This window comes from Hetaerina americana, unplaced genomic scaffold (assembly GCF_022747635.1).
Source record: "Hetaerina americana unplaced genomic scaffold, ioHetAmer1.1.p SCAF_6, whole genome shotgun sequence".
Lineage (NCBI taxonomy): Eukaryota > Metazoa > Arthropoda > Insecta > Odonata > Calopterygidae > Hetaerina > Hetaerina americana.
The window spans coordinates 72,758,549-73,046,906 of record NW_027287205.1 but is presented as its reverse complement, the minus strand read 5'-3'; the positions used below and the strand labels follow the sequence as shown (position 1 = coordinate 73,046,906).

The 288,358-nt window shown below is 38.0% G+C and overlaps 1 protein-coding gene across 2 annotated transcripts; it reads left to right on the top strand.

Moving 5' to 3' along the window:
- Positions 1–60,777: 60,777 nt before the first annotated feature.
- nAChRalpha2 (nicotinic acetylcholine receptor alpha2) lies at positions 60,778–281,177 on the top strand. Of its 2 annotated transcripts, none has more exons than XM_071594283.1 (7): positions 60,778–61,229; positions 217,776–217,820; positions 263,012–263,121; positions 266,373–266,553; positions 268,866–269,022; positions 271,399–272,261; positions 277,145–281,177. In XM_071594283.1, the coding sequence occupies exons 1-7, from the start codon at positions 60,795–60,797 to the stop codon at positions 277,334–277,336; spliced, it is 1,983 nt and encodes a 660-aa protein (XP_071450384.1). In that variant the 5' UTR covers positions 60,778–60,794; the 3' UTR covers positions 277,337–281,177. The 2 variants fall into 2 exon arrangements, with proteins under 2 accessions (XP_071450384.1, XP_071450385.1); XM_071594284.1 differs by having other exon boundaries at positions 271,399–272,301; positions 277,145–277,188.
- The last annotated feature ends 7,181 nt before the right edge of the window (positions 281,178–288,358 follow it).

Here is a 288,358-nt window from a genome sequence, read left to right as displayed (position 1 = left end):
AATTTTTCTGTTAATTAGCAATAACAATACAATTCCAAATAAGCATAAATATTGCGATAGTTTATTTCAAATAAACTGACACGTAGTTTCCGATAAAGTTGGAATAACATGAAATTTATCACGAAGAGGAAGCATTTCCACTAGAAAAATCTACGGGACCTTACGGCGGATCTGTACTTTTTGGAAGAATGCTTTTAAATGAAACAACGATACGAAATAATAATAAAACCTTCTATACCCAATAAATGAATCTAACCATTCATTCGCAAACTGTGTTCTCTCATCGAATCCTAGAGCTAGCTTTCCAAACAAAAACCTCCCTGTCCGTTTAACAAAAAAATACGTTTGATGAAACGGCTCTTTTTGAATTGTCCCCGTGGTCCATTCACAAATGCATAGCTTTTTGCGAGAACAAAAGAAGAATTATTACGTCCGCACTGCAGAATAGGGGGAAATACGAAATTCCCCTCTCCCATTCGCCTGCTCCGCCTCTTGAGACCCCATCAAAATTCCCGTCATATTCCTCTTAGGCTATTTTTTCCGGTTTTATCTCGGAAACATTTCCTTGTCGGCAACTAAGGCCTTTCGCTCTCCCCATCTCGGACCCTCCTATTTCATTCAAAACATCTGACTTTCCACCCAGCAGTGCCTTCATTTTATTCATCCTGGTTTCTAATATCGCTTGGCACATGAGGGCCTTAGATAAGAAATTGCACCACCCCTCTCTTGCCCTGCTCCGTTTACATCAGCTTCGCATTCGAATGCCTTTCACCCTTGACCTTAAGCTGATATGGCTACTTGCTCTTCGGTTCTCTGGGGAGAGGTTTTTTACTTATCTTCCTCAAATAAGTCTTTTTTCTGTGGAATTTTTACCCAAAAAAAATAAATCCACTGAATAAATAATGCAAAACTTAGTAAGAGTTACTAGTTATCTGAACGTTGAATCCATTGTATTTCTTATAAAAACGGTTGGAAAAATTCTCCACATTACCATTAATCTTCAAAGCATACTCTAAATGGTCTGTTTTCTTACCCCATATCTTTGGATTAATTAAAATACTCTGCCCCTCTGAATCCTTCGGACGCTTAGTGCAAATTTACTAATCTTTGGTGCTAATTTTTGGCTTAATAACAAACTTCAACAACATTGCCGTTTCCTTGTTCTATTGACCATTGGGTGCGATTGGTACGGTGATTAGCGTTTCATTTGCGTCGTATTCCATGTTTCCAGAATAAAACTATTGTGATGGAGTCCTTTTTTCATTGTATTCCAACCAATACTTAATTACGGCAAGGAAAAGTAATTAATGCATTTCTTAGGATCTACTGTGAAACTGGTGCGCGCCCATTAGCAACATTTGTTGAACTATAAACTTAAGTCTCAGTCAGCTGTCTCTCAAGCACTCTTCTATTTTACAGTAAACGTAGCATAAACTTGTCCAACTCAAGTGGTTTCTATTAAACTTCACCATGACTTCCTCTTACCGCTTTGGCAATGGATATAATTAAGGTAAAACTAAAACATGAATAACTTTTAATTTTATTTCTATTACTAGCGGCCGAATAATTCAGTGGTTAGAGAGTCCGACAAAGTACCAAAGGACCTTCCAGTTTCAAATCAGGTGATTCCCCTGAACATTCCCTTCTTCGCTCAATGCGTGAGGTTTTCAGGGTGTAATATCTTTCCGCGAAATTATATGCACCCGAGAAAAGTTAACATCCCTCTGTCCTAATGCTTGAATTTAACGCGCACATTTACTTGTTAGTGGCTAGTTCTACCCTGGTCCATAAAATCAACTTTCCGGTTGTGCAGTGTATTTTTTCTTAAGTTGCAATATAATACACTTTTAGATAGCAGAAGCAAGGCAAGGATTATTAATCAAAGAGGTCAGAAGGGAGCAGTAATAGCGAGGTATTATTATCTATTTCATAAAGTACCTTTCCTAACGCAAATATTCAGTATCATTAGATTTTTATCATTCTATAGCTTTCGTCAATCAAAAAACTAATTACCGTTCCAGGATAATTACCGATAAAATCCATTTGCCCAGAAGATTGGAAATCGCAATCGGTATAAATTGCCACTTACCCATATTTTTCCCAGCGCTTTACAATTTGCAATTAAAGTCCATAATGCAAATCACCAGACAAATTATTATAAACGATGACGACTGCTATGTGTAAGAAGTGAAGCAATAAAAATCATTTTATCAGCCACTATAAATATCGACTTTGATGGAAACCGCGGCCATTAATATCATTGATTGCCTGCTAACGCCCCGTGGCTTGTTATGCGCATTGATAACAAAACAAAGCGCTTCCTATCTATAATTTGTATGAGTAAAAAAAAAACACATCCGGATAAAGTTGCACGTAACGCGGACCATAGGAAAACTTTCAGCACGGATAAAATCGAAGTTCCCAGTAAAATCTCTCTCTCTCTCTCTCACTCTCTCTATCAGGCTTCTTTCCGCTAGTGAAAGCTTTGCACTCGAAACGTTATGGATGCGGATGCACTTATAATTAAATCCCCCGCGGTTCCAGCAAGAACCGAATGAACCATCGATCGGAATTAAAATGTGGCTCGCATTAATGCAATTAAGAGCATGGCGGTTGAAGGTACGAAATTGGCGAGGCGGGAGTTAATCTAATGCCCTAGAACAATATATTCGGGAAGGGGCAGGAGAGGTACAGAATCTCATTCGACCCGTCCCTACGTTCATTACAGCCGCAAACTTCCCCTCTTTTCCCTCTCTCTTCAACGCCCTATCCTGTCTTATCCTCCTTTTATGCCAAACCACGGAACATCGGAACCCGCTAAGTCAATTTCCGATAGAGAGGTATCCTGGAGCCAAATGAATTATCCTCACTGTATAATTCTGCTCCACCACCAACCTTGCCATTGACAATGAGGTGGATCCCCTGGCTTCCAACACATTGAGACGAGACCAAATTCGCTCGTGCCTTGCGGCGATTAGGAATCCATCAACTCCCGACTTCCTCCAGAGCCTCCTCCTCTTCTTCCCAATCGGTCCACCCTCCTTTCCCACCAGCCATTTCTCTGAAGGGCTCCCGGTATATAAGGACTCCGAGCTTAGACCTCGTTGCCTCGTGTAACGGCGAAGATTGTAACTTCTCATACTGCCTCACCCGTGAGGATACTGCTGATGGAATCTTGAGTAAAATGAAGTCTCACCCCCGAAAATAAATATAAGCGACGAAACCGTCCAACAAACTTCAATCATTCCAAATGGATAGATAAATCATATTTTACGCAAGCAAAAAAGTAAACTTTGACCATTATCGGCTCTGTTTAGACAACAAGATGAAATACTGTTTACTAGCTACCAATTTTTTACAACATACCAGTGAAATTGCATCGGTGTATTACTGAATCTAAATTATTTCAATATTTGAACGTTCTCCCTTTAGGGCATTATATTAGGTACGTTCGACAAAATCTCTTTAAAATTAAAATCCCTCTAATTTTCCAAAGATAGTTCGTCTCCAATTTTACAACTAGTTTGATAAAATAATAACGATAACTTTCCTTTGTTGATATCAAGTCAACATAGGGAAAATAAAATAAAAATAACAATTGTAAAAGTGGATTCATAAAATGACCACGTTGTGGAGCAAACAAACCTAAGGCTGATTTACTACCAAGCTCGGACCTAACTCAGCCTGGAAAATAACTGAAAATTAAAATTTTTAAAAGTTATATTTACAACCGAATCAAGTAGTGCACGCGAAGCGAACAAAAATTGAAAAATTGAGAGATATTTTAGAACACTGGTAAATTTATATTCTTCCGATTGATGCTAAATTGAAGAAAATAATGGGACACTATTATCTAGAGGTATCTATATCATAGAGGTAATTTTGTAGCAAAATTGAGTTTGTCAATACATATATTACAGTTAAGAGGTGTGGCGATGTAAGTAAAAAAAGTACTTTCATTAAAATATCGTAAAAAAGTGAAATTGCCAAATGGGATCATTCTTAGTGATTACTGAGCCTCACAATATTCTTTAAAATCTTAATTGAAATACTTTCCCTAAATATTTGAAAACTTTCGTTATTTCTCTCCATACGATGATTATTAGAGCATTAGTATCTTTTTTACGTGAATGTTGTCAGGAGAACATGGCACAACTATATCATCCATTCTGCTTTTAAAATGTTATTTATCAAGGGAAAAAATCTAAAGATTCGTGTCACCAAGTATTCTCTGTGGTCGAAGGATATGGCGATGAAAGTTCACTGGCTCTGCTCTGGAGCCCCTTTTTTACTCAAGTTCGTAATTTTCTGATGTGGTAAAGTTCAATGAAACTTTCGCTATTTTTTGAGTAATATGTCAAGTTCTCAACGTAGTATGCCGTTAGGAATCCTAATAGCTTCGTAAAATATGCATTCTATGCTTGTAAAACTGAAATAGTTCTTGCAAAAACAACTACAGATGACAAAACAAACAGTGGAAATATCTAAGTTGAACCACAACGATGTGTGCAGTATCAAAATATCACTGAGTTCTCGAGATCCTTCTCGAGAAATATTTTTTGTCCTGGTTATCCAGAAATACATGCCGGATGAGTAATTGTTTATACTAGTGCGTTCATCTGGCTAAAGCGTGAGGGTCCTCAGATCATAAATCATTGTGCAATGGCCCTCCAATCGTTTTGCGGTAATGAAATGGAAGGGTTTATTGTTTAAAAAATCAAATCGGAAATATTGAAGAGTAATTTATTCTACTAGGAATGCAATCATGCACCACCATTAACGATGTCGTTCGGATGTTTAATTACTACTTCTTCCGCTATAATTTCGTGGAACAAGAAATTGCAATAAATAATTGCAACGTCCTCAGAATTTAGATCAAAAGATCTTGGATCGATCAGTCGATCCTGATCACCTTACATGTATGCTCTAACCTTGTGCAGGATACATATTTTGATGCCAACATAGTTCAACTATAATGGCCCTCATACGTTTAATTATAGAAAATAAATTTTCAAAATATTTTATAATATATTACATCACGCCGAAATCTAGAAATAAAGAGGCAAACATTATTACAGACAAACCAGGAAAGTCAGGTAAGAGACTGCTTAAAATTTACTTATACTCGATATTATTTAAATAAATTCACTACATAGGAATAGACCTCGTTTCATGCCATGAAAATTTTCGACAAAAAATAGACAAAAAAATATGTAGGCCATATAATGACTTCTAGAAAATTACCTTCTTGCTCTATTTTATATGAAATTATATGAAAAACGCGAGAAATTTATTTTTCTATACCTACCCAAATGCGCAAACGGAATGAGCGTAAGGGTAGCAAATATTAGGCTGGAATATTTAAACAGTCTACCCACCAGAACCCTTAACAGATTGATGAATCCCTATGAATAACAGGAACCTCAAAAAATGGTCAGCTTTATTGACTTCCACAAATTTAAATGTACAGAGGGAAAACTATGTGGGCATATTTAGTCGTTTTATATGCTTTCATGCGTCACACCACGATCGCGCGATTACATAGAGGCTGTTAAATGCGTCAAGAGAACAATGAGTTACGTTTGTTAGTTTACACATGATCCATCAATGTAAACAATAAACTTAATTATTAAAAGAGAAGTAACTGCCTTTGGTTAAGTTGCAATCATTAATTTAATTCAATTCCAACCCTCATCACCACTCTTATTCATGAATATTCATGCGGCGCGTATTTTTTTCAAACTTTCCAGAATTATTTTCCGACATATTGGATACCATAAGGATAAGGACATATTGGATGGACATAACGAATACCATAAGAAATGAAACGCTAGGAAAAGAGTAAAGAGGATCTTTAATGATGACTGATCACAAAAATGCCGGACATGGAGGCGTATCTTTAAGAATAATTTCAGCAATGTCGCCGCTGAGAAGCGCAGCCGTGGCCTCGTCAATGGTGCCATAGGTAGTCAGAAAGCAGTTAGCGAACTAAAACACTTGCTATTTATTCCGACCACCCAACTTTTTGCATTTTCCAACCACGGCCACTTGCTAACGTAGAATTTTTTTTTTGTTCGAATCCCTAACCCTCTCCCGGATACCGTTCGGCACTTGATTTTTTTACAGTGCTTCCGCAGGGTTTTTTCAGCGCCCGCAAAAAGAGAGCCTGTGGAGTTTAGCCAACGGGGCAGAGGAGGAGGAATGGGACGGCAGGAGGGAGTGGGTATTTGCAAACTGTTACTGTGTGCTCACTATGTGGGCCAGGCCGCAATTTATGGCCAAAGCGCTATTCCGCTGACGTTTATGCTGATGAGAATGACTGGCCCCGTTTAAGCGGGAGGGAGGGTGAGGGCTGGCAGACGTAGGGGTAGAAAAGACCGACGGACGGAGGTGCTTCCGGCAGTGCTGGCGCGGCGGAACTGGGAACTAACTGCGCAGATAGTTCCCCACCCCTCTCCCGTTCACGCCCTTTTAATTTAATCCTTTTTTTTAATTCCATTTCTTTCCCTCTTTTACCAATCCCCCCCAACCATAGACCGTCGCCCTCCAGCGGGCTATTTCTATCTGCTCTGCTGAATCTACGCGGTCTATTACAGCCACTGAGTGCCTTTTAAACCCACGGCAGTAGGTAAATAGATTGGGAAGTGATTAAGACCGTGGCAAAAATGCGGTGAATGGTGCTACTCGCTTAGTGTTTACTTCGATGAACCTAAGGTTATAGTTAAGCCTCCCCAATGAGTTATATCGACTTTCCATCAGTAAATGCGAATGATTTGGTTGAAATATTTTGCTTTCCCGTAGTGAATGTTTAATGAGAAATAAATGATAACGGTGAAAAAGCATTGATTCAATCCAACCAATTCAAAGGGTGGCCTTAGCACAAAGTATTGGCTATCGATTAAAACTTGGCCGGTAGTTATATCTGTGAGACCTATAAACCAGGGATACTGTATGTCGACGAATTTACTTTTAATCATCGAAATATGGTCAAATAATGGAGAAACCAAATGACAATAAATGATTCCAGTTATCTGCTATAGGAGCCCACCTCATGTATGACTCTCACAATACATTTCTAAAATTTTCCGATCTTCATACTATAGCGTACTCCTATTTTGAATTAAATCAAAATCATTTGTTTTTTATTTACATATTAAAAATAGAACGGACTGATACAAATAAAAACCGGGTAGAGATAAACAACAATCTATTGAATACAATATATTCTAAAGCGATCAATATACCGGATACTGCCTCACAGACGTCTGGATAACAGGATTAAGATGACTAGGTATTAAAATAGGGCATAAAGACGTTCATAAATTATAGGAATGTATTAACTTTGAGTGCTTCGCTCAGTTTGTACTATGGCCATAAATTTTGGATGTGACAACGAATGTTTGAAGCCATATATCCGACAGTATAGCTCAACGGCAAAATTAATCTCTATATATCCGACGGCATGAGAAAGGAACTTCACTGCAGGTTTAAGGATATTAGACGGCTTTAGTCATGCTGCGTTATAAGCTCAAATGTATGCGAGTGGCACCCACACTCTTTGGAAACCCTGTAGACACATTACCTCTCGCACCAAATCAGGTTGTCAACATAAGGAATGGGTCTACGCTAGAATTGGGTCTACAAAATGGACTCCAGACGGCTTGAATTTTGCTGTCTCAACCAGTGGAGATATCCATAAGCATTGGAAGTAGATTGATCTTCTTTACTTGGGTATTCATAAATTATAAAATTTCTGTTATCATAGCAAAATAATTTCTGCCTCATAATGCTATTTTCTCGGCGCCTTCAGTGTAACAGAAAAGACAAGACGATGAGAATCGGAAAAGAAATAAGATTTCGAGTTCCGAGTTACCTCATGGCTCCCAGCGCAATTTTTTCTATAATTTAGAAAATGTTCAATGTTTAGGAAGTTCACCCAGCAAATACTATGTTCATGCTCACTGTTAAGAATATATCTTCTCAGAAATCATGGAAAGGGGAGAAAATTAAATAAACTTCAAAACATTATCGAAGAAAATAAAGTTAGTTCTCAGATTTTTGAAAGGCACCATTCTTAATTATCAAAATAGAAGCTAGAGGGCCCGAATCGCTAGCTCATCACTCCCGAAAAAATACGTATTTTAATAATTTAATTTGCTCTATCCTTGAACTGATTAGTTTCTCAGATCGATTCCAAAATATCAAGGCGTGTACTATGTGAGGTATAATGAAATAAGAAAGTAACCCTTTCGTTTTCTCATATTTCATTTTCGACTTTCCCGCTATGCATGTTGAACTTGTTTATTCAAAGTTAAGTCTGCTATAAGATGACGCGTATTTCCGCAGTCTCCAGCGATGATGTCCATAATCCTCACCGCATGGATCCCCAAACCTCATTTCATCAAACTTCTCCGAATATACCGCCTAGTGCATGTGAGACCATGTACATTTCCGACACCTTTTGTAGAAAAAAATGATCCGACGCCTCGGAGAAACGTTTCACCATGCGCAAAAACTTGGTCATGTCAGTCATCAATTTGTTTGAAGGTGGATAACCAGCACTAATGTTTCACCGAAGGATATGAGAGTGAGACATGGAAACAGGCGATAAAACACAACTCTCCTTTTGAATTCAAGTGCACGTCTTAGAACTGAAGAAGATTTCAAAGGGCGAATGTCTTTCGAATAAAAATACCATCAGAGCCCAGGAAGTTAGGGGCATTTAAAGACTGCACATTGTACGTTTATTGGTTTCCATATTAAATGGTGCCCAATATATATTCGGATATGAACGTTTAAGGTAAGTGTGGAAGAAAAGACGATCTTAGGCCTGGGAAATATTCTGAACGTTTTATCTACCGAATTAAACGGAGGTGATTGAGGGATGTGAATTGCTCCTCCCATCTCATAAGTTGCACCGTTATCTCTTGCAAATATGGAAGATTACGACTGTAGGACGCTGTCGTGAAATCTGTTATAAACCTCATCACCCGCACCCATATCGCGGCGGAATATCCTCCTTTAACTGTCCATTGGGAATCGTTTCCAGAGCTGTTGATGCCGTAAGCTTAATAGCATGCTGAAAACATTTTTAAAAAATTCGAGTACTCGCGAAAGCCATTTAAGCCTCTTTTTGCAAGTCAGTGCAGGATTTTTCATATTATTTATTTTTGATTGCTTTTCTTTTATCTATTCCTTTAGCTATTATAAACTACGATGGTAATGTTTTTGCCCTAATATTTTATATTACGGAGAACCGAAGACGCAGAATTTTATTATCTTCAACTTAGTAGTTTCTAGCGTTTTTGCCGTCTCGATCAATGAATTACGTACGTGTTTTAAACGGATTATAATTTAAAAATACATATTGCTAAAACTATTTCATTTCAATCTCTGAAGCTTCTGTCGGTAAGATGAAATCCAGCTGGCATAAATGTACGTCATTGAAATCAAAACTGACTTTGGACTTAAAAATGTATCGTCGTCTTAACAAAAGAAACACCAACGTGTCTACATGTCTAAACCAGTTAGGGCAGTTTTCTGATAAAAATTACGCGATAGCTGCATCTTTGTGTGTGTGCAAAGATGAGAATAAATAAGGTACTGTGGGCAGAATAAATTGAAACCTTTTAATTTAACTGAATTGATTAAGTATTGGCGAAAAATGTCCGATTGAATATTTAACTGACTGTGAAATGTATTGCACCGATTAATGGATTTTCTAACTTATAGCTCAAACTCTTGAAATAGGACATATTTAAAAGGCCAGTCAAAAAGTCTACGGCATAAAGTTTTTATTTATTGGCTAAATAAGTCGTTTAAAATATTTTCTGATCCGCTTGACTCTTTCGTCATCAGTTGCGTAGTTGCCAGGTCTCAGTTTTATAATCTCATAGGTTCGTTGGATAATATTTGAGGTGATGCCCCATCGCCACCCTAAATGGTGTTTTTAACGTGGCAACATTACTCGATGGCCACAACACTGGGGTCAGAGGTCTTTCCCGGCGCCCCAATGAAGAATAGTCGCTGCGCGGACTACCTTTCGTCTGGCTCTTATCCTTCAACATATGTTGCATTGGTGATCCTACCAGGAGAAAGTATCATCGCTCCCGCTAATCTAGCTCTAGGGATCATCAGAAAGCACAATCCCTTCCACCACGTCGAGGTTGTAAGCCACAGGGAGAGTAAGCTAATTCAAAAAATAATGATATAAAAATAATATAAACTATTATAAAAAATGGGAAAATCTCAACCGCGGAATACACAGAGAGCCGAACGAAATAACAGGTACGGTAGATAGGAAAAACTTCAGGAAGCCATGGGTTACAGAAGATATGCTTGAATATGTATGGATATGATGAAGAATGGACAAAGAGTTTATTTCACCGCATCGAATGTTGCTCAACGAACTGAAGCACCTCAGGCGACACCATTGACGAGTTTCTTTGCGACTTGCCGAAGCAATCCGTTTGACCAAACGTTGCTTTACTCAGAGACGCCAAGTTATTACACTTGGAACGCTTCATCGAAGGAATTTCAAAGTCTGAAGCAAGGCGACGCAGTTCCTGGTCATCCGGATGTGCGCTCTGCTGATACTTTTGACCTTATTAAGACAGTTCATCCGAAGAATTATGAATTCTTCTATTTGCGGTTGATGCAGGTGAATGTTAGAGGGCCAATATCATTCGAATCACCACGAACTGTTAATGGTATAGTGTGCCCAATATTTCGTGCTGACGACCTGAAAACGATAATCATTGGGACACAACAATGGCTGAAGCAACTTTTTCCGCATCTACAAGTCAGATATTCATATTATTTGCTATCATCCTTTCGACATGCTTCCCATCCAATCCACGTGACCTGTGGAACAAATACAAGGATGATATGTCAGAAGAAATTTTGCATAAAATTCGTATAAGTTCAAGAAATTTCGATATTGAGGTAAATTAGGAGATGCATTCATAACCAGGCATTGCTGTTGATTAAAGACAAGTGTTACCTAATGTGCGGCAGTTTATTAGTGAAGTTGGGAATACCAGCGCCATATAATGGAATGAATGACGTGGTGAATCGAGAGTTGGAACGTGAACGTGAATATGATCGACAAGAATTAGACCAATCAGTTGAAACGAATGTACCCCTGCTGAATCCCCAACAGAAGGAAGAATATGATACATTAATGAAGGCAATTGATGATGGAAATGGTGGCTTATTTTTCTTGGATACCCCTGGTGGAACTGGGGAGACATTCCTCATATCATTGCTTTTGGCCACTGATCGTGCGAGATCGGCCATTGCGGTAGCAGTCGCTTCTTCTGGCATAGCGGCCACATTGTTGGAAGGATGTCGCACGGCTCATTCAGTGTTTAAATTGCCGTTAAACCTACGAAATTCTGAGAAAGTAACATGTAACATTTGGAAACATTCCGCAATGGCCAAAATTTTAGTAGCATTTAATAATAATCATATGGGACGAATTCACGACGGCGCGCGAAAGCGCCTTGGAAGCACTTGACCGCGCATTGAAAAATCTGCGAAATGACTCGAGATGCTTTGGTTGCGCAATGATTTTACTGCCTGACGATTTCCGACTAACACTGCCAGTCATTCCAAGATCGACTGCTGCTGATAAAATAAACGCTTGCCTCAAATCATTAAATCTGTAGCGCTATGTGAATAAACATCAACTGAGAGCAAAAATGAGAATTGCATTGCTGAACGATATATCTGCTGAAGATTTCTCCAAGCGATAGTTGACTCTCGGTAATGGCCATGTTCATGTCGACGAATTGAGCGGATTGATTTTATTTCCTCGGAATTTTTGCAATTTCGTTTCATCGAAAGATGAGCTCATCAACAAAGTGTTCCCGGACATCATTGATGACCGCCAAAATCACAAATGGTTGATTGAGCGAGCAATTTAGGCGGCCAAGAACAAAGATGTGGATGACTTAAACTTTGTGATTCAGAATCATATCGTTGGAACAGTGCATTCATTAAAATCTATTGACTGTGTCACAGACGAAGACGAAGTCCCAACTATCCATTTGAATTTTTAAACTCCTTGGATATGCATGGCTTCCCACTGCACAATTTACAGGTGAAGGTTGGCTCGGTAGTCATGATGCTTCGAAACCTTAACCAACCAAAACTATACAATGAAACGCGTTTGGTGATTAAAAAAACTGATGATTAATGTGATTCACGCGACTATACTCAAAGGGAAATTCAAAGATGAGGAAGATCTCATTCCGAGGATTCTCACGATTCCAACCGATATCCCCTTTGAGTTTAAACGAATTCAATTCCCAATTCATGTTGCATTCGTGATGACGATTAACAAATCATAAAGCCAATCGTTGAGCGTTTATGGTCTGAATCTAGAAAATCCATGTATTTCTCATATTCAATTATATGTGGCACGTTCATGTGCTGGTGAACCTTCCGCTTTATTTCATTCTTGAACCTGATGACAAAACAAAAAATAATGTGTACCAGGAGGCGCTTGACTCGAGAGAATAAACCAGAATGTATATATAGATTGAATAAAGAAAATGTCTTTCTGACAAGCCATTGTAGTACTTATTTTTGTAGTATTTTTTCCTTATATTATTATAACAAGTCAAGTATGATTAAAATCGGTACAGCCGTTCTTGATTTATAAATAGTGTAACTAAACTATTTATTGATTGTTAGGTGGCACGAAGTTCGCCAGGTTTCGTAGACATAACACGGAAGCTCCGAATAGTACAATACACAGTAACACACAATATAGAAACACAAAAAAAGAAGAACACTCACAAGTATTTTGATATTTCGACGGAAACAATCCGTCTTCATCTGAAGATATAGTAATGACTTATTAAGATATAGAAGTAATGACTTATTAAGTCATTACTTCTATATCTTCAGATGAAGACGGATTGTTTCCGTCGTAATATCAAGAAAATACGTGTGAGTGTTCTTCTTTTTTTGTGTTTCTATATTGTGTGTTACTGTGTATTGTACTATATATATATATATATATATATATATATATATATATGACGATAAATTATTAGTCCTATGGATTTTGTGCTGATTAAGCAAAAAAGCAAATAGTATGCATATAGCAGTCGTGCTGAGTCCACCCGACACAGCTTTTAAGTTGTCGATTTCACCTAATAAAAATTTTCCTTTTAATTATTATTAAGGGCAAAATGTAATGCCTATTTAAATATTTCCTCAATTTAAAATCTCCTTCATCAAAAATTCATTACTCGAACTGCAGATATCAAGCACAGAGCATTCGGTTCCAACGACTTCACTCCTGCTTCTCTTCCCTCCCTTCGATGGTGTGCTCCGCCATGCGTCGCATCCGCTCCTACGAGACGCTGCTGCTGCTGAGATAATTACCAAGCCGCCCACCCCACAATACTTCCCGCTTTAAACCCCCGCCTCTCTCCCTCGACACCGGCTACAACACTTCCAACTGCAACCTCTCCCTCCTGCTCTCCACCTTGTTTCTCCCGACTCTGGCACCGAGAAGATTCGCTCTTCACCTGTCACGAGCGTGCTCACGCGACGTATATGCCACGAAATCTCTCAAGGAGCACCAGTCGCAATTATCTACGCATTCGTTGAAGACGAATCTTGAATAAGTAGAAGAAAAAAAATAACGAGAGATCCTTCCATATCTACTTCCTACATTTAATTGGTTTTCTCTGTCATGTCACATTTTCTCCTACAGTCTTTCCTCTGTGATTTATCAATTTCTGTCTTCCCACATGTCTTCCCCATATTGGATGAGTCCCTTGATGCTGCTTATTTTTTAGGCACCAAACAGGATGGACGTCACTTCGAAATCTCCCGTTTAAAAATGACAAGGAATACTTCTTCAGCGTGAGAAATGTAGTTAAATTAATTTTTACACGTAATAGAGAAACAATAAAGCATTTTAAGCTCATAGCGCCCAGAGAAATATTGTATCTTTCTGGGGATGCAGTTTTGAACTTACAAATAGATGCTATCATATTATTTTAATTAAATACAATCCAAATAGGTCCATTTTTAAACATCAATAATCCACATTTGCCATTTTCTTGAGTTGATAATTAAATGTGATAGTTATTTCTAAAAGGACTATAAGCAATACTTTTGGAGAACCATTTCAAGTAATTTCGGATATAAACGGAAAAAGGGCCGGAGCATGTAATCGGGCGGGTATGGATTGCAACATATATTTGCGGACATGCATTAGGAAAAGGAAAATTATCTCAGAATCAAAGGTGAAGAATCCCTTCAATAGATGTTATTGAAGGAAGTCACACTAGAGCCCTAAACAGAAAGAAGAGAACAGAAAAGTGTGAAAAAGTTAATGAAATCAAGAATAAGGGAAGCATCAAAAGAATACATAAATAAGCCCTTAGTTGACAAGACACACCTGTGATGATTGAAAACAAAATTCGATAAGGTTGGGAATGCAAATATACTGCGCTAATACGAGGATGATACAGAAAGAAATATTCAAAATGGAACTCTGTCAAGAGCTGAGACCATTAGAAAATAGGCTATTGAAATATGTGGTGTGAACGAGGAATCCAAGGACGCAAATAAATTGCTGACATTTCTTATTTGACGCGATCAAACTCATTAAATGTTAACAAGTAACTGTGAAATAAAAAATGACAAGGCTCAGTAAGCCAAAAAACAGGAAATGTTTTTTTTATATCCGAGAGAGCCACGGAAAAGTAATATTGCCAGAGGACTTAAAGAGGAATTTTATTACTAAGCAAAAGGGGAACCAATAAATCGAGGGCCACTTCATCACGGAAATCGTTTCTTATAGACCCAATATATTAGCATGAAAATCAGGTGGATGTGTATAGAGAAAAATTGAAAAACTTCCCTTCGGAAAACCAATTTGAAAATCGTAGGAGCAGACGAATGTTGATACAGCAATGTTTTGAAGAGTAATTACTGTATAGCACAATTGGTCATTATTTTGTTTAAGGTGGATGGAGGCGTAATGAGTAGAGGTACTTTTTTCATTGTCAACGTTTTAACTCTCAAGTGAATTCGATAATCTCGTTGGTCATCTAGATGGTAATAGAGTAAGGACTTAGGGGAAATAGAGAATCAATAAAAATATAACCATCTTCATAGTATTTGGAAAGCAATAGTGAATTTATCGGATTTCTGGTTGCCTTAACAGAAGAAAAATTAGGAATATGGAATCCTAGACTTGACTGAAAGTCATATGAGATAAATAGTAGGAAGCTCTAAGGATATCATGAGAAAAATTGCCAAAACTATGTTAGAGGATCATATTTACCGAGAAAATTAAATCTAAAAATGAGAAAGCATTCCTAGATGAATGGATTAAAATACTTGCTTAGATCATGTACCTCAGGAAATGAAAGTTGTGAATACCTGGCGTTGACTTCAACACTTATGCTAATTTCCACACTGGTGAATGAAGAGCGATGGAAACCGGAACATTGTTCACCTAAAGAGAAAGAATTAAAAAAAATAACTATAAAGAAATGATATGGCGATGTAATAATCTTATTTGTGGAATTAAAGAACATTACGGTTTAAGAGAGCTGTTGATACCCATATTTGAATTTAAGGATCTGAATGATCGATTGCATGATGAATACGTGGCAATGGATGGACTGAAGTCGCAGCTATCAAATAAGTCGAGCAGACTTGGGTCATGAATTAAAATGAGTAGATAACTTAGAGGATAATTAAGAGAAAAAAGATAATGATGACAAAAAAACAACGTAAAAAATGAATCCGAACTACTTTTGTGATTTTAAATTTAATTACATTTAAAATTGAAATATTTTTAATGAGCCCCATTTTCGTTACCAAGCCCGGCCGACTGTAATAATAATGAATGCCACCTACGTCATTTCGGGTAGTCGACCCGTCAAAAATAACCGGAAAGATTCATCAAGGATTTTATTTCCGATAAACGACCCGATTCACAGCCTTGAGCGAGGGTCGATAGCGAGTGATAAAAAAATATGAAAAGGGAAAACGCGGAAGGCTCCAGAAACGAGCACAAATTTTATATAAATTCCAATAAAAATATCCTTTTATCAAGTGGATTCCGAGATAAGAAATAAAATGTTTGGTTTCCGTGCTCTTTATGCGATAAATTCTCCACAATCTTGCCACAATAAAGTGAAAAATAGTCAATATAAAATCAAAATATTGGAGGATCAAAATTATCCTGGTGCAAGGATACTGATTCCTGAGACCCTGAAGTACCCTACCTGGTAAAAAATATACAATAATTTATTTCTTGAATCAATGTTCAATTTCTGTGCATATGCTAAATTGTCTTCATATTTTTTAAGTCACTTTGTTAAAATATCGGTGCTAAGCGCTTCTATAAATACAATTTCCGGTCCTTTATGAGCATTTTAACGTGTTGCGCAAGACTAATTAAGTAGCCCATGTCATAGAAAGCCCACGAACTAATCTTTCACGAGCATGTTAAACTAAGCCCCCAAATTTTGGCATGTGAGCATACGGCGATTGGGAAACCGAAGGCACGAGAAAATGTCAAATACGGGCAATTTTTGGAGTGGGATGATGAAAGAGAGAATTGTCGGGTCATTTTTCTCCATGGTCGGTAAAATTTACCAGGGCATGCTTGAAAAATCCTCCATCCCTCAGATTCAACGCCTGCAGCTGAACGAGAATGTATATGTACCGTCTTACTTAAGTTAGGCAGGGCGCAAGTTTCAGGAATGGGCTTAAGAAGAATTGCTTAGGTTCCGCTAATCAAATGGTCGGACCATTCTTCATGATAAACCACTTTCTTTTTTTCCATGATCCTATTTAAAAGAAAACATTTACATGACACCTCTGCAAAATACAGGTGCATTATGGATATTATATACCACCTGTAGTATGGATATTATATACCACGTTAAATGGGATACTGAGCAGCAAGCGAGATGCACCTGAATTCCATTTGCATATCCGAGAGTAAAAATTGAAAATCAGGTGAAAGCATACTGAAAAATACTGCCTACCAATAGGAAAAAACCAAAATCTCTATTTTACAGACCGTGGTCTGTCGCGAACGTCATGTTTTTCTCACCTCTTTCACAGGTTAAATTGGTCAATTGGAATGTAAAAAATTCATTACCGTATTTCTCCAAAAGACACAACTCCAAATTTCAACATCTTGTCGGATATATTTTTTTCCGCCATATCTACGACTTGACCAGCATTAACAGTAAATTAAATTATTTCAATTTATTCTCCCGAAATCCATTAGTTGATAAACTCTTTGGTGGTGTTTAAGAATGAAATGTAATTTCATATTTCCCGACTGACACTTTCCTTTGGCTTATATCGAAAAATTAGCCTGAACATCAGTGCATCAGAACATAGAGTAGGAACAAAAAATGAGAGTAAATTCTATTTGGACCACAGAAATAAATTTAAGATATGAATTGCGTTGGGTAATGATTTTCATTGAATATCCACAACCCATCTCTACACAAAATATACGATCTATTATATACCAGATAGATACGTAATGTGGCCCCAGGGTAATGTCCGCGTTAGCTAACCCAAAGGTCGAGGGTATGATTCCCGCCTGGGTGGGGTTTCTTACATCAAGGACTTAGTCATTTAAATTTGTGTCAATTGCTATATAATAATTGTTGATATTGCGATGTAAAGGTCAAGTGCTCTCTCCGGAATAATTCCAAATAAATAAATAATGGATCAAAGAGTATTAAAGGAATGAATGAGATGACAGAATGGCTGGGAAATGGAATTAGTGGGATATATTACCGAAAATGGAAAAAGAGGGCTTCACGCATTGCTTCCTTTCCCTCCGTTCTATTTTTTGTCCTTACTATAAAAAGAAGGATATTCAAATTTTTTATTCGACCGAAGAATGAAAAAGTGGAGGCCATTAATGTCGTTGAATAGGAGTAATACTGGTAAAACAAAATTATCCCCCCCTTCAAATGGTGTGGATGCCATGAAACAATTTACTCATAAACTTGATTTTATTACTCAAGTAATATTTTTGATTTCGGAATCTCTTTAACATCCCGAGATTACAGAAATAATTATATTAAAAATACTGAATGGGCAATATTTAGTTTTTAGAATAATTCCAAGAACACATATGGGCACAAATTCTGAAAGACTGCTCTTTTCAATTATCAGGCTCAGTGTGAATGAAATATTTTTACGCTCGCTCCCAAAATATTCACAAAGATTACGTGATTCGATGAAGGACGAAACAACAAACAAGAGTGGAAGGGATAAAAAATTAAAATTGGTTCTTCCTTTCATACTTTTTGCTTGCAATCTCTATACATCATCTCATCCATCTATGCCAGAGCGACAGTCAAAAGAACATCGCAGTGCGTGTGCAGAATGAAATGATAATTGCTGGATCCTTCCTCTTTTCCTTTTCCCGTTGGTCGCATGACTCATCCGTCTTCTTAACCTGTCGGTAGTAGCGCCTTCTCCCTCTCGCCTCGTGTCTGCTTTCGGAACTATCAGTTTTATGTCTCACCTCTTTTATTTTATTCACCATCCATCTTCCCTTCCACCTCACGCGTCTTGTTTGAGATGTCTCTTGTAATTCTGCTAGCCTCATTTCTTTGCCTTAACCAGAGTGAATAAATTGATGGACATTTCAGCCAGGTAGATACAGGGTCGCCCATACATACACAAAATCGGCCTACAGTAATATCAAAATATCGTGTTCAACACAACGTATTAAAGTCACTACCTACACAAGCATTACGCATGCATATATGTATGATTGCTCGCATTTGGGAAAGCTATGATCGCGAATTATGTACATATAATTTGACATTTTAATTTATACCACAATTCCCCTGTATAACCTCCGATGTTAAATAATAATATTGTTAGCCATACATTACATATAGATCAGTTTACGTGTTGATAATGATTATATAAGGGCGCGTGATGAGAATTTCACACCATCAGAGAAGAAATTGAAAGTATTACATAAATCATGGAACATTAAAGAGAAAGCTACGCAATTCTAATAAATTGCGAAGGACAATAGCACATTATAAGTTAAACATGAATAGAGCTAAAACTATAATCTATATGACTAGACACGATATCTCAATGGTGATTTTCCTACTATCTTAATCACCTGTTTCTGAGCATTTTATCATATTTTAAGGCCATATTTAAATTAACTGCATGTTGAAAAAATCTGGTAAAGTCGAAACGCCTATAAGATATAAATAAAATCATGATTGCCGAAATTTCGGCCTAAATACGACAGCCCTTTCGGAGAAAGAGTACAATGACCTGGAGGCATTTTTATTCCAAATAATTTGGAAGGGAGTTCATTTAAATTACCTTCAGATATAGAAAAATGAAACAAGGTGACTGGTTGCTATAGATCTATCTTTCCTAGGAGCTTTTGTTGAACTGAATAGATGTGTGAAAGTACCTCAAAGGATTAATTCCACCAGTTTTATATCTTGAGGATCGTCTCAATGCAGAGAATTTAATAGACACTGTCTCAAGTCAAAGAATACAACAAAGTCCTTAGATAGAAAATTTAGCAATTTTGATACACGAGGAGTAATGTCAGAAATTCATTACAATGTAGCGTTCACGTTGCTAATATTTCCTCCCTCTGCTTCATTTACCCATGGTTTTTCTCTCTATCAGTCTTCTACTGTCCGTTGGACCTCAGGTTCTCATGCATCCTTTTTTAAAATTAACAGAATTCTTTCCTCCTTATCTTTGTGAAGAACTTTTCTGTCAGTAGTTTATACATTTCATTTCGAAGACTTCTTGTGATCAGCCCGCTGTCCTTCCATTACTAACGCCAACTCACACGCCCAGATAGTTCATCCATGTAACTTCTGTCTGTTTACTCATCATATGTATATTCCTTTCGCGCTTCTTCGTGTGATCTTCTTTTCCTTTTCGTTATACTTTATACCCGTTTCGCAATTCTTAATGATCACGTGTTATGACAGCATTACAAAAATTAATTTATTATTAAAGAATTTGAGAGATATGTTTAACCACTGGGCTATTTTTTGAATATTCATTCAAAAATCATATATCCTTTTTTTAATGTACAGCACTATTCTTTATCCTCGATTCAAAGAAAAACCTGCTTCTCCGGACGAAAAATAGTGCCTACAGTATCGCTAAATCCTGCATTCAATAAATGCTTTCTTGTTCCGATAGCTGAAGATTATTCTGCGTCATTGTGTTCCCCGAAATGATTTTACTATTTTCTATATGCATCACTATTCTCAATACAGCTAATTATATCCTCAGTTCAAAGTAATACGTTCCGAAAATTAAATATCCCATATTAATATAAATGACACCCTCAATATTCATACCACTTAGCAATGTCACACTAACGTTACTGCCTAAAAAAGGTTAAAAGCATTTAGGCTCCCAAAAAATACCAACTGAGAATATGGGGCCAAAGTTTTATGACTGCTGCAACCTCAATTTGATATTAAAATATCTTACCCTCAAGATTGAATCAAGTCGAATGACTATGCATAAACTACGCCATCGTTTTATTTTGAAAATTTTTCACATTGTGCACCCCTCGAATCTCAGATATTTCGACTGAAATTACCGCTTGGTTCGAGTGGAGTTTGGTTTCCATCCAAACTAGTGTCTATGCAAATAGCCCAATTTCACGCCATTAACAAGGGCGCATTGTTGTTTCGGTAGAGGAATGATAAAATCTGGGTCAAACAAGGGATGGGATTTGTGTGGCCCCTCTGGAAGAATCTGAGTTTGAATAGTGGAATTAGAAGCTCGGCCAAAAACCTCTCTTCTTACTCTCAAACGTCCAAACTAGGTTAAGAATAGCACAATGTGACTCAAGCATTCGCTTTTGCATTACGAATGAGTGTCTGAGAGAAATTCCTGCAAAGCTTCGAAATCAAGTTTGAAAATTTACATACCTACCGGCCAAAAATTCTTCAGTATAACAAAATTCTCTAAACGCTTGAAATAAGCAACGAAAAAAATGTTCAATATAAGCATTAGGTTATAGCGAGGATAAAATGGAATGCTCAACTAACTTCATTAGATCTAAGACATTAATTCATCAGATACTTAAGAAATATTAGCGATATCGAGTATATTTTTAATTTGGCTAAAGAATTCCAAATCCTGATTTGGCAGAAAATTTTCTTTCACAATCCTTTCATTCTTTCCATTTTGTTTGTTTCAACACTACATTTCCCTGCGTTCTTATTAAATATTTGACTACTTAACTAAACCTTTCCATCTGGCATATTGCTAAATTTCAATTTAATAAATACATAAAAAGAGAAATGCTGGATGGTAATATATTGTTTAACCACTAATACACAGAATTGATCAGTTATCATAGGGGATATATATGAAACACTTCTATGACATGAAAATGCAGAGTTGTAATACTTCAGGGAGCGCTAAGCCATATTTCTGTTTTTTTTATGGCAAGTGTTAGTGGCATTTCCGAGTCCGTATTCGCCACCGGGAAGGTGTGCAAATAATTCACTGAGTTACTAAATCTGTGCCTAACAATAAAATATTCAAACTGATATCATTTAGGATCCCAAGGCTTTTTTCTATGCATATAATAATCTATTATGGGTTTGAAACAAATTATTATTCATAAGGATAAAGCCCGGTCACCGACAAAATTCTATTGCATTCTCCCAGTGGTAATTCCTTGTTCCTTAAATGTTTCTCCCATCTCACTACCATTCTTCCTCATTACCTTCGCCTATCGTTGTCCCATATATCCCATAGTGATCAAATATTTCCCTCCAGGAACACCCGAAATTATGTCCTCTAAATGATTGTATACTCTAGTCCCACCATATGATTGCTTGTCTTTAAATGAAACTATATTAGGCCAGCCAGACTAGACAGAGAATATGACGCAGATGACGATAACTAAGGTTTAGGCATACTTGATGGCGAGATAGAAATGACATTATCGAAATGGAAATTAAATAAAAGTGTGGGGACCAATATTCCTGTGAAATTACCTACGAGTAAGTGTTGATAAATACGTTGGAAGATTGGTTAAAAGGACTAATTTGTCATATCAGCGTTAATTCCTATCCCGAAAAAGGGAGAAAGCGGCCGTATCTCAGGTCTCGAGAACAATAATTTATATTTAGCACGCAGCTTAAGTGTTTCTCAGAGTCATCAATAAGAGAATGGAGATCACGGCAAATTATTACATGGCGGACGATCAGTTAGGGTTCAGGAAGGGGAGATCCACTCAAGATGCCACTGGAGAAATGAGTTTACTAATGAAGACAAATATAGAATAAAATCAAAATACATTTATCTTTTTCTTAGATTGCAAAAATCATTTCAAAAAGTAAATTTTGTAGAAACAATGAATAAATTGTAGGGATAGGAGATTTATCCGCAATCTGTACATATGATAGACTGCTCGGGTGCGAGTGGGGGATGGAGAGTCCGGATGGGCCTTGTTAAGAAGAGGAGTAAGATAGGGTTGCTCATTATCCCCAGGACTTTTCAACGTGCATGTGGAGGAAGTGGCAAAGGAGACACGAGAAATGTTGACGTTAGCAATGAAGGCCGGTGGATAATTCATAAAATTAGATATTTTTGGGAAAATTCAAGCTTTAGTTTTCCAGTAATCCTAAATTTAATGATCAGTACTTAGTGTAGTAGCAGTATTTAGGGGAGGCGACCTATAGCTAAGGTCATTTGTCCATTAGGGATGGACAGGAAAGAATGGAGAGAAATCCGGCGTTGGCATTAGCCTTAAGAAAAGGGGTACGCAGCATAACGTCCCTTCCGACGGACGGCAAACTCACTCAAGGTGCCCAACACAAAGCACCTCCAGTAGCGATCGAGATACCACTGAAAATATTCGACGCCACCAGGATTCGAACCCTGGCCCTCTGGGTGGGAAGCCAGTAAGATAGCCACCACAAAACCCCGATCTCCAATGCTAGGTGCTAAGCGTTAAGTATTTTACTGAGTGTTAAGTCAGTGCGATATCTATGGAATGAGAATCATTGTAAACAAAACAAAGATACTGTAAGTTTAGGCAAACTGGAAAGGTAAGTTATGCATTAGGATAAAGAGTTTTTAAGCATAGCTAGCGGAATATTTTAACTTCTCGGAAGTGTTTTGGCCAAAATAGTCATTAGGACATAAGTAGAATAATTGCGTTAGGCAAAGAAGCTTTCAGAAAGGGGATGGAAGTCATGACGTTGGGTAAGCATATTAAGAAAAGTCTCGTTTAAACTTTGATGTGAGGCTTGGTTTTGTATGGCACCATAATATGATCGTTCGTTAAAGGGAGATGATAGATTTAAATTGGATGCTTTTGAAATGTGGGTGTGGAGAACAATGGAAAAGGTGAAGTGAACAGAAACGATATCAAACAGGGAAGTGGCCGGAGAGGGGAGCACTGGGAGAAATCTAAAGAAAGGAGGAAAGAAAGGAAAAGAACGTTAAGATTGACCATGTGATGTTGAAGACTATGATAGAGGGAACAACGACAAAGGAAAGTAGGAGTCTGATACACATGTTATGAAGGGAGTAAGGGAATATGCTGAATTGGAAAGGGTTTATTATAGTGTCACATTTAATGCTGTGCTTAGGAATGGCAAATGGAATATCAATCGGAATCATTGTATACTTGTAATCTGTTTCTAATCAATAAAATACCCTAAACGGTTAAATACCAATGATTTTTGACACGGTATAATACCAATCATATTACGTATGCTTCTATATTTTACATGCTTACCTTACTTCGTCTTCCGTATGTAACATATTTTGAAAATAAAATATTATGGTAGACGTCCCTATCTTACTCTTTGCTTAACAACCCCCATCGTGAGTCTATCCCTCCACCCCACTCCTATCTTCTCTAAAGTTTTCATTGATTGTACTATTGTCATCCCCTGTGTACTCGGTCGAAACTCTTTTCAAAATGCACGACGCATACATTACGTCCTGATTAGAATCATGATCTCATTATTCCTATGGTATGAAGCGTTCTCACCCCTTTCTAAACTAAAATTGATTTTCTGCTTGGTAATGATTTGCTCTCTCCTCCATTCGTTTGTAGGTAATCCTAAGAACGACCTTTGCTGTGTGTTAAATTTACAACCCTACATGTACTATCCTCCCATACCGATGTTTTCCCAATCTTTTAAAGACGATGTCATTACTAATCTAACAAAGCCAAATTCCTCCCTCATTAATGCTACGAATGAGTCCATTTAACTGCCTTCCCTGTTCTCAATTATCTAGTAGGTCTGTAGATCTATTCCAAAATTCCCTCTTCGATTTTCTTCCTTTAGTATAATTATTAATAGTTAAAATTGAATATTCCTGAAGGATATTTTGCTGAAAATTGTCCGTGTAATATTTCAAAACGCTACAATCTATATGTAATTAGAGAAAAGCTCGACGGTAAACTGATGTTGTCATATCTAAAACAAAATCATTTTTCAAAAGATTTATCAATTTTACTTCCAAGATAACCCGTATTGATTAATGCAATTAACCAAGACACTCCGATATTGGGTTACATTATTTCCCTATTTCATTCATTTTAATCTTACACTTTAAGTAAACTTATGGGTTTACTTGTTAATTTCAGAACTTTCTTGACGAAAATGTGCTCAGAATAATAAACAAATAGAAAGTCATTTTCCAGAACCAATGAATTTCAAATTGATAAGTTAAGAGTTTTTCCATAAGGCCCAATCCGTGTTGGAAATAAAACTACACATTTGAAGATGGAAGGTATATGCGGGCAGTATCGCGCGATTTTAAAAATAAATTTTGATTTTTCAGACTTACAAAAATTACCATTGGGAATAAAAAAGCTATGAAAGAAAGCGAATTATATAATCATAAAATGCTGCATTTATTACATTCAGATCAAGAATAATAAAGGCTTACTAATAAAAAGTTTCACTTCACTATCTATAGTATTCTATAAAATTCAACAGAAGTAGCAAATATATCTAATCGCCAAAAGTGAAACTTTCACGGCTCAAATCATAGACGCAATAGTGAGGTAAGCAGTAACACCGTCTAATAGAAAAGAGAAAGAGCAGAGAAGAACAAAAGTCAGCAACAAAAAGAATATTGTAGCAGTGACCCAATTCTGCCTACTTTTTGATATAGATTTAACGAACCGTTCATTTTCGAAGTCATTGAAGGAACATTTCTCATCGCAAACGTTCTAACGCTAGATTAAACCCACCCCACACTGCGTTTGATCTTGCACTAATATGCAAGATATAATTTCTACCTTAGTAAGTATCGCCGTTATACACAATATTAAATATAACTAAGAGAAACTAAGACACATAAGACTTATGTGGGAGGATTCTACTTCACACGCTCTCTTAAAAACATAACGGATCATAACTGCCTCAAAGTAGGAAACATCAAGATAAAATGAACACAAGTTTTTAAACACAAGAACAATAAATTTTATTTCACGTAAAATTTCGACGGCTTCACATTTAGATATTTTTGTGTACGAAAATTCAATACCAACTTAATAAGCATATATTTTAAAGTTGAAATCTTCCCAAAACTCCACCCCAATTTCCTATTTCTCCAACTGCCTCGTCGCCAAGACAACTTACATTATCGCATTCGCAAATGGAAAATAATTCCACCACCATGAATCTGACAAACCGGAGATCCAAATGTGTGCCTAATTTTCTGGCAGGAGAGAGAATGAAAAGGGATTCAAAATGAAGGACTCGACCGAATTCCAGAGGATGAAGCGAAAGCTCTCTCGGGCGAAAATACCTTTACGTCCTTTCAGAGACGGAGTGAAAAAGAAGATCCTAATAACAAACGGAAGGACGGAGGAAATCGGTCGAACGGCGTCTGGCTCAACTGAATCCAGTGCCTCACCAACCCGCTCCGATAATCCAGCTGAGTCCCAGAGGCGTACAGAGCAGGAAAATAAGGTTATAAGCACGATAAACGAAGGCCAAGATGAATAAGGGAGAAAGAAAGAGCCTCTGGAACTCCATTCGATACCCAAAAACACCATACCGCACGAGCTTAGGCTCGTACTCTGAGTCTCCATGTGTGTGCGTATACAGTGCGCTTTTTCTCAAACAAAGGGATCGATACCTCATTTCTCTCCATTTCTCCTCTACTCCTCTCCGTCCTACTCTTCTTTTACCTCCACATAGGCATGCGAACGTGTGAGGAATTAACTTCGGTATTTGATGACTGTATATGCATTGATGTTGCAGTGCGGTTTCTCGCCACTAAACAATGCAAAAATATCGCATTGCGACATAATACCAATCGTATCCGGACCGATTGGTTTTTCATATTCTATAATAGCCCTTATTTTCGAAGTTAATATCAAAACAAGGAAAATACCCAGATAATTTGCAAAAATCAAATTTGCTATTTTCTTTACCGATATCTTCCAAATGTACGTAGTTGGCAAAGAGAGACATACAGGAAGAGTCATGAAATAACTCGCATCTGCCAAATGATAACGCGACTAATTTGGCATTAATGTGAATTCTGCACGTTATGTTAATACGAGCACATATAAGAAGGCAAGAGTATAGGATGAATCTTAATTTATAATCATGAAACCTAATACCATTATCTAGTTGAACTTTACGTTCCCTTACATCTTGTTCGATAAAACGAGGGTCCTCATGTCAATAAGTCCATTTAAATTACCTCATCTCCGAATAGATACTGCGGGTTTGAGATTATAATGCGATATGAGCTCCACAGTTGAGGCATCACGGAGTAACCTCATTTATTTGTACTATGACCACATTGGTTTGCCTAGTCTACCGAGCTCGGTACATTAATTAATATTAACTATTAATATGAAAGGAATTTCCATCACGCATATGAATTCGTAGATTTATAGCGCTATACGTGTATTAGGCGTTTAAACTACAAATTCTGTCGACTCGATCAGACCGATTATCAGTTCCAAAATGGTTTTGTACTAAATACTGTTTTGGGACGCTTGAAAGCTGCATTATGCCTCCATCACTATCATGGCTAATCTATTAATACAGAATGAGATTTCAATGCCTTATATTGTCGCCGAAATAGAAACGTCTAGTCCGCGCACTTTTAAGAAATTCAGTTTTAATGGCAAAGTTGCGAACATTTTCGAGGCCGCAACCACTCAACATCCGCTCTACGAGGTCTCTCTTCCTTTCTGTCACCCTTCCTGTTACCCCGGGAGTTGCCCGTCTTCCTTTCCCACTCTCCATCCTTCCTCATCCGCTTCCACCTCCGTCTATCACGGGCAGTTTTCTCGCCCATCACCTCCTCCCACTTTCCCCCACATCTCCCGACCATTCTCCCTCACCACTCCCCAGCTTCCTTTCGTTATCACACTTTCCGGGAAGCAACAAAAAAATTTGAGCATCGGGGAGAGAAGCCAATTACTCACCAATCGGTGGATCGAATTCCCCTCGGGCGGAAAGGGGACTGGTTCCCACACCACCCCCTCGCAACCTCCCTCAGGCATAAAGGGAGGGCGGGAAAAGAGCTCATCGGAGAGAGCGGAGAACGCGAGGAGGCTGGGGAGGATTTCCCCTCACATTTTTCGTTCCAAGTTTCGATTCCCACTCAACTCCCCCACTCCAAACCCCTCCCCCTTTATATCTCCTCCCAGCTATTTCTCGCGCCCTTATCTCTCTCCGGGAAAGGGGAGGGTGAGTAAAGGTGGGTTAAAGCTTAAAATATTTCACCCGGACCGTTCCACACCCGCTATACACCGAGGACTAAACCGTAAGGGGACTTAAGGGGTTGAGAAAAAGGGGACAACAAAAAACTTCCTCTCCCCATACCAGTTCCCACAACTTAACTCTTTCTAAACTTTTGCTCGCCTCCTCCTCCTTCCTTTCCCTTCTAAACTGGCAAAAATCTCCAGGAGCAGTACATACTCTGCATACTTATATAGCAGATTAACATATGACCACGCCCAACCGAAAGATCCGTAACTATTTTTGATGAAAAAAATAGCAAATTAAAAAAAACTAATTGCCATTACTATACGTAAGTACCGGGAACTGCTATAGTAGGCATTGCGTAAGTAGTAGCACTCAATGTAGATCCTACAATAATATCTGTAGCATTTTCTTTTTCCCCAGTAACGTGTATTTTCACTAATTTCCCAACTTACGGTAAGGTATGCCACTTTTGCGTATCTCCGCTTGAAGCGGTGAACTAGTTCCTCAGTGTAAACAGTCCTTTGCTTTTAACCACTTTTCGCACCCCTGTTTTCCTTCGGAAGTTCAAAGTTGTCCTACTCCCTCCAAAGGTTTCCGAGTCTTTCACAAAGCCTTTCGCTCCATACTCCTATTCTTCCCACTCCTTCTAAAGTTGCTATCTGTTTTTTTCTCAATGAGACCAAGAAGCCACGAGCCTCTGCATCCAAATGGCTGCTACATTGAAGAATGTTAAACCACATTTTATGGGCATACTCCCTCTTCTCGGAAGCTTGCCTCGTGGGATGCCACTGTACAGAGAACATCCGAGATGAATACTAAACCAGTCAAAAGCCTTCCCTACTGTGGTGAAAGGGAATCCCTGGGAAAAGAAATCCTGGTTGATTAATGAGTGAATGACTCACGCACATCTACCAAAATACTTCTGGCCATTTCTTACTCACATCAATGTGAATACTGTCTGAAGGTAATGTGACCCTAAATTTTCATCTAGAAGATATTATGACCAGGTGCCAAATAAATATAATAAAACCTATTAGTCTTTCATGGAATTGATGACAATCAGTATAAAATAATAAATCAAGGATTTTCTATACTGATTGACTTTAAACGATTTCAGTGACCGGGAAGTAGGAATACACTCTATATTCCACTTTTGGTAGTCCAATTTCATTCGTTCAATAATAGGCCATAAGATAACCAATTAGCGCCAGAGGCATTAATTCTCCAATTTTAGATACACTGTAAATGACTAATCCTGATATTTTGCTCAAACTCGTAGCTCTTAGTATCAGAAAATGAGTTAGGTATTTTTTCCACCTCAAGTTATTAAAGGATTCCTGAAAGTTATCGCCCTCAACACGCGCAAAAGCTGCTTGTGACCATCAGATCTCATAGAATAAGCTAAATTTCTTAGCTACGAGCATTGAGGCCAACATTGGCAATAAACTTTGTTTATTTCTCCTTATAAACATGAAAAACTGCTCAGAAAAATATTATACATGTATACTAATATATTATAAACAATTGCGTATAAAATACGCAGCGCATTAAGCGCAGAATATGGAAGGATAAATATTTGAATCAAAAACCGTATTTAGAAACGGGAATCGAACCACAGGCCATCCGTTTCATTGACTATTTTCATTATGAGGCCTCGGAAACGCTTTCTTGGGAGCGTGGCGGACATCCTTCGAGCGACACGTAACTCGAAAGATATTAGTAGGTGGTAAATTAATAGAATGTAGACACGAATTGGACAAAGTGATATTCCAATATATCGACGCAAATTTGGAATGTATGATATTCAATAGTCTCAGTCCTCGATTTCAACAAACTCCAAATGACTTGGACATCGAAGTGAACGCCGAATGGAAAGTACACATCTACGATATCTCATATATACCGTTAAAAAGTCGTAAAAGTTCTCATGCTAAGGTATCACCCATACATATCATAAAAAACGTACACACAGGCCAGGACTGTAATTTAGTGATTTGCACTAGAAGACTGTCAATCGACAGTTTTTTTATGCTGAATTTAAACGGCACATTTCTTCAGAGATACAAAATAAAGAATATTTGCTGAAGAAAATGTTTCTGGTGGTTGACTATGCAAGAAGCCGGTGACTACATCATGGAAGGGAAGGGAATTATAAGAAGACTAGTTATTCGTTTCTTCATTCCTGCTCGTCCTACTACACCTTCTCACTCAATAATCAAAGCTTGAGATGCCCATGGGATAAAGATTGGAGAGTTCTTTACATCTCCCTTCCCACGCCTCTTCCCCTATTCTAAGCAAGATTTGCTTAGAATAGGGAATTTGCCAAGTTACTTGCTATCTACAGCCACACGGAGTTAAGTGCGTGTTTTCAGGCTTGGTTACAAACGACAAAAATATTAGAATTATAGAATATAATTAAATAGATCTTGACATAGAGTGGAATCTCAAACCCCTGAATGCTGTCAATTATGATTTTTTGTCTGAGACGGTTTATATGAATTTCTTTTTGTCTCATATATTCTTTCTACCGGATCGCGTTGAAAATTTTCATTTCATGGAATAAAAGGCGGAAAGATTTAACTTCAAAAATCATAACTATTTTCTGCTTTTATGTTACAATTATAAATGAGCATCAATAATACGTTAATAGCTTTAGAATCGGAGGGTAATGATGTGAAGTCACATGTGCCTTCAATATTCTAGCTCATTGACTTAAAAATGTATTTTACGCATTTTAAGTGAAGAAGGAATAATTCATATGATAAAGCCCACTCAAAATAGACAAATATATCAATCCCGTTCATGAAACACTGTACTTGCAGTAATTTTAAGCTTGCTTCTTGGCATTTGATAAGAATTAATGATATCTTCAGGTCCCATTTCTACTGATATTCCATGAATAAGGTAGGGACAATTTATGATAAATATCAAACGACTAATGCAATACTTAAAGAAATTATATTGAAATTCCATGCAAATTTATGTAATATGCTATACAATTTATTGTTTCTCCCTTCATATACTACCTTGATCAAAAAGTTCCCGGAATAACCACCGTGTGGCGCTCCCATCGTTCCGATTTGAGTTCTGTTTTTTTTGTTAAATTGGTACATCTGTTGTTGATATTCCCTTAAATCTTAGTGTCATAACTTGACATTTGCAAAAGTTACGTAGCCAAGAGTACATCTATCTCTGTGTGTGTTGGCGATTTTTTACAATTGCAGAAATGGATTTAAATTTGCAACAACGAACTTGTATTAAATTTTGCGTAAAAAACGGATTTAGTGGCGCACGGACGTTGGAAATGTTGGAAAAGTGTTTCGGCAACGATTCTCTAAAAAAAACGGTCGTTTACCAGTGGCACGAGCGGTTCAGAAGTGGTCGTGAGTCAATCGAAGATGATGAACGCAGTGGCAGACCATCGACATCGAAAGTCGGTGAAAAAATTGATGAAGTAAAAGAAATGTTGGTCAATAACCGCAAATTAACCATCAGAGAAATAGCGGAGGACTTGAACATTGCCTATGGATCCGCCCAAGACATTGTGGTTAATGATTTGGGTTTCCGTCGTGTAGCAGCAAAGTTGGTGCCAAAATACCTCAATTTCATGCAAAAAAGAGACCGTGTTGACGTCGCAAAAGACATGATTTGCGAGGCTGAATCCGATCCCACATTCATCAAAAGGATCATTACTGGAGACGAGACGTGGGTTTATGAGTACGACACGCAATCCAGACATCAGGGAAGTGAATGGCGTTCACCAAATGAGCCGAGACCAAAAAAACCACGTCGTTTTCAGTCAAAAAAGAAGGCAATGCTGACGGTTTTCATGGATTACAACGGTGTAGTGCATCATGAATTTTTGCCAGAAGGCCAGACAGTAAACAAAGAGTATTATTTGGGCGTTATGAGACGTTTGCGTGAAGCAATTCGCCGAAAGAGACCAGAAATGTGGGCAGAAAACTCGTGGATTTTGCACCATGATAACGCACCGTCGCACAGTGCTATCATTATTCGTAATTTTTTGACGAAAAATGCAACAAATACCATCCAACAGCCACCGAATTCACCTGATTTGGCTCCCTGTGACTTCTTTCTGTTCAATCGAGTTAAAAAACCATTACGGGGAACGCGTTTTAGCAGCCGAGAGGAAGTAATGGAAAAATCGCAGGAAGCACTGATGGACATACCGAAAACCGAATATAAAAAATGTTTCGAGGATTTGATCAAGCGCTGGCATAAGTGTGTTGCAGTCGATGGGGATTACTTTGAAGGGGACAATATAGATTTAGATGAATGAACTTGTATTTTTAATTTTCTGAATAAATTCCGGGAAATTTTTGATCAAGGTAGTATTTCACTCATCTTTATGCTGTCCTAATTGCCCTTTATTTTTCACCATGTTTTAATTTAGTTCTGATATTCACCATCCTAGCGTAACATTAGAATTTCAAAGAGTATCATCACTCATTATCTTCTTAATTTACAGATGTCTGCATTTTTAGAGTACTATTTAATATATATATATATATATATATATATATATATATATATATATATATTTCCGCTCCTACCAAAGGTAGTGCCTTTTAAAGGTTTGAGTCAAATCTACGGGTAAATGGGTAAGGCATTTATTTAGAGATATTTCTCAGTACTTAAATACTTCCTGAACAAACTTTGCATAATTACCATATTCATCCACAAAATTGCTTAAATACGCAATGGGCTTCCGCTACTTCATAGTGCTCGTCCGTTATTTTTATAATACCTTCCCACAAATTGAAAATCTTACTCGTTTACTTTCGTTATGGATCGTGTTACTGAATCCCATTTCTTACTCCCGACCAAGCAATTAGTCTAACAATCGTAAGAACCCTTGAATGATATAGGCTTGTTTGACGGAAAATCAAAAAATTCCAATCCTGTATACGTGCATGTCTCTTAGTTCCCAATCCTCGCCTCATACCCCTTCTTTCCAAGAGTAACCGATCTACAAATTTTGAGTGGGTCGCCTATATCAACAATTATGATAGTTTCTTCTAGGATAATGCTAATAATTTTTAATGAAAGATAAGTGAAGAATATTTATAACTGGAGATCAACTTTATAATTGCTAGGTTGAAAAAAACAATGATACTCACTATACCTGGCCGTCTTCAAGGAAAAAATACATACATAGATACAATAGATCTGATAGCATTTTAAGGATTAAAATGGATTTCCTTATGAGTTTTTCAATTCATTGAATCAGGGGTGGAAATTTTTTCGGAGCAGAGTTTGAAACGATATGAAAAGAGAACAAGGAAATAGTAGTAGTACTTAGAAAATGTGAAAACAATCAAATGAAAAAAACTTGGAGAAACATGTTGTAAGATAAGAAGTAAGAGGAAAAGCTTTTAGAAAATGTTGACGGTACGTAGCATAAAGAAAAGAATTAAGAAAATAGCCAAGGGGGAAATTCGGCACTCTTTAGGTCAGGTAGGAAAGCAAAAAAACATTTGATAGAAAATATTATAAAGATAATGAGAACGAAATAAGAGATTAAATTTTGAAAATATGCAAACATGTTCAAAACTAAATAAACAATGAACTGAATGAAGCGATGGAAATTGAGAGAAATAGCTGAAGCTGAAATAATTGGGAGGCAGAGGAAATCAAGGAAATGGAAGGCAGAGGACGTTGGCAACGGTAGAAAATATGAGCAAGAGACGTCATTGCGGTATTTTGAATCATCGGGTAAAAATACACACGATATATACATCGGATAGGAATGAAAATAAATAAGAGTATCATTTATGGAGAATTAAATAGCATTAGATTGTGTAACATGAAGAAATCAGATCACACGTTATCATACTTTATAATACTCGTAAATCTGAAGGAAAACAGAAGACTGAGGATAAAAAAGAGGTAGGAGCGATTTACGTATAAATGAGCAAATTTCTAAAATCGGTAATTAGAGAAAGACTTGCATAGGATTGGAAGACTCCAATTAACCATTCTTCTATTACTGGGTCAAAGAAACCAATGCTAATAAGGCAGTATGCGAGTAAAAATTTGGAGAAAACAACAAAAGTTAATTCGGGTTAACTGATGACATAATATTAGTGATAATGAAAAAATTCGGATTTTTTATTACGCCTGTGCTCCAAACTGAAATGACATTGGGAATATAGAATTTATTAATGGCAATTTGAAAATAGCGTAGCATTTAGCTCGTCTCATGGTTGTCCAACGTCGACCAGATTTTTCGATTAAAACTCAGAAGAAATGTGAGGGGGGGGAAGGGCTCTAAGGAGGAATCAAAGTATGCAGGTTCAAGTTAGTAAAATATGCCAATTATCAAGCTTTAGTAAACCAAAGAGCCTAAATATTTCAACCCAATACCTGCAGTTTTACAGAGTCAGTTTCATAGATATTGAACGAGTCATAATCGAAAGAACAATATTAAGGAGGTTCTAATTAGATAGGAAGGCTAAAATAACGTTACAAGCAAAGAGAACAAAATGAACCAGGAGTTCATTTATCTAGAAAGTGTATTAGGAAATGTATCTAGGAAATATATTAGGTGGCCAAATGAGCCAAGACCTAAAGAAAATATGTGCTTTTGATAAAGAAACTTACACATGCACGATGAGGAAGGAGTTAAGGAGGTTCCAAAGCAAATATCAAAGTGCAAATTTCAATATGATTCGTCTAATTTTACGGTTCCGAAAAATGATCTTTTCGTCATGTAAATATGGCTAAATTGTAAGTTTTAAAACATCATGTTGGAGAAGAATAAAAAAAATTTAATGGACTCAGATAAAAGAGTACAGTGGCTAGGTGGCTTAGAAAAGTAACTACTAAAGTAAAAGCACTAATCCCCTACCCCTTATAATTGTGTGAAATTCAAACTCCATAGGGCTAGGTAAAATACGAATTCTACCGACATCTTTCTAACCGTTCTGCTGGTTTATTACTGTAAAGGATACCTACTATACGCAATTAAACTTTATTCAACTAATCCTTAGCTCTAACTTTCAATCAGATTTCAATGATGGTCTACCCCCATGTAGCTTGCTAGAGTAATCTAATGATTCTACAGTTCTCAAATAGCACTTCTTTAATTTTATTCACGAAGAGGATTAAAATTTACTTAATCAAGCCGCAATCATTTTTTATCATACCCAACATGTAGTCCAAAAATCTCCACTTCACCATGTATTCCGAAATATATCCCCTCCTTTTTCCCTTAAACTCATAATTAATTAACCCCCAGAGTCGATTTCATATGCATCAACTTCCTTGGTCATTGCCTTCACATCCGAACTTTGAATCTCATCAACATCATGTTGATGCGGGAGATTACACTTAAATATTAATTACTATTGGTTAAAGTAAAAAAAGGAAAGTGTGAGGGCGTTAAATACAGCTTAAGGAATCTTTTATTCGTTGAAAAGGCAACTTGGAAAAGAAAGAAAGAATGCTTGAGCTATGCTAGTTAAGGCATTGTAGCAATGACAGACTTTGCGATGGAGAATTTACCGAAAGTAGAGGACTGGTTAACCTACCTCGGAATAAATACGAAAGCAAAAGATTAGTGAATACATTTTATGAATTCTAGTGCTGTATGATTCAGAGACCTACATTCAGAGACAGAGAGTATTTGTGGAAAGAAAATGAGATTTGATTGGATGTTTTCTAGATGCAAGGACAAAAAATGATTGAAACAGTATTTCGAATACAGTTGCAGATAAGTAAATAAATGTTTTTTTAACAACCATGCAGGAAACAAACTAAATACGTGAAAATGGGAATAATCTTGAGTAGTAGTGGTATTTAAAAACAAAGAAATTAATATGAGTGAAAAAGAAGGAGGGCGACAACAGGACTTAGGGCTGACTTTGTTTGGGTGGAAATTGTTGAAAAGTTGAGCCAGAAACAATTGAATACAAAAAGCATAATAAGTCAACCGATTCAGGCAATTCATTTTTTCATTGTGTGTATTCGAAGTTCACAGTCATGTTTAACAGTTTTCAAGGAATATGCAAATCCTGCTCTTATGTCCACATACAACCCAAACTATTAAAAAATTAACTTATATTATTATTAAGAGAAACTTGCAGTTGGGTATGAAGTTAACATTGATACCCGATAAAAATGAAATAAAATAGTAAATTTCACACAAAAAGTTATTCTTTAATTTTCCTACTAAGGTTTATCAACTTAAAACGATACAAAATGAACCTAATTTGCTATGTAATAACATCGTCTGATAGTCACATTTTCTTTTACGCTGGAATGAAATACTTATTTTACTCAAAAAATATTTATTTCTTATTTTAATGACTAAACTTCACCGATTAGTCAATATTTATCGTCAAATAACCGTCCTCAGTGCTTAAAAATATCGCTAAAGAGACTCATTGCAGTCGTTAAAACTCAAGAAATATCGGTGCAGAAACATTTTATGGGGTGTGAAACGAAGAGCAATACTGGAGTCGTGCATGGTTTGAAGTGTAAGGCTGATAAAAGGAAAGTCATCGAGGAATATGGCATTTTTCCTTTGCGAGTGAAGTAGACATTTCACTGAATTATGACATGGGAATGCTCATTAGTATGAGAATTGGTTTTAGTAATGCTTTTCCGGAAATGGAAATCCATTATCGAATTTTTTCTCGTCATGAGGATAAGATCTTCTTGCGATTTTGCTGTCCACAAATTTTTCCTCCGATTGCAGGAGATTGCAAGATATATTTTTCCGATATTTTATGTTTTTAAATTTGTAATTTTGAGATGAAAATAAAAATGGATGTCTATACTCAACTTGGTAAATACCAACGTTAACAGAGATCTTTAAATTTTAAATTGAACTTTAAAGATATGTTTACTTATCATTTAATCATACAAATATAGCAAATATAAATTCACCTATCGCTAGTCTGAAATTAATATCCTTTCTAAATTAAACACTTTTTTCTAAGCCATATATTTCAACAAGTATCAACTCCATCCAAGAATTAAGTTTCATTGCACTTATTTACCTCATAAAATTCACGCAGCAGCGCTGGGAGTGGCAAACGCTGAATGAACTATGTATGTAAATGTCTGACGTAACGGAAATGGGCAAATAAAAAGTATTGGAACCTGCGGGAGATATATTTTCTGCATTATAGAATCAGAAACGGAAAATATTGCTAAAAAAGTCATTAAGCTCACTAACCAACATAACATCCAACTGCAACATTGCTTATTCAGTTTAAATTAGGGCAATACTCTTTTTTATACGTGGTGATTCTATTTTTTATAAAATTATCTTGTTGCTCAAAAATATATACATCCTTGATGAACGCTTAATGGGCTCTAATCTGTGAATATTAATATATCTATATTGATTATATATATATATAATATTAATCATATTTATTAATATATGTATATTAATGAAGTTATTTCACATTGTATATGTTTGACCTTTGGAAATGGCTCCAATTTTTCATATTATTTTGGCGACGAAACTAAATAAATATTTTCCACCTTAAGGCTTTTAGAAAATCACCACTGGGACGAAAACCAGAACTCGTTTATAAGAGCGGGAAAGGGAATTTCCCAAACACAATCCCTAGGTAGCAATAAAGGCAGGAAGCAAGCCATTAACACTTCCGACAATGCGACCCCACATCTCAGCGAACGTTACACCCACCGCTCAGCCGCCAAAGCCCGCTGCCAACCCTTATTTCGTGCATTTTTCAACCTAGCGGTTCCTCGGGAATAAAACAAAAACGGATGAGTCCAACATCGTGCCTAGGGAACACGGAAACACCCCCCTCCCCACCTCTGTCCCCGGCCTAGATAGAAGTTTCTTTTATTCCTCCCAGCCATTCTTTGGAAATTCATCCCGGAGACCCGTAGACGGCCTCGCACTCCCACGTGGAATCACCGAAATGAATGAGAACGCAGTTGCGATGAGTACTGTCCCTCTCTGCTCTTGTTTACTCCCTTGGCGGCAGAGAAATGAGTTAGGGGGAGGATGGGGGTGGTGTAGGGAGTGCGGGTGTGTTGGAGGTTGGGGATGACGGGAGAAAGAGAAAGGTAGGGAGAGTAAACTCCAGCGTTACCGCGGTCACGGAAGGGAAGGAACGAAGGGGAAGGAATAAAAGCACGCATAAAAAGAGAGGAGGACATATAAATAAAATGGAATGAAAAATAAAGCGGGCGAGAGGAAGAGGAGGCTGGGAGAAAATATTTTTTTAATGTATACGAAAGAGCTTGGAAAATAAGTGGAAAAAACAGATGGGATACAACAGTAAGAATACTTGCATATGGGACTAGACAGTTGAATATTTATTCCTGAAATATTTCGTTTGGATGTAATAAAGTTTACTTCCACTGTAGAGTCAGAACTGAGTACGATTTGGGGCAAACGTTATTATTTTTAAAGTAATTACTTGCACGATAATAAATGGAAAATTATGAATGCTTATATAAACTCAAGGTAAAACTGTGGAAAAATTATACCCGGCCCGACATATTGGCAGAAAACCATAAAAAATTGTTATTTATTGATCATGGATGTAATATAAGGATAATAAAGAAGTAAGTAATGCATTTATGCTCATGCTCTATGCTCATTTATGCAAAATATGCTCATATGGTGAAGTAATTATACTTTTGGCAAAATATTCAACAGGAAAGTTTTGTCATTAGGTTATAGTTCATTTAGTTTTCATCCCTCTCGATGGTATTACTATATCTCTAAAAAAACGTTCATTACCGTGCTAGAAAAGTGACTATCCAGTGGGTACGGCAATTATAATGAAGAAAAAATAAGTAAAGCACGAAGTCTTACATATATTATTAAAATGTCATCAACGATATGGAAGCGAGAACTAATAACAGCTATCTCTGAGGTAAAGAATTCTATTTCAACAAAAACATGCATCAAAGTGGTAATCAAAATATTTAATTTTCAGTGTGTAACATTCTACAAGAAATTAGCCACGTTCGTTAAGTGAATGCGGGAGCAACCAGTTCTAAATTTATAATAAGTATTACCATGGAAATAAAAGCAGTAATGTATTCAAGAAATATGAACGCTAATAAAGAGATGCTGGAATTAATGAACATTAATGTAAGGAAGAAGGGACCACATTCAAAAGTAATATGTAGTGGGAATTGATGGCGAGGAGGCGTATCATTGAGGAGGTTCTGGGGAGATAATGAGGTAGAAAATTGGAAAAAAAATGAAATCTCCAATTGCTGAAAATGGGCATCTGGGGAGGGGAATGGAAAGGGAGTTCACTACGGCAACTAAATCAGTCGATATATTTTGGGCATATAGGTACATCCGGGATAATTTCTGTTTTTGTCATTCGAAAAAAATTATCTATAAATAAAAAAAACAAAACGAGGCAATAAACTTCATCTCATAACTTGAATATTAAAATTTTCCCTAGAGAATAATTCAAAGCTACTTTAATTTTTAAATCTCAGCTGCTGAATACATTTCTTACAACGATGGAAAAAATAATAATAACAAATAATTTCCCTCAACCCTCCAGCATATTTGTTTGAGAATTGGATTTTTGAAGGAGAAAAACTATCTGCATTGGAGTGAATAAATATTTTAGTATCTCAGACCAATAAATAACAAATTAAATGTTTTTTAATTAGTTACTATGCATTGGTGATGTTTCAAATTGTTAATCCTAAATTTTTTGTATAATTGTACAGTTTTTTATTTTCTTTCATATACACGTAGTTGATATTTCAGGCAAGTGCATACGAGTATTAATTTTTAACGGTATCTTCCATAAACTGGAAAAGATAAACTCGGCAAGGCCAATAATTCAAATGATAAACGCACTCATCGACCAACTTGAGAATCGTAGCCTTGAATGCTTAATGCCTTTACCTTTGTAAAGATTATTCCGGAGCTGAGTTTACTGTGCGGAATGACCAAAGCCGACCAGCTCGTAGGCCTCATCTGGGCCAGAAAGTCCTTTAATCCTTCCTGCGGAAGGCGGGTTGTAATTCCAGGGATCATGTTTGATATATAAAGTTAAGAAGATTAAATGCTTTATTGCTATAAAAAACGGAAAAAAATGACATTTCACCCTATTAAAATTCGTTGAGTTCATGAAGGGTAAATACTTTAAAAGTGAATATTGCTCTAAAATTACAATCCGTTTAACACGTACTTAAGATAAAGAAAACTTTTTGCGGCCTGTAGGAGAGAGGAGTTGAGATGAATTGTTTATTTGGTGCATTTTGAAAAATTACCACGGCTTCATACTACACCTGCCCCAAGGCTCCACTGCGCTCAAGGTAACATAAATCTAATGAGTAGATTCCACATCATTTCAGTTTATGAGGAAAGATTGAATTCATTTCATCAGGATCAAAATCGAATCTCCCCGATTTAACTTCATTGTTTCCAGGAAATCCATCTTCCTTTCATACAAATTCCTGAAGAGAATTGTTCATGGAAGTTTTCCATTAAACAATACCTGCCTTTCTATTTGACATTATTGATTAAACATGATGAAATGCCGAAATACCTAGCGGAAAGTTGAAATGAAGAAATAAATGAGGCATCCAATAATATAAATGGAGCATTTAGTGAATACATTAATGCAGGCTTTGGATGACATTGTTTTCAAAACGGAGTTAAATCAACTGCTTTTAAAAATGTTTGACGATTTTCTCACCGTGGTGCCGAATGTAAGTTGAACAATAGGACACGTCGTGAAGAGAGTAACTGAACGACGAGGATTGTGATCCTGGGAACATAGAGATGCGACCTCGGCCAATTACAATAGGACGGCATATTAAATTATGATACCGAGGTAAAAGCAAGGAATAAGTAAGTATCCATGGAAACGAGCACTCGGTGATATCTCTTAAAAGCTAACCTTTAATGCATTAACGTAATAGAGTATACACGGTTGCTTACATTGTTACCTTTGAGAGATAATGTAAAATGAAGAGCCATTATCCCACTTGAGTACGCCCACGGATATGCCGTGGCTTCTCGGATTCAGGTCTTAATTCAACGAACGACCAGGATGAACGGGTCATTTGCGGTCCGATTCGCAAGAACCACACTCTCGGATTCCCTGAGGTCGCATTGCACCTCAGTGTCTCACAAGTGACTACTCTCCCTGAAACAAACAGTCCCACCGCGAATACTCACACCTACATCTGGAACTACCTCTACAGCTTGATCTACCTCTCCCTGTGGCCACTAAATCATTTTTTTAGCTCATTTAACCATAAAATTTTGCATATTAAATTAAACGCACCAATATTTTCATTAGTTTTTTATTTGTGCTAATGGAACACCATGAAGGTTGTTTTTCATTTCGATGTTCGCATAAATGGATACAGGGTGCTCGGAAAATTTCATTTACGTGAACGTTACTCAGGAATTTATGGTGCACAAGTTTTCGTATTTTCGTTGGACATTAAGTTTTTATTTTGTCGCAGTAGAGTATTTATCCAATCCCCCTCTGAAGCATTAACATATCAAAACATCCACCTGTATCGAAATACCCTATGAGCTGCCTTATGGGGGAGTAGTATAAGGTGTTCGGATAATAGCCATTAAATATAAAGGGAGACGCCGGTAAACTGAAAATAAGTACTTACATGTTAAGGTAAGGCACCATCCCTAGTGTTAAGAGGAATCATTTTGCAAGAGAAAAACGAATCCTACAACTAAACCTGTTCAAATATCAGTCGTTCTCAAATTTGCAATCATTATCCGACTTGCCGATTTAATGGGACAAGCATGAAGAAAAGATAAAATTATAATACCCACCTTTCTATTTCATTAATTATTCATACTATTCATATTTTACAGATAAATAAGAATCAAATCCTCATTTTCCACGACTAACACGATTTATCTTTTTGTATAAAAATGTTGTAGCTTCGATGTGGTGTCGTAAAAAATTACTTTTAACTTATTGAGTGAAAATTTCATGATGTATTTTGCTAAAACGTAATACTCCATATATTCTTTACTCATAAATGTTTATAAATATATAGAATATCAAAATTTAGCAAATATATACGAGCAAGTATAAATTTCCATTCAAAGTGGAATTGTTTTATGAAATAGAACCGGCAATTTTTAAAAGCTGTTGAAAATGAGGATTAAAATTTTATTTTCCTGTATAATATGTTAAATAATTTCAAATTAATAATGAAGGAAGAATTTATCTTCCTAATCCTAGCCCAATTTACTAATCTGATTACTTCAAAACTGGAAGTTTTCTTCACTCCTGAACATGAAGAATTGAGTTAAGAAAATTAATGAAATTCTGCCATGATTTTGTTTGGTATATCCTTCATGACTTAAGAGAATTTCATTCCATTCATGTAATATGTAACAATCATAAATTCATATGATTCACGTAATAATCGTATGAACTTCACATAAAATTAAAATATATTTATTGCTGAATAAACTACATCCAATTATTAATACGTGGGACTATAAAGTGAGAAATTAGAACTTATGAATCCCATTCCATCAGAAAAAAATTTTTTTCCATTAAAATAAAAAATTTCTAATTATTTTGGAATGAATAAAATTTGAACGGTGGTGAAACGAACATATTTGCGATTGGAAGAGTTCATTGAGAATTCAAACAGAATCATCAATTTTTTTATTAGAAACCGAACGAAGGCGATGTTTTCTTTTGTGAGGGCGAAAACGTTGAAATTTGGGAAGAATAAAAGTTATTTGAAGGAAGGAAAGTATGAATTGGTAATTAAACCTCCCCGAGAGAAGTTTAAAAGAAACTCTCAGATCACGGCCCTAATTCAAAACTAATGAGGAGCACTATTCACTTGAAGGGCTCACTACAAAGCCCTGAAAGCAGAATTCAGCCAGTGAACTTGACCTCGAATGATTTTGAAGACTGAACTGAACCTCCCTCTGTTTATAAGAAGCCTCTGGCTAATGTATTTCCCTTTTTAAAATGCTTGAAAATGCAAAAGGGCCCCCAACACTAATACACAGGCCACCTATAAGCCAGAAAAATAAACATGATCTATAATCTGTCTAATAAATTATATGAGAAATAAATAACTAAACGCAAAATCAAACCATTCGAGGATTTGTAAACGAATGAACAAGTTGCAATAATTATACCATATAAAGGTAATTTGCCCTGGTCATTAGCGTCATCTCATGCACATGTCTCTTACATGTACATAGTTATCACTTACTCTTAAAAAATTATTTTACTACAGATGCAAATGTAACAGCAGGCAGATCATTCTTTGATAAGACGTCTGTTAAGACAAGAAAATATGCTATATTTATTTATGCACATTATATTCAGGTCATGGCTTTGGATTCATTTCGATCAAGTTTTAGGCTATGACAGAGCACCAGGTTCAGGGACAAATACGGTCCAAGTTAATGGCAAAAGGATCATCATCTGGGGATTACTAGAAAACTCCATAATTATGACACGCAAATGTGACTGGCTGAATCAACTACTTTCCCGCTGTTACGCTTATCCCTTCCCTTATTGCACGCCAATCCCACAGCGCTTAAGCTACGCTCGTAAAATTCATGAGGGACAACGACGGGCGACAACTGCTTTACTCCCCAGACTATCATTGCACATTCCGATTGATGGTCCGCTACCATAACTTGTTCAGGGAAGATAACAAAGGTATTTCAAATAACACATCCATTCCTCTGTTCTAGTTTCATATTCTTTACCGATTTTACCTATTATTGTACGACGACATACGGCGTCATATATGTATGAAATAGACCATTAAATAGGTGTAATTACTCCGTCGCATCTAGGCAATATACTATATATATTAAGCCTAATATCTCTGCAAAAGCTAAGAATTAAGACAAAAATTCCAGCCCCTGACTACAATTGCAGTAGATTTTAATTGTGTTTAAAAGAAGAGACCGGGAATGAAAAATATTTCCCAAACTAAAAATACGGTCTTATGAATGAAATGCTACATATTGGAAGATATTTCATTCCAAATATTAATTAAACAGCGCTAAAACATGAACAGGCAATATATTTAGACCGAATTGTTTCGGTGGACGTGTTTTCATGGAAGTCCACATATTAGCTCTGCCGTAGTCGTCGTTGACAATAATACGTATTTAGCAATGATAGCATAAAGTTTGAATCTGTCATCAATCAACTATATACAATAACACAACTACGGTTTATAACAGCTAAACATAATTCATGATGTGAGTGTACCATCAATTGGTACATATTAGGTAAATTGATTAGTCAAACTACGGCCCAGTGTTGGTATGATCTCGATGTTTTCTATCTGCACGCGGAGAATAAACTACGACATCCATTTGAATGAACTTTTAAACAAAATGGCAGACAGGCATTACAATTACAGCCCAAAACACAATATTGAGTGAAATTCCAGTTGATATTGATAATAACTAGAGAGTAGAGTAGTACACACGTAACCACTGAATTTTTAAGGGAGAAGTTAAAAACAAAAAGCAAAAAACATACCATATGATTCACACTCTGCATAATGCCACTGAAAACAATTCCCTGTTTAAATCCTGAACTATCTTTATGCAAGCAGTCGTTTACTTTAATATCAACAGTGAAACAATCAGATCCATTGTCTTTTCATCCTTTTACCCCACATTTTTACTATTATTCTGGATTAATATCAACCCTTACTGTCCCCCCAACTGATTTTTGCAAACCTCATATTTTAAAAATATTCTCAAAAACTGGGTTTAGAATAACTTTTTCCACTCATAAAAATGTAGCCTAGAACAATATTAATTACAACGGCCTCGAAAACTATCTACGAGGGTCATCCGGAAAGTAGTACCCGTTCGTGAAATAAAGACACAAAAGTAAATATTAACAAACATAAAAAATTTTATTTGAAAGAGGATACTTTAAACTACTTCTCAACATAATCTCCAAGCAAATTAAGGCATTTGTCATAACGTGTGACAAGTTTCTGTATTCCTGCTGCATAGTCCTTCGCCGCCAGCTCATTGAGATACGCGAGGGACCCATCTTGCACAAATTTTTGCATAATGCAGATGGTGTTTAACAATTTCATGAACAATTGTTCGAGAAACATTGGGAAAATGCTCACAGATGTCATCAATTGTGACGCGCCGATCGTTCCTCACGAATTCGTCAACTGAGCTCACCAGTTGGTCTGTAATGACAGACGGTCTCCCCGAACGCTCATCGTCGTGTGTGTTCCCCCTCCCCATGTTGAAGTTGCGACACCACCGCCGAACAGACGACTCGTCCATTACATTGTCTCCATACACCTCCTTTAATTGGCGATGAATATCACATGGGCGAACGTTTCTTGCATTGAGGAATTTAATCACTGCCCTCACTTCACAACTGGCGGCGTTCTCAATTTTTTTAAACATTGTAAACAATCACAGAAACAACACAGGCAATGCTAGCGTCACGCAACTTGGCTCAGAGAAGGCAGACAAGCCACTGAAGCTATCTGACCTCGTCCAGCGGCTACTCGCGTCGTCAGCACTTCATGCGGCACGAACGGGTACTACTTTCCGGATGACCCTCGTACATGGCTATTGTGATGTTTTGTCTTTCGACGTTCAAACACAGTTGATTGACATCATAAGCCGGTTTTCAAAAACCCACGTCAGCTATGAGGTGAGGTTAGTCATATGCAAATTATATCAAAACATTTAAAATAAACTTTGCAATTCAAAAACGAGCATAGCTAACCCAAAGGTTGAGTGAAGTATGCTATGATGAATCCATAGTACCGTGACGAGGCTTAGTGATAATTATACGAAGTTAATCCTTCAAGATATTCAAATTTTGGGAGGTTGCATTTTAGCCAAGGCTTAACAAGGGAAATCCAGAGTCTCAGAGACGCCGTGGCAATTTCACAAAAACTTTCTGCTTCATGAGGAGCATGAAAAAAAAGGAACTTGAGAAAATCTTAAACCCTCATCTATGCAAAAAAAATGTGGACGTTCCTCGGAGATGTTCCAAAAATATTTATAGTAAAATAGAAGAGAGGAAAAAGTACGACATTAATGTAATGGCGAAGTTATTTCCGCCCAAGGATCTAGTTCTTGAAAAAAGAGATGGCGGCATCTTTGGTAAGTCTTGGGACGAACCCTACCTTTGCTGCGAAAGCGTCAACCCAGGTAGAAATAAAGGAAAATTAATTTCAGCAATATTCATCCAAAAAAATTTAAATTCTATACCTATAGAAGCATTTATATGGAAGGAAGATGCCGGCACGAAGTATACTCCAAAGTTAAGGGTAAAACTGCAATGAAATTTATTTTACCTACAATTATTTTGAGTTAACTATAATACTTTTTTCAAATTTTTAATAATGAAATTACTTTATATGTTTAATCAATTAGATTTTACATTACAATTACAAATATTAAGGGGTACAATTTTTTTAATTAAATAATGTCATTAATATTGGGCTTGTTTTCCTGGAATTTTGCCCACGAAAATAATTTAAGTTTATCCTGACAGAATTCACAATTTTTTTAGATTTCTTGAGAATAAATTTTAAAAGAAATTCAAATAAAAAAACCTGCAAATAAACGAATTATTTATGAAACTAAAAAAATATTGACGTTCTTTAAATTCTCTGGTCATGGTGATAAGAAATATTTTTGCATAAATTTACATCATAAACCATTCCTACTGTTAGTCATATGAGGATATTACAAAACGTTTATGCAAAGCAAATGAAAAACGATTGATTATCTACTTATAGAATATATGAAAAAATGTCATATTTATAATAACTGTTTAACAAAATTTAATTAAAATGTTATTCTTAAAGTTTTGTTTAAAATTAATTCATGAATACTTGTTCAGCGGATACATTTTGATTAGAGTGAAAAATATTCTAAATTAACTTAAAAGGCATCGTAGTTATTTAGTAACTATTTTCTTACCTTAGAACATGGAATACAAGTTTAATCCAAGGCGTCCTGTCTTGGGAAGTGGCCACAGAGTGGGAATACTTCTTCCACCGTTGAATTTTCCTTGAATACCAGACAACACTCAAAAGCTTCAAATGGTCAAAAGTACAACACAAGAATCTCGTAACAACTTTTATCAAGATTAAAAACACACCCACTCCACAGCAAGAAAACTATTGGACGCACTGATACAATTCACAAACTGCACAAGAAGAGCATAATTAACACTTCATATCATTTCGACACTAGCATTATGTTCTCCTATGACCTCCTCTGTATATAATCACGTTGATTATGTCAATGCAGAAATAGGCAACTGTGAGGAAGAACCAGAGAGAAGGTATCGAACAGTTTGTTAGGATATGAAAGTCTTCGAAATTAGGGCTGTATTCTTTAGCTGGAAAGGTATATATGGCATCTCCACTGTGTAAGTTCCATGATGATATTGACTGAAAAACACATCCCATTAACCAAAAAATAAGAAAAACCAATGAATCAGTGTACTCATATGGATCACACATTTCTAATTCCTTTAGATAGCTAACTTGACTAATGTGGACCTTTGCCAACGCTAAGATTGAAACAATAGCTAAGCCAAAACTGGCCTGGCCAGCATTCAGCATCTCAGTTTTCGTGTTCTTGCAGAATAGGGAATAATGTTTTCAAAACGTTTTGATACCATTTTGCTTTCCTGGTGAATTAATTTAGAAATAAAAAGAGAATAGACAGCAATCCCTCTTATTCAAACTTCATTTCATTATACGACAGTAGTTGACCGTAAAGTTTTTTTGCGGCGAATCTTTAGATCCATAGTAGGGTAACTGGAAATGTAAAAACTCTCTTAAGAGTTTTTTTTTGAAATGGTAGACCTTCAATTTTACTTTAAAAACGGAAATTGTAATTTTTTTGTTGGTGTATTTTACCTTTTGCATTGTGAAAAAGTAACACTTATTAATTGTATAAAAGTATATTTACCATATGCATTTTATCCAACGCTAAACTCAACTTTCAATGTAATATAAATTCATTATAAATACGTACGTTGAACCTTAGGTTAGAATGGCGTGCTGAAAAACCCAACCCTATGAATACATTTTGCTCTTATTTCCCAAATAGGTATTTAACACATTTTTGACAACGTTATGAAATACCCAAAATTGTGTTATTTTCAATTTTTTTTGCTGATACAATCCTTCATCGGCTCCTTGACTATGCAAGACTTTTTTAACATTAACGATCAAAATTCAGAATATTTATAATCTTTCCATTAGCTTAAAAGTTACTATGAAGTACTTTTCATTCATCCCTTGGTATTGAGGAAGTAATTAAATAATTGATAGCTTTAATTCGATATATTTCAGTATAATTAAGTAGTATACATGTACAATTATATATATTGATTGAATATATTTGAGTTCTTTTGAGGAAATTTCGACGATCGACTGAAGAAACTCCGTAGAAGACCTAGAATCATCATTTGATGATTACAAGGTCGTTGCAATGTATGAAGTGAATGGTGGTGGATTAACCAGAAGGACGTATCCGATACACAAGCTGCCAGAATTAAACAGGGGTACAATGAAACTCAATGATAACTAGTCTTGCTGTAAAGAAAAGCATATTCTCTGCCCGATCCAACTGCTCTTCCTAATCCTTAACTGTCTTTTCCCCTCCGTTTGAGGGTCAATAAAATGGCAACAATATAATTTACAATTATTTCTGCTTAACCGCCGTATTACCATCGATGTCACATCAAACTATGAGAAAGAATAGTCAATCCTTAGGGAAGAGGTAAATATCTCAGCTTTCTCGGTGACCCATGGATTTTATTATGGAGAATATTGCTCCTTGATTATCTTCAATATTGACTAGCGTTATATCCGTCAAATTACACCTTATTAAAATATTTTTCTCAAATTAAAATTACATTAAAGTTAAGGTACATTTTCCCACCCGTGATACATTTGACCATATTGTGATCGCGAGTTGTCACGGCTTCATCTCCAAAATTATCTGGGCCGTCTTGTTATATCCCTGAGAATCTCGTTTATACACTCAATTCGTCCACTCTATGGGTGAGAGTACCATTAAATACACCTTCAATGAGCGTAGAAGTTTTGTCATGTCCTATTTCGAAAGAAGTGATCCAAAGTCTGAGATGGCAAGATCTCAACTGCGAATGCGTTTGCCGCAGCTGCCCAGGAACCCTCAGGTGGCAAGGGAGGCGATCGGACGAGAAATGCCAACAGACTGGCGAACCGGCCGATTTCGTGAAGTTTATTTTACGAAAGCCTGGAACTGAAACTTTTTCTAAATTGGTCAAACTTTCGATGGCTTTCCGACGCCACGCCCACTGCCCAAGTTCGGTTATTCCCACACTTTAAGTTGTCACGCACCGTAAAAAAATAAGAAAATCTCGAGGAATCATTAAAATATTCTAGAAATAAGAAACTCTCATACGGATTTCTGAGTATTTGGTAAATATATTTTTCCTGGTTTAAGAAAGTATGGATTGAGTTTACCCTTGTTCAGCACCCCATGAAGAATAGCTAATGCACATGCACGTACTACAAAGTGTAGTACTCCTTCCGTAATATGGGATAGTGAAAAAATTAGAACCTGTGTCAACTGTTTTAATAATTGTAAACTAATTCCACCACTTGGTTACTTTTCTCACATCTTTCGTTTCCTGAAAGGCCTATACCAAATCATCCATTCAAGCCTAATGGCCCAAACGCTCAGCTGTCCGCCGCATCCAGTAATATCCAATACCATCGGCAGAAAAGATTCTGTATACGTGTACCAAAGATATATGTTCTCGTGGTAAAATAGCAACAAAAATGTTCTCCAATTTTTATTTTCATAAATTGTAAAAACTAAAACTTAAAAATGATTATCATTCCCCAATTCACTGCCGCACATAGTTATGATCTTTTAACAAAGCGTGTATTAAAAATCAAATATAATTTATTCTCCGCCTCTATTGAGAGAAATAAACTCTTTAATGGTGGTTTTATTGGCTACATTCGAAGTAACCTGTTGATTGCACATGCCTGATATGATGCATATGACAGGATTTTTCAACGCCTACTTTTTTGCCTATTTAAAAAACTTTAAACCCTATGCGTACAATTAATCAAACACAAATCAGCATACACCAATTAAATACAAATATATGTCGCGGACACTTTTAACTATGAAAAGATGCACCATGATACTCAGCCGGTTAATAAAAACCCAAGTATTTTAAAAATCAAAACATTACAACTTTAAGTCCTGATGTATATAATTTTCCATCCATAGTTACCAGCAGTTAATAAGTTCAGTAAAAGAAAGGCATATTTTTTAAGCTTAAAAAGATTCTTTTGGCTCTGCATGGTTTATTTTTCAAAAGTACATGCAACGCTACCTCCTTTAAAGCTAGAGTCCTTTGTGACCGGAGTTGCTATCACGTTTCTTGAATGAAGTTGAATCATCATTCCAACCCGAGTAAACATGGGCATATTAGTACGTCCTGGACCAATATTATGATAGCATAATACTATCAGTAGCTTTTGCAGGCATCCGTTTGTTTCACCACGCGAAGTTAATTTCCACCCTAAAGCTTCGAGTTGCACAGGTTATTAGTAATTTTGGCATTCAGACTAAGTGAAAGTGAACTGCGCCATGTATTATATGAGTCATAGGTGCTCTTCAGCTCATCTATGAACCCTTGATTCATTCTTCGAAAAATCTCGTTAGTTATTATTAATTGTCCTTTTTAATCAAGTACTCACTAATCTCTTGAAACATATGGTTGTCCAAAAAAATAATTTAATATTGAGAACATCTGCTCAAATCCAGAAAAATCATTTTCAGAGAACATACTTGAACACTTTCACATGATTATTGGGTAGCTTGAGTTGTGATACACAGGGAGCAGGAATATTACATGTAAGGCAAAACTTAAGGTAAGCACCCTTAAGAAATACGATAGTTTAACGCTGGCGAGGTGTAATGCATTTAATCTCACATTACAGCGGGGGATCGGGTTGGTGCGGAGGCTTGCCTTCTGGCTTCACTGGGTTGGAATCCTGGAGGCGGCAGATATTTTTCAGTGGTATCCTGATTCCTACTTGAGGTTCTTGGTGGAGAGCACTTTAAGTGAGTACACCGTCCGTCGGATGAGACGTTAAGCTACCGACCCCTTGGCATTTATCGTTAAGAGCAGGCTAATGCCGAGGCCGGGTTTCTCTCCGCCCTACCTCCTTTCCCACCCATCCCCAATGGGGCAAATGACCTCAGCTATCGGTCGCCTCTCCTAAACCAAAAACTACGAGTACATTGCTGCGGTAGGCAAGTTAACATGAGAAGTTTAGATCATTATGAACAGATGATAACGGGACCTTTTCCCCCAAAACATATCGTGGTCACAAAGGCATCGCGTCCAAAAAATAGAACAAAATAATGTTGAATGCCCTTGCACTAATATTATGGGCTAATAATCGGCAACACGTCCTGATGGTGGCTTGCAGGGGGACTCCCAGATATGCATCATCACCAGGCCCCCTATACTTACTCCCTAATTAGCAGTCGTGGGCACTAGATAAAAAATTCTTTGGCAAATTTTAAGTCAATATTTTTTAAAAAGGTTCATTTTTGAAAGTTTTGTCGTCCTTCCAATCTGACATCCCGGATTGTTTGTTTTTTGTGGTGTGTAATGCGCCCTGCTACCATCCCAAAGATCATGGTTTCAAGTGCCAATGTTGGACACGGATTTTTATTAGCTCAAATAATCTGCAACTTCATTAATGACCAGCGACGGTTTGCTTACTTTTTCGGAGCAAATGGTTAAGGCACGGCGACTTTAAGTGTCTGAAGAAAGATTTGTAGAAAAAACTCCCTAGATTTAAACCACGTATGCCGTCAAATGAAAGGAATTAAATCGACAAAATTATTTGAATTAAAACTTTGCTTTACAGTATATATGTAAATAATTATACATTAGCAGTATTTAAAGACAATGATAAAGGAAAAGAACTGTGAAGAACAAGTACATGAAATGGTCTTATTCATTAAACCAAAAGACACGATGCTAACCTTTAACTAAAACATATGTGAATATTAAAATGTGAATATTAAAAAATTAATAATCTTTGACATTAAAAAGGTGAACATTAACCAATCGACCCAAAGTTTCATAATTTTGGTTCAATATTTTTCATTGTTTCCCTCCCCGGACTACAACCTTGACGTGGTGGAAGGGCTTGTGCGTTCCGATGACCCCTAGAGCTGTGCTGGCGGGAGTAATAAAAATTGCTCCTGGCAGGGACACCCATGCCATATAGGTCGAAGGTTAGGAGCCAGACGAAAGGTAGTCCACGCAGCGTCTGTTCCTCAGTGAGGCGGCTGCAATGGCGTCTGACCCCAGTGGGGCGGCCGGCAAGTGATGGTGTCACGTTAAAAACACTATTGAGGAAGGCAACGGGAAACCACCTCAATTATCATTCCCAAGAAAAATATGATGGACTATACGGAGATTTTCAGTCCTGGCAACTACGGGGCTCGGCCCAATCGGCCGTGTGTCGTGCCCGGGAGCGGGGGAGGCAAGGCTTCCGCGGTCGTCATCCCACGAAACCCTTGCAAGGGAAACCCAGCAGCAGCAGGACAGAAGCCGCAGGAGAAGAAGACTAAATTAGTTAGAATAGGAACGTGGAATGTTACGACAATGATGAGGACAGGGAAATTGGAGAATGTTAAGCGAGAGATGGAAAGGAGAAATATAGATATTTTAGGTCTATGCGAGGTGAGATGGAAAGATAGCGGGGATTACTGGAGTGATAAGTATAGAATAATATACAGCGGTGGGGACGAGAGCCAACGAGGGGTTGCCATAGTATTAAATGAAGAGGTAGGAAGAAGCGTAGTCAACATATACAATACATAACGCAGGTAACGGATAGAATACTACTAGTGGAGATAAAAGCAGAACCGACGAACTTAGTTATTATTCAGGTATACATACCACCGAGCAACCATAAGGAAGAAGAGGTCGATAGGATATACGATCAGTTAGAGGACATGATCGCGTGTGTTCCTGCAGGGAAACATTTGATAGTGATGGGGGATTGGAATGCGACGGTAGGCGAAGGAAGAGATGGTGATGAGTTGGGGGACTACGGTTTAGACACGAGGAATGACCGCGGGGAGAAAGCAGTTGAGTTCTGAAGGAGACAGGGGTTAGTCATCACCAACACTTTGGTTTAGACACCACAAAAGACGTAGGTATACATGGAAAATGCCAGGTGACTCAGGAAGATATCAGCTAGATTATATCCTGGTTAGAAACAGGTTTAGGAACAGTATGATAAATTCCCACAGCTTCCCGGGAGCGGATGCGGACTCAGACCACAATTTAGTTGTTATGAAATGTAGCGTACGTTTCAAAAAGATAAGGCAGGGGCGGCGAGTTAGAAAATGGAATGTAGAAGCATTAAATGGGTTGAAAGGGAAGGAATAAAAACAGGCGGTAGAGAAAATCATGGAGGATGGTAAAGGGCTTAGTACTATCGAAGAAAAATGGGAAAGTATCAAGAAAGGGTTGTCTAAAGCCGACAAAGACACCATTGGAACCGTTAACGCTAAAAGGACTAGGAAATCATGGATCACGGATGAGATGATTACAAAGATGGATGAGCGGCGAAAATGGAAGAATATAAATACAGAATTAGGCAAAATGAAATACAAAGAATTGAACAATAAATTGAGGCGGGCAACAAATAAAGCAAAAGACGCATGGTGGAAGACGCAGTGCGAGGATATGGAAAGTCTGCAGAGGATGGGTGAAATCGGTGCGCTGTACAGCAAAGTTAATCGTTATCGGGAAGTAAGAAAGGAAGAGCTATAGTATGCTAACAGTTAGAGATAAGGCGGGTAAGGTAATAGTTGACGCAGAAAAGATCCAAGAGAGACGAAAGGAGTATATAGAAGAACTGTATGGTAAAGAACTCAGACCAACAAAGTTAGACATTGAAAAAGAAAATGACGTAGAGGAGGACAGCTTAGGTCCAGGCATACTAGACAATGAGATAGAAAGGGCATTAAGGGAGATGAAACTAAATAAGGCCGTGGGGGTAGATAATATTCCCGTGGAACTTTTAAAATGCTTAGGAAAATGTGGGAGGAAGAGGCTATATGGGCTGATCCGTAGCATTTATGAGGTGGGAATCTGGCCGGAAGACTTTGTGAGATCAGTTTTAGTTCCTATTCCGAAAAGGGTAAAGGCCACGTCATTTGAGGACTATAGGACAATTAGTTTGATATCCCACGCAGCTAAAGTTGTTCTCAGGATCATAAACAAAAGGATAGAGAGTACGGCAAATGATTACCTAGGGAATGATCAGTTTGGGTTTAGGAAGGGGAGAGGTACGCGTGATGCCATTGCAGTAATGAGATTATTAATCGAGAGGAATATAGAACACAACCAGGGGGTATTTGCCTGTTTCGTAGATTTCGAAAAAGCGTTTGATAGAGTGAATCGGGAAAAACTAATGAGTATACTACCTTGATCAAAAAGTTCCCGGAATAACCACCGTGTGGCGCTCCCATCGTTCCGATTTGAGTTCTGTTTTTTTTGTTAAATTGGTACATATGTTGTTGATATTCCCTTTAAATCTTAGTGTCATAACTTGACATTTGCAAAAGTTACGTAGCCAAGAGTACATCTATCTCTGTGTGTGTTGGCGATTTTTTACAATTGCAGGAATGGATTTAAATTTGCAACAACGAACATGTATTAAATTTTGCGTAAAAAACGGATTTAGTGGCGCACGGACGTTGGAAATGTTGGAAAAGTGTTTCGGCAACGATTCTCTAAAAAAACGGTCGTTTACCAGTGGCACGAGCGGTTCAGAAGTGGTCGTGAGTCAATCGAAGATGATGAACGCAGTGGCAGACCATCGACATCGAAAGTCGGTGAAAAAATTGATAAAGTAAAAGAAATGTTGGTCAATAACCGCAAATTAACCATCAGAGAAATAGCGGAGGACTTGAACATTGCCTATGGATCCGCCCAAGACATTGTGGTTAATGATTTGGGTTTCCGTCGTGTAGCAGCAAAGTTGGTTCCAAAAGACCTCAATTTCATGCAAAAAAGAGACCGTGTTGACGTCGCAAAAGACATGATTTGCGAGGCTGAATCCGATCCCACATTCATCAAAAGGATCATTACTGGAGACGAGACGTGGGTTTATGAGTACGACACGCAATCCAGACATCAGGCAAGTGAATGGCGTTCACCAAATGCGCCGAGACCAAAAAAACCACGTCGTTTTCAGTCAAAAAAGAAGGCAATGCTGACGGTTTTCATGGATTACAACGGTGTAGTGCATCATGAATTTTTGCCAGAAGGCCAGACAGTAAACAAAGAGTATTATTTGGGCGTTATGAGACGTTTGCGTGAAGCAATTCGCCGAAAGAGACCAGAAATGTGGGCAGAAAACTCGTGGATTTTGCACCATGATAACGCACCGTCGCACAGTGCTATCATTATTCGTAATTTTTTGACGAAAAATGCAACAAATACCATCCAACAGCCACCGAATTCACCTGATTTGGCTCCCTGTGACTTCTTTCTGTTCAATCGAGTTAAAAAACCATTACGGGGAACGCGTTTTAGCAGCCGAGAGGAAGTAATGGAAAAATCGCAGGAAGCACTGATGGACATACCGAAAACCGAATATAAAAAATGTTTCGAGGATTGGATCAAGCGCTGGCATAAGTGTGTTGCAGTCGATGGGGATTACTTTGAAGGGGACAATATAGATTTAGATGAATAAACTTGTATTTTTAATTTTCTGAATAAATTCCGGGAAATTTTTGATCAAGGTAGTATTGCAGAAAATAGGAATAGATTGGAAGGAAAGGAGGCTAATCCGCAACCTGTACATGTCTCAGACTGCTCAGGTGCGAGTGGGGAACGGGGAGTCCGGTTGGGCAGTGTTAGGAAGAGGTGTAAGGCAGGGTTGCCCATTATCACCGTTGCTGTTCAACCTGTATGCAGAGGAAATGATCAAAGAGGCATGGGAAGAACTCGAGGTAGGAATGAAAGTGGGCGGGGAATTGTTAAAATAAGTTAGGTTTGCTGATGGCCAAGCTTTAGTTTGTCAGTCAGCCAAGGGGCTGCAGGCATTGCTGAGTGAATTGGAAATTCAGTGCGACAGGTATGGGATGAGAATCAATATTAATAAAAGAAAGGTTATGCGATTTTTTAGAAAGAAAAAGGCCAAGCTTAACATTAAAATAGGAGGGCAAAAACTAGAGCAGGTAGAACAATTTACGTATCTCGGTAGTGTTTTGGACCAACACGGTCAAAGTAGTAGGGACGTAAGGAGAAGAATTGCGCTAGGCAAAGAGGCTTTCACAAGGAGGAAGGAGTTGATGGCAGGGACTTTGAGTAAGGATGTTAAGGAAAGACTCGTAAAAACTTTGATATGGAGCGTAGCTATGTACGGTGCGGAAACGTGGTCATTGAAGCAGGAGGATAGACGTAGATTGGAGGCTTTTGAAATGTGGGTGTGGAGAAGAATGGAGAAGGTGAAATGGACAGAGAAGAAAACAAACGAGGAAGTACTTGGTATGGTGGGCGAAGAGAGGGGTTTGTTGGGAGCAATCCTATGGAGGCAGGAAAAGTGGGTGAGGGGGGTGTTGACCGGCAGTGGGATGTTGAAGACTGTGATAGATGGTAGAATGTTGGGCAAAAGAGGAAAGGGAAGGAACAGGATAGGGATGTTGGACGGGATGAAGGGAGGAAGAAAGTACTCAGAGATGAAGAGGGACCTGATATAGAGTAGGATGATGGATTTTGTGTTTTGTTAGGAGTAATAAAATATTTGTTTGGTAGTTGTGTCCATCCAAAAACCTACCTTAACAGGTAGATTACCTTAAAAAAAATTTCATTTAGTGCATCTAGTCGTATTGAAGGTGACAGATATTATAACCAAATTAAATAAGGTGTCCCATGGCAGTAATGAATCAAGCATACATGAATTATATTCACGCCGTTTCCTTTCAGGGAAATCATTATTAAAGAATAATCAAAAATAATTCAGGAGGAATAAGTCGATGAAAGAAGGAAATAAATTTGAATCAACAATCAGCAAGGACGGTAAAAACAGATTAACCTGTCCAGATATCCTCTAGGGTAATAGACAGAAGTAAATTTATCTTTTAAAATAAGTAATTTTCTAAGCGATGGTAGTTTTTCATACGATAGAAAGAGTTCTGGCATTTGTAACTTGAATCACTCGGCTTACAAAATCTCAATGTTTTTTTAAAATATATATGAAATTTAAACTCGTAAACTCAAGAAACTATTCCTTCGCGTGAAACATTGCATTGCCTTCCGAGTCATCAACATCTCTAAAATAAGTTTGGGAGGGACACTGGGACGATGGGGAAGAGTGAGGACATGTAGGAATGGGAAAGATTTTAAGTGGATTGCATGCAGTCGAGGGTTCGGAAATGAAAAAGGAGCAGTGAGAAAGGCTGTAAAAGGGAGAGAAGGAGGTTAAGAAAGAATGAGTGAGATAAGAAAGGGGAGGAAGAGGAAAGGAAACGGAAATAGTAGAATAAATAGGAAGTGATGTACGGTCGGAGAGAAGGGGGAATGTGCTTGAGGAAAGAAGACAGGCGAGTGGCATGAGGAAAAGGGACTGAAGGGAAGAGGGGCAAAGGGCAAGAAAGGATATATTTGATAACGATCCGTACGAGGGCGCCGAGAAAAGGGAGAGAAGAAAAAATTGAGAAACGGTCGAGAGCAGCAAGCGGGACGAAATACTTGGATGGACATATTCACCGGGCAAGCCGAGGAGGGATCCTAGACCGAAGGGCAATTGAGCATAAACCTACATTTCGAGTCGTAGATCAATCACTAGGAAAATGATACCATTGATTTCTCCTGACAAATTGAGAATTAATTAATCAAATTAATTATGAGGTTACCTTGCCATCTAGTGAGAATTTTTGACCATTTCCAAGCCCGCAAAGTTGCTTCACTTTTTTCGCACCATTATTTGTGACGTCAAAACTAGTACCCAATACGAAAAACATTTATTTTTAACATAATAAATACTGAGCGTGTAGGCTCATTGCACACTCCAAAAAGTCCATAGCAATCGAAAAGCCTTTTTTTTCGCATTTAGATCAAAACTCAGTATCGTACAATTTTATGATCGACGCAACGATTTGGAGTGTAAAAATAATTAGTCTGGACCGGGATTCGAACCCAAATCCCTCCAAGTCCGGCCGAGTGCTTTAGACAGTTAACCAACCGTTTTTTAAGTTGTAAAAAGCAACATAGTTATGGATTTTTCCTTCCAACTATTATTGTCCTTCATATTTTTCTTCTATATTTGAAAATTGCTATCATTTAATCGAAAATACTCTGCTCGGGAGCATAAGCACCATTAAAATGAATTAGGCTATTCGAATTCCTCCGACGCATTCCTAAAGCATATCCTTTGGCGTTACATGTTACTATAATCAATATCTTTTTAATAAATGATTGTTTTCCTTACAATTACATTGAATATTAATCAGGAAAATATTTTAGTATAACCGAATCATTTTATCCACATCAACTAAAAAAAACTAAAATGCCCCAACTTTTACGACAGTTTTCCAGTTCTCGCGTTATCACCCATGAATTTCGAGCAAGGAATACCAAGACATCACTACCCTAAATATCCCTAGGAACATTATAATTGCGAATCGTTACTATACAACACATTGTAAACCTCGAGCTTCCAAAACAATGCATTTCCAACTCACGATATTTCTTGCGCGGACGAATCGCTTTATAACACTTAGGATTGAGTGTTTTTGAGGGGAAGAGCTCTGGTTGGCGAAACGAGTGCAAAGAGAGGGGAAAGAGGAAGGGTAAAGAAGGAATCCCGACCAAAAAAGGGGCTTCCAGAGGAAGAAAAGAATAGTGGGGCGATGGGAGAGGGAGAGTGGAGGGATGGAAGAAGAGGGGAGAGAAATAAATAGGAAGTCGGGAAAGGGTTGTGAGAGAGGAGAGAAGAGGATTGGGATTTCGACGGTTTTCGTGGAGGCGGGTTCGGGGCGCGGCAGAGGGAGGGCGGAAGGTTCGCGCGGGGCGGGGTGGAGCTCGGGAGGAGGGGTGGCGTGGATGGGCAAAGAGAATTGCGAGTAAAGAGGAGGGGTGGAAGGTTGGGAGGGAAAAAACTGGGGAGGGGTAGAGGATGAGAGCTGGGAGAGGGGAGGGTGGAGAGGATAGAGGTCGGGGGGTATTTTGGAGGGGTAGCAGACAGCATCGGAGCTCCTGCGCAGAATTCGAGGCGCGCTGCAAGCCCGGTTGCCTGGTTACGAGAGCGGGAAGAGAGAAGGAGAGGAGAGATGTGTGTGGCGAGGGAGAAAGTAGGAGAGGGAGATAAAGAGAGTGAGTAGAGTACTGTGGGGACACGATGAAGATGAAGAGGAAAGCGAAAAATGTTGGGAGGATGAATACATCCAAGAAAGACGAAGGAGAAGGCCTGTGAAGTCGCCTGAAATGGGAAGGAACCCGAAAGAGGCCCCTCAGAATGAATCCAGCATGAGCACGAACGTGGGTGCTTAGAGGAAACAAAGATTGAACCCACGCGAAAAGTTTCATCCTTACTCCCCCTTTCCATTTCTCCGTTTCCTCCAATAAAGTCCGGGAAACCCATTTCCCCATTCCCTCAGTGTAGCGGCCCAGCTTCTTTAGCGTCTTCCAGGTATGCGTGCCCTTCCAAAAACCCTCACGACGCAACCTCTGCGGTATTTCTCCTCCACTCTGCGGAGTATGAACCCTAGGCTTTTTTTTACATCGGCGTCCGACTATCTGAATCCGTCTCCGTCCGACGCAAGCGTTCCCCTCCACTTTTCGTCCTGCCACCTCATGTAGCACCTCACGTCCGGATCACGGGCTCCAAGGTGCGCCTGGGAAAATGGTTGACGAAAGTTCCCACCCACCGCCACCCTCACATCGACGAGCACCATTACAGTGATTAGTTTAACTCTGGACATCCCCCTTGGTCCTCCCGAAAGCCCTCCCCCATCAATCTTACATCCGAGTATTAAGCGTTCTCCCGTGTGCTACCCCGTATATAGGCCTTCCCGCTTTAACCATCTCTCTCGTTTCCCATTCCGGATAAATCCCCCTTTACCGTCCCTGCCGCCGGGGCAGAGAGAACCCCGCCCCTGTTAGAGGCAACAGCTGACGGAGGGGGGAGGAACGGGGAGGGGGGAGAGTTCGGGGAGTCATGGAGAGGGAGGGTGCGAGGTGGATGAGGGAGGGGGTAAAAGGGGAAGAGAGGGGAAAGAGTGAGAGAGAGTGGCGCGGAGAGGGAAGAAACCGACGGTGGCGGCGTCAGCGGCAGGCTCCTGCACCTCACGTGGGTGAGGTAAAGCGTCCCTTCTCTCGGAGCCCTCGTCCTCTAGGAGTTGTATAGAAGGCAAACCCGAGTTTGCACACCCCTCAACACAAAACCGGTTTGCTCCTGTCGCGTCCACCATCTTCCCTCGCTCTCCTATTCTGCCCCACGCTTCACAGCCCCCCCCCCCCAAATCCACACCCCCTTCCTGTCCCCATCCCGCTAGATGCAAAATAAAACACCGCCCGCCGCTGCGAAACGCTTGGGAACGCGTGCAAGGAGAAGGGAGGGGGGTTCTGTGCAGGTTGGCGCGAGAATGCACGCATAGGCGTATGACAGGACGTGTCTCTTGATTTCTTCTCCGTAACCCACCCGCTTTCCTGCTGCCCCCGCTCCCCGTTTCAACACCCCCCTGACCCACGCCCCCCCCCCCTCGCCGGAGTAGCCGTGTGCGTGTGGGATATGTCGGGGAAAGGTGGGTCTAGGTGGGTGGGGCCGGATTTCCGGACGCGGCAGGAGGAGGAGGAGGTGTCCGCGGAGGAGTGCTGGAGGCGCCCAGGACGCGGGTGGTGGAGGAGGGAGGACTCGACGGGAGGTTGCCGGAGGAAGTGACGGCGGTGGGGAGCGGAGAGCGAGGGAGAGGGAGGCGGTGAGGCGGGAATGGCGGGCTGCCGTCGGCGGGCCTCTCGGCCTCCGGCTGGTGCATCTTCACCATCCCCCCGCCGCGCCTCCCGGACCACCGCTCACGTGGCAGCTGTGACCCCGATGTGCTGCAAGGGCGTCGAAGCCGCCGAGCCCTCGACCTTCCGTCCTAAGGGGACACCCCATAGGCAGAGACCCCTGCACATGGCGAGGAAGCGCGGTTCGAACGCGACGTGCGCCGCGGACTCCTCAGCCAGGAGGCACATACTCTTCTTCGGTCTTCTCTTAGTACTGGCGGCGAGGCTGCCGGCTCCCGCGTCAGCGAACCCGGACGCAAAGAGGCTCTACGATGACCTCCTGTCGAATTACAACCGTCTGATTCGTCCCGTCAGCAACAACACGGACACCGTGCTCGTCAAGCTGGGCCTCAGGCTGTCGCAGCTTATTGACTTGGTGAGTTCATATTTCTCCCGCCCCTAAAATAGATCGTTTCTCAACCCATGTTTATTTTTACGAGGAGATGAAAATCCGTCATCGCCATATGTCGATTACTTCATCGTTTCCCAGGTGAGAAGATTTTATTCCTTAAAGCTCAAACCTTTCTCCCTTTTCTATTTCAACGTATGCTAGACCTAAAATGTCATGGCGGTCGCTAAAGGAAGTGGGAACCTAAGAGTATCTTTATAGCCCAATAAAATCCATTTCCTGTGTATCAATGGGTACTAACTGCAAAGTGTGAAGAACACAATGTCTGGGTGAATTTATTGATTCTATGTATCACTTTATTGGGAATATTAACCATTAACAATTAATTGTGAATCACTATAGTTCAAACTTCGTTTCCCTTCATTATATGACCGTTGTGATTACTGGTTGTATTACCAAACCATTTCGTTCCATTTTGTTGGAATTTAATATCCGAAGGAAGTTGGAATGACGTTGTGCAGTCTGATTTTCTGATTGACACAATGGGAAAGTAATTTTTAAAACAATGTGTCCGTGTCGGATGATTCCCCCATGCAGTTGCAACAACGGTAACTCTGATCATATTTATTTTCTAATAAATTCATCGAAACAAATTTTATTAATAAATCACTGAGAGAGTAGAAAAAGGGGCATTTTGGGGAGCAACGAAATCAAACGTTATACATGCGCATAAACAAAAGCAATAATTTTGGATCCCTCTTTATGGTGTTTTACTTCCAGGGTTATTTCGCCTTCCCAGTAATTAGATTCCATTCCTCATCCAATCGCTAACCATACCACTGCAACACTCCTTAGTCCCGCTCACCCTCCCTCCCCGTGTCCCTCATCAACAATTCACCCGGTTACATTGCCTCGATTTGAAGAACCGGAATCCCAACCCGTAATTGCAGACGAATGCACTCTCCGTCAAGCTAACATGTTCGCCATCTCCATAAATCAATCCTCGGAGAATGCCACGAGTTTGATACATACCCAAGTTAATCCAGTGATTTGCATAGACCGAGCACAATTAACAGTCTGTAAACTTGCCAATTCCATATTCTCTTTCTTTGTGTCTGTTGTCACGTTTAATTAAAAAACAGCTATCACTAATAGCCATTTCATTTATGCTTTCTTCACTAATCATAATTTTTCATTTATTCGTGCAATTACAAGCTTGTCTCATACATGTAATCCCTTCTAGTAATTTTTATTTCCCTTATATACTTAAATTTCAACACTTTACGGCATTGTAATTTTAGAAAGGAAATGTATGGTAATGTAAAGGTTATTCCGATGATCTTCAGAAAAATGATAGGTACAATTGAAATAAACTTCACTTTTTTTAATTTACATTCAACTCATATTGCTATAGGTTAATATTCAATACGTTTTGTCATCGCCTATTGCGTTTTTAACCGATATTCTGGGTTTTCTTACTTTTCGCATTAAATGGAAGTAGTTTACTCTGCGTAAATACTATTGTTTCCATCTGCTCTTCTATGTATACATAGATAGTAATATTCATATTGATACTGAAACTCCATATTAATGCGCATTGGTTATAAGTACAGGTATATGCTAAATACCGTAGCATTGCATTAAAAATGAAAGGTTAGATTAATTTCCATGTAGATTTCAGGAAATAAATGATATGCTATGAAGAGTACTGAGATAACAATATAAAAATCAATAAAAGAGCGTCATTTTAAATCTGAACAATGTGGAAATTTGCATGATCAAAACATTCTTATTGAAAGCATAGATAAATTAACAATAAAAACCTATCAATACTACTATTGATAAGGGTTTGCGTATAATTCACTTCTTATTAAAATGAAATTCATTTCAAAATTAAATTTAAAAATAAATTTACATTTGCATATAAATAAGAGCCTCACCAAAACTCTTAATGCGTCATTTCTCAATCACGCATTAGAATGTCATTCACGAGAAATGATCATAAAATTTGGTATAAATGCTGAATGAGAGCACAAAATCCAACACAATTGATAGCTTACTGCTAAGCCTTACATATTTTCATTATTTATAAACAAAAAATTTGAATCAGATATGCAGAAGCTTGAATACCAAATTTGCAGGTCAATCATTCATTATCCACCCCAAATTGTTTGTGCTGTATTTAAAGTGATCATAACGTTTGAAATCGCATGCAAAAATTGATTTACCAATATAGAGTCATTTCTGAAAATTGACCGTTGCAACCGCATAAATGTCCTCAATTTTAGTCTTCAGCATTTCTAACTCAAAAGCATGAAGAACATACACATGAGTACAACTGTTTAGGGATAGTAAATATAATATGCTTCCAATACATTGGATGAAATTTATGAAAAAAATAATGATTAAATTTACTTTTTATTGATATTCATATATTTTATTTTTATTTTTTTGCTTTTTTAGGAATCTTTGCAATTATCTTTCATATTTTTAGGTATATCTTTTGATTTTATGCCACTCTAATGTGAGCCAAAAATTTATCAGTTGTACATTCTTTTAATAAAAATGTTCGAAATTATGTCGCTTTACCTAAGCTATACCTTTAAATGGCTTTCTTTCATTATTTTTAATATACAGGAGTAATTCCAAACGGTTTCTTCATTTGGACAAAAATAATTCATCCTTCCTAAGAAATGAGAAATTTCAATGATGTGTTCCAATAAGCTTTGCTTGGTAATATATTGCAACACTATTGGTATAAAACGATTCCAAATATTGCTTGATTACGGTTTTTGGGCAAATCACATTCAAAAAGGTATAGAATTGAAGAGGTTGAATAATGAACGCCTCAAAGAGCAAAACGAAACTGACTAACATCACACTATTTTAACCTTTCATTTAAGACGTTTTGCATTTTCCATGAAAAATGATATGCATGTAATTAAACATTGTTTGTATTTTTATTTTTATTCATTTATTTTACCATCTACACATTACAATTTTCATGCAGAGAATAAGATTTTTTCTGTCGCAATGAATACTACATAGTTATTGAAGGCTCATGAATAATTTTATGGAAACCTCATTTCCCGCTTCACGATGTATTTCAGCATTTTAATGGCAGTTGACTGGACTATTGACGAATCTGCAAAATCATCATGGCAGATCGTCTCCGATCTACTCAAATTACAGGAAATCAAATCACAATATCATATTCCCAATTTCCCAGTGTACGGGATCAATTTTCATCTGTGGAATCATGAATTGTTTTAACATTCGTCCCTAGTGCCGGCCGGTTCAGCCCATATTACACCAGCCACAATTCCACATTATTTTTTCTGCCTCTTATATTGGCTGCAGTCCAGCCGTCAGCTTGACTCACTGCGGTCTTTTTTTTAAGGGGTTCAGGGAATTCGCCCTATCGTACTTCATTTTTTTTACAAGTGGCGCCTTGTCATGTTTCTCTGCATCTCCTCCTGGGAGAAAGGTATTCGAGCAAGTGGCATAGCTGCTGTTCCGTTTTCTTGATATTATAATTGCCGCCGTTTTGCACTTATTTCAACCTCATCCTCCCTTGTGTTCGAAGACAGACCCAAGACAAAAGAATAAAGAAGCTTTGTCTTGAAAATCTCCTTGTGCTAGAGTAATCGCGCCACACTTAACGCCATTCTTAGGGACGTCTGAAAGCCGAGAGGTTTGAACAGAGCGTCTTTCTTGCTGGTGCTTGTTAATTTTATTCCTGGGAAAACGTATTCAATTACATTTATGCTCATTTCATCATGAGCGACCCATAACTTCACTTGCCAGTCCTTTTTCTTGCGGTAATGTGATGTGGACATTTATTTAACGGCAAAAAAGGTAACTGTCCAAATATGATGTTCTTAAATTTAAGTCTCAACGGTTTTTAACCAATAATCAGACAAATATTTTGGTATAATAAGTAAAAACATTGAGCTATTTTCATGTTTGTAAATATAATCTTGAATTATTGTGCTTAAGAGTTTTTTATAAAATGTATTAGTTAAACGTATATTTGTGAAAGTAATTATCAAATAGCACAATTCAATTCAGCAAAATTTACTATCATGATATCAATAAAACAGATAGTAATACCACATGACTAAATAAGCACAAATAGCCATATTCAATTTTAATAAACATGGCGTTTTGTCCATCGAAAACAAATAATTTCGAGATTTCAACACTAAATTATTTTATAAACAATGAAACAGTATCGATATGTCCGGTTTATCCATGACAACGTCGATATTCCAGATCTAAAAGTTCAGAAACACATTTTAGCACTTCAATACATTTTATTTTTATATTCAAAATACATATCCCAAAAATAGTATAGGCCTACGAAATAAAGGGAAACGATGAATTATGATTGAAAAATACACTGAAAAATATGGCAATAAAGATATACTTATGTGCATATTTCTTATCAAGCACTTACATCCCTTTTTAATACTTTCACCGAAAGTGCTTTGTCAATAGTTGTCCATATCAGTATATATATATATATATATATATATATATATATATATATATATATATATATATATATATATATATATACACACACATATTTATATATAATGATGAATATATATATATATATAATTATATATATATATATATATATATATATATATACTGAGTCTTACTTGAAAAGGGCGAAAGCGTAAACAATATACAATTTGAGTATTCTTTAAAAAGTTACTATTTTATTTGTGTTCTATTGTGCCATCCCTATATATATATGTATGTTTCTACATATATATAGGGACATATTTCTACATACATATATATATATATATATGTATGTATTTCGCGGTAGTCCAGGGGGTAGAGCGTTGGACCACTGACTGGTGGGCCTGGGTTGATTCCCGGGCGAGCCATTCTAGGCACCTGCAGCTTCACCCAAGCCATGGGATTTTTCGGGTACCTGGGGATCTTCCTGGGGAAACCATAACCAGCACAAGGAAAGGAACTGGCCCCCCTACCCTAATGTGTGAATCTCACACACCGTCGGGCTTAGTACTGGGTACTTAGTACTGAACTCTACCATCGCCTACCAAACCAACCTTTGGGTTAATTACTGTGTATAGGGTTATATATATATGTATATGTGTTTGTGTGTACATATATATATATATATACACACACACACATATGCATACCTATTTATAAACTATAAGTGATTTATTTCAGTATTTAAATCTTAAGATTAGCCTACTGCGAACCTATCCTTTTAAAATATAGTAGTGCTAAATTCCTCACCCCTGAGAGCTTTTCTATCTTAAATTCTTATTAATTCGCACAATGTACTTGTCTCTGGCTGTTCCTGGTGGAATCTTCCCAATAATAACTTATACCTATCACGCTTATATAAGCTAAAATATTATGCTTTTATATATAATAATATATATAATTAATCAATTGTGCATCATTATTCGTCTCGTACGTCTAATGTTTCCCTGCCGTAGAGTTTTGGGCATTGCCATTCCTCTTCTTTTTTACACATACTTCCTCCTCCCTCACTTAGTCTGTCCATTTAATCTTTAGCATTCTCCTCTTGCACCATTTTTCAAAGATTTATACTCTTTGCATGCCTTCATCTCCATCGTTCTACGCTTATGATTTAAGTTGAGTACCATGAATTTTGTACCATATACCATGAACGTTTTGACATAGTTTGCAACTTTCGATTCTTTGAACAAGGTTGCCTTTTTCTTCATGAAAGCCTGCGTACGTTGAGCTATTTTTCTCTTTTTTTTGGTCGAAATCAATGAAATCTTCTGTTCACCAATCGGCCCAGACCCACTCAATCTCACTCTTTCCCAAGATGTCTTTACGCTGTCTGTCCATTAAAATCTCAGTATTTTCCAACTTACGCACTCTCCTAATGGCTTTGCATGGAACGCATCCATATACTGCAATTGTTCTCCTAGACTGATTTGATTGGGAGGCTATTTTACCACCAGAATATTTCATCAGGAATAATGTCATAAGGACATATTTTAATGAAAGATTGCCTATTCTAGAGAGCTTAATGCAGTGGCTTTACTTTGCCTTCCATATCGCAGTACTGAGGCCGATTCCGTGACTTTCGCTGTCAATCCTGTATCAATTGCCACAGCAGCACCATACTCAGCCGATACCTCATGATTACACTGTTGCATTTCGCTATTCATGGAGAGTATTTTATCGTTTAGGAGAACCTTCAGATTCATATATAAACACGCTACCCGTGGGCTACCCCTTTCTGTCTTACAATGGTAATAATTATTATGATTAATATTTGGTAATCTACCGTTTAAGGTAGGTTTAGCATGGGCACAAAGTAAAACGCCTGCATTCCTTAGCCTCCCCCATCAAAACACAATTTGACACCTCAGGCAACAATAAATTGCCCATCAATTCCGCACAAATTCCCGTCACTCCGTCCAAACTGCTAATCTTTTTCTTAAGTCCATCTCGTTGGCCAAGCATACTCCCCTATATCACAGTTTTTGGTATTGCAACGCAAATCTCAATGCTTTGCATCCATATTTCTGCCTTTCCTCCTTGATTTCTCACTAGCACGCTCTGTCCTCCTCCATTATACCTTGTACTTCTTCGTTTTGATTTACTATCCGTCCATTTCAACCCTTCCATCCAAACCGACATCTGATAATCCTCCAATCAAAGCCTGTTATCCTGCTTCAACGACCATGTTTCTAAGTTAAAGAAACAGGGACCTTAACTAGCAACTCAGGGAACAAATCGATTTTTACACGGTAATTTTAATTAGTATTAAAATTTACTTTATTTTTACAGTATTGAATATGATAGATGTATCGAGGGCGGGGGTTACTTCCATCCCTCAATGACTATCAAGCAACTAAACTCGGATCTCTTTCTTCTGAAGAGCGCACCCCTTAGGGTAATAACTAAGGCTTTCTTTATTCATCATTATGTAATTGAATAATCCAGTAAAAGAAGGTACTGAAGCAGATTTATCTTAGTTTCACTGTTGATATGTCCATTGTCTCTCAGGCTTCATTGGTCGGGTGAAACTATATTTAGGAAAATTTCTGCACAACTGGTTCACGTTCGTGGTGGAAAATCTAATAACTGCACTCAAAATAAACTCTAAATAAGTTTAACAATAATAATGACAGAGTTCTGGATCTTCACCCTTTGTCAATTAGCGACATTCTTCTAGTATACCTTCTAACCACGTGAGGATCGGATCTTATATCCCCATTATGTGTTCGTAGCGATTTTGCTATTCACTTGATTTATTTTGATACCCAGGTTGAATACTTTCAACCAAGGTTGCATATCTTTGCCCTCAGAATCATTAATTCTTCGCCCTTAATAGGCAGGCGATGATACAAGAAAAATGTAATAAAATCCGTGACTCATCCTGGCATAAAGCAGTAAATAATAAAGAAGGGAACAGTACAATCTGAGCAATACCAGCTTACGAAAATAATTGTACAGGGTTGTAAAGACCGCAATCCCTCGCGTTCCACCGCTTTCATTGTTTCGCTGTTGAATTTGGTTTCCCAAGCATTCTGCGTCTTCTGGTTGAAGCTGTCAACTTTGACATGAAGGCACTAACTGGAACGCTGGTAAAACTGTCATCAAAATTGAAGCAAGGAACGCGTTACAACCCTAGAGAATGCAGCCTCCACATTCAACATGACGCGGGAACCTTGGCAACAATTTCTACAGGATTGCTTATTTTGTATGCACTAGTATCGTGATAAGGAATCCAGACATATGACAGTTGAAAGAAATTTCAAATTTCTAAAGATACGAATACCTTGCGTTTAGCGTAGGATTCTCCATTTATAACATGATTACGATATTTACCTGCCCATCGGTTTTAGAAATTAAATTATAAACAATCCCATTTACGATTCCCTTGTTAATTTTAGTCATATCAGTACGAAACTTATAAAATACATATAAAAATAACTATAAAGTCACTATAAAAAACACAGGATAGTATATTTCGCATTCATTTATAACAAAGAAGCCTCCATGTAAAATATTCAAGTGTATTTGCCAGTTTGCCAGTATTTTATGACTCGATCACCATCCTTTTCTGCAGCCATTGTAGAAACAAATTTTGCTTCTGGACTTCAATTTTGGCGTGTTTGATGAATTTTTATCTCATTGCTATCATTTGTGGATTTTTTCACATTAATAATTTTATCAGCTGTTATAAACCGTGAAATATTTGTCAACATTCCAATTTTGTTGAAATTTTCACCAATTAAATTTCGCCGAGTGAAAAGGTTAAATTTTTAATTTCTGTTGGTTTGGTTCCATGTGTGGCTGGAATTCCAGCTAGAGTAAGTGATGCCTTCAAAAGAAACTAAGAATAGATGATTATTTTTAGAAATGCCGCAGCATTATTGAATTAATTTTTTTACGTTTGGACTGCGCGGATGTGTTTTCTGTGATAAATGGCACTTGGTTAGTTAGATATTTGTTTTGGCGATGTTAATGATAAAAAAATAGTCAAATATAGAAATATGACATTTTAATCTCATTTTCAAAATATATACAAAAAAATATTAATTTTATATCCAATGTTTCCTAAAGATTACATGTACCTCTTCATCATTACATATACATCTTCCATCATTCTTTTTGGACGTTATCAGATTCCTTAGGTGATAATTAATATTCCTAAATTTGATCCAATAGATAGTTATTACCACTAAGAACAAGACTTCTATTTTATGTAAAATAGCAGCACAATTAATGTTGATATTTATTTCCACTTTAATAAATTTTATAACTGTAAACAATTATCAATTTTGATTTTGTATTTTGAATTAAATTTGATTTAAAAACCAAGATTAAAATATAGCCTACACGCGGGCATCCATGCCTACAAATTATGTATCAGGTCGATTGCCTGAGTAAAACACAATCATATTTTGAAAATTCATCACCTTATCGGTCTTCATACAACGCTAATACCCTTGCTCATGCCCGCCAAGATTAATCCTGCATCCTATTAAATCTTGTTGATGAAACCAATTGGAAGGGAAGAGGCGAATGTTTCAGATAGTTTCTCTCGTAAAGTTTAGAGATTCTGAAATATAATTAGTCAGCTCAGTCTTTGGTGCAATGGGAATATGTGTTAGAGGAAAACGCAACCAGTAAAATTACTGTGGGTGTAAAGATAATGATGAACATGGTCAGCAGGGAGTTTAGCTATTTTCAATCCCCTGCCGCTGCTCATGTGTTTTTGCATGATTTACCTTTGATACATAATAAAACCTGTTATTTCAACAATCCGATTTGCTATTGCGACTTCAATGGTACCTACGACACTAAATTCTAAAAAAGTCATTAACACGATTCATATTATCTTTAATGTCGATTTTCCATATGTTATAAGGAAAATACAAACATTCAGCTACGAGCTTCAGCAATATGACGACTTAAATCCTCTCGGCTGAAGAAATTGAGTCTCATAACTCTCCATTGCTATCTGTTCATTATTCACTCTTGTCCACTAACTATTTACTGAAGTATGGGGAAATAAAACAGCGGCATATAGCGAAACAAATTAAAAACTAATGTTAAGAAAGATCATTTTCCCCTTGAAAAGATAACATTGCAAATTAGGGTAGAGCCTGAACGTTGAATGGTTAAAAATCACACGCCTAAGTTAAACATTAAGATAAGGCAAGACTATATTTCTTTTTTCCTTGTGCTACATTTACAAATCTCCCTATGGTAAACTATCTCCAACAAGGACACAGATTATCGAGTAAACACCGCAGAACAATAAAAATAATGTTTCCGTCAGCAAAGTGCCATGGTTCAAACCGAAGTATTAAATCTCAGAACCTCTTATTGATAATCCTTTCCAAATCGTGATTATGGCAATTTATCCTAATGGATAGCTTTCCTCAGTATGTCACTGCATTTATGTATTTTGTTTATCTCCTAATGGTCATGGGCAACGATGAACTAATCAATGAGAATATCTATTGTTGATATGGTTGCTGACATTCTACTAAAGATTTTAAGGATGGCACACGTAAGGGAATTATATGAGAAATCAAAAACTTTTTCTTCTTTGAATCGTCAGTTCGAAACGGATACTACCTTGATCAAAAATTTCCCGGAATTTATTCAGAAAATTAAAAATACAAGTTTATTCATCTAAATCTATATTGTCCCCTTCAAAGTAATCCCCATCGACTGCAACACACTTATGCCAGCGCTTGATCCAATCCTCGAAACATTTTTTATATTCGGTTTTCGGTATGTCCATCAGTGCTTCCTGCGATTTTTCCATTACTTCCTCTCGGCTGCTAAAACGCGTTCCCCGTAATGGTTTTTTAACTCGATTGAACAGAAAGAAGTCACAGGGAGCCAAATCAGGTGAATTCGGTGGCTGTTGGATGGTATTTGTTGCATTTTTCGTCAAAAAATTACGAATAATGATAGCACTGTGCGACGGTGCGTTATCATGGTGCAAAATCCACGAGTTTTCTGCCCACATTTCTGGTCTCTTTCGGCGAATTGCTTCACGCAAAAACGTCTCATAACGCCCAAATAATACTCTTTGTTTACTGTCTGGCCTTCTGGCAAAAATTCATGATGCACTACACCGTTGTAATCCATGAAAACCGTCAGCATTGCCTTCTTTTTTGACTGAAAACGACGTGGTTTTTTTGGTCTCGGCTCATTTGGTGAACGCCATTCACTTTCCTGATGTCTGGATTGCGTGTCGTACTCATAAACCCACGTCTCGTCTCCAGTAATGATCCTTTTGATGAATGTGGGATCGGATTCAGCCTCGCAAATCATGTCTTTTGCGACGTCAACACGGTCTCTTTTTTGCATGAAATTGAGGTCTTTTGGCATGCTACACGACGGAAACCCAAATCATTAACCACAATGTCTTGGGCGGATCCATAGGCAATGTTCAAGTCCTCCGCTATTTCTCTGATGGTTAATTTGCGGTTATTGACCAACATTTCTTTTACTTCATCAATTTTTTCACCGACTTTCGATGTCGATGGTCTGCCACTGCGTTCATCATCTTCGATTGACTCACGACCACTTCTGAACCGCTCGTGCCACTGGTAAACGACCGTTTTTTTTAGAGAATCGTTGCCGAAACACTTTTCCAACATTTCCAACGTCCGTGCACCACTAAATCCGTTTTTTACGCAAAATTTAATACAAGTTCGTTGTTGCAAATTTAAATCCATTTCTGCAATTGTAAAAAATCGCCAACACACACAGAGATAGATGTACTCTTGGCTACGTAACTTTGGCAAATGTCAAGTTATGACACTAAGATTTAAAGGGAATATCAACAACAGATGTACCAATTTAACAAAAAAAACAGAACTCAAATCGGAACGATGGGAGCGCCACACGGTGGTTATTCCGGGAACTTTTTGATCAAGGTAGTATTACAAAGCAACATCCAAAGGATTAACTGTTAAGCTATGATTTTTGAGTTGGAAACATCCAACCATTTTATTCCTATCATAACTATAGCATCAGAGAAATGGTTTGGTATAACGATACCAAACTCTTTCTCTGATGTTAAAGCTATGATTTTCAAATGAATATTTCTCTAGGATATTCTTCAATGTTAATTATTCAGCTTAATCAGCAAAGTTTATCTCATATATCATTTAAGAACATAATGCCATCAATCGTTTTCCTAAATTGCACCAAATTGTAAAGCACTCCATAATTTTTCCATAATAAATAAACTAAACATTAGGTAATTACAATATGCTTCTCACATTATTCAAATCAGGTACCTCTGTAAAACTTGAATTCAATGGAATATTCACGCACGCATCTTTCAAGATGAATTACGGAAATAAAAAATAATAATTGTCATTTTACAAATTGAAATGACGATGCGATAATCTTATTTTCGTAACCTTTACCTAAAACTCTTGGTATGTACATTCGTAAATCACTTGGTACCAATTTTATCCTGCGCCAATTTAATTCAAAAACGTAAGCGTTGCATATTTGAAGAGGTTATTCCCAGCCTTCGACACAAAGGCCGCTTTAACTAGTAGATGGTGCTCGCCTCGTAATAGCAACCTCTCATATGTGCTTCATTCTAGCATTAAGGATAAAGAGGGATCTCTTGGTAGTAAAATATTTCTTTTGGCCATAAATTTGTACATGCAATTGAGAGGTCATCTTCATTGTACGTCATTAAATGATGAAAATGTAATTTGCGAGGAGAAAATAAAATAATATGATAGGAAAACTCCAGGTTTAGCTGCTGGTAGGAAGCTATGCTATTATTTCCAAAGCAATTCAAATGAGACCCAAGAGAATCAGTTTTAGGGCTTTTTGATTCTCTGTATTTTCTCTTTAAATGGGATTAACAACTATTATTTAAAAATTAAATACTGATCTGATATTTGACCATGATAAATTTAGAACTATTTCCTAAAATATAAATGAAATAACGTTATCAACAATTAAAAGTTGCTTACTTCCGCCAAAAATGCTGGTACAATCTTGTTTGTATACATGATTTGCGTTTGAAAAATTTTCTAATCGTTATAACAATATTCTAAACTGGCATCGGTACTTTCATTTCCCAAGCATTATAATTTGGCGCCATATGAGATTACTCAGGCGACCAATAAATCTCCAAGAACCACACAAAAATATCGACCTCTTCTATAAACCCTTTCCCTCCGTCCATTATCACGTTCCCAGGTATGAATAGAAGAATTACCTCATTCATCCTCAAGGTGACGCCCCGAAGAGTTATCAATGGAGGAATTCCAGCCATTTTAAGCTAAGTAAGTCCTCGAAAACTCTCGGGGAGTCGAGCACTCACGCCATCCACCTGCAGCAACCCTACACTCTATCCTCCCCTACCTTCCGTCCCCAATCTCGGGACCCCTCCAGACCCCACGGCCTGACCAACCACCCTATTCATCCCTCCCCACACTACCTGTCGTCCCGTGTATGAACTCCACGTCTCCCTCCTATCTCTCCCCACCTCTTGCCAACGGCAAAGATCACGTGCAACCATCTCGACTCCGCCCCAGATCCCTCCTAGTCACCATCACCCCACACACGCCCTATACGCCCCATCATCCACTGCGCCACCGTCCCGTCTCCGGGCCCGAACTTCCCCCCTTCCATGGCACTAACCCCTTCCCCGTACCAACCACACCGCAACCCACGCTCGGCGAGAAGACAGAAGAGGCAGGCGCCTATGGAAAGTTGATTCGATCTACCGCTTTTTATTTTGTCATCGACGAGTCACCGCTCTGGGATATTCCTTAGCTTTACTCCCATTGCCCCATCTCCTACAGCAAGGAATAGAACTCGAAGGGGAGCGAAGAAACCTGGGAGGTGCGCGTTCTGTTTATTCCGAAGACAATAAAAACTTTCCTGACTTCCCTTGAGCCTCATTGTTTCTGAAATGTGGAACAGTAACAGAAGAGATAAGGCAATTGTTTCGACCTATTTGAGGTGAGGCGCAAAGCAGGATGGGTAAGGTGCAAGGTAAAATATCGATGACTCATGGCATTGTCTATATATTCACGTTATAATAAACGTAATAAAAATTACACATATTCAGGCATAGCATGGGGGAAATTTTTCATGATGAAAGAAGACACTTTGCTTTTCCACATAAAATAGTTTTATGAAGACTTAAATTTCGTTACATCGTAACCTAAATATGTTACACTGTAACGAAACCTAGAACATAATTAAAATATCCTACATAAAAAACGAAAGTATCTTCTTTCATCATATAATATAACTGAGGTACTAAAGGAGTATCCAATGCAGGGGCGAAAGGAATACACAAGGTTACTAAACCCATATTCACCATTGGTGATGAAATTGAATGAATGCAGCATTAATCTTTATAACAGCGAATATCGTCATTCTGCCTGTATGCAACTTGACAAGCATTCAGAACTGATATATTCGTAAGCACTCAAGTTTTCCCCATGATCTTGATGGATGAAGGTTTAAGTGTTAATTGGACCACCAGAGATTTTTCTCCTGCATGCAGCCAGACGCCTCCTCTCCACATCTCATTGGTCACCCAGACTTTGAATAGGAAGATATTCATTTATTACTGGTATTTATGCCGAGATAAAAAGAGATTCCCAAGTTTTACCCAGAAACTTTCTACAATATTTAACCTTAGGAGGATCAATTTGGTACGATTTTCAATTTTTGGGCTTCCAATCCCGAAAACCTGAATTCAAATCCTGGCGGCGACCGGATTTTTCAGTGGTATCCCAATCTCTATGCTATGTGGAGAGCACTTCAAGTGGAAAACGCCTTCCCTCATATGGAACGCTTAATTACGAATCCCTCGGCGCCTATCGATAAGAGCGGCTCAATGTCGACGCCGGGTTTTTCTCTACCCTTTCCCCATTCCCTGAACATCCTACCTCTTCCACCAAATTATTCACCTATCCCTAATGGCTCACATATCGGTTGCCTCAAAGCTCAATTATCTAGACAAAGGACCTCTAAATTCTGGGGTAAGAATAAACTATTACGTTTAGTTTTGTTTAAGGAAGTTTATTTAGCTCTAGCCCATTGTAGTATCGATTCTAGCTTTGGCCCGTTACTTCGCGTCGATCCTAGACGCCCGATCTACTTTAAGCACAAATAGTGAAACGTTAAAAATGTTTACACTCTGAAATTGTTGCATTGTGAAGCACATATAGCAGATGACTCCGTAAAAAGTCACTGTCGGAGCATCTCCCGCTGTTTTTTGAAATGTTTCAAAATTTTTGCTATATTTTGCTTCCATTTATATTTTCGCCAATGTCTAGATCGTTTCGTTCTCTTTCCCTCTCACACGCCGCTCTCTTGACGTCCACTTTCCCCCAATTTCCGTCTTCCGTATCCCCTCTAATGAACCCGACCCAAAACCACCACAGGTAGTCGTCCTAGATTTCGCCACTCCTCATCTGTCGCTCCCCCGCTGAGCCTACCTCAGTGCAGTTTCCTCAATTCGCCGAACGTGCCGATAAATTTGCTTGCACAATATCTCGGAAACTTAAATCCTGCCCGACAGCGCCGGGGAGACGATACGCGCTACAGCCAAACTCGCTGCAATTTTGCGGGAAAGGCGCCCGATAGCTGAGATTACTGGCGTCATTATGGTTAGGTCGATAATTGGAGAGTTGAAGCCGGGCGAGAAGGAATACGGAGGAGGCAGGAAAGACGATGAAACTAGGTCTCAAGGTCTGCTTACTTGCTAACGAAAAGCTAAATGGCCCGTCTAGTTTTCCAATCGAAGGAATTCGAATGCCAACCACAAATGCCGAAATAACACGACAGAAGAATATACTTAATAAATCCATCCGTCGATCAAAAGAAGACTTGATAGTTGGTGAGGGAGTTCGTAAATGTTTATTTTGACCTTCGGGTGGTTTTAATTACCCTTTGAATCCTCTCAGGTAATGAATAAAACTGAAACAACATTATTTTTCCCAGCAACTAACCCTTAAACTATTTTAACCCTCATATGCTTACTAATCGCTAAAAATACATAAGATGGAGAATTAATTGACTGAATGAAGAATTTCATTTTTGGTATAGTACATTTTTTTTAATAATAAACCATTTCTTTCATGTCTAGATGTTTCCTATCAATTAACCTTGAAACTTTTCTCTGATCCTTAGTAAGTCACACCTGATAATTTGATTCCTGATACGCATTATTAAAGGGTGACGAGGTAGGTTAACCAAAATATCTATGCCCCTTATTGTTGAGAACTTGCAATATTAAACAATCGGAGAAAATTTTTGAACCAAAAGAGCTGAGATAAAACGCGACACGATAATGTGGAATGCTCATCAGCTGCGTGACTTTTTCATGTCATTATCGTTAACTGTCTATAATTATATTTTACGTGGAATCTAAAATTGGAAGCCGAGTTAAGACCTTGATCTATTTTGTTCACTAGTGCTAATTTAAAACCCTTTTTAACATTTCGGAGTGTATCCTGAGAAAAGTCTTTCCTTAGAAGAGGAGTCTACTACAAGAAAAAATGTAAAAAAAAGACCCACTTATGACTTCAAAAGGAAATATCCGACGTCCTGTGATTTCACCATCGTAGCCTCTTTGGGCTTATTTTTTCATAATTATTTTCACAAGCGGGTATGCGGTTGACACCTTTTCTGTTAGATCGCAACGACGGCTATAACTTACTTCGGACATCTCTTATAGTCTACTGCAGGGGTGTTTCTTAAATATTTCGAGAACATGCTGAGATGTCCGCGCGAACACCGGCGTAACCCCAACTTATTTAAACCTTCTTTTAGGTAATCCCTTTTTTTAAGTCCACGCTGGGTAAAAGTTTATTTTTCAACGGAGGAGTACGTGATAAAAAAATAATTTCCAAAAGTAAATAAAAAACTAAATTCTCTCGCCCTGTGAATACGAAGCTATAGCAGATAACTATTATTATTTTATTTTGATCATTTATAGAAGTTTCCACGAGTGCACCTTCCCCACTTCTCCTGTGTTTGTCCTTTATTTGTGGTCCTATCCCTTTTCCTCACATCTGTTTCTATATTAATGAGTATATATATATATATATGGGTTTGGAGAAGAATGGAGATGGTGAAATGGACAGAGAAGAAAACAAATGAGGGAGTACTTGGTATGGTGGGTTAACGGCTAGCCAAACTTGTCAATGTCTGATTTCCTAATTTTTATGTTATTTTCCCAATAAAGTTATATCAAAAGGTCTACATGAAAAAAAATTTGGAAAATTGAACATTAATATTAATATATTGAAAGTGTTGAATTTCATTTTAATGACGCAAGTATGTTCTACTATGGTCCTGTTAAAATTGAAGAGGGCGAAAGAGAGGCAAAGGTCATATATTCAATTATCTCACAATACACTCACAACCAAACAGATTATAATGAAAATATTTCTAAATGTAAAAGCAATTATTTTTACACTCTAAAATAGTTACATTGTAATGCACATTAGTGGACAACTTCTAAAGATTATCTTATTATTATCTTATGATTATGACGTCCAAATGGAATGCCTTGTTTTAAGATGCATTCAGCCGTAATTTGGATCTCTTTGCCTTTTTCTTCTTATTTACGAACTAAGAGACAACATTCCAGCACTTTTTGTTCATGTTTGCACGCATTACGCAAAAATTAATTATTTCTTATGGATTTATATGAAATTTGCTTAGATAAACCTATTTAGATAGCTAAAGACTCGAAATGCGGTAATTTAATATTTAAATCGACGTCAGGAGATATAATTTGATGAATTTTATGCATGATATATTATCAACCGTCTATGATATCCCAGACGAGAATTTATTAAAAATGTACAGCAATTTAAAACGGTTATGGATTAATATACTTAGACTCAATCCTCTTCTTCAAAAATATGCCCTGGAGAGCTTTTACCTATTAACTAACGCCAACGTGGAATCAACTTTTGAATAATCTCATCTAGCAAAACAATGTAACACTCTCCGACGCAGTTAAATAGTGGCTGTAAGGTGGTTCTGACATGTAGCAACGGGTTAAAATATTTATAACCCTTCCTGTTAATACACATCTTACTGGCATAATATATTTTGTTATTTATCCTATCGTCTGACCGGAGTCAATACTTCTCGGTGGTTGGAAGCTTGAAGGAAACTACTGACGTTGTAATACAATGACGAAAGAAAGAAAGGAAGGATCCGGTGCAAAAAGCTAGACTCACTACATAAAGGGAAAGGTGGCACGAACATTTCCTCCTTTTTCAGAACAAACGCAAAGGGATGGATGGAGTGGGTGTGTTGGTGCCTCTGTAGTCGTTCCACACACCCTTGCACGTGAGAAGGCTCTTTTTTTCGCGTGTGTTTGTGGGTGCGAAGGGGAAAGAGATATGACGGGACCGGCAAGTCCTGTCAAAAGGCATTGCGTTGATAGAGCTGACGTGGGCACTGTTTTGAGGGGGTAAACACGGGATGGCTCCTTCTGTGTTCCTACGTCATCAGTACCAAACGAGGAATTAATATTCGTTCTTGCTGAAGTCTATTTTAAAGCGGCAAAATCTTTTGTTGGTCTCCTTTTTAACCCCTTTAGACCCCTCTAATAAGGGATACAACAACATTTTACCGTTAAGAGGATTCAAACTTTCAAAATAAACTCCAAAATAAATCACAGTTGTGAGAAATAATCGAATTTAGAACCTGCAAAATACGTGAAAGTTGTTAATTATTGGTATTTAACACAGTCTTCCGAGACAAACTTTTCTTTCGAACTGTCTGGGAGGGTATGCACTCAAAGGGTTATGATTTCCTAATTTAAAAATTACAAATAAATCAATCCTCTGAGCTTTTCTTGTCATGAGATGAATTTAAAAAATAAAAACATGAGAATACTGCCCATTCCTGATAAATAAACCTAACTAATCTTTGAAAGGTAAGAGTTGAAGAAATAAATTGATTTGATGGTATGGTCACTGCAGTATGGTAACTAGCTATTTACCCAAGGACATAGATTTGTACACCTCTTAAATAACAAGACGATTCCATGCAAATACGCGTACATTGAAACAAGTGTCAACTTCACTGCACCACTGATGTGACTTTGTTTAAAATAATTTCAATGTACATAGGTATTTCCTATTCCATCATCGAAAGTCATTAGTGTGTAATAAAATGAAAATAAAATATTTTATAATGAATTGAGAAAAAAATGAATATCACCAAAATGTACTGCTGTACGACCTGTCTCGTCACCTTGCCACATATTCTGGTAAATTATTTCAGTTAATATTTTGAAAACTCTCTAATGTTTATTTAACAAATCATTTTATCTGATAATTTTACAAATGCGACGAAACCGGAAACAGTGACGACTACAATTAAGTTCAGTGAAAAGTTTTTCCTAATTCCTCAGCATGATATTCTACACGGTTGACCCCGGAACTACTGAACTGAAGATATTTTATCATTTTGCCTTTCCTAGTTTCACAAACAGTAAAGACTGCCGCCTTTATTTCAGGCAGCCTATCCTAACGGTGTCTGGGTGCCTTCTCTAATTTCTGGTCTTCATCGCAAGGAGATATTGCATGGTTATAGGATTGGAAAAGCTTTTATTCCTCTCAGTAACTAGCACTGACCATTTCCTTTATTTGATTATCCTTACTTACCCGGCGATACTTAATTCATCTACAGCTCTCAATTTAACTTTTACATTCGTGGCAATTATTTGCTTCATGACTTGGTCTTTTGTATAAGGCTTTCTTTATGCTGCTTAACACGTTTTTACGGCTAAGCACTAAGTATTAAAGAATTGTTGGGTTAAACTAGAGTTTTTCATAGATTCCAGTCTCAGTCAGCAACAATACATAGGGTAAATATAAGAGAACCGTAAAAGTAGAAGCTAAATGCCTTACCTTGTTTCTTTCTTTTCGGTACATAACTTCACATTTCTCCTCTACTGATGTTTGTGAAGGAAGCCAGCTAGCTGTATAAAAGTTAAGGGTGTCCACAGGGGGAACCAAGGCGGTGAAACGCAGCTTTTCTGACGAGTAAGATGAGACGGGCGCCAAAATCTTCAGTCCTTTCTCAAACAAAGAGAGAGAGGCAAAATAAGGAACGGGTGAAAGGAAAACATTCGTCACTCAATGGCGACAGGAAGGGGAGCACATCCAGAAATGTGGGGAAGAGGAGAATCAAAACAAGTGTTGTTTGGAAATCTGTGTCGTTTGAGAGGTTTGGGAGAATAGCATGAGAACCCTGTCCTTCAGCTTTTCTGCCGCTATGAACTCCCAGGGGTTTGTTTGCTAAATCGATAAAGTTAATTAACCGCAAACCATTCCTTGAGTTTTCTTTTTTATTTCTTTACAAAGAGGAATATTATTCTATAAATAATATTGATATTTTCAAAAATGAATCATTATGCTTTGAAATCTACTCACTGTCTCTCCATACTATATTTTACAACGTTTTAACATGTAATAAGAAAATTAGAAACCAACTACCTCATTTTTGATTCAGGAATATGGTTATTTTCTACAAGTAATAATTGAAATGATTTTTTTTTAATATATTACAAATACTCAGTATTGAGATGGGTGGAAAAAAGCAACCGACAGGAAGAAAAACGACGAAGTTTTAGGTATGGCGGAAAAAGATTGAAAGTTGCTTATTGCGCTCCGCAGGAAGGAAGATGAAAGAAAGAAATTTTAAGGAGTGGGATGTTGAAGGCTATGACAGAAGTAAGAATGCCAGGTACGCCGGGAAGAGAATGGTTTTGTACGCCAAGAAGCCAGGTAGAAAATGTTAAGGCTGGAGAAAGATATAATATAGGGGAAACAAGGGAAAGTCTAGTATATATATAATAGACTTCCACTTATCTAATATAACTCTTAATTGATGTTGGAGATCAACAATAACCTAAGATTGACAGTTTAATTACCGACCATGGTCAGCAAAATATTAAATGGCTATATTAAGAAATACATAAACTATTATGCAATTTAACTACTTGAATAAACATACTTAAACAATAAAACAATAAAATAATAAATAAAACAATTTAAAACAATAAAATAGCAAATAAAAACTTGTAAAATACATGCTCATAAGATTTAGTGAGACCCTCCATGATCAGTGATTATCGGGACACACAAAAGTAAACCACGGGTCTTCGAAATAATTCCACCAACCATGGAGAGAAATTCAAGAAGAAGAAGGAAATAAATGCTGATCCTGAAAAAACCTGATCATAAAACTAAAGGCATTGCGCTCGTAAGAACAGATGGTGATAATTAAATGTCAATTTTGACCATATTAATACTGATATTATACCTCCCACCTAGAAATTGTGTAAAAAGGATAATTTCTTTGAATCCGTTTGTGAGCAATTTTTAAACCAATAATATTTGGTATCTCCATAAAATAGATTTCAAATTCTATTGATTAAAGGTAAAAATTCCTGTGATTGAAATTGAATCATAAGGATTTATTTACCCGATTCCAGTTTACCAAATAGAATTACACATTTTTCTGGTTAACTGCAATAAAAAGTTTCTCAGATGAAGAGTTTTCTTCAGTTAATGCTTCTTCACAGATTTGAATCTTATAAATAATGAAGACGGAATGAGAAGTTCGTGGTTTCATTAATATTCAGATTGGTTCGCAAATGTTCCTACGTTTTTAATTCTTAAATGCCCAAAATCAAGTCGATAGTTTTTTTTGGTAATTTTTACTTAAAGTTCTTATTGCAATACAACATTTTTATCAGCTTCGAATATTCAACAGGAAAAAAACGTTTCGAAATGTAAAAAAATACGATATCATTTGTAATGATTCATTCGCAAACTATGTCTTACCCTTCATCTGATCTAAATATTGGTTACAAGAACTATTCGCATAAAAGACAGCCAATATGCTGGAATCGGTAAGATCATCAACTAGAACAGAACAAGTAGACCTCGCAAGTTCACTAGCCAAGTCCTGTTACATTTAGAAGGTTTACATTTAATGCCTATCGTCCTAGAGTTCTGAAATCAAATAAATGAAAAAAGAAAACTGGGATGGAGGCCTTTAAAAAGTAGCGATGAAGAATGTAGGAGTTAAGGCTTATTGAATTCAGCTGGTATGGGGAATAAGAGAAGTTGGTAGGGGCTCCACAAAGAAAACGGAAGAAATGGATGTATGAGATATTTAGACGTGCGATCGGAATGCTGAGACTACCGCAGAAAGGAGAAAAGAAAATGTTGTTCGGGAAAGGAAAAAGCCGGCGAAGAGAAATAAACATTTTGAGAAGATTGAATGACTGGCCAACAAAAGGACATATATGAAGTTCATGAAGTGTAGAGAGACAAAAAATGTTAGCTCTGAAAAATGAATGGGAAGTCAACAGAGATGCACGAGAGATGTAGATGGGTAATATGAAATGAGCTTCATTGAAGAGCCGAATACTCTCATAAATTGATAAAAACATAAAACCATAACCTTAGTGCTTATCCCCATAAAATATTAAAACAAAAATATGTGAACGCTACAATAGATCCCACAGAACCTATTTCTAAGGTTTGTTGCCTGTCAGCCCTTTTAAATGACGTGTAAAATAAAAATGTGGCCTAACGCTCGGGGTGTCTCAAAAAACCACTCCTTCAGTGAATTTTCAAAGGGCAGCTACGGCACGGCGAAGTAAAACACGAGTCCCTATATTTCCAGGGCTTATAATGTCAATGTTAGAATGCAAAATATTACACGTTTAAATTAGTTGTAAGTAGTCGGAGAAGACCCACATATACCGCTATGCATTACTTTGATTAAGGAGAAGCCTTTGCACGCGTATTCCGCCAACGAATGAAATGCTTTCTCTTCACAACCTTCTGTAGCCTCTCTTAATTTATCGATCCTCCTCTTCCCCATCTCCCCCCGCTTCACCTGCCCTTCCTCCTTCCCGCCTTCATCTCTCGTTTTCCTCCAAACATCCGACCTGTCCACTTTGCCCTCCTTCTTCCTCCCCCTCGGAACCTCAGCCACCTCCCCTTCCGATTCACCTCCTGCCCTCTTGCAGGTCACTTTAAAGGCCGCCACCCACCATCGTTCCTATAAAACTAGGACTGTCAAATGGAACGAAGAGAAACAGTTCATTTCGACAAAGTGAAAAAAGGTAATAAGAAGTTTAAATTGTGCATGAAAGAAAATCGCAAATGACAGTTTAGTTTCAATCTGATATTAACCTTTGATTACTAAGGGACGGAGGGCACCATTGGTCCGGGTTCTGTTCCTGCTTTGAGGCAATCTAATCGGGATAAAAGTGCGACCCCAACGGAAGTGATCGAGGAAGGAGGCAAAATGCTTAAGATACCCATGTATTATAACAGCATTCTGTATTACTTGATTATGCACCTTTTACGCTGCACAATAATAACTTAGCTTTACTTACGGGAATCACGTATGAGAGAGTACACATATTCAATACCAAAGTGATGGAAAACTCATCAACACAAACGTGAACCAAGTGGATCTACCCTTAAGAAACTCGATACATGAGTTGAGTTCCATTTTGAGTGTCCCCGTAGTTCTGAACTGAAGCCGTTCTTACCGTGGTTACTTTCGTCCTGAGTTTCGATTCATTCGAGTTTATTCATTTCGTTCCTTGAAACGAAAATGTATCGGACTTCCCACAAGTTTTGACTTCCCTTTCTGCCCCTGTTGGGAATCCGGTTAATCCCCATGAACTCGGTTCTCCATCCAAGAATCTGGAGCTCAACTCCAGTTCTACTTTCCCACACATACTATATTTCATCTAAGAACTTCGGTCGTGTCAGATTGCCTTCTCCTTAAGGTTTCCCCTTATTCCTCTATCTCAGAATGGCAAAAATATCTACAAAATACGTCAGTCGCCCCATGCTCGGTACCATTCGTAAAAATTGAAATAGCCCACATCGAAAGAGTGTGGATATACCAATACTTGTGTATTATGTATGGCATCAAATATACGTGAGAATAACGCACTCTTACCTGAACCGAGTATATCCATTTTATGGAAGAATATGGTAATCTTTAGGAATTAGCGCCATACCATATTTGTAGTAGAGATTGATAAAGAATCGGCCTAAAACCAAGGCATGCAACGGTAGGTCGGTTCGATGAGTGATTGTAGACCTCACTTCTTTCCAAAACATACGGATTGGTATATTCACGTATCAGAAAAGGCATGTTCGTTCCTTTCCTTGTTATTTCCCAGTTAAGTCTCTTATCAGAAAAATCATACACTACTTGTGGACGTACATTCGTATTGAGTTCAAATGCGGACCTTCCGATCAATATGTACTTGCGTGCTCTTACTAATCCCTAATATAATTCTACATCACGACTCAGTATTTGATATCTGCAAAGAACGTATTTATACAAATTCGCATTCACGTCAATTCCACACCTTCGCAATGGAGTTAAACCCTTTAGGATAAGAATTACTTAAAAAAATTTGCGGTAGCAGTACAATTCGTAATGGCATTCATTTGTCACAGTTTGGTTTATATATCTATCCTAGTTTACCAACCATTCCTTATTCCCCCTCCCCCCCTCCTTCCTTCTTCTCCTCAAATTTCTTTCTCCATCCCTAACCCACACCCGCCGCCCCTCTCCGCTCCATGTTATAGTGAAATCGATCAGAGGTATTCGATTGAATTGGTTCTCATCAACCGTACGCCTCCCTCTCTCCCCATCTCTCCCCATCTCCCCATCTCCTGCCCGGATTCTGTTGACGTTTTCACTGCTCTTGTTGAAAATAGCATCCCTGATGCCTCCGTGGAGCGTGAGTTTGTTTACCAGGCACTCAGTCCTGCCTAAGTCTCCAAGCTTTATCTAAAGTATTAAGCATACGGTAAAAAAAATCCCAATTGTGGTTCCTGTATCCAATACGCCAAAAGATTATTTCAATAAATGCGTAAATTTTACTTTAATCCGGCATTACCCGGGTTATGTAACTAAACGTAACAATAACGTCGTTTTGTGGAAATATAGCGGGCTATTCTCGAATTTTGCATTAAATAATGTTGGTCACGAGCTCTTGGAATTTTACATGGCTTGATGAATACATTGTAAGCATGTGTATCAACTTTGGCCGATGGTCCGAGCTTGGGTACCTAATAAACAGAGTTGCGAGATGGACGAAAAAATTAATAGTGTGCGGCCACAGCGCAACACAGCAACGTGAAGGAATGGAATATTTTATCCCTCAATGTGATACTAGGAAAAAACTGTAAAACGAGAACCGCATTGTGTCGTCAAAAAATCCACTGCATAACACCGAAAAATTCCATGAATATGAAACATGCTGATGATGACGGTGTTGAATTTTTGATGCGGCTCTGCTCCGAATTCACGAAAGCATCCGCCAGGCATCAATAACTAATTTGGGTGTTGCAGTGCATTCCACTTCCATGTATTTAGGCTGGACAACGAATCCTCTGGAACGTTTTACACAACTGCGCAGCTTGCATTGAGTTCGGTAAATCCCCAAAGGTTGATTGAGTGACGTCCTTCATAGGGTAAACAATTTTTCGGTAGAGACTGGCTTACTTCTTTGGCGTAAAATTTGAATGCTTAATATCTCTGAATATAGAGGTTTAGATTACGCAAAATGCCACATTATTAGTATGTTAGAAAAAAAAATGAACTAACCAACCCAAAAATAATTTTTGGGGTAGAGAAATTGTCTAGATATCATAGAGAAGTTTAAAGTTGAAGAGAATACAGATTTTATAAATTCTATTCATACAATTTTTTTGCTGAAAAAAAATCTTCATTTCTATTCCTAATCTTTTCCTTGTTTCATCTCGTTATGAAATCGTGCTATGAATTGAGCCTTCATGGAAAATCATCTGATCTTGAGAGCTTACATTTCTGAATCCAAATAACTCCGAAACAATTAGTATATTTACAGCGATCACATGCTGCAAGAACTACATTTCGAAAATATTTTCACTAATATCTCCATAAACGTCAAGAGTCACATTCCTATTTAAAATTTGGTTGTAAAATACACCGCCATCATTATGATTGACCCATTATAACGAAGGAACGATATTTAATTAATAGGGCTATAGAAAGGATATTAAGTTTAAGCGGCCACATCTTACAGATTAAAAATACCCATACCCGTAATTAGTTCAAGCATGTAGGCAATGTTGTGGCTTTATAACTAATCTTGAATTGTAGTGATACATTACAACATAAAAAAATCTACTAATACGTTTTCATCAGCTTCTAAGTGCAATTACACCAATCTATAAGAGAAAATTCACGCTTCCCCTGGGAGGCATGATGCAGGGATTGACAACCTCTTGGTTGCTAGTTTATGAAAAAAGTTGCCAAAATGCTAAGAAGCCTTTCAACATCATGCAAGGTAAATTTACATAATTCAGGTAGTTATTTTAAATATTATTCTCCCTATGGACAAAGCGACTCTAATCCATTATACATTCTATCCCAAGGTTTGAAATAAACAGTCGTGATGATGTACTAGAATGAATCCAAGGTGTTCGATCGCGATATTCAGGATTATAAATATCTGCAGCATTACCTAACTTTAGTAGTTATTTGCTAAAACAAGCAGGTTAATTATCGCTAAAAAATTTATTTTTCTCAAAATGCTTACCTATTTGAATACACTTTTACATATTTTTCCTCGCATTATATCCCTAATTCAAAACAGAGAAACAAATCAAGTACTGACCCATGTTTTGCTTTATGTAAAAATAAATGCAGTTAGTGCGCAAGTTGAAGACGATAATTACGTAACATTGAAACTATGCATGGAAGGGAATATTCTGGACCAATGGATGCTTCCCTAATACTATATACGGCCAGTATTAAACTTTTCTATCACAATATATTAACAAAATAATTTCGTTTTATGAAAATCTAGCAAATCTTCAACGTAGTTTTAAATGCATACTGATTACTACAGGGGAAAATATTTTTTACATCCGATATTTTTATATTTATTTTACACCTATTATCTATTTGCCTGTTACAAAATTAAAACAGTTTTTTCCATGATTTAACATTATTAAAATAAATGTTACGTACAACCACATCTGAGCAAATGCCACTGTCGTTCTTTTCTCGGAACACCAAAAAATATTATACCTACAAAACTATATTTTCGTTAAGTCTGTCACACTACATTTTACATATCAAAACAATTTTCAATAAGAAATACGACTGACAGATGATAAAAACACCATTTTGACCACTTTTATTTTTCGTACAATTAAAGCTTAATTAAAAACTTATGTCACATTTCCTCCGTTACTTCCGTCACCAACAATCACACGACAGGGTTTTGCACTCGCGCGTCCGTTGTCATGGCTTTTAGCCCTGAAAAAATCATGCCTCTTCTCTCTTCTCCCAACCTCCAATTTCTTTATTCTCTCCCGCATTATCCCCCTCTTAAATACCTCGGGCGCTCCTCGCAGCCCTCCTTGAGATGTAAGATCCATTATCTTCAGCCAGGAGTGGATAAAAGAGTTATGGAAGGGAGAGAGAGAGAGAAAGGAGCCCCATCACGCAAGTATCTCATCTTCTAGATAGGGCGTGGCGAAGAGAGGAGCGAGTGGTGGAGGGGGCAGCGGACAGGGTCGGCGGCGGTGGGAGGAGACCGAAGAAATGGAGGAGGAAGGCCGGGAAACGCCAGAGTGCCATGCTCTTTGGGCGGCATAAGGTTTACATTTGTCAAACTCAACCCCCAGCCCCCAGATAAGAGTCATAAGCTCCTCGTGGAGAATGAACTGATGGATGCCTCCGAGTGTCCATTTACTTTCCTTAAGGGCATAATATGATTAGCTAGGTTTTGAAGGATACGAGAATTTTGTCTGCCACTACAGTCTTCCCATCCTACTCTTAAAATGCGCGAATGTATGGATGCTATCATTTTAAATAGTATTTCCAACTAACCTAAAAAGTAAAGAGTAGATGTGCACCAACACATCTTAATTTTCCGAAGGACAATCTTTTCAAATGTTATATAGAATACAATAGCGTGATGACTAGGCAGTAATCACTTATTATCGGCATTGGTCTGCCTTAGAATTCTCCAAAAGGTGATAAACAAAAATAATTTGTATATTTTTCACTCAGCGCTGACTGAAGAGTCAATATTTTCCCATAACTATTGCATGCTTCATTAAAGAATATTATTGAGATTGTATGTATGCATGTAAGTAAGTATGACAAAATTTCTATCATTTTAATAGGTCCTCAGGCACTAGTTTATCGTGGTGAATATCAACTACATAATCGATGAAATGCAAAAAATTAATCTTTAAAAATCTCAAGTTACATCATTTACATAGTTTCATATTCGTGGGTAGTTAAGATAGCTAAATTTATTTAACCTTTTTTAAGAACCCCAATGCATTTCATGAATTTGTGCGAGTTTCGTCGACTCAAGATCCTAAATCCGAGCTAAAATCAAAAAGCTATGAAGTTGAAGCTTCAATTAATAATAATAAGATTTCAAATTTTAATGAACATATTTCAAATTGAATGATAACATTGAATAAAAATTTGGAACAATGTTATTATTTCAGCTATCAATTTTAATATTTCCTCATTTCATCTGGTCTATTATTTAACTCTAATGTAGTTGCATTCCCATTAAATCTCATGGACTAGTACTTATTTAATACACTATTCGTGTATCTATTCAAATTCAAGGAAAAAAATGAATTCAATTCATATAATTTTTCATTTTTCGTTGAGTTTTAACGTCAAATTTCGCCATACGGCTGACTCCTGCAGCTCGCTATAACAGCTGACTCCTGTAACTCCGACTTCATTAAATTAAACCACGATGGACATCATTGACTTTGATTTTCGCAATCTAAAAAGCTGAGTCACATCTTCAGAAATCTATCAGAAATAGGTATTCATATTTTTCACGGCATGCACTCTTTTATAAGTGATATTTTTCCTTTGAGTCTGGCGCTGAATCCGGGTGAGCGCAGTATGAAGCCTATCCAGAGTGAGATATACTCCTTCGGATATGTGGTTTTTCGATCTCCAGTCTATCGAAATTTGAATTTCAAATAAATGTGAAAAAAAGTGGAGAGAGGAGTAGGTCTCAATTCCGCCCAAAAAGCGTTCTCTACCGCCCCACCCCCTCCTCCCTCCTTTGGCGCAGGACATCCTCCTCCACTGAGTGTCCTGACCGGCAGAGATTCCATTCCACCTCGTCCTTACATGTACGAATTCCGAGGTCATCCGGACGTCCCCGCAAGCGCGCATACACGCTTGCAAGGATAGTGGAGCCTCAAAGTAGTGGGTAGAAAGGTAGAGGGAGAGGGATGGGAGGGAGCTAGGAGCGGGCCGGGAGGGCGATGGAATGGGTCTGGATGGGAATGCTGTTTTGAGCGGTGGCGGGGACTCGGAATTAATTAAAGAGTAAGGCAGCCAGCGGACCAAAAGTGGGGAGGGGACGTGTATGTGACGAAAGAGGGGTTTTAGGGAGACGTGCAATGGCGGACGAAGGAGGAGAAAGGGACAGGAGAGAAAGGGAAAGGTTATTGATTACATTAAAGAGGAAACTTTTTTGTTGGGGATGGAAAAGGATGGGCCGAGAGGAGGAGCGCCGAAATGGAAGACGAAGAGGTGTCCCGGGAGGGCAGGGGGCATATCTAAACACTAAGAAGAGAGGTTTTATATACATACTTCCTTGAATATCGGAAACAAATATAAGATATCTCATCATTCCGGTGGCGAAACAATAAGTTTTTCACTCAGGAGCGGACGAGTTTGGGATTACTATAGCGATGTTTCCTGGATGCGTCGTCGAAGACTTCGCAAAGGTCATTGGAATCCGAGTAAGAACCCAAAAGCAGTCCATCTCCTTCCAGATAGATTTAAAAAATATTTTATTTGGTGGGAATATAGTTTCAAAACAAACTCAGGATAAATGAATTTTCCATGAGAATAGAAAGTTACAAGAATGCTTTTTTTGAACAACCAATGTAGGAATACAATATTTGCTGACTTATTCATTCCTTCTATTTAATTCTCAGTTTGACATATTTTATTCCATCCAGTATGAACAAGTATTTCAGTTAAGAGTGGCCTCCGACTTTACTTTTGTTAGAACGGCGTTCCAGGTTTAAAGGATACCTAAGTCATCCCCTAGCTTCCAATAAATAAGATTTTAAGTATAAAGGTCAATTTCGCAAACTACTTCATCAATGTTTAAAATGGTCTCTGATCTGAATTTTCTTCCATTCAAGGGCTTATTTAGAGTAAATTCAGCTTAATTTACTGTCACTCAACTCATGAAAAATACAGTTGACATTTAAGGACGAATACAGACCTTAAAGACACAATTGGTTCAGTTCTATCCTTCTTCTATCATGAAATTTCAAGGCCTTTTCAAAAATGATTTCATTTCTACTTTAAAAATTATATACATTTTTCAAATTGTGATACATGAATACTGCTGCATGAAAATTAATACCCATTTCTACATATTAAAAAAACAATGGTGGGTTTTTTTCCAGTATCAGTCACTGCAATTATTTACCAAAAAATAGTATTATATAAAATAAAAATATAATTCGTATTAAAAATCTCTATTAGGGCAATTAAAAAGTCATATTTTTGCTCATGGAAAACTATTTCATTTCCGACGAACACTCACTTAACCCTTCCACTTTGGTGCTGTTCCAAGTTAAATAAGGTAAAATTATCAGCAATAACTGGGGATGAAGCGGAGTACAATGGCTTAGAACTTGACAGCACTTTGATGTACATATATCAGAGAATGATTGGATCAAATGAATGGGTGAATGGGATACTATTACTAGAAATTAAAGTTATCTAAGCTCGGGACTTATGGGATTAATCGGGTCTTTTCACTATGTTCGAGAGCTTTACAAATATGTAACTCGTAGACAAATAATTAGTTGCGTTTTTATCAGCAAGTTTATGCATACGAGATATTTTAGTTGATAAAATTGCATACTCTATGACATATTTTACTTGATAATAATTTTAATTTCCGCCATCAGTTAGACAACTAAGAAAATGCAAGTAGATGCATAGCGTATCCTCATAATCGCATAAAATTACTTGTTTGCTAAGAACGATCCAGGAAAATGATCGACAAAGAGCCATGCCGCAATTTTCATTGCTTTATTTTCCCATGCACTCACGACTTCTTTTTCTATGGACGTACAGCGAAATGAAACAGTCTCGGAAACACATATTAAGTCATGTATTCATTTTGATCATATTAATGGATATTTGCTCTCCACCTACGCCTCCTTTAGCTTGAAATTTCTCTCAAGTCCCTCCGGGAGCCCACTTCCCCGAAATAATGGGAGCATGAAAAATAGATTTCAAATTTGCAACCTGAAACCTTTTAAGAGCCAAATCGACAATCGGAGCGGAGGATCTAGTTACAACTGAAGCCGATGGGAGTTTTTTGCGAACTGAAAAAAAGGAAGAAAAATTTGAGTGTAGGGATCCGAAGCATGTATGACGATAAAAGTATAAATTATCCACAATGAAATCACTTGATTCATAGACAATTAGCGCTCAGCATTTCCTAAAAATTGGTTCATCCCAATTCACGAATTTAGGTTATACTTATTTATTAATGTTTCCTTTCTTTTCTTCCCTTTCACTGCTCAGCTCCAATGTGGTTGAAATAAACTCCGAATTTCATGGTTTCAATTGCTTAGCCTCAATTATTCCGACTTTGTCCTCTATTTTGGGACTGTATTATATCTTACCCAATGAATGACTCTCTCATCCTTCCAAATTGGAGCTAAAATTTGTACATCTATACTCATGCAGCACTCTCTCTCTCTCTCTCTCTCTTATATATTACACATGCATTTTAATGAACAGAGATGGACAATAGATAAAAACAAATGAACGATGCAACTGAGGGGTGTAAGCCTGGCACTTACACTACGGAATCCAGATCTGTATTACTGTGATCGCCATTCTCCCAAGAATATCCAAAATGACCAACCATTTTAGGATATCAACATCTTAGAGGATGCGTGATTGACCAACTTAGGAGGAGAAAATAATACATTCCTATATTCTTTAGCCTTTCAGTCTCCAGATAAGCGATAAATAAGTTGGAATACAAATATCTATGCACATCTCACACATTTCTCAGGCATATTGTGAAGAATTGGGGAATATAGTATCTAATTCTGAGAAAACGATTCTCGCATTAGTTTCCAGTTTTAACCACACAGATTTAGAAATTTTGAATTAGGAACAAATGTAATTGTTATGACTCTTGTTGGTTATTTTACCATTTTTTTCAACCACCTATTCGTCAAAACATTGTCAATTTTTATTTACCCGCATAAACATAACTGCTTCCCAGAGAATAACTATGCTAATTGATGCCATTCTATACAGAGAGGATAAATATTTCTTAAATAAGACATGATTAATGTGGTCCTTCGCTTAACGGAAAGTTTTCAATTGTGGGTCAACTCCACTGCACTCAACTTGGTGAGCCGAAAACAATCCGAGGAATTGGCCGACATAAAGTTCAACTCGGGGTACATTGAAGAGAAATTACGCGGAGCATATACAGGAAAACCTACTTCGCTTCCACTTGCTTTTGCCGCCAAGCTTGGAACACTGTTTTATTCATGTCTCGCGACCTCCTCGCGTTCTGCCACCACCACCTTCTCCTTAGCTTCCACTTTCTTAGCATTTCTCCTTTCTTCCCTTCCCTCATTTCCCTCATCCTTCATGTTTCTCGCTCTCCAAGAAACTCCCCCTTGAAGTTTTCTTGAATTCCCAGCACCCAAAACTCCCATTTCTCCCTCTCTCTCCCGGGTCGCCACCCCTTACCCCTCCCCTGCTCCGACACGCCCATGGGTCCTTCCCTGGTTCCCGCCGTCTCCTGCAGCCGCGTCCCCACCCCACTCTTCCGCCGGGCTCCCCATAAACTCCCTCTCGGGGAGGGAAGCCGCAAGGAACGCTGCCTTTGTTACCGAAGATTCACCACGAACCACACCCTTCCCGGACTCCCCCCACCTCTTCTACTCCCCCTACCCCCGCCCCTGCGCTCAAACGCCCCTTCACCCCGCCCCAACCCCGCATCAAAAGGCTCCACTCCGAAATTCTCACCCACCTACTGCTTTCTATCCTACGCTCCTCCTGCCATCCCTTCTCCCTCCCTCTCAGCCCCTTCCCACACACGCACTTCTCCTTAAAATGCCTCCTCGCCCCCTCCAACCCTTCTTTTTGCCATCTCCTCCTTCCCGTGAGCGAAAACCCGTTACCTCAATTTGCATAACACGGCCCTTCACCCTCTCTGCACCTTCTCCTCCCCCCTCCCCGACCCTCAGCTTTTCTCTTCTATTTCCATCTCAGCACCTTTCCTTAGAATCCCTCGTCCCGCCTAACCCTCCCTCTCTCCCGCCTTCGTGCCCCTTAAGTCTTTATTATAGGATATGTTCGAAAGGTAAAACTCAAGTGGTGCCATATGTAAGGGTTGCCTTACTGAACCATTCATTCGTGTATGTCTGACCTATGGTACCGAGGCCTTAATCAATGGGAAGGACTTGATTAAAATGCTGACGCAGAATCAGGGCTTATGCAAGAGCATTTTTATTTCCATTTTAAACTGCTAATTATTCCACATTAGAAACAATAATTGATTCAAACTAGCAAATATTTTTCAAAAAAATTATATTAAAAGATAGATTATCTCCTAGCATGCCCATTTAGATTATGGTGATATCTTGAATATCAAAAAAATCCTTATTAATTATCTTTTGGTCTTCCACGACGAAATCAGAATAAGGGGATGTATGCACTCTCTTAATATCTCCAAATTTATTTCCTTGAGCCTTCCTCTATCTATGATAATTTCTAATAAAATAGATCTCTCTGCATTTGTCATTAAATTCAATTGCGGAATCATTTCCATTGATAAGAAGTTTTTACTTTGACAAAATACCAAAGAGAACGCAGGTAACGCGCTGAGGAGAGCAGAAAAGAGAAGAGCAAATATGCAAGGAGCAAAGACTTGGAGCATCCTCAACTCTTTTCCTGAACAACTAATGAGCTTCGAATCATTTTTTTATCTTTCATAAATGGAAATCATTCCTCGTGATTTTAATGCAAATACTACCTTGCTAGCCAAAAAGTATTCATTTTTGCAGCGATAGAGAAATTAGAGTGCCCCTTGTGACAAACATTATTGCTTAACCATTCACCGCCAGTCGTGATACTCATAAGGGAAAGGGTAATTTGAAAAGTACGTGACGATTTGAATAGATGATTTCTCATTATCCATAATGAGCACTCTCAGACGCTCTCCCTATCTTTTGCTCTCTCTTCCATCGAGTGCCCTCTTTCACTTTCTTTTTATTCCTGCGTTCCCTTCACGAACCACACCCGTCCCCCTGTAAGTAAGTACTCCTCGCCTCCGAGACCCTCTCCAGCCCTTATCCCCTTACGCTGAGTACGCATTTTGCACGATCCCTCTTGCAAGCGTTTTAACGAAGCAGAATGCTCCTAAGTGCAATTCCCGTTCCCTCGATGCCCCACAATATTCTGTGACACAGCATATTAACGAGGTGGTGAATGAGTTGACATCGAAATCATCTCTTTTTCCTGGATCCAATACCAAGTTAACCTTTGTACAATCAAGCTGAAATATTGAGCAATGATACTGTCTCTCGAGCACCAAAAAATCCTAGAAAGAGTAATATATGCCTGGAGGTGATTTTGAAAGTCGCAAGTCGTTGCAAATCAACGAACGATAAAAAGGGATGTTCGAGGATTACATCGGAGGATATGGTTGAGCATAGAAGGTAATGTCAGAACGGATACAAAAATTGATAGAGAATAACGCAGGAAAAAATAATTTAAGCGATTCCATTCATGCGATTTAAACATTTACTTCGGAAGTCCACAGCAATTTTTATAATTTTAAGTTTCAAAAGACCTAATTTTAGCAGTCTAAAAAAAGTCTATACTACATCAGCACATTATGTGGCAGGTGTAACAAGCAGTTTTTTTAACGTGGTTTAAACAGAAACCATCCGAAATAGTTAGAAATAATCTGTATTGGCTAAAATAGGACTAATTAATTAATGTAATTTCCTCTTCGAGTACTCGATTAGTTTCCGACTTAATTTCAGTCCTAATTATTTATATCCTCTATGAGTATCCTTTCGTGGTATTTTTGTCCTTTCCTGAAATTCGTTGATTTCTTTCAAAATAAACATATATCAAGCATTAAATATCAAATCTTGTCCCTATCTTTATGTTTGCTTCTTCCTTAGTTTCAATGTACAAAATTGATGTTGCCTATTCTCAACATAGAACTTGTATTGGTCTCCAGTCATGGCATCATTTTTTCCAATTCATTTTATGATGACATCATATTCCACTTCCAATCATCAAATACTTCCTCTTAATTCAGGAATTCAACATAAGATGGTTGATATATTTATATCTTATTTCTTACGATGAGTCTTATATATATTCTCTATTTCCACTACCTCCTTCAAAAATCATTTGTTCTTCCCTTAAATAATCTACCGCCTTTTTCTCAATTTCTTGGCATATTATTATTGAAATGTTCGGTGAAAATTTCACTGATGATACGCCTTGAATAATGCCCTATTCTATTCTTGAAATGTGTGAGTGCATAGTTTGTTAGAATAAATTTAGTTAGTTTTAACAAATGCCAGCCTTATTCATTTTTGCATACTTTTTTATTTCATCGCTACCCTCGAAAATAAAAATCTATTTCTATTTCAGATTGTTTAGCTGTGCCATAACCTCTTTTCGTGAATTTTTTATCAGTCAGTATCAGTATTTTTTTTATTTAAAGGTAATATTCATATCAATTTCGTCAATTCTTGGTGTCATGTTTCCCGTATGTTCTTTACAGCAGCTTTATATTCAAATCTAAACACGTAGTATTCTCTTTTATCATCATCTATAGCTGTGTACTTTTCAACCTGTAACCTAACATGCGGTTCCATGCGGTCACAAAGTTTTCCCAAATAGTCTGTTTTTGAACTATCTTCTATAGATCCCAGTGTCTCGTCTAATATCGATGGCTTCCTTTTGCATGTTTTCCAGATCGATGCTCTCCTTTGGCCTGCGGTTTTTTTTGCACTTTGTACCGTCCAAGTGCTGCCTTTATTCCACACGATCTTTTTTCGATTGATCCTGTTTTGGAATTTTTTCATTACTTCTTTCTTCCACGCAAGTAGACCCTACGGTTATTTTCCAGAATCATCATTTATTCTTTATTATTTTCTTCATCTTCTTGACTTTGAGATGACACTTCATGAGAACTGACATTCGGTTGATTTCGACACCTTTCTCCAGATGGTGATTTCAGGCCATAAGAATATCTGTGAATCACATGAATGTAGTCCATTTGATGCCTTTTATCTTTCCCTGGCACTCTCAACATGTGCCGTCTTCGGTTTGTTCGGTATCACAGTTTAACATCTCTTATTTGTGCTATAGGATGTTTTATCCCCTAGCGTGCCACTCCCCCAACCTATATTTCCCTAAAATTATTACTTCTCAGTATTGTCCGACGAATACAATCCAGTCATCAAGGATAATCATATTTCCTTAATTCATAAGGAGTATCTTCAATTAATTTGAATTTCTTCAGAGTCATTCATTACTTGGCCATCATCGTTGTTTATAGCAATAAATGCCCTTTCCTTTATTTATTGATAAAAACCTACAAAACATCGCTCGTTTCCAGAAATTTGGCTGAAACAAAGTATATACACATATTTGTGCTTCTATATGTTTTTTACGTAGGGAAACCAAGGGATATCCTTCATAAAGTGCATTAAAATTTCAAAATAGTATCCCACTGTCCTGTTAGTTGGCACTAATGAAAACCTTCTCCAAGAGACTCTCCTTGGCCAGGTAAGGCACACGAAGTATTGGCATCACTGGCCTTAGTAGCAGTTAAAACCATGGCAATTCTATACTCATTGCGGACTGTCAAAGTGGTAAAATATTTTTAAGGTACATCATGGAATGCACTCATGAAAATAATATGCCTGAGAATTTTCTGTATTCAAGAAATTACGAGGTTGAAATATATATATAAGATCCACCTTGTGAACATTCATCTTGAGGAATTACACAAACTTTGTAAATTCACAAAAATTATTAATGCGGTCTACCGGTTTCATCAAATAGATGACATATTCAGGCATAATTCTCTAGATGGGACATAGACTATCTCCAGTGAATTGTACCTGAAGATGTCACCTACGTAGCTACCGGTATTAACGTATTAATAAATTTTGGTGAATTTACAAAGTTTGCCATGTGACACCTCACATTTGACATAATGATCTCTCCAGGAAGAAAATGTATAACTTGTTCATATAACAATCTAAAATATTGTTACATCCTTCAAAAAGTATGATGGTTATCATTTTTCTTCTCAATTGCGAATTCCCTTAATGCGTAATGTGCTCATTAATCATTCAAATACATTATCTGATCAATAGTTGTTATATTATCAATGAGACAAGCCCTTCAATCCGGAGGATGCAACGTTTTTGCGAGTTTCAGTAAGCTTAGCATTGAATCTATAGAAAAGTAAACACCAGGGTGATATTCATTATATTTTCTATTTATTTTAACACACTTGACAAATATTAAAACAGTCGGTGTGGAAATATATTACTAAGAAAGGCTATTGCATCTAGTTATGCAATAATTGATAATTTTATTAGCCCGAGGTAATCAAAATTCTCGCTAGAAAATTCAAATACCTTGCACATGCATAAATAAATCTTTCTACTTACTACAATCAGGGTTATTTAAGGATCAGAATATGGGGTAACACTATAAAATCAGTGAGAGCGCACCTATACGGTACGTTTCTACTTGAGAACTACATAGTTTACTTGTAATTTTCAAATAGGTAACCTCTATGTGGCAAACATTTATTGACAGGAGGATATATTTTGTAGAAATAATTAATATCCCTATTTGCTAATATCATTGAATCGCTGATGTTAAAATACGTTCTCTTATTGGTCTCAACAATATTATACCCACAACTTTTGCTACGATTTTCGAGTTAACTAAGTTGATTTGGATACACGTCCTATTAACATTATTTGGATAATTCTTTTAAAGAGGAATTAAAAAAACGGATTAACAAAGACAGATTAGGTAATCAAGTTTTACAAATACTATGTGTAAATGTTGTTTTCGTGTTTTCTCCACTATATCCTTGAATTTACAAAGCTCCTGGGCATCATATTTCAATAGTAACTTATCAGGGCAAATGAAAATCAGCATACAGGTTCAATATTTTCAGTTATTACGTAGCAACAAAAGAATATGCCTCTCTTTTAATGGGCATCAGTCGTAAAGGAATATTAATGTGAAATCAGAATGAGTGAATTGATAAGAATGTATTATTTTTACGACAAATTTTAAATTGCCAAAATTATCTATGATCAATTTATTTTATCGATGTTTTTTGTGATAGCTCATTCAAAAACCCTATCCGCCGTAATCCATCTCGACTGACGACGATTAGTTACAATATTTCTCAAACGGGGTGAACCCTTTCGTGTTTTTCGTACAACTCCATGGTACCGAGGATATTTCTCAGTATAGCGGATATCATATAGTATACTCAGAAGTAATAAAAGTGAAATCAAAATCTTCTACGAAAGGAAATCTTAACACTTCCGTTTACGAATAATATTGAACACCCATATCACGAAAATGCTCACAATGCTGGCTGGCAGTAGCCCTTCTCCGTATCATGGTCGTTTCTTTATCCCCACAGGGTATTTTTCTCCCCATGATCCCGCTTACTCCTCAGCATCTTTTTCCCCTTTTGAGAATTTTGCTTTCCTTCCGGGCCCCCAAAGAAATATCTTATATTTCTCCCTAGGAATACAGCTTGAACAGGGCCCTACTGTGCCTCCGGGAGCATTCCGGAAATGACGTATGCACATTTTTGGGACTCTGGGCCCAGAAAATACGAAGTCGAAGGAGTTGGGCAACCGGATGGAATGGAGGGGTGTCGTGGGAAGGGAGTAGCTCACAAAGAAGAGCGAGGAGGAAGGTCATTGGCGAAGTGGTGTGTTGTTACATGATAAAATATGGGAGAGGAATTTGCGGGTAGATCCAAAAGAAACTTGCCTTCATTAGTGGTCTTGGGCAAAGCAAATGACATAGTAAAGGAGACGTGCGATGGAACCTGATTTAAACTGCATTCACAAGGGGAAACTACAAGCGACCCGTCGGGGCATGCCGACACTAGATTAAGTTTAAAAGAATGCTAGATTCGGGTAACAGGTGTAGCAATGCAAAAAAAAAATGTAACAGAGACATTTTATGAAAGGCTCTTGGCATACAATCCTTTCATTTCACGAAGAGAATATTATTGGCAGAATCGCGTACGACGTTCAATCAATAAGCAGCGTAGACCTAATATTAGACGATAGGGCAATACTGCACTATTAGATTGTTTTAATTTTGATAAAGTCTCATTTACTACATTCGAAATCGTACAAGTTTAAAGATAATACATAGGAAAGATTCTATCCACGCAATATCTGGATATGAAAGACCACAACCGAGGGATTAAGGGAAATCCCCTGCTGAAGAAATCTACATAAGGAACTCTTTCTCCCTGCGACAGTGAGAAAGAGTTCCTTACCACGACAGTTAAAAACAGCATGTACAAGAATCGAACCACATGAAACTTAAAAAACTTACATGTTAATAATAACCTCTTTCTATGACGGACCTAGCAGAGGTTAGCGGGGTAACGTTTTAATAATCGCTGCCATACAGCAGTAGTGAAAGTATTACTGGCAAAAACATAAATATATGGAAAGATTGCTTTCACCTGCCTTTTTCTTGACAAAGAATTATGAAAGTCACTCATAATTCCTTAAATATGGGTTATTAAAAATTGATTAAATCACATGTCGAATCAGCAGTTCGGAGAGTATTATTTGCATATAGATGTAAAAATGCGAATTAGAAGATGCTGGAGTACAGCGGCAGTGTTACATATTTCCTTGTGTTCCTCCGAGACGAAATGACTCGCTTTATCTTCCAAGTGACTGATTTTCAACTTTTCAATACCCCAACGTTACCCATTGTCTCAAGCTATTCATTTTCCCCTAATATCTGCTGAGTCGTAGGTGATTTGCTAAAATAATAATTTACGTCGGGCCAAAGTTTCAGAATGATAGATTAATTGCCTGCATTTTAGAGCATAAATTGCTGTGTGTTCGGTTGATTTATTGGCAATAATTTCCCAGCTATGACTTTGTATCGATTCAACACAATATGATAAACAACAAAAGAGAAAGTATTTTTATTAGACTTCGTGTAAAAAGGAAAGGATGGTGAACGTTTTTTGTTTTCCAGTAAGATGATAAGGCTCTTTTTACTTACAAAAGTAAGCCAAATTAATTAAAAAATCCCAAAAACAATTTAAAGTCTCCTTTTAATATCTGACAGTGGAAAATATCTGAAGCGGACAAGTTTGTTCGTTTAATTTATTCATTGATTGACAGCTGCTGTGCTCATTGCTGAGGTGAACGGTGAGGTATCTTATTGAGTGAGACTTGTCATGAGAGACTGTCAACATTAGAAAGGATGTCCTTCAGGGTAAAATATTTTAAAACCATTTAAATTGTAATAAAATATAATGAAATCGAATTAAATGATACCAATTACATTTGATGCACTATCTACAGATACGAACCTTAAAATAATGATTTTGAGCGATCATTAAAAAACATCGTAAAATAAGTACAAAAACCTTACTAGTAATCTTTACATCTTTTAGTGTACCTGATACTTAAATTATTTTATTTTGGAAGTTAACTTTAATTTTTAAGCTTTATGAAGTTACCAAGCTTTTCTTTTTTTCATTTCCATAATATTATTAAAATCCACCTAATTTTTTTGATCAGCAGAAAAGTAATGTTCATATTGTTGAGTATGATTTCAGTAAATTTCAATATAATAATCCACTTTTATTTCAAGAAATATTATTCGGTTGGGTAGAAAAAGTTATCGACTACAAGAATAGATAAGCATTAAGTTAAACTTGTCCCTTAAGTACCCGGTTATACAGATAAACTAGGCTAACGTACGTACCTTCACATAATTAAATTTCACCGAACGGCTACTCCACGAATAAAATATTTTTTGTCGATTTCTCTTGTCAAAGAATGAAACTTTATTTTTTTTATTTCAAGTTGGATTTCCTCAGGACCAGCGGGACCGGAAAATTTCGATAAATGTGGGCTCGAAAGCGAAGGGTTGAAGTTCAATTCTCGGTCCTGCTGAGTTTTTCTGGAGCAATCCATCATGAAAAATTAATATATATCAGCGGATATGCGTAAAATGTGATTGATACTTTACCGTATGGTTTAACGCACAGTGATAAAAATGAACTTAAGCCTCGTGATCGTTAACGTTAACTTGGCTTTTCAAAAAAAACTCCCCATTTAGAATGCCATCATTGGCGGAGTTAACCGAATGAGAAAAAAGATATAGTTCCTTTTTATACGGATCCTGATTCTCTTTGTGGTGGGTAGATGCCAGAAAAATGAAATATCAGACATAAGTCTGCAATTGACACCTATGATGGACGGCTCTGATAATATTATTTCTTCAATTTCAGAGAACATATCATGGGAAATACAAACCATCGAAGATGACGAAAGATTACCTGACGATGGGCGTACACGTGGGGCAATGATATATGATGGCGCTTTACTGAGACACTTTTCAGTTTTATTTCATGAAAATGACGGAAGAAGAATGATACCAATAATATTTACTCTTTTTTGATGAAGTTTGATATATTAAATATAATAAGAAAATTTTTGTTTAGCTGCCTGAAGTGTACAATAGCATAACTCAAAAAGAAATCGATCTTGATTCCTTGAAAGAATGCTAAGATTTCGTCCAAAAAAGACATGCTCGCATACTCGGGGATCAAAACTGCAATTAGTAGTTTTATCGTAGGTACTTGAGCGAAGTATTAGATAATGACATTTAAAGCGTAAAACAAACGCTAAAAGGCAACCTAAAAAAATGAGTTTATTTCATTCAATAATTCTGAACATTTCTCTGGAGACTTTGATTTTTTTTAAATATTTTTATTGCCAAAACAGAGGCTGTTATATTACGAGTTCTATGATTGTCTCAAAAGAAAGCATCCGTTTTTGAAAGCAGTAATATTTCCCTGAAGACGACGTCAAGTTTATGGCTAATGTATTTTTTTCCGGCCCTTCCACGAGGAACTTGTGCCAATTGCATTGTTTGAAATTCAACGTCTAAATATTGCCAACATTCATTTCAGGCACTAGAATAAATCATATTTCAGGAGTTTAATACTCCTTTTCAGAGAAAAATTTGAGAGAAATATTGCTGTACAGTACATGACCAAAGCTTTCCCATTAATAAATGGGAGAGCAAACTTCGAAATCGCGTCTTTGCCAGGACTATGTGGTGTACCTCTGTTATATCAGCTTAAGAAGCTATTGCAAAGGATGTGATGCCGTCTCATAAAGGTATACAATTAATATCATGACATGATATGTTATGAAAATACTCAAGAGGCTAAATAGCTAATTTTTCGAAAAGAATCTCTTAAAATTCAAAAATGTGTGGTTCAACTTCTGGCATCGCATTTTTCCGGCAATCCATCATGAAAATACAACCACCTTCCGAAAATGCAGGGGGAAATTTTTTGGCTCCTGCCTTTCTTTTCAAACATTAAAATAGTCACATCCTTGACGCTGCTGGTGGCGCAAATCGATTCCGATGAGCATGTTGACCGAAGTGTAAGGCTTTCTATGTGCATGCCCAGTACAGAGGTGACGTGTGTATCTGCCTCCAACAGTCGTTAGTTACATCATCAATCAACAGCCAGCCCTTAGGAAACGTCAATAATTTCGATAGTACGCCCTGAAAAACCGCAATGGCTGATTGGGCGGGAGCTTGGGCGTCCATGGAAAGAAAATATACTTACGTTTGCTCTCCAGAGCACAATATCGTCGGGCCAAAATCGATAAAATTAGATACCTGTATATAACATAGTTATAATTTTGATATTTCCACCTATATGATGCTATAACCAGCACCGTTTCAAATAATCCGTTTTGAGATTTTCATTCCCTTGATGTAGTTAAGAAAAAAACAGGCCTCAAATTTTCATCGTCATGATGTATAAGTGACGAGAGTGAATATGTTCTAATTTTACAATTTCGTTCCTTCTCTTCACACCAGCACATTTATCAAGGCCAAATAATTCACCTAACTACGGCTTGTGAAGCAAATACGCCCGCAGTAAATAGATCTACTGGGGTCATATTAGTATGCGAGAACCAATTCTCAGATGAACTTGTGGGAGTCAAAATAAAATTTGGACCATTGCACATCCAATTACATATAATTAGTAGATTATCGAAATCATGGAATATTTTGGCAAACTCATAAATGGGTTTCAGTGATATATCATTCAACTTACAAGTCCGTACGAGAAATTCTGTAAAGAAACCATCCAGTTCCTGGGAGAATTTTAACATCATATGACTTCAAAAAGGGGGCATAGTATTTACATGGTATGGAATTCGAAAGATGAATTTATTAAGACCTTACACCCCGTCACAAGATTACATCACTACACCATAAAATGCTGGACCTAAGCAGTAGCAAATTTAAAGATCTAATTTTTCCTTTGTTTTGCCAAAATTTGGGACCACAGCAAAATCTTTGCTTAGGAAAACCTCAAAAAAATACAGAAAAACCTCTGAAAAGATAATGAATATTTTGGACATTGGTAAACTTCATCAACAAGTTAAGCAGAATGCATTTTGATGATTAAATATTATTTACGGAAAAAATATTGCCACTCTTTACGCTAAAAAAAGCTGCAATTTGTCTTTTTCAATAGGTAAAGCATAAAATTACCAAGTATTATTTCAATTGGAGCTTTTTTACAGTAACCTAAGAAGCGTCTTTAACAATCAATTGTAAAATATTTATGATTCCGTTACAAACTCATACTGAAAAATTTGCCAAGCTATATTCTTTGTTTACTTACCACTTGTTTCAAAATTTTGCCTTTTATCCTGCCCAATACTTTTTAATGAATGACAAACTCATCACATACTTTTTAAGTGCATAAGACTATCAAAATTCTTGCGTTTCTTAGTTTATTTACCAGGGTTTTGTTTACTATGATCGTATGACCGCGTGTTTTCTGAAAAAATAATAAATATTTGTTCGCTCAATGATATTATTAACCGCAATTTACATGGATGCTATGCGCAAAGCCATCGTATTCCACCACATACCTATCGCATTACAAACCGCAGTAATGGTGCTCGTGGAGAGGCACAAGAGTTCGAGGCAAGTTCGTGTTACCATCCAATTATTTAGAGGCTTGAATATTACATTCAGTAGTCCTCCCTTTTGCATTAAATTAAGAGGAGCTCTTAGCTTATCCACCCACCATAGGAGCAGGATTAGGAACAGAATTGGATTTTTACTGGCATATCCAGTTCTCCACACCGGCCTTTCAAAATCGTTATTTATTCACGAAAGTAAGGTCATTCCGTGGAGCGCGGGGCCCCCGAAGAGGGATAAGGTAGGTGGTAGAAAGCTGATGGCCAACAATGTCACCATAAATTATTTCTGCCACATGCTACTTTCAAGGATAACCCTATTCTATTGTGCAGCATGAGGATCTCAAGAAATTGCCGTTGAAAAGGAGAAGTTATGCTATATTGAAAGTACACCTTTTGTTTATTAAAGTCGATATAACTTACTAAAGGAAGTTTAGGAACGTAGATGGCATATCTTTCAATGTGAAGGTAGGAAGGTGCACGAAAAGCTTTATATTTGGCAGAAGTGACTGAAGACAACGATATTAATTTGATATACTTCAATTACTTTTGCACAAAGTTTTAAATCTTCGGGAAATGAAAAATTCTTGCTTGTGCAAGGCACTGAACAAAAGCAAATTTCATTTGTCCATTTTTCAAAAATATTCTATTTTCAGATTAAAATATTTAATTAAAACTTCAGCTATGGGATGGAGAACAATTTTTTCACGAAGTAAAACAAATAGGATACGAGAAAAATAATTGAAGGCTGAATTGTTAAGATATTTTTGTGAAGTCCCTAAAAGCATTTGCGAGAGAAGATCACATTGGAGCGTCCCAAAATTACACTCTTAAATTAAAAAGAACTGAAAAAATACATAGTCACTGACGTATATCCAGAAATCCTCGACGGGTTTTTTTTCCACAACTCAGAATACTTCAAACAGAGAACCCTTGATATTTTAAAGGGCAAAGATGAAGCCGCCCACATGCAGCGACGAGGTCACAAACATATTGATCGTGGGCTCGTGCCAATTATCATTCGAATTCCGCGACACAGCTTGAGTATTCTCCTCGGAAAGCGACTGAAGAATGCTTAATACGGTCTTTGTTTCATCATTTATGGAACCTTTAGTGTAACGATAAAAATTATAACGCGTCTATTCAAAAATATTGAATCCCACAATAAAACTGGTTGAATGTATTTCTTCTCTCAAAAATATTCCGTACTTCTACCCACGCTCCCTCTTCTCCCCATCAATTCGTTTCTCTGAAAACCAGCACGCTCTTTACATGCTCCAGTGCAAACACTTTCTTCTCCACTGTCGCATTCATTCCTTTAGCTCTTTTACCCATCATTCACCCTTCCCATTCCTCTAGAGCAGTCTCCTCGTCCATCCTCTCAATACGGTATATCTCATCAATAATTAAACCTGTCCGCCTATAGCGGAGGTCCTCGATGGGAGAGAGCGGCTTTTTCATCCGACGGGATTGAGAAATCGTTGGTTACGCTCAATAATGGCTCCAAACGGTACACTTGACAACGTTCGGTTGGGCGAAATTTCAGAACTCTCGTATGACCTCCTCGCCTCCTCAGACAAGGTTCGTTCTTTTCTTTCGAGTGTTTGTATAATACCTTATTCCATTACCTCTCAAGCGGTAAGAATGGTGGAGCTGTGCTCAGGGTAACTTACTAGAAAATTGTCATATCTGCTTCCTTAGGTATTACTCGGATTAAAACTTCTTGCCAGAGCTTAAGAACTCTATATAAACACCTTGAATTACTAATGACGCTATTAGGGAGTAGGGCCTACCTTTATTCAATTTAATCCTTGCAGCTCATCCATACATGCCAAAGAAAGCGCTGCTCAGGCATTATTATTTTCAAAATTGGCTTCGTGAAATGTCAAACAATGGCATTTAATAAATTACGACATTCTTATTGGTGATTATTTATATTTTATTCTTGTACTTCACTTTAGACTACATTTTAAATTGAAATATCAAGGAAATAATTCTATAATGGTAACAAAACACCACTAATTTGCTTTTAATAATTATTAATAAAAACATTTAACCCTATATTTCTCTTAGAGTAATGTGCACAGAAAAATAAATATTAATTCATTCAGTATACTTTTAAATAATAAAAATCACACAACGATGTAGAAAATGTTCTAGGTTTGACTTTGAATGGCTATTTCAAAGTAATTAATACATTAAGTTCATTTGGTACATATTAATTTATATCCAGAAAAATAAAGATAAATCCATATGTCAAAAATAAATACACTCCGCAAGTTAACGCTATGGTAAACATAATCATTTAAATCTTTATAAGAGACACATTTAATCTTTTAAGCATACTTGCTGTTTACACAGTATCTATCACCATACGGGCACGGAGTTGAACAATGTAGTGTTAGCTACCTGATAATCTGATTGGCTTAAGGATTTCACGAATTTTTGTTAACATCGATATGGATAATTGAGTCACGGACGCATAAGCTAAATTAATTATCTCGATTTAAATGAAAACAGTAACTATGATTTGAAAATATAATACTGCTCCTACGTATGTTGGAATAAACCTCATTATCATAAGCTTTAGCGTAAAAAGGGAAATATATTTGTGTAGAATATCTAGTAGATACAGGTAAAATAATTCATTCATTCATTGAATTGAATTTCTCTGCGCACCAATCGAACTGCTTCCTGAAACCTACCAAATTCTCCGATCACCATCGTATTTTAGTATTTTTTTAATGATGTTTCTTGAATTTGCCATTGGCATTCCGAACAGCCTCTTTCACACAGCAGGGACTCCAGGAAACAGCGTAAAAACGGAGACATGATACCCTTGTGTCACGGATACCCTGAACGTACACGCTTTTCTTCATGAAATTTTGAGCCACTCGATGGGTTTTTTACGTCCTTCCTCCAATCTTAACCAGCACACGGGGTGTCTCCCTGGTCAAAGGAATAAATTTTTCACAGAAATAGTGATTGCATCTGCACCTCACCTCCTACCGCAAGCAGCAGTACCATTTCTTATCCGTTGAGAAAAGAATCGCAAACGGATTTTATATGTTCAACTAAACCAAAAAAAAACTAAGGGACTCGAAATCCGAAGGAATGTCGTTATGGTACCCTTTCCCGTCTCCTTTCATATTTCCACTTTTTATCCACGAGTTTTCCTTCTTTATTCTTAAAAAGGATTTATAGCAAAGATAAATTTCATTGACGCATTGATGGATTACTAATGATTGATATTACACTCTGCGCATATTTGCTTTATTTTATTGAGTAATATTTTAAAAATTTTTCCATTAAACATTGAAAATAAATCTTAAATTTGACAATTAATATGACACTTGTGGGTTATAAATACGCTGAACTACATTTGAACATCAATAACGATTCATGGAATGGAATATCTTTCAACATATGTGAAATTGAAAAATAATTTTAAAAAACGTATATGGACACCATTACATCCAGCTACAAACTAGAAAACAGTCTATTGAATACGACAATCACACCAATATTGAAAGATGGGATATGTTTGGTTCAGTGGCTGTTGTACTGTGTTCGAAGACCAAAGGCCCGGGTTCAAATCCCCGCAGTAGCTAAACTTTTAAGAACATTCCGAACCCTACTTGAAAGTATTGTGGAGTACGCGGTCCGTCGGATAGGACATTCAATTATATGAACCCTTCGGCGTATTTCGTCATGAGTACCGGATATATATTCACCCTTCCATCATTCCCTGAAAATCTCACCTTTACCAAATTACCCAGCTATTGCTAATGATTGAAATGTCCTCCGATTTGAACTTCTTCCCCAAAAAGCATTACTACTTATTTATTTCACTACTCAATCAAAATAAAAATGAACCCTATTCCAAAAATGCACTTTTTCAAATTCAATATTTATTACCATGGACAGTTGCTGATTGAAAAGTTTTTAGAGGAAACTGAGGATAGAAAGGGAGGAGTTATGCGGTGGGGTTAAAAAGAGAGATGAAGTCAACAAAATGAATATATATATACATATATATATATCCCTCCCAGGACTACAACCTTGACGTGGTGGAAGGGCTTGTGCGTTCCGATGACCCCTAGAGCTGTGCTGGCGGGAGTAATAAAAATTGCCCCTGGTAGGGTCACCCATGCCATATAGGTCGAAGGTTAGGAGCCAGACGAAAGGTAGTCCACGCAGCGTCTGTTCCTCAGTGAGGCGGCTGCAATGGCGTCTGACCCCAGTGGGGCGGCCAGTAGGTGATGGTGTCACTTTAAAACACTATTGAGGAAGGCAACGGGAAACCACCTCAATTATCATTCCCAAGAAAAATATGATGGACAATAGAGATATTTTGAGTCCTGGCAACCACGGGGTTCGGCCCAATCGGCCGTGTGTCGTGCCCGGCAGCGGGGGAGGCAAGGCTTCCGCGGTCGTCATCCAACGAAACCCTTGCAAGGGAAAACCAGCAGCAGCAGGACAGAAGACGCAGGAGAAGAAGACCACATTAGTTAGAATAGGAACGTGGAATGTTAGGACAATGATAAGGACAGGGAAATTGGAGAATGTTAAGCGAGAGATGGAAAGGAGAAATATAGATATTTTAGGTCTAAGCGAGGTGAGATGGAAAGATAGCGGGGATTACTGGAGTGATAAGTATAGAATAATATACAGCGGTGGGGACGAGAGTCAACGAGGGGTTGCCATAGTATTAAATGAAGAGGTAGGAAGAAGCGTAGTCAACATAGAGCAGGTAATGGATAGAATACTACTAGTGGAGATAAAAGCAGAACCGACGAACTTAGTTATTATTCAGGTATACATGCCACCGGGCAACCATAAGGAAGAAGAGGTCGATAGGATATACGATCAGTTAGAGGACATGATCGCGTGTGTTCCTGCAGGGAAACATTTGATAGTGATGGGGGATTGGAATGCGACGGTAGGTGAAGGAAGAGAAGGTGATGAGGTGGGGGACTACGGTTTAGGCACGAGGAATGACCGCGGGGAGAAAGCAGTTGAGTTCTGCAGGAGACACGGGTTAGTCATCACCAACACTTGGTTTAGACACCACAAAAGACGTAGGTATACATGGAAAATACCAGGTGACTCAGGAAGATATCAGCTAGATTATATCCTGGTTAGACACAGGTTTAGGAACAGTGTGATAAATTCCCACAGCTTCCCGGGAGCGGATGCGGACTCAGACCACAATTTAGTTGTTATGAAATGTAGCGTACGTTTCAAAAAGATAAGGCAGGGGCGGCGAGTTAGAAAATGGAATGTAGAAGCATTAAATGGGTTGAAAAGGAAGGAATACAAACAGGCGGTAGAGAAAATCATAGAGGATGGTAAAGGGCTTAGTACTATCGAAGAAAAATGGGAAATGATCAAGAAATGTTGTCTAAAGCCGCAAAGGACACTATTGGAACCGTTAACGCTAAAAGGACTAGGAAACCATGGATAACGGATGAGATGATTACAAAGATGGATGAGCGGCGAAAATGGAAGAATATAAATACAGAATTAGGCAAAATGAAGTACAAAGAATTGAACAATAAATTGAGGCGGGCTACAAATAAAGCAAAGGAAGCATGGTGGAAGACGCAGTGCGAGGATATGGAAAGTCTGCAGAGGAAGGGCGAAATCGGTGCGCTGTACAGCAAAGTTAAATCGTTATCAGGAAGTAAGAAAGGAAGAGCTATGCTAACAGTTAGAGATAAGGCGGGTAAGGTAATACTTGACGCAGGAAAGATCCAAGAGAGATGGAAGGAGTATATAGAAGAACTGTATAGTAAAGAACTCAGACCAACAAAGTTAGACATTGAAAAAGAAAATGACGTAGAGGAAGACAGCTTAGGTCCAGGGATACTAGACAATGAGATAGAAAGGGCATTAAAGGAGATGAAACTAAATAAGGCCGTAGGGGTAGATAACATTCCCGTGGAACTTTTAAAATGCTTAGGAAAATGTGGGAGGAAGAGGCTATATGGGCTGATCCGTAGCATTTATGAGGAGGGAATCTGGCCGGAAGACTTTGTGAGATCAGTTTTAGTTCCTATTCCGAAAAAGGTAAAGGCCACGTCATGTGAGGACTATAGGACAATTAGTTTGATATCCCACGCAGCTAAAGTTGTTCTCAGGATCATAAACAAAAGGATAGAGAGTAGGGCAAGTGATTACTTAGGGGATGATCAGTTTGGGTTTAGGAAGGGGAGAGGTACGCGTGATGCCATTGCAGTATTGAGATTATTAATCGAGAGGAATATAGAGCACAACCAGGAGGTATTTGCCTGTTTCGTAGATTTCGAAAAAGCGTTTGATAGAGTGAATTGGGAAAAACTAATGAGTATATTGCAGAAGATAGGAATAGATTGGAGGGAAAGGAGGCTAATCCGCAACCTGTACATGTCTCAGACTGCTCGGGTGCGGGTGGGAAACGGGGAGTCAGGATGGGCAGTGTTAGGAAGTGGTGTAAGGCAGGGTTGCCCATTATCACCGTTGCTGTTCAACCTGTATGCAGAGGAAATGACCAAAGAGGCATCGGAAGAACTCGAGGTAGGAATGAAAGTGGGCGGGGAATTCGTAAAATCAGTTAGGTTTGCTGATGACCAAGCTTTAGTTTGTCAGTCAGCCAAGGGGCTGCAGGCATTGCTGAGTGAATTGGAAATTCAGTGCGACAGGTATGGGATGAGAATCAATATTAATAAAACAAAGGTTATGCGATTTTCTAGAAAGAAAAAGGCCAAGCTTAACATTAAAATAGGAGGGCAAAAACTAGAGCAGGTAGAACAGTTTACGTATCTCGGTAGTGTTTTGGACCAACACGGTCAAAGTAGTAGGGACGTAAGGAGAAGAATTGCGCTAGACAAAGAGGCTTTCACAAGGAGGAGGGAGTTGATGACAGGGACTTTGAGTAAGGATGTTAAGAAAAGACTCGTAAAAACTTTGATATGGAGCGTAGCTATGTACGGTGCGGAAGCGTGGTCATTGAAGCAGGAGGATAGACGTAGACTGGAGGCTTTTGAAATGTGGGTGTGGAGAAGAATGGGTAAGGTGAAATGGACAGAGAAGAAAACAAATGAGGAAGTACTTGGTATGTTGGGCGAAGAGAGGGGTTTGTTGGGAGCAATCCTATGGAGGCAGGAAAAGTGGATGAAGGAGGTTTTGACCGGCAGTGGGATGTTGAAGACGGTGATAGAGGGTAGAATGTTGGGCAAAAGAGGAAAGGGAAGGAACAGGATAGGGATGTTGGACGGGATGAAGGGAGGAAGAAAGTACTCAGAGATGAAGAGGGACCTGATATAGAGTAGGATGATGGATTTTGTGTTTTGTTAGGAGTAATAAAATATTTTTTGGTAGTTGTGTCCATCCAAAAACCTACCTTAACCGGTAGATTAACTTAAAAAAAAAAAAAATATATATATATATATATATATATATATATATATATATATATATATATATATATATATATACATATATATACACACACACACGACGGTCATCCGGAAAGTAGTACCCGTTCGTGCCGCATGAAGTGCTGACGACGCGAGTAGCCGCTGGACGAGGTCAGATAGCTTCAGTGGCTTGTCTGCCTTCTCTGAGCCAAGTTGCGTGACGCTAGCATTGCCTGTGTTGTTTCTGTGATTGTTTACAATGTTTAAAAAAATTGAGAACGCCGCCAGTTGTGAAGTGAGGGCAGTGATTAAATTCCTCAATGCAAGAAACGTTCGCCCATGTGATATTCATCGCCAATTAAAGGAGGTGTATGGAGACAATGTAATGGACGAGTCGTCTGTTCGGCGGTGGTGTCGCAACTTCAACATGGGGAGGGGGAACACACACGACGATGAGCGTTCGGAGAGACCGTCTGTCATTACAGACCAACTGGTGAGCTCAGTTGACGAATTCGTGAGGAACGATCGGCGCGTCACAATTGATGACATCTGTGAGCATTTTCCCAATGTTTCTCGAACAATTGTTCATGAAATTGTTAAACACCATCTGCATTATGCAAAAATTTGTGCAAGATGGGTCCCTCGCGTATCTCAATGAGCTGGCGGCGAAGGACTATGCAGCAGGAATACAGAAACTTGTCACACGTTATGACAAATGCCTTAATTTGCTTGGAGATTATGTTGAGAAGTAGTTTAAAGTATCCTCTTTCAAATAAAATTTTTTATGTTTGTTAATATTTACTTTTGTGTCTTTATTTCACGAACGGGTACTACTTTCCGGATGACCCTCGTGTGTGTATATATATATATATATATATTCATCTTGTCGAGAGGGTTCTGCTAGAGTGCTAGAACAAGCAACAAAATTACATTTTTGATAGCGTTCAACTATTCAGCAAGGCTAATGAAGAGACTAAAGGCATGCTGAGCGAGATTGAAACGGAACAGCAATGAACAGGGTTGAGCGAGCATTTCTTTTCCTAATTTGTTGAAATTTAAAAATAATGCGTCATTCTGATACTCTGGATGGACCATGATTAAAACAACTTTAATTCACCCTAAAAATACCTTAATGTCTAAATATTCATGATAACACTTAATTCTTAACGTGTTACATTCGGTGGAAACGGCACAAGTGTGCTGTATTCTTAAGTGCATAAATCTTTAGAAAAACTTTGGTATTCTCTTAATTACCAACAGAAAGAAATCAAACATTATTTATTTACTTAAAAATTTATCATCCAACTCATTTTATAAAAAGGTTTAAAAAATTTAAAACGGTGCCCAATGATGCTCATGCATACTCTGCGGTCACATGGAGATAACAGGGGCTTGCCATTCATCCGGAAGGGGCAGTCATGTTATGATGGAGGCGTGGGGCCAGATTGCAAGAGCAGTGCGCTCTTTGACCGATTACACCTGTCCATCACAGATCGGGCTGCAGATTCGCGATTGACGTGAACAAAAGCTCAAATAATCGCCTGTAATCTTTCCTCCGGTCCGAAAATTACGAATTGCTGGCTGATTGCAGGTGAAACTAAAAATCTAAGAAATGAGGACTTGTGCTTTGGCGCACCTAATTCCTAATTTACTACATATTTCTTCTACTATTGCTCATATTATCGCTGATTAGGACTGTACCGTGATATAGCCAGCAATATAAAATATGACTTCTTGAAAATTCCCTAAAATATCATTTTTCGTAAAAGATTAGGAATATCATTAAGAAGTAATTTATTTCTCACTAAATTAATCGCATAAACACAATAGAAAATTAAGACAACGCTTTGCTCGCTGTGATATTTTATTCATATTTACTGCTGATTGAGTCGACGATGTTTGTGATGACGTAAAGAGGACGATATTTTTTTTCCTTTCCAACGCTTCTGGTCTAATGCATCTAACGGGCACTGCCCAATCTTAGGGAAAACCTTTTTTTTCTATCCGCCGATCAACCAAATTATTAAGGGCTAACAAATTGCATTAGAGAGCAAAGTAGGCTATAAATCTTTCACAGACTAAATCCGGAAATATTTGTGTTTAGTTGTTTATCATGGCGCGAAGGATGAGTGATTTCGGTCAGATTTTATGTTGTAACCAAATCACCTATACAAACTCCCAAAATAAAATGCGATAGACTCGACTCGATTTCATTACTGGTTAAATATATCTATCCGATTACCTTCAACCTATGCAGCTGATTGGAGAGTTTCGTGGGTTGATCGAAGGCAACAGGCTAAAATGACAAATGTAAAACTTGAACGAACGTAAGAGGAAAGAGCGATGAAAATACTGTTGGGGAAAAGCCATGACTAACCCTAAGACTCTCATATATCATGTGACCCTAGCATTGACCATCTCTTCGCGTCCTTATGTCCCGCGGCAAGTTGTTCTCTGCCCCGGCAGCCATATTGATCGTAAGAGAGGACTGGGCATTTGACCTGCGTGCCTGCCCCATTAAATACACCTCTCTCTCCCTCCACACCTCCACTTCCTACTCTTCCTTTCCTCTTCTCAACTTCCTTCGTTCCTACTCCAACCTCCTCCTCTAAGCACTTGATTCCTTCTATCGCCTCCATTATCAAGCACTCCACCACTCTGTCTGCCTCTCTCTCTCTCTCCAATTCATTTTTTTCCTCCACTTCTACTCTATCCTTTTGTTTGAGGACCCTTTTTCTGGAAATTAAATTTGGGACTCCAGTAATGGATTCCACTCCTTTGTGAATTCCAATCGTTACGTTTTAAGCTGAAGATGGGAGGCCGACTGTTTCAAATTCTTATCGAACAATATCCTCTTTCTGCTCGTTTTTGCAGGGATGCCTCCTCAGGGAATCAATTAAATGAGAAAGCCAAAAAAGAGTAATTGATTATACAGAGAATTATTAATCGCTACAATTTCAGCAATTTTTTGATAGGCCTTAAAGTCTTGGTTTATCTAAGCATCTGTAGTAAATTCTTTGTTTTAAGATTATTAACTCTAGTCCACGTTTTAATGTTATTCGCATTTTTAAGTAATTCCTGAAAAATAAAAAGAGGAAAACATAATTTGTAAATGGGTTATTGTTAAGCTTTTATCGCTTTATTACAGACTATATTGTATAATCTTTCGTTTTTATTCATAAATGTAAGTGCAATGGTTCTTATTATAAATGATTCATGATAACGAACTATTGCAAACCGTTATGGAAACCATCTATGTTCCCAATCGCGTCCCTTTTTATATGAAGTAATTTGCATAAAAATTGTGCACAATTTACCATGAACGGCTGAGGGTCCAAAATCTTATGTAACCACTGATGATATGATCAAGTTCCTGACATTATATTTAGACTTGTATTTAGACGTACATAGTGTTCTGTTAGCCAAGTATAAATAACCTTGACCTGATTGGCAACAAAGTAATTTAGGTTATTTTAATCAGCCAAAAACGCATGTCTGAAAATCATATTTTTCTACCGTAAAATAAGACCTTAACACTAGCTATGGAGTAATAAAGAGTTTCAACATTGATGGTGAGTAGTGACTGAGAAAAATCATAATCCAACTCCGTTCTGTGAACAGTTTTCCTATCAAAAATATTTTTAATCACTTTCCTCATGCGGAACCTTATTGGTCTTTTCTAAAACCAAATCTCTTACGATTCTAATGCTTATATTTGGAACTGTAACTATGAGTTTTGAATGCAAAGAAAAAATCATGATTATAGTGAACGCAAGTTTCCAAAACGGACCAAAAAATTTATATCCAGCGTCAGTACCTTTCTGCATAGTTCACGGTGAATTTTACGAAGCTATCAACTTTTAAAATAGGGGTTACAAGGTTTATATCACCAAATTATCTACACAATGGCCATAACAATTGTCGTCTTAATTTTAATAAGTTTTTATCCCATTAGGAAAGATACAAGAAGAATTTTTGCTACGAAACTACTATTGATGTAAAACGTTGGAAATGTTGGCAGCGTTCAAGTTATATCAAGAGAATGACGCTATAATCTAGAGAAAATACGTACTCTACAGCACGCCGTGCTTCCTCTTTGCGTTCACCGTGGCGTACAAATCTCCACTATTTTTTCCCCGTTCACATCCTTCTTTCCTCAATTCCATCAATCTTGTCTTCACCATTTATAACCCAAGAGATTACTCCGCCCCCTCACCACTGCCTAAACGCACCGACCTTTCGTCTCTGCTCTCTTCCTTCTGGGCTTTTGCCTTCTTCTTCCCGTCATTTCTTCCATCCTCACCGCATCTTGGTAGGCGATCCTACACCATAAAATATAAGCCAGCTTATTTTTAAATAAATGTTTCTGTGTCTGACATTCCAGCGGGGGTCCCTTTGAAGAAAAAAGTAGATAGGCGTGGCATAGCGTCCATTCAAGGAGAAAGCCCTTCATAAAAATAATCCCACTTACCGCATCCATTCGTTTCTTTCTCCTATTTTTTTTTTCTTTCTCGACCAAGTAAATAGTAGTCACCGTGTTCTGCGGTCATCTTACATCCGCGAGCAATTTCATAGGTCGCCTTTTCACCTGTTTACCCCGCGTGTTTAGCATGAGGTGACCTTTCGTTATTTATTTCCCCAACTCTCGGTCCTTTTTCTCCTTATTTTGGATACATTCACATCCAAAACCCGTCAAATGAACCAGCAAGATAGCAGCGACTCGCTGGTCTGGACAGATTCATTTCTTTCCATTCACTCTTGCCCGTTGCATTCAAACATCCTGCCCTCCACTTTTCGGTTCCCGAGTCCACGGTGAGCATGCAGGTGTGTGTTTCTGTGAATGTGTCTGTTTTCGTGTGTGAGCTATCCCCGCTCTGACCGTAAGGGTCGAGCATAGCCCTTGGAATATACGGGGGTATTCGCAATAAAAGGAGAAATGTATATATAGAGAGGCAAGGAGAAGTGAGTCAGACGGGGGGGGGTGGAAAGAGAGGAACAGGGGGACGGCAAATCCGAGAGCAAGGCTTTGAGAGAATGAAAAGGGTGGTTGAGCGGGAAATGTCCGACTGCCTGTATATCATTGCAGGTTGCTCCCTCCCTCCCCATAGGTTTATTCGCCCCTTCCCCTCAGTCTCTCCCCTCCGGTCGGAAAAAGGCGATCAGCGGGTTGCAAAAAGTAATTCTGCCCCCGGACGCTCTTTTTTATGCATCATTCCTCGCCGAAGTACCTACAAGCTCTTTTTGCGACTGAAAATGGGGGAGATAAATGGGTCATTTTTATTATTACTGTCATTATTTAAAAAAAGAGCTCAAGATTTACGAGAACAATATCCAGCTATTTCAATGCAGTAAAAAACAAGGAAAAATTACACTTTATAGAATGATGACGCCCTTCTTTTAGTGTCGAAATTAAAACATATGCACTACGTTAGAGGGTTCAATATGCTTTTCGTTGTTTCTTTAACATACAGCTATGCGTATACCAATGAAATTCATTCAACGTTACGAAACCCAATTTTCTCACGACTAGTGGCACCTCGATTTAATTCTTTTATGGCCTATATTAAATATTTCGGCCCATAAAAACTTCAGTAATGAGCCGGCGTACACCATCAAAACAGACTTCTCATCTTTTCTACGGGAATATCTCGTATATAACCAACACCTTAATATCGTTTTTTCTCAACGATCGAAATTTAACTGAAAATTACACATGCTATGTTTTTATAATATGTTTATCAAATATAGATGTGCATATCCTATATAAATGGTGTAAATGAATACAAATACATTGACAGTGAAAGGAAACACTAGTATCACATCTTACTGCTTTTAAATAAAAATGCATTAATTTTTTTGAACTTTTGTATTATCTTTTCGCGCCTTTTCGAATCACTAAATGCACTCCCTTTTCAGTATTCCATCCCTTCACACAAAGTTCATTCTTACCCTCCATTCTATGACTTTATCCGCTTTTTGGAGCTGAAATAAAATGCCAGCTTTATTGACAAGGACTGACGCATATTTTATCTGAGGAAGACATAATCTCACTAACACCGGGTTGGTTTTTACAAGTAGTAGAGTGAGCTTTACGCTCCGACCGACTTTCCAGACCCGCAGGCCTCTTTTCTTAACATGCGGATTTCTACGCATCCCCAAAATACGCTGGGAAACCCGCAGTGTGGACTTAAACCGCTCCAATCCTCCTTTACCCGTCTCAGCAGCTTAGAACTTTGGGAGAATAGGCTTGCCTCCGCATCGTATTTTATCCCAATAAACAGTGCGTAACCATGTTTAACTACTTTTAAGGAAAATGAACAGAAAACACAGGGCCTTAATTAATTTATATAATTCCTAAATTTCATTATTTTCATGCATTATTAATATGTAAATGTTTAACTTTGAACGAATTACACGTTTTATCTGGGAATGTGTTATTCAGAATACAATAATACATTTAAATAATTTTTTATAAAAACTAATCTCATCCATTTTACATCTTACCTAATAGATTTTGATAACACTCCAAAAACTTTCCTCTCGACGCATTTGGGATTCAGAAAATTCTATGCGCGGTAACCGCAGGCGTTTTTCAATGCACCACAAATGAGGTGGGAGTAAAAGCAAATGAAAAATTTAAATATCAGTAACCTAATCACTATGAACCTAACTTTAAAAGTGCCGCGATATATCTATTGATAGAAACGTCCTATTATTTATTTGATAGCACATAAAATTTCTTCGCATAAGTTTGTAGAGATTATGACGTTATGAAAAATCGTAACTGCATAAATTAGGAAATAGATTACCTGGAGAAATAAATGAAATTAAAGTAGAATTTTGGGGTATAATTCTGATAGATAGCAAACCATTATGTTCTGAATAATTATTCACATTGTTCAGCTTCGCAGAGACTCGTATGTATGCTACAATGTGACAGTCAGGAAAACATCGATTCTCCGACATTGGATATACGCTCGCCGCCCCACCCATCTGTCAAGGAAAATAAAGGCACGCAAAATATCGCAAATCAAACACAATGATACCACGCCGAAAGAAATTTGCATTAAGCACAATTTCGAATTCCATTTTTCAATCTCTCACCCCCACTCGCGGTATGTCCGAGCCCAGAGCGAGGCATCAAGGCCTGAAATTTCCCATTCAGCAGTTCGTTTCTCCCAGCCCTTATTCTCGCCCCACAATGGCCCACTAATGACCGAGAGGATACAGACATACATACTATCTCTCTCTCTCACACACAATTCCATGCGCGGAGTAGAGGCGTCTATTGCCGACGTCCGCGCGCTCGGCGACTAAACCGTAAATTCCCGTCCAGTACTCACACTCATCCATACGCTAAGGCCACATGCGCCTCACACGCTGCCAATGACCTGCCTCCAAAAACCACCGAGCCGAACCATCCCCTCCTCCTCCCCTGCCCCTTTACTCACCCCCCCGTGCCATGCCATCCACCGCACGAGCACATGAAACCCCACGTAACACGGTCTCAAGGTGGGATGTGTGACGGTTGGCGAATGGAGGGCGGCGATGGAGATTTAACCTCTCCACCCCTTCCCCAGTGGGGCACGGTCGGACATTGCGTCACAGAGCACATGACAGAGGCCGTGACGTCATTGCAAGGCTGCATATAACCAACTCCGCCCCCGTATGCAGTTCCGCTCCACTTCCATTCCCCCCCCCCACCAAATCCGAACCCCCTTTCCACTCGCGTCGCGATCACTTCTCCCCTGGGTACCACACAACCTGTGTGGCAGAGAAGTAGTTGGGTTGCATAACTAAAAGGATGCATGGGCGGGTTGCTGGATGAGGAAGTAGGCGCCTACGATATGTGCCACCCCTCTCAATCGCCGCGTTCCTGTCCGATGCAGCCGCTCCATGTTCACCAATGTCTTCGTGTAGGGGTGGGTGTGGATGTGCCGCTCGTTCCTTAATGACCGTGTGGTTTTTGGGGGCGGAGTGGGGTGGTGTGGGGAAGGACGCGGTGAGGTGATATAAAGTCACTTAGCGGAGACTCTAGACGGTGATTATTAAAGCGAGGGATAGAAGTGGAAGCGTGATGTCCCCGAGGAAGGAAGGCGGGTAAGTTTTGGTTGGGGCTTCACGTCGATGGCCTGGAAGTCGGTTCGTGAGGAGCATGCGCGAGTACACACCCCCACCTGCTTTTCTCCTCCGATCGACGGCGGTCCAGGGGGTTTAACGATATATAGTCCCCTTTGGATCAAGCTCTGGTAGCCTTGGGGAACGATTTAGGATTCTAAAGGGCCACTTGATAGTCGCTATCGATGGCTACAACCAGCGATCCAGCCGTTAAACGGATGACTTCCAATGCTGTTGAGATCTCTCTACGAAGTGTACTTGGCATTATATTACTCAAATTCTAACATTATGACTCTTTAACTTCATGCCACGCTGTGAAGACGTGATACTTAACTTAACTGGCCGCGATTTGCGCGACGCAATGTGAATAACAGAGGTTGGCGATTTTATTTTTTTTTAAACCCATGTATTTCCACAGTACAATTGATCTCATTACATGTGTTTTTAGTAATGTACTCTGAATTCATCCTACGGCATGCGACCTTTGGGATAGGACACCAATCGGAAGCCAAGAGGAATGTCATAGCGGTTTAAGTGATATTACTGGGAGCAGAGGGATTTATGTTCAGAAAAGAGTTCTAGTAAAATGTTTGCCCCATCTATGCATCTAATTTTATATTCGTGGTCTAATCAGTAAATGTAACACAGGCTATGATTAATTTATTGCGCACTAAAATGGGAAGAACTGCGTCTGTGTGCTTAAATTATTTTCCTAAATTAAAAAATTCTAATTTTACCTCAAATGCCCCAAGCCCGATTCCCTATTACCGAAAAGATTTAAATATAAGGATACAAAAATATAAAATATAGCAAAAAGTAGATGTAGTAATTACAATGACTTTAGGAGCTCGAACAACGTAGATCGTCTTAAGAGTACGCATTCGTGGATAAGTCATACACATAATCAATAATGTAGTATCCTCAGACAAGTAGGCATTCAAACTCCTTTACTTTGGGTTAAGTTAACTGATATCATTTATCCCGCCATTCAACTTAGCAAAACAAAAAATCGAGCCTATATTGGCAATTATTAATCAGCGTGCATTGGATAAGATAATTCAAGAAGATAAGAGGGGCACTTCAGGGTGTTGTAGAGCATTTTATCTAAAGTACTTTTTATCCAATTTAACTTTTAGTTAAAAACCCTTGGTTACGGAACTAAGGAAAGGTGCATGTAAAATTTTCGGAAGAATATCCTCCATTTAAAATGAAAGCAGTTGGTTGTTGTAAGACGTGTTTGTAGTGTATTAGTATTCGTAATTGTGCTTCCCTTTGCGTATAAATTCACAAAATACATGTGTGTATCTAACCAATTACAAAGACATTTGTACGTGACTTTGTCATCGGCTAGAATGTTTTATACAGATGGCATATCAATCCATCCTGCAGGCATGTATATTCACTAAAAATCATTCGATAAATATCTATTCATAACTAATTCAACCTTTTTAAATCAATCAATACAAATCGGTACTTTGACTTACTATTTTGAGAATATTTTTTCCATTTATTAATTATAAATTTATTTTTCATTTTATTTTATATTAAGATAGTCCACACTTTCGATACTTATTATTACGATTAAATTTTGAAAATGAGTAATTTGGTAATAATGGGATGGCACTCCAATGTTAGAGATATTGGTGAATTCGTGAAGATTAAAAGATGTAATCTAATATTTTATAGAGTATGTACAATGTATCCTTAGGGTAAATCACTATCAACATACACGCAAGCCAACGGGAGAGGCTAAAGTTTCCTTCATCCTCAATTAGGTTAAATAGCTCAAAAGCATCACTGCAGTGGGTTCGCATGTATTTTATTTAATAACTGTCAACGGTTTGATAAATGACAATAATATTTTAATTAGCAATATTGTTGACAAAGGATTTCGATATAAAACCAGCAATAGATGTTTTGATCCTGAATGAATATATGGCTCAATTGCTTGATTGTAATTGATAATTTTGTACTTAATAGTCTACCTAAATTTCAAATCTTTTGGTAAAATCAACCAATTTGACCACACAAAAATTTCACGACAATATACGTATGAAATACACCAAAATAAGATATCTTAGAAACATAATAATGTACATGACAGTATTTCATGAATGATACAGGGTTAAAATGCCTTTTGATCTCTCTAACTAAAAATATGCATCTGAAGCCCAAAAGGTAGCACATCCGTGAAAATTAAATCAGAAATGTATTTAAGTTCATCTCGATATTTGTAAATACAGATAGTAAGAAGAAAAGCAAAGACTTCACCATTAAATGAGCGTTCAATAGTTTTATAGAAGCAATAGATGAGAAGTATTCAGTGCAGCAGAATATTTTCTTGCAATAAATCCAGCAATTTTTCGAATAACTTAGGCGTATATAAGATGTCGTTTGATTGAAGTGAAAGTAAACTTTAAAAAAAACAGGCATTTATTAGAAAAATAAAGGTTTCATTCGAATTCACTTTATAGCTAAACATATGTATACCAAATTAAAATTTGTAGGCATCCATTCTGCAGGCATTATTACAAGCTAACTCATTTAAACTTTTTTATTAATTCCTCTAAATTACATCATCTCTTGATATCGGTTTACATGAATCGATGAGTTTCATTTCGTGATCTCACTTCTTCCAAATATGCAGACGGGGTGTAATTCGTAGCGCACCCAAAATCTTCTAAAATTAGATTCTATCTTCTAAAGGGTCTGGTTTCGTATAAAGATAGGTTGACCATTTAGTTGTTTATTTCATCGTAACTTGGTCCTTTTCTGTAGGATAATCAAAAAAAATTTCCTGCTTGTGGTATTTTCAATGAATGTTCATGGCACAAGCTTGGTTGCATATGGATGATGCAAATGGAGAATAAAATAATCTTATGAAAGATAGTGAGTGGGACTACGAGTGCGGACTTTGACCCAGTTCAATTGCCTTCTGCATGATACCTACAAGTTAAATTTTTTGAAATAAGGAAATATATTAAACGGATTATAGCCAGAAAATAACATTTACCCACACGATTAACAACAGAACTTCTCAATTTTCAAGAAAGACAACTTTTTTATTCTCTTCGTCAAACCGTAACCCATTCATTCTTTTGTGTTGCCTCAAACGGTCGGCATCCCTTTGAAAACCACGTCATCGTAATTGGGTAATTTAATCAGCCAACGCCTCTAGACAAGGGAATAAGAGAAGGCATTTCTTCCGTGCTGTCGAATTTTCCACCGCAGTTCCCCACAAGCCGGCAGAAATGCATGAAATGGATGTGAGGGAAGGAGGACTGAAGGTTCACTAGGCTGATGGCCCGGGAAGGGCTGCATGGAGGGGGTAGAGAAAGGAAAAATGATATACGCGAAGCGAAAAAAAATATGCGAGAACTTGCATGCGGTGGCGTTTTGGCGATGGCGCCTCATCTGAAAGCATTTTCCGGTGCGGAAGGAAAACCGCGGTGAGGAAGGCGGGAGTAGTGTGGGAGGGTGATGGGGATCAAATGGGAGGAGTGGCAGGACGAGTGGGAGGGTGGCAGGAAAGTGGTGGGCGGGTGTGTGTTTGAGGTGAGAGGGGGTATAGGGTGGGAAGATGGCTGTATTGACGGCGTATTGTGGTGTGCTGTCAGTGGAACGGGGAGGGGAGCTAGGGAGAAGAAGGGACAACGCCGCCGAGCAAAAGGATATCCGGTTCAGAGTGTCTTGGGTGTGTTGATGCCTAACGTGAGGTTTACAGCGCCCAACAGGGTTGAGGAGAGACTCCTTGGTGCGAATCACCCTTGGTTTTTCAGTGGGGGTGGAAGAAGGGGTGGCGGAGAGGGTCTGGGCTGCCGTGCGAAGTTTTTTTGAGAAAGTGGGTTTCGTCCGGAGGGCTCAAAGTGGAAGGTGAGGGAGAGGCGGGGAAGGATCTTAAGGAGGGAAAGAAAAGAGGTGTGGTCTCGGGGCGGAGGAGCTGAGGAGGTAGAAGGAGGACAGTGAAAAGGTCCGAGGCAATGGCGAAGAAAATGGCCCCACCGTTCCGGTGAGAGCAAGTGGTGGTGGTCTCTCATCGATTTGCCTTCGATGGAGTTGTGCTGTTTTCCCATTCCATGTTAACTTGCCCTGCAATTTGTTCCTTGCAACTGTTTTTGTTGCTAAAGAATGAACCCGCTCTATTCGCATAGGGAATCTTCAGAATAGATATTTCATCCTTCCTCTTTTGCCTGCAATAATGCTATAATTTGCGAAATTAGTGATGTGGTGTTGAAATATATCCATTAAGAACAATCAAGCAGTTTTCATTAATCAAAATATCCGATATCTGCCTTATAAAAATTTATTTGAAGAAAATGAGTTTTTCAATAAATTATTCAATGCATTTGATTCAACAGCATTCATGTTTCGCAATGCTACATGTCGACTGCTACTTCAAGTTACTACGTCTGTTAATATTTCATAATAATGTTGCTGATATTACGTAATTTTCCATTTATGATGAATTTTAAAATTTCATTTTCAGTATTATATTTATCAGATATTCTAGGGGAGATTTTTCATAAGTGTATGCTATTCAAAGAACTAAATCAATCATAAATAATTTCTCATATCGCATATTTCAAGATTAACTTTTATCACAATTCTATACTCGAAGATCAAAGATAAATGTCGGATAAGGTGTCGCTGATGTAAATAAATGTGTATTTTATTATAGATATACGCAGTAAATATAGTTTAATATTTAAGACTCTCGTATTTGGTACTATTATAACTTCATCCAACCCATTTATATTGCTAAGATTCATAAGTGTTACTGCAATTATACATCGATGAATCTATTTAAAGACTTTCAGAACTCTAGCCTTGTAAACCGAAGGTCTGCAATTTATATCGGTGACAGTTTTTCGGAATCTACAATTCGAAGACATGAGCATGGGGGATATTTGACGAGAAATAAGTTATTATAATACAACGCTGATATTTTAACGTCTTTAAGTTTCTTTATTGAATATGAATGACCTAGTTGTAGTAGGATTGAAATAAAATAATTATGGAAATCTTCCCGAGAACTTTTTCCTAGAAAGTTTTCACATCAACCGAGACGGAATGATAGCCAAAACCACAGACACGTAATTCTTCCTTGGCCTATCCATAGAAAAGGTAAAGTTAATGGTAGAAATTCCTGGAAATTTGCCTTTTGCTACTTGGAACGGAAGCCGTTGGATTTTTTAATTCGGTTATTGGAACCAAAGCAACACTTGGTGACAAAACTTGATGGCTTTCCAAATATCCTAATCGCGTTTTTCATTGATAATCCACCTAAAAATAATTTACTGTATTATAATAACCAGTAGTTGGTATTTTATGGAAAAAAGGACCTTATATAAGCATATAATGATGAAGTACTAATAAACAAACATTATTGAAGAGCATATTCACCTGATTTACTACATTACCACGCCAAAAGTTTATGTTTAAAATTCCTGGCAACCCAAAGTAATATCCCACAAATCCCAAATGTAAATGCATTTATATCTAATATTTCCTCCTGAAATGAACAATTGTATTAAAATAATTTTAATTAGAGAAATTGAATACCACTTTATTAACATTATACATGATAAAAATCATCCAAAGGGGCAAACATTTTCCGCTAATATTTATGTTGGGTTCTTTTTATTGATCGAATTTGATTATATCCCTCTAAAAATCATAACTAAATAATTTTGCATTCCTATTTTATTTTTTTACTTTCAATGTTTTAATAAAAAGCTACACAAGAGTAAGGAAATATATTATCAGAAGGCAGATAACTGAGCTATATTTTCCTGAAATGTGTGCACTAAATGTTCAATTTATACAGACAGAAATGATTGCATTCAATATTACGTATATTTTGCGGTTAGTCCTATCTATAGAAATAATTTTCCATGAATTAATATATAAATTAAACTTAATTTATAGTTGAAATAACTAGAAATTTTGATGGCGTCCTTTTGACCTTTATTTACCCTACACTCTTTGACATCAATCAGGATGATTATTCCATTTCCTGCTGCTCTTTCTATAATTATCGCTGGTTTCAATTTACTAGTTAATTTTTCAAAATGAATGCAACTAATTGCATGCAACTCAATTAAAAATAGTTGTAATGCAACTATTTTTAGTTGTGTTCATTCAAAGGCAAAAAAAACAAAAATTGTTTCCCTACTGATTTTCACCTTCCTCTCTGCCACTCTTCTTTTATCTCCCCCTCCCTCATTTCATCCCTCTCTCTCTCCTTTCTTCTTATTCCTCCAACGGTTTAGACGCTAGAACCAGGAAAAATAAAGTAAAATCCCACCGAACGGTGTCCTTTCATTACCTTTTTGAAAACACCCAATCCCAATTAAGGGATTTAGTGGGGAGGAGGGAGGGAGAGGTTTCTTACAGCTGCGTGGCCTGCTCCCGTGGAATTAAAAAAAGAAAAGATGCCACTCCGACAACAAAAGTATTCGCCTGACGCTAATTCAATCCCTCAACTTCCCGGTCTTCAGCTTTAATGAACTGTTCCCTTAACCTGGCATTCTCCGGCCAGGTGGGAGGAAGAGAGAATTTCTGAATGGAATCCCGAGCTCACTCTTCGTCCCCTTCCCCACAACCCTCTACCTGCCGTCTCAACTCCACCTGTCCTTTCCTCTGAGCTCTCTGATTTCTCTCCCTTACCCGTTGCAACGCGACTCGGAGACCTCCCTTCCTCCCCTCGCGGACTCCTCGCCGCCTCCTCTCCGTTCCCCCCGCCCTTGAGGACGAACCCCAAACCCTGCCCCCTCCTGCCCATTCGGCCGGCCATCCAAATCTCCCGGCTAGTACCCCACTTCCTCCCGGAGGCTAATGTCCCGGCCTTCGCCGACACTGGCAGAGGTGAGCCTGCGCCTTGCCTGGGTTTGTGATGCAATGCGGGTTCTCTTGCTGCAGTCCCATTGCTCTCTCCCCCTTGCCTCTGCCTCTCTCTCTCTTTCTCTCCATCCCTCCCTCCCTCTCTCTCTCTTCACTTCCCGTTCTATCCATCTCCCGATTCCTCGCCGCTTGCCAATCTCGCACACACAAAATCTACATGGCACCCAACGAGCTGCCCCAGGGGCATGTGGCATGGGGTGGTGTGACACCAGCCTTTAACCATACAATTGCAGGGAATCGTGAACGTTTTTGATAAAGCGCTCGTGAAAGAATAAGGCAGGTGGCAATAAGACGCGTGCATCGCAAGCATTTTGATTGCATAACACCATCCTAATCTTGCATGTAAAATTATAATTTGTTCCCACAAATTTTACACTTTTTGAACAATAGTTACAAATGATACACAATTATCTTAGAGATGATTGATTTGCCTAGGATGAACAGCGAACTGCTGCGATTAAATGATTAATTACTCAGTTGGTGCCTTTCTTATTAATTTTGGTAAGAGATAATCCAGATTTTTCATTGGTGATTGCCAAGGATCAAAACGATGACATGAATATGGAGCGACAGTGAACGGATCTAGGGTCTTGCGTCATCTCTTAAATTGAGACGGAAATTAGTATTTAAATCTATCAATGCGGGTGTTTTCATATTTTTTCTGGAAAGTTTCGCTGATGATGTATGATGGGAGTTCATAATCACATAAGTGTCAGAAATAAACTCGAGCATCCCGAATTTTATTTAGCTCTATGGTAGATTTACTTCCATTGTAAGTTAGTGACTTTCATCACCTGTACTATATTGTTCATGAAATATTCATTTCTTTTTCTGAATATTTTTTCAAAAATCTAACTAATCTTGCTCAAATATAGTCTATATATTTTATGCTTTAATATTTTTTTCCGACATAATTTGAATTATGCCGCATTATAAGCGTTGCTAAACTTTCATGAAATGAAACTTCCCCTTCGTCAACTGATTTTCCTACCTTCCACATAATCAAAACAAACGCCTGACTGCCCGACCTCCCTTGTGAGAGCTTCTATCTCATGCATCTCTTCCTTCTACTGTCAACCAAAAACGTCGAGGTCCGGCGAGACTTCTAGAGCTCCTTTCCCAGGAACATGTCGACACCTCAATCTTACTCTCGCCACCTCTCTCAAAACTTCCCACCCACCGCCTTTAAATCCCTTCAACGCTCCACAAATGTGAGTGGAAATCCTCGGCTCCGATTTTATCCCGAGGTGCTACAAATGGGAACTCGTTCAGCGCAAACCAATAGCTTACAACGGTGCAATTCGTCGTCCCATCGCCTTGTGTTACCCCGTCGGTTTTTTCACCCATTTGCCCAGGCGCGGGATCATTATGGCACTTCCACGTACAGGTAAGCGATGGGGAAGGAAAAGTAGCGAATATTTCCATGATTTTTAGTAGGGCTCATTTTTTAAAGTAGATGGTATAGTTGAGTTACAGAAGCGTCCACGGAAAATTTTAATAACAATATATTTCGCTACTTGGGCCATAGAATTACATAAAACATACCTGAAAGGAACGGGATCAGAGCCAAACACTTCTGGGTCTCCCTGGTGACAACTAATGCATATAAATGATATTATAATTGTAAGTTTTTTTTTAAATCAGGATAAATTCGAAGCATGTTCAGATGGTTTCAAATTTTCAAACGAAACGTTTGTATCAATTTTAAAATTACAGAAGAGGAAAAAATAGCTTCAATCAGTTGCTCACAAGCCCAGGAACATTTCTATATCAAGAGTCATATTGTTCTTTCAATTGAATATATCATTCCTAGGCTCATATTTCTACGACTGTTGACTCATGCGATTTTATTAGTCCACACGACGTATTTTATAAACATTTCTGCATATTTGTTATAGTGTCATTTAAAATTTATGTTCCGAAAAATTCTCCGAACCATTAATGGCATTTTCTCTTAACTAAATTGAATTCAAATTAATTACAAAGCATATGTGTGCATATCAAATGCAGTGCTGAATTTATGCAAGCCTATTCACAAAAACACCTACTAAGTTTCGTACGCACACATGCATGCATTAAAATATATGTATTTATGTGTGTGTATATATATTTTATATATATATACATATATATATTTATATATGCACATACACGCACACACACATTCAGACACATATACATGCTTGAATGCATATAGACTCACATGCATAAATTTATATGCATATAAATTTCGGATCCCATCATCGATCCGACAGCAAGTGATATAAAGCCTTAGTGCCGCCCGACCTGGTCGCACGCTCTGAGGGAGAGCAGCAGACGGCATATTATCGACCGGTGAAGATGTTGTTGGCCCGAGTCTGGCGCGCTCGGCGGGCGGCGAAGAATCAAACCGCGCGGGGCGATAGTTTTTTGTTTTGCTGTTCTCATCACAGATTTATTTGTTTTTGTTGCACCCTTTTTCCTCATCCCTCGAATCGTGTGCTTGTACGTGTGAATGTGTGTGAGTGTGAGCGTGTGTGGGCCCGAGCTGGTTTGTTTGTGCCTGTGCGCGCGTGTGCCTCCCTGCGTTTGTGTGTGTCTCCCTTTCTCCCTCCGCGTCCGTTATGTACCGAACGACACTTGGTGACGCGATGTGTTTTCGCTGCTTGCTTGTTTTATTTCCCTCGGCTCGCATAACACAAAGAGTGAATACGAGGATTTTTCATATTAATCAATGCGGTGCATATATTTTTTCCCCCCCACTCGGATCACTTTCGTCGTTTCGAATTACCGCGATGGGCCCATGGAATTTTTTTTAGGTCCCAACAACATTTTAAAATGTAAAGATAACGCCCCGAAGTTGACGAAAGCCCCGTGTGTAATTTATCTCAATTCCATGCAGTCAATTTGAGCGTAATTTATTCCGTTATTGATGTTTTTCATGTTGATTTGGAAACATACGTGTATTTGTAAAAAATATCTATTCTCCGCAGCGCGAAAAACGTTCCGTCTACAACAGTCTTCAATATAAATGCCACTCCGAAATATCTGCGTAAAAGTATATAATGGTATAAATCTTATAAAAAAGTTTACTACTCTTCAAATTTATTTTTTCCCAAATACATATAGATATCAGTTTTATATGATAGAAAAATCAGTGACTAAACCTGTATTTTTTCCGAAGATGAAATTAAGATAGAAAGGTTTTTCCGCATTGTAAGAACAGCATAACCATGGTTTGTCACAGAATACTTCGAAAGCATTGTCTTTATTATCCACGGTAGAGTACACGCCATAATTGCTTAAAAGAGACTCATTTGAATGAAACGGTTTTCGAACTCGCTATTAATAAGGATCCTAACCCTTCCCGGGACGCTGAATGCTCCCAAGGAATTGGAGAATGGTAAGGACAACACATGCAGGCAGACGACTGCTTATTCCTTCTCACTCATCCAGGAGCGTGATTCCCTTTCGTGCTCCTCGACCAAAATCCCTGGAAATTATATTAGCCTCCGGCATTGTCTGGAGATTAACATTCGAGCGTGGGAAAGGGGACACGAGGAGGAATGAGAACAATGGCAAAATAGAACCATGGAAAACGCCGCAGGGGTGCAAAGCGTAAGGATATCAGCCACAGAAAAAATTATTAATAAGGTTAGAACAGTGAAAGGTTTGTTTCAAACTTAGAATATTTGTGCCCAATATTATCCTGATATGACCAAAATTCCTTGGTGGAATCATTATTCTACGTATCGAGTGGTTCAAGGCTCCAATTTATCTTAACTTCTGACAGTAATCTCAATTGAAGTCATGCAGAACCAGAATTAGCCCCTCGTAATTGGTATTAAAGTTACATAAGTCAATCTTACGATGAATTACAACTTAAGAGTAGGTATTATCGACAGAAGGGTTCCAACTTTATGTATTATAATATTCCGGTCGGTAATATAATTTACATATGGTCATGCGCACCGCCAATTAATTACAAATTCATGGATATACTTGAAATGACACGTTTAAAAGAGCCGTTTATCGAAGAAATCTATCCTGGTAATTGAAACTCCATTTGTGATTCTACGTGGGCGCGGAACAATTCTTATTATTTGACTTCGGTTCGGAATTAAGCTCCCAAATATTCTCGTGCCGAGAATCCGATGCAATGCATGAAGTTCAACCGTAAGCATTTAGGTTTTTTTTGCCTTTTTCTCCCTCCAAAAAATTTAGGGGGAAAAGAGATACAATTCCGCTGCCAACGCATGACCGGAATGGGAACGAGCTTTCGCGCTGCTGAAATTTGTTTCCCCTGCATCGATGGTCCGCTTGTTCCCTTGGAGTTGAAAATTGCAGTGAATAGTGACGAGAGTCTCGCAAAAACGTGATGGGCAAGAGCCCCTATCATATGCGCTCTCTGAAAATATACCGATTGGAAGCGAGTGGGCGGGAACAGCGCAAAGATTGCATCGAAAGAGGGGAGATTTTCACGGATGAATATTGGAGAATCCAAAGAGAAAATAAAAGTAAAATCAGCTGTAGTTTAATCTAAACTCGTAATAATTAAACAAAAGATGTGTGAATAATTTAATCAAGAGATCATCAACTTTCATCAAGGAGCACATCGCTCACGCTTTACTCTATTAATTACGTTTGGGTGAGCAACGAAATAAATATAAAAACAGGAATACTCTGAACTGAAAACTTTCAAGGGTTGCCGCTGACGCTGATATATTGATCACAAAAAATTAAATTTGAAAAAAAATTAATATTATTCTAAAACTATAACATACAAGGCACGTAGGCTCAAGCTACTGTACTAATATCGTTGAAAATAAAAATATATGATTATTACTTATTGAATAGCCCTCATTCTTGAAAATGTGAAAATTCCAGGAATTGATGCCGTTTCCATGAGTGTATCAAATACATTTCTACTCAAACGTAACAAGCACAAAGCATACCACATTCGTAATTATTTTAAAGGCGGAAACCATCCTCATTAGACTCATAAAATCATGAGAAATAAAATGAACAGCTGAGGTACTTTCCCGAGTACTCGAGTAATCTTTCATTGAATCCACGAAACGTTACGGTACCTCTCGGTATGCGTGCACCTTAATTGACTCGGGAAGATCAACAAACTTTTAAATTAGCCTCCCTCTAGGAAGTTAGGAAAGTATTTCCAAGAGTCCCTGCAGTTCCCAAACGCCTGCTTGAGCATCGTGGCGGGTTGGGGAATTTGGGGCCAAGCACATGAAAAACGTGAACAGTGGGCTGAAAGTTGACCGCTCTTCTTCCTGGTGAATGAGGCAAAAAATCGAGAGGGGTCATGAGGAAGGGGGAGAAAACGTGTGGACGCAGACCCTTTGATGAGAGTCCCAAAATAAAAGAGAACAAAATCCTTACCACGGTAAAAAGAACTTTTTGCATCTCGCCCTCGCCAGCTAAGTTGCTCCGCCCGTCCATTCATCCAACTGCCCTCAGCACCCCAAAACATTACCTATTCCGCTTCAATTCCCGTGAAAAGAAGGCGGAAACTTTTTCTCCCCCTCTTCCACTGCGCATGCAAATATTTCTTTGCCGCTATTTACTGTTGAGTTCTGTGTGTTGTGCTGCTCATGACTTCAACGAGATTCTCGCGGTCGACGAGATGGGGAGTACCACAAAGTTTTGGGCGGCAGCAGGGGGAGGGGTATCAGTTTCGGCGAACACATCACTTGACGGTCAAGTGAACAAGAGGAAGTTAGAAAACAGACGAGGCTAGAGGTTTAGAGGGGACACTTCAGAAAAGTATCGATTTGAAGAGGTCGGGACAGAGATTTGTAATAAATGAATTCGTGCATTGCAGTTTAATCCAAATATGGTACAAAAATCTCGGCTTTTTGACTCGACATAGTAGTCCGCATCGCACAATGCATTTGCATACGCTGATTGCCACCTTCCATTTCCTTAATGTATATGTATGTATGTACTATAACCCTCTAAGAAATTTTCAATGCTTATTATAGCTAAACAACGGATCTAATGGCATAATTTCCATATTTTTTTTATTTTAGGGGCCATATGTGATATCCAACCAATCCGATGTATGCCTAATAATGTTTGCATAAATACTTCTGCATTAGAAGTTCATATTTGAATGATTCATAAGTACAATTATTAATACTTCAAGAAAAAATAAGGTAAACGAACATTTGATATATTACAACGTAACTAGAGGATTGGTTCAGAAGGATTTTTTAGTACTTTTAGTTATAAGTAAAACAAGGAGGGTTGCAGAAAATACAATTAATACTCTCGGCATCCACTACCATATTATATTCAAACGGCCTGAGAGTTTTTACATTTCTAAATGCTTTACCAGTTTCGTTAAAACCATCACGTTTACTGTCAGTCTTTAAAATCAAAATGAACTCCCGCACGTCCTCAAACAAGACTGCTCAATTAAATCTGTAATACATGCAGTCACCAATTAAAATTATATATTCCTAGTTATAATATTACCGTTAATTCAGTAAACAAACTTAAAAAGCGATGCAAATCAAAGACATCAATGCGTTCGGAATATTCTGGCATGGAAATATAACTATTTTACTGCTTGTTACCATTGTTTTTTCACTCTAGCCGTAGTTCAGAAAAAGTACATCCGTTAATAAGGCATTTTTAACCATACAATCAAGAGCATGTATAAGTTCTTATGGGAATCAAAAAACATATCTTGTAAAGCATTACATAAATCAAGTGCATCCTAATTTGGAAAAAAAATGCTCAAAATGGAGGCATAAAATAATATTGCTCCATTGGCAACCGAGAGAGCCGGTGGAGGACTGCAATTAAACGCAAAATTAGCGGGCTTCAGTTCCGCTTCGGCATAAGATTTGCCGGTGGAAATGACGCCCCTAGGGAATCTGATGATCAGCCAAAATTGGCTTATAGAGACCCCAGGGGCACACCATAGATGTCCGGAGAGCAAATGTACAATGTCCAGAGATGGTTTCGAGATCATGTTTCGTAGATTTTACTAATTACTCCAAAAAGTAGATTTACCTAAGATCTGGAAAATAGAGCTAATTTGTACAAAAGAGACAGAACCAAGAGCAATGTATATCTAAAAACAAAATTAGGTTATTGATCAACGCTTTTTCATATTTTAAGTAATTCATAATTAATTTAACTCATTTATTCATACCTTAACAGAATAGCGGGAGGAATAGGAATATAATATTCCCACATCTCACGCCTCCCTCCTTACGAGTGCTTGTAGGAATTTTTCCTTAGGCCAAATAATCAAAGCCGTCCCTCCTCACTTTTAAAAATTCAAACGCGCAAACAATAATTAATATCCCCTCCACGGAGGGCACGTCAGATTTATGGCGATTCACGTAGGAGAATTCCAAACCCAGGGCCCACCGCGCAGTTTTCTTGTATTTGAAAGAAGAAAATCAGAAACGGAAGTTGCGACAGTTTCCGGAGACCTTGACGCGTGAAAAGGACGGTCCAAAGGGCGCAGGACTGACAGGGGGCGAGTTGAGAAGGAAAAAAAGGGTGGAAGGGTGGAAAAGGGTCTCCAGTAGGGTGCAGTGGAGCGTGGGGAGGGACGTGGAGGGGATCCGAGCGGTAAAACCCCTGACGGGAGATAAGGCCTTTTAAAGAAGAGCCAGGCACTGTAACCAGTTCACCTCGGGGAACATCTCTCATTGAATCACCGCGCTAATTTATTTATACCTGACCTTTCCTTTTTTCATATCCCCTCCCACTCGCCCGCACCTCTTCCGCCACACGCCTTCCCATTCTCCGGAGTCTCACACATTCTCTCGCTGCATCGCCACCGCTGGACTGTCACTCCCCCTGCATCGCTCTACTTCCTTACGCCATCCCCTCCACCACCTCACTCCCCCCGAGCAAAGCATCTGCCCGGCCCCTACCACCTCATTCTCCCCTCTCTCATGTACTCCATCCACCTGCCCGTGTGGCTCCAGCCGTAAGTTTATATTACCCATCTAGATACTTCACTCCGAACCCTACGCCTCTGTGCCTTTTCTTTCCAATCAACTTACCTTCCCTTAAAGATGTCTGCAGGAATTCCTATTCTTAATTTGAAACCAAAAGATTTTTTATACATTTCGCCCTAAGCTGGTTCAATATCTCGAAAGCACCCTCGTCATTTACCCTAAGACGAAGGTTACAATGCACTTTGTGTTAAATTATTTGCCTTTTAATAATAATTCCAATTCGATTATCTGCTAGTATCTGTATTTTGTCATACGAAAGGCCAAATGTTGAAGTAAACAGTTCCTGACAAATTAACGTTTATTATACCTGTATGCAGTGCTTGCGCTCCACCAGACCATATTGTCCGTGGCCAAATAAACTGACCGCCTCTCTCTCTCTCACACTGGCCTTCGCCTGCCCCACGACTCACCTCGCCGACGCAGCATACCAGATCCCATCTCACCTTTCTACCACCTCCGGCTGAAAGTCACCAACCCTTCGGGCCGTTCGGCACCGCCAATGGCATCTGGCCTTCTTTTTATCTCTTTTATATTTTTTTTCAATGTACCACCCCAAAATGCCCACCTTGTTACCGACTGAAAAAAAATACATTCCCTTTTCCTCTCTCTCTATCGCTCTCTCTTCATCCACCCCAGCCCACTCGCCTTCGCCCTCGCGTCGTTCATATTGGCGTCGGCGTCTATCGCCTCTTCGCCGCCCATTCTCTCCCATTGTATTCTCGCCCCATTCCTCTTTCCCATTACACCCCTTCCCACCACGCGACGCCGTTTTCCGTATTTTTATGCCTCCAATGGCTCCATTATCCCCTCGGCCCACTTTCCTCCCCCGGCCGAGAGCGGGTGCGCAATCTTTCGCATTAAAGCGGCAGCGGGGGCCGGGTGGCGGCGTTGCGACCAGCATTTTCCCCTTCCGAGAGAGCTGGGGGTGGGGGGACAGGAGGGTTTTGGCCTCCGAGTTGGGTGAGGAAAATATAGTGGCGACCTTCCCTTACGCAAGGAGTTGACCGAGCGCGGTGTCCAACTGCAACGGAGGAAACATGAAATCATACGATACTTGGCGAATTAAAACCTTTCTGTCTGGATTAACCCTAACAAACAAAACAAAAAAAGAGAAGTAACAGTATTATTTATAAATAATATCTTTGAGAAGAGCCGTTTTTACATGAAAATTATGACCGCACAATTTTCCCTAAACTTTTCACTGCGTTTTTTCTGTGGTAAATATCTATGGTAGAACTAAATACCCATAACATTTAGTGTGCCGGTTCTGTTGACTTTTTTCGTGTGTGCTTGCTTGATATCCGTTTGAATTGAATTGAAAAATTAGAAAAATATTTTTGGCCAGTCAAATATATACAACGATTGAAAAATATATTCTGGTGGAATTCGATATTTTCACGTTCAATGAGGATGAAAGCTTGTATGCTAACTTCATATCCATAAGTGTTTATAGGCGAAAACTCATTAAAAGTACTAGCGTACACGCGGTATTTCAAAATGGAAAATCACAGATCGATGGATGTTTTCTTCATTAAGATTTATATTATTATCTCCCACGCTCTCTATTTTGGAAGCTCATTTGATGCCATCATCGTGTTTTCTGAATCATGTTGTATGTTTTGTCACTTGCTTTCGATTTAATTTTCCCTCTGCTGGTCCCCAATAGTAATCTCCATGATAATTTTTGACAATAAATTGTATTTTTAATTCCGTATTATAACACGTGTTATCGCATAAATATTAATATTTTGTTTGTGAATGGAAAGTAGAGTTTTCACAACCAATACCGAAAATAGTTCATTTATTGAGGTTTGTTGAAATACTTGGTATATTTATCAAGGCGTTTTTTGCATTTTCTAGAGAACAATTATGCTACAATGAGATTAAATACCAACTCTTTGAAAGAAAACATAACGTGCCATGACAGGGTCACTAAATACGTTAAATATCTTGAGCAATTATTAACATTACTCCAATCAAATCAGATTCAGGAGTTTCTCCTAACATTATACCTGTCTATTTCAGAGTTAGACCTACGTCGTTCAGATTATCCTTTCCTTTGCATCACAGTGTAGCCAAATGGTTTCTATGGATTTTTATTTTCAACTTTCACTTAAAACAGATTTAATATCAGCGTCATTCAAATTCCTTTCGCATAATTAATTTCTAAATGCCTACATGTGTCCTTTATAAATAGAGTTAACGAAACAATTCGTTCCCCAAACCCGAAGCCGAAAAAAGTCAAATTGTATGCCCACGATTGTTGAGTTTACTTTATCATTAGATAATCAGTTATTACAGTATTGCTTAAAAAAGGGAGGACTTTGAATGTAATAGAAATAATCAAATGGAGATGAGAGAGGAAGATCGATAAACTATGTGCCATCATATATCTTGAGTAATTACAAATCGGCGTAATATAAAATGCTACTCATGTAAATATGGGTGGGTCGCGGCAGCCAAGGATAGAGCGTCAGACTACTAACTGGATATCCCGGGGTCGTTTGCCGGGCAAACCTCTCTGGGCGCCCCCAGCTCCACCCAAATTATGTGATTTTCGGGGAACTAGATCTTCCTTGGAAATCATAACCGGAACAGGGAAAGGAACTGGCCCCCCAACCCTAATGTTTAAAATTTTATGCGCCGTATTGCTGGGTGACCCCTATCATCACCTACCAAACCGACATTCGGGTTGATGACAGTGTTTATGTAAATGTTGGAAGAGATAACAAAAAGTCTTCTTGGAGGAAATTTTCACTCTGCTGAGCTTATTAATCACTGTAGAGTCTCTAAATGAAGCTTGGAAACTAATTGAAGTTACGCGACAAAAATATTTCTATAGATAGAAACATAAAAATAAAAGAATTACGTCCATCAGGTAAAAAAAACCTTCAAAAAGTAGAGAAACAAATACAATTTTAAGATATGATGAGAATTATTTGAGTGGACTTTGATATGCTAAATAGAGTTAATGAAAAATTGAAGTCATTATCTATAAGTGCTGTTTACCAAAGAAAAATCACTATAGAGAGTAAATTCAATGAACCCGAAGGCAGCTTTTAGCGATGGAAGAAGTGTTATAACTTTTGGCAGTTTATCTAATATTTGGTATGGTTCATTAGATAAATTAGTATAGAAAATACTGTAATAATTATTGCTTTGAAAATCGTCAGAAAAAGATATACCGTCAAATCCCTACCAAAAATTTCAAATAATAAATTTGTTTACCCTGCAAATTAAATAAGATAAGTTCTATGGCGCGTGATACTCGGAAATTCAAATGACTATACTTAGCCCAATCAAATAATGAGCCAAATCCATTACTTCCGTAGTGGATTCGAGATTCGATTATTCTACTCTAACAAGATATACAAGATTTATTTTAGTGTGATGCATAAGTGGCTCGTACATGCATTTTTGGAAATAAAATGGTAATTTATCTTTTCTGCACAACTTCCATTGTAGGTTTTGCTTTTTTTATGGCATACCTAATCAAATATATTCGCGGATTGCGCTTACACAATATTATGGCGGCTGGGAATTTTATTGGGTCGCATGAAATTCTATAGCATTTGGCTAACTCTTCAGGCGAAATCAATCAACGCTTTCATCATCGCCGATAAAATCACCATATTCATCCAAAAATCTGAGAGTGACGTAGGTATTTCCTAAGAGACGGTCACATGCGGATGGCTTGAAATAAATATTCTCTAGACAGCTACCTCGTTGTATTTATTAGAATTTATGGGCTTTATAATACACCGCTTGGCAAGATAAAATATCTTTGTCCTTGCGGGGCACTTTCCTACTGTCAAAGATTTCTCGTGAGCCATTGTTTTACTACACAATAAAACGCTTTTATTAAATATTCAGCTGAAGTCATGTACTAATCGGTTCAGTTAAATTCAGAATAATTTTCTTTCATTAAAACTTTATTTTCACCCTCATGATCGTATATATATATATATATATATATATATATATATATATATATATATATATATACACATATATATATATACACACATATATATATATATAATTATATATATACATATATATATATATATATATATATATATATATATACACATATATATATATACACACATATATATATATAATTATATATATACACAAATATATATACATATACACCATGGTCCACTTCTTCAATGACGGATTAGTCATGAAGGAATATGTTTGCTTATCCAACTGTTAACCAGCTCAACTTATCCCAAAAAATGGTGCTTACATTAATGTCATCAATTCCCCTCACACAGCATAACAAAGCGATCACGATGTTGGCACTTGACTCCACTCCCGTGCTAACACAAGAGAGGTTGGGAATTGATTAATCCACGGATGATCCCGGAGGCGCGGTGTATTATACAGCCCATAAATTCTTCAAGTGAAAAATCATTACATTTTTCCTCACCGAATCAATAGGTTTGATTAAGGAATTTTCGAGCCCCGAAGCAAAGACTTTATGGTGGGAATTTACGTGTACACCCTTACTGCCTTTTATGGCAATAATAGCCCCAAGAGTGCGGGGGCGCCGCCTGAAGTGGGAATCTTCGGCAGGGAGCAGTAAACAGGATATTCTCTCGTCATTATTCAGGGTTTACGACCATAATCCGGGATCTGGAAATTACCAATCCAAACTGGATGGTTTTTTTTCCTGGCGGTCGCAATAAAATAGTCCTTTCTTATCGCAAGGGAATACAAAAAAATTAGAAAGGTAAGTTCCTCTTTATTCTCCTTTTCCGTTGCATAGGACCCTACCCTTTGTTCCTCGAATAATTTTCTACGTCACTTTTTGCCTTCTTTGTTAGTAGTATAGTACAAAGATTCGTAAAAGCTTTACTGAGACACGAATATTTTGTTTATGGCACTTTTACTGCTGTTTAAAAATAAATATTTTAATATAATTTTTGTAATATTCTTCTTAGTCCTCAGACTGAGCAATTCTTCTCACGAGAAATTAAAACTTGTCAAGAAAAGAGACCCACAGTGTAATCGTAAGTTAGAACTGGATAGAGAGATTTACAACTAGCAGATTTGTGCTGTATTGCAATGAAAATAGCGATTGAAATATTCTCTTCTAAATTTTACAGGCTGTTTTTTTCTCTTTATAACACGATCCATACAATACCGCTCGTATTCCCATCCTACAAAACCATTCAATCCTCTGATCAAAATGACTGAACTCACCGTCTAACATCGTCGACCAGCATCTCCATCCGTTGTTTTCCATCGTTGTTAGATTGTTTTTCTCTGCTGAGCATGATCTTTCATCTTATTGACGCACGAGAAATCTTCGTCAACCCCTACTTATTCGTTTAGCCGTAGAGTTTTACTGATCCACGTTAATTGTATTAAGCTGTTAATCAATTTTGTCTATTTGTTAGTTTCATTATTTTAAAACTGGATACTAAATCACTCTCCAGGGTTGTATTTAAATTTAATTATTTCTCCTACAATATTTTTCTACGACTCTGACTTTTTTGTTAGATTTCAAGTATATTATTATTACTATTAAGTAATCTACCAGTTAAGGTAGGTTTTGGATAGACAATATTTGAACTATCAAATAAATATTCTGATTTTCCTAACAAGACACAACTCAACATCCAACTCTACAACTTCCGTCCAACATCCCTATCCTATTCCTGCCCCTTCCTTTCTTGCCTACCATTCTCCCCTCTCTCACATTCTTCGACATCCCGCTTCCGATAGCTAGGCTTTTCATCAATTTTTCCTGCCTCTTTATGATTTCTCACAACAATCCCCTCACCTCACCCACCATACCTAGCACTTCCTTATTTATTTTCCTTCATTTCTATTTCACCTTCTCCATTCTTCTCCACACCCACATTTCAAAAGCCTCCAATCCGCACCAATCGTCCAGCTTCCGTGATCATGTTTCCGCGCCGTAGATAACTACACTCCCTATCAAAGTTTTGACAAGCCTTTTCTTAGAATCTTTACTCAACATAGCTGTCATCATCTCCCTTCTCATTGTGAAAGCCTCTTTTCCTAGTGCAATTCTTCTTCTTACGTTACAACTATTTTCACCATTTTGGTCCGAAACACTTCCGAGATGTATAAACATTTCCACCTGCTCTAGCGTTTACCCTCCTATTTTAATGTAACCTTTAGCCTTTCTCTTTTTGAAGAATCAAATAACTTTTTCTTTATTCATATTGATTCTCAATTCATATCTATATCGTATAGATCATATCTATATAAAATAATTCAGTAATGCTTGCAGGGCCTTGAATGACTGACAAATTAGAGATTGGTCATCCGCAACCCTAACTAATTTTAAGCATTCCCCGGACTCGTCAAAATTCTGATAGGGAGCGTATGGAGCATTCTCTACGGCACGGAAACATGGTTATTAAAGCAGGATGATAGGCGGAGATTGGAGGCTTTTAAAATTTGGTTGCGGATAAGGATGGAGAAATTGGTGGGCGAGGAGAGGGTATTGTTGCGAGAATTCATGAGGAGGTAGGAAGTATACTGATTGGTAATGGCATGCCGAAGACTTTGAGAGAGGGTAGAATGTTAGACAAACGAGGAAGGGGCAGAAATAGGATGGGGATATTGGACGGAATGAAGGGAGGAAAGAAAGGCGCGAAAATTGAAGGTTTATTCTAGTGTCTGATGTTAGGTTGTGTTTTTTTGGAAGAGGCAAATAAATGAATCATTGTTGTAAAGTTTATCTCCATCTAAAATTCGCCTCAAACAGTAGAATATCAATACTGATACTTAGTTAATTCATCGAACCAACTTTATACAATATATTATACATACATAGTTGGTTTGATGAATAATAAACTACGTAGCATTGTATCATTATTGATATTCTACTACATACCAAATATATAATATATTATGCATATACATAAATATAAATATATATATATATATATATATATATATATATATATATAAAATTTGGCATTTCATTATAAATTAAATTAAGAAAACTCTAGAATTGCTTTGATGAAGATTATGTTCTCATTCAAGTTACATATATTACTTGCTTCGAATCAATATTACTGGGTTATAACCCATTACTCAACATTAGTAGGCAGTCGTTTTCAAGGTATTTTGAGGAAAGAATTCTCAATTATGCATTGCCTTTCTGGGTCAAATCAATTTAAAATTGACCTTTGCTTCGAGTATTTTTCCAAATATATTTTTGCATCTGCTTCTAGTTAAGAATGAGAGTTATTCAGATTTGATTAATTAGTTGTACTCATACCCATTAGTTCGCTTTCGTCAGAATATTAATTTTTCACTATTTAATTATTTAGCACTGAGAAAAAAAATTATTCATTGGCATAGCGGAGGGCATCTCGTATTTCCATTTAATTTATTACCCAGAAAAACCCTATCTCTCTTTCTCTGGTTTCGATCCTCTCCCTCACAACCCCACACATAATGGGCATAAATTTGCAGGAAACCCCTCGTCGCATAAACAACCTTAATGCTTCTCCTCCAATCATAAAGTGGTTTAACCCAAATTCCCGCCCTGATAACCTGAAGCACGTACGTTGCCAGTGAGTGACGGGGACGATCATGTCGTGTAAAATTTACGTGCCCAAAAGAGTCAAACACGGTGGATGGACTGAGGGTGAGGGATGGAGAGGATAGGGTGGGTACCCGCGTACTGCTTGGAATTACGGAGATCCCTGGGGAGTACAGCGATTGTATGAATGGGATCTATTGCAGGGAGAGGGGATGAGTGAGGGAGAGCGTGGTATGTAGGAGAACGGAGGGAGATGGAGAGGGGAAAGAGAGTGGATGGAAACGGTGGGAAGAAGAGAGAGAGCCCTCTTCGTTCGATTCCTAGAAACGCGTAAAGCCGACGACAGCGAGAGGGGGGTGGAGTGAGTAGGGCCGTACGCATTGGGGGCGTGGCGTAGAGGGGGGGGGGGGGTAAAGGGGGCGTTTGGAGAGGGAGAGAGGGGAGAGTGCGGGTGGGTGGGTGGAGAGGGGGGTACGGGGGAGTAGATGGAGCCCAGGCAATCCCCAGGGTATATCGACCCAATGGGGGGCGCCGTTATCCAGGGGACCGAGGCAGTTGAGAGAGCCGGAGGGAGATGAGTTGGGAGGAGGGGGTCGAGCGGGTGAGGGGGCGGACGAGGAAGCAGCGGAAGAGCGGAGATATGTGTGGGAAGAGGAGTGGGAGGGGACCGGGGAGGAGAATCGGCAGAGAGGGAAAGAGGGGGGTGTGGAAGGAGTTGCCCAGGAGTCCCTGCGGAAAGGAAATGGGTGTGGCATGGTCCGGGGGAAATGGTTCTTACCGGTAATGTGTGGGAAGCACTAGGAAGAGAACCCTCATGGTGTGAAGTGGCTAGAAATGACGTGAATTTTTTGAATGGGAAAAAGTGCTGACGGGCCACGTCGAGCGTAGCAAGTGAAGAAATGAAAAACATTCGTCCCTCTCCAAACGCGGGGACAACGATCCTGACACCAGGTCTCGTCGGACTGAAATCGTTGACCGTCAAAGGGACAAAAGCCGCTCCGTTTTCCGTTAATTGCATCCTCTCCTAGAATACGAAATTCTGAGACAGCAAAACCCTAAGGTCGTTTATGCATTGCATGGGTGGTGAACAAATCCCTTTCAAGAATATATCTTAAATGACTCTGCTGTCAGAAGAGGCGCACGGAACCCCTACCGGACGAAATTGAAAACGTCATTAACTGCGAAGTAAGTTCTTTCAGAAGTTTAGTACTTTACGAGGACAGCTTAACTTGTCTCGCCTGGCGTAGAGTTTTACGGCAAGAGAAATCTCTCGTATGCATGACATGCAGCGAATCTTCGTTGATAAAACAAAAACCCGAAGAGTGTTGACGATATTATAATTAAATTATCACTATCACTCTTTATATTCAGAAATATTTAAGTACCTGCCGAAAACTAGCAAAGTAAATATTTTGACGTGATTCCATAATTATGTTAAAGTTTTCCGTAAAATTTGGTTGATTGGGGAAATATCGACACTATAATTAACTAGTGGATGGTAGAGCTAGTTATTAGCCCGTTTATACTCTAGTTAGTGCTTTTAAAATAAAATGTGTATTACTAAAGTGGCTTAAACTGCATACGTATGATACTTTGGTCATAGACATATTTTCTATGATAATATAGTTTTTATTGTGAAACATGTCACCTATACTTTCTAATATTGAACGAAACCGAAATGTTCCAGTAGCAATCAATAGCCGATGACGTGATTGATGAAATGTCTTTTTTATGTTTTTTCAAATTTCCAAATCTGCTTGATTTGTCTTCCACAAGTGGGCCAAGCAAACATAAAGATCTCTGTAAAGGGTACGTATCAGATAAAAAGGGTCGTCCAAAATATTATAGTCAACGTGAATTAAAGTGGCACTCGTGTATACAAAGCAAAACGTAATGTAACCATTCATAAAAACGTTTAGAGTGCTTTTCATCATTTTTCACTTATAAAAGACTTTACACGGAAGTGCTCCATCATAGCTTTCTGCTGAAGTTATGGAAACCACGGAAGTGGGTATAAGTAGCGCCCGCTAATGTATACACATACACAATCGCGTAAGAATTGAGCTTGTTGACGCTGTCGGGCAAATCCTAAACAAGCGAAGATACAAGAGGCGAAAGAGGTTTGACAATGGGCCAAGTGCATGCAGCATGTGAGGACGCCCTCGGCGGGTAACACGCAAAACTGAAGAGGCTGTAGCGTGTACGGAGGTAAAAAGACACGGAAACTGAAAATTGAGCAACTAGCGGAGCATTGGAGATGGCAGCGAGGGGAATGGCTTTTTGTCTACCACCACAATGTTAGCAGATTTTTGCGTCCATTTACAAACGTATCTCCCTTACTGATTCTTAGCCACCTAAAAAAAATGCGTTTATCTGGAGTGAATAACAATGGCACTGCGAACCGCAAATAGTTAAAATTAAAATTAGGGTAATTTTGAAAGACGTATCTCTTTAAATAAGTTAAAATTTAGATATTAATAAAATTGGAAGAATCGAATAATGCTGTGCCACGGAAGAAAAACTGGGTTGCCAAACAGTTTTTCTACTCTTTAGCATCATCCGGACTAATCTGAATTCTGCAGTGGAAACGCAACGTTATTTGATTCTTCCTTTTTTATCAAGAATGGAATTCCGCAAAGTATCGGCCTCGACTAGTATCTCACAAATGACATTTTGACTTATACAGCAGTTTTTGGATGTTTTGATATTTCAATAAGACATTTGATTCAGATTGATTTAATTTAGACCCCCGTGTTTCTCTATTTGGCGTCTAATTATCTTTTTATCAATTGCTTAAATGTATTTGCATTTAGCAAAAATTCTAATCAATTTCCTAATTGTAACTATGATGGCAGTGGGTAGTTTATTGTCAATTAAGTATGTTCTTCCATTCCTTAATTTTGAACTGATAGCACATCGGGAATGGACCGAGTAAACACTCGTAAGTATTTCCGTTAAGGTCATCAACTATTTCGTAGCAATTGTGTTTTCTTGCTTATTACTTCACTCGACAACCTCTTGGTTCTAGAATCAATGATAAAAATGAGAGGTGATGTTGAACGCATGACAGAAAAAACAGGAGGTAAAAGCTTAGTATTAGATCATCTAACAAATTAAGAGTTTTAAATCAGTGTGGACTCCCTGTATCTGGAAAAATTTTTATGGTGCATACTTCACTTGGAGCGGCTTTGTAAATGTAATCTTGACTCCGTCACTGCGTACTTCCACCACAGCAATCAACCCGGAGGCTGATTTGAATAGGTGAGGTTAGAACTCACCTCGCACGGAAGCCTCAGGCGTTTGAAAGTCACACATTCAAGGGAGGAGGTCAATTCTCACCCCTCGGCCACTTGATGTTTCCCATCGCCCCAACTTCGAATATTAGATGAAGTTGCCCATGGGCATCATCTGAGATTTAAAACCTAGAATTTCCGTTCTGGGATCAAACTCTCTACCCTTTATGCTGCTACGCCGACGGAGATTTCTTAATAATAGATTACATAAATTCGTAGTCAACGAAATAACCTTACATAGTATAACTAATTACTTTTTCATTATTAACTATTTGCGCTATTGATCCGCACTGCCTGTGCTCAAAGAGTAAGGCAAGGTGCACTGCTGACAAGCCATTGGACAGTACTAGACAAAATATAGTTCTGCATAGTTACCCCGTGCAACTCATAAATGAGTTTAATGATGAAGCACTTGAGCGGAGATTAGTTTCAAAACTCCTTACGTCCGTCTTGGGGACTTTGGGGATGCCCAGAGGTGGCAGAATTTCCTAAAGTTTATGCATCCATTGAACATATTATTGGGAGAAACTCTCTCTCCCCATCACTTTCGGATTTAACGCAAATTGTGGATTAAGTGGTCCATATCACAAAGAGTAGATTACATCCGATAAATTTACAAGCCTCTTCGTAATCTCTGCGCACACCCGATTAAACTCCTTAACGCGAACATCACACGTGCTGTTCCCACATTACCGCAGGGACATCTTCGTTATTTTGATGACAACTGATGAAACTCAATTTTCTGGATAGTAAGTGAATTGAATAATCTTGCGATTTTTAAATGAGAATATGATTGGTAAGTAAACTTTTAGAATAACCCTACCAATCGCTCTACGACATTAATCTCTTTAAGGCGCCTTGTTGATTTTGAGAGGGAAGAGATAAAATCCGTGCATCAACTTCTCCCCTAAAAACGTCCGAATTCCATGCGTAGCAAGACTCGAAAGATAGAAGGAAACAAGACATTTCCTAAGTTTGCCTCGGTGGGTGAATTTTCCATCCATTTCGGAAAACTGAGCTCATGATCCAGGCAACAAAGCTGGGGATAAGCACGTCAACTGGACGCGGGAAAGAACTCGACGTGACGGAAGGCTTGTGAGCGATTTGAAGGGATGCATAGGGAAAAAATAAGAGCAACTGAGGGAGGCTCCCAAGGCAGTTCATTTCAAACATATTTCAAGCGGTGACAGGCTTTTTAAAATAAGTAAAAAATTGATAGAAAGCTAAAGCTGGCATGCAATTTTAACCTTTTTATTCCCTATGCATGACTTAACTACAGGAAACTTGGAAACTGGAATAGTGTTATCAAATCATAAAAGTTTCTCTTGGACATGATTGAAGTGATAATAAAATGTGTGTACTTTTTAAATGCACCCTTAAAATTTCCGTATTATGAGCAGCAGAAAATGCTTCCCTCCGTTCAACCTATGAAGCATAGAAACGCTTTCTGCAGAGAATTGAACCAAAGTTATGTTTGCTAGTGTACTGACTTTGCTCAATTAGATTCTGTGTTTAAATCTCGCCAGTGGAAGGATTAGAAGATAAATAATGAGGTATCCCAGTCCTTACTAAGCCGCCATGTGAAGTACGCCGACCGTAGGGTGGGACGTTAAATTGTGGACCCCTTGACAAGTCTTGTTGAGAGTTGGCTGAATCCGACGCTGAGTTTCCCTTCACCCGTCCTCCATTCTCTGAAAATAATGCCAATACTAAATTATCCACCTAATGACCCAAATGAAATAAGTTGTTGTTGGTCACCTCCCTTAATCATTGTTATTCTATACCATTCATCCTTGAGAAAATTGTAAGCAAAAAGCCATTGTCGCTACCCCAGCCTCGTGACTTTAAATAAACACCCTGTGTAAAAAACAAAGGAATCATGTATTTATAATTTTTTACTAATGCAATGTATTACACGGACTGGAATAACCTGGCTTAAATAGCTCAGAAGCATTGCCAGCTTGGGAGTTAAACATGTTTATCGATTACTTTTTATGCCTTTCTCCCTGATTTTATTCTAATCGCGTAATCTGCTTATATGGTAGGATATAAACCATTATATCCCTAACAGAGATAACTCAAGGGCCACTTTTGTTTCTAAAATTCTTAGCAAGGTTTATATCGGCGTAGGGCTGATACGAGAAAAAATCTGTAAAAATAAACCTAGGTTTTACGTACATTCCCCCTCATTTGTCTCCTTTCCGTGGGCGGGAGAAAGAGGATGATGGCACAAGAAAAGTGTTTGGGGTGGGGGTAGGGAAAAAGCTGGTGGAGGAGGGGGTAGCGAATCTGCTGATAAGAGGCCAACAGGGACGGTCGACCGTAGCAGTTGGTCGGTGGAGATATCGTGACGGAAAATCTCGCTCATCTCGTCCCCCATCGGGTCCTCCATTTCATCGCATCCACCTTGCTTCCTTCCTTCCTTCCTCCACCTCCTTCCAGAATTCCCACCCCCCACACCACACCTTCCCCCATCCGCATCCTCGAAACCCCTGCGCGCCCTTCCTCCTTACGCCGTCTTTGGCGATGCCTTGGCGTGTCAACCTCACTCAATTCCTCGTCGCTCCACAGTGGAAATTGGCTGTTTCCTCACGCCTGGGCAAAGCCATGTCTTTTACCACCCTTCACACCACGTCCCCTCCAACTCTCACTCGCCTTTTACTCTCCCTTCCACAGCTCTATTGCACCCTCCCCCGCTTTAAAACCTTCCAGTCAATGAGTGCATCGAACTCCCTACTTTCAACACCCACCTCCCCTCCTTACCTTCACTCCAAGCTCATCCCAAAATTCTCGCAACCTAATGATCTTTGAGTGTAACTAAACTCAGCCTATTGGTTCCAAATATGGAAAAAGAAAGAGAATTTCCGAATGAAAAAAAGTATTTGGTATTTTTTTCGTCAGGCATTCGAGATAATAAATAAATCAAACTCCTTCTGGAAGACAAAACAATTCATATAGGTTTGATATACTCCACGAGCGCATTTTTTAAACCTACTTCTCAATTGAAAATCTAAAGAATCGGTCGCAAAAATAATATAATCTGAATAATGTGAAATAAAGACCTAAAACATTTTGTGAAAATCTTGCCACCACTTGAAGTATTACTATAATAACATTAAACTCCACTCATTATGAACAACATGGTTAGAATACGTGTTACTTAAAATTTCATCTTTCAATTTTAAACAGTTCCTCTGAAATTGTCCATAATTTTTTATCTCAATGGCATTTTAATTCGCTCTTAGATCAAGTTTTATTACTTTCAGTAGCGCAGTGACACTACTACGGTATTTACTTCCCGCAATAAGTTAATTATTTCACCGCAGGTCTCATCAATAAAAATAATAATAATTTGGTCCGTTCGATTAGAATCGGGCTATTTGTTGTTTCAATTTTTGGGGTACCTTGTATTTAAACCCCCAATACAATTTCGTTACCAAAGACACTGCGGGAGATGCCGCAACAGTAACTTTCAACGGAGGTGGAGCGATCACAGTCAACGCGAATGATTTTTATACTCTGAAATTATTGCATTGACAATTACGTTAATTTTTTACAGAATATGAATTACATGCCTTTCCTTTCTGTCATTCTCCCCGTTCCCATTTTATCTTTTGTTGACAAATCTATCCAATATTTTTTCTTAATCGGTTCCTCGTGCAGATATTTTCCAATTTGTTGGGCGTTATGCAAATATTTAAGAAATTGAGAAATAACACGCAGGTGCATTTTCAAAATAACACTAACCTTCTGTACCTTCAGTGATTAAGATTAATCATACGGGCAAATATTAGTCTGGTATGTATTCACCCCGTGCCACGCACCCTAGCGGTGGCTTGCAGGGTGCTAAACCTATTATTTACCTGATGGTAAATGTATGATGAAAGATTGTGTCCCAGTGGAAGTGACCAGAGGAACTAGTTGAGAAAAAGTCAAGGATGCAAATGTAAAAAGTGGGAAAAATCAACATACCACGCAAAGAAAATCAAATAATGCCTAAGAGACAATACTCATCGAAAGCTATTCGTATTTATTTCTTATCTCCTGCACATTAGCAACCAACAAATGAGAAGGTGCATTTCTTATTTTTATTTAAAGTACGCGAAAAATTACCTCCAGTTAATTCTTAAGATGAAATTAATTATTTTCTTGGCGTTTATCCATTCCCCTTGTTCAAACCGATAAGTTGGTCTTTCCCGATTCTCTCCATCATTTTAGACCCCCAGCTTTTTACTCATTTACTTCTATACCGTTGTACATACGTACCTCAATTGTCAATATCGTCCACAACTCCATCAACTTCGCTCAAGAGAATAGTTATTTCTCCCATAGAGCTCAAAAGATTTCCAATACTCGTTAATAATTTACGGTTTTCGGTTCCATCGTCACCCGTAGCAGTTTTGGTGAAATAAATTTTCAACACTTAAACACTAGTGATTATGTCGTTTATTTCTCGTGCCCCGAGGCTTGAAGGTTGAATAAAAGTATATTATATTAGCGTTTCCTTCCAAAGTACTTGGCAAAGAAACCAAGATACAAGCGATGATTTCAAATCTATTTTGTGACTTACTACAATTTGAAACGGAAGGACAGGAGCTTTGTCAAACAGATAGTTGCACATTTTAGAATAACCTTTAGAACGAATAATAATTAGAGCATTTACAATATTATAATTATGATAAATAAATTGGGTTTCACTTCAGGAATATTGGAGCTCCAACTCTGGGCTCTTGGAATAACAAGTAAAGGGACATGGTGGATTACTGAGTAGAGAGTTCAACTACAGACCAATGAGACAAGGTTGAACCCCAGTCTGATTACTTCTGTGTACCCCCAGCTATGACCAAACTATACCACTTTTGGGTACCAGATATTTCTAAGAATCATAGGTGATGCTGGGAAATAAATTAGATACCTAACATGACGAGTCAATTTCACTCCCCGTGGAGTTTACAAGGGAGCTTTCCTCGTATGACCACGTGAACTCCACCTTCGCTTATCAAACCATTCTTCCGGTTTATCACTGTGTTGTTTGATTTTGGGTAAACAACAAATACAATACGATTAAAACTTATTACTTGGTATCACTCAGGGAGTATTTGCAATAAGATGTCTCACGTACAGGATGCCAAAAATTTATAACCTTAAAATCACTCCGTCCTAGCTTCCACTAAAAGAGTGTGATGAGTTGACTTTATTAGTCGCAGTGTGTTCAAGTCGGAGATACTAAAATTTAAATAAGGCTAACAAGCGAGCATATGAAGAATAGTTGTGGGGTACTAACCCATGAAATCGAATTCGATTGGAATGTTAGACATGTTGATAATTTAAGGTTTTGCAATAACGGAATGCATACCTGTGATATACGTTTAATAAAAAGAGGTCTTGATTTTTTAAAGTCTCGTTATTTAATGTCAAAGGTTTACGGAAGTATTCATTAACATCGCTGATGGTATTTTCCGAGAAGGTGGTCAACTTGCGTTAATGGCACGAACATAAATATTGAAAATTTCATTGATGTCACTTACGCGTTACGTTACGTTACGTTACAGAATAAGACGTTTCGGTAATAAAAATCGCAACAATCAATTCCCCTTAATGTATTCATCGTTTCGATAATACTTTGTATTGAAACCCAGTTCATACGATTAAAACTAAGTAGAATTGACGAAGTTGCAATTTTTCCCTCCAAAATGGATAATTTCCACAATTTTCAAGCCAAGAATTACCGATTTTAGAATAAGACGTACTTATGCGCGTTAGGGCATAATAAGCCCAGCTCGTAATCGCAATTATTACGTACGATATCTATTTAAGCATGTCCCTAATCCTTCATTGTGGGGAAATACCTTTTCAGTGATTTCCTTCATCAGAAACAGGTGGAGGTGAATTTAATCTTTCAAATTGATTCGTCTCCCTCCGAGCGCAGTGCCGTGTTAAAATCATTAAAACTTAAACCACATATACATTGCACGATAAGTAAAGTTTGCACAGTAAACTATTAAAATAAATTTTCACGATCACTGTTTATTGAGCAGTCCTAGAATTTACACGCGAAAGTAACATCAATATCACTAAAAAAATTAAAATTCATTCAGTACTTTTTTTGATTTTTGTATACATATTATACTAAGTAACATCAATATCAATGATGGAAAATAAAATTCATTCAATACTTTTATGATATACAATAACCCGTGGACATATGTGATTGATAATATGCATCTAACCAGCAGTCTAAAAAAGGCCAGCATCTCACCATCGAAACTAGATTTGTTCCACAGTTAGTTATTTATTTCACGTGGGAGATACGTGATGCTTAAGGTTTGGTGGAAAAACATCTTCGACCGTACTCTAGTACCTTTATAACAATATAACGGTCAACTTTGATCCAAAATCAATGCTGCGTAATCAGTTCATGGCTCCTAAACGTTGAATGCGCACGCTATTGGAAACATGACTCTTGGCTTAGTGCCTCCAAAGGAAAGAACCAAGTGCCGAAAATGTCGGTCGCCCAAGTAACGATCAGTGACCCGCACCGGGTAATAATTTCGCCGCCGTCGCCGGGAGTACGGGGGGTGGGGAGGGAGGGGATGGGCGGATTGCATCCGCTAAACGTACCGACCCGGCCGGAGCGGCGAAGGAGGTCGGGCGAGGGCACGGGAAAGGGGCACCCTCACCCTTCCAATTCCCGCGGGACCACGCGGCCCCACCCCGCAAATCCCCTTGAGACGAGGGGAGGCGATGGGGGGGGGTCTTTCAACCGATTGGAAAAGAGCGGCGATTGGGCGGGTGGGGGCGCGCGTAAAGAAATACCGGGGCGGAAGCCAAGGGCCGGGGGCGGGACGGCGGGGGAGGAGGAAGGGTTAGAAGGGGCGTGTTTCCTGGAGAGAAAGGTAAGGGACTGGAGGGAGTAAAAGAGGACGAAAATAAAATTGGCAATCGCACAGAGGGATGGAGGAGGCAGAGGTGGGAAATCGTGACCGGAAACGAAGGGCGAGAAGGGCGGTGAAGGGAGAGAGAGAGAGATAAGAGAAGAGAGGCGGATATAATAGCTCGGCAATGAAGCGTAGGTTAATATTATGATTCAGGGACTTCTACATGAAATAACTCGCCTAGTTTTTACTTTCGATATTTCGCAAAGGGAAATATTTTTCAATTATTAATACATATGGCTTTCATTTATTTATTTAAAAAATATAATGGAATGCCCAAACAGTTTAGCCAATAATTATTCACAATTTTAGAGCATAAAAATTCTACTTAATAATTTTAATTCATCTTAGAGCGTTTTCAGAGAATTGGAATCCATTTTTATCGCTATCGATAAAATATTTTTAGTTCTGCCAACAATCGAATAAATACAAAGGTGTATATTTAATTATATACTTCCGACTAATCTCTCAAAAAAACAACGTAGACAATTATTTTTAAAAACCTACCACTATAATCATCTTGCAACATTTAATTTAATCTAACCTTGCACCATGGATTTTATAGCGACTACTTTAGCGTTATCATATTTCAGACACTGATAAAAGATTAAGCATATGTATATGTCAATAATCAAAAAGCCATTTTTCTTGTTTTCGGATCTTAAGGCATAGACTTCAAATAGAGACTATATATAGACTAATTAATGTCGACAAATAATAAGAAATATTAACAAATCAATATTAACTTCGCTCTGATTAAAGGCACGGCATTAATTAGATTTTGCAAGCCTATGGCAATTTTTTCACTTGTTGAAAAAGTGTGGAAGTTATCCGGTACCTAAATTTTTCACGGAATTGATTCAATTTTTTAATAATTCTCCAAAAAATCATTTAATATTTGATTGAATTAATTTTTTAAACCTGCCAAGACATCTCGCACGATACCAAGATGCCAATAATCACGTCGAACTGAGTCTGATTTCTGGAGGAATTCCGCCAATAGGATATAGGGGCGGATGAAGAGGTTGGGAAGGTGAAGGAGCAATCGGAAATCATTGGAAATGATATTGACGGAAGGAATACGAAATTGGATGCGAATGACGAAAAGAGGAGGTTTTATATTACATGAAAGAAATTCAGAATGGTGTAGCAGTTTGAATTTCCCAGGAAATGGCGAATTACATGGAAACTCCATTTTTTAAAGAATATAAGTCCCAGGAAAAATTTCCGCTCCGCTGATATAGCAGTTTCGAGGAAAGGACCTTGATAGGGACGGGTTATATTTCGATTCCATCTGGGAACTTTCTCTCTACTACGGAGGGAACTCAATGAGATTGCTTATCAAAAAGTCACAGCCGAGTACATTTTGGGAACTCTGGAGACAATTTGCAACCGAGCGAGGCTACCTACTTCAGCAGATTAAAAACATTAGCCCTTCATATGAAAAGGTTTGTGTAATACACGACCTCACGTAGATATAGATACCATGAAATACGACTTTAATTTTCATTAATTAACGAAGGCATTACATGCATCATAGACGAATTGTAACACACTTTAGGACATAACTTAAAATTGCCTTCTTTGAGGCATTCTTTATTTCATAGGTAACTGTTCGTCCGGAAACCTTTAAAAACCGTTCTGAACCTTCGATTCTGAAATTTGGCAAAACTCAGATAATTGGGGTAGAGTAACCTGAAAAATCTAATTTTTAAAATACATAAGGGCACTTTCGATTCATTCCATCCCAATTTTTTACCGAATGGGAATATTTGGGTAAAATTGACACAGATGTGACATATTACAGCTTGTATAACGCAAAATCACTTGTTTAACGTGTTATCTTTCATTTAACCATAGTTTATAAACAACCCCCTCTTCTGTGGATTTTTTCGCCTAAAATTTCCTTAATAACTCATTTTTTATTCAACGGGTCGGCAATTTTCGGCGTCGGCAACATTTATATAATCACGACTACCGCCATTGATATCAACCAAAAAGTTAGTTTGATAGGCACAAAAAGAGTTTATCTAGCAGCAGGTAAAATTCACACACCAGGTTCGGGGGTCAGTTCTTTTCCTTATGCCCATCTGATATACGAAGAGTCACAAAACCCGGGTGAAACTGAGGGTGCCCAGAAGCATCACTGGGGCAAGAGTATAAAACCCGGATCTTTTGATTACTAGCTCGGCTCTATATCTACCTTACTGCTACGTCCAATCAAAAAAAGATAAGGCAATTTAGGTCCTGGATATTATTCACGAATCAATACCTTCTATCTCATTGATTTTCAAGTCTGGTCGGTACTACGACGATGGAAATAAAAAGTAGAGTGTACTACCGACCACCGTTCTTTTCTCCGAACCGAGTTTCAGTCCCCGGTTACGCCGTAGCAGTCTTTGTGTAAACAAATACCATTCAAACTGACACTGATGCCACGAGATGTACTTCTTAACATCGCATAATTTACTCCCCTCTCATTATTAAGATGAAATAACTGACGAGGGAAACGCAATAATAGCCGTCAATAACCAGACCATAGGCTAGTTTATTCCCGCTAGACTTATCCCTACCCAGTTTTGATATTGAGAGAAAGTTACACTCGTCAAAAAAAAGGGCCCTTGCTATTCCTTTCAAATTCCAAACTAATATTGTAAGTAGTAAATATTTTCACCGTGAGTTTTTCAAAGGCACATAATAACTTTTTGAGGTACTCGTCATTATTTTACATGCCGGTTAACAGACATCATACCTAGTCAGATAGTAGATGGAATGATAAGAACGAAGGCTTTTCATAAAGTGGTTCTATTATGACTGCTTATATAATAGCACGGATTATCCCTTGATGGCAAAATAAACACGTGAGAATAATTCAAAGGATCGTCCGTTTAATTAAATATCAACACTTTCATAACCTAAATCCTCACATTTAAAAACTTTTTAACCCTCAGATTTTAAAAGATGAGGTTTACGTAAGAAGAAACCAAATTCTAAATTTCCTATGGAGGCAGGAAAATTGGATGAAGAGTGTATTGATTGGCAGTGGAACGTTGAAGACTGTAATAGAGGGGAGCATGTTAGGCAAAAGAGGAAAGGGAAGGAACAGGATAGGGATGTTGGACGGGATGGAGGGAGGAAGAAAGTACTCAGAGATGAAGAGGGACTTGATGTAGAGTAGGATGCTGGATTTTATGTTTTGTTAGGAGTCACAAAATATTTTATTTATTAGCTGTGTCCATCCAAATACCTACCTTAACCGGTAGATTACCTAATAATAATATATATATTTATTTTTATATATACATATATATACATATATATATATACATATATATATATTGTTAAGGTAACATATCATTTAGAAAACAACGTCGAATAAACCGGTAATTTTTAAAAGTAAGGATCAATTTGGCATTAATTAAGAAAGAAAGTTGTCTCAACACCACCCGTATTAACAGCTTTTAAAAGAGTATCTTCTAAAAAGCACTTCAACAAATCTTATTATGATTTGGCAGTAATTAACATATCAATCATAGGGTGTTAGGCTTTTCAACTATTAACCCATTTATTTTTACTAAAGTGCTTATGGCAATTTTGAATGCTGAATTGCCTAAAGTGGCTGCTTTTCAGTTATGCCTTGTTGAACTATCTATGAATATTATTATTTATTGCATTACAATATTTTTATTTTTCCACGTGTTTACCCGATTCACAGTACCATCAGGTATCTGTATATGATACATTTAATTAGATCAGTCGAAAAATAATAATTTTAAAAAATCTTGGTCTTCCGATCACATTGATTTCCAAATAGATTTTATTTGGAATAACGGGGATTTCCTTTCAAAAATTCTCAAGATTTTGATTACGTAACCGTCTCGGAACAAAAAAACAACCGCCGTGGACGAATCAATGGAGGAAAAAAATACGCCCTCCGCCGGAGGTGACCGAATTATAGAGCGGGCCTTTTAGCAAATCCAAAGGCGAGGAAACTTAATAATTCAGCATGGGAGGAGCCTGAGGTAAAATAAATAAGGGAAAAGCCGGAGCGGGTGTAGGTGAAGCTCGGGGAGGGTGTGGTAGGAGGAAACGAGGAGAAGGAAGCCCTGTGAACCTGAAAAGATGAATATGTGAGGGCCGCAGGTCGGCGGGGTCGCAGACTGGGAGGAATCGGTATTTTGAGAGGAAGATAGTGCAGTGCGGTGGTGTGACGGAGGTCGATGGCAAAGAGGACTGAGCGCCTGGCCGTGGAGGAAGTGAAGGCGGCGAGTGATTGAGTGAGAGGGAGAATCGGAGGGAAGATAAAGATGAGCGAGGAAGGAAAGAGAGGAGATACGGAAGACAAGGGTAGGGACCCTTGGTGAGCGAAGATATGCCACGAATTGAATGACGGATCGGAGGATATACGGACACGGATGGGAAGTTTGTGAAGATGGGAAAGAAAACAGAGGAGAGTGCAGGCACGGGAGGTGGTCGGAGAATAAAGCCTAAACCGGGTACGGAAATCTAACCCGTACGAAGGAGCGTTGTTTAGAATTTCACATTCTCGTCCAGCTGAAATTGAAAGCAAAACCAATCTGGAGAGTAACATTATTAAGGATCCGTCGACAAAATGGAAAAATAACGAAATGGCTCGAGACGATGTTATCCGAAGAGATATTTCGGATTTCAGTCACTCCAGGAAGGCTTTCCTCCATCAAAATATCGCTTCGGTCAGGGGAGCGAAACTGAAAGTGGGAAACAACCCGCGGATGCGCTGAAGGGTACTGAGCGTCGATTTGACTAAAGATTGAAGAAAAATATCATGAACCGTGTGATAAAACAAAGTACGATTACTTGTAATTTTCTCGTTATCCATTTATTCATGCTAGTTCTAAGAATAAGGTATAATACAAAACTTTGTTAAAAATGTGCCCTGCAAAATGAAGCAATCTATATTCTAAATTTGACAGATGACTTCCACATCTGAACAAAATATTACATAAATTATTCCAATCTGATTCGAGGTTGGATTGAAAATTTTGATAGAATCTTTACCCTAAGGCAACAATTCGGAGAAAAGTGGAAGCTCACGACCCTTCAACATCACAGGTTTGCATATTTAATTATATTATTATAATATCATATATATATGTACATATATATATATACATAAATATATACATACACATATGGAGCATACATACATATATAAAAAATATATACATATATGTATATATTTTTTTAAGGTGGTCTACCGGTTAAGGTAGGTTTTTGGATGGACATAATAACTAATTAAATAATTTGTGACCCCTAGCAAAACACAATATCCTGCTCTACATCAGGTCCCTCTTCAGCTCTGAGTACTTTCTTCCTCCCTTCATCCCGTCCAACATCCCTATCCTGTTCCTTCCCTTTCCTCTTTTGCCCAACATTCTCCCCTCTATCACAGTCTTAAACATCCCACTGCCGGTCAACACCCCCTTCATCCACTTTTCCTGCCTCCATAAGATTTCTCCTAACAAACCCCTCTCTTCGCCCACCATACCAAGTACTACTTCCTCATTTGTTTTCTTCTCGGGCCATTTCACCCTCTCCATTCTTCTCCACGCCCACATTTCAAAAGCCTCCAGTCTACGTCTATCCTCCTGCTTCAATGACCACGTTTCCGCACCGTACATAGTTACGCTCCATATTGAAGTTTTTACGAATCTTTTCTTAATATCCTTACTCAACGTCCCTGTCATCAACTCCCTCCTCCTTGTGAAAACCTCTTTGCCTAGCGCAATTCTTCTCCTTACGTCCCTACTACTTTGACCGTGTTGGTCCAAAACACTACCGAGATACGTAAATTGTTCTACTTATATATATATATATACGAGTATATATATATATATATATATATATATATATATATATAAAGAGAGAGAAATGTTGTGAGATGATAATACTCAGTTTATACAACACTAAATACTTATTGTCCGAAGTGGGCTTCGCCTGTTAACCTACCAGTATTCCCGTGGTGGAGAGTAACGGGACGCGAGGCGCAAATGAAAGAAATGAATGATGGCTGGGAGGCAAAAGGAGGGCAGGATCAGAGTTTAAAGGCAAGTCAAAAAGAGAAGATGAAAGTAGAAGAAATTAAGTGAACTCTCCCCATTTCTTGACTCTCTTTGGCCACTTTAAAGACCTCCACGCCGGCTTTCTTTTCCTCTAAATTTACCGCGAGATCCTTTCACTTCCCACCTTTTGAATATCTTAAAATTCAAAACCTGGAAGTATTTTATGCAAACAACACTAATTAAACTCTCATCTCGTAGGTGAGTTCAACTAATTTACGGCTAATATTTTCACTAGCATAATCATCTTTCATTTCATACTATTTCAGTGGTACTTAATAAAGGGTATCTGTAGCGGTTGCGCTAGCTATAAATCCAAAAATATATTTCATATAAAAATAATTTAATTGCCCTGACTCTTCTTTTCCGCGAAGTTTCCTTTCCTCTTAAATCCATTTACCGTAAACACAGAGCTATGATTATATTTTCAATCACATTTGCATCTAGATTACTAGATAACCCGAGGATATAATCCCTCAACCTCTTTGATGTTCTGGCAGGTATAGGGAAAGCCGACATTTCCACGAGAATCTTTTGATACGAGTATTAATGCAGTTCAACGGGGAGCAAATTTAGTTCTAATACAAATGCCAGTCGCGACCAATTTCAATATTTATCCTTATCCACATCAATTTCGCAATATTCAACCTCATTCTCATCCATAGCTGAAAGCTAACAGAAATACTTAATGAGAATCTAGGCGGAAAAATGTAAATAATAAAGCTATCCATTATGCTACAATATCTAGGTTAGTATTTACTAGCACAAAGGAATACAAATTATTTATTTTCAGTGATTGGTTCATTCCACACTCGATGGACACTTTACACCTGACTGTACCATTTTCTACTATTTTGGCGTTATTTTGCTCTGCCATTATTGAAAAGTTATTTAAATTAAAATCAAAATGTTTGTAAATAATAGAAAAATAGATTGATAATAAGACCAGGTAGAATATATATTTTTCAAAATAATCAACTTCGAATTGTCATTAATTCCATAAAACAACTTCTAATTACTCCCACGCCATATTTGATTATGATAGGGAAAATTTCATTCAATAATCGCATTTGGGTGCGCGAAAAGAAGTATTTTATTTGATTAAGAGAAAAGCCTTGGAAAAGGATATTTTACGAAGGGCTTTTAGCAAAAGTGGAGCGAGCCCAAGAAATAAAATAGAGTGCAAGAAGGGGGCCCCGAAAATAAGCTGGTGAATGAGAAAGCGAATGGGATGGTAGTGGCAGCAAAGAAGTAGAAAATTTGAAGAAAATATAAGTGAAAAGGAATAGACCGGGGTATATGAAAAGACATTTGAAGATAAAAAGGATAATAAAATTCCAAATAAAAGAAACCAATGAAGAGAAATAGAAAGACGTAAAACAAGGGGAAAGGCGAGGATCAAAATGAAATAAGTAATGCATTTAAGCTGGTGGAAATGTTTTTGCAAAACGGAAAAGGTCAATGAAAGATGAAATAAAAAAATGCCATGAAGCGAGAGAAAAATCACTGCACCAAATTCCAATCTCTATTCTCACTAGCAGGTATTGTTGTAAGTTCACATAAAATGATGAATTATAGTTACCTGATCACTGAAGATAATCATAATCCATTTGTTTATACCTCTTTTCTATATGAAACAAGCTGGAACAGGAGCATTTAGGTCAATAAGGACATCGTTTCTGTAGGGTTTAAGTTAAAATTTTCCTTAGCCATGTAACTGAGCAATGTAATTGTTTTACGTTGATGCTTAGAATGAGAAATAAATAAATAGTTGCATGAAACTTGGATAAACTTATATATATATATATATATATATATATATATATATATATATATATATATATATATATATATATATATGTATATATATAATGTAATGTAATGTATGTATATATATAATGTAATGTAATGTATGTATATATATATAATGTATGTATATATATTATATAATGTAATATATATATATATATATATATATATATATATATATATATATATGTATATGTGTGTATACATATGTGCGGGCCGCGGTAGCCTAGGGGGTAGAGCGTAGGACTACTGACCGAAGGGTCCCGGGTTCGATTCCCGGGCAAGCTACTCTGGGCACCTGGAGCTCCACCTAAGCTATGCGCTTTTTCGGGTACCAGATCTTCCTGGGAAACCATAACCGATACAGGGAAAGGAACTGCCCCCCCTACCCTGACGTGTGAGTTTCACAAGCCGTATAGGGCTAAGTACTGGGTGAACTCTACCATCACCTAGCAAACCGACGTTAGGGTTTGTTTATGGTAAATGTATGTCCACCGTTTCTGATTTCATGTCCCAAACAGCTGACGAGCATGAATTACAGCCATATTACAGCCACTAGGTGCAAAAACTGGAACATGAACCTACGCATGCTGCATCAGCAGATAATATGTCACCAAAAGCTACTGGAATAAAACTTCTCCTTGAAGGCACGTGGAAGAAGGGCGAACTATTTTAAATGGCCAATTGAGCAAAAGAATATATTTGTATGTGCTAGGACTGCTTAAAATATTCGAAACGCCAAACACCGCTAATTTTATAATGCTCAATATTTGGTTCCAATGAATTGAAATGTTCTTATTCATTATTGACACTAAAGCCATAAGGAAAAAATATGCGTGTTTAAACAACGAATGAGATAATTACAAAGATAAAACTGAAGCTAAGCATCAATATATAGTTGATAATAAATTAATATATACATTTAAACGATGGAAAATTGAAATATACATTAAATCAAATGAATAAATACTATGACGCATTAGTCGAAAGTTTTTAGATTGCGCACTGAGAATATATGAAATTTACTGTCCTTTTTTCGTTACGATTATGATGCTATGAAACAACGTTTTATTTTTTGTATCCAGTTAAAAAATGCATTTTTGCATTCATGCGTAATCAATCGCTGGTCAAAACATTTTCTATACAATCAAGCAGGGATTTCAGTGCATGAAGTGCATTATACAATACACACAGTGTATATGTAGAAATCTAAGAACGTCAACTGTTGACGAATATAAACGATAGCGGAAATCTTCGGTTATTCAACTTTTCGGGAACGGAATGGAAATAGCTTCTGAACGACCATCTCATAATTTCCTCCCACCACCTTAAGGCCCCTCTCCCAAGAAGGCTGTACCATTAATTAAGAAGGTGACCGCAAAGAAACATTTTCAAGCGGACAATGTAGGTAATGTAAAGACTTCTTCTAGAGATCAATGCGTGTATTTCAAAATTGTATATAATGTGCAAAACATTTACCATTGATGCCCCCCACCCCCAAGGTTACTCAAAATCCAATGCCAAAACGCCTCCTTTCGCTCTCTCATTCCTTTGCCCCATGACCAAAATAACATATCGAGCGGGGATCGAGATAGTGCGCTGGCTATCGAATCGGCTTCCCACCCAGAGGGCCCGGGTTCCCGACGACATCGAATATTTATCAGTGGTATCTCGATCTCTACTTCAGGTGCTTTGTGAAGAGCACTTTGAGTGAGTACGCCGTCCGTCAGATGGGACGTTAAGTTCCAGACCCCTTGGAGCCTTTCTTTAAGAGTAGACTAATGCCGACGCCTGGTTTCTCTCAACCCTTCATCCTTTCCTGTATATCCCTAATGGCGCAAATGACCTAGCCGCCTCCCCTGAATACAACTAATGTAAGGTAAAGCTTGAAAATTTACCTGAAGATGGTACTATGCATTGAAACCCGGGTCGTAAGATTAAAACATCAAAAGGAATTAATAAAGCCGTAATTTTTATTTCCGTAACGGATAAGTTCCGCGAAGTCAAGGCTGAAATATTATTTCCCTTCTTTAGTAAATTCATTTTAAAATCTAAGCATATTTTAATCAGGTATGAGCCCTTGATCTTTCACTAATGAACCCTTCTTGTGCCTGTCCAAATAAATTCAAAATGATGAAGTAGGTGACGCCAACTATGCGTATTATTCATGAGGAGACGCTTTCAGAGGTGACGGTAAAATAAATATTAAGAACGGAACAAGGCCGAAGTAAAGTCATTCGCTTTTAATGATTATTAATTCCCGGTGAAGGGAAAATTCGTGAAGCCAGTACCAGTTTTCCCAGTAGAAGCCTTACGCCGGATGTAATCGCTGAACTTGCTCTTCTCTCATATTCGCGAAAAACCCTCCGTCCCACACCATTACATTTACCAATCCTTCTGCTCACTCCACCTCCAACCCGATTCACGAAGCCATCCCGTTTCAAATCTCCCCTCGCACACTCCGGCACTTCCTTACTCTGCAATGATATCGAGGAAATGACATCACGAACCTACCTCTTTCCTAACGTGGTGAAGACCTACCCTTTCACGGCCACAGAAGTTGATAAAATTCTAACTACAGGAGTGCAGTGCCGTTATACGAAATGGAGTGGAGAAGGATAAGTGGAAACGTCAAACGTTAAATGGATAGCGACGTGAGAAGATGATGAGGTAGAAAGCCTTCGCAAGGAAGCAAGATATAAGCAACGGTCTAGGAGAGTATCTAAGTGAGATGATCTTGTTTGTATCTCAGATCAGGATTCCCAACGATCCATGGCCTAAATTTGATATGGTATCACGAGCTACAATATTGTGCATAAAATAAAATGATTAATTTTGTTTAAAAAATGGTATCGTTATAGTCTTGACGGCGAAATTTTTGTTATTAAGAAGTTTGACAGGTAAAGAGCAGTCCGTGCAAAATGCTCTGAATCATATTATGACCTTATCTACCAAATTATTAGACAGGCCATTCTCAATGAACTTCTTTTTGTACTTGGCAAATGAATAAAATGGGCGGAATAATTTTATTTTTAAATTAATAATATTTATCCTTTCTCAAAATTTTAAAATATTAGCATTTTAATTCATAAATCTTCTCGAAATTATGGACAACTTAGTCTGTCGAGTTTCATATTTTCTACCAAAGAGTCTCTTCGATGTCATAATTTTAAAATTTTACATGATTTCCAACTTTTTACCGAGAAAATATCATAAAATTATTTTTTTCTTGTGAAAATGGCCCTCTCTGTGTTTTTCTTCATTTTTACCCGATACAACACGGCCAAAACAGTCAAAATAATGCTATGGCTAGTCATATAAAAGAGGAAATATTATATTCAGTCATAATGAAATAAGGACAATTTGCACTTTTCCACAGTTTATTTAACGTACGACGCGTTTCAACTCACAGAGTCATCATCAGGTACAAGATGATGACTCTGTGAGTTGAAACGCGTCGTACGTTAAATAAACTGTGGAAAAGTGCAAATTGTCCTTATTTCACTATGATGAACTTCCACGACCTCAAGCCTGAATCTGTTGAACATATTCAGTCATGTTAATACAATATATTTCGCTTGATTTGCACAATTACTGGCAAATTATTTTCAAGGATAATATACAGAAAAAATTCTTAATGGATAATATGAGAAAGTTAATAATTAAGAACACACATCACAACAAATAGAAAAGAACAATTCCACAAACATGAATCATCTTTACAAATGTGAAAGGGTATTTTCACAGCTATTTTGCTCCTATCTCATCATTGGAAGTTTATGATAGTTCAGTAGTAGTATTTCGACGAGATCGTCGGCCAATGACTGAAACGACAGGGACGCTTTTACAAGACGACGATGATGGTAAGAACCTCGATTGATTTGCATTCATGATAATACTAAGAGTTAATCAAATACAACAGCTAAGTGAGCAAAACAAGTTCGTGGAGAGCGAAATTTCGTAATTTTAGTAGTCAGAGACATGTTCCAGGTTAGCAGACATTTATGTTTTTACTTGGAATAAAATAATAATATTTCAGTAGAAAGATAATTAAAATGAATAATCAACGAAAAGCCATTCAAAGTGATAGTTACTTATATAATATTAATTCAAAGAAGATATTAAATGATAATAAATATATCTCCTTAACAAAGTAAATACTATCTGTTACCCTAAATTGCAGAACTCGCAATTTCAAATAAGGGACCTGGTTTGCAGCTTCTAAAATATTATTTTTAACAAACAATGTACCAAGTAGTCATAATATGCATGTTTGAATTAATATAATTCTAATCGCAGAAAAATGTTGTCCTAACGGCCAGTAAATTTAAAATCTTTGCTATTTTTTCACCAAGAAGATTTTCGTAAGACCAGTGAATGGAATACAGTAAATAAACATATCTTAGTCATACCTGGAAGTATCCCATCAAATATTATCCATGGCTGAATCTAGATGATCAGCAATTTAAGATATAGAATTGCAGTTAAGAAATATGCAAAAAAAATTGCAATGCAATTGCAAAAAAAATTTGGCACGCGCAAACCTTTAGTTAATGAGATACATGACTTAAATTAAGAAAAAAAATTGTAACTATAACGGACCCGTCGACAAGACATGTCTAAAAGAAAAGAGAACAGGACAGACCGGAGACATTTAACTTCCTACACACTCTTGCTTGCTTGGTAAAAACATAAATACGTCTCTTTAAGTTAAGGGATTTCTTTTTAATTTAGTAAATTAATTGAAATTATATCATTTAGTATTTAAAAAAATATTACTGATAAACGAAGAATATATACCAAGGGAAGATTTTTTTTATTTTTAAGCTTAAGGGGAAATCTTTAAACTTTTTCCATTTAAATGATTACACTCACCCCAAGAAAACAGACCAAATAACCAAGGAAATGGTCCCGGGTTAAAATCCTTAGCATGTTCTGCTCTGTAAGTGGAAAATCTGACCTTTGGAGTGGCCACTGATATGAGAAATGCCCAAGCGTTATCGCTATGACCTCGATGGATTAATTATCCTCAATTGCCGATCTTTAAATGTCTAGCTGTGAAATCAAGATTACAGTTTTCGCGTCACTAACAAAAATCATTGGAGCTGCATCACAATATCTCTTACGGTAAACTTACTGCGGAGGAATACAGCGAAAGGGGTAGCGATATTGATCTTCAGCAAAAAATATCTCTGATTCCCTTGCCGGAAAATACTGGAGTGGAAATTCCTTCTCAATCAACAGCATTTCCGAAAAAAAATTTTAACTTTGGGTGGATTATTGAAAAATCGGCCAGATTGAAGGCGGTATGACTCGGAGAGGAACGAATACAAAGGAAGGATGAATATCATGTCAGCGGATTTCTATTATTTGCATTGCAGCTATTACAAGCGATTTAACACCAGGCATATTTCCCATCCAAATGACGCAATCTCATATTTTACGCAAAACTTGAGGAGAGGAAATGGCGTGCTTACGCCTATCGAGCGAACGCAGATTCGCTGGGAGCGCGAGAGAAAGGAAAATCCTCTCCTCTTCCCCTTCCCAAGGCGTCTCTTCCCCTCTCCCTTTCCTCACCCCTGGCGCTCAGTCCATCCCCCCAGCTTCCCTTTCACGCATATTTGTACTTTATTCAAAATTCCCACTGTTTTTGGCTTGTCAGTCTGCCTATCGGGGTGAGGTAAACACCCCGAGTCGAAAGAAAAGGGGTGGAATGGAATTGTTCAGAATTTTTTGAAATGTTCTGTACGATATTATTATCATTTCGGAAATCTGCCATACAAATAATGGTTCTAGAAGGCTCCCAAAACCTAATTCATATCTCCCTGAATTTATTAAGTATGTTTGCACCAAATTATGTGTATTTCTCCCCCCTATTTTGTTTTTCATTTCATATTTTGTACCTCCACATTCAAAAGTCAAGCACAAAGATGATAAGAGGGCTCTTATCCCTGGATATAATGACATAGTGATTTCTATAAGAAGGCTTAATGATCTTGTATATCAATCCTTCTACATTTTAAAATTCTCCCTCTCTAATTTTATTCATTATTTTAAGTGAATTTCCAATCCAAAGTTAAGTGTGTGCTGTTAAATTTATGCGTATCAATATCTCTTTAATTTCAGTTCTAATTGGATGCGCATGAATGATCCCTGAAATTTATTCTTTTTTGCCCTAATTAATCAAAATATTTCCACTGGAAACCTACGCTTCTTCGCTGACGCCAGGGAAGCTAGTATATGCCCAGCAGGGCACCATCGGAAGCCATCTAGTCAACTTTCCGTAAGAGGATTCTTGAACAGAAGAGTAACGAACCTTTTCTGAAGCGATTGAACGGTGAAGATAAAAAACTCAAGACACTAAAAATGGAAGCGCTGGCGAAATTAAGGATACTCACTATGGTTTGCAACCATAATACCACTTGCGCATTACCAATGAAAATATGTATTATCGAAACATCTATTATTAGGTAATATTTGAAATGTCATTCAAAATCCGTTTCAATATAATATTGCTGTGAGAAATAAAATGTGCAGTAGCCTGGAATGTACGACTGAATGACTCTAAAACTAGCAAATAAACGGATTCCCATAGTTATTTCCACGTTATCTCTCACCAACCTCTCAAAATTACTGTTAATTTGAAGTTAATGGAAAAACTGTATCAATCAAGAGTTGGGATGAATTGTATTTTGAAAAAAGTAGCCGTTTAATGGTAAATATGATATTCGTAGTTAAATTGAGTTCACACTATCTTAAAAGCATGAATAAGAATGCTAAATGTCAGGATATTGAAAATAAATGAGAGAACACTTTCATCAGAGTTGACAAACTGTCAAAATATTCTACGAGTGAGGCAGTCACAGAAATAGATACACAGATTACATCCTAAAATTTCGTTGTTTCGTTGGTACCACCTCCAATCCGTTTGAGAAGACTATTATTTGTCCCTTATATTTCTCTTCAAACGTAAATAAATATTTTGCCTCCATAATTAAAGACTAATGTCTGCCTTTTTTCACTTATTTTCCTGGGAAAATGATACGGAGAGGGAATATAAGGATGCTTCCCCAGTTTCACCATTTCCCTCATCCCATCTCCAATTAATTTCCTCTGAAAGCACCAATACATTAAGATGAACCGCTCCAGATAAAAAACACACCTTTTAACAACTACACTTCTTCGCCTCTCCCCATCCCTTTACCCTCAGGTCCCCAACCCTAAGCCTACCCCTATATGTGAAGAAACTTTGCCTCCATAAATTTCCCTCCTACACGTTTGTTTCCATGGAATTTTTCCTTTCGTCCTTCCCCTTGATCTCCTATTTTTCCTCCACTCTCTGTCTTTTATTTCTCATGGTTCCATCTCACTTCACACCTCTTTTCCCAAACTCTTCACACCACCTCTGCCACCCAAACTCCTCAACCCCCCCGACCTTTATTCGATTTTATGGGATCCCGCGAGCTTCACAAGAGCTTTGCCCCATCTCCTTTCTCCCTACCACCGCTGCTCCCTTCTCATTGAAACTTAATGATCATAAGTTCACGCTAGACATCACCCCGCCAGCACCCTCACCCTACTCATTCCCACCATGAACTCTCACCCCTCCTACTTCTCTCCCTCCCACTCCCTCCTCTGCCCCCCTCCGCTCACACTGCCCGAGCCAACACTCCACGCGTTTCGAATCGCTTTACTCGACCCCCACCCCCTTCTTTCCTATCAGAAACCCTATTTATTGTACGTGCGCAAGTCGGGGCAAAAAAACATTCACGCACATATATATTTTAGAACTTCTTCCTCATCCTTTTTCTTATCCATAAAAGATAATGAAGCTTTCGAAACTAGTACGTGGTCGGGGCAGTTAATCAGGGTAAGTAAAAAATAAGCTTTAAATAAATTGATTGCAAGCCCCCGAATCTTTGTGCTCCTTTGGTGGTTTTTAATGGTTGCTAGAAGTGGATTTTGGATTCCCCCCATCGCGTAAAACAAGGGTCCGGTAATAAATTTGAAACTTTGCAAAAAACGTAAAGACTAGAAAGTTAATTTATGAAGGTGACCTAAAGAAGAAAACGTTCAGTCGACTTTCAGTACTTGTAGCCAACGGTCTAATTTTGCGCACATTTGAAAATATAAGCAATGGGTTTTTTTTTAATAATTCCTTTTAGGCAGAGTCACAAATTATTAATGATTGAGAAAGTTTCAAATTAGGAGAATAATTCACGTGCCGCATTCTCCCATTGAAGAGCAACTATTATTTTCTTCACGACTGACGTTTAAATAGCATGGTGTAGTTAATGTATAGCCTCTTAGCTTTAAGTTATCTTCTTCTTTTTTGCTGTAAAATTATCGGTGGAAAAAAACCTTCCATTGTAATCAATCACGTATTTTTAAATCTAGATCGGAACATGATGACAAGAATTGTCTAAAACAAAAAATTTATTTCAACATCATCATTGTATTTCATTTTTCATGCAAAAGCTATGCATTATTCTAATGCCTACCAACATTTTAATGCACGAAGGATAATTTATGCATCTTTATTCATAGCAAATGATTTGTGCCTAGTTCCAAGTAACTGTGACTTTAACGCACCAAATGAGTATCGTCATCAAAAACGCAGGCTTACACACAAAACGTGGGAGAAATATGTACGTGCCCGTTAAATTTTACTGCGGTCCGACGTAGATTTAAAAACAGTTGAAATGCTTGCACAATTTAAAATTTAAAACGATTAGGAAAGAGGGAATAGCGCCAAAGTGGAATCGTGAAGGTTTGAATTGAGTAAAAAGAAAGGAGAATCAACAAATTTAATAAATAAATGAAGGTCGGGAAATGAAAATTGTTGGGGAAAGGTGTTTGGAGCTTAAGAAAGGAGTAGAAACAAATATCTTATTTTCTTCCCTCTTCCTCGCTTATCTAACGTTCCCCCTCCATCACATTCTTCAATTCCATCATCTATCAAATTATTCTGCATCCACCATTCCTTTATCCTTTGGATTGCTCCCAAATATCCTCTCTCCTAGGCATCCATGCCTAATACCTCTTCGTTTTTTTACCGAGTTTTTGCCAAGTTTTCCGATAATTCTGGAACATCTTGATTCGTTGTCTATTTGTCTTGGAATACCCATTCTTGATAAATCTTTTGAATCTTTCACTCTTATAAAGCCGATTCATGTCATTGTTGACGCATAAAATCTTATTTTCAATTAATGAAATTCTAGACAGCATTATTTACCTGAGACAACATTTAACCATTGTAATATTACTTAGATTATAATTCCTTTGACTGCCATACATTTTGCATTAAATTAAAAATAATTAAAAGCAGCAATATGAAAAATACGTAGGACTCCCTTGTAACTTTTAACATAAATAACGTATATAGCAACAAATAATGTATTTTCCTGCAAATATCTTCAAATACCATTCCACTTCGTCATTTCTTTTGACTTGAATGTCCGTTTTTTCATCATATGATGGCTTATCAATTGTTTCCGCGAAAATGATAATGGCAATCAATCTTTGCAGGATTAGTCTTTGGAGTAAGTGAATACGTGGATCTCTCGAGCTCATTTTAAGGAAACAGCGTAATTAATGTAAAAAATTCATGTGAATCAGAAATGTTTGATCGATTTTTCGTTCTCCTAGCTAACACATTTTAGTCGTGAGAGTATTATTCATGCCCTCTAATATATGCAGTTCTTATTTTGTACCATTGGTCTTTGGATAAAAAACTAAGCTATTACCGTAGTAGCTCTGATGTTGATAAATATGAGATAAGGAATAGTAACAAGTTTTAATCATGTTGCAGTGGAGTTCAAAAAAATTAAATGAAGGCACACTTTGTTTCAAAGAGTGAGATGGACGACATTAATGGTTCCAGAATAGATTCATTGCCACGAGAAAAAAGAAGCAAAGGCAATCAGGTAATAAATTGGATTTATGAGGGGAGAAATTCTACTGGGAAGATCTGTCTCAGTAGGCATGGCGAGGGTGAAGATCTCAAACTTTTAAGAGAGGTATTTCTTTTCCAGAATAACACTGCAGGCTAGTGAAAGAAGGAATTACAATGTACGTATCACTTGCTTCTTTGGGGAGGACAATTTACACCAGTCTTATACTTTCCCATGTGAACTCATTTCACCGAATAACACAAACACATGATAACTTATAGAGCCATACATCCAAGAAAAGGACAAACTTGAAGGTACCTGGCTTATCTGAGTCAAAAGGAAAGTAGGAAGTTTTCCTCGGGAAAGTTCTAGTATAACATATTTCTTCCGTTTTTCATGCTATTCTCTGAAAACTCATCCCCGCCTTCGCATTTAAACCACTCGGAAAAGTTGTAACACTTATCTGGTCTGTTATTACGTTGACTGAGGTTATGAATGTCCACGGAATTTCCTTTAAAACTTACGTCTCCATACCTTCACGAAGATTTCATTGGAGAAAAACTAAAAATATCTTCAAAAGATCTTTTGTGGGGAATCCTATCTCTGCTTCGAAGATTTAAAACAGCTTTACTTTCTAGCACAATGGATGAATATAACGTGTACCAGAAAGAATGGCATGATAAAATAAGAGGAACTCTAATCAAAAGGTATAGCAACAGTAATTTCCGAAGCCACACACAATAATACCAATTTTTCATTTTAAGTATTTGGATTTGAATCAGCTATAAGATTGAGGTCAGGGTAGAAAATATGTGGAGCGAAAACGAAGTAGTCGATCTTGAAAAATGTATACATATTTCTTGAACTAAATTTGATATTTCCCAATTAGTTTGGTTAGTTGTAATATTATTCCGCTATTGTAAAAAATGTTCATACTATATCATATTCTGTACTGGATGCTTATTAAAATTTCCTCATTGATTTTCAAAATCAAACTTTTCTTTATTGAAATTTTATAAATAAAATTAGGCATTTGAAAACTATTAGGATATGAAAGAGTGAATTCTCTTTAAACAGAGGAATATTAATTGAATTGAAATTGAGAGATTAAAGACAAATTGTTTTACTCCAGCTAAGCAAATCCTTTGGATTCAGGCAAAGAAATTTACATTTCCTCATAATGCATACCGGAAAGGGCATCGAATATACCTTCGCGTTCAATTCTGCCTTCTGTGGTCGGGTCTCCCCTGATTCTTCTATTGCCTCACCCCATGGCTCTAAAGGGAACCAAATTGCAGCTGTAATCACCAATGCCTTGAAGCAAACCACACATACTTGTAGACTAAAAGCTAGAAACCTCGTAACCGAGTTTCTAGTTCTCGGTAAGAATAATAGTAAAATTAACTTCAAGGATCTCATGAATCATCTTTCAAATACCTTTAGATCAGTTTAAGTTTAAATTACAATGCACTGATACACCAAAGCTATTGCCTCAAATATTCAATAACAAGTTCGATTATTCAAATACTTTTTATTTACTGCTCAATATAGTGTCAAACTGAACAACTTGCAACAAATGCGCCAACATTCCAACATACATTAAAGCTAATAAAGAGCATTTGGAAAGATTTTGAAACATCTTAGGAAAGGGGAATTTTAAATAAATCTCATTAATACTCATTGAATACTCTCTCATTGAAAACATTTCAAATTCAATGATCTAACTAATTTTTCTCTCCAAAAAAGAGAAATGACAACGGCATGACATTGTTACCTGTTATGAATGGCCGAGAAAGGTTAAAGGAATATCCAATACAGAAATTGAAAAAGAGTCTACGTAAAACATTTTAATAATTCTCATTCATTAATAATAAACAGTATATTCTCAACAATACATGGCCGGAATTCACCCTCCCCAGGGGAAAGCAAATTATGAATTTCATACAAGTCCTAATAATTTAGTATTTATAACCATACGAGCGCATCCTTCGACAAAAGCTCGGAAAAAGCCAATAAAGCGGTGCTTCAAACGAGCCGCCTCGAAGCCATTGTTCCCTCCCGCGGGTCTGCCCGAACAGAGCACCGAAATCAAGAAACAGCTTGGATGGAACTCAGAGCTAGGTCTCACTATTGGCATTTGCTCATTGATTCCGCTCTTTCATTTGCAACTCCCAAGTCCTCCACTTTTATCCACTTAGAATCGAGGCAACTGTCGCAGAAATCGGGTTCTCAACGATTCCAGGTTGATGCTACTTCAAAACCGGAGGACTTCTCCTTTCATCTTGCTAGTGGCTCAGTATCCGCGCGCTCCTTTAAATGACCTATTAAAAGCCACTCTTCCACCCTATCTTTTGTGTTTATTCACTGACATGCCTCTCTCTCCCCCATTTGAGATGCCAAGTCCCTTTACGCTCTCCCCCCATCGCCTTCCAACCCCGCCCGCCGACCCAAGCGTTCGTTCCTCCTCCTCGTCAATCCGCCACAGCCTTACACTCCCCTTCTGACTCCAAGCAGAGCCGACATCGCCATATCCACCACCCCCTCTTAAACCAACATTTCTTCACACCCTATCCAGCACTACTCCCCGGCTGTCGAGAGCTTCCTATCGCATTATTTATTGGCGCAAAACAAAGAACAACCCTCTCGCTCCCGCATCTACCCCCTCCGTCCTCGCAACCCCCCCCCCCCTGCACCCCGCTCAACCTCCACTTCCCATCCGTGCCAGGAATTTGCCCGCCGACAGTCTCGCCTCCAATTCCTTCCTTTCTCTTTTTCCTCTTCCTGTACACCTGCTTTCCGCCCATTTCTCAGCACCCTCACCATCCTCCTCAATTTACCCTCTCCCTCTCTGTCTCCCAATCCCACCCTCTTTCTCCCCATGCCCTCCCATCTCCCAAAAATGCTATTGCACCCTGCTCCTCCCCATTCCGTCCTTCCCTCCCCACTACACCACGCCCTCTTTCTCAGCACTCATCGCCCTTTCCCCGTTCCAACCGCGGGTGATATCTCCTTTCCTTTTCCCTTCTCATTTTAAATTGATCGCACCACAATTTGTCCTGGGCCTTCTCGTCAACAGTGATGAACGCTTATGAGACGACGGTGTCGGAGTTGCGAAATGAGTCTGATAAGCGATGCTCCAGCCAAGTGCTCGCAAACCTTCTCTAAGACGCTATTGCACTGGCACCCTTTCCCTGTCTGGATTCATCAGGCCCTTGTTAAATTAAAATCCGCGGTGGGGGAGTTGAGCCTTCGCTCAGACAGGTTAATACGAGCATCAAAACGCCATTTGTAACCAGGTGAAACTAGAGAGCTACGCATCTTTAATTGCATTTTTACGAAATCACATTTAATTTAATCTTTTTTCCATTACATGATTAATATTAAGGGAAAAATGAATAAATAATTAAGGACTTCATTGAAATCGATGCGGATACTGACGCTTTCTTCTGGACATTATCATAGTCTTGCCAAGTTTTCCAGGACAGGAATCTCAATTGTTATGATTTTGTATTTTAAACTTTGACTTTCAAATTTCTAATATGGATGGATGGAAGTCTTATTACGACGAGAAATATTTTTTCATTCCACACCAATGTTTTATGGGAATTTGAAACTTCGTGGCTCGACTATTTTCTTTCGAAATTTCAAACCCGTATACTTTAGAAATCAAGAAATATTACAATGGCCTTCACTGCTTCGTTGCAGTCCCACTGCATGTACTCTTTCTACAAAAGAGTTAACTTGACGAGTTAATTCGTTTGCCAATGAAAAAGGGGCAAGTTTTTCTGGAATCCTCAAGCTATCTCATGCCAATACTGAACAATATTTGGCATAACACTCCCAAAGAGAACAGCATCAATCACATTTCGATACCAAAGGGCATATACTATGCAGTATCCTAATAGAGTATTCAAAAATACGGCAAATAGTGGTAGAGTATAAGTTGGCACCTCTTGCAGGCAATTTCATGTAAAATATTAAAGCATTAGGGAATCAATTTCCTCTTTAAATTGGTTCCATATAGAAACTGGTAAAGGCAGTGTCCAAGGAAGTGCAAGCCACCACCCTAAACTAACATTATACAATAACTGTTAGACTCTGAATAAGTTAGAAATCAATCAGTCGCTTAGTACTCTCTGAGAAAGGAAAGGTATTGTTTTAGTTTAGAAGACTAGTTTTAGTTTTAGGAGTTTATTTTCTACGCTATAAGTTATAAACCGTTTATCCAATAAAGCATTAAAGACGTCCCGAATTTGGAAGTTTTCAATTGAACAGATGGAAGCATCGGGACTCCCGAAGTGTCCATCAGCTCAAGCCTTCGCAATGCTTCCATCGGCTCGAGTCTTTAATGTGTATGTAGGTCGCAGTTTTAGGTATTTAAAATAGGTGCTTGAATAATTGATTTTCAACAAAATCTACTTTCGTTGGCAGTACACTCGAGAGGTCTAATGCCTAACTTCATTCCTCACCATAGCCCAAGTCTAATAACAGGCACAACACCCTAAACCGAGTGTGACTGGACCCTGCGAACTTTTACGGATTGCCAAACTGTTTCGTCACCAAACTGACTACCACACATACCTTACTTTGGATTCGGGTATTATTTTAAAGAAAAATTTCGTAATTCGAAAGGAAACTTTTTCTGAGCTTGAAGTTCACCCTTGAGGAATGACAAAGGAAGAACTGAAAATAGATCAGTGATACATGGTGAAACTAGGTGAACGCACACCCCATTCGATTATCGAGAATGAACAATGTACCTGGCACGAAGGCAGATCCTCTTTCTCAGCGCTCCATAGAGTTCTCTCCTGTCAAGCGTCTTCGACATCAAATACGAGTCTCCCATTCAATGCACCGCTATTGCGCCCTCTCTCTCACACACACTATTTCTCACTTTCATGAAGATGGCAGGGAGAAAGGCGTTTGAGAAATTTTATGTCATTTCGCCGTTAATATCAAGTACCTATAACACAGTGAATATTTTCAGCTACCATTCAAATAGTACGTACCTACTAAGTCAAATATTGCTTATGATATTGTAAGCACAGCCGGATAGTTAATCGTTTTCAAACGGAATAAGTTAGAAAAATAGCTCAACACATGATCGAATAAGCTACATCAAGCATTTAAAAGTGAGTTCCACATGAGCAATCCTACTTCTCTATTTTCACTAAATATTCGTAAGAGTAAATTTATCCTCAATTGCCACAAAGGAAGCAAAAATGAAAGTCTACATCGAAACTGAATATTTCAAACTTTAAATTATTATCCCATCGATTCTATAAATTAATGTTTGTTATAACATTTGAATGAAATATATAACGTAATTATAATCACTCTCTAATTGTAATAATTACATTTTGCAATGAATTATTACAAATTATTTAAAATCATATTGCTTAAAAAGTAAAGGAATTAGTAATATTGCTAAGTATTTACCATATCTAGCGTTGTAAAGAAAATTATCAATTTGGTCCCATTTTTAATTAATGAAAGATCTAATTCTCTATGCTTAAAAACGACGGTTTCAAGTAATGTTTTTAAATAGCCATTTATTTAGAATAAAATTATATTTTTATTTTCATAGGAAGCGTAACTCCTACATCTTTTGAGAACGATACGATTAAGAAGTTACGTGAAAACTGGAGTTTGTCTTGATAAAATTATGCACTGCAAATGAATTACACTTAACGCCATATGAATGGTAAATATTTGCTCTAGGTCTCAGAAAAAAATTGCATTGAACAATTCGTGCATCTTGGATGCAAAAATAAAGTAGAAGGGCATATCAAGTAATTCAATAAAATAGTGTGGAATGGTATTAGTATAAATTGACGCAAGTCCTAGATACGTCCATTAGATAATTACAAAAAGCAATTCTCTGAAAATCCCGATAAATTTTCTTCTCTTTGCGAAATGTACCAACCACACATATTATTATTCATAATTAATTAAGTCAAATGAAGCAAAAAAATATCATAAAAACACACCGTATTGGTGTAGCCATGAATATTTACATTGGGATGTCCTAATACGGTGGCCAATTTACCTATAAAGGGGTTTTTTAATGAGTTTATAAGACATCCATAGGTTTATCCATCCCTTCATATTCTTCTCCTCGTAATCTTAACAGCTCTGCACATACCATCTAAAAGGCGGGGTCTTTCAAATGAACGCGAAGGAATTTATTCATTTTAGCAAATGTTTGCCTCGTTACTCAAGCAGAGTAAGCTTTGAGAGGGAAAGTGAGTGCACACCTACTGTCTTTGTCTTCTGTAATGGATAGGCTAACATTTCCTCTGGATGTTTCGAGGTGCTCTGCTAAAATATTTACCAAAGCACTTGCATAGCTACTGCCTTTCATCTAGGTGACTTGCCTGAGGCTAATTGATGGCTATGGGAACGGAAATTCGTCAGAAGGAAGGAAGGAAGCATAGGAGCAAATCTTGTGCCTCACGCTGCCTACACTGCTGGTGCAGTGTGAACTATCATTTTCGGAAATATCCACAAGTGTCGATACGTAAGCAGATATTTATCATTTGTAATTTTCAAGGATCCATGGCTAATCCTATTCCCCATGTATAAATTCCTTCTCTGTACTACTCCTGCCCTCCCACCTTGTCATTTATTTGCTAGGCATCCACTAAGTACCACGTCAAGTATGCGGCAAATGAAACGAGACCAAACATTTCTTTTCAAAACTGAGAATATGAATGTGTTAGAACTCAACGGATAAATAAATACAGCTTGATATTTTGGTTAACCCTTGCAAGAGAGGGATGCTTATGAACGCCTTGCCACGTAAATTTATTCTACCCATTCGACCAACTGAATTACGGTCGCAGAAACCAACATATTCGTTAAAAATATTAGTAATTGAGACGAAAGACGAAGCGACATATTGTTACAGCATCAAATTGCTGTTGTTGCATGCACATTAAGATATCTACAATAAATATAATTAATTTTTACCGACTGCTCGTGTTGTGCAGAGAAAGGAATACTTATGCGTCCACTACGCTGCATATATCAACCATGAATGATGGAAAATAGAAGGGCCATCATCAACATCAGTATTTTAATCTACATATTGGTTTACTACAGCCCTCCATTGTAGCCCATCGTTGTAGATTCCCGTACACCCTGGCAGTTGTTCTGCTTTATGTTCGTCATAAATTTGTTCCATGTACTTCTTTTTATCTTAGTCTTCCACGTAGGATTTTATCTCCAATGTTCCCTTCCATTATGTTTCTAACTTATCCATTGTCCCTGAAGGTATGTCCAATCATTTAGCTATTTTCCGTAGAGTACCCCATACGGTTTTTACCTCTTCTGGTCTTCTATATACTTACTCGTTCCTCACTTTTGGGTCCATTTGATACTCAGAATTCATATTCAGCAAGTTTCAAAGGATTCTCCTATTAGATGGTACACGTACCCAGTGTTCCATGTACGAGGGTCATCCGGAAAGTAGTACCCGTTCGTGAAATAAAGACACAAAAGTAAATATTAACAAACATAAAAAATTTTATTTGAAAGAGGATACTTTAAACTACTTCTCAACATAATCTCCAAGCAAATTAAGGCATTTGTCATAACGTGTGACAAGTTTCTGTATTCCTGCTGCATAGTCCTTCGCCGCCAGCTCATTGAGATACGCGAGGGACCCATCTTGCACAAATTTTTGCATAATGCAGATGGTGTTTAACAATTTCATGAACAATTGTTCGAGAAACATTGGGAAAATGCTCACAGATGTCATCAATTGTGACGCGCCGATCGTTCCTCACGAATTCGTCAACTGAGCTCACCAGTTGGTCTGTAATGACAGACGGTCTCTCCGAACGCTCATCGTCGTGTGTGTTCCCCCTCCCCATGTTGAAGTTGCGACACCACCGCCGAACAGACGACTCGTCCATTACATTGTCTCCATACACCTCCTTTAATTGGCGATGAATATCACATGGGCGAACGTTTCTTGCATTGAGGAATTTAATCACTGCCCTCACTTCACAACTGGCGGCGTTCTCAATTTTTTTAAACATTGTAAACAATCACAGAAACAACACAGGCAATGCTAGCGTCACGCAACTTGGCTCAGAGAAGGCAGACAAGCCACTGAAGCTATCTGACCTCGTCCAGCGGCTACTCGCGTCGTCAGCACTTCATGCGGCACGAACGGGTACTACTTTCCGGATGACCCTCGTATCTGATCCGTAGAGTACCATGCTGCATACGAGCTTCTTTCTTGTTTACAGCCTCGGGTTCTTTGAACATATTCATTGCCTCTACTTCATGAACGTACTCTTATCTTGAGCTAGTTTCCGCTTGATGCCCGTCGAAATTCTTCCATCAAAAACTAAAATGCCGCCCAGGTAGATTTCACTTGATCAAGTATTTACTCTTAAGTTCTGCTGTATTCATATGTGCACAACTTCTCTCTTCCACACACAAAGATTTCAGCTTTCTCCTTGTTGATGTTCATATTATTCCTGAATCACTTGGACCAGAGCATTCAGTGCTTTGCATGTCCTCTCCCGTTTCTGCAACTACTGTAATGTCCTCTGCGAACCGGAGCATGTCACTCTCTTCGCCATTCATCTTGACTCCTTTGATTCCCAATTTTCGAGCTTTTTTATTCTCTTCCAGATATAAGTTTATTGTGCTGGTGGTAGGTTGCATCCTTTCCTGACTACTTAGTTTATTTTGGCTTATATTTTCCCTCCGTTTTAAGTTGCTTGATTGTTACCCCATTCTTGAGGAGTTTCTTCTTGTCACTTTAGCCCATTCTAAAGACTCCTATTAGTTAGCAAATCTAGTTCCAAATTATACTTTCTCCAGCTCCACAAATACCACATATAATGGCTTGTTTACGAGTATCATTTTTACGGCCAGTGCCTTCGTGCTGAATATTGCCTCTCTGGTTCCTCGATTTTTTCTGAATCCCGATTGGGTTTCCATGAGGCTTTCTATTTTTCGTTGTTTCTTTGTATCCAAGTAATCATTATTGATGAGAAAGACATTACACTCAATGTTCAGTTTTTTTACATTTATCTCTTCTCGATTTCTTCGATATTCCAATCGTCAAACTCTATTCAAAGTCCTCCGATAGCTTTCCGCTGCCGTAGCTTTGTTTGATTTTTCCAAAGAGGGTATCCTTCGCTTTGACCCCAGTGCCTTTATTATTCATCTGTTTATTTTGCCAACTCCTGGTAGCCTGTTGTCCTCAGCTTTTTCACGACTCGGTTGAATTTGCTTCTCAGTATTTCCGAGTCGCGTTCATCTTCTTCTCTCACGATTTCTTCTGTCATTTAGTCACCTTCGAGTGGATTGGACCCTTACGAGAGTTCCTCGATTTATTCCTTCTATCTTTTCCCAATGCTTTCATCTTCAATAGTATCTTTCCATTTGCTTTATGAGACAATATCTTATTTTGTTTATTTCTTTCTCTGAATTTTCTCTTTACCAGTCTATAAGAGTTTCGTTGTTTCCCTCCCTTGTGTTGTCATTGGTTCCCGGGCAGGTTCCACCCAATCTTCCCCGACCTTATGCTCTCAAACACGGTTCCACAACTTTTTATATGGGATTTCCTCAGTTTCATTTCATGGGTTCTTGCATTTTCTTCTTGTCTCTCAACAAGGTAACATATGTGAACTGTTATCCACGGCCGCTTATTTCACCACCTTACGAGTTGATAAATGAAAAAGAAAAACTTTGTTCCAATCCACCACTTTATTTCAGGTACGACTAGTTTCGACGCTATTTTATTAAAATGAACTTCCACAAAGTTGAGGCTGAAACTATTGAGATAAATACCTTACGAGTTGTTCATTTGCTGCTTCGGTTATTGTATTCTATATTTCCTTCCATCGTCCTTCTATCACAGCCTTCTTTATTTCTTATATTTTTCCGTCAATCGTGAGAGTAATAGTCAAGTTATTAAACAGTAAACTTCTCCATCGTTTGCTTTTCCTCCATTATCTTTATATTCCATCTGTGCTCCTAGGAATTTTCTTCAGATCCTTGTGTCGCAGTCAGCTTTCTATATTGACCTCGTTGCCATTGCTATTTATATCTGCGCCAAAGTGCTCCTGCTATGAAAAACTATTCCATAACAAATGGAATCACGTGGCAACCTCTTTGGATATGTAGTAAATTTACAAATTCATTTGAATTCATTTATTAGTTTTCACCGCAGAATCACAACATTGTCTCCAATTCCCTTAGAGTTACGTTCCGCGGCTTTTGTTTCGTCTAGTCTTATTTCAAAATTTCACATATATATGCGACAATTTGTATTCTCTCGTATGACTTACCACACAGGTTTTACCTATTTTACGCATAAAAACCATAAACCATAAACACAGTAATCAACCCGAAGGTCGGTTTAGTAGGTGATAGTAGAGATCACCCAGTACTAAGCCCTATACGGGGTGTGAAAATTCACACATCAGGGTAGGGGAGCCAGTTCCTTTCCCTGTGCCGGTTATAGTTTCCCAGGAAGACCTGGTACCCGAAAAATCACTTCCTTGGGTGGAGCTTCAGGTGCCCAGAGTGCCTTGCCCGGGAATCGAACCCGGGACCCTCCGGTCAGCAGTCCAACGCTCTACCCACTGGACTACCGCGACCCACACTTTTTTTTATGGTATGACTTCTGACTTACCACACAGGATTTCTTTGAATTTTTTTCGACTGAATTTTTTTAATTGAATCAATATCTACCCAGGTGGAATTTCTGCTTTCGTAACTAATGCTAAATGGTTCATAGTTCATATATAGGTGCCCATGAACAATTGCGAGGTTCATATTTTAATCATAAGTGTATGAAAGAAGGACAATTTCCCTCACTCACCCTTTTCATGAATTAATTTAGACACCATATCTTTCTTTCAATAAAGTGCTTACCTGTATACACGAAATTTCAATACACTAGCTGGACTCGTTCAATAGGATAGGAATCATACTTTTGCACATGTCATTATAGTTGACGTTCTCTACAAGTAATGAATATCTTAAAATTTAACGCTTTTAAAATGCCAAATCATTCCTCAGGACCGTGATTCAAACCCGGATCCCTAGATATCCAGTGAGTGCTTTTGCCAAAGGTAAAATCGAGGCTTTTTTAATGAAGCTCTTGTCTTCGTCAAAAGTTATAAACTGATTTTGATGCATTTTTGATTCCCGTGAATTTTAATCGGAAAGGATTATCTACAGGTAGTGGCGTGAGTAAACTCATTTTCAAAAATATGTAAAACGACGCTACGATGAACTTACGCTTTCCAAAGCGTCTTTGGTTATGTTTAGGTTCATAAGTTCTGGAAGTTATCGCAGTATATTATTAATGCTACATGGGGAAGGAATGGCGGCGCATACCTTTGTAAGAATCAAACATGCATGTTACTGGTACATGTAGCAAACAGTAATTTGAGGCAGTTAGTGTAAATGTTCTGAAAAATTCCCAGAAAAATAAGCAGCTTCAACTCAGTTGGCATAAGTCACAGGTATTTTGATTTTTCTGCAGTGGTCACTGTCTATCAAAGATAGAGATACCACCCAATTGGCTAAGGTCCGAAATATACAGACCTATCTGGACACTGCAACCAATTTTCACTTACCACCCTTTACTTCCCCTTCTTTCCTTCCTATCCTCCTGACCCGATGTCTAAAACTTCATCTCCACTATCCCTTCCTGTAGCAAAATTGTCTTCGTGCTCCTTACTTCAGATGTTGCTCCCAAGTCCTAAATCTCCAGAATTATCACCTTTACCACCCCTCCAAGTCCTTTCCTGCCCTCCACAAACGTTCCAGATAACTTCCTATGGGACCTCCTCTGCTTCCTTTCCTTTTCGCGCCAGTTCTCTAAGCGCTATCGTTCCTCTCCTTTCTTTCCCCCGCTCCTTATCTCTCCTGAGGATTCCCTTTCCTCCAGCTAGGGCCGCACGTAACTCTGGAAACGCCTCGGACGGATCCTCCAACCCCAGAAAATATTTCGGGGGGAGCCATCTCACCCGCACCTCTAGCCTCTTTCTTCCTAACTTTTTCATGACCGGTCAATTTGTCATATTTTTTCCCTCTTCGTGGTTTTTGATTCCCAAGGGGGAGGGAACAATCTGGAAACTTTCTCATACAATGGGGGTTCCCACTCTTTCATTCTTATTTTCGCACGCGTCAGTACGTCTTTCTGACTTTTCTATCTCTGTCGACCCTCCGCCTAACTCTTTTCTCTTTCACTTGCTCTCACTCTCTATCTCTTTCTCTCTCTCTTCCTCTCTCCTCTTCCTTCCCCCGTTTTTCTCAAGTCTGAAACTTAGTCAAACATTTCCCTTTCTACTCACCCTTGTCTTCAACCACTCCCAGCCGCACCACTGACGCTTCTCTCAAATATTCCTCGCAATTTACTCGCTTCAAACTTTCCTCCGAAGAACTCCAGTTTTTCTTAGGAGGCAAACATTTTCCCTTCGCACGGCATAATACTTAGCCACATGAGCATGACTTTTCTTCTTGAACAACAAAGCAGAAGTTTGAGCGCAGAGAATGGTATCTTTGAATGCCTTTGGAAAGGATGTCTACTCATATGAACTGTTTCACTTATCTGTAATTATTCAGCCTTCTTCAGCATAGTTACCCTAAACTGATACATAATTATCTTCTGAATTTGAAACTGGAAAATATTTCATTTAATTTTGCGTATTTATTACACTTTAATAAACCTGCATTTAATTTGGTGAGAGATATTTGACTATAACGTGGACTTAAATCGTTAAATTGCAACTTATTCCCACTGGGAAAATAAGTTCTTTTGGGTCTGAAAATTGATCCAAAATAGTCTTGAAACAAGAATCATCCACAAATATCTGTAAAATGATTTTAGAAGGGAAAACTGTAACGAGAAAATTTGAGAAGGACGTAGATCCTAAATGACTGATTCGCTCATTCTTTCTTGTATGAACGATTCCGAGAGAAAACAAATGCATCTCTTCCGGAGTTCTTTTAATCCAAAAGATGTCACTTTATGTAACTTTCCACTTAAATAAAGTTTTATTTTGATATGTACACTTACTTGGCGACGTTGTCTCTTTGATCTTCCTCAAGGCTACTCGTAGCGAGCAATCCTTCTCCTTTCTCTTGTCCAAGCTCGAATAATGGCATGAGGCAGGCTTAGTTTTTATTGAAGTATTCTTGAAATCCAACCCGGCAACAAATCGCTGTGAAAGAAAAAAACTTTTCTTTTTATTTTTAAATAAAAATTTCTCGACCCTATAAAATAATATTAATTTATTTTTATGTATTGCAATAGTATAAATTCATGAAACAATTACTGATAAGGCAAACACGTCAAATACATTGAAAATATATGCTCTCCCATGATTTCCCATACAGGTATTTATGCATAATTTCACCTTCCTCCCGTTGAATTACGGATGACAGCCTTTTCTTTCCGGAGAAATGATCCCAGCGGGAGTGATGTAAAACGGTTTGATATCTAGTGATAATAATGCGGGATTCTACTATAAAGAAGAAAACCAATCTACGTTAATCTTTAGAGTTGGCCATTAATGCTCTCCCCCATTCTTTAACCTTCCTTTAATTAGATATATAAATGCTCATCAAGTTGCTTCCCTTCAGTGTACGCATCAAAATGAAAGCAATAGCATCAAATCTTTTCGAAGCTCCAGAATTACAATTCAGAAATATGCTACATATTTTAAGATAATATTGGGCAACACTTTCAGACTCCTCTGGTTTAACGCAAAAGAACATCATAATGTGATAAAAGAAATCGGATTACCCCTTGCTAAGCAAACCAGACTCATTGACTGATGAATTTAAGGATAGCGTGCCAAAGTCTCAATAACGAACTAGCGTTTACATTTTATTCAAACACAAAGAGATAGATGATTTCAAAGTATCATTAATAACTTTAGCGGGATGTCTTCATGCGCAGGAATTAATCAACCAACGTTTTCTTTTTAATCTCTCACACCCCCTTGAATCAAAAGCCCTGCGGATACACGTAATTCATCAGCGATAAGAACCGTGGACAAATTGTTTAAAATTGAATGGATCCACATTTAGCGACGAGCATGTCCACAGAGGCGCCCACGAAACCTCATCTTGTTTAAACACAGCGGCGTCGAGATGACACCCTTTGAATAAGAACGCGGGAGCGGCGCTGTAGAAAACCTCTGGCAGTTTGTGTATATACGTACGAAGAGTGTGCTGTCCTCTAACTAGAGTCAATATTTGAGCCATTCCCGTACCCTCCAGTACCCAGGACTGCACTAGCCGCCCCTCCAGCCCCGCAAGCCCCTTTCCCGCACCCTTCCCCCCTGGCGTGCGGCACCAACCGATCCCCCCCCCCGGGCCCCCGCCGCCGCTTGGAATCCTTCGATTGCAAAATTAAAACCTTTCCGCCCATGCACCCGACCAGACGGCGAAACTCATTGCCAAACGCCCGAGCAGTGGTCAATCAAGGAAAAAAAGCGTAAGGACGGTGCCCAAGATTTATTTTGTCTGATGAGGTTTTGCGGGCAATGGTGTTTGAAAGGGAGAGAGGGGGAGAAGGGAAAAGTGTCTGGGGGGACAAGATAGCAACACTAAGTGAGAGGGAATGGCGGAAATAAAAAGAGTCCCTGGGAAAAAATACGCTGCATAAGGAGAAATTTTTTACGGGTGTAGCAGATGCCCAGGCGCACTATCCTTCCCATCTTTGACCAACCCTTACCCCACGGGATAACCACACACACAGACACACCTCTCACCCGCGACTGGGAAAATTCCCCGTTGTATTAAAGCAATGCAATTCCTCTGTTGTGTTAGCCTCGCAAAAAGCACATTTTGTTTGAATCTGACTGTATACCCTATCAAGAAGACGTGTGACATGTCTCCTCTTCTTTGCATTTCAATTTGCTTTCCATACAGAGCCTCTTCAGCGCATTGTGCGTAATGAAGCAGAGCCTTACCCCCGTGGAATTAACTACGTAGTCAAGTGCCAATCGCGCTTAAGTAAGGACAAAGTAATCCCTCAGTCAAGTTGTTATTTTCCGATGGATTAAGGACTCCGGTGTGGGCGAAGTAGCCATAAGATTTCTCTAAGAAATTCCCAATTTTAAATTGATTAAATCACGGTCAAAAACAAGAATTTGTACAGAAAAAGTGTCGCAGGTACAGCAAAGTTTTCCAGCCTCTTGTGCCTATATCAGTCAATCATGAATTGAAAGTGAACCTGACAGAAGATGAGTACGCTATAAGTAAGGTGATAAAAAATTACGTGTGCTTTGTTGGCGCACGAACACTCACTGTTTACCATTCTCCCTCCTCACACAGGTAGCCCATGATATGATATGATACAAAAAACTAAGAAGCAACAGAAAATATAACTTAAACTGATCTAAGGGAGACTTCATTATAAAGCACATAATGTCAACTACCTAACGGTCCGATTCAATTTGAGAAAAAAATCAACTGTTGAAATATGGAATAATGATGGCAACTGTTTATTTTGATAGTCAAAGGACGCAGAAGAAACTTTTAAATAAGAAAGGGCTCAATAAAATATTTGTATCAATATCCAAACAAAAGTATGTACTTGTATTATACATTTATGAAATATTGTACATCCCTCCGACCTCATTTATCTCCGCAAACAGTGATTGTCTCACTCACTGCTAAATTTCATTTTTATCGTGTTATTACGCGAGTGAGTTGCTACCTGATGTGTGTTAGGGTGTGACTGAAGTAAAATCAATATTTATGGCTAATTTCAACTGAATTTATGGAGTGTTTGTCCTAAAAGAAACAAAAATGGAAAATTATATGGAAAACTGAATGACTCCATAAGCTCACAAAGTCAAAACGCTGCGCGCTGCATTGCTACTTCTTCATTCATTTTCGGATTACCTACAGTGATTTTACACTTTGCTAGAGCCAAAATATAAAAAAAAAGATGGCTGCTTAAAATATTCTAAATAATATAGATATCTGAGATTCAGTACATAAAATAGCAATAATGGTAGTATCAACTGCAAAATATTTTTGCGCAATCGTATGCTACGAATACAGAACATCCTATGAAATATAAATCCTAACCCTCCTCATTATAAGGCAAAGAATATTATCTGGCGTGGCTAATAATTATTTGAGTCGCGTTATGAAGGTATTCTGCAAATAACTATTGAAATAATTCATTAAAAATGCAAATTAAAAACTAAAACTAGGAATATTTAATAATTTACCATTTAGCATTTATTTTTATAGAGAAAAGAGCTCCTTAGTCAAATAATAAAAATTACACAAGACTTTAGATCTCAACATTTTCCAAACGGAACCCACTAAAGTTGTTTCTCCATTGTCAGCTTCTATCTAACCCTTGACATCATCATCATGGTTTTTTATATTTTTGTTGGTTTTACTCGTTTTGATGCAATGGAAAAATTCGCGATCGCTTTACATTTACAGTTTACATTTAAATGCCTGTAGATATTCCCGTCTCCTTAACACAAATTTTTTACTGAACTCAGGTCCCGAATAGCATTGCGGTTTTGACTACGCATCTTCCCGAGTAGTCCCCACCCGGAGATCCATACGAGGGACTACTTTACCTACTGAATAATTTACCCGAGACGGGCCCTGACGTCATTGACGAATCGAATTAAAAGAGGGAAAAACAGCGGACGGTGGCTGCTCCTTGGAAAAATAATGCGGTGGTTTTCCTTTCCCTCTATACCAAAGTGTTGAGCTTTGAAAATAACGTTTAGTAATACTTCCATAATATGAAGGTTTACAAAGCCATCCCTACAATACCCCCCTCCCATCCATTTAAAGAGTCCAATACCCAGGCCAGGTCTTTTCTCAGATTTTACAGTACTTATAATGAATAAATTTTTATATATATTTTAGGCTTTATAGCTGTCATTATTATAGCTTCAAACTCCACGTTTACATTTCCTTATTGCATAAAAAATTACCCATAATCTATCCGGTTTTTGATCTTTCAGTACGCTTCAATACACGGCTTAACTGTATAAGAGAAAATCAGGACCGAATTTGCTACGCAGAGATATAATCTTCGGCCCAGATAGGTACCTAACATCTTCAATCAGGTGAAAAATACTTTTACTTGCGCCAGAAATTGAGTGCTTCTCACATTACATCTGGTGCGCGCTTGTTCAGGTTATTTCAAAGCATGATCAAATGTAAATTAAGAGTTTCAAAAATGTGCACAATGTAAAATTTATTCTTAATACAATTTGAAAAAAACATTTACTTCCATTTGAAGGTTCTGCTTAAGCGGATTATAAGAACTTGTAAACCGACTTGTAGGATTTCAAAAACTGGCCCCCGGTAATCCCGGATATGCACTAACTTATACCTCTCCCCAGTAAGAATGTCATTCCATCCCTCGTATAGAAGGACCATTTTCCACCAGAATGGGCCTTTTCACATTCGCTTTATGGTGCATAAACGAAGACGGTGGGACGCCATCGCGGTGGATTTCCCTCCTAAATACCTGAAAGATTTGCGTTTCCTATGCCAACCCTTGAGGTCTAAAGCGCGGAAGAAATCCATACAATGTCCCATCGAAGCGAATAACGCTGGTAAATGAGATCGTGCAAGAAAAAGGCGTATTATATCTTATGAATAAATAATAAAATAATCGGCCAGGGTTGAAATTATTTGCTGAGTAGCCATGCCATTTTCTACGCTTGAGTCCCAGATTAAGCCTTGGCGGTGGCTAATATTCAGGGATTTCTTGAATATACATATATAAGAACTGTGTAAGAACTATTCCGATTTAAACATGCGTACTTCGAGGGGAACACGTGGTGGTGCTTCTTCGGTTGGGTAAGTCGTTGAGTTTTGTGTATAGAGATTTTGATAAGAACACGCCGATGGTGACGTGGGATTTTCCTCAACTATTACTACGCTCTCCATCGCATCACTTCCCCCTACGTCTGTCAATCTCATTGCCCAATAAACTCCTACTACAAACAAACGGGTGCACCACAGGCAACCGAAACTCATCAATCACGAGCTCTATGAGTATCCTTGCATCAGGGATACACCACATGTTCGAGCATCATCTAGAATCTGAACGCATTAACCACCGCAGTTGTTAACCCGAAGGTCGTTTTGGTAGGTGAGGGTACAGCTCACGGAATACTAAGCGCAACGACGTGTGACATTTACATATCAGGGCAGGATGACCAGCTGCTTTCCCTGTGCCGTCCATGGCTTCACAGGAAGATCTGGTTTCCAAAATCTCAAATAGCTTAGGAGTATCTGTTGGTGCCCAAAGGCGTTTCCAAAAATCGAATTGCAGCCCATCGATCAGCCATACATCATTTGGTTTATTCTTCCTTCTTTCAATCTTATTTGCTGACTTTTAGGGCCTCGATGAAATTTCATCATACGGGCTGATTCTTGCTTTTTCAAGTTCCTGCATTTTAAATATTGGTACAATATTTAAAATTATATTTAATATTTATTGGTAAATATTGGTAAATATGAGAGAACCTGAAATAAGATACAGGATCTAGATTGAGTTACAATAAATCATATCAATCTATCATATGAAGTATGATACAGGGTACCTGTACAAGGGTAGGCTCTTATTTAACTTTGATTATTAGCCTTCTCCCGCCTCCAGAATAACCTGAGGTTCCACCATCGGATACCACAATCAATTTATGACAAAATCCTTCTTGACTTGTCGGACATATCACAGGAGAAGTGTTAAACAAATACGTTTCGTGAATGTATAATATCCCTAAAAGAAAAGTAGAATTCAAAGTTAAATCGAATTCAACTCAAATTCATGTTATAAACCACTTGGAAGAAAACTGCCTTAATTCATACTAATCGAAATTTTATTAAATACAATCCCAGTAATTACTTTTTAATGAATACTATATCTTCATCCACTTAGCACGTCGGAATTTGCATAGACGACCTTTTTAAAAGAATAAATTAAATATAGATGGGAAGTGTTTCGACTGAATCTGAAATAAGGAAGGGAGGTAAAAAGGAAAGAAGGAAGTTCCCTTTGGATGCGCAAATGGCGAAAGTCTCCAGGAGTAAAAACTAAGTGCCTCACCGAGACGAAAGAGTGAACATTGTACATAGCATTGCAAAAAACAACGCACGTAGCGCGGTGAAACATTACTTCAATTATTTAACTTCAAATTTTAAGTTATCCACACTGTTTAAAAATCATTTCAACCTTATTAGTGACTGACCAAAATAAGCTCAAATTTATTCCGGATAATAGATAGTAAAGGAAAGACATGATTTTCAAATATATGTCATTCAATTCTCTTTCATTTATTTTTTCAGTACTCCATCTTCTCACCCTTCTGTAAACGTTTAAGAAGTATAAACAACACAAGTTATACTTTATTTTAATAAAATACAATGTGATTTCATTTTTCTTGGCCTTCTAGTCTGTAAATTAGGAACGTAAATTATTCATGCATTATTTTCTATTCGATAGCGTTCATCATTATTCCAAATGTTCGATATCATCTCACACTATTGATACATTTTATAATCAAGAAAGTTAGTCAAAGCAAGTCTTTTATGTATAAATATCTCGTAACGTAAAAGATATTAATAATAAAGCGCAAGAAATGTGCATAATTAGTATTGTCTTTTATAACTGTTTAATATAAAATCTATAGCGCTCAAATTTTCCGAAAGCAGAATGAAAATCAAGATTCTGCCCTTCCTACCGTACTTTGCCTTAACCTGCGATCAATTACTAATAGTAATTTATAGATTCCATTATAAAGGTATACAATGTTATCCTAAATATGCTAGCACCCAAAATTGGATTGAGCATGGCCACCTTCTATTTTTAATTCTCCTTCGGATCATGCCACGTTATCCGAATTCTAAAAATATACCCGGCCAACCTATAGGGCAAATTGAAAATAGCAGCATCAATGGCTCAATGCAAGTGACAACGATACAGGTGACTTCCAAACCAGTGATATCATCGAATCTTGAATCTTGATACGTTAAAAAAAACTTGGGGAACAATCACCAATAAAAAAATATAGTGCAATAAAATCGAAAAATAAATGCTCAAAACATATCCGATATTATAGTGAGGCAAAGAATAGCAACCCTGATACGTGAATTACTATTTTTTTTCAAAGGAGGTCGAAGCCTCATTAGATGGGTGATTCCCTGCTTCTCATAACACCTGCCTGGATCAATGGAGCGGTGGTTTCCCTTTTTGAAAGTTAGACCAGCAAAGAGAGAGGGGGATAGAGAGAGAGAGTCTATGTGTGTAGAGGGTAAAAAGGGGTTGGGATAGAGGGGTAGGAGAGGAGACGGGAAGGGTTAAAAGGAAGGTTAAGGATGGGGGTGGAAAGGGGTCGGGGCCCGAAACGCGCGGAGGAAATTTGATAACGGCGATAGCGATGGGGAAATGAAAAAGGAGACCGGGGCCGAGGGAGAGGGAAGGGTTGCGGGAGGGTATTGGGGAAGGGGGACTAGGAAGGGATTCGGCGAGAGATGTAAAATAAGCGTGAGAGGGGGATGGTTGGAGAGGAAACGAGGTCGGCGTTAGAGGTTGCGGCGTTGGAGGGGGCAAGAATAATTGGAACGGAAGTTAGGATGGATTGGCGGGAGAGAAGGGATTCGAGGAAACTTCTGCGAACGCCACCGCAACCGTATTAGCCCGGCGAGTTTAGTTGGTATAGGATATTGGATTGAGGGAAGGGTAATCGAGAAGAGAGTGGGGAGAGAGTGGAGTCGAAGGAGGGAGGATAAACCGTATGGGATTTGGGGAAACGAAGTTATAAAAGTCAGGAGGCAAGTGCGCAGCTCATGAAAACCGCCGTAAAGGCACCAATCTGTGGAGTGATTGCGAATATCGTGCAGTGATAGAAGCTCAAAGACTCACACCTCGGGATTTACATCCACTACTCGCAGAGTTGGCATACATGCATGCATTTTTCCTCGGCTCTGCCGTAAGTTATCGTTCTGGACGCGGTGATTTCATTAATACCGTATAATGAAAGAAAAAACACCCGAAAGGCTGGATATACCTATAGAAGCGGAAGCATGCAACGTCTTATGATACGTTATTTCATAATCATATTGGGGTTCAATCCTTCATAAATGGTAAAAACATGCTTAAGTCACCTCACATAATTGACTTCACAGAAAGTATGTTGACCTAAATATTCCCATGACCACTAAAACGCATTGTATAATTGCATAATTTCAAATTATCTCAGGAGAATGAGAAGCGTACTTTGCTAAAATTGAACTATAAGAAATATGGTTTAATTTTACATAAACCTCTAAAGAAATTGACAATAATATTCAATACCTAATTTAAATCCAATTAAAATAAAAAGCCTAATTAAAGTAGTTGGGAGTTAAGTGCAGTTTGAAAAGCTGAAGAAAGCCGAACGGAAGCTCTTTGGCCACTTGATAAAGAATTGGAAGAGTAGAGTGACAGGATTGACTAGGGAAATACGACGAAAACTTCGGACAGGAAAGCCGGAGGCTGAAAAGAAAACTCATTGTCTGTTGAAATTCACGCAATAGGATAAGTACTCCCGCTAAGCAGGGCAGAAAAGAAGAGATATTCAAGCGAGGGAGTAATTGCACCTGCCAAGGAACCCAATTTATTTATTTAAGATGTAAAGCCTCCGATCATGAAACAATTTTACGCGATTGCGGAAAAATCTTTTGGAGAGTACCAATTTAAGTTTGACGACGACAATAATATTAGGTCGTATTTCTAAGCCCATACTGAATGCATACTTTTATTATGCATCAATAATTTTTAAAGGATAATAAATGATATTTTAAAGCCCTGAAAAGGCTAGTATAAAATATAATGTTCCGATTATTTTATCGAAAGGAATGAAACAAGGTTAAAAGGGAAGAAAGAAAAAATAAAGAACAGGAAGGAAATAAGAGCCGGAAGAGTACGAGACAGTCCATAGCCGAAAGAGACTTTGAAGGAGGGATGAAGAAAAGAAAAAGCGAAAAGAAGAAAACCATTATACAATGCGTTTGAAGGCCTTAAGGAGCATGACTTAGCTACTTGCATGAACATGGCACCAAGCGAAAGAAATCAAAGTTAAATAAATCAAATTTTCCTTAATCTGTGTACAGATATTTCGTTCTCCAGAATTATTCTGCTAGGGTACATAGATATATTCTTTGAAAACAACATTTATATATGCAGACATATGCTTTTTCCTTAAATGTCAAGACAGTGAGAGCACAAAACCTGCATGTCGGTGCAAAATATTGTATTTCATTCATAATGACGCTCAACTCAACTGCTACCAGGTAGCATTATTTTCTCGGTTGAAAGTCTATGAACACAATGAATTGCACTTCAACCCATGACGAGTGATTGCGGAGAAATCCGTTCATTAGATGATTAGATATGTGATAACAGATACAAAAATTAAATAGAACGATTTATTGGCAGATGGGAATTACATTGGAGGATGATTGAAGGGGGAAATCTCTCGGTTAACAACGGATATTATAACATTATGTTGAAGATACAGAAGTAAGTTGCTCACTAGTGCGCAACAGGATGAGTCGACACAGCAATAATAAATACTAAAATGATTGAAATGCGCAAAATTTGAGCAAGTGGCATTAATTATTCCCGATGATAATTCAACGAAAATATGGATGTACTTCAAAAGGGCCTTATTATCTATCCATCGACAAAGAAGAGAGAAGACATCAATACTGAGAGAATTCCTTAATTAATATATTCCGGTGGAAGAGGAGTTTCTAGGCCTGCAAATGAAACTACTCGAGCTCCTCTTCATAATCTTTTCTGCACAAGTCCCCCACGATTTTCTTCCAATATGTATATTTCCCATGAGTTTCTTTCAAACACTATCTTGAAAATAGTTTGAAACTTAAAATAAAGTTATCTATCCCATCTTAATTTTTTAATCCATTACCTGGAACCGTTAATCTGACGGCTTTTATGTTCAAGTTAATCACTGGACAAGCAAAAAGACATATGCAGCAAAATTGAAAGTTACGCTTACCCCTGAAGACTCAATTGTTAATTGTATGTTCCTAGGGTTGAAAAAGCCTTTATTTGGCCTGCAGTTGGGCGCCGAATGATCAAACTACCAAATTTTACACTGAATTGATGTTCGAGATGAGCCTTGAAACATAATATTTTAGAAAAAGTTGTGGATTGTGTGATATCACCCAGGATGACGCATTTAACTTCTGCTGGAGGGAATATTGAATTCAGAAGGAAGATAGATACCTGAGGAAATGATAGCATACTGTATGTCTTATAGTTTCTTAGAGAAGTGGAATGATATAACCAACCTACCAATCATTTACACTGTGGGCTTACTTTATCAATGAAAACCACAATAATCTTAAAATTCAATAAAATCTTTTACCGGAGCGCACATATTTGATAGTAAGGGGAGAAAGAAAGGAACAAAACTGAAGTAATACCGCACATTTTTCCCTTAAAAGTGTGCAGTAGCCTTAACTATTCCCATTGACAGCATTTTCGGTGTTCCCATTCAAATTTGGAAACCTAATTTATTAACTTGAGTCTAGTACTTTGAGATCCCCTCTAACCCCCTGGCCATTTCATTTGCCTTGAAAAATATGCCAATCACGTATTTCACTACTTTCATAGAATACGCGCAGAAATCCTATCAGTATGCATTAAATGTTTCCATTGGTGCCATGGCTCCACATAAGTGGAACGCCTATATTTTGCAATCGTGTTAATGAGTGCTGGGAATACAGGCCTGTACAAGTCAATCACAAAAACAATCCGTAGCGCCCCTTTGACCAAAACACCCTTTGGCATTTTTCCTCTACTGCCAATAATTTTAAGTATATATACCATCGCTTTTAAAATATCTTAAAAACCTTTTCTGACAACGTTTCCATTCCTCGTCTCCAAAATTTGCTCATTTTATGGATTGATTGATGGAAGATTATGCCGCCGTGGGACGTTAAACTCTCTCTCTTTTCCCTCCATCCTCCTTTCCGGCGTTAGAATTATGTTCAGAGTTTAAATTTCTTTAGTACCATGCAAGCCACCGCTTAGATGTGTGGCAGGGAGTGATTGCGCACCTCCTACTTATGACCTAAATGCATTTCCCCCTAATTGCGGTTGGAGTAGTAGTAGTTTTATGGGAGGCGACCAACAGTTAAGGTCGTTTGCACTATGGGGGATGGATGGGAAAGAAGGAATGGTGAAGATACACCCAGAGTACGCATTAGCCTACTCTTAACGAAAGGAACCAAGGGGTCCAGAGCTTAACGTCCTATCCGACGGACGGTGTATTCACTCTATGTGCTCTCCTCAAAGCACCTCAAGTAGGGATCGGAATACCACTGAAAAATGTCTGTCACCCCCGGGGCTCGAACTCGGGCTCTCTGGGTGGAAATCCAGCACGTTAATCACCGCACCATCCTGATCCCCCTGATTGCGGTTGGACAGGGTTAGCCTGATCTCTTATCATTCGTGGGCAAATGAGATCTTAAATCTGTTCTTCACTTAATCACTCTGAATTTTACTGACATGATCTCATCTGTTGTAGTACGATGGGGCCTGTAATACTTTTTCAACATAAGTGCTAAAGAGACATCCCTCCAATTTATGCAAGAGATTTAATCTGAAATTTAACCTTCGCTCCAAGAGTGATTCGCAGTTTAGCTCCTCCAATACGTTTGATGCGCTACTCAGCTTATCATAACAACGTTTTACAAATCTAGCTCCTCTACGATGCATGCCATCAAATTCGGCAATCAATCCAACTTCCTGAGAATCCCATATACTAGCAGCATACTCTAAATGAGGCCTAACCAGCGAGGGAACTAGTAATATTTTTCTTTAAAATTTTCATCACATTTACCGAGTTATCTTTTAATAAATCCTAATTTTTTGTTAGCTTACCAACATATTCTTCGTATGTTTCGCCCAGGAAAGGTCATGGGTGAGGGTGAAATCCCAGTCACAAATCATCGGAAAAATGGTTAGCAAGGCTTCAGGCCTCCAAAGAGGTTGTCGATTTTTCACATAGTACAACACTTAGAACAAATAAATAACAGCTACAAATTAATCATGTTAATATCGTACATTTATTCAAATTCAGAGGCTCTAATCAAAGACTGAAGGACAGAATTATAGAATGACTGAAGTACAATGGCAATCACTCCGAGACGCAGTAAAAAGGACTGTAGAATTATTTGCTAATATCATCTTAAAAATCCCATGGGTCAGCATAGCCTATCCCGGGCTAATTACTAGGCATGCTGAGCGATATTGGAAATACATAATATAGCAGTTGGTCCGTTTACAGGTTTAGAGTTTACTTATCCTTTGAGTCATCTTTCACCCAGTCGAAATATGATCTTGTGAATTCCAAATCGGACTTTGCGCTTTGTCCTCTCTCATTATTCCACCGATCCCGCAACTTTCAGTGTCAAGGGTCAAACAACCGGGAATATGATCTCGACGTGGAAGTGAAACACCAAACCACTCGAATATTTTTCTGAACAGAATTAACAGAACGATGTTTATATCCCGTCGACCAGTCTTCAAACCCTTCCTCCTCCGATCTCCTCTCCTGGCTTCGATCCTAACAGCTTCTTTACACACTTCATTTACACCTGGACTTTTTGTGCTTCAATCTTCGTACTGTGGTGGTGAACTTTATGCTTTATATAGTACATAATTGTGAATACGAAACAGTAGGCTTTGACTCAAATAATGGTAATGGAGGGTTCACCCCTATTCCAATCCTTAGAGAGACCTATTTATTTATTTATTTATTCAGTATTAGTCCGAAAACAGCACATTTTGGCCTTTACATCGAATTATTAACAACGAAAACAATGGTCACATTTACAAACACCCAAGCCCTAGGTGGAGGAAAACTCACTCAGGCGGGAATCGAACCCGCGACCCTTGGAATGACAGACGAGGACGTTACCCCGCTGCCACCGGGGTCGGCAGGGTAACCTATGGAGGGTAATTGAAAGTTCCGTTATCAGTTAGGGAAATACCATGTTAAACAATACATCCTTTCGTGTCGGATTTTGCTGTGTTTGGGCTAATTGAATTGACTCGAAATATTAATTGGATTCCATTTTCATTTAAATTGATTCGTCACGTCATAACATCCGTCATTATTATTGGAACATAAACAATTAATAAATATTTAATTTTTAACTCTTTCAATCTGCAGTCAAAATATATTTTAAAACGTTCCTAGAAGAATCCACAGAAAAATGAAAACACATCAACGGTAACTTTTAACTATTCAACGAAATAAACCACCGATCAATCCTCTTATTTGAATGGATGCCTAAATATTCCCAATTTAAATTATAGTTGCAGGTTTTCATGGCCTGTATCTTGAAATAACGAATATATAGGTAATAAAAATGTGCATGTATGGGATCTCCTTCTTTCCGCTCTTCGAAACTTCGCTCTCCTTCTTGCCTTATATAAGATTCTACCTAACCACAAATTACACACTCATTCCCTGATAAATGGACTCAGGAGTAAGTGACCCTTCGAAATCTCTACTAATAGCTTCCCGCACCAAGGACCAGGAATATAATGTCATCTCCGACGGATTTTAGAGTGTTTTTCCGATTCCTACCAGAGTTCCACGCGGTCAATATTGCGTCCGTCAATGAGACGTCAAACTGTGTCCCATGAAGCATTTTGTAAAGCGTGAGTTCACGCTTTTAGAGATATCTCCAAAATTCTCTGCTCCTTCCTAAACTCCGATTCTATTCGGATCTACCCATCACATTTACTATCCGCGTCATTGGGAAAATGAATATATTTTGGCGCGGCAGCAATATTTACAACATGTACCCCTGCTGTTTTCCCCCTTTCGAGTTCTGAAACCAAATTATTATAATTTTTGTGAACCAATTTCTAGAAATTTCAAGATAAGTAAACGATTTTCAATCGGGTACGAATACCAAATTGAGAATTTCACCGATCGTGGAAAAAATACGTAAATACGAGTATTAGTAATTCAGTAAAGATCACATTGGAGGAGACAAATCCGTTTAGAAACCCATACACAACTGAATAATGAATTATCAAAATGTTTTAGGAAGGGAATGCCATTTTTCATTTCTGAGCACTTTCACTTTGCCTTGGGCAGTAATTTTGTCCGCGATGTTGAACTGTTCTAAGCGAAGGATTCTCCAACCAACTGTAGCTCTGCAAACATATTACCATGAATGAGCTTAGATCGATTACTTGTAACTATCATTACTATTAATGCAATTGACTGATATTACTATCAATCTCTTGCTTCAACTACGGCTAATTAGTCCCCGTGATTCCATTCCGATTGCCTTCATTAAGCCATTCCATAGCAGTTATCACACCAAGTTTCAAGATTTCCCACGGTTCAGGTCATTTTTCACTGAAGATAATAGCGTGACCATCCCTGGCTGGATTCCAACCAGGATGAACCAGCGATTACATCGATTACACAAGTTATAAACTCGGCCACTTTCCCTTCTTCTAAAGGGTATGTTGGTCTATTTCAATGATACGCAGCATAAACGTGATTACTAAAGATAACATCAGGGACCTGTCAGAACATTAAAATGTTCAATTGATCAAAATTATAATCAATGATATTCCTTTCTCCTATGAAAAAAATATATTCCGCAGTAATTTTAGAGATTCCGGAGGAAACAAGGGGGAAAAATTCTTTAAAACAGAATGAATTTCTTCGAAGGACTCCAATAATGGAAGTGGTGCGTGTATGCGGTCGGTTGGGTATCGCTGCACACCTGGCTGTAAACCAGCATGAGGTCAATTTCAACCCTGCCACGAAATTCTCCTGGGGACACATTTTTACAAGTCCAACGAGAACAGCCCGACTCAGGCGGTGGCTCTGGTATTTTGCCCAAGAATACGGATGGGAATTAAATCTTCTGGAACAGTTGTAGAAACTCCAAATTCAAATTAATGCCACTAAGCCGGCGACATGTTTCCAGAGGGGTGGGTTGATTCCGGCTGCGGGATCGCTTTCCCTCCCGCTCCTATTCCCTGTACCCTCTTCAATGGTTTATGACGTCAGCCGACCAACCCCTTGACAATAAAATATAAATCTCTTTCCCCTACCCCCCCCCTAGTTTCCCCCCGGTGATTCTCCTGTCCCCCGGCTGACTTTTTTTTAACTCCCTTCTTCGCACAGTAAATTTTTAGTCCACTTGTCACAGTGAAGAAGGCCAGAGATGTCACAGCGAGTCCCCAGGCAATAACTTTTGGGTTTACAGCCCGACTCGAATGAAATTTACGGCGTGCACTAGAGGGACAAGGATTAGAATATTAAGATAATGGACCAACTTTTACTACGATTCCCCATCGTAAGTGAGGGGGTCGAAATAAAGAGAGCCCTAGTTCTCCATTACCTCAAGTAGGATAGTCACGAGAGCTTGAACACTATATTGCTCACTGAATTTTTGTGCAATTACAAGTCAGGGCATTCCCATTGCTCCCAAATAGTGTTTACTACAAATTCAACCTTCAATCCCTCAATAATTTTTATTGCATGTTTAGAGCGTCATTTCCACCCATGCCATACTCCAATATGTTATTAAAATATTCATCACCATTTTATTTGTAATTCTAATTTGACTGTCATTCAAGTAAGTGAGCCAAGGTTGTTAATTTGTAAATCTTTAGTGCCGTTTCTTCAAATCTAAAGCTATACATAATCACATGTGAAAGAAATGAGACGTAAGAAAGTTAGCTTGATAAACAGTTTTAATCAAATTTTGACAGATTTATTCTCACGGTTTTTTCTTCCACTTTGTCACCAACAGTTTTTGAGGAAATATTTTGTCAAGCAACACCAATGAATCAATTATGACTGAAAACATTCAAACGAAAAATATCTGAGATAAAAAGGCCATAAAAATAAAGCGAAAAGTATTCTTAACCTTTATTCTTGTTTTCAAAAAAAAACTTGTACGTCCCACAACTTTAAAGGGTGAGAAAATGAATCCACTTCCTCGCCTCTTTCCATTCCGCTATACGCACAAATGAAATATCTAGTCTTCTTTAATAAGCCTTCTCATTTTAATCCTGACATGGAAGGTGAGTCACAATCAAACCCCCTATTGCACCACAGTCTAAGCTGAGAGCACTTGGCGAGCTGCCAACTCTGAGATTCGACTGCCAACTCGATGCACAACGATGGGTTAACCACTCGAGAACAATTAGTGCACGCCTGCTTCTTAGTGGAAGAGATAAGGCCTTTACCTTTACCAGATCAGCGTTAAATAATCATCCTATAACAAACTCGATTAGCTTTTGTATATTCAGGTATCAGATTACTTTCATACTATCTGCATTTCTAAACTTTTAATCTTAAAGCAAATATTTAGTTTGTCTCCATGTTTGCGGCATAAAATCACGAATATTAATCATTGTTTTAACAGCTTTCTCCATTATCAAATCTAAATTTAAAGCGCAAACTCAGGCTGAGTTTTTTATATCATTTCGAAAGCTTGCATTTCATTCCTAGCGTATATAATTCGTTAGGTCAAAAAATTCTCTCCTTCACATAATATTATATAATAATAACAGCATTATATAATATCGCTATTTTCCTCACCCTCCACCAACGCCACAAAATTATTAGCCGTTAAAATATTGAAGATATCAGCTTTAATGCCCTTATGTCTGCACTTTCACTTTTTTGCTGCCTTCAATACTAAGTATTATTATCCCCTCCTTTGTCTTAAAGGGTTCCAAACAGCAGACCGCTCACGTATCCTACTCCACAATCTTTGCTTTCCCGATTATTTTGTCATGTTTCCGTTTCCTTCCTTGCCCACTACCGCCACCACGCCCCAGGAACATTCCTCCATCCCTCCGTGACCCCCTCCCCCCATAAAACCAAGTCGTGGAACCCTTTCTATTTACGCCTTTCTCATGTTTGTCGTCCGACCTTACTCCCTCCGTCCTTCATCCTTCCACCCGTTTTTTTTAGAAACTTTATTCTAAAACTAGAAGATTGGATGCGCAGAATTTCGAGCAATTGAGCCAGAAGAGATTACTGAGGATCCCTTGGACGCGAAGCCGTGAGAGTCCAACGTCGAACTTAAACCTGAGTTTTCTTCACTTTACTACGTTCGCCTTAGCCGAAGGCATGAATAAAGTTTTTGGTCACATACGACCAAGACCATAATCTAAACTGACTTCAGCCCTTATCTTTTACTTAAATTTAGGAAGAAAACAAAGCAAATCCCTTCTTTACTCACGCCTCCAGATACGAAAAGAGAAAGCAGGGCTTAAACTAGAAAGATGCAGGGCAGTAGAATTCCACCTACGAGCACAAGTCAATCAACGCCAGCGTTCAATTTCACACGTTTTCATCCGATCGATTTAGCGTGGGGCGTAAATAAGATTGGTCCGTTGACGCCCCAGGCAATTTTCAGTCGGACAAAACACCAAAGCTGTAAACCTCAAAATGCTTCATAAAAATTCCTTTGACCAGTTCCTCGAAACTACAATTCTGTTTACGATTCCTTGTATTTTTCTTGTACAGAAGCTATGGATAAAAATAAAAACTCTTAAAGCGCTAGCATAAATCAGATGCACACGTACTTTCTGGGGAGAATTTTACAGACATTTTATGTGACATTTATTAAAGTTTTTAATTGAAGTGCAGCTTGAAAATACTGACTCTTTGTGTGATCTTCTCTTCCTTTAACGAAAGCTCCATAACTCCGTGTGCATCATTACGATAGGTAATTTGCCTGCTTAAGCTGTAGATGACTTCCTCACAGTCATTCTTCTTCTCTGCCCTTCTTTCATCCTGCTTTGCTCTTCTCATTCGTCACTACCATTTTCACTCATCTGATTTTCTTCTTCACTCTTCCTTATACCGATTAATCTACCATATCCTTCAGTAAACAGTTCCGCCTAATCCAGTTCTTTCTCATTCTTACATTTATTTGCATTTGATCATGCACTTTCCTCGAATACCCCCTTCAGGAGGAACCTCCTCGTTTCTTATCTTATTCATTTACTTGATACATGACATTCCCCTCCACACAAATACCTAGAAGATCTATATCCTTTTCCTGTCGTTCTTAACGCGGGTCCACGTGTCACATCCGCATGAGAAAACAATTCGGAGTGTGTGTAATTCCATGCAATGGTATAATTATGAAGGCTTGTACCCTGCCTCCTCCTGCCACACTCCCCTCCCTCGGCTCGTGGCGTATGGATGCAGACGTGGGTCCTTTCAACCGTGCCCATGCCGTTCGTTCCCTCGCGTTCACCCCCTCCCCCCTCTTTTCCTTCCCATCGCCCCCACGCTCAGCCATCCGCTGACTGTCGCCGCGCGCCCCATTTCCCACTTCATCATCCTGATTATTTCGCATTGTCCCGCCTTTTCTCGCGCCTCCTCCCCACTATCCTCATTTTTTCTTATTGCTTGCTTCCATTCGCTTGCTCCCGTAATCCCGCCCTCTCTTCGCTGCGCCTAACGCTGCCCCTTCTCCGCTCCACTCCGCGCGGTCGATAAGGGAGCAAAAACTCCCTCCCTCCCTCTCTGTTCCCACCTCCCTTCTCTTTGCGTCCATCCGCTCCGTCGCGAAAGACGGCGAACGCAAACCCAAATTAATGCGCTTAGATATTTAATGGCAATCCTGCTGAACGCATCGACGACGCTTTTAAATGGAACTTAAATCTGAGTCTATTAGGAGGAGCAACCAACCGCGTTGTGATGGTTTTTCACGGTCCACGCAAGCTCGTACACTTCCTCTGAGGCTTCTGAAACAATATTAACTGCTTTTCGGCACAAGTATCTTTTTAACGTGTCACTTCAGGAAATTCACATTTTACAACCTCCGGCTTGGTGTTCAAATTATCAATTCTCTCCCTCGAATATCGTACGTTCTCCCTTTCAAAACATTCCTCAGGATCGTGTTGCATCTCGATAACAATGCCATTCAGTGTTTTCAATCGAAGAGTAATTAATAGCATGTAAACACTCTAAAGGTGAAGGCTAGATTTCGCCATCAACGTAGCCATTAAATGAAATAGGATTTGGGGATTTTGATGATTTATAAGGGCGATGCCATTTTTTATTCGAGGCACCAAAGTAATATAGTTCCATATAGATTTTACCCATTTAATGGCAGAATGACGTATTTTCCAGGTAACGGGACCACTGGCTAACCAAGATTTCGAGGTTTTGAGGCCCTACTTTGGCATAGGTATCCGCCGAACCCTTAGTATCTTAGCCTTTGGGAAAACCTTCGACAAATGGAGACTTTTCCAAGAATATGAAGAAGCCACCTAAATTATTTGCTAAATAAAAGAACTAAATCGGAAGAACCGGCAAATTTTTATGCTTACTTCGACAAAAAGATTAAACCAGCTTGGAATTGTACAAGCAAAATCGATTAGTATTAACATAAAAATAATAACTTAAGTTCATTTATCTCATCCAGACAGTACTGCTTAAAAACAAGAAGGCTAATTTCATTAAAAAGAAAGGAAAATTAATAAAGGGCTGAAGGTTTCGAGGCGTGGATCTGAAGAAGGTTGAGAGCAAAAGACAGTAGAAAAATTATCCAAGTAATCATGAATTTGACACGACAAGGAAGAAAGTTGATGAGGGAAAGTTGGAAGAGGGAAAAGGGGGGGATAGAGGTGTGATCGAGATGAGGAAGAGAACAGGCATTTTGTAATTAATGGAGTTTCTAACTGATTCAGAATACTGAAGTTAGCTCACTTGGCATGAATTATTTTATTCTGAATTGAAAAAAAATCAACGAAGTTCTAAACTAATAGTAATACAATATGAAATGCCACAGATTGGTGTGAAATTTTAAATTCCACGAATTCTGTGGAAAAGTGCAAATTTTGTGTTTCTCATAGTGACAAACTCCCATTACATTTCGCCTGAATATGTTGAATATATACGAAGTCACAACAGAGTCGTTAAGTTAGGTTAATCGAGTACAGAAACATTTAATTTTTTAACTTAGAACGTATATTTCAAAGCATTTTCACTTGATAATATCTTATTCATTTAAAGTTTCAAAATGAGGAGTCCGATAAACGATCATGCTCCAAAATAGGTTAAATAATATTTGAAATTTCAGTTAATCATATCAAAATAGAAGCAAATACATGTATTTTATTTCTTACTATAGTTTATATTTTCTCGTTACCTTAGCGTTCAAATATAACCAATTGGAAATAAAATCCTAAAATACCTGATTTCAACGTTATTCTAACTGATAAATACAAAATAGATTTAAATAAGTTTAACTATTGCATTAATTTCAATTAATAATGTAATGCCAATGAATATCATGTCTTATGGAATCATCCATCACTTTAATTTCAAATCTGGCTCTTGAGAACAGCGGAATGCTTTCATGCGTGGACACTCGGGAAGGCTCAGTCGCGGGATTTCACTCTCACTTCTTTTCTTTATAGTCTCGTCGTATCGATTTTCGTTCGGCAATATCCTTCAACCCCCCCTCCCTCTTCATCATAGAACTCCTTCCGACTAGTCTGCAATCACCGTGCCGAATTTCCTCTATTCATTTGTCCAGCTCTCGGTGGCCGCGATCGTCGACTCCCTTCCATCGACTCAAACTTTCTTATTCTGCTCAATTTCAATTTGATTTCCCCTCCTCCTTCGATATCTCTCCTCCGTCATCTTTCTCCCCTCCTCTTCCGACCGTCCCTCGCATATAAAATTCTTCACATTGGTCTCTCATTTTATCAAACCTGGCGTGCATCCAGACCCATTCTTTCGCCGTGGGAGTGCTCATCAATTCCGGGGTTTTCGTTTTTCTCACGGAAAATCAAATGTGACTCCTCCCGCCCACTCCTTCTCCCTCACTCTCTTATACCCTCACTCGAGTTGTCTCAAGATGAACTGGGTGGGGATACGAAATTATAAGGGTCTCTCAATTTAGTTTGCCGGAAAAAAATAATCCTTCAAGAGAGAAACCATCTTTTGCATCCCTTTTTCTCTGGAAACCAAGAGCGTGCGAGATGCATTTTATATTCTCCAGATCTATCTCATCCGCAAGCCCGTCGTAAGGGACCTTTCTTCTCGTAACTCAAGACCAACCCTAAAATTTCCGGCTTTTAAAATTATGAGAGACCCATTTGGATTTTAATGGAAATTTTATAACCCTTCATCTAGAGATGCAGGCATGATTTTCCGAAATAGCTGTTTTCTCAGGATCGTTATTCCATCAATAATGTCTTTAAATGTCTGGAAAGTTTTTATATGCGATTTGAAGAGAATCGGGGGGAAATTATAGTATGATAGAGAAGTATAATGAAAGTATGAATTCATATGAATACTACATACTTACATTTCCTTCGAAAATCCATAACCTGATTGAGGCATTATCCAGTGAACGTACTCGTATATTTTTCTGTCAAGAAGGAGACAATCTATTTACGTACGTTCTATGGTACAAGAGTTACCATGCCTCGTATTGAATCTTTGACGTAAACGGAAGAAGAAAGATAAATCAGAGGTAATTTATGCAACAGGCGGGAGTGAAAAAGATTGATGCAGCCACGAAGAACTTATGGGCTATTAAGTTAATTAGACGTCCTAAAATGTATTGACAGATCATTTCTGATTATAAGGCCTGTTTATTAGCCATGACGTTTTGTAACAAATTTATTGATATTACTAGTTTAAGTCAGTCATAATCAAGCTAATTACAATATACGAAATTCGTGACTCAATTTTGCACGGACAACTAAACGTTTGATGCGTTGAGTAATTCGAGACATTAAATGATTTCTCTGATCTACTGCGTATCATCTCACGTTCTCGATGTCTTCCTTACTATTATGCGATATGTGGTAATTTGAAATCAAAAACTGCCATGTATTTTAGCTATTCAAATGGAGGAATCGGTCTGATGGTATTTGTGGTCATATACAGGCAACATGAGCAATACTGTATGTGCAACAATCGTACACTGTACACAATGTACACTGTATGAGCAACAATTTATAAAAGTAGCCAAGTTTGACGTGTAAGATGCATATCAAGGAATCCGTACCCAGTTACTTAAAAGTTTAGCAAGGAAAGGCTGGAAACAAAATCAGATATGCCTCTATAATTTGCACATAGCCGTATTGGCACAAAATAAATAAATTGGGTACGAAAACTTATGGTTTACATTTAATATCGTTACAATTCGTAAGAGGGATTTATGGTAGGAGTCGAATTATAACTTGTGAAATGCAGTGATCAACAAAGCTATGGAAAACGAGAGTAATTCAATAGAAGATTAGCAAAACTTCTGTCAAAGTCTTTTATTTTTGCACTAAATTTCAAAGATACTTCATCACAAAAATGTAAGCAACCATAAAAAAGGAGCAAAATAATAAAAAGTATTTCCATTTTATATTTTGCGGTATTTATCATTCAGACAGACAGTGCAAGTCCAAAGTTACCACAGGATTAAAATAGCATAAATCACGCAGAATTTCTGGAGTAAACAGTCATTAACTTTATTGTTATGTTATACTGTTCGTCCTAAATGGATAGCCAAATGCCATATTTCGCGCGATAAAGCATTTAGGAGTAATGACATGAGTTGCAGGCGAATCTCTCTTCCATTAGCTGAATTTAACTATTATTCGCACGTATAAACCGCAAGTTCTAGGTACATGGCAGCAGAATTTTGTTTGATACTCACATTCATTGTACTCCGTAAATGTAAAAAGAATGACTGTTGTTTAAAAAGCGTATCAAAATCAATTGTTTTATGCAACAGTCTTCATATTTCCCTCAAACATTACATTTGACAAAATGTTGTGATATTTATATCAGAAGGAAAATTGTGTATGAGTATGATTCATTTTTCTCACGATGACACTATTTCATTGCATTTCAAAATAAATCGCTCCGCTGTTTTCTGATTATCCTGCGCCATTGGTTATTATGTCGTCGAAAAACTATCAGAGACTCAAACTACGTGGTAATTAATGAGCTGCTGACACCCTATTTCTGTTCCAACTGGAAAATTTTCTTGAAAGCTTTCCATGATATAGTAGGAAACTTGAAGGGAAGGGCTCCAACCCGCTCAGAATGAATCTGTCAGCACAAGTACCTAAGAAAAGTGGATGGAGGATCAGAATAGGCAGTGATGGATAAGATTGGGAAATGGATAAGGCTTGTCTGATCCCTGTTCCAATCTCTCAACCCTATATAGTGAGGCATTGATAAAAATATGCTTGCACAACGGATAAGGAGAGATGTAGGCTTGCAGATGATAGAGACTGCTAGTGCTCAGTCTAGTATTCAATCTTGTAGTCATCTGCAAATACCATACAGGATCCAACAGAAAATAACCTATAACAAACGAAGTTATTGAATTAATCAAGAATGGAAGGCGAATTTTGATAATAGAATAGGAGAAGAGGTTACATCATGCACGACAGAGTCTTACCATGCAGTTTTTTAATTTAACAAGGTAAATGAAGCAAGACACAGGAATCAAGTAAAGAAAAGATAGTAGCACAAAAGATTCGGTGCATAACATCTACTTCAGGTCATCTGACCTGACCTGAAGATGATGTAATACATCGAATACATCGAAACCCGGTCGTACAATTAAACTTATCTAGTGGAAAATTGAAGGATCTCAGGTTTTCCCGGCGTATGGTATTCAAGAAGTTCTCTTGGGTTTCCCACCGGATCCGGTTGCAGTACACCGACGTTTCGAAGGCTGACTCTGCCATCGTCTTCAGGGTGAAGACGATGGCAGAGTCAGCCTTCGAAACGTCGGTGCACTCCAACCTGACCCGGTGGGAAACCCGAGAGAACTTCTTGAATAGTGGAAAATTGTTACTATATTTTCTTTATTATGTTCGAATTCCATCACGTCACGCCATAAACTACTCAATTTAAGACAGGAAAATCGTGTTAGAGGAGTCCCGACACCAAAACGAGGTCGAGGAAAGATATCACGATATACATTCACAAAAAGTGTAGTCACGAATACCTTCATCCAAAAATGAAGCATGGTCATAGATAGAAGGCGATAAATACGATGATGCCTATCAATTGATAGAGAACGGAGCAGTACGGATTGAAGTATTGCTTCGCTAACATTTTATATTAGATTGTGTATAAATCTGTATATAAGCGAAATAAATGAATCCATCCGGCCACAAATAAGCATTTATCATTTATGAATTAGCGAAACAAAGATTGTCAGACACCTACTTCCGGCATTTCGAAGGAGAAAATATCAATTGAGGGAACAATTCGGAAGGTAGACGATAAGGTTAAAAGTATATGTTTTTACCTAAAGCGTGGAGTGAGAGTTTCAAGATTTATTTGAGTTGAGGAAAGTGCCCGCTTTTCTTGGATAGAAAATAAAATTGGATGAGCAGGAGCAATGTACTTCTCTGATAGATTATTTACAGCATTGAACTATGTGTTGAAACTAAAACTCTTTGAACATATTTCTTCATGGACGTCTCAGAGAAAATTCACCTTTTCCTGTCGGAGAACCTTTTTCTACGACAATCCAAAAGAAAGCGTAGTACTGTGTGTAATTTTTGCCAATTAGCTTTCTTTAATGTCCAATTAGATTTCTTTAATTATTAACTACAACTGAACTAATAAATTCACTGACGATACATGAAATCATTGAGTGTTCAACGTAACACCATCTAGTTAGCAAGTTACAGGATGAAAGGTTCAGAGAAAAGAGTATGTTACGCATCCGTAAATGTTTCCAATAGACATGGATACAAATGCATGCATCTCAATTAAAAATTGGCGGATCAGTTGCCAATGCGAACGTCGTGGAAATAAGTGAAGAAAGATTTTTAACGCGTCGGACTATTAGGGGAAGGATTCTTCAACCAGAGAACACCAGGCAAAGTGTGAAAATATCTGGAAAATAAGGGATTGAAATGGAGGGGATCCCAGGAATATCTGCCAACTGCTGTTCATCACCAGCCTTTCATTCCCTCAGCAAATATTCCGATGGCCATCCTATCGTGACGTCATCATTTCCTTTCCCGAACTCCTGGAGCTTTAATAGTGCTACTAAAAAGTTTTTTTTCTCTCTATTTCCTCCCTGGAGGAACGGAAAAATCCGTAGGCGTGTGGTTCGGATGACAGACTAATACTTACTTCTCCGCGTAGTTGAAAGGGAAGGGGAGAAATGACTGGGCGACAGAAAATGAAAAGTTCGGGTTAAGTCTGAGCATTGCTAACATTTTATATCAGTCTTCTATATATCCGTGTTCTGCTATTTCTTTCGAAACCATGGTTCTAGATCAAACTGGCTTTACCATACACTCGTCTCCACATGGAGAATCTCCTGGTAGCACCAACAACAACAATAACTCATCAGAAACGGCATATTAAAAGTAAAATCGGGGAAACATGGAAATATATGGAAATATTAATTTTTCACATACAGTAGCACCTGTAACGTAGGAGAATATCGCCCATCCCTTTTGTTCATTGTAAATACAGTGAATCCAAAACTTTTTTAATTTACACAATACGCATACTTGCTGAAAGAAGAATTTTATCTGCAAATATTAAAAATTTTCTAAAAAAACTGCCTGCAATGCTTAAAAATGTACAATGCCCGCATCTGAATGAGCAGATTTTCAATAAATGCAAGCATACGATTCAACTGCTGGAATTTTTCTGCCCGTTTCACCACTTGATTAGAATTCTGATATACATATAGCCGTATTTCACATTCCTTCCTCCGTATTTCATTTACCAGGCTCAGGAAGAATATATTTTCTAATAAATCTTTGAAAGTACCTCAAATAGATATCTAAAATTTATTTAACTCGATTCTTGAAATACGACACATTTAATTTCAAACAGAAGAGTCAAATTATATCTGTAGCTCCTTCACATTTTCTCTGTGACCATAATAGTTAGCTTTTTCCAATATTTTTGGGATATGTGCCCATTAATACGTACATGCCTTGCATACTTTACCGTCAGGCATTTTAATGGAATCGTATTTTTGCTTTTGATCTTTTCTCTCAGAGCATTATATTCCTTTACTTTTAATCTCAATTATATTTTTAAGTTAATCCAAATACTTATTACACTTCCCATTATGACAAGTTATATTTTACATGGCAGTTAAAGTATTTCATTGACGAAAGCAGGACTCTCTACGGATCAAGGAATGGCTAACCAGGAGTTAAAAGTAGGTATGTAAAGAAAGATGGGTAAAGACTTGATGTTGAGCGTGGTATTGAATCGCTCCAAAGTCCTGATCTCAAGGAAAAGGAAACCTCTTAGGGCTTGTGTATGACCTTAGATTGGAAGCCTTCCAAATACGGGCATTGAGGAGAATGAAAGTATACTGGTTAGCGAGGAAGAAGAAATATTAGATAAGGTAGGGGAAGAAAGGAAGTTATGTAGGCTATTCAAATAAAGTTAAAAAGGTAAATGGAAAGAATAACTGCTAGGCAGTGGGACTTCAAAGGGTGAGGTATAAAGGAAGAATGTCAAGTAAGCCAAGAAAAGGGAAGAAAATAATGATCATTTTGGATGGCATTCAGTGGAGTGGAAAGTATGAGGAACCAAAGAAAGAAAAAGTCGACGAAAAAATTGTTTTATTATGTGCACAATTTCTTCTCATAATACGCAAAACGATATGTATTCATTTTCAAGTTGGATACAAACAGAGTCTTTAATCAATATGTGCACTGCTCGTTTCTCACATTGTAGACTTTACTATGAAGTCTAATGTATTATTTTCCGACTAATTTTTCTCTTCATCTTTTTTTTAGAAGATTAACAGGATCCATTTTCGAATTCATCTATTTAATTAAGTTTTTCTAGCTCCCATTAAAGATTTGGGGAACTTTCCTGCGGATGCCCATTATTTTTTAATTGCTGATTAAAATGGAAATCTCCTTGATAAAAATGGAAACGAATTTCGTCCCCATATTTCCTCACGAGCTCCTTAAAAATCAATTTTCATTCGACCGTTCTCGCCTCATATTATCTTCACGACCTCTTTTCAAATGGATCCAAAGTTCCCGCCGGGAGTCCTATCTTTCCCTCCTGCCAAAAACCTTTTCGGCTCTTTTCCTCAAGGGCTTTTAAACAACATTTTTAGTATTCTTGAGCGATGGGAGCCAACAGAGGAGGCATGAAAAGCCGTATTTTCAGGGTTCCGTGTATTTTATGAACTGTGTCATAAAATGTGAGAAAAAGGATATTGGCCAAAGACGAAATTTTTACGAGTGAACGCCGATAAAAAAAGGAAGGAGAGCAATAGGTGGTAAGCACAGATAGAATGATAAAAGCTCCAATGAATAACGATTTTAAAAAATTTTGAGTGGGAGAAAGGGTAACGAGAAAACCCTTGAATGTCTTTGCGGCGCCACTCCGGCATAAACGGCAGTGTCAGGAGTTTGGCTTAAATTACTCGTAAGTGTCTCCCTCCAAGGTTTAAGCCTTCTATCTACCATATGTGTTTATAGACTATGCACGGCGAGGAGAGGTGTGACCTTATTAGGGTAGATTTATTCCCTGTAAATCACAGCACATTCACAGTCTGGTGTAGTTCTCGCGATTGAGGCGTCAGCGGCATAAGCACATGCATTCGTAGTACCTCAAATAGGAATCTGTGTATATACACGTAAACACAGACGTACCTTCATGATGATTAAATGTGCACTTGCACAATAATTTCATCGTTTGCTTCAATATCTTCCCTACTACTACCCTCAGCTCAAGTAGTCGATTACAGCAAACCATAACTTGATTTTTTTAATCGGTGATCTACCAATTCAGGTAGGTTTTGGATGGCCACAGGTTACCAAACGGTAGGGTGGCAATTCCCTTGTCTTTCTCAACAAAACCCAAGGTTGACTGACAAGCTAAAGCTTGGTCATCAGCAAACCTAACTGATGATACGAATTCCCCGCCCACTTTCATTCCTACCTCCAGTTCTTCCCATGCCTCTTTAATCATTTCCCCTGCATACAGGATGAACGGCAACGGTGTTAATGGGCAACCCTACCTTACGCCTCTTCCTAACACTGCCCATCCGGACTCGCCGTTCCCCACCCGCACCTGAGCAGTCTGAGACTTGTACAGGTTCCGGATTAGCCTCCTTTCCCTCCAATCTATGCCTATTTTCTGCATTATATTAATTAGTTTTTTCCAATGCACTACATCAAACGCTTTTCTAAATCTACGAAACAGACAAATACGTCTAGATTATATTCTAAATTCCTCTCGGTTGGTGATCTCATTACTGCAATGGCATCATATGTGCATCTCCCCCTCCTAAACCCAAATTGATCATCCCCTAAGTAATCATTTGCCCTACTATCCTTCCTTTTGCTGATAATTCTCAGAACAATTGTATCTGCGTGGGAAATCAAACTTATTGTTCTGTAGTCCTCACATGATGTAACCTTTACCTTTTTCGGAATGGGAACTAACACTGATCTCACAATTCCTTTTGCCAGATTCCTTCATCATAGACGCTACGAATCAGTCCATATAGTCTCTTTCTTCCACATTTTCCTAAGCCTTTTAGTAGTTCTTCAGGAATGTTGTCTACGTCCACGGCCATGTTTAATTTATTCTCCCTTTATACCTTCTCTAACTCATCGTCGAGTATGCCCGGACCTAAGCTATCTTCCTCTGCCTCATTTTCTCTTTTTATGTCTAACCTTCTTGGCCTAAGTTCTTTACCACACAGTTATATCTACTTGTTTATATTCCTCCCATCTCTCGTGAATATTTTTTTTCAATTATTATCTTACCCGACTTATCTCTAAATGTGAGCACAGATCTTCCCTTCTTACTTTCCGATAAAGATTTAACCTTGCTGTGTAGCGTACCAATTTCACTCTTCTTCTGCAAACTCTCCATATCCTCGCACTGGGTCTTCCACCATCCTTCTTTCACTTTATTTGTTGCGCACTTCAATTTATTGTTTACTTCTTTGTAATTCATTTTGCCTAATTCTATATTTGCATTCTTCCATTTTCGCCGCTCGTCCATATTTGTAATCATCTCATCCGTGATCCATGGTTTCCTAGTCCTTTTAGCGTTAACGGTTCCAAGAGTGTCTTTTGCGGATTTCGAAAACCCTTTCTAGATCCTTTCCCATTTTTCTTCGATAGTACTAAGCCCTTTGCCATCCTCCATGATTTCGTCTACCTCCTGTTTGTATTCCTTCCTTTTCAAAACATTTAATGCTTCAACGTTCCATTTTCTAACTCGCCGCCCCTGCCTTATCTTTTTGAAACGGACGCAACATTTCATAACAACTAAAATGTCTGTAAAAAACATCTATGTTTGTAATAATCTCATCCGTGATCCATAATTTCCTTGTCCTTTTCCCATTAACGGTGTCTAAACCAAGTGTTAGTGATGACTAACCTCTGTCTCCTGAGAACTCAACTGCTTTCTCCCCGCGGTCATTCCTCGTGCCTAAACCGTAGTCCCCCACCTCATCACCATCTCTTCCCTCGCCTACCATCGCATTCCAATCCCCCATCACTATCAAATGTTTCCCGGCGGGAACACAGGCGATGATGTTCTCTTATGGTTGCTCGGTGGCATGTACGCCTGAATAATAACCAAGTTCGTCGGTTCTGCTTATATCTCTACTATCAATAATCTATCCGTCAACTGCTCTATGTCGACTACGCTTCTTCCTACCTCTTCATTTAATACCATGGCAGTCCCTCGTTGGCTCTCGTCCCCGCCGCTGTATATTATTCTATAATTATCACTCCAGTATTCCCCGCTATCCTTCCATCTCACCTTGCATAGACCTAAAATATCTATTTTTCCCCTTTCCATCTCTCACTTATCATTCTCCAATTTCCCTGCCCTCATCATTGTCCTAACATTTCAAGTTCCTATTCGAGCTAATTTTTGCCTTCTTCTTCTGCTTCTTCTGTCCTGCTGCTGCTGGTTTTCTCTTGCAAGGGTTTCTTAGGATGACGACCGCGGAAGCCTTGCCTCCCCCGCTGCCGGGCACGACACTCGGCCGATTGGGCCGAGCCCCGTAGTTGCCAGGACTCAGAATCTCTGTTTTGTCCATTATGTAAATCTTGGGAATGATAATGGAGGTGGTTTCCCGTTGCCTTCCTCAATAGTGTTTTTAACGTGACACCATCACTTACTGGCCGCCCCACTGGGGTCAGACGCCATTGCAGCCGCCTCACTGAGGAACAGACACTGCGTGGACTACCTTTCGTCTGGCTCTTAACCTTCGACCTATCTGGAATGGGTGACCCTACCATGAGAAATTATTATTACTCCCGCCACCACAGCTCTAGGGATCATCGGGCCCTTCCATCACGTCAAGGTTATAGTTCGGGGAGGGATATATATGTGTATATATATAATTATATATTCATAAATATACATACAGATATATGTGTAATTGTATACATATATATATATATATATATATTCATATAAATGTGTATATATATATGCATACACTTACATATGAACATTGTCGATTCCGGAGGATGAGGTTGATGGCAATAATTATGATGAACGAATCCCAATAGCTAAAGGAAAATTGGGATTGGAAATGGGGGATCATTGCATGGTAGGAGGAAAGAGTAAGGAAAATAAAAGACGGTAGTGCAGGATTCAGCCTCGGGAGAGGAAAATTATCGAAGTCTGGCGAAGTATTTCAAAATCTCCCACCTCATTCAAATGAAATCGGTACCTAAAAATAATGCACCATCAAGCTCTTATTTTTATATGAGTGACAATATCGGAGAAGGTTACTCTTATGCGTGGGAAAGAGCGCGACTCCGATCGTTGACAAACACTTGTGTGATTAATGGAAAATAAAGGCAGTTGCTGGAAATTAATCTCGATACTCTCCAGAGGCACGTCAATTCCATTTAAAAAAAATAACTTATCCATTGATTGATATGAGAGTCCATTGAGTTTATTAATTAAAATCAGTATCTTTTTTACGTGAAATGGAAAAAGTTAACATTTGTGCCTATATCAATCCGAGAAGAAATTCAGCTTTTTTTAGAGCAGCCTCTTTAAAAATAAGTCATTGTGAATGTTTCTGCTTTTGCAGGAAAAACTTGTCAAGATTTATTAAAATCTTCTTGCCTGTACAATACATGTCACCCTTCCTTACATTACATTGATTAATTTACATTGAAAATTGAAAAACTGTTTCAGGAAAGGTTATCAATTGTAATGAGATGGTTACATATTTCCATAAGTTTTAGAATGTTTAATATTATGTCCATAATTCCATAATGTATTGTTTGCCATTTAAAATTAAATTAAAGACCAACCGATATTATTTTTAAATATACTGCCAGTGCTAATATTAAAATGATTCCTTTTGAAATGAGTGCCGCGAGAAAGTAACCAATCAAAATGTGGACATCTTTATGTGTGTGTGCATGGAATATAAATAGATAAACACTGATATGGATTTTTTAAACTTAGAAGCAAAAAGAAAGGGCACTCGCATATGTATTTTTGACTCTTCGACGGCACGGCCGTTTTCATCAGAATCTGATTGCATTAATTTCGGTACGGTTCCTGTGTATGTATATATATATATACATACATATATATACATATATATACATACATATATATATACATATATATATATATACTATATATATATATATATATATATATATATATATATATATATATATATATATATATATATATATATATATATATATATATATATATATATATATATAGATTTAAGGGAAAGGAATGGAAACATATAAAAGACAAACACAGGACAGTATGGAAGGCGGAATCAAGCAGATATCGAGTGCAAAATATTTTCTTGACCGGGACTTGAACATCCATTTCTCCTTTGATAGATAAAGCAGCTCCCCAATGCCATTTCCTGGCCATAGAATCGGGGTACTTGGTTGGATAAATCCTCCGCAGATTTCAGTTTAAATTACGTTCCCACGATAGCTCAGGCTGGTCGAAAGATACGTGGTTCAAGTCCCAGTCAAGGAAATACTTTTGCACATGTGATCTAATCGATTCCACCTTGCCCACCTGTCCGGTGTTTTTTGTGCATTCCTATCCCTTTTCCTTATATCTATATCTATGTAAACGAACTTTAGTTCGCCATTTGGGTTTTCCTGTTTGAATGCGTTTACATATATAATAGTATATATAAAAATATATATATATATATATACATACATATATAATATATATTCACACACACAAATACATGTATGGATAGTCGCATGTATATCGCTATTTAACGTAAACATTTCAAGGAATAATTAATTCCCATAGCATTCACACTGTCATATTTACCTCATTGCCGCAAATTCCTTCATTCGAAACGATACTCAAAAGACCTTGAGAATAGCGCCTTTTCTCTGGTGCATAAAAATTTCAAATTAAAGAATAGCTTTATTTATTTTTCTGAGAATGTATTTCATAATTTGCTTGATTTGTATCAACCGAATTCAGTTAAGGAATCTCATTCAGTGGAAATTTGATTATAAATTATTGCAATTTATTATTCTTCAAATATATCAATTATATATTTTCTTGTTTACAATTGCAGCAAATAAAATCCCGGCAGCAGAATAAGTTGTGAGCCGGAGCTTAAAGCTAATCGTCAGCACATTCTTCCCGGAGTGGCGTATCAGAAAGAAAAAGTGAAGATTTTTTTAAAATACCCAAGAAGATATATTAACAATTTGTATTTTTATTAATTGCATGGTAGCCTAAAAATATTAAAAAGATAGGCATACAGGGCAATCAATATTTTGGGGAACACGTCAACTTAAAACGTTTTCTCAGAAATATGATATTTAAGCCGAGCCGAATGCTACTAAGCCCATCATCGGATGCATGGCAATATTATCTCGATGAGTGGGATTAAACTTATATGATATTATTTTTTACTAATTTTTAAGAAACTGCTTTAGGAAGATTGCTTAAAAGTTTTGCATATTAAGCACAGGTTTCAATAATACCCATTAGCATATTGGAAAATTATCGTTGATTTTAATCTTAAAAGGTTTAGCCCTATACCACTGATTACTTGGATGACTCGCTTGGAAATTATTCCACCAAAAAAGAACTAGGAAACATTTGGTGTATACCTGAATATTTATTAGGGTAAATAAACATACATTAATTTCAAAAACGTTTCCAGTTCAATTTATTATTCGAGTGCTCACCAATCTCTCCAATCGGTGTATCGATGTTTTAACGATACACAATGCACGTTTCAATTTTAATCATGTGCGTGACTTCATGAATGCATGCATCCAATTTAAAAAACAAAGCGTGCCAAGTATTTATACAAATCCAATGGTCGCATTTACTGTGTTTAAAGGTTTATCGATAAGAAATGCATTTATACAGGGTGCCACAACATAACTTCCTTTTTCAAAGGGGTTTTGCTTAGTAAAAAAGGAAGTTATGATGCCGCACCCTGTATAAATCCTGTTAAAAATATAATCCTGTAATAACTAACTTTGCAAAGTCACGTGGTATCGAATGTATCTTAAGAGAGGTAATTATGCTTGAATTACTAAATCATTCCTTTTTTTTATTTCAGAATTTGAAGGATCAAATTCTCACAACAAACGTGTGGCTGGAGCATGTAAGTACTATATTTATTAATATCTGCACTAATATGTTTAGCTAATTTAGTGGGCCTTTTCATCACTCGTTTTTACAAATCAAAGAGCACCATTACGTAACATAAGCGACGGGGAATCACGGGAATCCACTTTAAAATGAACCTAGCGGAGCACCTTTCAAGCAACTCACGACCCAACGAGCCTTTGAACCGTGGCATGCCTTTGCCATCCGTCATTTGTCACTGAAAGCCTAACGCCAATGGTTTTGGGCGTGTCCCGGCCTCCCTCACCAAGAGATCCTCGTGATTACGAAGGCCTATGGCTGGCTCCTCGAAGGGTAGTCCTTTGCTCAGCTCCGTTAATTGTCACGGATGACTAGACCACTGGTTGTATGCTGGCGTCGTCCAGCTCGTAAATTAAATTCCAAGTCCGCGTTCGATAACAATTGAATCCAGAAAAGCCTTGCTGCTGGCACAGTGAAAGAGGGAATTAAAACTGATTGTCCAAGCGTGTTGTCAGCTGGAATTGAAAAAAATAAAAGCAGGCAAAACAAAGGCACAAAATTACTCCGGTCCTGCAGGTGTCGGGTTTCTCACAACATTAAAGTGAGGTCACACTGAATCGCATTGGATTAATGAAGCAATTAAGGTCCAGCGCAGGCGTTTTTGGAAGATTTGTTTGGTAAAAACGAGCTGATTGCTTTTAATAAAAAAGAATTACTGCATAGGACCATATTATTTTAAATAAATCTTTGTAAATCATATCTATGCATACTCTATGATGCAGAATGCTACAATTACGTCAAAGTTTTTCACGGGTGTTTCGACGACAATAGTTCGGGTAAATAACGTTTTTGTTGTTTTTATCATGAATCGTACGAAAAAGTAAGACTATTTAGAGTCGTCCTTGGCGGATTTTGTTCCTGTTTTTTGAACAGCGTCATCTGATTTGACGATTGAGCGTGGGATAATTAATCCCTCAAGTGCCAAGGTAAACTCGGTCTGTAAACGTAATACGCATTCTGAACATCCGTTTCGATTTTTGTCTCTCCGCTGGGTGCTCCTTGTAACTTAAACCTTTTAACTTCTCGTATATTATTTTAAGAAGTCTCCAGATCCTTTCTGAGCTCTAATTATTTATATATTTTACCATTTATATGATGGATTACAATTATCTGTCCCGTATTCCTAAGGTGGTCTGATCAAAGCGAAATAAAATCTATCCATTCATGTTGAATCTAATTTTCCTATAGCTCGTCAATGAAGTCAGGTTTCCTCAGGGCGGACCGCCAAATTCTTCAAATGGACAACCCTACATGAAAGGTTCATTTGTCAACATATAATTCTAAACGCTTTTTTTCAAACCAATGTGATGTCGGAGAATCTCGAGAAAGTAGCCCGCCTTTAGCTAAAGCCTCTATTTTTATCTTCAAAGTAGTGTTTTAATAATCCAATGATGTGTCGCTTACATCCAAACCGCGTTTAATGTTTATTAGAATCATTAGAGGCCAAACCATACTTTCTTTTGACAGACCGAGCCATTCGGTATCCTTTGCTTTTAGGGCTCATACATTTAGTCGTTAATTATTATTTAATGTAAGGTAAGACGACCTATTGTAGGGTTTATTGCATTCATAGTCGTACTTTTTTCTAATTTTTTGTGGATTCCTCAAAAATGTTTTTCAACTATAATCATTTTTAGGTCAATCATTTTTAAACATAGAGTGAAATATTCATTACCTAAAAGCCATATTTTTTCCTCCGTTCTACCATGGCGTTTCAGTTCTAAACAAGCCATGTCTACATATGCCGTCAAGTAAAACATTTAAGATTGATTTTCCGGAACCCTATACTTTGGTGCCCAATATTTTAGCCAAACACCTCTGACAATGAATTCCTTAATTTTTTCCAAATTCAGTGAAATTCTTTCTATGCGAGAGACGTTATTTGCGCCTTTCTTTGAATATTCGCATCGCAAACAACTGTGTCCGGTCACCTTTCCATTTAAATATATTTCCAATGTACTATGGACCATATTCTTACTCAGAGTTAACTACTAATATGTGTTTAGTCATCGTGTGGAAGGGCATCTATATGGGAACTATAGTGTTTGGTAAAGTAATAAACTTGGAAGCTCAGCCTTCAACACCAACATAACAAGTAACACCAACACGACAAGAATTTCATGAAATTCAAGTCTGTTACTAGAAAATGGCAAAATTGTTACATAGCGCAGATTATGTCAATATCCTAGAAAACCGTAAGCAATCACAACAATATTATATCCATGCACCCTAATATATTAATAAATAGCAAAAATTCATTATACCAATCAAACCATTAATTTAATGATATACACAGGCATTCATGTATGCATGAGTGTTTGTGCATATATACACATATATATGTCGACATGCATGCATGAGCTAATATTTGTGCATGCATGGATGGTGCCCCAATACCCCCACTAAGAGCTCTCATGCAACTTGCGGTGTATACCTGTAGATGCGTAGATATAGATGAGCTACTGAATTGTGATTTAATTCAACTGAATACTCCTGCTCTAAACCTTTCATGTTAACAGTGTCTACCAATATAAGATATAGTCATTAGGAAAATTTGCCGTCTTCCATAATTTTCACGAGCAGACTATCAGCTTCTATAAATACGTTTACTCTGTACCCTATTCAACCTGCACAAATACAAATATGTGCATCTCTTTCAAAGGGTTAGGATGTATTTTATTAAGAAAGAATTAATGTAAAAAATATATAAATATATGGTCTTTGATGTAATTAGACAATTGTATATTTGAGGCTTTCTAGATGTGGGTGTTTAAAACTATTCAGAAAATAAAATGTACGGAAAGGAAAACTAACAATGAAAGTCTATGGTAGACATGCTCGGGGAAGAGTGATAGCAGCTGGGAGAAATTCAGGAAATACTTATAGGCAATGGGTAGAAGAGGTTGACAATAGAGGAGAAGGAAAGCGAGATAAATAGAGTAAAAGAATAGGCATTTTTGCTAGAGAATAGGGATATGACCCAAGGGATTTAAGAGATGTATTTGAGCCATTTAATTTAGGACAATCTAAAATACAGTTTTATGTGGTGTCAAGATCCATCATACCACACCCTAACCATACTGCTAAAATAAATACATTAATGAACCATATTTTAGGTTAGAATATAGGTGTTATTTCCAAACATTAAAAATATATTATAATGAAGTAAGAGAACTCACCTTTAAAGAGGTCCTATATTCCATTTGACAGAAAACTCTACAGATGAAAAACACCTTATGCTTTTCAGACTCAATTCATATCCTCGAGATGGACAAACAGGTAAAATGAATTCAAATTCCTTGGATTCATTAACGCATTCCTCGAGAACTATACAAGAGAAAAATACAATCAAAGAAATTCCGGAAGAGAGGTCTCTTTTTTTCACCACCAACAACTTAATTTTCTGCCACGTCCGTCTCACCATTCTTTTGCCTACAACCGACAAATTTCTTTCAAACATCCTCTCCAAGAATTCTAATAACGTTAAATGATAAAAACAAAGGCAGGTTTGGATAAAAATTTATATTTAGTTCAATTTTGAGTTTAAAATGAAAACATGAAGGTAAATTAGAAGTAATGGCCATTAGGGCAAGATAAATAAAACCTAAGCTACGGAATTGATTTTTTACTACCCATTATTTCATTGAAAGAACGGGCAATAATTATGAGGTTATTTCATCATTTGCGTGGTCCATTTGATTCACATTCACATTTTTAAGTGAGAAATCGGTATACCTCACTCGATGTTAACGTATTAACAAGTTATGTTAGGAAGAATTCTGATACTCACCCTCTAAGCGCCTGCAAGTGTCTTTTTTAGCTTATAAAACTTTCTTGCGAATAGATTGTTTAAGTTAATTAACTGCCAGAGATTATGCTGCAAAGGTCCGTACATCAGATTTCATCTCTTAAATAATTTATGTCAAAGGTTCGCCTCCTGAAATTGTTTGAGCTTAAGGAAAAGCGTTGGTATTCCTGGCCACTTGTAGTACATACGTTTAAGGCCGTAGGATTGATTCAATTCTTTGTGGGTAATTTAATGGATATCACTTGATGTTAGATAATGACTCCTGCTGTGACGGTAAATTCAATAAATTATTGCCTCCATAATATTGAGAGAAATCTTTTTTACCCTTTCTATTAGCAGATCATGCATATACCCATTGAGCGACATAACCAGATGTCACTTCATTCAGCTGAATAACTTCACTTCACCCTGTCACTCTTTCGCTATTTTACAATAATTCATATGTTCAATATTTAAATCTCGATTGAGAATTTTCAGGTATGAAGCATGCATAGCATGTTTTTTATGCCGATAAAATAGGTGATTTCTTAAAATTTTTAATAAACAAATATTTTCATTTGAAGTACCTCATTTTAAAGCCTGAGTATTAACATTCTTACGGTTTTGTCGTTAACTATGAGCATTTCAAAGCAAACAATCCCCTGTAGAGTTATTGCTAGATTTAAACTAGACGTTTTAAAGCGTTCAGCGTATTTGACGTGATTGTTGTACAACGAGAATAAATTGGAACCTCTCATAAACCTGAACTTGATACATTTACTCGCAAGAAGGTTGTTTGGAGTCTGTAAGTGACTAATTATATTTTCAATAATACCATTTTTATTTGCAATAACTAATTCTTGAATTTGTTTCATTCGTTTTGAAGAAAAAATGCTTTCTTGCCATTCAACTCCCTTTCCATAATCACGAATTAACATAAATTTGGTCGAATAACCAATAAAACCACATCCTAATTTGATAATAATTGGTGGGACTAAGGAATATTTTTAAGGGTATATTCAAAGCCTGGTGCTGATTCGAGAAATGGCCATTTAAGGAAAAAAGGGGGCAATCAAGATTGTGGGTTTTCTGCCGACGGATTTCCATTCGTATTAACAATTGAAATAAGTGAGTATATTTACCAGATCTCCGTGAGAGGTTTTAATTGTTATCAGTGGTGTTTTCTTCCACAAAATTTTAAGAAAGCATTGAAATGATAATAGCCAAGAGAGGCCTTGGGCAATTTTAGTTCCAAAACCGTATAGTCTTGAGGTTAATGCAAGTTCTTTCTTGAATTTCTCGATACAGTCAACAACAATCCCGGAAATATCCCTATTTGTCTTCAGCTCAGGTTTAAGGAGCCTTAAAGTATCTGTTAGAATATGCATTAAGATTCTAGTCATGTAAAATATATCAATATATGTTTTTTCCTTTCTTTCATCGGCTGCTCCTGATTTAATTTAGGAACCTATATCTCTGCATCACATCTCATCGGGAGAAGGGCCTACATTATACTGAAAAGATAGAGATTTTTCAAGATTATTTTTATAAGAGTTGAGTTTCACTTGGAGAAAATCTCCCTACGTTACTTTGTTAATCGCACGCTTTTCTTTTCGGAGTATTAAGATCAATTTTTTAGATCATCTGATTTTTTGATTTTCCGGCTCTCCTCTCGAGGAAACTGTTAATTCTAAGCACTGGACCGTCCCTTCCTTGAGATTGAGGAGGGGTGAGAAGAGTGACAGTGGGGTGGGGGTGGGGCAGAGAGATATCGAGAGCGAGAGGGTTGTACGGTTCGTAAGAAGGGGACGGAAGGCGCTCACTACTCAGAGCCGACTCCGGGGGGGATAAAAGCGAGCGGAGCCTGCCCCCGCACCACCGGCCACCCCCTTCCCCGCTTCTTGTGGATGACGGGGACAAAGGAGAGGGCCAAGAAGGGAGGGATTCGAGGAAGAAGGAGTCATGGGCACCAGATGAAGGAGGAGAGATAAGGCAGAAAAAAGATAGGAGATAAAATGAGAAGAATGAATCTCCCCCATCCCGACCGCCGTCCTCTTGACAAGCTCGAGGAACCTTTGTCGCTCGGAAGGGTTTCTGGGTATGGGAAAAGGACGTTAAAATTATTCACCCGTCCCTGTTTTTTTAAGGAGAAAAAGCAATGGAAGAGGAGGACCAAAAAAAACCATCATCTTCCTCTCCCAAGGATTGTCCTTGAGGGTGTTTTTCGGCTACGAGATAGTAGAGGCCACGTCTTATCCTTAGACGTCCCAATTTACTGTCCAAGGGATCTTGGTTTTGGGGGGGAGGAGAAGAGACACGAGATTTAATGGAAAGACGACGGGGGTGGAGGGAACGACTTAAACTTGGAAATTTAAAAGAACGTAAATGCGTGGTTGAAGAAATTAAGAGTTGGAAACGCAGGCGAAGGATGGGATGGAAGGGGGCATAATATACCTGATATATACTATATGTATACACAAGTCCTCCGTTTTAAGAGAGCGAAACGAAGACCGCCGGGTCCTGACTTTCGCGCATCCCGTTTCCATAAATAGAGAAAATAAATAAGGTGACGAAACAAGGTTTTATTGCAGGTCAGAAAAAATACTATATCCTTAAAAAAAAGCTACAGGCGCTGAATAATGCATAAATCAGAAATGAAACCAATAGCCCTGGAAAATAATATTTAGAATAAAATTAATTCCAAGTAGAGAAGGAATAAACACTAAAATCAAAGTTGAAAACGAAACATTCGTAACGATAATAGGAAGAGTTGAATATTGAATTTGATTTAAATTATTGACATCTAATTAACAAAAAGGTGAAGAATGCATACACTATTTACCATGCAACGGATATTTCATATTTAATCTAAAGTATCCAGACAGCGCTGATGTGAAAAACACCATTGCGCGGAAAATGTCTCCCAATTAAATCCAAAGAACTTCTTGTAGTGATATTTTAAAAAATTGGAAATCAATTGTATTTAATCGATGGGATAAATGTTTACCAAGACAAATATTCAGATGTGTCAATTTTTTTAATTCTAATGCAGGAATTATTGGCCTAATGCTCTGGAGTCAGCTTTGTTTACGTTGCCAAACGTATGTAAAAAAACTGCCTTCGGCTATTTTTTCCTATGAACAATTAGTCAAACTGAAAACATAAGAAAAGCTGCTGTTAACTAGTTATTTGTGTTAAATTGTGAAGAAATTAGTATGTTAAATTATTATGTAATGGAAATCTCAAGTTTCTGCCAATTTCAGATTGGAAATACCCTATAAAATGCCTACATTTTTAAAAAATTTCTATTTTCTCCCTCACAAAGTATTGATATTTCTTCATACTGAAAATTTAGCGATAGGAAGTCTCGGAATATAGGTCTCCTGAAAAATCTAGCATCGCAGGAATATAATTCTATTGACTGAATAAAGAAAGCGATAGTATATTAATAAAAAAACGTTAAAATATCCCGAAAATAAATGCCAAAATACGGGTAAATGGATCGTTGACTTTCGAAAAATAGTTTCAGACTGTTTTTCTTATACACAAGAATGACAATGACATTCTATTCACTTGCCATTATGAGCATTTTTCGTGAGATACACCTAAAAATGAGTGACTGAGACACAGTTGTAGACAGGCAGACGGGCAGCTATAGTCTTTCTAAATTGATTTATTTAGCTCTCCGAAAGCGTAATATGGCACTATCCAACTTTTTTATGGCCACCAGTTTACGGCCGGCCAACCTCCGGTCTAAAAGTGGATGCTGGTGATTTTTATAGTGTGTTGCCAGCCTTCGGAAATAACTCGACTGAAACTCCCTAAAACTGATTTATTATTGCTGCTTCAATTTCCGTAAACAATCCTAAAAAGGGGAACTGGTGAAATTAAATTCATCCAGAATACAAAAGTTTGCTCAGAAAAACTGATGCAGAAATATAAAAGTGGTTAGAGGAAGGATATAACAGAGAAAAGAGTTAAACAAAATTGAAATGAACGAAAATTGAATGAGAGTTCCATCCAGATTCCATTCCATGTTATATTGAATCACTGTTAGACAGGGATTATAAAAGGGAGAAGTAATACGACAAGAGGAGACTAAAGAATAATGGTAAATATATAAGACATTGCTATATAAAACATAGAAAAGACCTGAGAGCAGGAAGAGAAAAGGAATTGGACGTTGATAACATTGGAAAGCGTATACTAATGGAAGAGGAAATAGATAAGGAGAACGGGAGAGCACGGGGTTAAGAATAAAGCGGTTGAGGTGGTAAGATGCTTATAGAAAGAGGATTGAAATATTAAAAATTACCAATTATTGGAATTAACAAGAGGTGATAATGGTCTGATGGGTTTTCTTTAGCTTCACGACTCTATCAGCCAACCATTTTCAGTTTAAGTATACAGATAACGAACAAAACAGTTTATTTACCTGCACGGGCAGAGAAGATACTGTTGCATTCATAAAACGAAGAATGACAAGAATAAAAGCATTTACTAGGAGGAGATCGGAAGACATGGATCTTAAGTTGCACCAGCAACATATACTACCAAAACAATGATGATAAAGAACAACATTGTGATGTAAAGAGGGAAATATTTTTTAAACTTTGGTGACATTCTATGCTGCAGACGATGTGTTCCTTCCGTTCAGATTATGTACGCTGATCACATCCTGGCAGGCTTAAAATAGGAAAATCGATTAATCTCGCCATGAAAAAAATTAATCACTGAAGAATACAATCAAGGTACTATTAAATAAAATAAGGGAATTATGTCGGCGGAAATATTTTACCGGGCGTATAGTATGTAAAAATAGTTATCATCAAGCCTAAAGATCTTAGAGTGTCTCTAAGTTAAGATTAACTCTTTGTACATGCATAGGCTCAGTAGCAACAATATGCAAGCGGCAAGATATTTCTGTATTTTCTCAGATTTATATTTGGTTGGTTAAGTCCTGAGAGTAAAATTTAAAAACGTTGATGAAGGCAAAATTTGTGGAATCATTTTAATAATAACTCTTCTGGTGTGAAAAAGGGTTGAAATATAAAATAATGGATGTTGTCATATCTATATAATTTTTCATTTCTAATATAGTCTCTGACGAAAGTCTACTTTCCGGAAAAATTTAAGTTGATTCTAAAATTCAAGTTGTATTTTATGGCACAGTGCCAAATTGATCTGAGGATTTGCCCTTTATTCACATGCGGTCCGATATTAATTCGATTATTTTATGGCATGCTTTATTTACTCAGACAAAATCTTATTACACGATTACGTTGGCAGGTTTAATCTGTACGGAATCAGTAAGAAATTTGTGTACATTTTTAATAGGCCAAACGAGGTTGAAATTATCAAGTTTACCCACAAAATGAAATCTTTTAAAGGATTTATTCTAGTTAACTAATATGAGCAGAGGGAATTAAAATTCTTTCTACGATTTAACGGGCAAATGGGCAATTATCTTTGGGAATTCAATTCATCACCAAGTAAAAATATAAAAGAGAATTTTACTGGTCAATGCAATTCGTTCGTACCATTTAATGAACGAAAAGCAGGTCTTAGCAATGAGTACTTGACGAGGAAAATTTCTAGCCAATGTGGAAAGAATTCTGTAGTGTTATGCGTGGCACGAAATATCCTAAATGGGTCTCAATTTATCTAATAGGAGCACGAAACAGATAAAACTCGAATAGCAGTCCACACATTCACCTCAAAATATTTCAAACATTGAGTGAAAATATTGCAGAAGTGCGCGATGACTTTTTAATGCTTAAGTTCAAGTAGAGTAATTTCATCCATTCAAAAACCATAGCAGAAAATCACCATTCCTCTGGTTATCTCACCACTATCAAATTCTGCCCATTGGAAAATGAATGAGTTGCCTTTTATATAATTTTCTAAAGCAACATAGGCGACCAAACAGAAGAACATCCAAAGCAGCAGAATGAGGTTAACGCTTTAACCGAAAAAAAGTGATGTTAAGAGGCATCATGCCTTCATGAATTTTCGTAATCGACCCGTCAGTTACGTCGCGACATGCTCAATGACCCTAGACCAAAAAATTCTAAAAGTTGCAAAAATATTCTGGAAATAGGGCACACCGAGAATATGGGTAATGTGGAGCGGAAAGGCAAATAAGCTAGACAATCGGGCTCCGTGGATTTCTTGCGAAGGTTTAACTCCGCTTTGTCGGATACGAAAACCCTTTGACCTCCGGGGGGCATCCCGCTGGAAACCCTGACTCCCAATCCGCACCCCATCCTCTGTTCCACAAACACCCCGGTCTTCCCTTGATGTTTGGTCAAAGGGCGGCGCTGTCGAAGGCGAGGAAGGAGGGTATTCTCATCGGATAACCGAGGGTAGTGATTGGAGCGTTTAGGTGTTTGCATTCCCGCCGGTCAATTGCCACCCCGTGGAGAGAGGTGGGGTGGCAGACGAGAGGTGCTACGGCCTGGATGGAAATTACATATATTGATTAATTGATAGATCATGCTTCTTTTTTGTTGATGAGCGAGGGTGGAATGGAAGCCATAAGGTGCCAAGTTTAATGGGAAATTAGATTAAGGCTTTGTTGGTGAGCCACGCCGGGAGATTAAGGTGGAAGAGTTATTGGAACTGGCGCGATATTGCCTATTTTCGCAGGCCAAAGCAGGTTTACATTTTATGCCCTCAATTTAAACGAGAATGATATCGAAAAGTACTGCAGTGACTAGGGCACATTTTATAATTTCAGCGCTTATATTGAAACGCTGCAATGCTCTGAACGGACTGTATTTAGTGATTGAATAGTATTAGACAATTATCCTTTTCTTAAATTCGTGATCCAACAAAAGTGTAAAATGAAATACTTAGGTGACGTTGAAATGAATCCAGGGAAACGATCATTTCAATATGATAACGGTCTTTGCACAATTGAATGTTTTCATTTATTATAAACAAAAGTGGTGAAATTATTTTCTACCTAATCTAATGATCATACTTGGGAAAATTATAGCCCAACTATTAACTGATTATTCAGAAAATGAGATGCTGATGCTAGCACAGCAAAACTGTTTATTGGATAGTGTTTAGTTTGTCGTATTACAGATAAAAAATAAGGGCACTATATTGGAATCCTATTGGTCCATGGACCTGTACAATCATCAATTGTTTTCAATGAACCACAAATAATTCTATCTTAAGAAATCCACATCAATGAATGCACTGTGCATTTCAGACACTTTTCTTCAGCTTAACCAGAAACATTTATTTTTATGCCTGAGATGTTTTTTGAAATGTTTGAAAACTCAGTTTCTATCCAACCTTTTGTGTATGGATATGCAAATCACTTTACCCTGATGGAACTGAAGAATTATTGTGACAATAATTTGGAGAATTGATATTGGGAGCTATCATAAACACGAGCATTTAATTAAAAACTCGACACAGTCGTTAAACCTATTAAGAACAAGTTAGTATTCTTCCAGTTAAAATTACTGTCAGTAGCCTAGCCAGTAGCTATGTTTAAAATAATGCCGACAGAAATGTAATTTGGATAGCCGCGAGTATTTGTCTGCCGCAGGCAACTTAATGGAGACATTTCATTTCTCGCATGCTTCATATTAGAAAATGTACACTTCGCGGGCCATCAATTGCCAGTGAACTGAGAACTTGGCCTTAAATTTGATTTCTAGAATCGTGATAGAAATCATGATAAAGTGAAATATGGGCAATAGGGACTATGATGATTATTCAACTATTAAATTTGTAGATACGTTAAACAATAGAGGATACCGTATTTTTCAAATTTACACAGAGAGACAGCTGACAATATAGACCTAAACGTCCTTCATGTTGAAGATATGAAACACCTCAGGCTATTTATTTGCAAATTGTATAAATTTCAGTTCTATATCAAAGTAATAAACACAACCTTTAAAGGTTAAAATAAATGTATCCTCTAAAAACGATATGCATCACGGAGTGGATGCCTTTGAGAAAATCTCCACTCTGCGCCAATTTTTTAAAACCTTAATGTTTTTTGCTGCATATTTCGCATGTTTGTTCGAGACTTCGCAGGCACGGCATACAGGACCCGTCAAATTGGGCTGAAAAAAGAAGTCGCTTAGAAGGAATGCAATTTACAACCGTTTTTCGGGAAAAGACACAAGCAAGAGAGGGTTTTATTCATGTGCAAAGGGTCGCCTCTGAACCGTGAGAATTCAAATTACTGTGGAATGTTTTATATCCCACTCCACCTTTCCCGCACTCAACAGAAAGAGAATATTTGCTGAAATATTTTCTCCTCCTTAGTATTCAGCCTGAAAAATAGCTCGTTTCATAAGATATTTTCCCAATGTCACTCAAATTTCAGAACCTTCAAGGAGCTATCGTAAGGTTTAGGACGGCACCGTATCTGACTTTATACTCTTTCTGAGAGATCGGGCGCGTTGAACAAAAGACTAAAAAAATAAGATTCATTCCATCCTCCACTTTTCCGTTCCTAGGTCTACTTCAGTCTTTACGACTGAAAAATATTCAAAATGGAACGGAAGTAAGACGGCATGAGGTAGAGAAGACGGGAAAATTGTTTATAATAAATCCCGGAGAGATAATATGTGATTCTCAAAGTTAATTTTGAAGATGATAGCCACACAATTTCACTAGTTTAATATTCAACTTTTGCAAATTTCAAACTTTTCACATATCTCATGAACATAAAAAACTAATAATTCAGCCAAGTTGATTATGTAAGCCATGTTGTGCACTTTGAAAGGTCAAGTAAAGTGGATTAGGGGAAGGAATCGATGAAACCAAAGTTTCACTTACAAGCAACAGTATTTTTAGAGTTTTAATGCTTACCGTTAAGGAACAAACTCCAGCTTATTTAAATTCAGGAACCAGAGTAGCAGACAGAACTGAAATTTAAAATAGTTCAATCTTGCCTACCCTCTACCGCAAATTGTATTATCTAATTGTTTTTAAACAAATATTAATTATGCATTAATGGAAAAATAGAGTGGAATTTTGTCGGGAAATTTATAGAAATATATCCATTACTAAAAAAATCTGTGAGCAAATAAAAAAACACTCAATGTCGTGAAAAAGGGCATTTCCTCTTTTTTTTGTAATCCCGAAATAAGTAGATTAGCCTTCGTCCTAGAAGCGTAAAAATTCATCCCGGCAGATTTAAATCCTCCATCTGCGGGGTGCAAAAGGTTTTTATATCGAAAGCACCAAAATATACATAAAAAGACCCCAGGGCAATATTATTTCGAAAAATGACGCTCTAGTTTTCTTTTATTTTCATTTCCGTCGGTGCTTACAGCGCCACCATAAAACGAGAGCGGCGGATCTCGAAATCCCAGCCCGGCCACGGAACGGCAGACAAGAACTGGTGGCGACGCTAATTTTCTCCACTTTAATAATACGTGGCTTTTCTTTCTCTGTCTGCTGCTCCGTTTTTCGAGGTATTTAAGGGGAGAAGTAAATGCCTGACTGCTCTACACTACGCTCTGATTAACTTCAAGCGCGCGTGCCTGAATGAAAAGGCTCACTCTGGGAGAGGGAGATTCACATGACATTGCCGCTTATATAGTGTGATTATAAGATGACTTGGGTTGCGTTGGAGCCAGGTTGGTATGATTAAGCGGTACGTTCCTCGGCAAAACTTCACATGTCAAGCGTTAATTCGAAACCTTTGAATTTATTACAACATTTAATTTGGAAGGGGATTCCATGGATTTTATTCGATGCATCACCGTCGGGCGGCTCAGCCTTCATCAATTAAACAGCAATGACATACATCAAAACAAAAATGTTGAGTTGGTAAAACATCAAAATATTTTTAGCTCAACCCCAAAAAAGATTTTAAATGGTGCATGTATTTTTATAATTAACTTGATAAACTTATTGCAAACCAATCTTATTAGTTAATCGCTTTCCATTTTTCAGGATTATTACTTGAAAAAGAAAGGGATATGTATTATTAATTCGGTTTCTTTTGATTTTCTCATAAACAATAGATAAAGGCTGGAAAATACGCAGTGACTTATGTAAAAAGAAAACAACTGAATTTTTTTCTTAGGATATGGGCCCATTAAAATACATGACCGCTTTATTTGGCGATAGATTCAGCTTAGGTACTTATTTTTCGCTCAATTTACTAAACCATAATACATGACCGTCGCAGGATTGTCAAAACACTTTATCCTTAAATAATGTCCCTGAAAATATTGATTTTCCAGGTCAATATAAAATGTTTTGGAAAGTTGTAAAAGGGACAGAGTGTGTACAAGAGAGGAAGTTGCCATAAATTTTGTATATGTGAGCCATGGAAACCTTCTCTTACAAAAACAAAGCGCTGATTTCACTGCCAACTACAGTCGGATTCAAAATTATAGACTCATAGACTTTGAAAGCGTGTGTTTCAGATTTCCGTTACCATAGAGCAAAACACATTTTTTTTATATTCCGATAGCTTCATGAATGAAACACGTTCTCAGCATACAATCGATTCGGCTCTTTCAACTAGCTTTTCTAATGATAAAGCCCCACAAAGAAGATGAGACGCAAGGTGCGTCACCACTTTTGCGGCGGGAACGATTTTAAAAATTTAATATCCATGCTCATGGAAATTTCATTGATAAAAATATAAAACCTTACACTATTTTCAAGTTCCTGATTAATGCACGAATATCCAATCAAGAGAAACCGATAATTTCAAAAAAATAACATGTACCATAGTCCTCAAATTTCTACTTGCTCTCATGAAAAGTTACATATTCACACAAATTCATAATACAAAAAGGTTAAGAATATTAATGTCATAATTCCAAACAATATTCCGGCAGCAAAAAAAACTGCATAGCTGAGCTGGATTGTAGACCGTGATTAATCACCCACCATCATCAATAGGTATTTTTTTTATATTCGATGTTTCCGGGCTTAACTCTGTGGAAATCCATTATCACTAAAGTAAAAATACCATTGTATCTTTCCATTCAATTAGTATTAGTACCGAATAAAATTGAGTGGTAAGATACATTGGTATTTTTACTTCAGAGGTATTTTTTAGGCGAGACTAGAAGGATCGATTTATTTGGAAAGGAATGTACTTGGAAATTTGTAAACGATAAACACTCACCATGCCGCCAACTATGAACCAACGAGGAGCGTTCAAAAAACCATTTATTAGCAACATTGATTTGTAACGGCGAATACAAAGAAAGAAAATAATTCCAAGCACTAGTAGAAATAAACGCCTCAGTTCCAAGCCGTCGCCCTGTATGGCATATTCAAATACGGGATTACATATGGCACAGTGAATGATGGCTTCATTACGAGCTTGACCTTAAAAAGTAACGTCGCGTCTACTCCTAAGCGATGGCAAGATTTTTCCAGGAGATGGTGAATTTTTTTACTATAATGTATCCGAACCCTTAGCCGGGGGGGAGGGGGGGTAGAATATACTCTATGGCTGGCCGTAAAATTTTATGTCCATCCACCAGCGGACGGAGAAATAGAGGACACTGGCATATATTTTCCTCGGAAATCGCTCCACGTCTTACGTTTCCAAATCCCTCCAGCTCCCAGCATGAGCTCCCTCCTTCCAGAGACAAACAAAAGCTTTCCGAAAAAACGCTAACTGTCAAAATACTCTCTCGTAATGAAGAGCACAACCGCTGACCCAATACACGGAGTCGCTTACGAGACAAGGGCGCAAGTCAATAATAAATCTTGGGGTGGAAGTACTCAGCACGGCTGAAACACATCCATTGTTTTGTTGAATCGTCCGCTCAGTGCGAGTTACACGGGTAATCAATTCCTCAAAAAGCTCAAAATAGAAGTTTGGATAGCTTAGCGATGAAAATCACCATTCATCAATTTCTGAAAATCGTAGATCGCCTCTCATAACCAACATTAAAAAAAACATATGATCCCAGATTGAAAAGTGTTAAGAATTCATAAAATAATATAACTATTAACCTTTACGAGATGAAAATTCCAAAAAGGTGTGAAAATAACTTTCATGAAAAATTTTATTAGCAATTTATAGACGAAAATACTTTTATTTGTGCCTGGCCACTGCAATTTCACTGACATAGAGATCGTCGATTGATATTACCCATTGGCAAATTGTTTCGGATGTGGTACTTAATTAGAATGCGAAATTATTAATAGAAAATCTCTTGACCTACATTACAGCACAAAATTATTGAGTAATGGAATGGCTTAAAATATAATTCCTTTCCTGAACACCACTTTTACGCTAGGGAAACAAGATAAGAGCATTTTCATAATTATGCTAAAATGTACTCCACTTGTTTAATGCATGACGAACTCCATACAGTCTGACGCACAAATACAATATCATACGGAGAATCGTATTTTATGGCAACAAAATAATATTAGTGTCGTCCTTTTCTCTACGCAAATTAAAGAAAATCAGCAAACCGAAGTAATTCAATTATTATACCGTTTTAACTTTGAATTGGCTATCAACGTAATCAATTTCCGATAAAACTACTATTTAAACTACTAAAATAGAACTAATTTATTCGTCATGTTGAGAGCGTGCAACGTAGTGGATATAATGAGCATAGCCAAGGATCCCGAACAATCGATTTACTCGGGAGCGTTGCGAATTTATTTCGCTCTTCAAGAAGTTAAATCATCTCAGAAACGATGAAAGTAATACCAGATGCCATCAACTCATTACTAGAGTATTTTAATGCAGCTGATAGTATTTTACTAGGTTTTCAGAGTTTCAGAAAAACTCATAAACAGAGTTTTGCCGATTTCCCGAATTCAAATTTTACTTCTGATGTACCAAGAGTGCAGTTCAACATTTATATATCAAGACACTCACTCCTTGCTTTCTAATGCATTTTATATAGTCGCTTACGAAAACAAATTAACGCACAAGATATTTTTCAGATGTCTAATGACGTATTTTATGAGTGAATTGATCAAATAAATGGGCTATTAGTTAACATAGCATGTGGGCAGCCCCATTTTACGCAGAAAAAAACAATCTGTGAAACGTGGCAAGCCCTATTTAGAGTCGGCATAGAATGGCTGAAAAAGAGGCTCCAAAGGACGTGGTGTAAATCCGTGATACACATAGGATGCACGGGGAAAACACAGAAGCTGTGATCCTCTAAACTCATACGTGCTTAAGGACTCGACATTGCTACGACCCACATTGATCACTCTCACTGTCTGAATGCTTGTCCAAGATCTCATAGTACCCACCATATGATATATACACCAATAATTTAAGTAAAATATATTCCTCCAAATTTGGATTCCTATGAGGACTGTGCCATGTAGTAGTAGTAGTATTTAGGGAAGGCGACCGACTGCTGAGGTTATTTGCGCCATAGGGGATGGACAGGAAAGGATGAAGGATTGAGAGAAACCCAGCGTCGGCATTAGCCTAATCTTTACGAAAGGCGCCAAGGTGTCCGCAGCTTAAAGTCCCATCCGACAGACGGCGTACTCACTCAAAGTGCCCTGAAAGCACCTAAAGTAGGGATCGAGATACCTCTGCAAAATATTCGACACCGACGGGATTTGAGCCCGATCCCTCTGGGTGGGAAGCCAGTACGATAGCCAACGCACCAATCCTGATCCCCCTGTGCCATGTGAGACGCATTAAATAGCACAATCAAAGGCTCTTACGCCTTGGGAAAAAAATACGTATATGAAAGGGGAGAACTCTTATGTTAAGATAAAAAGATGTACTCTCCGAGAACTAAATATTCATGAAGAATTTGATTTGCAAACATTTAAGTGATTCAGTCAGGCTAACTCGAATAAAAATGACCAATTCAAATCAAAATGATGGTTCTTTATCCCTTAAATTCTTCAAATGGTAATTCTTAAACTCTTCTTGCTCACATCCTACTGAGATAAGTTCATTAAAAAATGTTTGCCTTAATCGAATAAACGTAGCACCCGATTGATAGATTTGAAACCGTTCTGCTAAGGGATAAAAAATGTATTTTTTTAAAGAGTTAATGAAGATTGTACAATTTCAGCGGCCGGAAAACGCGGCAGGAAGTTCGCAGGATGTCAAAGGGACCGAATATTTCGGTGAACTGCCAAGTTTCAGCCTTTCACTTCGGTTAAATTCCCTCAATTATATCAAATATTAGGCTTTTAAACGGAAATCGCACGTAAAATTGTTAATGCTAAGGTACTTTTCCTCCTTTCTTTTTAAAGTGACGTTCTACTGAAAATTTGAAAGGTAATATTCGCCGCGATGCTATTTTTTTAATATCCTTCCTCCTTATTGTAACACATATTCCCAGTAATTCCCGTCTATTAACGGGAATGTAAGGCTAACTTCAAAATATCCAATTTCAACTTTTTCTTTGAAAAGTCTCAAGTATATCCATCTAATAATGCCTTATACCTATTAAAAATAACGGATGATCGGAGAAAGTTGTGAAAAATCCAGACAACACATGAAATGTCACCAGTGGCAGAAATAATTCATGGCCAAAGTTAGCCCCCAAGTTCTAAATAATACCCTATATTACAGAAAAGATGCAATTGACGTTGCCTTTTCACGGAAATGTCTCTAACCTTTTACAGCATATCTGTGTATGTAAGCACCACGTACGCACTCACCCAGATACGCCTACCCCTCCCGAACGGGGTTTCATAAAAGTGCGCCCCTCGAGGTTGGCATTTAACCAACGTATCTTGGTTATTCACCTCCTCAGCGGAAATCTGAACGAGCTCCTCTTGTACGTCTGCACTAGATCCTTTTATTTCGCATAACAGGTAAATTTGAAATTATACTCAGCAACTTGTCCTCATTTCCTGCTTTTAACACCACAGATTTTCTGTAATTAGGTAGACCATCGGGCGAAATAAATTTGGCGGGGTAGTTTCGTAAGTAGAGCGCTGGACCACTTAGTTAGAATACAGTACATACTAGGCTAGAATGAGGCTAAAATCTTACTTTTTTCGAAAAATCGGCTATAAGAGCGTTAATATATTTTTAAGAATTTTAAGGAACCATATATTTCTGGGAAAACAAAGCCGGCACTGTGAGAAGAACTGCTTCTCTAACATCACCCTGAATGTTTGAATTTCACTCACGCCGTTCGGTTAAGTACGAGGAGAGCTCTACTTTCTTCTATCAAAACAACTACCGGGTTGATTGCTCTTTTTTTCGTGTCAGACATCGGTTATGAGAATGTTTGCTTGGTGGATTACTTATTCCAAAAGTTGGTCTGTAATTTTCTCATGTGCGACGAATATTTACTTTTCTAAGTAAATTCTAGTATTTTTTTAACCTTCTGCGTTTGAATTTTTCTATTCCTTTGGCTTTGATATTGAAAAAAATACGGGTAAAACTAAATATATGAATGCAATAATGCATGTGGATGAGAAGGTATTATCCACCTTTAATGCGCAGGTAAGTCAATCACAAATGTGAGTGGAAGGATTCAATGCGCAATATAATGACGGCCATCGGTTGTTATGATTTCGAAACATAAGGATGATACTACGCAAAATAAACCCAATGAAAAATATAAAAGAAAACATGAAGATCGCCCCTAAATAAGCCTAGTGACCAAGTGTTGCTCTACATAAGAAACCGCTACTGCTGGCTCATAACATTATTGTTAGTGTAGATGCCTCCTTCTGGCACTATAAGAAAGAGGCAGTTTTAATCTCCCATTTTTTGCTACGATGTTACTTGACAACCGTTAGTGAGCCACAAAAATTCAACCAAGCGGCACCAAAAAATGAAAGTTGTCATTTATGGTTAGTAGAAAATCGTAATAACCAATCAGCAGAGAAATATGTTTCCACAGCAGTGCAGACAATTTTCGCTACAGTATCATTAGAATATTTTATGAAGCGAGATGAAATGAATGCATAAACATAGCAGCTATTGTTAGCTGCTATGTTTATGCATTGAAAAAAAAAAGTTGGCTTTTCTAATTCATTAAAAAATTCAAGTTTTCTCCTTCCCAATTATTGGTACCGAATACATACTTGTACACCCATGTTATGTGGCACATCCTAATAATCTCCTACAATATTTTTTGATGTAGGAAACTATATTATTTTGTGATGTGCCGATCATATTTTAAGGTGTCAGCTTGAGGATTTATTTTCAATATATGGTCAACGGATAAAACATCACCCGAATTACGAGGGTAAAAAGAAACTTAACATTTCCACCAATGAGATTTAATATTTCGCGACCATGGTTTCGATTCTGAGCATCATCATCAGATGATGATGCGCGGCACCGTAACCATGGTCGTAGGACATTAAAAGTGAGTGGAAGTGTGAAGTTTCTTTTTACCCTCATAATGAAGGAATTCCACAAAGTTAAACCTGAAACTGTTATGTCTATCACCTGAATTGGTAATGGAGGAAGAGTAAAACAAATAAAGAATGATTCTACGGGCAGAACTAGTGAAGAAATGCATATATATTAATATTCAAAAAGGTAGCACAACAATCAAATGCCAGCCAACTCTGCAAATAACCTGTCTATATCTACGCTATAACACCCGCAAACCGCCGCAGGATATTGTGGCGGCACCAGCCATGGATGCACCAATATTAATTCGAGCTAGCATTCTCATATAAATTAGCTAATTTGCAAAAATACTCGAACATACACACACAAACATGCCTTTATGCAACATGAATTGCCTGATGTGTTTGACCAAATATTTATATTTTGCTTTTTAAACAAATATATTTGGGGATTTTTTTATGGCTGTGTAACGTGCGAAAAAAGGACGATTATTTAAATCTTTTGTCGACGATGTCTATCTCTCTTATTTTTTCCCAGGTGGTCGAATCTACAAATATAATTTGAGACCATGATAATTCCCTCGATGTCGCAAGCGTCCTGGGCCTTTCTAAAGGTCTCCCTGCTGTCTTCGAGAATCCAAGGTTTTCCAGCCTAATTCCTACAACATGCCCGACACGCTTAACCCTCTTCTCGTGGCAATTAGTAACAAATCTAGCGGATTTTCTCTGAACCTTTTCCAATAATTTAATTAAGAACTTCTCCCAAAAATCCAAAATACTAGCCTTACATTCCAATTATGGCCTAATTAAAGCGAAGTTGTGCTTATCTCTCAAATTTTCATTTCCTTCACCAAAAATCTATCTAAATAAAAACCTAATTTCTCTAAGGCTGACCTGAACATTCTTCTGATGTGTGGGTCTCATGAAACGTATGATGTACGTGTACGATACACTATTGCGGTGGGTTGGGAAAGGAAAGCACTGTTTGCCATCAAATACCTTTGGGTTGTCCTCAGCGGTCCTCGTTGTTTACTAGGACTTATGTGCTGACGCCCCTGTGTCGCCGGACGGCTTGCCTTTGTAAGACCGAGTGAGTAACTAAAGGAGAATTGAAAAGAGTGGAAGGCGGGATGGAAGCACTGGCGAATTATCTAGGGTTTCTTTGTCCATTGTATGGTATCACTATTATTAGGTTCTGTCTGTTCGTCCAAATTTCCACCTCCATATTCGGAACGCCGAATAATTGCAGAGAAATTGCTTTTAGGGTGATTCTCCAGCAGATCCTTCGCAAGCATATTTTGATTTTTCCGACTGGTAGCATTTCCTGTGCCCATTGACTCTGGTGAAATACTGCTACCAATGTAACCAATATACTAGATTGGAAGGTCGTCTTATTTCAGGTAACACACTCCAAACCTAACATAAACACAAAACAGCCATCCACCCGCCAACTTAGGCGCGCCAACACTGGTGTACAAGCAATAAATAAGAAGGATGGCTGGAGGGCGACCCAGGGACAATCAGTGGGAAACAGTGCCTACCTCCTCTCAACACACTCCACACATACAACATCCCCAGTGTACGAAGAGTCACACCTGCTTCCAATTCAATCCCACAGCCTTCCTTCACCATTCCCCACCAACCACATACGACCTACGCACCACTCACGTTGGTCCAAGTCCACCTTCACCCACACCCAGCGTTGTTTATGTATATATATATATACATATATGTATGTATATATGTGTACGTGTATATATATATATATATATATATATATATATATATATATATATTAGGAAGAGCGTCATCAAGTAGCACAGAATCCCGGGAGCGGATGATAGTCATCATTTAGCGCTCTTGAAGTGTAATGTCAAATTTGAGATGTGAGAGAGAGGCAACATTACATAATATAATGGACAAGCTTTAGCTTGGAAAAGAATGATAAAATACAAGGAAGTAATCGATTAAAAACCGCACGGGTACAAGGGGATGGCTGCAAAACAAGGTGGTAATAACTTTAAAAATGGGTTTAGGAAGCTATAAACGGGGAAGTTATCAAAAGTATTCTACCGCTTAATGTGGGGTTTGGATGACACCCACTAACACCATAACATTTGCATGCTTCTCCCTACACGGTACTCCCCTCCTTGATACACGAAGAGAGTAGACAACACTTAAAGACTATTAGACAGTTACAGCTTTGAGCGTGTACAAAGTAGACTTTGCTTGCGACACTGAGTGAGTTATTCATCACGGGCATTCAATCCAAGGATTGGTTTGTGATACCTCTCCTGACTATTATGTTCCATGCAAATCTCTTTATTCCCTTAAAATCTCGTTGTATCCATATTTCCCAATTTTGCTTATTTAGCTTGATTGTTCAAACCTAATTAGCCAACTTGAAGTGTTTTTGCAACTGCGTAGAAGTGATAGTCCACTATGTCGATAGATTGCTCGCGTGCCCGTCGGGTGGATACAAGGTTCACGGCGCAGCACGGCACGGATGGAGAGACGGCGTTCGTAAATACACGTGAACCCGGTTAGGGGGTTAAAAAAAAAACTCTAAAAACTTTTCACTCGCTGGCACTATTTATCTACAATTTTGGTGTAACACTGCTGACACTATACGACAGATGGGGTTGACTGTTACCGACCGCTGGACCGAAAACTGGAACGGCTGTAACTGCGATTCGATTGTAACGATTTGAGCCATCATTTACTCCCTTCTCCTGCCAGGGCGTTCCCAGTGACCATCCCTTTCCACCCACCTATCCCTCCCAGATAGTGCGTTGAAGGGGACATCTGAGTAATTGAGTACCGTGAGTCCTACGTTGCATGGATATGATATTTTTCTACGAACGCCGCAAAGGACTCTTTGTTTGCAAGATCAAAGATCAGCGCAGTGGATTGAAACAGAAAAAATCAATGCAACAGAGTGAAGTGGATTTGTTTTAGCATTAATGTTATATGAACTATTGGAACAGGACTAATATTATAAAAAATAATTCTTCCGAAAATTTTAACCAAGCAGCGTGATGATTATCGCAACTCCAACTTTCCGGTTTGTTTCAGTGAGCTCTTTTCATCTCTTCAAGAGATACCAAACCCAACAAATTCCTCCCTGCCTCCAATTCCTAATTTTAGTGAATCCTTAAAGCACTTCGAGTACTGTATAATTAATTTAACGGTAAATCAACCATTCAAATTAAACTTGACTGAAGAGTTACAAACCAATTTAGAAGGGAATCCATTTAACAGTATTCTACCAATCAATGTAGGTTTTAATGAACTCATGGACTAAGCACACACTCCTAAGCCCCACCTAACGGTGCATTGAATACGTATACTAACAGCCGACATTGTAATGAACATGTTTCAGAATGAGTGATCACTTGCTACCTAAGAGGAGAATGCTCCGCTTTAACAAATGTGACTTGTTGTACACGTCTCTCTATTGGCATAGTGAAAATAATCTCAGTAAAACCACACAAATGGCTACGAAGATCGAGGAGTAGAACAAACTATACGACGATCGAGGTTTTCTCACATAAAACAAAAGAGAGATTCTTTCAGCGTTCTCCTGCGCCCTTATTCGCCGACTACTTCCATTTACTTTTTCGTTAACTGTGAATACTTAAAGTATAAATTAATTCCATTTAAATATGACAGCCACTTTTCAATTAAATATTTCCGCAAGTATCCTCAAAAATAAAAATTCACCAGAATCCTCATGAAATTATAATGATATTTTAATGATATAATGGTAACTTATTGTAAAAAATAGTATGATAACATTCATTTTACCTCGCATCTTCAGGTGTTGGTATTAAGATAATTAATAAATTGCTTTTCCAGTCATAAACTTCGGAAAACGGCGGTGGTTTCTTTTGTTACTTTCAGTTACGATACATATTGGCATTGAAAACTCCTCTCTGGTGCAATTCTTACGATAGTATAAACAGATGAAAAATAAGAGACGTATAATTCGTTAATGTTACAAAAATATTTTAAAATAAGATTATTAATAACTGTACATTACAATAAATCCATCTCTAAAACTGATCCTTAAATTTTACATAAAAGTAATGCCGTAATCTTGGATTAAAAATTATAAATTCTCTGTTAATTTCTATAACATTAGCTGAAAGGAAAGTTTACTTCCATATGGGAACACTAACACGACTGCACACTAAAAAAACAAATTCAAATTCTTATGCCTTTATTATTACATGAAGTGTGACAAACAGCATAACAAGTGAATGTTTTCACAATAAAGGAGCACCTAATTTCAGCACTTCGCCTGATGTCAACAACAACAAATAGAGTGGTAATTATGAATCTCCATAAAATGCTCGGGAATAGTTCCATTAAAAAATATAACAACATAGGTTGAATTCTCATCCGCTGCCTAACATCTACCAAGCTCAGCACCGAAGCAGTTACTATAAAAAATCACCGCAGAGATATTTTTTCACAAGGTAGGCCACACCCTTCGCTCTTATAAACTCATAAAAAAGACAGACCAAATAAAGAATAAATCCGGAATAAAGACCTCGTTATAAACTTCTCAGTTTACCCGCTTATCCCATGTACCTTGAAAATCCTTCATCAATCTTTCTTTCTTTTTCACCGCTCTTATCTCTGCAAGCATTTTTTCCTTCTTATAGCCCCACCTCCGTGTCGCTGGCCTCCCCTCTGGTCACCACCCACACTAAAACCTTCAGCTAACCCATTTAAAACTCCACCCGGTTATCCTCGGCCACCGCCGTCGCCGCTGACGCAACCTCCTGAGGGAGAGACCTCAATTTCGCCCTCTTCCCCTGAGGCATAAATCCCCAAGAAAAACTACGCCCCTGGACCTGGTAGCAAAACCTATCCCATATATCCATCCTACCCCCTTAAATCTCATCCACTTTCACAACGTCTCCTTAAATCCTCTGTCAGCTTCAAACCCCACCCCTCCACACACAAAGCTCTGCTCCGCATTTCAGTGGTATTCTTTTTTTATGAAAATGCGAGCGAAATAATGAAAGTGGCACCTCATATCACGGAACACAAAAGGATTTTAAATTTTTACTTAATATTTCAAGAAATTGGGTTAATTTTGGGCAGTTATAAAAGTTTTTATGCCTAAGGAGAATTGCAAACATTGTACTAATTTGGTTGCTTGCTAAGCAAGGTGCTGGAAAACATTTATTTGTGCATTTTTAATGCAGGAATCAGAATCCATTCTTGTCTTGGTAAAACCTCTATAGCCGCTTGTACCATTTTGTACGGCATCGGAGTGATTATGCTGGGTTTTTTTACGTCAATATAGTTTTAAAATTGTCTCTTTTTGGTTTTACGAATGACATAAATTCCTTGAAAATCTCTTAAAACTACTTCTAACCGAATGTCCACCTTTGAGAAAACAACGAGGAAAATTACTTCCTTCTCATTTTCGCTTTCGCTATTCTATGTATCGCTATCCAGCAGAATCTTAAGAACTTCGACTGGTGTAATGGTGACCAACGCAGATGGTAAGAACAATTCCGATTTCCGAAGATGAATTTTGGAATGATTCATGGCCCAAACTTGACTCAAATAAAGAGCACACTGGAAGTGTTACATTCTTTCGATGAGATATTCTCCCAGTCTCCTTTCAATCTTTCAGCAAGAACACGCTGATGAAGTCCCCTTCCTAGTCTCTCTGGGGCTCGTCTTGTCTAATCCCTTACCAACCAAACCTTAATGTCGCAAAATAACATCGTTAGCCGCATGTGCGAACGGTAGTAATCTATGATTTAATCTGGCATAAGAATTGAAAGTTTCGTTATTCTTTCATATGAATTTAAACATTATTATGGTAATACATTGCAAAAATTGTTTTTAATGAAAACTAATGGTCTATTTTCATTTAGTGGACCTCGTTTCATTTAATTGCTGTTAAGTACCAGAATGCCACCAAACTTTCCGGTATGTGTTGAATGTCAAAATTTCCATTATTTTAAAGATCATTTATGGAAATTCGCAAAGGAAATAAAAAACCACTTTAATTCAAAGCAAGATCTTCCAAGTGATTGAATTGAACATGGTTGCACAACCGATCGGCAATTGGGAGATATGTATTTGAATCCTGACAAAGAAAAATTATCTCTTCATAGAGAACTCACTCGTCAGAATCAGCATTGCCACGTTTTTTTGAGGGTCAAAAAAATTTTTCTTACATAGACATTCTTCCTTCAAGATGTTTAGCCCATTCCCGTCTTCTAAGTTCACCTTCAATGCGTCGGCGCTATTCCATTTCCTTTTACACTGCTGGATGACGAAAATGGTGAAAATAATGGGACGAGGGGCACTGCTTTGAGCATAGCGACAAACACGTTCCGAAATACTAACAATATCTGCCGCGATATTTTAAGGCAAAGACATTTATCAGGCACCCAGCTTGACGCTAAGCCCCTGCCCCTCAGGGAGAATACCCTTTATAAATGCTAAAATCCCCATTGTCTCTCGGTCCGGCTGAGTTATTCGATTGAAAACTTTGGGAGTTGGTCTCTGTGTTGGAGGAATAAACGGGCAAGATTCCCGAACTATCTTTATTTTTCTATTTCCCTTGCGACTGCCGAAATTCCTTTTTGTGTCCACTTTGATGGATGGCCGGAGGACCAAGCCAGAGCACCAGAGCACCCAAGCGTCAAAGCATTGCCTCGGGGAGGTGGAATTCTGCGGCGACAGAGGGCTGATTGCGAAAGGGGTTGATGTCAAAAGACCCGAGTCTAAAGGCAGGCGACAAATAGGCCAACCGAAATTAGGCCGAAGGGACAAAACGTACATGACGATCAGGGTGTGACGGCAAAAACCTGGACCGCTTTCCAAGGCACAGCGGACTGATTCAATCAGTCTAAACCGCAAAAAAATCACTCTGAATAGTATATTGGTACATATAAGTTAGGAGCAGCACTGGCATAGGTTTTCCTTTAACAATGGAGGCTTGGGCTTAAGCAAAAGATATAAATATGGAAGTCCACACTAGAGTGGAAGAATAAGAGGTAGAGTGAAGGCTGCAAAAAACGGAGAACATTTTTTATGTTAAGTAAAACTGAAAAATTTAGCATTATTCTAATACCTATGAATCTTTTGATCGTACACTGTACATAATATTAGTTTTAAACTGTATTAGATATTCCCTTCGGGTATTTCTCGTTTTGTTGAACTCACATATTTCTGCAAAATGTCTAGGTCTTAAAATGAAATTATAATGTCTAAGAATTGTTTCATATAAACACGATAACCACTCTCATAATAAAACTATTGAAGCAATATTTACGTCCCATATGTAGCATCAACAAGTTAGCCAAGTTAGTTACTTACCTTTGTTGGAAAGTTAAAAGCATCACTCATCAATTCCTGTGACAATTTAATAAATATTAAATTTACTTACCAATGAGATTGCACGCTTATATTTTCCGTACTCCTCTATGATTTTCTGACAGTCTTCGACATTCATCGACGACTACATAACCTCTCCATTCAATTTTACGTATTCTTCGCTTCAATGCCACGACATTCTTCTCCACCCCAAACTAATAGCAGACTTCTTAGTACTCATGTACATACTCGTACGGTAATGGTCACACTCACGGTCAAGTTAATTTATCCCTCATTATTTTCTCCCGTGCACCGAAACCCTGCAATCCTGTAATTTTGCTCTCTCCTTAAGCATAGGATTTCGGAAAGAAAGCAATGCTTTAAATTTGTATTTTACCATCATTACTTTACTTAACGCTGCGTACTATCAGGAGTTGGCTCTTTCTGAATTTTTATCTAATGTAATCCTTCCTACCTTGCCATTTTACTACAACATACCGCTCTATGCATGCAAACAGTTCTAATCTGCCATACGCATTTCCTTTCTCTTCTATGTTCAGTTTATTCTGCTCACTTCCTTTACATAGACACCATTTAATTCTTATCCTTACGATTTATCTTCATCCCATGCACATAACAGAAAAGTACTCAATGTCCTCAAAACCATTGCAATGCATGCATTGTACGACGGATTGTCACCAATCCAATTCACCTAATTCAACACCCGACTAATTTCGATCTTAGCCACAATCGATGGCTATTGTATTCCTCGGCGAAAGTTAAGACCCGAATCGAGAGTGATTAGCATCTTTGGTTAACAATGCAACAATTTCAGAGCGTAAAAATCATTCGCCTTGACTGGGACTCGAACCCAGATCCCTCAATATCCGGTCGGTCGACGCTCTGAAATTGTTGCATTGAAATGCACATTAGCGGATGACTCCGTTAAAAGTTACTGTTGCGGCATCTCCCGCAGTTTCTTTGGAATCTTTGGTTAACACAATCCGATTCGATTCTTCGTTTTCATCCACTTCATTTTCATTGGTCTTATTTACGTTGTTTAGAACGATGTCTCAACTCTATTTCTACGATATTTTTCGAATGACTTCTCAAGGACCATGAAGTAAGTAAACACACCCCAGCTCCAAGTATATTATACATTCTTTTCAATAAATGTTCTCATTACTGTCTTGACATCATGCGTTATCTTTTCCTCCCCTTACCCGTTTTCTCCTTTCAATTCCATGCCTAAAACTGTTCTTTGCCTGATTACTAATTCGCGTTTTTCCCACATCCTCTGTTGATGTCTCTTCGCCAAGAGCAAAATAAAATGCTTGGCTCTATTTTTCCTTATCTTTACTCTTTCCGGGATTAAAATTAAAGCTGATTTACTAAAATCCTGGGTCCAAATTTCTTCCTCATGAATTTTTCGAAAGAGCTAATATAATTTTTCTTTTGCTTCCATAATCCTAAATTAACTCTCTGAGAATTCCTATGCCATCTGCCCCATTCATCTTCATTACAGGCAATGGTGTTTTAATCTCACCACCATTCATGGGCCAAAGTGACTCTCATCTACGAGACATGCCTTCATTTATACAAGCTTACCGCTCTATTATCCTTGTCATAAAGTTATTTCACGAAGAAGTTCACCTTCCCAGTATTTTTTTTGATACGACAAATTATCTTATATACCTTCTACAATTGGTACCGCAAACAGGGAGAGATTGTCAACAGTTTTAAGGTTTCAAGAGACTCCCAAAAATACCCACGTGCATTACTTCATCGAATTTATCAGATAATTAATATTCACATTGGTACCAAAAAACGGGGTGACATCGAAAATGTCTTTCGGCAACATTGGGAGCATAGAAAGCAATAACACCACAGTATTTTTTCAATGTATACCGAAGGTGACATACGTGTATGTATATATATGTTGAACGCAAACATGAAACATTTCTATTGATAATTTAAATTAACCTGATCTTTCCAGCAACTTTTCATACTTTCCCCTTTTTTCTACGGCGCGAATAATTGTTGCCACAAGCGATTTCCTATGATTCACTACGGGAAGACCTCCACCCCGGCAAAATTGACGGCCATGCGCGTCCATGGTTAAATGTGTACGTCTCCACAATCACCACAGCCGCTGTTACTTTTCTGAAGGACAACTTCAAAAGTCTTCACCCGAATAGACTTCAACCTAACAATTAACACTTAATTAGGGTTGGAGAATGAGTCATCAGTGCCACTTCTTCAAAGGATTCCTACGATTCATTTTTCCTATACAAGAACCAGTTGACAAATCCCTCCATTGGGCTTGGTACGCTATTGGGTGAGCTCTCCATCTCCTATCAAACCGACCTTCAGGTTGATAATTTTGCTTACGGTTTACACACACACACACGCACACACACACACACACACACACACATATATATATATATATAATGGGCTGACACAACATAACACAAATAGAAAAGAATAGACACATATAAAAGAACACTTACACGGTAAATTGTTCGAGCTTTCGGCCCTCTCAGGGGCCTTCTTCAAGAGAGACTCCAGTCTCCAGTCTCTCTTGAAGAAGGCCCCTGAGAGGGCCGAAAGCTCGAACAATTTACCGTGTAAGTGTTCTTTTATATGTGTCTATTCTTTTCTATTTGTGTTATGTTGTGTCAGCCCATTATTGTGCCGCTCGTATGAGTTTTTCCGGACAATCGTTATATATATATATATATATATATATATATATATATATATATATATATATATATATATATATATATATATATATATAAACAGATGTAGATTTTTAAAACAGAAACACAAAGAAAGGACACTCACATACGTGGTTTTGATGTTTTGACGGCTCGACCGTCGTCATCAGTGGACGGATCAGTCTAATGACGACATATATACTCATATATATATGTGCATATATATGTGCACATATATATGATAATATATATGATAATATATATATATATATATCTGTTGTTTCACCATCATTGCTAACCAATGGGTGTGTGTACATATACACACACACGTACAAATCGTTAACAATGATGGTGAAACGACATATGACAGAATATTTAGAGGGAAAGACCGTATTGTTTAATAATTTAGTTTTAGAGATATGAGTGGCAAAAGGTTAGAATTTTTCATTATGATGCGGATTCCTTTTTTATAGTGCATTATTAATGCTGTGAAGCCACCCTTGAGAATAAATTTCGTTCAAAACCCATGGGTAAAAAAGTCAAATCAAAAGGCAAAGAACAAAAGAAAACAACTTTAAAAACTGCCGAAACACGATCAATTTCTATGACTTATTTACTTTGGGAACTCGTAACTGGAGATTAAAACATTGTAACATATTTGGCTAGAATTGAAATGTCGGGTTTAATTGGCGCGGAAATGATAGGGGATTTAAAGGAAAGAATCAATTCAAATCAAACCATCACGTGAGTAAACTAATTGAAGCAACTTTCCGATTCTGAAGGAATGATTTATTTACTCTCCGGCCGCTTTTGAGACGACTGATAGACATGTGACACCGCCCTCACAGCACGAAAGAGGGGTCGACAGTAGGGCAGCAGAGTATAAAATGAATGCGTAGTATGATTTCGACAACGCTGGTGAAGTAACCTTATTCAACATGAAATTTATAAAAAATTCAGTCCATAACTTTTAATTTATACTGCATGTTCGCATTTTAAAAATGCTTTGCCCTTCACTTTCCCTTCGAAAATTGACAAAGCAAAAATTTTTCGCACCAACAGAACAGATATCAAAAGCAGTAAGAACTGTATACAAACTGGGCACTGAAGGAATAGCATAAAGAGTATGAACTTTTTCTTAGCCTTCGCAATAACTCCTTCCCTCAAAGAATCCTTCACTTATTCCATGATCACTGGAATAATTTCAAAATACTAATACAGATAATTAAACTAAAATATCATAATCCAAGAACACCACCCAAAATTTTCTCACGCTGAAAGCTGTCTTTAAGATTTTGAGTGTTTTGGTCTGCAAGATTAATTTAAAAATGTCTTCGAGCTCTTGGATACTGTACTTTCCCATTGAAAGTATAATAGCCAAGAACTGCCTTTTGGTTGAAAGTGGGAGAAGTTAAGCCTGACTACCCAATCTCCCGACTTCGAAGCAAGTATCGTGATGGGCAACCAAAATCTCTTCACTGCGTAAGAGAAAAGTTTAAACTGCCAATTGCCAAGGAAAAAGTTAATTTCTCCCATATTGAATCCCCAGCTTCATTTAGATTTTGGCATCACTACATGATTTGGCACTCCCATGAACTAAAGCCTTGACGTGGAAGAAGGGCTTGTGCGTTCCGATGATCCCTAGAGCTGTGCTAGCGGGAGTAATAATAATTGCTCCTGGTAGAAAGGTCGAAGGTTAGGAGCCAGACGAAAGGTAGTCCACGCAGCGTCTGTTCCTCAGTGAGGCGGCCAGTAAGTGATGGTGTCACGTTAAAAACACTATTGAGGAAGGCAACGGGAAACCACCTCAATTATCATTCCCAAGATTAACATGATGGATAATACAGAGATTCTGAGTCCTGGCAACTACGGGGCTCGGCCCAATCGGCCGTGTGTCGTGCCCGGCAGCAAGGGGGGGGGGAGGCTTCCGCGGTCGTCATCCCACGAAATCCTTGCAAGGGAAAACCGGCAGCAGGCAGGACAGAAGACAGGAGATAGAAGACCAAATTAATTAAAATGGGAACTTGGAATGTTAGGACAATCTTGAGGACAGGAAAATTAGAGAATATTATGCGAGAGATGAAAAGAGGAAATATAGGTATTTTAGGCCTATGCGAGTTGAGATGGAAGGATAGCGGGGATTACTGAAGTGATAGCTATTTAGTAATACACATCGGAGAAGACGAGAGCCACCGAGGGTGGCTCGTAGTCGACATATAGCAAGTAACGGATGGAGTATTACTGGTAGAGATAAAAGTAGAACCGACGAACTTGGTCATTGTTCAGATATACATGCCACCAAGCAATCATTAGGAGGATGACGACGATAGGATATACGATCAGTTAGAGGGCATAATCGCGTTTGTCCCTTTAGGGAAACACGTGAGAGTGATGGGAGATTGGAATGCGACAGTAGGCAGTAGACGAAGGAAGAGATGGTGATGAGGTGGGAGACTACAGTTTAGGCACAAGGATTGATCGCGGGCAGAAAGCATTGAGTTACGTAGGAGACGGGTTAGTCATCACCAAAACTTGGTTCAAACACCACAAAAGGCACAGGTATGCATGGAAAATGCCAGGTGACTCAGAAAGGTATTAGCTAGATTCTAATCTGATTAGGCACAGGTTTGGGAACAGTGCGAAAAATTCGCACAACTTCCCGGACGCGGATGCGGACTCTGACCAGAATTTAGTCATAAACAGATGTAGCGTCCGTTTAAAAAAGATAACGCAAGGGCAGCTGGTAGAGAAATGGAATGTAGAAGCATAAAATGGATTGACAAGGAAGGAGTATCAGCAGGGAGTAGAGAAAACCATGGATGACGGTAAAGAACTGAGTGCTATAGAAGAAAAATGGGAATGTCTCAAAAAGGGATATCGATAGCTGCAAAGGAAACATAAGAACCGTTAATGGGAAAAAGACAAGGAAACTATGGATCACGGATGAGATGATTACAAATATAGATGAGAGAAGAAAATGGTAGTTTAAACACAGAGTTAGGCAAAAAGAAGTACAAAGGGTTAAACAATGAATTGAGACGGGCACAAATGAAGCTAAAGAAGTATGGTGGAAAACGCAGTGCGAGGATATGGAGAGTTTGCAGAAGAAGAGTGAAATTGGTACGCTACACAGCAAGGTTAAATCTTTATCGGAGAGTAAGAAGGGAAGATCTGTGATCACATTTAGAGATAAGTCGGGTAAGATAATAATTGAAACAAAATATTCACGAGAGATGGGAGGAATATAAACAAGTAGATAGAATTGTGAGGTAAAGAACTTAGGCCAAGAAGGTTAGACATAGAAAGAGAAAATGACGCAGAGGAAGATAGCTTAGGTCCGGGCATACTCGACGATGAGTTATAGAGGGCATTAAGGGAGAATAAATTAAATATGGCCGTCGATGTAGACAAAATTCCTGAAGAACTACTAAAAGGCTTAGGAAAATGTCGAAGGAAGAGACTATATGGACTGATTCGTAGCGTCTATGATGAAGGAATCTGGCAAAATGAATTGTGAGATCAGTGTTAGTTCCCATTCCGAAAAAGGTAAAGGTTACATCATGTGAGGACTACAGAAAAATAAGTTTGATTTCCCACGCAGATAAAGTTGTTCTGAGAATTATCAGCGAAAGTATAAAGAGTAGGGCAAATGATTACTGGATGATCAGTTTGGGTTTAGGAAGGGGAGAGGTACGCGTGATGCTATTGCAGTAATGAGATCACTAACCGAGAGGAATTTAGATTATAATCAAGACGTATTTTCCTGTTTCGTAGATTTCGAAAAAGCGTTTGATAGAGTGAATTGGGAAAAACTAATGAGTATATTGCAGAAAATAAGAATAGATTGGAGGGAAAGGAGGCTAATCCGCAACCTGTACATGTCTCAGACTGCTCAGGTGCGGGGGGGGATTGGGGAGTCCGGATGGGCAGTGTTAGGAAGAGGTGTACGGCAGGGTTGCCCATTATCACCGTTGCTGTTCAACGTATATGTGGAGGAAATGATTAAAGCGGCATGGGAAGAACTGGAGGTAGGAATGAAAGTCGGCGGGGAATTCGTAAAATCAGTTAGGTTTGCTGATTACCAAGCTTTAGTTTGTCAGTCAGCCAAGGGGTTGCAAGCATTGCTGAGTGAAATTCAGTGCGGTGTATATGGGATGAGAATCAATATAAGTAACGAAAAGGCCATGAAATTTTCCAGAGAGAAAAAGGCAGAAGGAACAGTTTACGTATCTCGGTAGTGTTTTGGACCAAAATGGTCAAAGTAGTAGTTACGTGAGAAGAATTGCGCTAGGCAAAGAGGCTTTCACAAGGAGGAGGGAGTTAACGGGGACGTTGAGTTAGGATGTTAAGAAAAGACTCGTAAAAATTTTTATATGGAGCGTAGCTATGTACGGCGCGGAAACGTGGCCATTGAAGCAGGAGGATAGACGTAGACTGGAGGCTTTTGAAATGTGGGTGTGGAGAAGAATGGAAGTGGTGAAATGGACCGGGAAGAAAACAAATGAGGCAGTACTTGGTATGATGGGCGAAGAGAGGGGTTCGTTGGGAGGAATCCTATGGAGGCAGGAAAAATGGATGAGGGGCGTATTGATCGGCAGTGGGATGTTGAAGACTGTAATTGAGGGGAGAATGTTAGGCAAACGAGGAAAGGGAAGGCACAGGATAGGGATGTTGGACGGGATAAAGGGAGGGAGAAAGAACTCAGAGATGAAGAGGGACCTCATGTAGAGTAGAATGCTGAATTTTGTTGTTAGGAGTCACAAAATATTTATTTGGTAGTTGTGTTCATCCAAAAACCTAACTTGTCCGGTAGAAGAACTAATAAACTGGATTTGGGGAACCCAAGTACAGAAATAACCTTAAGTCAAACGAATATGCGATAGTCAAGTAGGATACCCGAGACAGCATATATTCATCAAAAGTAGTTTGAGTATTCCTATGGGAGGAACCAGAAGAAAGGTTTGAGACGAGAAAGAAGTGAGAGGTAGAATTCTCCATCAAGAAGGGGGTGTGTGGATCTTTTGTACGCGAACGCACTATGAACGTGCGATACGCATGATTGGATAAGGTCAATGCAACCCAATCAAATTCCCTCACACAGGTTACATCAAATTACTTCACACGACAAACTGGTAGTTGCCTTAGGTAATGTAAGCCAGGAATGCTGCTGCAACGAGAAAACTCTCGAAAATATTGCACAGTTTCAAATTTCATTCCCGTTTATCTGATAGCATAAGACCCTCGAGGTACCTCCGGAAGTCATAACACGCGTTTCCATGCCCTCGAGCGCTGCGATGGAAATTTGGATATGCAGGCATGCACGCCGTACATCGAAGTTATCACATCACAAACACGCCCCAAACTTTTCTGCTTCCGCATTTACCCGTGGACGCGTCTCCGCCATTTAAGTTTTTTCCGCAATGTTCATATGAAAAAGCAGGGCAGAGGGGATTTCATGCACACTTCGTGTTTACGAAATCATTCACGTCCAGTAGGCTGCACGCAGACGGTTTGATAATTACACAACCAAAACGCGCAGAGATATGAAGGGAATAGCCGTAACTTACCCCAAACTGGGTGCTAGGCGTGGAACTGGGCGCTGGAACGCTTGAATGGCCGTTATGACTCGCGCATATTTGAATATATATCTTTCGATTGCCCTGTATTTGGTTTTCAAGGCTACCACACACCAATCAGTCAACGAAGTCAAGACGTATTTTTACACAATTGCGGGTAATTTCGATCACACGGTTGTTGCCAAGGGATGGCAGCGCAACTCAATATCGCGAATAATATAAATCCTCCACAATATCTAATCCTAACAAAACTCTCCTGCAAATGTCGTTATGAGAGAATCTAATAAATCAAAGTCAATTGAATGAATTGCATTCGGTTTATATACCATTATTTCGTCTATATGAAACTAGAAAATTTTTGCGGGAGATAAGACGGGAACCCCCTATGAATAAAATAATAACGGTAGCAACTACAACGCCCATTTTTTAAAACCTTACTTGAGCTTAAAGATATAAATTTCTACCCCAGTTTCCTCTTTAGTGCTACGACCAGTCTAGGTTGGCTGTCTCTCACATTTCTGTCCCTCTCACTGTAAATTACTCTGTAAAGTATCCCTCCAGTACTCCTTGCTCTCTCCATCTCGCCTCACACAAACTTAATATATCTATACCTCCTCTTTATATTTCCCTCTTAATGTTTACTAGCCTCTCTGACTTTAAAACCGTGCTGATATTCTAAGTCCCCATGCCAACCGTTGTGGTCCTCTTCTGCGTCTTCTTTTCAGCATCTTTCAGCTCGGCTAGGCAAGAATATCGCGTAGTGACGACCGTGGAGATCATTTAACCCCCGCAGCCTGGCACGATAGTCATTGTTGCCGGGAATATTCATTTTCTCTTAGCTGCCGTCCATATCATTATGGAAAAGATGATTCGGGTGTTTTCCCGCTGCCTTCCTCAATATTGCTATTAACTTGACAGCATGACTTAAATGGCCGCCTCACTGTGGTCAGAAACCTTTGCAACCACTTTACTGAGGTACAGACAATTCGTAAACTCCCTTTTGTCTGACTCCTACCTTTCGATCTATCTGGTATAGCTTGGCAATTATCATAACTTATCGCTAACTAATGTAAAATACGTGTACCATCGCATTGTTCGTATTGAATACGTTCACAGTGTTCCTAAGTCACTGACATTTGCAACACCCGGTAAGTCGAATATATTCCTTCACAACTACAATACCGAAATCTATAAGGGATTGCTAGTTTTCAAAAGCCGTTTGAGAAAGGATGTACTTTCATTACCCAATCCGTGATGCTGCTGTCACCCTTACTAATTTCAAATAATGATCTAACATGTGTGTGTATACTATATATATATATATATATATATATATATATATATATATATATATATATATATATATATATATATATATATATATATAATTTTATATATATATACAGGGTTCGTCCGGAAAATAAGTGTACTGAGCTCAGGAAAAAAAATGTATTACACTTTTACATATCTTAAGCTAATATTCCTCAAAATAGGACCCTTGTGAGTCGATACACTTGTTCCAGCGGCGTTCCCATTCCTGGAACGCTCCCGCGAAGGCATCATCGGGAACCTCTCGAAGACACGTCGTCACGGCCTCTTTGACGGCGTCCAAAGTCCCGTATCGCGTTCCTTTCAAACTCCTCTTTATCTTCGGGAGCAGAAAGAAGTCAGGTGGTGACAAGTCCGGGCTGTAGGGCGGGTGCGGCAGCGTTGCCACGCCGTGCTTGGCCAAGAAGTCCGACACGACAAGCGCGGTGTGAGACGGCGCATTGTCGTGATGCAGCCGCCAGATGTTTTTGATCGCTGGCCGGACGCGGGCGACTCGTTTTCGAAGCCTGTCGAGCACTTGGACGTAAAATGCAGCATTTACAGTTTGTCGTTCAGGTACAAATTCGTAGTGGACGACTCCCCTTTTGTCAAAAAAGACAATGAGCATCGCCTTGATCCGAGATTTGCTCATGCGAGCTTTCTTTTGACGGGGTGATGATGGGGTGTGCCACTCCGCACTTTGTCTCTTCGACTCCGGGTCGTACTCAAAGATCCACGTCTCGTCACCCGAAACAACGTTCTCTAAAAAATGTGGATCATTTTTGCAGTGATCCGTAAGTTGTGCCGCGATTTCCAAACGATTGAGTCTTTGATCATCATTGAGCACTTTCGGCACCAACTTTGCACAAATTTTTCGCATCTGTAATTGCTCCCTAATAATCTCGTGCACTATTGTTTTTGGCACATTACACTGCTCTGCTATCATCCGAACACTAAGACGACGATCAGAGTTCAGTACATCGCGAACTTATCGCACATTTTCGTCGGTGAGTGTCGTTGATGGGCGTCCAGGCCGTGGTTCGTCGTCGACCTCTTCTCTGCCCTCCACGAACATCTTGTGCCACCGAAAGATCATGTTTATGGACATGGCTGACTCCCCGTAAGCCTGGTTAATCATACCGACAGTTTCGGTAGACGATTTCCCAAGCTTTACCGCAAATTTGATGGAATAACGCTGCTTCGGCATCGCGTTCCGTGACGTGGGCTGAGCGTGGAGGTTCGCGTTAACAGAGCTCCTCACTACACCACAGCTCAGAGCCGACTGCCTTTTTCAGCGTCGCTTGCCAACATACCTTCCTCCAATCGCAGCCCATCAGAGCGGTGCTGGGCGCGCCTGGAGTGGCGGGAAAAAATCAGTACACTTATTTTCCGGACGAACCCTGTATATATATATATATATATATATATATATATATATATGTATATATATATATATGTATATATATATGTATATATATAGTATATATACATCGTATGTTTTATGGGAGATCTATCGTCTATCGTTTGCGGTTCATTTTTACAAATTCACAAATACTTTCAAATTCTTTATTGGGTGAAATTAACACTTGTTTAGGACCAGATTTTCCGCCAGAATATATATAAATTTGCATTTTTTCATATTTCAGTGAATATCTTTCCCCTGCGCCCTTCCCCTTCTCTCCCTCCCTTCCTCCCCTTTTACCTCTTACCCAGCCCATCTGGTGCTTGCACCCCCTTCCCCACACTATTTTGATGAATCGTGGGATATGCATTTGTGCAGATGTAGTGTAAATGTAGAAGTTACTAAATCATTTTGATTTTTTATCCTCAGTGATGGCTTAGTCGCTATTTCTTGTTTTTTGCCAGGGATTTTCATCTAGTGAGTTGATCCATCTAGAGACGGAGAATCAGACTCAATTTTTACAAAGTTATTTTTAAATGCAACTATCCATTTAGATTTGATTCCCCATTTTAAGGGTCGAGAATTTCCATGACCTAAATTTTCGTTTCATTACTGGCTTTAATTGCTTTGTTTTCCGTAGATGGCTAACAATAAGACAATTTATATTTTGAGAGGGCACTTTCTTCCCACTGAGGATTTTCAGCATGAGCTTGAGTAGTGGGATGGGAAGTAATTGAGCCAAAACTCGGTTTCAATTTCTCTTGCTAGTAGTCCCCTTGCAGGTGAGTCAAAGAATCTAATCCAACAATTTTCCGTACATTGGAGAAATTAAAATCTTTTTCCATGACCACAATTTCAGTAGTCAATTTAATGTTTGCCCGCCCGACCTATCTCATCAAAAGCTGAGCACATATTATTTAATTAACTTCATCCTTTTTTCCTTTATGTTATTTTTTCGTTAGCTACAACGCAGGCTAGACTCGGAGCATGCTTTGAGTTTTTCACTTTGTACCTCTACAATGGAGGTTTCCTGATCCAGAGAATCCATTTTTGAGGCAAAACATTGTCAATGACCAAGTTACGACCACAGGAGGGCAGTTTTTCGATGGCCGGTCACTTCTACCTCTGTCATTTTGCCTCATTTTTGAGGCAAAACATTGTCAATGACCAAGTTACGACCACAGGAGGGCAGTTTTTCGATGGCCGGTCACTTCTACCTCTGTCGGTCCATAATACGGGTACATATCATTACTAACTACTAACTCTGATAATAGCACCCCTATGATTTTTTCAATTTTTTCGATATACCAGAGGTGGAGAGCCAAGCATTTCCATCACTCGTCAAACATTTTAAACTAGCCATTAAACTACTATATAATATACCATTAAACTAGCGAACAATAAGCTTTCAAACCTTTTTTTTTCTCATCCTACAAATAACGACAGAGATGCATCTATACGAAAACGATTTCAACATATTTTTTAGTTTATGAGTGTCCTGATAAGAGTTAACCAAATAAAGCTGGCATATTAATAGATTACAGGAAGATCCAATTAAAATATAAACTTTAGGTAAATATTTCTGAGACTGTTTTGACAAAAATGTAAATGTTATGATGCGGAATAATCACTTTTCCACCGTCTATAAAATGATCGGCGGCATTACTACGATTATTTCTTGCTGTCGCCAGATGGAAATCAGTCACTTATTACTATGATAAATAAGAGCGCTAAAAAATTACGTAGCGTAATGTAGTAGTGTTGTTTCACGACAGCTTCAAGTTGTAGATGAGTCTTTGCTGGAGAAGTTTAGCTTTAGATAGGAGTTGAGGATCATAAATGTTAGCCCTCACTACGGTACTTATCAAAGGAAATGACCTTCAAACCAAGAAAACATGAAAAAGATTCAAGTACAAGTACATTCAACGCATTCGCACGGGCTTCAATTGGCCTCTCTTCTTTACTCTTATTCTAATTGCTTTCACTGGTTTCCATCGAGCGCCCTGATGGTTAAGCTATTTCAGACCCTATGGTATATGAGTAAATATTTTACTATGGTATACGGATAATTGCTTTCAACTAACTGGTCCAAATCCCTTTTTCATTCATATTTGTTTTCATATCGTATCATCTTCCTTATTAAGCACTATTCCAGTGTTTTACAATCTTGTCTAATCTTTTCTTATAATCTTGTCAGCAGCGACGGAACCGAAAAATTGCACAGAAATTCTTTTCATCAGGAATCGAATCGGCCCTGTATTCACTGCGGACGGGACTTCAACCACAAAAAAACCGTCATCCCCAGGAATGTTTGCATGTTGTGAATAAATAAGTAGACAAATATCCCGAAAGTTCCCCAATGGTACATGAATAGCCTGTAAAAATGGTCTCTGCATGTTAATATGAGATAAACTAAAAAGGACAAACACTAAAGGCTCCATAAACACACCACACACACATTTATACGTAAAATGTACACATCCGCATGTTCAATGGTGGAATATTACGCCATAAATGCCACATAAATTCCTTTTCTAAAAAAATACATGGTGCAAAATATAGACAAAGATAAAGTGAAACTCACGAACTCTTTGGAGAATGGAGGTCTCATTAATGGAGACGGAAAACTCTTCTGATCGGCCGCTATGCTGGAGTTTCAACGACCCTCCTCGTCACTCCATTCTCTTCGTTCCTTTCCGCGATCGCTTAACTGATCATTCAAATCCTGGCTCGTAACAAATTGGGACTGATACCGAAATAAGCAAAACCGCCCACCGTAATCTCTGTAAAGAGGCCAAAAAAATTTACTGATTAGCTTCCTCGATATATGAGTATTTAGACTATTATTTGAGATTAAGTTTGTTCCAATGAAATTTTAACTTTTTATGCACCGCGGCAACGTGTACTACCTTAAGATGAAGAATTATGAGATACAAAAATCCGTTGCAAATTACGACATCTTCACCCATCATCCTTTACAAAAATTACAAGGTTTCAAAAAAAGTCGCCGAACAACTAAAAAATTGGATTATCTTTACAATATGATTATACCAGGAGTCGAAGAGCGCCTGAAGTGTCACATACGGCTGTGGCCGGGGGCGCAGATTGCTGGAAGAGATGGGTCTTCAGTGCGCATTGCGTTAACTAGATAAAAACAGTGAAAAGAACGAATGAGGCCCCCCATTTCACCATCTCTTCCTTCGCCCACTGTCGCGTTCCAATAACCCATTACTATCAAATATTTCCCTCCAGGGACATAGGTGACTATTTCCGCTAACTTATCGCATATCGACTTCTTCCGCCCTATCATTTCTTGGTGGTACGTGTACCCGAACTAAGTTCGTTGGTCCCGCTTCTACATATTCTATCAGTCGCTTGGTCTATGGTTACTACGCTTCTGACTACCTTTTTATTCAATATTATTGCCACCCCTCGCTGGCTTCCTTCCCTTTCGCTATATATTGCCATATAACTATTACTCCAGTCATCCCCACTATCCTTCCATCTAACCTCTCACAGCCCTAAAATATATTTACTTCTTCTCTCCATCTCCCACTTTATATTTGCTAATTTCCCTATTCTAAACATGGTCCTAGTATATTATTTAACGTTAAAAATGTGAATTAGTACAATATTTCATATCAAATTTTGTGATCGTTGGAAATAAGTCGTTTTGCATTGCCAGTCAGCAGACCTCATGTTGCCGACTCAGATATGTCGAGCCTCACATTGTCAGAGCAAACTCAGAAAACATTTCCCAGAAAAGTTACTCAAGATATTTTCGCTTCCAAAAGCGTTTTATAAATGACATCCCATGTCTACTCCACAGCCATCAGCTAATTTGGTGAAACCAGCTCAAAGTGTGAAGTTCATAAATTTTAAGGAGAGAAAAAAATTCACAGTCGGTATTTGAGGCAGGTGTTGTATCATTCAGAGGGAGATCTGAGAACGAGACTTCCCCTGCATCTACATCTATACCCTGCGAGCCACCAAAAAGGTGTGTGGCAGGGGGTGCGGCACCAGGAGGAAAGGGTAAGGGATGAGGGAGTTAGGGGTTTTCAAATGGATGGGGAAAGGTAGGGGGAACCTGCAAAAAAATAAATAAATATACTAGTATAACTATGCGCAGTCGCTACCTTGTAGGTTAATACTTATTATGTCGAGCCGACTAGTGGGGGATTTCGATTACAAGCATTCTGGTCTCTTATTGTTCTTGGACAAATGACCATTTAAACCTGTCAGTCTTGCAGTCAATCTCTCTTATCTTATATTTGTGATCCCTCCGCCCTTAATACGCTGAGGTTCGTATTATTTTCTTGATGTCATCGGAAAAGGACTCATCTCCAAATGTTTTTAATGAGTTTAATCTATATAGTAAACGCCGCTGTTTGAGGGAATCCCAGCCTAAATTTTCTAGCAAAGTAGTTACGCTACTGCGTTGGTCATAACAATTTTTGACCAATCTATCCCCCCTCCGCTGAACTCCTTTAATCCTTGAAGTTAGATTTTTTTAAGTTTACCCAAGTAGCAAATCGCACCCTTTTCTTTGATTTCTAAAAGAAAACCTCTTCATTTTCTACCTAATTCCACGTCATAATTTGCGATTAACCATGCGAGCGCATTGCAATGTGTTAAAACATTGGCTCTAACCGAGGAAAACTTAGTAACAAGCGTATCTGCAAATATTTTGGGGTAAATAAAATTGTTGTTGTAACAAACCCAATTTATGTAAAGACAAAATTAATACATACTAAGATTTATAATTCCAGGAGCCTGTTTCTATAAGTTTACTTGGAGGCGGTCTAATCATTCAATAGAGGGCAGAATTTTTTTTAAATCCCTCGGTATTAAAAGTTAACTCGGGGTTCCTGCAACTTTCTTCAAGGTTTAGTCTGGTCTGTTCTCTCCGAAATTGGTAATCTACTTACTAAAGGCGGGTTACGGCATGTCTCCAACTACTTCAATGCACATACTAAATTTCTATCTCAAGGATTTCCTCCAGTTTTCCAAGCGTAATTTCCTTCTCCAGTTCTTCGTACTTTCTTACGGCCTTCATGCCATCTCAAAAGCCGTTTCCTCCTTTCTCTTTCTCTCTTACGTCAAATAATCTCTTTTATTACGTTCTTTAACATTCCACTACCTCTCAATATCTTCTCCGCCCATTTCCTCTGCCTACTCCGAATTTTACCAAGTAACTTTCTCTCTCCTACCATATTTAAACTTCTTCATTGGTCTTCCTCTCTGTCCAAATAATTTTCTCAGTTCTTCTCTACGACCACATCTGAAAAGTCTCTAATCTTTGCCAATCCTCTTGTTTCAAAAGATCATGCCGACCAACTTTACCAAACATTTCTTGGCTCTTCACTTTGAGCACCTGTCATCATTTCCCTTCTCTTTCCAAATTCTTTACTCAACGCAATTCTATCCTAACCTTCCCACTATAAAGCCAACCTTCGAATTCAATAGCCAACGTCCTTTTTAAATTATGAATGGTAGTAGCTAAAGGAGACATGATACTATATATCTGTAATAAGTATTAAAAATCAATAATACACGTAGTTCAACAGCTCAGAACCACCGCAGAAAAATATCGGCTTGAGTATACTTAAACCCCAAAGATTGGAGCAAAAGTTACCAAATATAATTATTGAACTAATGAAATTTAATGAAATAGAATAAAAGCACTTGAATAGGCACACACAGGTTCCAATGGAAAAAGTGTACCTTAATAATGTGAAACATAATGAATTCACGATAAGTTACAATATCACCTTGAAGCATATAATTCCATTAACCTTTCATTCTTTATTGACCATTGGCATAGGAACCAGTCTGGAACGCTTTAGGACACAAGTCACCACCATCAGAGCAATGAATAACTACCTGGATAAATAACTTGTTCTACAATCAGCTTTGGCTATAAAAGTTGGTCAAAACTTCTTACAAGCTTAATTTTTGAATGGAATAAATGATTTTACAAAATGGTAAATTCACATTCCTTTACCACCCTTCTCATTTACCAACAATTTAAAAGGAACATATACTTCACATTTTCAGGCTTCACTTCGCGGAATTGTTTGATGTCCATATTAAATGATAAATTTTATTGTAATTTTCCACAGACTTTAGTCTAAGGAAAATTACAAACTCATTTAAAGGAACATGTTTAATATCATTATTTCATTGCAGAGCTCTTTTAAAATTTATATTTCGACTACAAGAGCAGCGCATTCAGAGTTATGAGAAAATTATTAATCTCTTAAATATTTCATTAGCGTATTTCATATCTTACAGCAAATAAACTAGCAAGTAACTCCCAATTATATTCCTGACCATTTTGTGGCTTCATATGCATGGCGGCAATATTGGGGCAACGGAGTAGTATATAATATTTCGTAACCGAGGTCGGCACATGGACATCATTAATGTTTTTAATAACCAAACTAAAAATTCATAGCACTGAATGTAGGGTACGATGCAATAAGATGTTCTGTTAATCAATGTTGGCCAACTCAACTTGCGTAGTTTGTTATATTATAAATCTTTATTTAATATAAATTCTATTAGCAACCTTAAAATGTATAGAATCATGAATTTCCCTTTTCGAATGAATGCTAGTAGAGCCCTAAGGTGACCTTCCTCCTGCCCCTCATTTTGCTTCGAGAGGATAGTAATGGCACCAACTCATTAATTTCTTGTTTCCTCGCTCTCTAGGAGTGGCAAGACCACAAGTTCCGGTGGGATCCAGCGGAATACGGCGGAGTTACGGAGCTGTACGTCCCATCAGAGCACATCTGGCTTCCCGACATCGTCCTTTACAACAAGTGAGTAATGAAATGCGCCACTCCGCAAATAATTGATAAACCTTAGATTGGATAGGGCAACGAAAATAGCACCAGAATTTCAGCGCCTGCTACCAAATGAAACTTGAATCCTCTTGTATCTGGGTTGGGTCTTCAGGGCTTACCCTCGACGTGAGGGGCAGATTATTCGTCTTGAAATTTTAATTATTTTTCATTCCTTAATTCCATTTCCCCCGAACTTTTTCACAACGAAAAGCCACCAAAATTTTAATCAAATAATAATTTAGAGTAGCTTCTTCTGTGGCATTAATGTAACAAAGTTTAAATCTAGTACATTCAAATTAAGACATCATACCAAGAATGCAACCAAGCATTTCCATTGTTTTATTTTAACCAACTGATAAACTATGCATCATAATTCTAATGCCTATATAATATATATCCTGATAAACATGCATGCGATTGTATAGGACGTAAAACAAATATAGCATTGCCTTCCGAAAGACGTTGAAGATAACATAATTGCATGCCATTTTACGCTGCACTTAGTATTAACATCCCTCATAATTCTTTTTTTGTATAGTTACAAAATTATTTTCCACAAAAAAGCCAAGCTAAATTTATTCAAAGTCCATTTTAAACTTATAATAGGCATGCTACTAATGCCTTACCTTTTTTTAATGTAGGCTCTTACACTATAAGCCGCGTCGCGTTAGTTCGAATTTTTCACCCTCCTCAGGGGTGCATCAACTCAGTACAGGCCTGCAACTCCCTTTCCCGAGATCAATTAGTTAAGCAGTCACTCGTGTTAATGATCGAACTTTTATCGCCTCTAAACTTTGACTCCCTAGGGAGGCACTAACTTAGGACGGCCCTCGTCAGCTGGCACCCTGAGTTGCAGCCTTCTAGCCCTTATGATAGAGGTGAAGAAACATCACCTTGGTAATGAGATAAAACTATGATATAAATCTATAACGATCGGCGCTCGGCAGTTCAGGGAGTAGAGCGAGGTTATGAATAAAATTGTAGCCGATGAAACGAAACTTAATTTGGAGTTATGAATAAATTACCAACTTGCTAACTTTCACGCAACTATACGTGGAATCAATCCTATGATTGTACATTATTAGTTATGAATGGCTCATTTTTACTTCAGCCTGGGGGCACGAAAATACAATAAGCAAATAAATCAACTCCCTTCCAAATTACTGGACACGAATGACGAGCAACGATAACTGCAAATACATGTTAAAGTGTTTAATACGTTTGTCTCTATATAATTGTTTATAGGAACTCAAAGGCAAGTTGGAAAGCATTTGACAAATAATTTGGCCCATCAGGTTCAGACGATGCTCTCTTGCCTATCCGGCTGGCTGGAAATAACTTTTGAACCGCTACAAATATGATATATGTACACGTGCGTAGTGGAATTAACAGATACAATCTATAATATTTTCCCGTGCACCTGTGATCAATAGTAGGTCAAACTTGTACCGCACCATACATAAAAGTCCCAAATTAGAAGCAGGTATTGTTTAGACACAAGCTTCTTAGTCCTTTGCGGAATTTCCCAGCCCCCAATATGGGAATAGTCACATACCTTGACTGCATTAGAAAAGATTCAACCTACAACTGGTGACGGGTATGGTTAGCATACATACGTACAACCTCAAAAACACTGCTTCGCTCTCGTTTAACCATCACCCCCAAAAAATAAAATTGCAAAGAAATCTAAGACTTACGAGCTGAAAAGTTAAAAGGAATGAACCAAGGGAATTTCATTATTTATTTACAAATAAAGTAATAAACTTGAAGGTTGGCTTGATAAATGAATGTCGACATCACTTAAAAGTCCTACAGAATTTGAAATTCACATGTAAAACGAAGCAGTTCTTTTCCCTGTTCAGCCTTTCCAGGAAGGTTTTCTATGCAGGTGATGAAAATAAGGGAGATGCGGAAGATTTATTCCTATTGGGAAGAATGATATCCGAAGACAAAACTATGGTCATAGGTAATTCGGAGACTATGGACATCTCTCCAGTGCGGAAATCCTTCGAAGAGAAAATTCAACTGGCATCACGAAACATAAATCTCAATATTTAAAATTCCTCACGATGGTATGCATACATTTTGGGTCAACTAATCAACGCATGTGAACTGCTATAGACGGTTGATCTTGCGGGGCATAAAATATTCGGAGAAATGGAATTGTGGCAATAATGATAGATTATTATAGAGCGAGGTTCCGCAAAAAAATGGGTGAAGAATGAATTCTGTGGAAAATAATAAAAGGCAGTTTGAGATGACCCATTACCACATTTTGAGAACCTTTTACGGGCCGAAGAAAATTTAGAAAGGAAATTTGAACGAAAAGAACTAAAGGACAGTTTCTGCAGAATTCTTTACGTCGAGGTCTCTTTTCGGGTACGTAATTCAGAAAATAACTTCTCTAACGATGAAGGAGTTCGGTTTTCAGGAATTTCTTCCCATCGTGCGGTCTCATGTGCACAATAGAATTGCCGTTTAACTAAATGGTGTCCTCAGGTCAGCCCAATTCTGACCTGAAGAATCCAGCAGAATGGCTGGTAAAACCATTGTCCAGCGAGAGTCGAATAGGAGTCCTCCAAAATCTTCCATAAAACCGAAGCACTGCGGTAACCGTCCAATTATCCTCAGAGTATAATCTTACAATGAGTACATTTATAACTATTTATAACTCGTTTTTATTTTTATGCTGACTTTTTAAAACCAGCGGTTACGTATATACTGTCAAGGATCTTTACGATTTTTCAACAATTTTATTAAGCAGCGGTAGAACGCGCTTCACAACACTAGTATACTTGTAATCTTGTGCGTAGTTAGGAACATACATACGTATGCATGCGTCCCTCTCGTCAAACCACACGAGGGATACCTACGCCATCCCCACCCCTCAGCTTGGACGATTTCCGCAGACTGACATCGGTGGAGCGTTGAATGAGAGCGAGTATGGCACACGATTATTCCTTTGGTGCTTGCACATCCAATACTTGGACATATGTCAACCGCGGCATAGGTAGAGGGCGCTGCAAAGCCGGTCCATTACTACTATATGACTGAGCTCCTCGAGTTGCCCAGAGGCCACTGAAGTGTGTCGACGTCCATTGAGTAATCTTTGGAGACTGGAACCCTTGCCCAACTCCTCCCTCGATACTAATATGAGTGTAATGATTACTTTATTGTGAAGATCCATCACTGTTTCTTTATTAACGCTCTGTTTTCGTTTGGCTTAGTGCTGACGGGGAGTACGTGGTCACGACGATGACGAAAGCGGTCCTTCACTTCTCGGGAAAGGTGCTGTGGACACCACCAGCCATTTTCAAGTCGTCATGCGAGATCGATGTGCGGTATTTCCCATTCGATCAGCAGACGTGTTTCATGAAATTTGGGTCCTGGACGTATGATGGAGATCAAGTGAGTAATCGTGAATATCAGCATAGCACCTCATGTAACTGTTCTGATAAATGAATAGAACCTGTAAACGCCTGACCTGTCCTCAAAGGAAATTCTCAAAAATCTTCTGAACGTTACATTAGCGTCATCTCGGACTCTTGGTCTGTACACAACCTTGCAAGTATTCCCAAGGAATACCCCCTGCTCAATCCCATCCCGCAGGTTTTAATTGCTTTAAAGTCGTGCTGTTCAACGTTTATTTTCCATGATTCGTAATGAATTCATGAAAAACGCTGTTATTTTGTTTCAATGCAAGCATTTGATGCTGAAATAAATCCTCGTGTTGTTCTATTGCGTAGGTAATATGAAAAGTTCTCAGAATGAAGTAGAAATAAACGACTTACCTAAGTAAAACTTTTTTTTATTTTTCAATTCAGTCTCTCTGAAAATTAATATTCGACGATATTCCTGTCTCAAAAATTATATTCGTTCAGGCCTGTAAAGCCCCCGTCTTCGGCTGTAAGTCCTTTGGTTGAAGAGAATCTCCGACCACCGAGAAAAATGTTGAGCTTGAGGAAGAGATGGAAATCTGACGGAGCCAAATCAGGGGCGTGTGACACTAATTCTTTTATAAAGGAGCGGAGTCCCCCGGGGTGTTCTTAAAATCAGCATGCATTTCTTTTGATGTCATACCTTTCTCAGCGAACAGTTTAATCCATGCCCGAATATCAATTTTTTCCATCTTCACAAATCACTACATGGAAACAACAACAGCGAGACTTGCCTACCACAGATCTCTTTCCAGAGCACTGACGCGTTACGTGTTTACTCATAAAGGATTACCTATTGCTACGCGGGAAACTAGTTGCGCTAGCGCGGCCATCTGGTGGTGATACCGAAAACCTTTGAAACTCTCCCCGAATCTTTACTGCTGCATAATACAAAGTACTAAAAGATAATTTAAAATCGCCTGTGCTCCACCAAGTATGTAATATAAAGCAATGCTTGAGTTTTCAACCGATTTGAAAGCCTTGGTGTTTTTCCGTAAAAATTCGAGTTTCACTTATAAGTATTTACTAAGATAAGATCCCAAATGTAAGCATGTTTAGTTTGACTTGCACGGGGATGTGAGGCAATAAGTAGAACATTCAACTGCCGAAGGGCTGCGAACAGTGGAAAAGGTTATATGACTTTGAAAAATGAAATATTCTTAGTAAGGGTCAGAGGGAATACATCGAAAAATATAATTGGGAATTATGATGCGTTCAATTAAACCTATTCCTGCAGGTATCACTCACTCTTTCATAATTTCGGAAAATACAAGTAGTTATACGTGAAAAATTCACTAACATCATTGAGATGAGCGTTTCTCCCTGAGTGTAGGCGAAGGGAGAGAGAGGCACACACACCCAGCGATAATCCGGTAAAAAATAACTTGATCCATTACGGTAAATTTGTATTGTAGAAACCTCAAATTTGACGGTATTAGAAGCTTTCATTTTTTTAAATTAGTCTATTGAACTGAACGATTTCTACTTATATGCAGTTATCAGGTGGGTAGCGTCATTATTTTGGCATATAAAAAGTGAAAAAGACAAACTAAAGCTGGGAAGGAATATGAAACGAGCAGAATACAGATTGATATTCCGCATTGAACGTATTCAATAAATAAGGGCAAGCATGGAAGGAAATAAATATGAATTCCCAGGAAGGTTAGCCGATCGGAGCGCCGAGTGTAAAGCAGCAGCCTGCACCAGACTTAACCCAGAATTAACGACCGTTGGCTAAATTGAAATAAAAGGCTTTTTCCACTCACAGGGGAATGCCAAATTCTATGAGAAAAATGAAACTTCGCCAAATCTGTCAAAAAGGCGCGTTTATATTTTTATGACAATGGGTTAGCCCCAAGTTCTCTCTTCTTTATGTGGTCTGCACGCAATCCTGCAGGATATAAACAAAATCCACGAATATCGGACTGAACCCGCGGAAAGACTTTACACAAAACCTAGATGTCACCTGCTTCGAGCACTATTTATTTCATGAAATGCTAATGTAAATCATAAAATGACTGTTAGTTACATGGGCTCCGAAGATGATGAAGATTTATTACCCGTAACGCCATTTTGTATCGTGGATATCCGAGGAAACATTTGTTGCAATTTTTGATATAATAATTTTCGGCAAAATTAAACCCTAAGCTATCATATAATTAAAATAATTTGTGTCAATATGGTACTAATTTTTTGTATTTCGCCTCGCTCATTTCTCTGTTCCCGAGGATCGTGAGTTCCTTACAGAGTCGCACTTTTGCTCTTTTTCTCTCCTGCTTCCAGATCGACCTCAAGCACATCAACCAGAACGTAGGAGAGAACAAAGTAGAAGTGGGGATCGATCTGAGGGAATACTATCCAAGTGTTGAGTGGGACATCTTGGGAGTTCCAGCCGAGAGGCATGAGAAATATTATCCATGCTGCGCGGAGCCGTATCCCGGTAAGACCAACAGCCTTCTTACCGCCTGAAACTGTTGCCAGGCGCCAAATTTAAAGACACGAAGTAGCAATCAAATCAAAGATGTTATAGGGTGTTAGCAAACCACAGAGTAGATAGCGGTGGCCTATAAATGTATAGGACGAGTAATAGTGCTCAAGTGATCGCACAGTATGAGTCAATTAGACAGTAGAATTAGAGAGACGTGTAACATACCTGTAGCTCTTCAGCGCATTTCTACTATCAGGGATTCAATTCAAGAAGGGGTGGAGACATTTTTGGCAGATGGGCTTAAGGAGTGCTAATACACCATCAGACAGGAAAGATGTAATGCAAGATATACAAGGTCGTCCCAAATGTGGTAGGACTAAGCCGATTCAAAAATAATTATTTGCAGAAATGACACATTCACTCAAAAGTCTTCGAAGTGGCACCTTTGTGCGTCCACACACCGCTGCCAGCGGGTTTTCCCCGTCCCGTACGCCTTCTGGAAGGCCGCCTCCAGAATGCTGCTGAGCTCCCTCGTCAAGGCCTGTTGTAACGCTTCCATCGAGCCATAGTGACTCCCTTTCAGCAAGTACTTCCGGCGGCGGAAGAGGAAGGAGTCTGGTGAGACATTGTCTAAAAAATTTAGATCCTCACTCACATGATCGAGAAGCTCCTGGCAGATCCACATGCAAGTTTCCTTTGGCTCGTCCGAGAGCACTCGCGGCACCAACTTAGCACACACCTTTCTCATTCCCATGTTTTTGGTCACAAGTCGATGCACATCACTTTTAGGGACGCCAAGTTCATCAGAAACCATGTAAGCAGTTAATCAACGACCCCTGTCCAACAAAGCCTTCACAATTGCAAGATTTTCGTCACTTTTTGAGGTCGAAGGGTGTCTTGAGCCTTCGGCGTCTTTAACATTTTCTTCGGCCTCCCGAAACAACTAGCGCCACTCAAAAACACCCGATCTACCCATGGCGCTATCACCATAAGCTACCTTGAGCATGTAAGGAGTCTCTTTCACAGTTTTGCCCAGTTTTACGCAAAATTTGATGGCATAGCGCTGTTTCAATAACCGGTTCATGACGAAGGGTGACGAGGTTACGTTAGAGAGGTTTCGCAAGCGAACGATCCACACTCCGCAAAGGCTGAGAGCTAACTGCCAGCGGCCTCCAGCCTTTCCTGAGACTACCCTCCCTCGAACCCAGCCAGAGAAATGGGCGCCCCTCTGTCCGTCCATCCAGGAAAAAATAAGTGCTATTACTTTTGGGACAAACCTTGTATGTTATTCGATTCAGGGTCTAAAATGTATTACACTGGATTGGCCACTTCATTACACCATTTGATACTGAAGGTAAATGTTAAGTCGGTCATAGTTATTCCGATTCTGCTTGAATAAATGGTAGCCTCGTTAAGGGAATAATGTAAAAATTAATGAAAGATAAAAACTTTGAGGCAAAATCAAAAATGTGAGATGTTGCACACAACAAGCAGTCAATGAGAGATGTGTAAGTAAGGAATCCTTAGGGAAATGTAGACATCAACAGAGAGGAAAGCAGAATGTATCAAACAGCTGTTGCAAACAAATGTTCAGATCAACAGCTGCTGATGGTTAGCAAGCCTCAGATACATTAGCATTAAGAAAAATAATTGATTTAGTGATGAAGTGAATGATATGCAGTGTCACTTTTTTCACTTTTTAGGGGAAGTTTCTGATCAATATTTGCATAATTTAAATCTAATAAAATCCGTGAACTATTTGAAAACAGTTAAAATGCCTTCACGGAGTTTAATTCATGAACTAAGATAAAAATAATAAATAAATTTTTTCTCAGATATGACCTTCACTGTAGGCAAAAATTTTTTGCTGTGTTGATGACGGGTTAATTTTAACTGGTTTAGATGGGATTCCCTGGACTGACCTCATTCATTATGACTCTGTCTGGCCCATCTAGGGAATTTTGGCTCAAATATGGCTGAGATATCTGGATCATTAGTAATACTTTTTATTACTTAAATAATGCCAACAACTAACTGGTTTAAGATGATCAATATGTTATAACATGTTTGGTAGATAGCTTGCTAGCTTTACAAACTGAAAATCTGACACAGACGCCCCAGTGTTAATTTTATTTACAGTGACATTCAAGACACTTTGGAGTCATATATAGAGAACACAAAGTAGCAACACACTATGGGTACATAATAGATAAAACCATGGTCAAGCCTCTTACTGAAATTGGGCTAATAATGATGGCAGTACAAGTTTGTATTGTCCCATACCATCCTCAACTACATATATAGTTAAAAAAACTATGCTACCATTCACCTCTCATAGGAATTAAAACCTACCTACTCCATTAATTCTGTTATCTCATTGTTTTACAGACATCTTCTTCAATATAACACTGAGAAGAAAGACTCTCTTCTACACTGTCAACCTCATTGTACCATGTGTAGGCATTTCATATCTCTCAGTCTTAGTGTTCTACCTTCCAGCTGATTCTGGGGAGAAGGTTGCACTCTGCATTTCCATCTTGCTTTCCCAAACCATGTTCTTCCTCCTCATATCCGAAATCATCCCGTCCACATCCCTTGCCTTGCCCCTCTTGGGAAAATACCTCCTCTTCACCATGTTACTGGTAGGTCTGTCAGTAGTGGTCACCATAGCTGTGCTCAACGTCCACTACAGGAAGCCAAGCACCCATAAAATGGCACCATGGGTACGCAAGGTTTTCATTTGTCGGCTTCCAAAGCTATTGCTCATGAGGGCACCAGACCAGCTCTTGGCAGATATTGCTGCAAACCGCAAGAGCCCTGCCGCAGTGGCTGCATCAGCATCAATGGCAGGGGGGAATGGGGGTCCATCTGCACGGGTCACACCTGCATCTTCAGCGACTGACCTTCACAGGCTTCACTCACACCGGAGAGGGGGGAACGGAATAAGGGACTGCAATGGCCTGCATGGGGGAGGTGGAGGGACACTTGGGGCCACGGCAGGAAGTCTGGGAGCCAACCGATTTGGGTCCTTACATGGCCTGGGTCTCCCTGGCTTCAACGGAAGCAGCGTTGTGGGAGGCCTTCCATCTAGTGGTAGTGACTTGCTTCTGGAGGCAGCAGGGATAGGTGGAGGGGGAGGAGGTAATGGAGAGGGCGGAGGAAGGAGGAAATACCCCTTTGAGCTGGAGAAGGCAATCCACAACGTACTCTTCATTCAGCATCATATGCAGAGGCAAGATGAGTTTGATGCGGTGAGTCTGTCATAATTTTACCAACAACGAGTTGACCAAGGTATGCTTTCTCCCAAATTTGTTAATGGATTTTTCATATTTGTGTGTCTATGTGTTCTTAATTACTAATACTACAAGTAAATAATGCTAAATTCATTTTTAATATAAAATACATGATTTCACTAACATTCCGTTACTGTGCTAAAATTATTGGCATCAAAGATAAAATATTTCCTTCTTCAACTCAAAACCAATGATTTTTCAACTATTATCTTGATGCTACACTTTGAAAATAATCAATGATGATTATCCTATACTCTATACAATGCATAGAAGAAAGATTACTTTACTATAATAAATTAAGAAACATCGTTAAGTACAGATTTTAAATATGAATGATCAACTTTACGCTCTAAATGCATTAATATCTGATAAAAATCAGCTTTTCATAATAAGGATGGAAGAATTAAATTTGTGATCAAATTTTTACTATAAATAATCATCATGTAATATGAAATTTAAATGACCCTTAAAAGCAATGAGTCTCCTTAATTTTGAGTTAGCATTAAATCATCAGCTTTTAATGGTCCATTATTCCAAGATTAAAACTAAAAAATTCAATTGAAAGTTTCAAAACTTATTTACTTCAGCTAAGCATACAAGTAGTTGCTGGGAATGTTCCTCAAGAAATAATGGGATCTATTCATTAACATCTTTTAACATGATAGACTTTTTCATGAGGAATTTAGAATCTGGCTTAGCAAGAATAAATAACTTATCTTTATTTCTTTCACTAGCCAGGAATGATGAACAGGTTTGACTAACTCAGCACCAAATCAAGGATCTCATGCCTTCCATATTCATCAAGAATTGATTTACTTTACCACAGTGGCCTAGTGCCTAACATCAGGGGGCGAAAGGTGTGGTCTCCATTACGAACTAACTCCTTTTCAACCCATCTCCAACCCCCATCTCAGGAGACTTATTTACCATGCCACTGTCTTTGCCTAAAATCTCAAAGCTTTCTCTCTTCCTTCATTCCTTCTCCCAGGCTATTCTCCATCCTTCTTTTTTACCCTTCTCCCCCCATTAAAACCACTTCCAACATCCAAAATCTCTGCATCATAAGGGTGGGCACCACTGTTTGACTATTATTTATTTCTAAGCATATTCTTCTTTTAGCCATACTCAGAACTGTTTAGGAGTGCAGTATTTACTGTTTTATGCAGTATCTAACAAAAATGAACATCTATAAGCAACAATTGTAACATATAATTTAATGACACCTAGGTGCCAATGAGTTCAGTGGACATGATACATATGCTAAAAAATAACATGACCAGTAAAAAATACAGAAATTTAGATGCTTTAAAGTATGGTTACCGACTATAATATCAGCCATTATATACACTGAATTCTTAAAAACACTTCACTCAATCCAATAGGAAAATGAAATTCATTGAACTTACATAAACAATACAATGAAATCAAAATTCAACAGATGAATAGTTCCCTTAATACCTAAATTAGATAAATCCCTTGCCATTCTGCTATTGCTGTTATCATCTGCTTAATCCTACTTCAAAAAGCTTTTTTTTCATAGTTCTAATAATTCTTTCTTATTTTCAAAAATGTATGATCTTTCAAAATTTCTTTTAATCAATTTATAGCTTCAATCAGATGCATTAATTCAATCATATGCAGTGCAGCATCATGCATATCATTTAATTATTGAAATAATTAAATAGACTCATACATAATTTCAATGGAGAAGCGAGATATTGCTTATGAAAAAAAAACACAGAGAAACACTTAAAAATGAAACTCACACATATTCCAAATATTTTGTGGTCAACCCACCATTCTCTGGGGACAGAAAAACCTGGAGGGAGTTCCTACTTTCTCCAGAGGAAGGTGGTTTGGCCACCAAAAATTCGGAATATGTGTGAGTTTCATTTTTATGTGTTTTTCTCTGTGCTTTTGCTCACTAGTACTACTACCCTTATTCTTTTGAACATATCCTCCTTTAATCAACTTCTTATGATTCTCCGGATAATGTTCTACTTCAAATAATTGAACCTCAACTAAGATATCATAAGTCAGCTTTTGATGGTAAATATTGATTCTTAAATACTCTTGTAGATAAATGTTTTGAAATATGAACTGTTCAGTGTAAGGCCATCTTCTGTAGCAAAAACTTTTTTCACTCCAATTAAATCAATATTTCCATCATGTATTCACAGCATGTCATTGTGTGCAGCATATTTAATCAGAAGGTATCTGGGCACATTTATTATCAAAAGGGTTCATATACCTACCCATGTATAATTGAAGTGTCCAAAATAATACATGATATTCAATGGAAATATGTCATCATTCAATTTTTTTAGCACACTAAACTATACACCATAAAGTATATCCACTCACGAATACTTTCACTGACATAAAAAATACAATAAATATTCGAGGTCAATTCGCCAAATGAGTCTACTTCTTAAGCCACATTTTAAGATAATGTTACTTAATTTAACAATAAAAAAATTGGGAAAAATATGTTCGGTCATTGATATATCTTAGAAAAGAAAATCTGAGTAAAGAAAAAAATGCAAGTATCTGAGGATTTCAGTGATAAAAGAGAATGCTTGTTCAAATATTTACAGCCAAAATGCAACCCAGTGATTCAAAGTCTTCCACAAACAATAAAAAAAACTAAGAACCATTGGAAATACATTTATCAGCTAGCAAACACACTGCTCCACAATCATCTGTGCCAAAATACTTTGCCAACTAAATGCTCCAATATTCTAAATCTATACAAGCATAAATTGTGCAACAGAAGGCTTAAAATCAAAAAAATATATTCTCAATACTATACAATATTCTCAAGGAACACATAATTGAATAAAGTGGCCTAAGAGTTATCATCCAATACCACAAAACAATCGCAAATGCAAGTTCAATGTTTCCTCTTAACTTCTCCCAAATACAGTAAAATTCCTATTCAACATAATATTAAAATCTATTGCTAACTTTTAAAGAAATAAGCACCTTCTGATTGTATTGGACCTTACTTCACAATTTATTTTATGTAGACTTTCCACTCACCTTACCTTTTACCTCTTTTTAGAAGTATTAAAATCCTAATGCAGCTCCTTTTCCTACTTTAATAATTTTTATTTTAATAGCCCTAAGTAGTTCCATTTTCTTCAGGCTCAAGAAAATTTGTAATGTCTTCTATTATGGCAATTGAGTTATTCATAGTGGAAAGGCATGGTGTACAGCATGCTGGTCAATAGGTGTACCATTGGTGGTAAAATTTCTTAGGGTAGAATAGAATGGAGCATGCGTTAAGTAATTATGACTTTGTCTTTTAGCACAAAGGCTAGCTGCTGATGAAAAATAATTCAACAAGAAGTCTATTGCCATTGTTATTATGCAATGCCAAAAATTTTAGGGCTGCATGCAAGCTGGTTGATTTTTACCCCATCTTTCACTCCAGCATATCATTCCTGAGTATGTAGCGTGAAGCCCCTAGGAAACAAAAAGTGTGATGGACATCATTTCAAGATAAAGTGAGACTTCTGTCTTGCCCTGCAACCTCAGAAATTGTGCCATGGCGAGACGGAGCCTTCAAAACCAATAGCAGAAATGGAAGAAAAACCCTGCCATAAAAATCAACCCTTAGTCCCTCCAGTAATGCTTTGCACAATCTCCCATCCCTAGTTGAAAAATGAAAAGTACATAGCACAGGCCTTGGTGGTCGAGGGGGTGGGGAATCTGCCGCTTGACCAAGAGGTCACCAGTTCGAACCCAACTAAGGATGTTTGTGATGTGGCTCTCATCACTAACCATCTGTGATACCAAAACATAATCACCTTTGTCCTAAATCAGTGAGGATTTTATGCTAGGAAAAAATCCAGTATATTAACACTCAGATATAGAATGAGCCAGAAAGAGATTTTAAGGCCCTATCTTACATATGAAACATCTATTTATAATTTATTTCCACTTTATGAACAGCAACCTTACTTAGGTTAGTCAACAAAAACTTTTTAGCCAAACATCAGTGCAGAAGATGATAGGTAAAAGTTATTCACTCATAATAATCAGAATTGAGTCAGTTATTTAGGTAAACCATATCCTGAAAAATGTTATATTAATTAGGTAGTATGCAGGCTGAAAATTTTTCCAGAACGCAAATATTCAAGCAGACTCCAGCACTAACTCATTAATTAATTCAACTATAATCCATGGACATTCATTGAGGATGCCAATCAATAATAATGCTTTAATTGGAAAAAACTTTAAAATAAGAACTTTAAAAAGTCGATTAAATCACTTTAATCAATAAATATTTTATGAATTTGTTAAAAATAAATGTCAACTTCTGTAAAAATAGCCCTCACTCTCAACTTTTACCCATTGTACCCTTCTCTTACTATTACCACCATATCTTTATCTAGATGACAAACAAACATCAGAGGCAACAGCATACAAGGAAGAATCTGATAATTTCTGCCCTCACTCCATTTTATATATATCACCACAGAATGAGTGATAGTTTTGTGGAGTATTAACTGGTTATGAGGACATTAATGAGATAGGTAAATAAAAAATTACTGTGCCACTTCAAACCTTAAGTGCCTTTGAAGTATTATCATTTTCTCTCCACCTAAGTTTCCTTCAAAGCATAACTGCAGGAAACCTTGGGAAAAAAATAAGACGTTGAGAGCGGAATTAGTTAAAATCACAATACTGATCGACAAGTCAGTGCACAGTAAGGTCCAGTTTACATCTAAATGCCCAGTGAATGAGATGACACCATGACTCAATTTTCAATTCCATTCAATGTTTTCCTGCCTTTAATTATGCATGACTGAAAAAAGATTTCTTTTGAATGCTAGGAGGATCAAGACTGGGGATTTGTAGCAATGGTGCTAGATCGGCTTTTCCTGTGGATATTCATGATTGCTTCAATAGTAGGAACCTTTGCCATTCTCTGCGAGGCACCAGCTCTATATGACACCACTCGCCCTATAGATATGGAACTTTCCTCTGTGGCACAGCAGCAGTTCCTGCCAGACCTCGACTTCTGAGGCCTGAATCAGTACTTTCCTATAGTGCATGGGCAACTCTTTCACGATCCCAACAGTGAAAGTGCATTGCATAACCTAAGATTCATGGGAATGCTTCTTCATTGCATAAACAGGATAATAGTGGTATTCCCATTCCTCTTCAACTATACCCTAAGTGACTCTTGACACCAAAAATATTAAAGAAACACTCAATAAGAAGTTATTGAGCTCTGTGATTGCGTAGGTGTTTTTAGTGGAGAATGGAGAACTGGCCTTGATGATGGAATCAGAACAGAGCTTTCAATGAGACAATTGTGGCTACTACACCAGCAGCATAAATTTCTTTCCTGGGATGTTTCTGATGCTCAAGTGGATAAGTTTACCAAACTTGTCTGCATCTTTCCCAATAAAAAGTCACATTTTAAAGATAGCACCCATTTGAAAGTGTTGGAAAAATAAGGATTTTGTGGACATAAATGTGAAAATGCCAAAATCTTTATCAGTTGATACTTTCATCTGTATTTTCATTTTAATACTCAGTGGTGTCTCATCAATATTTCTCATTGGTGAGTAGATAGTTGTTCACAACAAATATTTGGCAATGAGATGATAAAAAATTGCTCAGTCCATCTTATCCCTTGTTGTTTCTGTGGCCAACACATGTATTATAACTGCCATTCTTTTTCTATGAAATGGGTTTGGGGAGCTGTTCCTGGTTTTTTATAAAGAAGTCTTAATATACTCCCCAAATTAAAATGGGGCTTTCACTTCAACCACAGATTGAACTTCAATGATACATGTCAATGTTATTATTTTCTGAAATTATTCAAAAACTAGATTTTACAATGAATGCATGTCATGAGATTGGATTACTTAAAATACTATTAATCATTTTTAATATTTTATTTACACCTTCATTGAAATGTAGTTGTTGAATGAACAACAGTTACCATGATTTGTTAGGGCAAGAATATTTGTTATGACGATTATAAATACTCCTGAGTGAATGTGCTACAAATATCTAAATGGAAACAATGAAACTTGAAATATACTATTATGCTTTTTAATTTAACCAGCCAATCCAGTAGGGTAACTAATCATTTTTTTATTTGCAAAACCTTTCAGTTTTTATTATTTGCTGTCATAAGTGTCATTTTACGATTGTTGATGTTATCCAACATAGCTTGCATACTGTAGACTATTTGAAGAAACCATTTCCTAAAATTTGAGTACTGTACTGTAATCTCTGAAAAAACATTGATTAATGAAACAGATTGAGTATCAGTGCCAAACCTTCAGGGTGGAACCTCATTTTCAACTGTAGTGAAAGGATCTTGTATCATCGTCCTTCATATCAGCCAGGAGTCCTGGTTCTCCATTTCTGCAACTTCTGGACCTGTTGGTGGGAAGAATGTCCATACATCATGTGGTCTCAAAGTTAATGAAAATAGCTGGAAAATAATGTATCATGTTTTTTTAATGTGCTAGTTTTACTATTGATGGGATTAAAAGAAATTGCAGCAAAAAATTGGATTATATCAAGTGTCTCTTTATAATGTGGGAAATTGACCACTAATCTAAAGTGTTAATTCATTGGATTGCCTTTCCTCAAATTTCACTTCTATTGACATTTGCATCCTAATGTGACTGAAGCAAGTTCTCCAATATAAATGTTTTTGGCAATTTTTCTTGGAATAGAAGGTATCATTAGCAAAAACATGTGGCATTTTGAAAGAAATGTGAATTTGTTGAAGTGGTGGTTATAATTTGCATGTATGATGAAATGCTCATTGATGTACTAAATTTTTGTGTCCATAACGTTTTTGGAATGTGAAAGAATAATCAATGGTTTCATAAGAAGAGAACAATGCAACGTAGTGCAATATTGTGATAAATGAAGTGTACTACCATTTATAATGCAACAAAACTTTTGTTGATCATCAAATGACTAATTCTTTATTTTGTGCTGTTAATATAATTATTCATATTTTTCATTCCAAAGTATTACTATAATAATGAAAATTGTGGCTTTGTCATCTATGTTGCAAATGATTTCTGTCCATCTTTTGTCTGTCAGCACACAGCAATTAACAACCCAGAGCTTCCGTCCAACCTCAAGGGCGTTTCTTATTCAAATATTTGTGATGTTATGTAGCATTGTTAGCCAAAACACTGCCTCATGAATGCAATTTTTTTCTATTGATTTATTTCCTGTCCAGTACCTGGATTACAGAATTGATGGTCATCCATCCAGCAAAATTACCTACTTTTGCCTGCTTCTTTGATCACAGTACCCTGTCATAACACTCTCTTAGGAAATAATGTATATTCATCTGTCTTTGTCTGTCTTGTATACCTATCCAACTGGACTGTGGAAAGCAACTTGACAAACAAGGGACTGTCATCAAATGCTCAAATCTGCATGATTTTTAACATATTTTGTAGAGAGCATGGGCATGCCTTTCTGGCAGGCCATTGCTCCATAATGGTGTTCATAGCCAATATGTGATGATACACCAGCATATTAACTGTTTCAATGTCATTCATAATTCAATATTTTTCTTTTTAGTATGTTTAGTAGAAAAATTTCTAATGTGTACATTTTTATAAATGTAAATACAACTGAGTAAAGAAACAAGGTTAAGTTTCCAAGTTTGACAGATTTTCATTAAACTTAGGAATCCTTAAAAATAGGGGTCTCAAACTTTTCATTTCATTTAAACTTATCATCTTTATCAATGCTACAACCATTTTCAATGGTGGGCCTGTTTCGTGATCTAATTATGACCTAAAACTTCTATAATTAAATTTGCATTAAATATGCTTTTCCTCACCATTTCATTTTCATTAATTAAAAAATATAATAATTAGATTGTATGAGACAAAATATCCTGAAAAGTATTTATAAAATAGAAGTCATTCCATTACGCTTTATTACTAGTATAAAAATACTATGGTTTTATGATCTATGTAAACACCCTTGCTACCATCACTCACTTTCAAACGATCTGCATGATAAAATTTCCATCATTCATTTTAAGATGCATGAACATGTTTAGTTAACAATAAAACAGTCATGATAAAGCAACAAATCAAATAATCTTCTCCAAGTTTCCTAGGGGCCCACCTAACACTAATTCTCAAGAAAACTCCAATACCAGCAACTTTAACATTTAGTTTGAGACCTCCACCAGGTATGCAAAACAATGTGTTGAATTTCTCCCTCAAATTCACTCATTGCCTTTCCACTTTGTATGCCAGAATAACATTTTCAGGTGCTTGTCTGGCAACATTGTAAGCTCAGGTGAATGTCTGAATGTAATAATTAGAAAGAATTAAAATTTATCTCAAATGAGATGTGACTCAATATGTTTTCAAATAAGTATATAAGAAATAATGGAAAGACATCCCCAAACAAATTGGAGATAAATTAATTCAACATTGTGCATGATTTTAATTTCAAATACAAAACACTACTTTGTACTAAAATTTAGGCTGGATTGTTAATTTCATTTTAAGAAGTTTCAAGAGGAATTATATAAAAATTAAGTTCTTTTGTCATCATTCATTATATATACTGGTGCTTAATTAATATTTTAATCAGTCGTATGATGTTTTTAAAAATGTGAAAAAGCTTCATACATAAAAATGGTAAAATAAATTGCCAAAAATGTGAAGATGTACTGGGGTGATTGATATGAGAATAAACTAAAAGATTGTTGATAAAGAACTTTCCCTTAAGTGAACCTAATTCACAATTTATAACTGAAAAGGGATGTTTGTCACAAGTTAATGTTTGATTAATTTCTTCACAATGATGTTTAATGGCTGAAGTAATTAAAAGTTTAAAGAAGAGGATGATTTTGATCAATAATAAAAAAATATTGTTTTTAATAAAAATCTTTGAAATCAAAAATTTGTTTTATTACTTCCCTCAAAGCAAATAACTTTATTATAGATAATCTAGTGACGAAAATTGTATTTACAGAATTAGAACATTAAGACCAATAAATACTACATGCAATGCACACTCTGAGAGATTAGAGTTGAATGTTCCACCAGAAGAATGGTATACAGTGCTATAAGTTCCTACACAGAATCCCTAAGATTACTGAGAGATGTTGCCTTTATCCGGGAAAAAATGCAAGCCATCTGTGTGAAATTATAAAACCCATAAGTGCAACATTGATATGATAGATTATATAATTAATAGCTATTGAAATTCTGTGACCTATGAGGAGAAATAGTTTTAAAATTTTAGCAAGTTTCTTTTGAAGAAGAGTATTTTAACTGAAAGTGGCCATAGCCTTTGAGATCTGCTTAAGATAAAGACAGATCTGACATTGATTCCAAGTAATGGCAAGAACTCTCAGAAATCTTAGGAATACTGAGTAGGAAGTTTAGCATATTAATCATCTCTTTTGTGAAATATTTGAGATGATAGTCTTAAATCTTTCTACCTCCAAAGCTGCCATACTCTTAAATGTACTCATATAAAATCAGTCATCAACACTAAATTTAGCACTTTGAACTCATAAAAAAATACTGGACGAAATATTTGCAGAATTGGATAATAGCTTAGCAAAATATGAAAGGATGGGATAATCTGAACTGATGCTTTTATCCATTACTAAAAAAGAAAGAAAGACTCGTACTTATCCACAGATTTTATTATACGGTACAACGCGTTTCACCGACTTGCGGCATCATCAGGTACAAATTTGCAAAACAGACAGAGCAAGCATATGTACCCTCAGGACAGAGTGGGGGCGGGGAGGGTTGGAAGGATTTGAGAGGGGTGGGGGCTCGCAGGTGCGTTGATGGATTGTTTTGACCATTTCCAGGCTAGTTTTTCTGAGAGGAGTGGGGAGGGGTATGGGAACAATTGCTCACTACAAAGTGTCGTGTTGGGGTTTAGCAAGTGCCTTCTAATCTCTAATTGCTTGAGAGCGTCCATTTTTAATCCTTTTGGGGTTGAAACCATTGTTGGTAGCTATATTAGTGATATTCACGAGTTCAATTTTGAAGTTTTTGGGGGAAAGAGGGATGTGTAGGAGGCGGTGGATCATGGAGTGGAGGGCTGCGTGTTTTTGAGAAAAGTGGTGTGCGGAATCATTAGAAATTATATGGTCTGTATATGTGGGTTTCCTATAAATTGCAAATTCGTGTCTATTATCCCTAATTGTGATTGTCAAGTCGAGGAAGTTGATGGTGCCGTTGAAAACTAGTTGACACATTACTACGGAAAAAACAAAAAGCAATGGCCATAAAAAGCATTTTCGTATCACAGCCCGCAGTATCTAAAGATTTTAAGTGGTGCTCGATCCCATTTCTGGGAGATCTTTCATATAGGATTTCCAACTGCCTACCCACCTCACTCAAAGCAGCCTTCTACCCACCCATAACCCTCTCCAAACTTCTAGCAAATGGAAAAGACACCCAGGATAGCCTTCTCAAATCAGGCATTTATAAACTGAAATGCGAGGATTGCAACAGCGTTTATGTCGGTCAGACCGGCAGGAATATCAAGTTACGAGTCAAGGAACACGCTAGGTGTCACAAAAATCAGAATAACAACTCTCTCTTTGCCAAGCATTTACTAGAATTCAACCACAGCAGTGACTTTGTCCCAGAGATATTACACACACTCCCAAAAGGATTAAAAATGGACGCTCTCAAGCAATTAGAGATTAGAAGGCACTTGCTAAACCCCAACACGACACTTTGTAATGAGCAATTGTTCCCATACCCCTCCCCTCTCCTCTCAGAAAAACTAGCCTGGAAATGGTCAAAACAATCCATCAACGCACCTGCGAGCCCCCACCCCTCTCAAATCCTTCCAACCCTCCCCGCCCCCACTCTGTCCTGAGGGTATATATGCTTGCTCTGTCTGTTTTGCAAATTTGTACCTGATGATGCCGCAAGTCGGTGAAACGCATTGTACCATATAATAAAATCTGTGGAAAAGTACGAGTCTTTCTTTCTTTTTTAGTAATGGATATTAATTACTTCCACGAAGTGAAGCCTGAAACAATAGAATATGATGCTTTTATATTTATGAGGAAGGATTTCAGCCAGAAGTTTCATGGGTCGATTTTGATTACTACCCCAAAAAGTGTAAAGTGGTAGTAGGTGAGGGCAATAGAATGATAGGTTTAATTTCACATCAAGTAGGGGTAATTCTAAAAATCATTAATAAATGGTTACAAAATAGAACAAACAGCTACCTAATAAAGATTAGTTTGAATTTGAAAATGGCAGGGTGAAATACATTGTCATTGCAGCATTTAGACCATTATTAGAAAGGAACATTGGATATAATCAGGATGTCTTCTTATACATAATGGGTAATGAAGAGCTCAGCCATGTAGAGTGAACAAGAAAACTATTTATTCAAAACCTGTACTGAATCAAATGGCAGAGGCAAGGGCAGCAGAGAGAGAATTGGGACGGGCAGTCATTGGCAGGGCAGTGAGGCAGGGTTGGCCGTTATTGCCAACACTTACCAACATATTTGCTAAGGAAACGTTAAGGGTAGCATGAGAGCAGGGCTAAAAGTGGGCAGCAGGATGGAAAATTCAGTTAGGTTGGCTGATGATCAAGAATTAGTGGCTCAGAGAGCCAAGGGATTGCAGCTTTTATTTGATTCTTTACAGGACCAATGTGAGAAGTGGATGAGGATTAACCACCATACAACAAATACCATAACATTCTTGAAAAGAAGGAAAGCTAATTAATCATGAGTGTAAGAAGAAATAAACTAAATTGGGTCGAGTAATTCATGTATTTGGGCAGTATTATAGAGTAAAATGGGAATGGTAGTGGGGACAACAGTAAAAGAACATTAGCATTGGAAGCATTTTCAAGAAAAGAAGTGAAGATGAATACATTGAGTAAAGGTATTATGGACAGATGACTTCAATATGGAATGTCGTGCTTCATGGATGAGAGAGCAGTGTTTTAAGGCAAGGGGATGAGCATAGATAGGAGGCTTTTGAGATTGTGATTTGGTGGAGAATGGACAAAATAATTTGAATGGAGAGGAAGAAAAGTATCAAGGTTTTAAATATGATGGGTAAAGAGAGGTAATACTTGGGGGGAATCTGAAAAAGCAGAGAAAGTGGATTCCAAGTTAAAGGATAGCAGGATTTTGAGGTCTATGTTAGAGGGAAAATCTTGGGCAATCAGGGATGAGGAAGGAAGAGATTGGGGTTTCCAAACAGCCTGAGTGCAGGCAGAGGTTACAAGAAATGAAGAAAGAAATAATGTAGGGCAAAGAGAAAATAACAAGATATGTGGAAATAAACAGTCATTAGAGCCCATCCAAATCATACCTTCAACATAATTATAAATATATAATATACATTCATATACATATATAATAATAGATAACATTATAATTCCACTAAGATTTATTGAAAATAAATCCCCTTGTAATATTCTAATCTTTTTATTAGAATTCTATTACAACAATTCACCTCTTCCAGCAACAGCAAACAGACTTTTACTAGAGAATTTTCCCTTTTTCATTGAGTATTTCATATAAACCTAACTACAGGAAAGCATTCAAAAGTGTGTAACAATAGATAGAAGAAGGGTCAGGTCAAGTCAGTGGAAATAGATCAGTTTGGGGAGAAGGTAGATGAATCATCAAGAGGGGTGAAGGATTCAAATATTAAAAGGAACAAATCAATTTATCAAATTAAAACTCAACACATCTTATAATTTGGTATTTCATCAATTCAGCTTAGTCTCTTTGCCACTCACATGTAAAATCTTGGCCTTAAAATCTGATGAATGGGACGCATTCATGTTTTAACAACAATTCTCTTACAAAGAATAAGTCATTTTGACGATTATGAAAAGATTCATAAAGTTTCCTTCCTTTCATTTTGATTACGCAAATACAAAAGCAAAGTCTAGTGATCCACAATGCAACAAACAATGCCACCTTCATTATCATAACACCTATCTCTATGATTGCAAGGGAATTTATAGATTGTCAAAAGATTAAAACATACATATTTGCTTGTTATCTTTAGGCATAACTCTGTATACTTTGTAGGCCAGTTTGTTCATAAAAGGAAACTCTGCCCACTTTGCAATACAAAAGAAAGTAGGAGAAATTAAAAAATAGTGGCCCTATCTCGGCGTAATTGATTCAGTTGGTAGTTTTTTAATACAGGATTTCGCATAACCCCTTGAAAATTATGCTTATGCACTGAAACCAATCCAGATTCTATGATAAACAGAGTTGAATATTACAACGTAATTATCTTTCAACATGCCATGATTCCACAAAATTAATTCATCAACAATCAACTTAATTGAGATCTGTTTTTATTTCTTGTAAGATAACTAAATTCTCTGCTTCCTTACAAGCAAAAACAATCATGGTGTTATACTCAAATGTTGGTACAGAAAGATGCTTCCCTAGCAATGACTTTATAAAACGCAGTAATATTACTGTAGCTTGACTTCCTTAGACAAAGAGTTGCAAATTTAATGTTGTATTCACGTTTGACAAGAGAAAGACCACTGTAGAAGTACTTGTGATGAGAACAGTCAGAAGTAATTTATTTTAGTTGAAATGCTGCATAACTTCAATGAATATTAATATTGGTTTAACTTAACAAAATACACAACTCTTCTTTGAGCCAGATTCAGATATGCCAACCAAATCTCACTTCTTAAATGTTATGTAAAATTAGCATGCATGGCTTTATTTCATTTAACATAGCACCCATTCAAGAAAGAGGCTTCAAATTGTTGAAGCCCAAAATCTTGGTTTTGAAGCATCATTGTATCTATCGGAAATACTCTTAACTTATAACATCATGGTTTCATCACATTAATATCTATAAGATGTTTCTCTATCCTCCTCTGGGATTGAATCCACTCTCATCCATCTTTCTAAATCTGGGTTATGAGAAACCTATCCATGCAGAGTCAGAAAACATGAAATTCCCTTGATAAAAGATTTGGTGTTTTCCCGGCTTATCAGCTGCATGAATTCCTCTCGGGTCCTCCACCGGGTTATATCGTCCATATTGGCCGATGTTTCGATGTCCGACTCGGTCATCGTCTTCAGGGCTTCTGAAAAATAGAAATTTCAGAAGCTCTGACCGAGTCGGACATTGAAACGTTGGCCAATATGGACGACATAACCCGGTGGAGGACCCGAGAGGAATTTACGCACATGAAATTCCCTTTTTAACCTCTGAATGGAAATTTAAAAATCATTAATTTCCTCAATGTAAAATGAAATGACTGTTAAAAAAATTCTGAAAAATCAAATTAAGTATCAAAATAAACAAAGCAGCACTGAAAATCCAGGGAAAATTTTAAATCATTGTTATTTGAAAGAAAAAGTATTCCTTCAACTGTAACAATAGTTTCATGAACCCACTTAGCACTTTGATTTCCATAAAATTTCTACTAAGCCATTGATGTTGTTTTAGGCCTTTTTTGCAATTCAATAACCGGATATTAAAATTCATGCTTGAGCAATAGATGGAAATTTCTTTTCACATAGTTGTGCGCTGTACAGCAAAGTTAAATCTTTATCGGGAAGTAAGAAAGGGAGATCTATGCTAACAGTTAGAGATAAGGCGGGTAGGGTAATAGTTGACACATGAAATATCCAAGAGAGATGGAAGGAATATATAGAAGAACTGTATAGTAAAGAACTTAGACCAACAAAGTGAGACCTAGAGAAGGAACATGACATAGAGAAAGATAGCTTAGGTCCAGACATACTCGACGAGGAGATAGAATGGGCATTAAGGGAGATGGAACTAAATAAGGCCATGGGGGTGGATAACATTCCCACGGAACTATTAAAATGCTTAGGAAAATGTGGGAGGAAGAGGCTATATGGGCTGATTCGTAGTATTTATGAGGAAGGAATCTGGCCGGAAGACTTTGTGAGATCAGTTTCAGTTCCTATTCTGAAAAAGGTAAAGGCCACGTCATGTGAGGACTATAGGACAATTAGTTTGATATCCCACGCAGCTAAAGTTGTTCTCAGGATCATAAACAAAAGGATAGAGAGTAGGGCAAATGATTACTTAGGGGATGATCAGTTTGGGTTTAGGGAGGGGAGAGGTACACGTGATGCTATTGCAGTAATGAGATCACTAACCGAGAGGAATTTCGATTACAATCAAGACGTATTTGCCTGTTTCGTAGATTTCGAAAAAGCGTTTGATAGAGTGAATTGGGAAAAACTAATGAGTATTCTAAAGAAAATAAGAATAGATTGGAGGGAAAGGAGGCTATCTGCAACCTGTACATGTCTCAGACTGCTCAGATGCGGGTGGGGAATGGGGAGTCCAGATGGGCAGTGTTAGGAAGAGGTGTAAGGCAGGGTTGCCCATTATCACCGTTGCCGTTCAACCTGCATGCAGAGGAAATGACTAAAGAGGCATGAGAAGAACTGGAGGTAGGAATGAAAGTGGGCGGGGAATTCGTAAAATCAGTTGGGTTTGCTGATGACCAAGCTTAAGTTTGTCAGTCAGCCAAGGGGTTGCAAGCATTGCTGAGTGAATTGGAAATTCAGATCGACAGATATGGGATGAGAATCAATATTAATAAAACAAAGGTTATGCGATTTTCTCGAAAGAAAAAGGCTAAGCTAAACATTAAAATAGGAGGGCAAAAGCTAGAGCAGGTAGAACAGTTTACGTATCTCGGTAGTGTTTTGGACCAACATGGTCAAAGTAGTAAGGACGTAAGGAGAAGAATTGCACAAGGCAAAGAGGCTTTCACATGGAGGAGGGAGTTGATGAGAAGGACGTTGAGTAAGGATATTAAGAAAGACCCGTAAAAACTTTGATATGGAGCGTAGCTATGTATGGTGCGGAAACGTGGTCATTGAAGCAGGAGGATAGACGTAGACTGGAGGCTTTTGAAATGTGGGTGTGGAGAAGAATGGAGAAGGTGAAATGGATGGAGAAGAAAACAAATGAGGAAGTACTTGGTATGGTGGGCGAAGAGAGGGGTTTGTTGGGAGAAATCCTATGGAGGCAGGAAAAGTGGATG

Excerpts from the sequence above, each read along its gene's own strand:
- nAChRalpha2 (XM_071594283.1), top strand. The coding sequence starts at position 60,795 with ATGGCGGGCTGCCGTCGGCGGGCCTCTCGGCCTCCGGCTGGTGCATCT. Across the intron at positions 266,554-268,865 it reads GGACGTATGATGGAGATCAA|ATCGACCTCAAGCACATCAA; the intron begins GTGAGTAATCGT and ends TCCTGCTTCCAG. Across the intron at positions 272,262-277,144 it reads GGCAAGATGAGTTTGATGCG|GAGGATCAAGACTGGGGATT; the intron begins GTGAGTCTGTCA and ends TTTGAATGCTAG.